At 45.0% G+C, this 288,358-nt stretch overlaps 2 protein-coding genes and 1 long non-coding RNA gene across 4 annotated transcripts in view; all 3 read right to left on the minus strand.

Annotated features, from left to right (window-relative positions):
* Positions 1-2,954, minus strand: part of tbcelb (tubulin folding cofactor E-like b) — a 57,240-nt gene extending 54,286 nt beyond the window's left edge. For both annotated transcript variants that reach the window (XR_005941370.1, XM_041174190.1), the window contains exon 1: positions 2,865-2,954. The gene's annotated coding sequence lies outside the window, so the exon portion shown is untranslated. The remainder of the gene's footprint in view (positions 1-2,864) is intronic.
* Positions 2,955-36,623: 33,669 nt separating this feature from the next.
* On the minus strand, positions 36,624-207,538 carry grik4 (glutamate receptor, ionotropic, kainate 4). Its single transcript, XM_041174285.1, has 19 exons — positions 207,463-207,538; positions 205,469-205,633; positions 192,312-192,409; positions 182,486-182,651; positions 176,520-176,698; positions 161,785-161,838; positions 160,109-160,270; positions 154,614-154,766; positions 138,910-139,014; positions 130,739-130,846; positions 125,548-125,751; positions 106,822-106,935; positions 83,656-83,765; positions 83,136-83,309; positions 73,575-73,740; positions 73,271-73,496; positions 58,761-58,889; positions 58,234-58,352; positions 36,624-36,989 (listed from the first exon to the last, which is right to left on the minus strand). The coding sequence occupies exons 1-19, from the start codon at positions 207,536-207,538 to the stop codon at positions 36,624-36,626; spliced, it is 2,874 nt and encodes a 957-aa protein (XP_041030219.1).
* Positions 207,539-248,469: 40,931 nt separating this feature from the next.
* Positions 248,470-251,247, minus strand: LOC121269518. Its single transcript, XR_005941367.1, has 2 exons — positions 250,891-251,247; positions 248,470-250,586 (listed from the first exon to the last, which is right to left on the minus strand). It is a non-coding gene; the product is annotated as an uncharacterized LOC121269518 (long non-coding RNA).
* Positions 251,248-288,358: the final 37,111 nt, after the last annotated feature.

Here is a 288,358-nt window from a genome sequence, read left to right on the forward strand (position 1 = left end):
CACCCCACAGGATCTTCTCCCTCCCTCCCCCCCCGGAACCTCTCTAACAGCCCACCCCAACAAGGAACCTCCCCACCACCCCCCCCAAAAAGGAACCTCTCCCTCCCTCACTCCAAGCCCCCGCCACCACCACAGGAACCTCTCTCTCTCTCTCTCTCCCCACCCCCCACCCAAGCCCCCACAGGAACTCCGCACACCACCCCCCATTGCCCATAGGAACCTCTCTCTCCCCTCCCCCTCCCAACAGGAACCTCTCTTCCTCCCGCCCCCCTCCGCAGGACCCTCTCGCCCCCACCCCCCGCAGGACCCTCTCTCCATCTCCCCCAACCTCTACAGGACTCTCTCCCACCCCCCCTACCCTCCACAGAACCCTCTCTCCACCCCCCCCTACCCCCCCTCAGGACACGCTCTCCAGCCCCCACCCCCCTGCAGGATCCTCACCCCCTCCCCACTCCCACCCCCCACAGGATCCTCTCTCCCCCACCCCCCCACCGCCCACAGGATCCTCTCTCCTGCACCCCCCCCCCACAGGATCCTCTCTCCCCCTCCCCACAGGATCCTCACTCCCCCCCAAAACCCACACCCCCAGCAGGATCCTCCCCCCGACCCCCCAAGCAGGATCCTCTCCCCTACCACCCCCCCCCCCACCCCGGACCCCCAACAGGATCCTCTCTCCCCACCCCGGACCCCCAACAGGATCCTCTCTCCCCCCAAACACAGGATCCACTTTCCCCCAGCCCCCCCATAGTATCCTCTCTCCCCCCCCCCCCACAGGATCCTCTCTCTCCCCCCCCCACAGGATCCTGCCCCCACACAGGATCCTCTCTCCCCCCTCCACAGGATCCTCCCTCCCCCCTCCACAGGATCCTCTCCCCCCCCCCCCACGATCCTCTCTCCCCCACCCCCCCCTCCACAGGATCCTCTCTCCCCCACTCCCCCCACAGGATCCTCCCTCCCCCCTCCACAGGATCCTCTCCCCCCCCCCACGATCCTCTCTCCCCCACCCCCCCCTCCACAGGATCCTCTCTCCCCCACTCCCCCCACAGGATCCTCCCTCCCCCCTCCACAGGATCCTCCCTCCCCCCCTCCACAGGATCCTCTCCCCCCCCCCACGATCCTCTCTCCCCCACTCCCCCCACAGGATCCTCTCTCCCCCCTCCACAGGATCCTCTCCCCCCCCCCACGATCCTCTCCACCCCCCCACGATCCTCTCTCCCCCACCCCCCCCTCCACAGGATCCTCTCTCCCCCACCATCCCCCCCCCCACAGGATCCTCCCGCTCCCCCCCAGGATCCTGCCCCCACACAGGATCCTCTCTCCCCCACCCCCACAGGATCCTCTCTCCACCCCCCCCCCGACAGGATCCTCTCTCCACCCCCCCCCCCGACAGGATCCTCTCTCCCCGCCCCCCCGACAGGATCCTCTCTCTCCCCCCCCCCCGACAGGATCCTCTCTCCCCGCCCCCCCCCCCCGACAGGATCCTCTCTCCCCGCCCCCCCCCCGACAGGATCCTCTCTCCCCGCCCCCCCCGCCCCCCGACAGGATCCTCTCTCCCCGCCCCCCCCCACCCCCGACAGGATCCTCTCTCCCCGCCCCCCCCCCCCCCGACAGGATCCTCTCTCCCCGCCCCCCCCCCCCCCCCCCCGACAGGATCCTCTCTCCCCGCCCCCCCCCGACAGGATCCTCTCTCCCCGCCCCCCCACCCCCCCCGACAGGATCCTCTTCCCCCCCCCCCCCCCCCCCGACAGGATCCTCTCTCTCCCCCCCCCCCGACAGGATCCTCTCTCTCCCCCCAGGATCCTGCCCCCACACAGGATCCTCTCTCCCCCACCCCCACAGGATCCTCTCTCCCCCCCCCCACAGGATCCTCTCTCCCCCCCCCCCCGCCGACAGGATTCTCCCCCCCCGACAGGATCCTCTCTCCCTCCACCCGACAGGATCCTCTCTCTCTCCCCCCCCCACCCGACAGGATCCTCTCTCTCTCTCCCCCCCCCACCCCGGACAGGATCCTCTCTCTCCCCCCCCCACCCCCGGACAGGATCCTCTCTCTCCCCCCCCACCCCCGGACAGGATCCTTTCACCCCCCCGCCCCGGACAGGATCCTCTCTCCCCCCACCCGACAGGATCCTCTCTCCGCCCCCCCCCCCCCCCGACAGGATCCTCTCTCCGCCCCCCCCGACAGGATCCTCTCTCCCCCCCCCGACAGGATCCTCTCTCTCCCCCCCCCCACCCCCGGACAGGATCCTCTCTCCCCCCACCCGACAGGATCCTCTCTCCGCCACCCCCCCCCCCGACAGGATCCTCTCTCCGCCACCCCCCCCCCCGACAGGATCCTCTCTCCGCCCCCCCCCTCCCCCCGGACAGGATCCTTTCACCCCCCCCTCCCCCCGGACAGGATCCTTTCACCCCCCCCCCCCCGACAGGATCCTCTCTCCCCCCACCCGACAGGATCCTCTCTCCCCCCCCCGACAGGATCCTCTCTCTCCCCCCCCCCACCCCCGGACAGGATCCTCTCTCCCCCCACCCGACAGGATCCTCTCTCCGCCACCCCCCCCCCCGACAGGATCCTCTCTCCGCCCCCCCCCCCCCCCCCCCCCCCCCCGACAGGATCCTCTCTCTCCCCCCCCCGGACAGGATCCTCTCTCTCCCCCCCCCCCACCCCCCCCCCCAAGGATCCTCTTTCTCTTCCCACCCCCAACCCCCCGCAGGGGCCTTCCCCTCCCGCCAGCGGCTCTACTCTTCGCAGGTCCTGGGCTTTGGGTCGAGGTTGCTGGAGTATCCGCGCCCCGTTACCGCGACACTTTCCTGGGAGCCGAGCTCCGTCCTGGGGATGGGCTCGGCTAGGTTTGCAGGTACAGACTCACCCTCACTCTCCCGCTTCCGGCCCCGGTTTGTTTTGCTGCCGACAGCGGCAGCGGGATCGCGCTTCCCGGGAGCGCGCCGGAGGGGATGACGTCACAACGTCCCTGGCAGACACGTGACTTGCCCTGCCGCGTTACCATAGCAGCGGAGGCTCAGGCTGTAGGGACTTCAGGTGAGCGATAGGCCGCTGTTAATATACTCCACACAGACTGATTCCTGGAATGGATTAGCCGAGGGTTCACTCCCGTTAACTATTTAAATCACACGGACTAATCCCCCCCAATTTATTTCATATATGGACTGATCCGAGAACATGTCCCAGAGTCCGTGAACTGAACTTGTCGAGGGTCACATTGCCCGCTGGCGGCCTCAAAGTGTGTCTTGTTTTTGCGTTTCAAAGATGTGCGCAGGCTCTCCCGACATTGGAGCTGAGCTGACTTTATTGATAACACATTTTCCTTACGAACACATATCTGCAGATGCTGGAAATCTGAAACAAAAACAGAAAATGCTGGGAAAACTCAGTAGGTCTGGCAGTATGCATGGAGAGAGAAACATAACTAACGTTTCAGGTCCATATGACCCTTTTTCAGAGCTACAGAGAAGTGGAAATGTGATGAAATTTGTGCTGTTTAAGTGGGGTGGAGCAGGATAGAAGGCCAGTGATAGCTGGGGGCAAAGGAGGGATTGACAAAGATGTCATTAACTAAAGGACAAAGGGAGTGTTAATGGTTAGTGGTTAGTGCTTAAAAAGGTACTGATAGTGGCATAAAGTTAAGAAGGCAAAATGTGATAATAGCAGGCCAAGGACGGACATGTGGGCATAGCAGGATGGTGTGTTGAAATGACAAGTGACCGGAAGGTCTGGGTCATGCTTGCAGACAGATCAGAGGTGTTCTGCAAAGCGATCATCCAGTCTGCATTTGGTCTCCCCAATGTAGAGGAGCCCACATTGGGAGCAAATTGAAGGAGGTGCAAGGGAAAGGGCAGGGGGAGGGGGGAGGGGGAAGGGGAAAGGGCAGGGGGAAGGGGGAAGGGGAAAGGGCAGGGGGAAGGGGGAAGGGGAAAGGGCAGGGGGAAGGGGGAAGGGGAAAGGGCAGGGGGAAGGGGGAAGGGGAAAGGGCAGGGGGAAGGGGGAAGGGGAAAGGGCAGGGGGAAGGGGAAGGGGAAAGGGCAGGGGGAAGGGACGGAAGGGGAAGGGGGGGAAGGGGAAGGGGGGCAGGGAGGAGGGGGGCAAGGGGGAAGTGGAGGGGGGAAGGGGGGGGCGAGGGGAAGATGTGTTTGGTGGTGGCATCATGTTGGAGTTGGCAGAGGATGAACCTTTGCAGATGCTGGTGGGGTGAAAAGTGAGGACAAGGGGGATGCTATCATGGTTCTGGGAGGGAGGAGAAGGTGTGAGGGCACCTAGTCCTCACTTTTCACCCCGTCCATTCTTGGCCTTCTGCAATATTCCAGTGAAGCCCAACGCAAACTGGAGGAACAGCACCTCATCTCCCAGTTAGGCACTTTACAGCCCTCTGGACTTAACTTTGAGTTCAACAACTTCGAACCATGAACTCTCTCTTCCACCCTGACAGGGGAGGTGGCAGTAGGCCATTCAGCCCATCGAGTCTGCTCCGGCATTCATAGAGATATCATGGCTGATCTGATAATCCTCAACTCCACTTTCCTGCCTTTTCCCCATTACCCTTAATTCTCTTACTGATTAAAAATAGGTCTATCTCAGCCTTGAATATACTTAACGACCCAACCTCTACAGCCCTTTGCAGTAAAGAATTCCACAGATTCACTACCCTCTGAAAGAAGAAATTCCACTTCATCTCTGTCTTAAATGGGTGACCCCTTACTCTGAGATTATGCCCTCTGGCCCTGGGCTCTCCCACAAGGGGAGACAACCTCTCAGCATCTACCCTCTCAAGCCCCCTAAGAATCTTATATGTTTCAATAAGGTCGCCTCTCATTCTTCTAAAATCCAATGAGTACAGGCCCAACCTACTCAATCTCTCCTCATAAGAAAATACCTCCATACCCAGGATCAACCTAGTGAACCTTCTCTGGACTGCATCCAATGCCAGTATATATTTCATTAGATAAAGGGATCAAAGCTGTTAGTCATAGAGTCATAGAGGCCTACAGCACAGAAAAAGGCCCTTTGGCCCATTGACTCTGCGGTGGTCAAACAAGTACCTAGCTATTCTAATCCCATTTTCCAGCACTAGGCCCATAGCCTTGTATGACATGGCACGCAAGTGCACATTCAAATATTTCTTAAATGTTATGAGGGTTTCTGCCTCTACCATCCTTTCAGGCAGAGAGTTCCAGACTCCCACCACTCTCTGGATGAAAAAATTCTTCCTCACATCCCCTCTAAACCTCCTGCACCTTACCTTAAATCTATGCCCCCTGGTTATTGATCCCTCCACCAAGGGAAAAAGTTCCTTCCTGTCTACCCTATCTGTGCCCCTCATAATTTTATACACCTCGATCTTGTCCCCCCTCAATCTCCTCTGCTACAGGGAAAATAACCCCAGTCTATCCAATCTCTCCTCGTAACTAAAACTCTCCAGCCCAGGCCACACCCTGGTAATTGAGTTCTGAAGAAGAGTCATCAGGACTCAAAACGTTAACTCTGTCTTTCTCTCCAAAGATGCTGTCAGACCTGCTGAGTTTTTCCAGCAATTCTTGTTTTTGTTTCAGATTTCCAGCATCTGCAGTATTTTGCTTTTATCCTGGTAAATCTCCTCTGCACCCTCTCTAGTGCAATCACATAGTGTTCTAGGTGTAGTCTAACTAATGCCTTGCGTAGTTTTAGCAAGACTTCCCTATTTTTATACTCCATTCCTTTTGAAATAAAGGCCAATATTCCATTTGCCTTCCCTATTACCTGCTGAACTTGTATGCTAGTTTTTTGTGATTCATTCACGAGGACTCCCAAATCCCTCTATGCTGCAGCTTTTTGCAGTCTTTCTCCATTTAAATAATATTCAGCTCCTCTATTCTTCCTGACAAAGTGCATAACTTCACCTTTTCCCACATTATATTTCATCTGCCAAGTTTTTGCCCACTCATTTAACCTGTCTGTATCCCTCTTTAGACTTTTTGTGTCATCCCCGCTGTTTGCCTTCTCACCTATTTTTGAGTCATCCGCAAGCTTGGCAATAATACATTCACTTCCCTCTTCCAAGTCATTAATATATATTGCAAATAATTGTGGCCCCAGCACTGAACCCTGTGGCACTCCACTAGTTGCAGGCTGCCATCCTGAAAACGCTCATCTTATCCCAACTCTCTGTCGCCTATTAGATAGCCAATCCTCTATCCAGGCTAATATACTACCCCCAATACCATGGCCTCTTATCTTATTAAGTAACCTTATGTGTGGTACCTTATCAGGTGCCTTTTGGAAATCAAATTCTATTACATCTACTGGCTCCCCTTTATCGACCCTGCTTGTTACCTCCTCAAAGAATTCTAATAAATTTATCAGGCATGATTTTCCTTTCATGAAGCCATGCTGACTCTGCTGGATTATATTATGCATTTCTAAATGCTCTGCTATTACATCCTTTATAATAGACTCTAACATTTTCCTGATGACGGATGTTAAGCTAACTAGCCTATAGTTAACTGATTTTTGTCTCCCTCCCTTTTTGAATAAGGGTGTTACATTGGCAGTTTTCCAATCCCCTGGGACTTTTCCAGAATCTAAGAATTCTTGGAAGGTTACTCCCAGTGCATCCTCTATCTCTGTAGCTACTTCCTTTAATATTCTAGGATGCAACCCATCAGGTCCAGAGGGAGTTTGGCCTTTAGTCCCGTTAGTTTCTCTAGTAATTTTTCTCCAGTGATAATTATTGTATTTATTTCCTCCCCACATTTTGCCCCTTGATTATTTAGTATTTTTGGAACGCCATTAGTGTCTTCTACAATGAAGACTGATGCAAAGTATTCATTTAACTCCTCTGCCATTTCCTGGTTCCCCATTATTATTTCCCCAGCCTCATTCTGTAAGGGGCCTATGTTCACTTTGGCCTCTCTTTTCCTTTTTATATATTTAAAGAAGCTCTTACTGTCCATTTTTATATTACCTGCTAGTTTACCCTCAAAGTTTATTTTCTCCCTCTATCTTTTTTGGTCATCTTTTGTTGGTTTTTAAAACATTCCCAATCCTCTGGCTTACCACTAATCTTTGCCACATTGTATGTTTTTTCTTTCAATTTGATATTATCCTTGACTTCCTTGGTTAACCGTGGTTGGTTTATCCCCTTCCTAGAATCCTTCTTCCTCACTGGGATATAGCTTTGTTGTGAGTCATGAACTATTTTTCTTAAATTTCTATTATTCTTCATCAACTGTCTTTTCTGCTAAACTCCTTTCCCAGTCCATACCAGCCAACTCTGCCCTCATCCCTTTGTAATTACCCTTATTTAAGTTTAGCACAGTTGTTTCTCACCCAAGTTTCTCACTCTCAAACTGAATGTTAAATTCTACCATGTTATGGTCACTGTTTCTTAGAGGATCTTTTACTCTGAGATCATTTATTAAACCTGCCTCATTACACATTACCAGATCCAAAATAGTCTGATCCCTGGTTGGATCCACAACATATTGTTCTAGAAAACTGTCCCAAATACACTCTATGAATTCATGCTCATGGCTACCTTTGCCAATTTGATTTTCCCAATTTACATGAAGATTAAAGTCACTCATGATTAATGTACTGCCTTTTTACGTTCCCTCATTATCTCCTGATTTTCTTCTCTGTCCTACAGTATAGCTACTGTTAGGGACCTATAGACTACTCCCACTAGTGTCTTTTTCCCCATGTTATTTCTTACTTCCACGCATATGGATTCTACATCTTCTGATCCAAGATCATTTCTTGCTATTGTACTTATTCCAAATCGTACTAACAAAGCTACCCCACCACCCTTTCCTTCCTGACTGTCCTTTCGAAAAGCCACATACCCCTGAATATTTAGTTCCCAGCTTTGACCTCCTTGTAACCATGTCTCTGTAATGGCTATCAGTTGTACCCATTAACCTCTATTTGTGCCGTTAATTCATTTATTTTGTTCTGAATACTACATGCATTTAAGTAAAGAGCCATTAATTTTGCCTTTTTACCATTTTATTCCCCCTTTGACCCTATTTGCTGCTGTTTTTTTTTTAGCTTGTACACTCTGTCCCTTCCTGTCACAGTCTGGATATCATTACCTAAATAATTGCCCTGCAATGCTGCCATATCCTTTTGCTTTGTAAGCCTATATATCCCCTCTCCAGAACCCACCCCCCCCAACTCTTTTAGTTTAAAGTCCTCTCTACATCCCTAGTTATTCGATTCATCAGGATACTGGTTCCAGCAGGGTTCAAGTGAAGTCTGATCCACCAGAACAGCTCCTTCCTATCCCAGTACTAGTGCCAGTGCCCCATGAACTGAAACCCATTCCTCCCTCATCAACCTTTGATCCATATATTTAATTCCTTGACTTTATTTACCCTATGCCAGTTTGCCTGTGGCTCAAGTAATAATCCCCAAATTATTATCTTGGAGGTCCTGCTTTTTAATTTAGCTCCTAAATGTTTAAATTCTTTCAGCAAAACCTCCTTTCTAGTCCTATCAATGTCGTTGGTACCAATGTGTACGACGACAACTGGATCCCTCCCCTCCCACTCCAAGTTCCTTTCCAGCCCGGAGGACATGTCCTTAAAGCTGTTCTTAGTTTTCTCCCCATCAGCAGCTGTGGTGGAGATGATCCAATGTACTCTAATGGAGTATTCCTGAAATCCAGCAAAGCCAGATAGAGGTCTCTTCCATCCACCTTTGCCTTCTTCAACAGTTGTTTTAAGGTCTACATGATACATTCCACCATTCCGTTGGATTGTGAATATTTGGCACTTTACATAGCGTGGCAAAACTCTCAGTCCTGTGCAAAATTGTGAAACTCAGTGCCTGAGAATTGTGGACCATTATCTGAGATGAGCACTTTAGCTATGCGGTGGCGAGCAAAAATTGATTTTAACTGATTAATTACAGTGATGCTCTTACTATCATTTCTTAGCAGCACAGACTCAAAAAACTTTGAATAATAATCTACTGCTAGTAACTGCTCACTGTTGCCAAATGTGAACAAGTCTACTCTAATTTTCTGCCAGGGCCTCTCTGGAACACAGTGTAACTCTTGAGTACAAACCCGTTTCCATCTGTTTCAGATGAAGTTACATTGTTTTATAGTTTGCCATTGTGAGATTTGAACTCTTGATGTTGGGGTTACACACCCAGTGCCATAACCACTTGGCTATTTAGACCAAGCTCTGGAACACAGTGTAGTTGAAGTGGTTCTTTTTGTTGTGATTTAGTGCACTTGTGGCACATTGCACATGCATTCACCATTTCCCTGATTTGTGCTCCCATTCCATGCCAATACATTACATCTTGAGCTCTTCTGCATGTTTCTATGCTGAGGTGACTTCTATGTGCTGCAGCATTTCTTTCCTCAGTGTTGCAGGAGTTATGATCTTTTCTCACTTGAAAAGTATTCCTTCTGCTACATTAAGTTCCTTACAATAGGTCCATTATTGTGGGCCAGCCAGTTTGCACAATCTGCTGGGCAGTTTTCTCAGGGTGATGTCATCCTTGGTCATGTACCTGATTTCATCCAGTTTGGTTACAGCCACAGGTATGTTCTTTGTCAGCATGTGACCCCCATGCTTTCATTTCTTTATCCTCTTCCTCCGTGATGGGTATGTATGCACATGACAGAGTGTCTGCGATGTATATTTCCTTGCCAAGTTTGTACTTAACTCTGACCTGGTTCTCTGCAGGCGCATTAGTAATCTTTGGATTCTTGGTGGTGCACAGTTCAGGGGCTTTTTAAGTATAGCTTCTAAAAGCTTACGATCAGACTCTACCTCCACGTCTTTGCCATAGACAAACTGGTGGAAGTGTTCTAGGCCAAACACAATTGCTAACACTCATTTCTCTATTTGGACATACCGCTGCTGTGTTTCAGTCATTGTCTTTGAAGTGTACGCCACTGGTGCCTCATTTTGCAAAAGTACAGTTCCCAGGCCAGTCTTTGAAGCGTCCACTGAAGACTGAAGAGTATTTAGCATCAGCTAACTTACACATTGATCTCTTCTACTGAGGCAACTGGTAATGCTCTATTTTGTACTGCCTGGTTTAGGTCTCTGGGATCTAGACAGACTTGCAAGTTCCCATCTGATTTTTCTACAATTACAATTGCATTAACCCACTTTGTCGGTTCTTCAGATTTCTTGATGTGAAGTTTCTCCATTCTATCCAACTCTGCTTTCAGTCAGTCTCTCAGCATTACTGGTATTTTTCTGGGCGGGTGTACTTTGGCTGTCACAGTTTCATCAGTCTTGTTGGTGTGTTCTCCTTGTAGGCAGCCAATTCCCTGGAAGCCATCTTTATACTCGCTCAGGATGTCATCAATGGTGACAGTCATTATTCTCTTGATTAGCTTCAGATTTTCACAAGATTTGATTCCAAGAATGGGTTTTGTGTCAGTTTTCACCACTATGAATGGAAGTGCTTGATACCGTTTTTTGGAGTTCACTTTAAGTGTGTACTTGCTTTCTACAGCAATTTTTCACCTGTGTAAGTAGACAGCTTCACTTTTGGTTTAGTTAGCGGTCTTTCTTTGCGTATCTTACGATACAGGCTCATGGGAATGACATTTGCTTATGCACCTGTTTGACGCGTAAAATTCACCATCATGTTGGCAATTTTAAAATCAGCCTTCCATTCATCTTCTTTGAAATTTGTTGTTACTGCACCAACGAAAAGTTCAGTTTCAGTTTCTGTGTCAATCATGTGCACTTTCTTTGATTTACACATCTTAGTGAAGTGATTTTGTTTACTCTTTTTATTCATTCACGGGATGTGGGCTTTGCTCGCTGGGCCAGCATTTATTGCCCATCCCCTAGTTACCCTTGAGAAGGTGGTGGGGAGCTGTCTTCTTCAACCGCTGCAGTCCATGTGGTGTAGGTAACCCACAGTGCTGTTAGGAAGGGTGAACTGGATTTTGACCCAGTGATCGTGAAGGAACGGCGATATATTTCAAAGTCAGGGTGGTGAGTGATTTGAAGGGGATCTTCCAGGTGGTGGTGTTCCCATCTACCTGCTGCTTTTGTCCTTCTAGGTGGTAGTGGTCGTGGGTTTGGAAGGTGCTGTCTAAGGAGCCTTTGTGAGTTCCTGTAGTGCATCTTGTAGATGGTACATACTGCTGCTACTGTGTATCAGTGGTGGAGGGAGTGAATGTTTGTGGATGTGGTGCCAAACAAGCGGACTGCTTTGTCCTGGATGGTGTCGAGCTTCTTGAGTGTTGTTGGAGCTGCACTCATCCAGGCAAGTGTGGAGTATTCCATCACACTCCTGACTTGTGCCTCGTAGATCGTGGACAGGCTTTGGGGAATCAGGAGGTGAGTTATTTGTCGCACAATTCCTAGCCTTTGATCTGCTCTTGTAGCCGCAGTATTTATATGGCTAGTCCAGTTCAACTTCTGGTCAATGGTAACCCCCAGGATGTTGATAGTCGGGTATTCCGTGATGGTAATGCTATTGAACATTAAGGGGTGATGGTTGGATTCTTTCTTGTTGGAGATGGCCATTGTTTGACACTTGTGTGGTGCGAATGTTACTTGCCATTTGTCAGCCCAAGCCTGGATATTGTCCAGGTCTTGCTGCATTTGGACATGGGCTGCTTCAGTACCTGAGGAATCGCGAATGGTGCTGAACATAATGCAATCATCAGCAAAAATCCCCACTTCTGACCTTATGATGGAAGGAAGGTCATTGATGAAGCAACTGAAAATTGTTGGGCCAGGGATACTACCCTGAGGAACTCCTGCAGTGATGTCCTGGAGCTGAGATTACTGACATCCAACAACCACCACCATCTTCCTTTGCGCTAGGTATGACTCCAACCAGCGGAGAGTTTTCCCCCTGATTCCCATTGACTCCAGTTTTACTAGGGCTCCTTGATGCCACACTCGGTCAAATGCTGCATTGACATCAAGGGTAGTCACTCTCACCTCACCTTAGGACTTCAGCTCTTTTGCCCATATTTGAACCAAGGCTGTAACGAGGTCAGGAGCTGAGTGGCACTGCCAGAACCCAAACTGAGCATCAGTGAGCAGGTTATTGCTAAGCAAGTGCCATTTGATAGCACTGTTGATGACCCCTTCCATTACTTTACTGATGATGGAGAGTGGACTGATGGGGTGGTAATTGGCTGGGTTGGATTTGTCCTGCTTTTTGTGTACATGACATACCTGGGCAATTTTCCACATAGCTGGGTAGATGCCAGTGTTGTAACTGTGCTGGAACAGTACAGGCTAGGGGCATGACAAGTTCTGGGGCACAAGTCTTCAGTACTATTGCCGGAATATTGTCAGGGCCCATAGCCTTTGCAGTCTCCAGTACCTTCAGCCATTTCTTTATATCACATGGAGTGAATCGAAATGGCTGAAGACTGGCATCTGTGCTGCTGGGGACCTCTGGAGGAGGTCGAGTTGGATCATCCACTTGGCAATTCTGGCTGAAGGTTGTTGTGAATGCTTCAGCCTTATGTTTTGCACTGACGTGCTGGGCTCTCCCATCATTGAAGATGAGGATATTTGTGGAACCTCCTCCTCCAGTGAGTGTTTAATTGTCTCCCACCATTCATGACTGGATGTGGCATGACTGAAGTGCTGAGATCTGATTAGATCAGTTTGTGGGATCGCTTTGCTCTGTCTATCACTTGTTGCTTATTGCTGTTTGGCACGCAAGTAGTCCTGTGTTATAGCTTCACCAGGTTCATTTTTAGGTATGCCTGGTGCTGCTCCTGGCATGCCCTCCTGCACTCTTCATTGAACCAGGGTTGATCCCCTGGCTTGATAGTATTGGTAGAGTGGGGGACATGCCGGGCCATGAGGTTAGATATTGTGTTCGAGTACAATTCTGCTGCAGTTGATTGCCCACAGTGCCTTATGGGTGCCCAGTCCTAAGTTGCTAGATCTGTTTGAAATCTATCCCATTTAGCACAGTGGTAGTGCCACACAACACAATGGAGGGTATTCTCAATGTGAAGGCGGAACTTCGTCTCCACAATGACTGTGCGGTGGTCACTCCTACCGATACTGTCATGGACAGATGCATCTGCGGCAGGCAGGTTGGTGAGGATGAGATCAAGCATGTTTTTCCCTCTTGTTGGTTCCCTCACCACCTGCCGCAGATCCAGTCCAGCAGCTGCGTCATTTAGGACTCGGCCAGCTCGGTCAGTAGTGGTACAACCGAGCCACACTTGGTGATAGGCATTGAAGTGTCCACCCAGAGTACATGGTTCTATGGTACATTCTGCGCATGGAGGAGCACTAATTCATCAGCTGAGGGAGGGTGGTACATGGTAATCAGCATGAGGTTTCCTTGCCCATGTTTGACCTGATGCCATGAGGCTTCATGGGGTCTGGAGTCGATGTTGAGGACTCCCAGGCAACTCTCTTCTGACTGTATATCACTGTGCCATCACCTTGGCTGGGTCTGTCCTGCCAGTGGGACAGGACATACCCAGGGATGGTGATGGTGGAGTCTGGGACATTATCTGTAAGGTATGATTCTGTGAGGATGACAATGTCAGGCTGTTGCTTGACTAGTCTGTGAGACATCTCTCCCAATTTTGACACTAGCCCCCAGATGTTAGTAAGGAGGACTTTGCAGGGTGGATAAGGCTGTGATCATCATTGTTGTTTCCGGTGCCTAGGTTGATGCCAGGTGGTCTGTCCAGTTTCATTCTATCACAGTTCTTACACTGCTTTCCGTTGGCTGGGCAACTACATGGTAAATGTTCTGTTCTGCATCAGCTGCATTTAAATGTTTTAATAGTAATTTTGTTATTTTTACCTTCAGGCTGTCTATTGTTCTTTCCCAGGGCTGTTTCTGTTTAACTGCCTCTAAATGCTCGACAATGTGCGGCTTATCATCATCTGTCATCTTTTTAATCAGGCATTTCGTTGTCTCTGCCACTCTGCAGATATTTATTGCTTTCTCCAGCTTAAAATTAACTTTTCTCAACAGACGTTCTCTCAGAGCTTCATTAGCGATCCCGCAAATTATTCTATCTTGAATGAGTGATTCTTCAAGCTCTCCAAATTCACACGATTTAGCTCATTTTCTCAGGTTAATTATGTACTGACTAATGTCACTGCCTTGCGTGCATGTAAAAAATTGGTATCTTTCATACATGATGTTTTTCTTAGGGCTGCATTAGGCTTTAAATTTTTCCATTATTTCTTTCAAGTCATTTTGTTTTTCATCACTTTCAAACGTCAATGTGTTATAGACTTCGCGGGCTTCTTCCACTGCTACGTGAAGAAAGATAGAAGACTGCACCCGAGGGTCTTTTTTTTAATCACTGTCCATCGCTGTGAGGTATAGCTTGAATTGCTGCTGCAGTTTTTGGTCAGATTTCTCTCCAAACTAAGCTCCGTCGGTGGTTTCAGAACCTCCATTGTTGCATTTAGTTTACTTCTGACACCAAGTCTTGTTTTTTGTTTCAATGACGTACACAGGCCATCGACCTTGTAGCTGAGCTAACTTTATTGATAACACATTTTCCTAACATGAACACATATGTGCAATATCTGAACTCTAACAAGACAGGTTCCAACATGTGCTATCTGACCTTCAACCCCCAGCTCAGATGACCCCCTTATCTAGTACAGAGTACCGTAAAGTATCTAATACTGGAGTCCACAATTGTTATGACACAATAGTTTGTAAAGACTGAGTTATTTAAAATCCCAGAGGGAAACTTTAAACAACTGTCATAACCTATATTTTCAATTGGAATGTCTTGAGTTGCAGCTCTAAATTCAGGAATAAGACAACCAGTTCTCAAGAGGCTTTTATATCAAACTAAATGAGACATTTATTAATTTACAACAAATTAAACACATACACATGGCTACAAATTACTACTGTCATAACTTTTAACAAATTCCCAAATTAATCTCCACTAAGGCAACAATAATAGACTTAACCAGACACCAGGCAAAGCATTTTCACTTTGTGAATTTAAAATGAGGTTCATTTGCAGACAGTTGTAGGCTTACAGGCTTTGATCTTACATGCCTCTGCTCTGCACACATGAACTCCCTTCCATTATATCGAGCACTCCCCTTTAAATGTAAATTCAACAAAATGCAAATGTACCCTCTACTTCCATTTACACCTCAAAACTACTATACATCAAAGCACCCAGGCTAGCTGACTTTAATCCAATTAACACACACACAGACTAAAGCCCTATTTATAAAAAAATAATTCCCAATAACATTAATGTCTCTTCCTGACAACAACCACAATCAACTATTATCATGACAAAGAGTACCAGCCTGGCATGTGTTGCAGTTGCATTCAGCTCTTAAAGGCAGCCTATCTCTGTTCAGTAAACCTGCACCGAATCACAACAAGCCGTCGCTGAATTATAAATAAAAGCAGAAAATGCTGGAAAAACTCAGCAGGTCTGACAGCATCTGTGGAGAGAAACAGAGTTAACGTTTTGAGTCCATATGACATCCTCAGAGCTGATGCTACCAGACCTGCTGAGTTTTTCCAGCATTTTGTGTTTTCATTTCAGATTTCCAGCATCTGCAATATTTTGCTTTCATCAGCTGCCGAATTATATTGCACTGACCAAGGGAAATGGAACATCAGACCAGAGAGAAGGCTGCCGGGTTCACAGATGCAGCACAAGAGACATTAGCAATAGAAATAGACAGAAGGAGAGAGGCAGTGTTTCCAAGGAGAGCCTCAGGGGACTGTCCAAACAGATTGGGAACATGTGCCAGGGAAGTCTGCCTGGAATCTGGAAATTCATACATCTTCATGTGACATCTCAAATCCAGCAAACCACCAGCCACCTCTTGCTGCTCAATGCAAAATAACCCATCACTCACCCACCGGCTTTCCCTAGCACTCAAGATACATGTCTGACATTGACATACCTCATGTCACTTGCACAAATACCTTCCAAAAATACCAGCCTCAAGCTATTGTCATTTGCCCTTTCTCGATTCCCTCCTCACCTTCACCCTGATATCTGGCATGAGGTGTAAGCTTCAGATGACGTGACCACAAATCTTTTGCTTCATACCTCAAGCCCTCCCTCAACCAATCCTTCTCTTCTGTTTTTTATGCTTTCTGATATGCAAGAGCTGCTGCCTGGCCAGCCGCAACATACCCAGGAGGAAGTGAGAGAGCAACCTCACACCAGTGATAACGAAAAATCATCACTTTCTCTCACACTCGCAGGCACCAACTCAGGTCCTGGCACTGGACCTCAGACAGTAGTAGAGAGTTGGTATCTGCATGTGGTGAGTGACTGGACATGAGTGAGCTGCAGCCAGGCCAGATGGAAAGTGTTGTTCACATGCCACCTTCCTGGAGGGAGAGGTCACAGACAAGTTCTGATACAGTAAAGTCAGATAAGGAATTCAGTTGGGCAGCATACAGAAGAATGCTGATGCTCCTACACACCAAGTGTTTGGTGAATTAGGAGACCTACTAGATGGTCTATTGTCACTGCCAAGGAACAAGGATAAGTCCAGTTCCACCTTGGCATAGGGCATCACATAGAGCTTGGAGACCATCCCTTACACAGCAGAAGGGGTGGTCAGCTGCCTGACAATGGTTGTGGGACCAGCTATTGCACCACTATTTCTACTTTCACTGCAGCACTTGCGGAAGCCACCTAATGTTTTAGTGCTGCAGTGGAAGCTCAGACAGAGGTCATGTGCTTGCTATGCAAGCTAAGCCTACCGTCAGTGCTCAGTTGCATACAGGTTCTGTGCCAGTCAGAATCCTGCCAGAATCCAGAAGGTAGCACTGGAGGAGCCTCTGCCCTTGCACTTGTCCAACAGGTTTGAGGTTCTTGCAGCCTGTGTGAACAATTGTAGGAAGGATGAGTACAGTGACTACAACATCATAGTACAGGGTTCCATTCAAATGAAGGGGAGCCAATAGGAATATAGTAGTAGGGGACAATATAGTTAGAGGGATAGTGTTATGATCCCAGCTGAGGTTACCACTGGACAAGCTAGATCCCAGAGCTTGATAGATCCTAACTTTTATTTGTTTGTTTAGATATGTGGCGAGTGGCTACTGAACAGATTCACTGGAGTCAGCTAAAGAACTTTTAATAAAAGAATAAAACTTTTATTAAACAAGAAAAGATGGACTATATTATAATACTCCTTAATCCACAACTATACTTTTATAGATATACATAGATTTGTCAGGAAAACACAAGTTAAAACTTATACTTCAATGTTCACAGTAAGTACTCGGTCTATGTTATCCTATGACAACCTGTGGTCAGACACACTACACTCTGAAGCCAAGTGACAGGTGTTACCTTAACCAGATGCTATGGATCTCTCCTCAACTCCCCCCAGATGCTTGTTACACTGTGAGCCAACTGGTCTCACTGCACTCCATCTTTCAGATGAGAGTTTCTACTCTCCACTCTCCACACTTCGTTGCCTTGGAATCTTCTCCCAAACCAGCGTTTTCTCTCAGGTGCCTTCCGCAAGGGTCCACCTCCAGGATTTTGAACTCTCCTTCCGATGTTCCTATCCCCTGGGTCATCACATGCATTCAAGCTGTCTTCCACACACTCTCTCTCACCGACTCAGTGTTAATAGTACACTACTGCTTCACATGCCATAGCAAAGTGTTACAGACCTTCAGTTGTCTCTTTGGACCTTCTTGCCTCTCGCAAGCTGTTCTCACTTTAAATCTGCTTTCTGCAGCTTGAAGCTTTAAACTTGGAGCTTGGAGCCTTTCTCTGCCCCTCACACTTAACTTCATTAACAGGAGCTTTTCCAGCTTCCTGTCCTTCCTTTGACTAGAAGGTCTTCTTTGGACTTTCTTCTTTCCACTCCCCTGGATTTTGGGGCCTTTCTTTAGCATGGGACTTGCTAGATGTCCCTTCTAGGCTGCTCCTTCCTGGCAGCTATCTTCAAAACCTGCTGAACTCCAACAGCTTCCAAAACAAACTGCACAGACTGAAGGTGTTCAAATCAATTTGGCCTACTGCATTCGCTGCTTCCAATTGCATCTGCTCTATATTGGGGAGACCAAATGCACACTAGGTAACCACTTTGCGGAACACCTTTTGTCTGTCCGCAAGCATGATCTAGACCTTTCTTTCACTTACCATTTCAACACACCATCCTGCTCTCATGCCCACATGTCCGTCCTTGGCCTGCTGCAATGTTCCAGTGAAGCCCATCGCAAACTGGAGGAACAGTACTTCATCTTCCAATTAGACACTTTACAGCCTTCTGGACTTAGTCTGAAGTTGTTGAATTCAATGTTATGAACTCTGTCCTCTGAATCCACTTATTTTCATTTTTATTCATTGTTTTATCCCCTTTTTATCCCTTTTTCCATCCGTTTCCCCAACCACCGCCTCCTCCCCCACCCCACCCCATAAAGGGCCATCTGTTACTTGTTGTATGTTGTTCTTTCACAGAGTGCTTACCCTTGTTCTGCTATTAACACATTCTGCTTTCTTACCTTTATGCCACTATCAGTACCTCCTTTAGCCCTTACCACTACCATTGACACTCTCTTTGCCTTTTTTTCCATGACATCTTTGTCAATTTCTCCTTAGCCCCCACCAATTGCTGGTCCTCTATCCAGCTTCACCTGCTCCACCTCTTTAAACAGTCCAATTCTTCTAACCTTGTTTGTTTACCTTCTCTTTAGGAGTCATAAAACTCCTCATTAGAAATGCAAGCACCTTTTTAAAGTGAAACTAAAATTCCATTTTACCTTTCTTAACACACAGATACAGAAATCCAAACTAAACTTAAACTTTAAAGCTAAAACTCATCCCTAACACCCACAGTTACCAATATAACTTACTTAAGCTATCTTTATTTCCTAACAATGAATATTGTTCTCTGCAGGTGAGAGCGTGAATCCCAAAGGCGGTGTTGCCTGCCTGATGCCAGGGTTAAGGACATCTCATCGGATTTGGAGAGGAACTTGGAATGGGAGGGAAGGATCCAGTTGTAGTCCTCATAGGTACTGACATGGATAGAACTAAGAAAGAGGTTCTGTTATGGAAATATGAGCAGCTAGGGGTCTAAATTAGAAGCAGAACCACAAAGGTAATAAACCCTGGAACAATACCTGAACCACAATCACATTGGCATAGGGTAGGTAAGATCAGCATTTTGAATGCATGGCTCAAAGATTGGTGTTGGAAAGATTGGGTTTAATTCATAGGGCATTGGCACCAGTACTGGGGAAAGAGGGAGCTTTACCATTGGGACATCCTTCACCTGAACCATTGGATTAGGATCCCAGTGAATCATACTACTAGGGCTGCAGAAGGAGCTTTAAACTGAATAGTTGGGGTTTGCGGGGATAATTCACATGAGGGGAGATTTAGAAAGTTAACAAGAAAGAACAAGGTAATAGTGCACTGTAGTGATACGGGTAATGATAATCAGGGTGTGCCAGGGAGGGACAGAGCGTACAAACATGGGACAGAATTTTGCCCTTGGCTCGGCAGGGGCGGGAGGGAGCAGTTGGGAAGCTGACCGCCACCCGCGAACAACACCGCACCACGACTTCATGATGGCGGCTCAATTAAGGCCCGCTCAGCGTGAAATGCAAGCAGTAATGCTGAGTGCTGCCTGTGTGTGGGGGTTGGGAGTGCGAGCCGGTTGAGCGCAAACTTCACGCATGCCAATGTCGATGCACAGTCGCGTGATAGTTCGGTCAGTGAGCACGTGCCTGAGCCGGCAGCGCGCCCGCCAACAATTAAAAAACCTGTTAAGGCCATTAAGTGATCAATTAAGTTAAAGCCCGTCCAAGCTAACAGTTGACGAGCAAGCTAAAAGGCCAAGTGGCCTTTGCATTTTTTTGGAAACCTGGATGAGGTTTCCAAAAGCAAATAAAAATAGAAGTTTTAAAATTGGATTAATAACATGTCCCTGCTCATGTAACAGAGCCACATGAGGGGACATGTTTTATGACATTTTTATTTTTAATTCTTTTTTTATATTTCTTCAGCACTCGCTGACATCAATGCATGTCATTTCATGCTCGAGTGAGTCGGTCGCACACCCGCCTGCCAAGTGAAAATTTCTGCCCATAAGGGTGCACCAATGAATAGGCTCAAAGTAGGGAAAAATGGTAAAAAGACAGAATTAAAAGCTCTTTATCTGAATGTATGCAGCATTCATAGCAAGATGGATGAAATGGTAGCACAAATAGAAATAATGGGTAACTATTAGAGATGTGGCTGGGAACAGAATTTTCAAGAGTATTTGACATTTTGGAAAGATAAGAAAAAAGCAAAAAGAGGTGGGGTAGCTCTGTTAATAAAGGATGAATTCTGTACAGTAGTGAGAAATGATCTTGGCTCAGGTGTATACATGTGTTACGGAAAGGAGGGGTGTTAATTTAAACAAGACTAATTTCTCCTCGCACCACCTGTCCGTAAACAGAAAGGCATTTTTGATTTGTCTCCCTCTTCATAAGTGGTGGCGTATTTCCCAACCCATCAGTTTTGGTGTGATCCAATTTTCTATTAATAAGCCCACAGCAAACTCAAGATGGGGTGAACTCAAAGGGTTAGTTCATTTGCACACACTCAAAATCCGAAAGAAGTTTCGCAATGTCCCCCTCGTATTCAGATAGTGAAGAGATGGATAGAGAAAATAAAGATTTACATTACAGAGGCCACAGAGAAAAGAAATATTATTTTGCTTGGGTTCCAGAGTCCAGAATCAAAGTCCAATGAGGTATTCCTTCATGGAGGTCGGTGGACTAAAAAACCGATGCTGGGTAGTTCACTTTTCCGACGGAGTTGACTTCAAATGATGAGATAGGCATGCAGAGATGAATCAGTTTTGTAGGCAATTGTACAGACTTCCAGCAGAAGCAGAGTAGATGATGCCAGGTGTCCAACATGGGCCAGAGCTCCTTGTCTTGAGGCTGCTAGACAGAAGATAAAAAAGCAGACAGCTTTTCAGTTCAGCAAGGTAATATTACTGGTTCCACAAGCTAGAGGCCTGTGTCACATGACTCATACCTCTCCACATTGTCTTTCGCAAGGGATTTGGGTCATTGAGACTGTTAAATGTTTCAGCCATTAAGAATTAAAAGGAAGGTTTCAGGACCCTTTGTCTTAACAGAAGAGCAGACTCCTGTTGGCCAGCCTGGGTTATGAAATGCTGATTGCCTCTGTCTGGTTCTCTTTGAATTTTGCCTGCGCAGCCCATAGAGGATCTTTAGTAGCTCTCCAGAGATAATAATGTACAAGTTTCGTTGATATCACCAGGTATCTTTGTTTGTTCGGGGGTCACAGACAGATGTAGATTCAGCCATTTTAAAGGTCTTTGTCCCGTTTAAAAAATTTTAGAAATGGCCATGAGGGCATCTATATAAATTTTATGAAAAATATACAGAGGGAGGTCTTAGTCCCTCACAATGTGCATTGAAGGTGGCAGGACAGGTTGAGAAAGTGGTTAATAAAGCATACAGTATCCTAGGCTTTATTAATAGGGGTATAGAATCCAAGAGCAAGGAGATTATGATGAACATGTATAAGAACCTAGTTTGATCTCAGCTGAAGAATTGCGTGCAGTTCTGGGCACTGCATTTAAGAAGGCTGTGAAAGTGTTGGAGAGAATGCAGCAAATGTTCACAAGAATGGTTGGGGAATTTCAGTTATGAAGATAGATTGGAGACATTAGAAATAAAAGCACTGCAGCAATGATTTTCAACTTCCACAGTACTTTTATTTTGGAGAAGTTAAGACTGTTTTCCTTAGAGAAAAGGTTGAGAAGAGATTTCATAAAAGTATTCAAAATCATGGCAAGCCTGGACAGAGTAGATAGGGAGAAACAGTTTTCACTCACGAAACGATGGAGAATGAGAGGGCGCAAGTGTAAAGTAATTAGCAAAAGAAGCAAAAGCTATATGAGAAAAAACTGTTTCATGCAGTGAGTGGCTAAGAATGGGGATGCACTGCCTGAGAGTAGAGGCAGGTTCAACTGAAGCATTCAAAAAGGAATTTGACTGTTATCTGAAAAGGAAGAATGTGCAGGGTTACGGCAAGAATGTCACTAAGTGAATTACTCATTCAGTCAGTGCAGACACGATGGGCTGAATGACCTCCTTCTATACTGTAACAATTCTGTGATTCTGAGATAAGATCAAGATGTAGAATCAGTTTGGGTGGAGGTAAGAAATAACAAGGGGAAAAGAAATCACTGGTGAAAAAATTTATAGACCTCCAAACAGTAGCTACTGTAGGACACAGTATACATCAAGGAATAATAGGGGCTTGTAAGAAAGGAACTGCAATAATCATGGCTAAATTTAATCTTCATATAGATTGGACAAATCAAATTGGCAAAGAAAGCCAGGAGGATTGATTCATACCGGGCCAGCGAAACCATTAGGCGAACCAGGCAGTTGCAAGATTTGGGGAGTGGCAGCTGTGGCAAAGAACTGAAGTCTGAATTCTGAAACTTTAAAAAGATGTTGAAAAGAGAACCCGGAGGCAGTAACCACCACCTAGAAGAGTGGGTGAAAAGAGGACCTGGAGATAGTCTAATTCAGAGCAGAGTGGCTGTGATCTGAAAGAACGCAAAGTGTGATATCACAGGAAAACAGTTAAGTGATTGGTTGGTGAATATTTTGCTCGTTTATCTTCAAAACAGGTGTTATTTATTAGTAATATTAAAGTTTTATCAGTTGTGGTGAGGTTTACTACCAGTAGTTAAGGTTATTGGGAGTAGCAGTGTTTATAATTAAGAATAAATTAATTAACACTTAATTAGGACGTTAGGGCAGGTGATGTGTCACGACTACAGAGTGCAGGAGTTCCTGGCATCGGGGTGATCCAGGGCAAACACATCTGCAGTAAAAGTCTGTGGCTTGAGGAGCTTCGCCTCAGAGTCATTGAGCTTTAGGTCGTGCTGCAGACGATGCATCAGGGAGGGGGAAAGTTACCTGGACACTTTATACCAGATGGCAGTCACAGCCCTTAGGATAGGGTCTTCTAGTAAGGACAGGAGGGTGTGACTGCGAGTGAGACAAGTATGGGTACCCAGAGGTATAAGTGAAGAAGCCTCAGTCTTTGCAATTGTCCAACAGGTTTGAGGTTCTTGCGGCCTGTATGGATAAAAGTGGTAAATGCAGGGGGAATGAGCAAACTGACCATCACACCATAGTACAGGAAGCCATTCAAGTGGGGGCAGTTAATAGGAATATAGTGGTAGTTGGGGACAGTATAATCAGGGGGATGAACACGGTTCTCTGCAGCCAAGAGTGGGAGTCCAGACAGCTGTGTTGCTTGCCCGGTGCCAGGATTCAGGACACCCTCTCTGGGCTGGAGAAGAACTTACAGTGGGAGTGGGAGGATCCAGTGGTCATGGTCCACGTAGGTACCAAGGACATAGGTAGAACTAGGAAAGAGGTTCTGCTTGGGGAGTATGAGCTGCAAGGGGCTAAATTAAAAAGCAGAATCTCAAAGGTAATAATCTGTGGATTATTACCTGAGCCATGTGCAAATTGGCGTAGGGTAAATCAGATTTGAGAGTTAAATGCGCGACTCAAGGATTGGTGTGGGAGAAATGGGTTTCAATTCATGGGCCACTGGCACCAGTACTGAGGAAAGTGGGAGCTACACAGTTGGGATGGTCTTCACCTGAACCATGCTGAGCAAGTGTTCTGGTGAGTCATATAACTTGGGTGGTAGAGAGGGCTTTAAACTAAATAGTGAGGGCAAGGGATCAAGTTTGGGACGATGTGATAAATTAAATAGAGAAGACAAGGCGAAAGATCAGGGTAGGAATAAGGGAAATTATGACCAGAGCATGGCAGGAAGGAACAGAATGTGCAAACCAATGAGTGCACCAGCAGATAAGGCCAGAGGTTACAAAAGATGTAAAAAGACAGAATTCAAGGCTCTGTATCTGAATGCAGGTAGCATTCATAACAGAACAGTTGAATTGACAGCTGTCATGAAATCCATTTTTTACCTCTGTGTCCCTGTGTGCTAAATTGGCAGTCTGTGGAGATTGTAACATTTAAGATACAGAATGTTCCCATGCTTGTTACATCTAAAAATGTGCCTGAAAGGTGAACCTTCAGGGTACTCGGAGATCCATGGGGAAAGGAATCTCAAGTGAGATTAAAACCTTACAAGGTGGGCCTTTATTGAAGCCAGCTGAGTGGGAGCGACTTTTGGAAAGAATTCCAAGGAGGGATCTTCAAATGTGGAGTTTGGAAACTCGTGAGAAAGACAGTTTCAGTGAGATTGGTCTCACAATGAGACCAATGTCTGGTGGGCTGTTGAGAAATCTTTGGAATCTGTTTTGGTTGCATCTGTCATTTACTCTGTAGTGTGGTGTGTCTGACAACAGTTTGTCTGTTAATTCACATGTACCTCATACTTACCCTGAATGTTAGGGTATAAGATAGTTCTTATGAACTGTATTGTAGCTAAATTTGCTGTCAGTGCAAAGATAGGTGGAAAAGCAAGTTGTGAGGAGGACACAGAGTCTGCAAAGGATATAATTAGGTTGAGTGGGCAACAATTTAGCAGATGGGGTATAATGTCGGAAAATGTGAAGTTGTCCACTTTGGAGGGAAGAATATAAAAGTCACCCATTTAGGACAGAGATGAGGAGAATTTTTTTTCTCTCAGAGGGTTAAGCCTTTGGAACTCTCTTCCTCGAACAGTGGTGGAAGCAGAGTCTTTGAATATTTTTAAGGCAGAGGTAGATAGATTCTTGATAAGCAAGAGGGTGAAAGGTTATCAGGGGTAGGTAGGAATGTAGAGTTGAGGTTACAATCAGATCAGCCATGATCTCATTGAATGGCAGAGCAGGCTCGAAGGGCTGAGTGGCCTAATCCTGCTCCGAATTCATATGTTCATATCTTAAAGCAGAAACAGAGGGATATGGGTCTCTTTGTACATGAACCATATAGGCCCGTAAATTCCCCACTCTCGAGCGTCAGATTTGGGGGGTACCTGAAAGATGGTGCTAGAGTATCCCTCTGTCAAGTTCCCAGATAAGTGTTGGCACGGCAATTGCCCAGAAGTGCTAACTTCCTCTGGACAATTGCGCTGCACTGGGTACCATCTGAAAATGCAATTTAAATTGCAAACTTCATATGGTTCTGCCAGGGTTATACCAATAGTTACCCAGAAAAAGTTAGAAGAATTAAAAACTCTTCTAACTTCTGGGTTAACTATTGTAAAAACCCAGACTGACCCCATGGGACAACCCCCATCCCTCTCCTGACCCCCACACCAACCTCACCCCTCCCCATGACCTCCCGAGCCCTCCACCCCCCATTGACACCCCCCAACCCCGCCCCTGACCTCGGATTCCCCCACCCAACCTCGGACCCCCATGACCTCCAGAAACCCTCCACACCCACTGACCTCCAGAACCCCCACTTCCTCTGACCTCCCGACCCCCCCACCCCACCCCACCCTACACAGACACACCCAACCCCCTCCTAATCTCCAGACACCCCCAACTGCCTCCCGCCATCCTCGCGACCACCAGATACCCCCAAACCCTCCTGAACCCCAGACACTCCCAACCCCAAACCAAACCTCCAACCTCTGGACACTCCCAAATCCACCGCCCCCAAACACACCCCCAAGCCTACCTGAACACACCCCCAACACCACCCTGAACACACAACCCAAACCCCCACAAATACACATCCCAAACTCACCCAAACACACATCCCCTGAACACAACCCCCCACTTCGAGTACACCCCTCCCACGAACACACTCCACTGAACATTTCCCCCGCTCCCCGAACACAATCCCCAAACACACACCCCTCCAAACACACCCCCCCCAAACACACATACCCAACCCCGAGCCCGCACACACCCCCTTGAATACACATACCCCTCTGAACACACACACACACACACTCTGCCAGAACACAGACACCCCCTGAATGCCCTCAACACCTCTGAACACTCTAAACCACCCCCCCAGAAACTCCCAGCCCCCTGAACACCCCCAACCACCCCTGAACACCTCCAACCCCAAATCCTATCTACTTACCTTAGACACACCTCCCCCCTGGCCCGTCAATTTCCCTGGCCCTTTAAACTTACAATATTTGCTGCTGTAAAGCAGGTAAAAAGGGGGCATGGTCTCCTTGAAAACGCTGGAGTTAGACTTTGCTGGGGCCTGCGGGGAGTCTTTCAATCAGCTCCAGTGAATGGAAGACCAGGTAAGTGTGCATTTATTTCTTCCAATTTCTGTGGGCCAGCACTTTCCAACGCTAGCCAGAAGTTATGGCTCAATATGTTAGCATGCAGGTACAGCAGATAATTGGGAAGGTAAATGGAATGTTGGCCTTTATTGCAAAGGGGCTGGAGTATTGAAGTAGAGAAGTTTTGTTACAGCGTTCAGGGCATTGTTGAGACCATACTTGGAGTACTGTGTCGCGTTTTGGTCTCATTTAAGGAGGCATATACATGCATTGGAGGTAGTTCAGGGAATGATGTTCACTAGGTTGATTCTTGGGATAAGGGCTGATCTTATAAGGAAAGATTGAACAGGTTAGGCCTATACTCATCGGAGTTTAGAAAAATGAGAGGTAACTTTATTGAAACATATAAGATTCTGAGGGGGCTTGACAGGGAAGATGTTGAGAAGATATTTTCCCTTGCAGGGGAATCTGGACTTCTTCGGCTTCTTCATCAATGACCTTCCCTCCATCGTAAGGTTAGAAGTAGGGATGTTCGCTAATGATTGCACAATGTTCCATACCATTAGTGACTCTTCAGATACTGAAGCAGTTTGTGTCCATACGCAGCAAGATCTGGATAACATTCAGGTTTAGGCTCATAGGAAGCAAATTACATTCGCAACCACTGTAAGGCAATGACCTTCTCAAACAAAAGAAACCATCGACTTTAACTGACATTACCATCGCCTCTCAGCAACATCCTGGGGGTTACCATTGACCAGAAACATAACTGGACTAACACTATAAATCCTCTTAGGCAGTCTCAATGATTAGCTTACACTCCAGTTTGATGGATTCTGAGACAGCTAATAAGTCCAATGTACAATCTGCAGACTCCGCCACATGCCAGGCAGGTGAATTGTTTGGTGGTTTGTGTACTCTCTCCAATGCCTTGACTTTACCTCTGCGTCTTCCCAACAAAGCCTTTCAATACATTTGGTGTCTTTCCAAATGAGCCTTCTCTATTTTCATCGGTCACAGGCCAGGGACTTCCATGGATGCTAAATCTTTTCAGGTATGCTTTGAGGATATCCGTAAATCATTTCCAATGTCCTCCTGGGAGTCTCCTGCCATGACAAAATTCCAAATAGAGCAGTTGCTTTGGGATTCTGGTGTCATGCATATAAATGACATGTCCTGCCCATGGGGACTCATTTTGCCAGCTGGTTTTGATTAGTGACTCACTGCTGAGCATGTTAGCTTGGGAGAGGATGCTGCTCTTGGACTGCCTTTCTTTCTACAGGATTTGGATGATCTTGTGAAAGCACCCTGGTGATACCTCAGTGCTTTGAGGTGCCTGTTGCAGGTTGTCAACGTCTACAAAGCATATGGGAGTGCAGGAATCACTGCTGCCCGGTTAACCATAACCTTAGTCTTGGATTTGACATCTTAGTCCTCAAATACTCTTTTCCTCAGTTGGCCAAAGGGTAAGCTGGAATATTGGAGACAATGATGAATTTTGTCATCTATGTCTGCCTTTGTCATGAGGAGACTCCCAAGGTATGTAAAATGGTCTACGTTTTCCAGGATCTTGCCATCGATCTTAATCAATGGTGGGGAGGTGTTGTGCTGTGAGAGCTATTTGGAAGAGGACCTTTGTTTTCCAAGTGTTTAGTGAAACGCCTATGTTCTCATATGCTTCAGAAAAGGAGTCAACAATGGCCCAGAGCTGAGTTTCTGAGAGCGCGCACATATAAGCATCATCTGCACACTGGAGCTCAATGACTGAGATTGGAGTGACTTTGATTTTTGATTGAAGGTGGCATAGGTTGAACAGCTTCCTGCCTGTTCTGTAAATGATCTCTTCGCCTGTGGATATTTTGATGGGATTGAGGTGCGGTATTGCAACGTGGAACATGAAGAAGAGGGTTGGTTTGATTACACAGCCTTGTCTGATCCAAGTCTTCATTGCGATAGGGTTTGTGGTGGTTACGTCGGTGAGCATCACAGCTTGCATGTCATTTTGGAGTAGGGAGATGGTGACAAATTTCTGAGGTCAGCCAAATTTGTGGAGGGTACTCCATAAGCCTTTATGTTTGACAGAGTCAAAGCCTCTTGTGAGGTCAATAAAGACCATGTACAGTGGTTAATGCTGTTGTTTGCATTTTTCTTGGATTTTCTGCTCAGTGAATATCTTGTCTGTGATGCCTCTTGATGGGCGAAAACTGCACTGCAACTCTGGAAGGAGCTCTTTAGCTGCTGGGAGAAGGCAATTGAAGAGGATCCTTGCAATGAACTTCCCTGTGGCAAACAGCAGGGAGACTCCCCTGCAGTTACCACAGTGAGGCTTGTCTCCTTTGTTGAATATAGTCATGATCACGGCATCCCTGAGATCCCCTGGCATGCAATGCTCTTCCCAGCTGAGGGATATGCAGCCATGCAAGAGTGTATCTCCGTCATGTTTCAGAATTTTGGAAAGGATTCCATCTGCTCTAGAGCCTTTGTTGTTTTTCAGTTGTTGAATGGATTTTTCAACTTTGCTATGGGGTGGCACTGAGGCAGAAGCTGGATTGGGTATTGAGGAATGGAGCTGAGGGCACTCAAGTCAAAAACAGATTTTCTACTTTGGAGGCTAAGTGCAGTGACGGGCGGGAAAAGCAGCACCTTTCCCATTGGCCGGAATGGTGGGTTTCACGCCAGATCGTCCACTTTTCAGCTCATTAAATATGCATGAACAGGAAACCAGTCGGATCTCGTGGCGGGGTGGACTGTGGTTCATCAACCTCGCCATGACCTCATCAGATCATTTTTTTCGGGCGCCATATTAAACCACGATTGCACACATCCTTCACTGTCTGCAGCCTAGGACTTGTTGGAGAGAGTAATGGCCCCCAAAGGAAAGAGGCCAAGTGCCCCGAAGTTCAGCGACAATGCACTGGCGCGACTTCTGGACACAGTGGAGGCACACTGGGACGTCCTTTACCCCGGTGATGGGAGAAGGACGTCCACCAAACTCAGCACTCCGGCTTGAGAGGAGGTGGCCAGTGCAGTCAGTGCCAACTCAACAGAGAAGAGATCGTCATCCAGTGCAGAAAAGGGGTGGATGATTTCGTCCGCTCTGCCAGAGTAAGTCAACCTTCTCACTCTCAACTCTGTTTCTCACAGCCTTCAAGGTCACCTGAAGCGCACCCACCACCCCAACCGTGCCCCCTCCCACCCACTCACCCACCCAGCACACATTAATCTAGTGACAGTGCTTTGACACAGGGGCTTGAATGTGAAGGAGTTCTGCCAGGCGCTAGAAGCCTCAGGCAGGGCACTCTCAGACTGTATCCTTTGGTTTACACAGCAGCTCCAGCTTTCAGTGTTGGAATGAGAGTTTGTTGGGGGCGGCGGGGGTGGGGTGTGGAGGGGGTGTTGGTGGTTCCCATATCTGAACGTGCCAGTTGCAAGGTGTAGCGGTGTTGTGGCCACGTCACATCTGCATTTTGGCCTGTGGCCCTTTTCTATGGTTACGATCCCAGCCAATACTAGACAAATCAGATCCCAGAGTGAAACCTGTATTGATAGATACTAACTTTTTTTTAGAAACTGTGGAGGTCAGTTACTGAGCACATTTACAAGAGTCTGCCAGTAAACAGTTAACACAAAGAATAAAATGTTTATTAAACAAGAAAAATGAGCTATATTACGCTGGACAAAAAGGTTGGAAAGATTTCAATACAAACACCAGAAAATGATTCAAACTCACACTACTCCTTTTATCTTGGCAATACTGTTACAGACACAAAACCCCAGTGAAAATTTAGCACTATCTCAACACCATGGCTTCTTACTTGGGCCTGCACAGTTGCAAATGGCTTTCTTCCAGCAGATTTCTGAGCATTCATTGGATGCTTTTCTCTCAGCTGGTATCTCTCCCTGAGACACCCAAAAAAACCCCCACAATCTAAATTCCCTAATACTTTAACTTCAGAGCAAACACGAGTTCCCTAAACTCAGTTCCCCAGCAGTCTTGCAGGATTTCTTACCAGAGAGCTTAGAACTTCTGTGTTCACTCTCTGGTAGGCACACACTGACTGCCCCTCTGTCTTTCCCTGTCTCTTTGTGTGTCCTTTGACCACTGTTCCTAGGCAACAGCACAGTTTTTTCTACTTTGTGTTTTTTCTAAATTCACTAAACTACTAACCCCTTTATAACCCATCTCTTTACTTCAAGGGTTGTAAAATATCATTAAACACGCATGCATACAAACAGGGCCTCTAGACTTCCCAACAACCAGCTCACAAAAAACTCTAAATGAAACTTCAACCATGTTTCACCTTTCTTAACGCACAAATAAAAGCATAAATTAAACAAAGCTATACATTGTTCCTAACACTATTGGTTCCTTCCGATACTCGGGATTTCCCAGCACAGGACAAAGGGTCTTTGCAAGGCAATCATACAATGGCCCAATCATAATTGTACTCTTGTATGAATGTGCTATAAGGCGCCAAATTCCCTAAATTGGTATTTGACTGCTCCCAACGTGTCTCAGCTGTACCTCTCCATTAGGAAAATCACAATTTCAGAGGATGCCCCTTCAACCAGCCACAAAAGCAGTGATCGACTCCTCCCATAAGCCCTGAGAGCCCTCCCCTGGCAATCTTTTCATACTTTCTTTTTCAACTGTGTCATTGACTCAGCTTGGAATATGCTGGTGCTGAGGTTCTACTATCAGACCAGCTACGACCTGCCACCTGTGACTGTGGAAATCCTTCCCATCGTGGAGGAGCATCATGATCTGGTTTACCTCCCTCCAGTCTCTCTCCTTCCTCCCCTTCTAACCTTGATTGTCGAGGAATGGAAGACCAGGTAAGTGTGTATTTATTTCTTCCAATTTCTGTGGGCCAACACTTTCCAACGCTAGCCAGAAGTTATGGCTCAATATGTTAGCATGCAGGTACAGCAGATAATTGGGAAGGGAAATGGAATGTTGGCCTTTATTGCAAAGGGTCTGGAGTATAGAAGTAGAGAAGTTTTGTTACAGCATTCAGGGTATTGTTGAGACCATACTTGGAGTACTGTGTCGCGTTTTGGTCTCATTTAAAGGAGGCATATACATGCATTGGAGACAGTTCAGGGAATGATGTTCACTAGGTTGATTCCTGGGAATATTTATATGGCTCATCCAGTTCAGTTTCTGATCAATGGTAACCCCCAGAATATTGATAGTCGGGGATTCAGCGATGGTAATGCTATTGAATGTCAAGGGGCGACAGTTCGATTCTCTTTTGTTGGAATTGGCCATTATCTGGCACTTGTGTGGGGCAAATGCAACTTGTCAGCCGAAGCCCTGGATATCGTCCAGGTCTTGCTACATTTGGACATGGACTGCTTCAGTATCTGAGGAGTTGTGAATGGTGCTGAACATTGTGCAATCATCAGCGAACATCCCCACTTCTGATCATATGATGGAAGATAGGTCTTTGATGAAGCAGCTGAAGATGTTCTAGAGTACAAGTCTTCAGTACTATTGCTGGAATATTGTCAGAGCCCATAGCCTTTGCAGTATCCAGTGCCTTCAGCCATTTCTTGATATCATGTGGAGTGAATCGAATTGGCCGAAGACTAGCATCTGTGATGCTGGGGACCTCCAGAAGAGACCGAGATGGATCATTCACTGGGCACTTCTGGCTGAACATTGTTGCTTCAGCCTTATCTTTTGTACTGATGTGCTGGGTTTCCCCATCATTCAAGATGGGGATATTTGTGGAGCCTCCTCCTCCCAGTGAGTTGTTTAATTGTCCACCACCATTCACAACTAGATATGGCAGGACTGTAGAGCTTGGATCTGATCCGTTGGTTGTAGAACCGCTTAACTCTATCATTTGCTGCTTATGCTGTTTGGCATGCAAATAATCCTGTGTTGTAGCTTCACCGGGTTGACACCTCATTTTTAGCTATGCCTGGTGCTGTTCCTGGCATGCCCTCCTGCATTCTTCATTGAACCAGGGTTGATACCCTGGCTTGTTGGTAATGGTAGAATGGGGGATATGCTGGGTCATGAGGTTACAGATTGTGATTGAGTACAATTCTGCTGCTGCTGATGGCCCACAGCGCCTCATGGTTGCCCAGTTTTGAATTGCTAGATCTATTGGAAATCTGTCTCATTTAGCATAGTGGTGGTGCCATACAATGCGATGGAAGATGTGAAGATGGGACTTCGCCTCCACAAGGATTGTGCGGTGGTCACTCCTACCGATACTGTCATTGACAGATGCCTCTGCGGCAGGCAGTTTGGTGAGGATGAGGTCAAGAATGTTTTTCTCTTGTTGATTCCCTCACCACCTGCTGCAGACCCAGTTTAGCAGCCATGTCCTTTAGGACTCGACCAGCTTGGTCAGTAGTGGTGCTACCGAGCCACTCTTGATGATGGACCTTGAAGTCCCCTTCCAACAGTATATTCTGCGACCTTACCACCCTCAGTGCTTCCAAGTGGTGTACAACATGGAGGAGTACTGATTCATCAGCTGATGGGGTGGGGTGGCGGGGGTGGGGGGGGGCGGTGTGGGGGCATACGTGGTAATCAGCAGGAGGTTTCCTTGCCCATGAGACTTCATGGGGTCTGGAGTTGATGTTGAGGACTCCAAGGGCAACTCCCTCATGACTGTACACCACTGACCCTGGTGGGTCTGTCCTGCCAGTGGGACAGGACACATTGAGAAATGGTGATACTGGTGACTAGGATGTTGTCTGTAAAGGATGATTCTCTGAGTATGACTATGTCAGGCTGTTGCTTGACTAGTCTGCAGGACAGCTCTCCCAATTTTGGCACCAGCCCCAAGATGTTAATAAGGAAGATTTTGGAGTGTTGAGAGGACTGAGTTTGCCATTGTCGTTTCTGTTGCATAGGTTGATGCTGGGTAGTCCGTCTGGTTCCATTTCTTTTAGACTTTTTTAAAACCAGATTAATACAACTGAGCAGCTTGCTAGGTCATTTCAGAGGGCAGTTGAGAGTCAACCACATGGCTGTGGGGCTTGCGTCACATGTAGGCCGGACCAGGTAAGGACAGCAGATTTCTTTCCCTAAAGGATATTATGAACCAGATGGAGTTTTACAACAACTGACATGGTTTCATGGCCATTAGACCTTTAATTCCAGAATTTCTATGGTGGGATTCGACCCTGGGTCTCTGGATTATGAGTCCAGCGACAGTACCTCTATGCCACTGCCTCCCCTGAGATGCACCCTTCCCCAGTCTCTCCCTCCCCTGAGTCAAGTGTTTGCCCTTCAGCCCCTTCCCTTGCATGTCTTGTCTCACCGCCCCACTCAAGCCTTTGCACTCCAGCCCCTTCCACCCACCCCACCTTACTGCTGGTCTGGAATGGAGAGCCTTGGCTCTGAACCCCCCTGCAACACCCACTGGTCTTGCCTGCACAGCCTGGCACGGAGTCGGAGCAGCCACAAGCGCAGTTAATAGAAAGGTAGGAGAACATACCTCAAAGTCACGAATGAAGTAGAGGTCACCAGATGCACCTCATATCTGGCCGTGAATCATGACGGTGTAATTAGCCACTGACATGGCCTTTTGATCTGGAGTGGAGGTGTGATTCTGATAAGCTGGCTTTTTAATGAGTATTCATGACATTTAAATACTTGCAAATGCGGTTCCTGACATGGCGCGGCAGCCTAACCGACCTGCTGTGAAAGCCGGGAAAGGTTATTCACGATCTACTTTTACACTGGGGGGAAACTGAGTTTTGGAAGACTGCCAAATTTTCCCATCCCACCTTCCGTGATGCCTGCACTGGATGGTTGAGGAGTTGTTCAAATTGTTCCCTTCAGTGAGCATGGACTGCTTCCCTGTTCTGATGAGCTGTCCTCCAAACTTGGCTCTCAGCGGGGTGGGCCCTCATGTCTTGGACCATGGATTCTCTTCATAACACTGAAGAACTCACGCATGTCTTTTGTGTCCGTCAATTGTTGGATCTCCTGTGCTCTTCTTACCACAAATTGTTCTTCTTTTCAAGGTTTTTTTGTTGCACTGTTGCCTTGATGCCTGTAGCACAGCTGCTTTTCTCAAGATGGTGAAGTCTCCAATCTGCAAAGTCTTTGCACTTACACTCAATTAGGTCCTGTATCTCAATTGGTTTTGTCAAACCAGTCACAAAGGTTTCTTGATAGACAGGCCAAGCACCTCTTCACACAGATGCTTATGGTGAACTTTAGGGTCCACCAGGCACTAAAAATCACACCATAACTCCTGGTAGCTGGAGGTTGAGAGACTGACAGTGTGATGTTGACTGAAGAAAGACCACCTTGCTGGGATCTTTGAAACCTTCAATGTTAATTTTCTTGCAACATTGCTTTTGTTGCCTCCATTGTTTGGGGGCTAGGCTGATGGATACAGTTGATCAGATAAGACAGTGTTCATAAGAAAATAAGCAATAGGAGGAGTAGGCCATTCAGCCTTTCAAGTCCGCTCTGTTATTCAATGAGACCACGTTCAAATTTCTACCAACACCGTTTTCCTGCATTATCCTCACATCCCTTGATGTTTTTAATATGTAGAAATCTATCGATCTCAGTCATGAATATACTCAATGAGTGAGCCTCCACAGCCCTCTGGGACAAAGAATTCCAAAGATTCATCACCATCTGAGTGAATAGATTTCTCCTCATCTTGGTCCTATATGGCCTGCCCTTTATTCTGAGACTGTCATTGGACAGAGGGGACAGTCATCAGTATCTGTTATGGGGGTGGTGATGTAGACATCTCTGTGGTCCCTTGCTTGAGTGATGATGTAGTTGAGCAGGTGCCAGCGTTTGGACCATAGATGTTGTCATGAGGTCTTGTGCTTGTCTCACTGGCTGAACAAGAATGCCCTCATGATATTCGATGGTATTACCATCGCGGAATCCTCCACCATTAACCACCTGGAAGTTACCAGTAACCAGAAATACTGTGACTACAAGAGCAGGTCAGAGGCTGAGAATTCTGTGGTGAATATCTCACCTCCTGAGTCCCCAAAGCATGTTTACCATTGACAAGGTACATGTCAGGGGTGTGATGGAATACTCTCCACCTACCTTGATGAGTGCAGTTCCAATAACACTCAAGAAGCTCGAAACCAACCAGGATAAAGCTGCCTGCTTGATCGGTGCCCCATCTACCATCTTAAACATTCAGTCCCCCGACCATGGACACATGGTGGCAACAGCGTGTACCATCTACAAGATGCACTGCAGGAACTTACCAAGGGGCCATCGACAGAACCTTCCAAACCCACAACCTTTGCACCTAGACAAGAGCAGCAGGTGTTTGGAAACATCAGCACCTGTAAGTTGCCCTCCAAGCCACATACCATCCTGACTTGGAACTTTATCACCACTCCATCACTGTCACTGGACATCAGTTAAAATGCAGTGCTTCAATAGGGCAGCTTAACATTATCTTCAGAGGGCAATTAAGAATGAGCAGCAAATGCTCATCCTTAATGTAAAAAAGGCTGCCTAACAAAATTTTTAATTTTCTCAAAAAATTTATAACATCTGAAACATAGTAATTAAAAATGGTTCTGCAATAGCAATACAACTAAAAGTTAAAGTACCATGGCTGGAGCTTTGAAGTTTGTAAATAATGATGAAGAATAATATATGAGCCCTCGGTATTAAACATGAATTCCCAGGGAAATAGTTCTCTCTCAGTAAATGGTGACATTAAGCATCAAGTTTTATTTTGAAAGTTGTAAAGGTCCTGCATATTTCTGATCTGCTAACATGGTTTTTAGTGGCATATTTCTTTACAATGATAGGCACTGTACAGTAGGTGGAACCAAGAGATGACAATTAAGGATTTTTTCCCCCTAAAAACGGCAAGGAAACAGAATGCAGATCCTTTACTAAATTTAATGTAGAGATCTTTGTAGCACAGGAATTGCATAGAATCATTTCACAAATTTGCAATCTAGTTTTGGTGGGAGTCCAATTTCTTCCATAGTGTGGTGAAACAGAGGTAGGGGCTTATACAGTGTTTCTCGTTCTCCCCATCTAGTCACCATTGCCTTGTATACAAGGGATTTCACACAAATAAAATCTGTGTGCTACTGTAGAAACCTTTACCAATTGTTCCTTCTCTATTCCATATATTTAGTAACTCACTGGTTTGTGTTGAACATGGTCCTTCTACAGGCCCAGGCATAGGCTTTTAGAAGTGCATAGCTTGAAATTTGAGGCCTTGCTACTCCAAGAATAGGAAGTGAGATGTGGCACTTTGTACTTATATCAGAATTTACTGAAGGAATTCTGTCATTGTCCTGATTGGAGAGAGAAGTTTCACGCTGTGCATCATTGTCTTTTTGTATAAGGTGATTACGGTTATTTCATAACCAGCTGTCCAGGGTTTGGACTTTACTTTCCCCTTCCTACCAATGATTGAGCTCACCTCCATGAGCGAATTGGCCTAAGTGTCAATGTTTTTTTTTTAAAAAAAAATCAACATTCTATTGCTCTTGGTCACTACTGTTGGTTGTCCCCCTTTCCCACTCTAGACACTCTTCACTTGGTATTGGTGTCCCCATGGATCGGGGTCTCAAACTCTGAAATCGACGGCATTCAGGACAGACACGAATGTGGGTGCAACCTCTGACTGCCAGGGCAGCCTCGTGTGCCAATCTCTGGGAGATGGGGTCTGGCACTCTGCCACCACACAGTTTCCCATTGCTCAGGCTCATGGTGTTTGCATCACGTGAAGTTTCAGTGTGATTGGAACGGGTCCGTATCAAGCGGCGTTTCCGCCGAGACTGAAAGCTCTCCTGGCATGACACAATACTCCGTAACTCTTTCAGCATCTCCTGGCAAATAGAAATCTGAAAGAACAGGAAGAGAAAAAGCCAAATAAAGTATTTAATAAAAACACACAAGTTACATACAGCACAAAGGATGCCTGCGCAAGCATCCTTTTCAAGATGGTCGCTGTGCATCATGCTGGAAGCAAATTATACAGTTTGCACTCCCAGGAGGGCGATCACCTTCCATAGTGCCTCCAATGAATTTCACGTTTGAGATTTATAAAATAGAATTAGGAACACAAACTGGAGGAAGCCATTTAGTACATTAAACTTATCCTGTAAATCAGTGAGTTCATAGGCCAGGATTTTCCCGTTGGTGAGCGGGGGGCGGTGGGGCCTGCTCACCGACACGTAGAATGACGGGCAGTGATGTTGGGCGGAACTCCCGACATCACCGGGCCCCATTTAAATTTTCAGGTAGGGGCTCAGCAAAATCAGCTGTGTGCACGCTGACCTGTCAATGGCCAATTGAGGCCATTGACAGAGCCATTAAAGTAATTAATGGTCCTGCCCGTCCAACCTTAAGGTTGGCGGGCAGGCTAGGAGCCCTAACGGGCATTAGAAAAAGCATGAATTAACCTTTCACATTGACATTCGTGAAATGTCCTTTCTGATGAGAGGCCATCGACCCGAAACATTAACTCAGTTTCTTTCTCCAAAAATACTGCAAAACCTGAGTATTTTCAGCATTTTCTATTCCTAATTTCAGAATTCCAGCATCCATAGTATTTTGCTTTTGCATTTTCGCTGAGTTCGCCTTGTTGTTCTGAGAAAGTGATGTTGCTGTCTCTATGAACCAGTTATTTCTTATAATGTTGAGTGGCTTGCTAGGCTAATTTTAATAGAATTGAGAGTGGACCATTGGGTATATTCCCTTTTAAAAAGGCAAGGGAATATCACATGGCAAATATTAAGTTAGGGATATAAAGGAAGGAAAATTATAAGAGTTATAATGGAATGAGTGTATCACAAAGAGATAGAGACCATGATAATCACAGGGTCCTGACCTAAGGTATTAAAAATATCATGTAGATGTTGACATTTGATGAGGGCAAAACCAGATGCTGTGCTAGAGAGGTCTCTTATTGCTTTGTCTATGTTCACGAAACATTAGAATTCGTAGGATAACTATATAGTGTTATGATCTCAGTAGAGACCACTAACCTTTAAAAGAAATTCAAACTCCCGATGATCAACTGAAAGAACCACACTACAAGGTTTCAAACAAACATGTACAAGTGTTAAACAAAGCACGTACTACTACCTTAACATGGCATATTTTGTAAACATTTATTCTTTAAGACCAAAAATCTCAACACTTCACTCCTTGTTCTACTGTTATTTCCACCCAAGAGTTCCCCTATGGTTGGATAGGATCTTTAGGGTTCTTTCACTTCTCTTGGAACCAAACAAAGGTGTGCCACAGCTCTCCAGAATCCACTTTGATTCTCCTCAGTGTTCCTGCCATTCTCCGAGGTATGAGATTTCATGGGGTCCTTCCACTGACATCTGGCTAAGCAACCTCTGACTCTCTCTCTAAGCACATTACGACTCTGGACACCCCATGGCTGCTGTATGATGTTGTATATGCCTGCATGCCATTGTAATGTAAAGATGCTTGGCAGAGCAAGGGTTAACATGGGACTGGGAATAGCATGATGCATAGAGTCACATGGTAATAGACTGAGAGAACATTCTAGAGAATGCTCTGGAAAAAGCAGCTTATCTGCATTGCAACAGCACCATACATGACAATACATGGAATCCGAAAAGTTAAAGGCTAACAATAAACAGTTCATGTTTAAATATACAAGTCTCAAGATCTCATCATTGAGTCATCGAAAGATTCTATACTACAATTTGGTTGGCAGTGGTGGTTGCTTCTAAAAGATGTCACATCAGCAGTGATATGAAAGGTGGCATTTTAAATGTTGAACCTGGAACAATATCCCAAGGTATGAAAAACTAATAGGAGCTTAAGTTGAACTAGAGAGGGACATGCACCTAAGAAGAAAAATTGAAGAAAAAGTTGAAGGTGGTTTGCCACAGACTTAGAAGTTGAAGAATCCACCAGAGTGAGTGGAAGTCCATTGCAAGACCCCCAAATGATGCAAAGTAAGAAAAAAAAACTTGGTCGGATCACAAAGTCGGGTGAACACAACTAGACAAATTGCAAGGCCCGAGTGATGCAGAGCAAAAAAACTGCTCAGATCACAAGACAGGTAAGCAACACTACACAACGACCATGGGCAGAAAATTAGAAGGGACAGATGCATTTTGGATAAGGAAATGGCTACACCAGACATGAGTGGTCTGGCACACCCCAAATAAAGCATCAAAGGCAACAAGGGACCCCAGAGAGAGGGCAACTCCCAATAAAGCACTAAAGGCAACAAGGGACCTCAGAGAGAGGGAGCCAAAAGACTCCAGAGCGAGGGAGACTGAATACCCCAGAGCAAGGGACACAATATTCAAGTAAACCACAAGATGGCTGCTGACCATGCCTGTGCAATGAAATGCACAAGCAGAAGAAAGAAATGGCTGAGAAGCAGCTGAAAAGCTCAAAAGTAGAGTTTCTTGAAAACGCTGACAGTGCCCAAACTGCAACAGCAGATGGTAGTGCGGAGGTCGCAGATGGCTGTGAATGAAGGAAACGTGCAAGTAAATGAAGCTGTTTTACAGGAAAATGTTTGCATCAGAGCTGAACTGGAAGATTGGAAGCACAAAATTCAAGTTGAGTCAACAAGACGGTGCACTGACACCCAGAGTGAGTTGGCAAGTGGTCAATAAGAAAATAAACAGTTGAAAGAACAGTTGTATGTCCTGCAAGATCAAATGCAAAAGGAATTGTGACCATTCAGCACAAGAAGAAATGAAGACTGTCTCAAACAGCAGAATGGAAGCACAGCCCAAATAACATAGAAAATAGGAGCAAGAGTAGGTCATTCAGCCCTTTGAGCCTGCTCCGCCATTCAATATGACTATGGCTGATCCTATATCTCAACGCCTAACTCCGGCACCTTCCTCATATCCCTGATGCCTTTGGAGTCCAGAAATCAATCTATTTCCTTCTTAAGTGTATTCAGCGACTTGGCCTCCACAGCCTCTGTGGTAGAGAATTCCATAGGTTCGCCACCCTCTGAGTGAAGAAGTTTCTTGTCATCTCAGTCCTAAATGGTCTACCTAGTATCCTGAAAATGTGGCCCATTGAGACTCAAGGTCACTCTGCTGAATTACAGGAAAACTCAAGATGAAGCAAGTGAGTTTCACAAAGAAAAACAAAACCTGTGACAGATCTTCACACGCTACAAAAATCGCTTGGGTCAAAGTTTATTCTTCTGGAACATTCTGAAGACAAGCAAAATTAATTTAACGCCACTCTGAACAAACTGAAGAATCAGTTGGCAGAGTGGACTCAGCAATGTTTCATATTCCAGGAAGAAGCCATAAGCTACAAGAAACAGACTAAAGAGCTGAAGAAGCAGTTGAATGAAAAAAAGAGGCGACATTGAAAGGAAAAGTCGTAGAATTTTCCAAGCTGCCAAGCACAATTACAGAACTGAAACAAGAATTCACTGGAGACATGGCTGGCCAACAGTGAATCCAAAATGAAGGACAAGGACAAAGTTCAGTTGCAAGATAGAAAAAGAAAAGACAGAAATGAGATCGGTAAATGGAAATCTGACATTGAAGCCCAGGGCACGAGAAGAAAAAGCTGGGCTGAATGAAAGGATTCATAAGCTTGCAAAATGATTTGAAAATAAAACAGTAAACAAATGTTTGGCTGAAATTGTGAAACAAGCGCAATTAAATATTCCAGTGCAAAACATCAGGTCCAACAAGAACATAGTAGACACCACAGAAAAAGAAAATTAGAGTCCACTCTAGGAATGAATGGAGTGCACATTCCTTTTGGAAGGAAAGGCCCACAGTGTCTGAAGAAAAGCAGATAAGTTGTTAATAAAGAGAAACGCAACTCGAAGAAGCACAAAAAGTGAATCAAATGGTGGTAACCAAGTACCAGAAACACAGTACTATTACCATTCCTCCAAACATGACAGACTGAGATGTGGAAGAACTGTCAAGCCTCAGGATGTCTGAAATTTAAAGTCAGAGACTTAAGATGGGGGAGCAGGGATAACAAGTAAAGATTGTATTACCCATACTTATACTCCGTTGGAAGGGAAAGTTCTCTTTGGAGAAGAAAGTGGGATGTTGTATGTGCCTATGTGCCACTGTAATGTAAAGGTAGTCGGCAGAGCAAAGGTTAATGTGGGACTGGAGAATCGCACCGCCCAAGGTCTGATGCATAGAGTCACATGTTAATAGACTGAGAGAACGGTCTGGAGAGAACACTCTGGAAGCAATCTACTTGCATGGCAATAGCACCACACATGACAATACCTAGGCCTAGACAATAAATAGTTAAAGCCTAACAATAAAGAGTTCATGTTTAAATATATAGGTCTCAAGATCTCATTATTGAGACATCTAAAGAACCCATAGTATAACATGGGCCTCAACACTTTCATGCTCAGGGACGCCAAAATCAGAAAACAGAATCTTAATGGCACAGAAGGAGGCCATTCGGCCCATCATGTCTGCACCTGCTCTCCAAATGAGCATTATGGCCTAGTGCCATTGCCCTGCCTTTTCCTGGTACACCTGTAACATGTTTCTATTCAAATAATCATCTAATGCCCTCTTGAATGCCTCTATTGAACCTGCCTCCATCGCACCTCTAGGCAGTGCATTCCAGACCTGAACAACTCACTGTGTGGAAAAGTTCTCACACATCACATTTGCTTTTTTTGCAAATCACTTTAAATCTGTGTCCTCTTGTTCTTGATCCCTTTATGAGCGGGAACAGTTTCTCCCTATCTGCTCTGTCCAGCCCCATCATGATTTTGAAAACTTCTATCAAGTTTCCTCTTAGCCTTTGTTCTTCAAGGAGAACAGTCCCAACTTCTCCAATCTTTCCTCATAGCTGAAGTTTCTCATCCCTGGGACCAAGCTTGTAAATCTCTTCTGCACTCTCTCCAACGTGTTCACATCCTTCTTTTAATATGGTGTTCAGAACTGTACACAATATTCCAGCTGAGGTCTGACGAGGGTCTTTTATAAATTCAGCATTAGCTCCCTGCTCTTGTAATCTATGCCCCTGTTAATGAAGTCCAGGATACTATATACTTTATTAATTGCTCTTTCCACCTGTCCTGCCACCTCCAATGATCTATGCACATATACACCCAAATATTTCTGCTCCTTCACCCCCTTTAAAATTTCACCCCTTATTTTATATTGTGTCCATTTTCTTCCTACCAAAATGCATCACCTCACACTTCTCCGCATTGAACTTCATCTGCCACCTATCTGCCCACTCTGCCAGCTTGTCTATGTCCTCTTGAAGTTCCACACTGTCCTCCTTGCAGTTCATAACAAGCTTCATATCATCTGCAAACTTAGAAATTGTCCACTGCACACCAAGATCTAGATCATTAATATATATCAGGAAAAGCAAGGGTCCCAATACTGACCCCTGGGGAACTCCACTACAAACCTTCCTCCAGCCCAAAAAATATTAATTGACCATTAGTCTGCTTCAGGTGAGAGCGCGAGGAGGACTCGGGGACAGTTGAAGAGGAGCACCAGAGGAGCTGGGAGTTGAAGAAGAGCGCCAGAGGAGCCGGGAGTTGAAGAGGAGCTGGGAGAGCAGGGGTGACTGAGGGAGTTTGGTGAGGAGGAAATGAGGTGATCCTTTGAGTACCGTGAGTACGGCCGGGTTAGCATTTACTAATTTTATTGCTTATAGTTTTTAAGGTCTTATTTTGTGATTCATTGTTTGTAGGGGCATATTCTCTAACAACGAGGAGCAGGGGAAAAGGGCCCAAGAGTAATTGATATTAAGTATCTTTCAAAAGGTTTAATTTAATTTATGAGGGGTAACTCATGGCAGGAGAGCTGAAAGCCATGGTGTGCTTTTCCTGCTCTACGTGGGAAACCGGGCACACTTCCAGTGCCCGGGGCCAGCATATGTGCGGGAAGTGTCTCCAGCTGCAGCTCCTGGAAACCTGGGTTTTGGAGCTGGAGCGGTGGCTGGGAACACTGTGGAGCACCTGCAAGGCGAAGAGTATCATGGATAGCATGTATAGAGAGGTGGTCACACCACAGGCTAAGAGTCCACAAGACAGGAAGGGAATGGGTGACCACCAGGCAAAGCAAGAGGACTAGGCAGGCAGTGCAGGAACCTCCTGTGGCTATTCCCCTGCAAAACAGATATACCGCTTTGGATACTGTTGGGGGGGGGAAATGGCCTTAGTAGAAAGCATCAACAGCCAAATGCATTGCATCAGGGTTGGTTCTGCTGCACAGGGGTGAAGTAAAAAGTGTGGGGATGCAATAGTTATAGGGGATTCAATTGTACGGGGAATAGGTAGGCGTTTCTGTGGCTGTAAACGAGACACCAGGATGGTATGTTGCCTCCTGGTGCTAGGGTCAAGGATGTCTCAGGAGTGGCTAGAGGACATTCTGAAGGGGGAGGGTGAACAGCCAGTGGTCATGGTACACATTGGTACAAATGACATAGGTAAAAAAAGGGATGAGGTTCTAAAAGCAGAACATAGGGAGTTAGGAAGTAAGTTGAAAATTAGGACCTCAAAAGCTAGTGATCTCAGGATTACCACCAGTGCCATGTGCCAGTCAGAGTAGAAATAGCAGGATATATCGGATGAATACGTGGCTGAAGAGATACTGTGAAGGGAAGGGTTTCAGATTCCTGGGGCGGTGGGACCAGTACAAACTGGACGGGTTACAACTGGGCAGGACTGGGACTGATGTCCTAGGGGGAACATTTGGTAGAGTGGTTGGGGAGGGTTTAAACTAAAATGGCAGGGTGATGCGAACCTATGCAAGGAGTCAGAGGAAGGGGAATCAAAGACAAGAACAAAAGACTGAAAGCGGAATAAGAAAGAAGTGATAGAGAAATCAAGGGCAAGAATCAAACAGGGCCTCAGTGAAAAATAGTGGGAATGGGACAAGTAATGTTAAAAAGAAAAGCCTTAAGGCTTTGTGCCTTAAAGTGAGGAGTATTCGCAATAAAGTGGATGAATCAACCAAGCAAATAGATGTAAACAGGTATGATATAGTCAGGATTACTGAGAAATGGCTGCAGCGTGACCAGGGATGGGAACTGAACATCCAGGGGTATTCAGTATTTAGGAAGGACAGACAAAAAGGAAAAAGGTGGTGGAGTTGCATTGCTGGTTAAAGAGGAAACTAACACAATAGTGAGGAAAGATATTAGCTCCGACGATGTGGAAACAGTATGGGTAGAGCTGAAAAACATTAAGGGGCAAAAAACATTAGTGGGGGTTGTATATAGACCCCCAAACTGTGGTGATGATGTTGGGAATGGCATTAAACAGGAAACTAGAGACACACGTAATAAAGGAACATCTGTAATTATGGGTGACTTTAATATGCATATAGATTGGGCAAATCAAATTAGTAACAATACCATAGAGGAGGAATTCCTGGAATGTATACAGGATGTGTTTCTGGACTAATACATTAAGGAACCAACGAGAGAACAGGCCATCCTCGACTGGGTATTGTGTAATGAGAAAGGAATAATTGGCAACCTAGTTGTGCAAGGCCGCTTGGGAATGAGCAACCATAATATGATAGAATTCTTCATCAAGATGGAGAGTGACGTAGTTGATTCTGAGACTTGGGTCCTGAATCTTAATAAAGGTATGAGGCGTGAGTTGGCTATGATGGATTGGGAAACGTTACTTAAAGGGATGACGGTGGATAGGCAATGGCATTCAAAGAGCGCATGGGTGAACTGCAACAATTGTTTATTCCTGTCTGGCGCAAAAGTAGAACAGGAAAGGTGGCCAAACCATAGCTTACAAGGGAAATTAGAAATGGTATTAGATGCAAGGAAGAGGCATACAAATTGGCCAGAAAAAACAGACCTGAGGATTGGGAGCAGTTTAGAATTCAGCAAAGGAGGACCAAGGGATTGATTAAGAAGGGGAAAATAGATTACGAGAGTAAGCTTGCAGGGAACATAAAAACTGACTGTAAAAGTTTCTATAGGTATGTGAAGAGAAAAAGATTGGTGAAGACAAATGTAAATCCCTTACAGGCAGAAACAGGGGAATTTATAATGGGGAACAAAGAAATGGCTGACCAACTAAATACATACTTAGGTTCTGTCTTCACAAAGGAGGACACTAATAACATACCAGAAATGTTGGGAAACACAGGGTTTAGTGAGAGGGAGGAACTGAAAGAAATCATATTAGTAGGGAAATAGTGTTGGAGAAATTGATGGGATTGAAAGCTGATAAATCCCCAGGGCCTAATAATCTACATCCTAGAGTACTTAAGGAAGTGGCCCTAGAAATAGTGGATGTATTGGTGGTCATCTTCCAAGATTCTATAGACTCTGGAACAGTTCCTACAGATTGGAGGGCAGCTATTGTAACCCAACTATTTAAAAAGGGAGGCAGAGAGAAAACAGGGAATTATAGATCAGTCAGCCTGACATTGATAGTGGGAAAAACTCTAGAGTCCATTATAAAAGATTTAATAGCTGAGCATGTAGAAAACAGTGGCAGAATCGGACAGAGTCAGCATGGATTTATGAAAGGGAAATCATGCTTGACAAATCTACTGGAATTTTTCGAGGATGTAACTGGTAGAATTGATGAGGGGGAGCCAGTGGATGTGGTTTATTTGGACTTTCAGAAGGCTTTCAACAAAGTCCCATATAACAGATTGGCGTGTAAAATTAAAGCACGTGGAATTGGGGATAGTGTATTGAGATGGATAGAAATCTGGTTGACAGACAGGAAACAAAGAATAGGATTAAATGGGTCTTTTTCCGAATGGCAGGCAGTGACTACTGGAGTACCGCAGGGATCGGTGCTGGGATCCCAATTATTCACAATATATATTAATGATTTAGATGAGGAAATGAAATGTAATATCCCCAAATTTGCAAATGACACAAAGCTGGGTGGGAGGGTGAGCTGTGAGGAGGATGCAGAGATGCTTCAGTGTGATTTGGACAAGCTGAGTGAGTGGGCAAATGCAGCATAATGTGGGTAAATGTGAGGTGATCTATATTGGTAACAAAAACAGGAAGGCAGATTATTATCTGAATGGCTATAAATTCAGAGAGGGAATGTGCAACGAGTCCTGTATGTCCTTGAACACCAGTCGCTGAAGGTAAGCATGCAGGTGCAGCAGGCAGTAAAGAAGGCAAATGGTATGTTGGCCTTCATAGCCAGAGGATTCAAGTACAGGAACAGGGATGTCTTGCTGCAATTGTACAGGGCCTTGGTGAGACCACACCTGGAATATTGTGTGCAGTTTTGATCTCCTTATCTGAGGAAGGATGTACTTGCTATAGAGGGAGTGCAGCGAAGGTTTACCTGACTGATTCCTGGGATGGCGAGACTGACATATGAGGAGAGATTGAGTCGATTAGGATTATATTCGCTGGAGTTCACAAGAATGAGGGGGGATCTCATAGAAACCTATAAAATTCCAACAGGACTAGACAGGGTAGATGCAGGAAGGATGTTCTCGATGGTGGGGGAGTCCAGAACCAGGGGTTACAGTCTGAGGATATGGGGTAGACCATTTAGGACTGAGATGAGGAGAAATCTCTTCACCCAGAGAGTGGTGAGCCTGTGAAATTCGTTGCCATAGAAAATAGTTGAGACCAAAATATTGTATGCTTTCAAGAAGGAGTAAGATATAGCTCTTGGGACGAAAGGGATCAAAGGATATGGAGAGAAAGCAGGAACAGGCTATTGAGTTGCATGATCAGCCATGATCATAATGAATGGCGGAGCAGGCTCGTAGGGCTGAATGGCCTACTCCTGCTTCTAGTTTCTGTTTCTATACTTCCTATTTTTCAGCCAATTTTGTATCCATGTTGCTACTGCCCCTTTTATTCCATGAGCAATAACTTTTCTCACAAGTCAGTTGTGTGGCTCTGTATCAAATGCCTTTTCAAAGTCCATGTACACCACATTATTGGAATTACCCTCATCAAGCTTTTCTGTTACCTCTTCAAAAAACTCCAGCAAGTTAGTTAAACATGATTTCCCCGTTAGAAATCCATACTGGCTCTTCCTTATCAGCACTTATTTTTCCAAGTGACTACTAATTCTATCCCGAATAATTGTTTCTAGAATCTTGCCCACCACTGAAGTTAAACTGACTGGTCTGTAATTGCTGGGCTTATCCTTACAACCTTTTTTGAACAAGGGCGTAATGTTTGCAATTCTCCAGTCCTCTGCACCACCCCTGAGTCTAGGGAAGACTGAAAGATTATGGCCAGTGCCCCTGCAATTTCTACTCTCACTTCATTCAATATCCTTGGATGCATCTCATCCGGTCCAAGTTCCTTGTCAACTTGAAGTACCGACACTTCCTCTTTATCAATTTTGAACCCTTTAGGTGACAGTTTCCTCGTCTGTCACCATGGCCTGGGTAGCATCTACCTCCTTGGTAAAGACAGATGTAAAGTATTCAGTTAATACCTCAGCCACAGCCCCTTTGTCCATGTGTAAATTCCCTTTTAGACCCCTAATCGGCCCTAGTCTCTTTACCACACTTTTACTCTTTATATGCTTGTAGAAGACTTTGGGATTCCCCTTTATTTTGGCTGCCAGTCTTTTCTCAATCCCTCTCCGCTTCTCTAACATGCTTTTTCACCTCCCCTCTGAACTTTTTGTATTCCTCTTGGTTCTCAGTTGTATTTTCTACCTGACACTTGTCATAAGCACACTTTTTCTTCTTTATTTTAATTTCAATCTCCTTTTTCATCCAGGGAGCTCTGGATTTGTTTGTCTTACCTTTCCCTTTTGATGGAATATATCTTGACTGTGCCCAAACTAATTCTTTTTTGAAGGTAGCCGATTGTTGAGCTACAGTTTTTCCTGCCAATCTTTTGTTCCATTCTATCTGGCCCAGCTCCGTTCTTGCCCCATCGAAGTCGGCTCTTATCCAGTTAATTATTTTTACTCCGGATTGCCTATCGTCCTTTTCTATCATCCTAAAACATACAATACAATGATCACTGTCTCCTAAATGTTCCCCCACTGACACTTGATCTACTTGGCCCATCTCATTTCAAAAGCTAGGTCCAACAGTACATCTTTTCTTGGGTTGGACACATACTGCTGTAGAAAATTCTGCTGAACACAATCTAGGAACTTTTGCCCCTCTCTATCCCTCACACTATCACTGTCCTAGTCTACATTAGGGTAATTAAAGTCCCCATTATAACTACTCTATAATGCCTGCAACTCTAATTTTCTTGCAGACTTTTGCTTCTCACTAGTTGGCGGTTATGGACTACACCGAGCAATGTAATTGCATGCCTTTTGTTCCTTAGCTCTAGCCAAATTGATTCTGTCCTTGAACCATCTGGGAAATCCTCCTTCTCCATCACTGCAATACTCTCTTTAACCAATACCACCACCCCTCCTCCTTTCCTATCTCTTCTGGACACCTCGTACCCCAGAATATTTAAAACCCAATTTTGCCCTTCCTCACCACATCATATTTCCACATGGCAATCTGTGCCTGTAACTCCCCAATCTTATTTACTATACTCTGTGCATTCACATACATTCACAAACCCCCTTTTTTTCCTGATAACCCTTCTATAGCCTCTGGCAAATTCTCTCTCTCTGCTCCTCATAGCTGCTCCTTGGCTCCAAATGCTGGCAGCTTTCTCTCTCTCTGCTGGTTTTCAGGCTGTTCCAACTCCCGATGTAAACTGTTTTCTGTGAAAAATCACAGATTTAAACAGAAGGGTACTTTCCCTGGAAAACCCCCATGTCAACATGGCACGCCTGGGATGTCCCAGATAGAGACTTCAACTAATTAACTTCAATTCCCAAACCCGTCCGTTGATCTGAAAAATATATGAATATTTTAAGACTTTCCCTTGTTTACCAGTTGCTTTCCAACCTTTCCTTGATCTAGGGAATTAGATGAATAATTTATATTTCTAATAGGGACAACTGCAATCTTACCAGACTTGCTGGCACCTTTCTGAAGCTTAAAAAAGGCCACCTATTGTTTATTGTTTTCACATCTCTAACTTTAATCCCTTTAAGGAAACAGGAACCTTCCTTGGAATTGTAATTACTTAGGTTTGTTAACCATTCTCCCAAACTAGGTGCTTCCATTATCTTATACTTAAAATCCAATCCCCACTAAAAATCATTCTCCTAAAATGTATAAATCATGACATTTGATATTTTTCCAACAGTAGGCATATGAGCAATCTATCTGCCCAAAATCAGCTTAATCAGCTTTCTGAATGGTAGCTGATAACTATAGTGACAAAACAAAAACAGAATTACCTGGAAAAACTCAGCAGGTCTGGCAGCATTGGCGGAGAAGGAAAGAGTTGACGTTTCGAGTCCTCACGACCCTTCAGCAGAACTGAGTAATATTAGGAGAGGGGTGAAATATAAGCTGGTTTAAGTTGGGGGTGGGGGGGGGTGGGGGGTGGGGGGGGGCGGTGTTGGGGGGAGAGAAGTGGGTGTGTGTGTGTTGTAGGGACAAGCAAGCAATGATAGGAGCAGATAATCAAAAGATGTCACAGACAAAAGAACAAAGAGGTGTTGAAGGTGGTGATATTATCTAAACGAGTATGCTAATTAAGAATGGATGGCAGGACACCCAAGGTACAGCTCTAGTGGGGGTGGGGTGGAAAGACCAACAGGGCATAAAAGGTATAGATTTAATGGAAATAGGTGGGAAAAGAAAAATCGAAATAAATTATTGGAAAAAACAAAAGGAAGGGGGAAGAAACGGAAAGGGGGTGGGGATGGAGGAGGGGGTTCAAAATCTAAAGTTGTTGAATTCAACATTCAGTCTGGAAGGCTGTAAAGTGCCTAGTTGGAAGATGAGGTGCTGTTCCTCCTGTTTGCGTTGGGCTTCACTGGAACAATGCAGCAAGCCAAGGACAGACATGTGGGCAAGAGAACAGGGTGGAGTGTTAAAATGGCAAGCGACAGAGGTTTGGGTCTTTCTTGTGGACAGACCACAGGTGTTCTACAAAGCGGTTGCCCAGTTTATGTTTGGTCTCTCCAATGTAGAGGAGACCGCATTGGGAGCAACGAATGCAGTAGACTAAGTTAGGGGAAATGCAAGTGAAATGCTGTTTCACTTGAAAGGAGTGTTTGGGCTCTTGGACGGTGAGGAGAGAGGAAGTGAAGGGGCAGGTGTTGCATCTTTTGCGTGGGCATGGGGAGGTGCCATAGGTGCGGGTTTAGGTCTAGGGGGCGATGGAGGAGTGGACTAGGGTGTCCCAGAGGAAACGATCCCAATGGAATGCCGGTGGGGAGGGGAGGGGCGTGTAGGGAAAATGTGTTTGGTGGTGGCATCATGCTGGAGTTGGCAGAAATGGCGGAAGATGATCCTTTGAATGCGGAGGCTGGTGGGGTTATAAGTGAGGACAAGAGGGACCCTATCATGTTTCTGGGAGGGAGGAGAAGGCATGAGGGCTGATGCGCGGGGAATGGGCCAGACACGGTTGAGGACCCTGTCAATGACTGTGGGTGGAAAACCTCGATTACGGAAGAAGGAGGACGTGTCAGAGGAACTGTTTTTGAAGGTAGCATCATCAGAACAGATGCGACGGAGGCGAAGGAACTGAGAGAATGGGATGGAGTCCTTACAGGAAGCGGGGCGTGAGGAGCTGTAGTTGAGGTAGCTGTGGGAGTCGGTAGGCTTGTAATGAATATTGGTGGACAGTCCATCACCAGAAATTGAGACAGAGAGGTCAAGGAAGGGAAGGGAAGGGAAGTGTCAGAGATGGACCATGTGAAAATGATGGAGGGGTGGAGATTGGAAGCAAAATTAATAAATTTTTCCAGGTCCCGACGAGAGCATGAAGCAGCACCGAAGTAATCATCGATGTACCAGAGAAAGAGTTGTGGGAGGGGGCCGGAGTGGGACTGGAACAAGGATTGTTCCACATACCCCATAAAGAGACAGGCATAGCTGGGGCCCATGCGGGTACCCATAGCCACACCTTTTATTTGGAGGAAGTGAGAGGAGTTAAAGGAGAAATTGTTCAGTGTGAGAACAAGTTTAGCCAGACGGAGGAGAGTAGTGGTGGATGGGGATTGTTTGGGCCTCTGATCGAGGAAGAAGCTAAGTGCCCTCAGACCATCCTGGTGGGGGATGGAGGTGTGGAGGGATTGGACATCCATAGTGAAGAGGAAGTGGTTGGGGCCAGGGAACTGGAAATTGTTGATGTGACGTAAGGTGTCAGAGGAATCACGGATGTAGGTGAGAAGGGACTGGACAAGGGGAGAGAGAAGGGAGTCAAGATAACGAGAAATAAGTTCCGTGGGACAGGAACAGGCTGACATGATCGGTCTGCCGGGACAGTTCTGTTTGTGGATTTTGGGTAGGAGATTGAAGCGGGCTGTCCGAGGTTGGGCGACTATCAGGTTGGAAGCTGTGGGAGGAAGATCTCCAGAGGAGATGAGGTCAGTGACAGTCCTGGAAACAGTAGCTTGATGTTCAGTGGTGGGGTCATGGTCCAGGGAGAGGTAGGAGGAAGTATCTGCGAGTTGACGCTCAGCCTCCACGATGTAGAGGTCAGTGCGCCAGACAACTACAGCACCACCCTTGTCAATGGGTTTGATGACAATGTCAGGGTTGGACCTGAGAGAATGGAGTGCAGTAAGTTGAGAGAGAGACAGATTAGAATGGGTGAGAGGAGCAGAGAAATTGAGACGACTAATGTTGCGCCGACAGTTCTCGATGTAAAGATCAAGAGAAGGTAAGAATCCAGAGGGAGGGGTCCAGGTGGAGGGAGAATATTTGAGGTGGGTAAAAGGATCCATTGAATGGGGAGAGGACTCCTGCTCAAAGAAGTGAGCACAGAGACGAAGATGGCGGAAGAAGAGTTCAGCATCGTGTTGAGCCCGAAATTCATTGAGATGAGAGCGTAAGGGTATGAAACTAAGTCCTTTGCTGAGCACTGAATGTTCAGCATCAGAGAGGGGAAGGTCAGGGGGTATAGTGAATACACAGCCGGGGCTGGGATTGGAAGATGGGGTGGGGACGGAGGGACAGGCAGGGGTGGAGGATCCTAGATGGGTGTTGGTGTCGATGAGTTGTTGGAGCTTGCGTTCCTTAGCACTTGAGAGAAAGAGCAAAAGTTTCATGTTGAGGCGTCGGATGAGACGAAGAATAAAATGAAACTGGGGGCACGCGCAGCTTTGAAAAAGGGTGCGGCGGTGTTGCTGGAGGGAGAGGGCAAGTGGTCCGTTTCTTCCCCCTTCCTTTTGTTTTTTCCAATAATTTATATAGATTTTTCTTTTCCCACCTAATTCCATTAAATCTATACCTTTTATGCCCTGTTAGTCTTTCCACCCCACCCCCACTAGAGCTGTACCTTGGGTGTCCTGCCATCCATTCTTAATTAGCACATTCGTTTAGATAATATCACCACCTTCAACACCTCTTTGTTCTTTTGTCTGTGACATCTTTTGATTATCTGCTCCTATCACTGCTTGCTTGTCCCTACAACGCACTCCCCCCCAACCCCCCCAACTTCTCTCTCCCCACCCCACCCCCCCACCTTAAACCAGCTTATATTTCACCCCTCTCCTAATATTACTCAGTTCTGCTGAAGGGTCACGAGGACTCGAAATGTCAACTCTTTCCTTCTCCGCCGATGCTGCCAGACCTATTGAGTTTTTCCAGGTAATTCTGTTTTTGTTTTGGATTTCCAGCATTCACAGTTTTTTGTTTTTATAACTATAGTCACAATATGTTAGAGCAGATACAGTGTCAGGTACACAAAAGTATTGTTGAAATTTGCTGGACGAATTTTAATAACCAGTGGACATTGTATGATGATGCATTCAGTGATTGCCTGCATTGTGTGCCCAAAACCCTCCTTTACATCTGATTGGCAAACAATCAACTTTTGTTCATGAGTAGCTCACTGAAGGAGGCAGAAACATGAATCTGACAGCTCTTTTAAATAGTTAATCCAGAAGTCAAGATTAAAACTGGGGAGATAACTGGGTTAGAAAGGGGAATCGTGCTCTTCCTGTTCCTTCATAAATCATTCTGAAGACTTACTAGTGTTGCATCAGATTGAGCTAGCATGGTCCTTTAAAGTCTGCTGGTTAGGTCACACCAAGCCAACCCTCAATGAGGGGGCATGTGTAGGAGGACCCTGATTTGCATACATTAATGAGGTGCCTATCTGAGACTGGCCATCATTTTGTCTATTTCCATGACTGGAGTGGTTGATTCAGTGCTGTGATTTTTCACCTCACTAGAACCAAAGAAAATCACCCCCATGGTCTCATGAAAGGAGGAAGAATTTGAAGTAGACTTAAACTTCGCCAATTTAATACAAAGAGTGCAGCTGTGGTTGTTTTAAATTGCGTGATATTCAGAAGGTCCCAGCAAAGACACAGTACTGGAATGCATCCTTACTAAGTTGTACTTATTCAAGGCACTAGTTAAGCTGCAGTTACAATATTGTGTACAGTTGGTGGCCCATATTAGAAAAAGGATATAAAAAAAACAAAAAGAGCAACAATTTGTTTGTAAATATATGTAATACATATCTATATGTTACTCACAATAACAGGTTGGGGTAGAAGAATTAATCCAGGCTGATCTTTTGGTTCATGCTGACTTAGAACAAAGAGAACAAAGAAAAGTACAGCACAGGAACAGGCCCTTCAGCCCTCCAAGCCTGCGCCAATCATATTGCCAGTCAACTAAAACATTTTGCACTTCCGGGGTCCGTATCCCTCCATTCCCATCCTATTCATGTATTTGTCAAACTGCCTCTTAAACACCACTATCGTACCTGCTTCCACCACGTCCTCTGGCAGTGAATTCCAGACACTTACTACCCTCTGCATAAAAAACTTGCCCTGCACATCTCCTCTAAAGTTTTCTCCCCTCACCTTAAATCTATGTCCCCTAGTAATTGACTCTTCCACCCTGGGAAAAAGCTTCCGACTATCTATTCTGTCCATGCCACTCATAATTTTGTAAACTTCTATCAAGTCGCCCCTCAATCTCTGTCATTCTAGTGAGAACAATCCGAGTTTCTCCAACCTCTCCTCATAGCTAATAACCTCCAGACCAGGCAGCATCCTGGTAAACCTCCTCTGCACCCTCTCCAAAGCTTCTATATCCTTCTGGTAATGTGGCGACCAGAATTGCACGCAATATTCCAAGTGTGGCCTAACCAAGTTTCTATACAGCTGCAGCATGACTTCTCAGCTTTTATACTCAATACCCCTGCCGATGAAGGCAAGCATGCCATATGCCTTCCTGACTACCTTATCCACCTGCATTGCCACTTTCAGTGACCTGTGGACCTGTACACCCAGATCCCTCTGCCCATCGATGCACTTAAGGGTTCTGCCATTTACTGTATAATTCCTGCCTGTTTTAGACCTTCCAAAATACATTACCTTGCATTTGTCTGGATTAAACTCCATCTGCCATTTCTATGCCCAAGTCTCCAATCAATCTATATCCCATTGTATCCTTTGACAATCCTCTTCACTATCTGCAACTCCTCCAATTTTAGTGTCATCTGCAAACTTACTAATTAGGCCAGTTACATTTTCCTCCAAATCATTTATGTATACTACAAACAGCAAAGGTCCCAGCACTGATCCCTGCGGAACACCACTAGTCACAGCTCTCCATTCAGAAAAGCACCCTTCCACTGCTACCCTCTGTCTTCTATGACCAAGGCAGTTCTGTATCCATCTTGCCAGCTCACCTCTGATTCCGTGCGACTTTTCCTTCTATACCAGTCTGCCATGAGGGACCTCGTCAAAGGCCTTACTGAAATCCATGTAGATAACATCCACTGCCCTTCCATCGTCGATCATCTTTGTCACTTCCTCGAAAAACTCGATCAAGTTAGTGAGACACGACCTCCCCTTCACAAAAACCATGCAGCCTCTCACTCATACGCCCATTTGCTTCCAAATAGTAGTAAATCGTGTCACAAAGAGTCTTCTCCAATAATTTCCCTACCACTGACGTAAGGCTCACCGGCCTATAATTTCCTGGATTATCTCTGCTACCCTTCTTAAACAATGGAACAACATTGGCCATTCTCCAGTCTTCTGGAACCTCACCCGTAGTCAGTGAGGATACAAAGATTTCTATCAAGGCCCCAGCAATCTCCTCCCTTGCCTCCCTCAGTACTCTGGGGTAGATCTCATCTGGCCCTGGGGACCTATCTACCTTAATACTCATCCAGACACCTAACACCTCTTTTTTTTGATCTCAATATGATCCAGGCTATCTACACACTCTTCCCTAAGCAAATCGACCGCTAAGTCCGTCTCTTTGGTGAATACTGATGAGAAGTACTTATTTAGTACCACTCCCATTTCTTCTGGCTCCACACACAGATTCCCACCTCTGCCCCTGAGTGGGCCTACCCTTTCCCTGGCTACCCTCTTGCATTTTACATATGTATAAAAAGCCTTGAGATTTTCCTTTTAGCCCTCCTGACTCCTTGCTTATGCTTCTTCCTACTTTCTTTACATTCTCCACGGGCTTCATCTGTTCCCAGCCTTCTAGCCTTACGAATGCTTCCCTTTTCTTTTTGACTAATCTCACAATATCCATCGTTATCCAAGATTCCTGAAACTTTCCATACTTATCCTTCATCCTAGCAGGAACATGCCGGTCCTGAATTCTTATCAACTGATATTTGAAAACCCCTCACATGTCAGTTGTTAATTTGCCCTCAAATATCCGCCTCCAGTCTAGATTCCTCAGTTCCTGCCTAATATTGTTATAATTAGCCTTCCCCCAATTAAGCACCTTAACCCAAGGACTTCTGTTATCCTTATCCACCAGTACCTTGAAACTTACTGAATTATGGTCACTTTTCCCGAAATGTTCCCCTACTGAAACTTTGACCACCTGGCCGGGTTCATTCCCTAATACCAGGTCCAGTATTGCCCCTTCCCTAGTTGGACTATCTACATATTGTCTCAGGAAGTCCTCCTGGTTGCACCTTACAAATTCTGCACCATCAAAACCTCTAGCACTAAGTGATTCCCAGTCAATATAGGGAAAGTTAAAATCACCCACCACAACAACCCTGTTGCTTTTACTTCTTTTCAAATTCTGCCTACATAAATGTTCCTCAATCTCACACCAACTTCCAAATAGCTTCCACATGAAATGTTCCAGCTGTATCTTTTTATTCTATTTAGATGGGCTAATCAATGCCTATCACCTGTTTAACTAGCAATTGTCTTTTACAAGGTGATTGCCATGCAGTGTGATTATTTATACCGTGACATTATATATACATATATGTAGTATACATATAGAGATATGTCTTTAACATGTTAAAACATCCCAAAGTGCTTTATAGGAGTGTTATCAAGCAAAATCTGACACCGTTCCACATAGGAGATATTAACTTAGATGTTTGACTAAAGAGATAGACTGGAATTTTCCAGCCATGGCATGACCGGCGAGCCATTGAGATCTCCATTCACATCGGCGGGTCCAGAAGATCCCGTCGGCATGAAAGATTGGAAAATTCCGGCCATAGATTTTAAAGAGCACCTTAAAGGAGGAAAGAGAGAAAGGCAGACGGGTTTAGAGAGGAAATTCAAGACTTTAGGCCTTGACCACTACAGGCACAGTTGCCAATGGTGGAACAATTAAAGTTGGAGACGCTTAAGAGGTCAGAACTGGAGGATTGCAGATACCTCGGACAGTAGTGGGGTGGAGATTACAGAGATAGGGAGGGGCGAGCCCTTGGAGCAATTTGAAATAAGGTAGGAATTTTAAAATTGAGGTGTTGTTTAAACAGGAGCAGATGTAGGTCAGTTAGCACAGGGATATAGGGTGAAGGGAACTTTGTGAGTTAGGACACAGGCAGCAGAGCTTCAGATGACCTCAAGTTTATGGAGAGCAGAACATGGATGGCTGGCCAGCAATGTGTTGGAATATTCAAGTTGAAAGGTAACAAAGGTATGGATGAGAGTTTCAACAGCAAATGAGCTGACCATTGGCAGAGGGTGGATAGAATGTGGAATCCTCCGTTACCACTTGTACTTGAAACATGATTCATGAGTATGAAGAGCAAATTAAACACATTGGTGAGTTGGATTAGATTGGTGATACATGAAAAAAAGTACAAGCACAGATTCGATGGGCCCAATGGCCTGTTCCTGTACTGGGACATTCTATGATTCCAATCTCTGCTGAATAATAACTGCTGGTTATGTGCTTGCACAATATGTGCTAATCCAGGCTATAATACAACGGATAAAAGCAACCATTCAACCGCTGCCCCCCCCTCCCCCCACCCCACCCGCAAAAGGCCATCTGTTACTTGTTCCATGTTTTTCTTTCACAGAGTGCTGACCCTTATTCTGCTATTCAGACATTCTGCTTTCTTACCTTTATTCCACTATCAGCACCTTCTTTAGCCCTTACCAATACCATTAACACTCCCTTTGTCTTGTGTCCATGACATCTTTGTCAATCTCTCCTTAGTCCCCACCAATGCTGACCTTCTATCCAGCTCCATCTGCTCTATCCAGCTCCACCTGCTCCACTTCCTTTAAACAGTATAAATTTCATCACATTTCTACTTCTCTTTAGCTCTGAAGAAGAGTCATACGGACTTGAAATGTTAACCCTGTTTCTCCCTCCACAGATGCTGCCAGATCTGTTGAGTTTTTTCAGTATTTTCTGTTTTTATATATATTATAATGCAACAGGAATGCACCATTCAGCACTAACATATATTGCCATTTATTTCATATATTTCTGCAAATATTAAAGGAACATAGGAACAGGAGTAGGCAATTTGGCCTGTTGAGCCTGCTCCACCATTCAATTAGATCATGGCTATCTCCATATCCCATGATGTCATTAGTCTCCAGAAATCTATCGATTTCTGCTTTGAACATGCTCAATAATTAAGCTTGAGCTTCTACAGCCCTCTGAGGTAGTGAATTCCAAAGATTCACCACCCTCTGAGTGAAGAAATTCCTCCTCATCTGTCTTGTGGCCTACTCCTTAAAGGGGCAGAATTTAACCCAGGGTTAACAATCTATCAGAACTCAAATTTTCATTTTCCATCTTTTATAGTTAACTTTTTAGTAGCATTTATTTCTGAAGAATTTTTTGAAGCATAAAAGTGGATCCCTTCAGCTAACATTACCTCCGTTTCTGTGGTGTGTCTCATTGTCCAAGTAAATTCAATCACAGCCATGATAACAGCAACAATCAAGCCACAGATTAGAACCACAAAGATTCCACCAATGTTTTCCATTCCTAAACCTGAGGTTATAAACAAAAAGGAAATGATGTTACAGTTTAGTTTACATCAGTGAATTGCACTTCATTTCTTCTTTAGGTCCAGCAATGTTTGAGTGGATCCACACCCACCCTGGCCCCTACCTTCCCACCCACCTTGGCCTTCACTTGCTGTGGCTCCCACCCACCCATCCACCTTGGCACTTATCCACTCTGGCCCCCTGCCACCCACCAACATTTGTCACATTGTAGAGTAGCAAATACAGGGATTAATGGGTGAATGGGGCTTGCTGTGAGTTAGGATACAGGAGCAGAGTTTTTTAAAAAATTCATGGGATGGAAATCTGTTGATAGGATAATGAAATATTTTTCTGCCTGTATAAAGCAACCCTCAGAGAAAAGCTACATATTAAAGGAATGCTTCAGCCTCACCTTTTGCCCTGTGCTCTCCTTCCTTTGGGCATTTTCCTCCCTCCCACCACTTACGCTTTAACATTTCCAGCTGGTTATTTTCTTGAAGTTGGAGAATGGCTAAGTCAAATTCATTGCGAAAAAGTGAAGCTGTAGGAACATTACAAAATGATTAGAAAGCAGAACTGAAACTAAACATTAAGATAAAAGCAAGAAACTGCGGATGCTGGAAGTCCAAAACAAAAACAAAAATAAAAATAAAAATACTTGGAAAAACTCAGCAGGTCTGACAACATCAGCAGAGAGAAATTCAGTTAACGTTTCGAGTCCGTATGACTCTTCAACAGCTCTACTTGTCCCACCCCTCCTTAAAACAGCTTATATTTCACCTCTCTTCTATTTTTCCTTAGTTCTGTCGAAGAGTCATACGGACTCGAAACGTTAACTGTGTTCCTCTCCGCAGATGCTGTCAGACCTGCTGAGTTTTTCCAGGTATTTTTATTTTTATTTTTGTTTTGAAACTAAACATTATTCACTGAAATATAAAGCCCTGTACTGAATTGCAAGACCTTCAATAGTGCACAGGGCATCAGCACCTATGTTTCATTGGTTGATATGAAATTACAGATTAACATTCACAGTTTCTGTAGATATGGAACTAGACTTCAGTGAAAGGTAACATGCAAATTGTTATTTACCACAACCATGTTTCAGGTTAAACTCCCACTGTTTAGCATTGATAGCATCTCGTCTTTGAATCAAGGGGCTCGCAGCAAGCTACTATTCAAAACTTGAGCAATTTCCTAGTGCCCTGATGTAAGGGTTGTGCTCATGACAGAACCTCAGTAGTCATTGAATGAGAAATATAAAGGCTTACAAGTGTTCAATGAAAGCTCAAGTTTTCAAAGGCTTGTGTTGTGGGCCTTTTAACATATTCCAACATGTAGTACTAGTTATCATCTGTTAACACACAGGAGGTTTAGAAGAATACAACTATCATTACACTTCAAAAATAATTCAGCATGTAGAGACAGAGGTCTTTTTAAAAATTCTATTATGCTGCCTGATTGAAAACTCTACCCTGGTGATCCAATGAGTGTCAGTTTTTTTATTCATCCATAGGATGTAGGCGTTTCTGGCTAGGCCAGGATTTATTGCCCATCCCTAATTGCCCTTGAGAAGGTGGTGGTGAGCTGCCTTCTTGAACAGCTGCAGTCCATGTAGTGTAGGTACATCCACAGTGCTGTTAGGGAGGGAGTTCCAGGATTTTGACCCAGCGACAGTGAAGGATGTCAGAATGGTGAGTGGCTTGGAGGGAACTTCCAGGTGGTGGTGTTCCCAGGTGTCTGCTGCCCTTGTCCTTCTACATGGTAGCGGTTATGGGTTTGGAAGGTGCTGTCCAAGGAGACATGTATGTGCAATCAGTGATCAATTCACTGGTCCCTGAATCCTTTAATTGGCTGAACCTCTTTATTTGAATCTGGGTGACCCATAGAAGATACAGGCTTTTACAAATGTTGTCAGAGAATGAGTACGGTAAGTTAGAGTCAACCAACATTTTTAAAGGTGTCAGAATTTATATCTATTATCCTGCCATTTTTTCAAAAATTCATGGCTTGAATTTCCTTGGATCTGCTCCCACTCCCTGTCTACAGGGCTGTGATACCCCAAGGGTACAGCAGCGGACTAGAACCGTCAACCAGCAAAAATTCCCAGCCAATTATCAGGTGGTTAAGTCATCTGGCACATATCCCAAATTTGGTTATTTTGGAGAAAGCAGCATCCAAGACTTGAAGATGATGAGTGGGGCTAATTGGATAGCTCTTTCAAAGAGTTGGGTTGGCATTATGGGCCATATGGCCTCTTTCTGTGTGGTTTAATTCGATGATGAAATATTTCCTTTCCGAAGTTAGCTCTCAATATACAATTTGTTCAGGTGTAGACTTGTTCAGATGAGGGGCAGGAGCAGTGACTGATTGGCTCTAATTCTTTAACGGAAAACTGTGACCAGAGATTTCTATTGTGCGCTTATCTGTAGGGATCCCATTCAGAAGTCTGTGAGGGCAGTGGAGACACTGCATTGTCAGTAACTTTACAGTAAGATTTCACCATGTGCTAAGTGAACAACCATGTTTCAAGGAGTAATTATTAACGAGCTAACTTTGAAAAATGGCTATTTGTTCTTAGAATTAAACAGAACAGAAAGAGCCTATTTAGCCCATGATGTTCTTTGAAAGAGCTATTCAAACAGTTCCAATACCCTCCCTTTTCCCCATTGCCCTGCAAAGTTTTTCCATTCAAGCATATCCACTTCCCATTCTTGCCATTGTTTGAGCAATGTTTCTGTTATTGTGTCAGGATGATAACTGGATGTGGCAATTTGTGCCTGCAGCAGATCAACTGTACTATGGTCCATGTATCTATGAATATGCACTCCAAATCTGCATTAGTCTGCTGTTTGTTGTTTTTGGTATATCAAGGAGAATAGTAAGGTAAGTATATGACTGTTTTGCACTATTTTCTATTTAGTTAATTTTCTGTGTTAAATAAATGTTTTCTGTTGTAGTGTACTTTGAGTCTTGAACTGAGTGTCTATTCAGTTTACATACTGATAATGAGGTGAATTATATGAAGGGACCTCATATAACAACAACTACTTAGATTTATTAAGCGCCTTTTACATAATAAAACATCCTAACATCATAGGAGCATTATAAGACAAAATATGACACTGAGCCAAATAAGGAGAAATTGGGTCAAATGAGCAAAGGTTTGGTCCATGGGGTAGGTTTTAAAGAGTGTCTTAAAGGTTGTAAGTGTGGTGGAGAAACCGAGAGAGATAGTGAGGAAATTCCAGAGCTTAGGACCTAGTCAATTGAAGAAACAGCGACCAATGGTGGAATAATTAAAATCTGGGATGCTCAAGTGTCTAGAATTGGAGGAGCACTGAGACCTTGGAGCGTCATGGGGTTGAAGGAGATTACGGAGATAGGGCCATGGATGGATTTGAAAATAAGGATTAGCATTTTAAAATCAAGATGTTGCTTGACCAGTAAGAAATATAGGTCAGCAAGCACAGGAACAATTGTTGAATGGGAATCGGTGGCAGAAGAGATTTGGATGAGCTCAGATCTACGGATGGTAAAATATGGGAGACCAACCGGCAGTGCATTGGAATACTCCCGTCTAGAGCTAAAAAAGACACGAATGAGGGTTTTAGCAACAGATGAGCTGAGGCCAGGGTAAAGTCAGACAGTATTACAGATGTGGAAATAGAGGTCTTAGTGATGATGTGAATGGTGTGGTTGGAAACACATCTCAGGGTTAAATATGGCACAAGAATGTGAATAATCTAGTTTAAAGCAGATAGTTGTCTGGGAGACCGATGGAGTCAGTAGCTAGGGAATGGAGTTCGGGGTGCGGTCTGAAACAGTCTTTAGTCTTCACAAAATTTAACTGGAGAAAATTCCTGCTCTTCCAGTACTGGCTGTCAGATAAGCAGCCTGATCATTTAGCAACAATGAAGGAGTGAAGAGAGGTGGCGGCAAGGTGAAACTGTTTGTTACCAGTAAACATCTGAAAACTAACACTGTGCTTTATAATGATGTTATCGGTGAGGCAGCATACAGATGAGAAATAGGAGGAGGGCAAGGATTGATCCTTGGGTAACATCAGAGTTAATAGTGTGGGAGCAGGAAGTGAAGCCATTACAAGTGATATTATGGCAATGATTATGCAGTTAAGAATTGATGTCAGTGTTTGCTGGTGAAGCAAACTGCAGGACAAATGCAGGAGACTAAAGATGGACAAGCAACCAGGTTAGGAAAAATGAGTAGTTAAGCTACAGATGCAATTTAAATAGAAAAAAATGTAAACTGATGCATTTTGGGAACAAAAGCAAGGAACTGAAAGAAGCTGTAAATGGCAACTTCTTTACAGCTGTGGCGAAATGCGCCGATAAATAAATCCCTGACAGTTTAAACAAAAATTATAAAAAAGGCAAATAGAATTTTGGGGTTTACATCAAGAGAGATTGATAATTAAGTCTTAATGATTGTACAAAATAATGGTTAGATCACATCTCCTGGCTGTAAGAAAGATATAATGACCCCTTAAGAAGGTGCTATGCAGACTAACTAGTATTATACCAGAATCATATTTGCAGTAACAAGAAAGACAATAGGACTGTTTCTCTCAAACTGAGAAGACAGAGGTAGGGGAAAAGGGGTTTGGAATTGACAGAGTTGTAGATGATATAAAGAATGGATAAGGTGCCCATGGATCATTTCATAGACAGGAAAATTGTCATAGAATCATAGGGCAGGATTTTCCAGCCCCACCCACTGCCGGGATCTTCCAGTCCCGCCAAAAGTCAATGGCCTTTTGGCTGGGTCCCTGAATCTCCTGCAGCATGTCCCGCCACAACGGGGCCTGAAAATCCTGGCCATAGAATGGTTGCAGTACAGATGGAGGCCATTCAGCCTATTATGTCTGTACTGGCTCTCTGCAAAACCAAACCAGCTGGTCTCACTCCCCATGCCTTTTCCCCTTACTCTTCAGGTAATTATTCAAATCCCTTTTGAAAGACACAATTGAGTCCACCACTCTGTCAGGCAGTGCATTCCAGATCCTAACCACTCGCTGTGTAAGAAATGTTTTTCCTCACATTGTTGTTGCTCATTTTGTCAAGCACCTTAAATTAGTGGCTTCTGTTCCTCAACCATCCTGCCTGTGGGAACAGTTTCTTTCTGTCTACTCCATCTGAGCCCTCATGATCTTGAACACCTATATCAAATGCCCTCTCAACCTTCTTTACTCCAAGGAAAACAGCCCCACCTTCTCCAACCTATCTACATAACTGACATGCCTTATCCCTGGGACCATGTTTGTGAATCTTTTCTGCACCTTTTCTAATGCCATCACATCCTTCTGGTGTCCAGAACTGGATGAAATACTCCAGTTGAGGTTGAATCAGTGTCTTATAAGGGTTATTATAACTTCCTTGCTCCTATTTATAAAGCCTAGGATCTCAACATGCCCTGGCACCATCAATAATTTGTGCACATATACCCTGAGATCCCTCTGCTCCTGCACCCACTTTAAAAGTTTATCCTTTAATCTTTATTTCCTTTCCATGTTCTTCCTACCAAAACAAATCACGTCACACCTTTCTTCATTAAATTTCATCAGCCACTTGTCTGCCCATTCCACCAATTTGTCTATGTCGCTTTGAATTTCTACACTAACTCCCTCACAGTTCATAATACTTCCAAGTTTCATGTCGTCTGCCAATTTTGAAATTGTGTCCTGTACACCAAGGTCTAGATCATGAATATATAATTAACCACAAATGGTCACAATCTCAGGATAAGCATTGGGCGCATCGAGAGATTATAAAAAATCCTTTTCACACAGAAAGTGAATGAATTACTTCTTAAAATTAATATAAACGGGCATTGGTGGAAACCGGGAAAATTGGATTACTTTGGGTAGAAAACAGAAAAATGAGACTGAGGGAGAAGGGGAAAATCAGCCGCCAAGCAGGTCCTAAATCCAGCTCAAAGGGGCCGAGACCCTTCCTAACCTAAAATCTGTATGTTTTCTATTTATGGACCTTTATTCCAACCTTCTATGGATTCCTCTGCCATTGGCAGCATCTGGTACACCATAAATGTCTCAATTAAAACTGGTTCACATGGCAAAGATGGTGGAGAAAAGTAGCTGGAATTTGATCTAGTAATTCTGTGGTCTGTGACCCTACTGCTGTCCCTTAGTAGTCATGGGTGCAGTGTGATTTGCCAACATTTATTGTTTTATTATTTGCATTTGAACAAACCTTGTTCCTTTTACCCCATCTCTATTTTTATGTTTTTCATTCTTTCATGGGATGTGGGCATCACTGGCAAGTTGCCCATCCCTAATTGCCGCTGAACTGAGTGGCTTGCTAGGCCATTTCAGAGGGCAGTTAAGAGTCAACCGCATTGTTGTGGTCTGCCGTCACATGAGGCCAGACCAGGTAAGGATGATAGATTCCCTTCCCTAAAGGACATAAGAACATAAGAAATAGGAGCAGGAGTAGGCCATTCGGCCCCTCAAACGTGTCCTGCCATTCAATAAGATTCATGGCTGACCTGCCCCAGGTCTCAACTCCTTTTTCATGCCAGCTCCTTATAGCCCTCAACTCCCCGATATTTCGAAAATCTATCTATCTCCTCTTTAAATACTTTCAGTAATCTAGCCTCCACAACTCTCTGGAGGTAGAGAATTCCAGACATTCACTACCCTCTGAGAGAAGAAATTCCTTCCTATCTCAGTTTTAAATGAGTGTCCCTTTATTCTGTAACTTTATTCCACTAGTGGAAACATCTTCTCAACTTCTACCCTGTCAAGCCCCCTCAGAATCTTGTACGTTTCAATAAGATCATCCCTTAGTGAATCAGATGGATTTTTACAACAATAAATTACAGTTTCATAGTCACCATTACTGAGACTGTAGTATAATGGCCTGGCACATATAGCGTTAATGTGGGACAGTACCGCCCACACAGATATGTAAGAAGGCACATGACTCAGAGCCAGGGTCAGCGTGGTATTGAGCAGAGATGTGTACGGACCCAAACATGGAGACAGCTCCTAGCTTGTATCGTTTACTATACATGTGTAAATAGTTCCTGTTGTGAATAAAGACTTACAGTTAACCTACAGGAGATCTTGGAAGCTTACTTAAGAAATACTGATCTGTAACCAACACCCTCCCAATATAGTGTCAGTAAAGGGATAAAAGCTCACTAAAATGCAGAGACAAAGTGAAATGCTGGAAGACTGAGGAAAAATTCAAAGAAGCACTCTGACCTGAAAAGAAGCACCAGAAGTAGTGGTGCAGGGGAAACTTGCCAGGAAAAAGCTCCAAAGAAAGGCTTGGAAGCTGAAGCCTGAAATTTAAAATTCCTTACTGGAGCAGAAGACTTGTAAGTCCAGCTTCAGTTCCCAGAGTGCAGGGGTGAGCTAAATCTTTTAAAATTCAAGGCTACAGCAAGTCCTGACATATCTTTAAAGTAATTCAGTGTCAGAAATACAGTTAGAAAGAAATCTGTCGCTAAAACCCGATCCCCGAGTTGGAGCCTGAAAGCTGATGTCTGACTGAAAAGAAAGAAGAAAGAATTAATTAAATATTTTGGAAAATGAGACTATCCAGCTCTGTTAAAAAAAAACAAGCAGCAGCTCCAATTTGACCGACTTAACAGGTTACAAAGTAAACAGCTGAACAATAGGAGTCTGCAAGCAGCTGATCCAGGCACTGTTATTAATTTTCTTTTCAAGAAGAGCGCCATTACTCATTGTAAGGAACCTGCCAAAACTGGCAAACGTGGAAAATCCCTTTGTCCCTGAGTGAACAGCGCGCCATCTTGAAATTCAGAATGCTCTTAAATTTTTAAAAAATTTAACATGATCCCAAATCCACACTTACAAGTCAATTTGGACTAATCCAAGGCCCAGACCAATCACAAAATCTGGGACTTGAGAGGAAAAGATTCGTAAGATAGAGCATTGCTTCAGGTTTAAATAGAAAGTCTCGCAAGCAAAGGAAGATCTAACCCTGGAAAAGGTAATCCAGATACTTAGACAGAACTCCATGAGCAGCACAGGACAATCATAAGGGGAGAGAATAAAACATAGTGCAGAGTCCAACCTTCAGTCCAGCTAGTTAAGCAACAAAGGCACTCTAAGTCAGGGAAAGCAATACCAGAACCGCCCAGCAGAGCAATCACGCCAGCGCTGTGGAGTGAAGTGCCCTCACAGGTGACATCAATTTCCAGTAAGTGCAGCCCAATGCTTCCAATGCAACAGGATTGAACACTATGGTAAACTGTACAAGGCAAAAATTCTAATACGCATGGAAGGCCCAAAGATGATCCATGAGGTTGCGATTGCAAACTAGAAGACACACAGCCATGCTTCTTGGGCAAGGTCAAAGATCTTGGTTTCTCATTTTGGACTGCGGACATTTCTGTCAATGGCTACCTAACAAATTTTAATTTAGATACAGGAGCCAATGTGACAGTCCTGTTGGACAAAGAACCATGGCTGGCAACCCAACAGCTAATGCCACCCACAACACCCCTGTATGCAGCAGGAGGATAACAACTTCCTGTGAATGGCACCCTGCAGGCAAAGAGGTCTAAGGACAAAATAATCCAAGACACCCTGTTTTTCGTCCACAATCAGGACTGGTCACTATTAAGCCGCAATGCCTGTATCAAACTGAACCTCTTGCAAAAGATTGACAAGGTCAGCTAACAAGGGCCCAGCTCCAAATACAAACGTGAGTTCCCGAAGCTCTTTACAGGACTGGGGTACCTGTAAAATGAGTACAGGATCATGCTGAGGGAGGATGCTAAACCTGTGTACCTTTTCACTCCATGAAAAGTCACCCGCCCCATCATGAAGCAGGTACAGCAGCAAATGGACATGACGCCAAACATGGGAGTCATCTCCCCAGTTACACAACTGATTGTGTGGTGCTCCAGAATGGTCCCAAAATTGAGTGGGTTCCTCTGAATTTGCGTCGACCTTACACAGCTTAACAAGGCCACAGTCAGGGGAGCTCATCCCATGTCCTCAATGGTTGAAAGCCTGACTAAACTCTCAAAGAGCACGGTATTTTTCAAAACTGGATGCAAACAGCAGATTCTGGCAACTTCCCCTTGTTGAGGAGTTCTGGCTCCTGACAACATTTTTTACCCACTTTGGCAGATTCTGCTTCAACTGCCTGCCACTTGGGATCACTTCAGTGCCAGAAATAATTCAATGTTCAATGTCAGCCATTTCGCAGGATCCTCAGAGGGTCATTTGCCACATAGACGATATCATGGTTCACGGTGCAACATGACAAAAGACTCACAGCAGTCTTAGAGCACCTGCAGGAAGCAGGGTTGACGCTGAATGGCAAATGCAAGTTTTCCAAACCATCAATTCACTTCCTGGGCCATATGGTCAGCAATAAAAGCATCACGGCAGAGCCTCAAAAAACCAAGGCTACCAGCGAGTTCCCCACCCCATCCTCAGTTCTTGACCTCCAGCATCTCCTGGGATGATGAACCAGCTGGCAAAGGTTTTACCGGATTTGGCACAGGTCACTGAGCCTTTGAGGCACCTACTTAAGAAAGACCAAGCGTGGTGCTGGGCCTCACATCAAGGTGATGCTGCTCTCCAATGATATTCTGGCCCATTTTGACCCAGCCCTGTCCTCTACCATAGAGGCAGATACTTTATTCACAGGCCTTGGAGGGGTCCTCTTTCAGGAACAACTGGATGGAAGTCACTGACTGGTATACTACACTTCCAGTGGGCCGTCGGACATGGAGATATCGATGCTGTCATAGAAAAGGAAGCTCCTGCAGTCACATGGACATGTGAGAAGTTTTCTGACTACATAATTGGCATTTAAGATCACAATTGAAACAGACCATAAACTACTAGTCTCCCTATTGGATGAAAAGGAGCTGGCAAAGATGTCTTCCAGAATCCATAATCCAGAAGTTTTGCCTGCGCCTCATGAGGTTCATCTACGAGATGATATACACCCAAGCTAAAAATCAGACAACAGCGGACACACTTTCAAGGGCCACAGTGGACCTCCCGCCAAACCACAATGTCAACTTCCTTGAAGAACTGGAAGCCTACTCCCAATCAACGAGAAGACACCTGCCAGTGACCACAAGTAAACGCCAACAGATTCACCAGGAACAAATGCAGGATGAGGAGTATGCCCACATCTACAAATACTGCCAACAAGGATGACTACGACAGAGATCGAATGGAGGTACTGCAAAAACTTGGCTCAAGCAACAAAAGCACTTCATGGTTACAGGTGACCTTCTGCTCTACGATGGGCGACTAGTCATCCCAGTCTCCCTGTGGCCAGAGATCCTTCAAAAATATACCAGGGCCACCAGGACATCACTAAGTGCAGGGCACAGACCCAATCCACTGTCTGGTGGTTAGGCGTTTCCGACATGATTGAAAACACCATTGTAAATTGCCAGGTTTGTGTGTTGAACAGGCAGGTCCAGAGGGAACCCCTCATCCCCACACAATTCTGTAACAAGCCTTGGGAAAGCCTGGGCGGCAACTTGTTGGTAACCAAGGATTACCTGGACATCCAAACGAAGGAGCAGTCATACAGGCAGAAGCAAGCTTCCACCTACAAAAGAAGGCACAACTACAGAAGCATGACAAGGTCTGGGTTAAAGACCTCAACAGAGAAGGTACTGCCATTAGAAAGAACAAGGACCAACCTCAGTCCTACCAAGTTAGCACTGCAAAGGGCATGGTCAGGTGAAACAGGGGGACTGTCCACCCTATCCCTAGACTGGCCGCTCCCACTACATAGTGGAGAGCTATTGATGAAGATACCCAGATGCCAGCTCAACCTCTAAACCAACAGGAAGAACCAGCAATGACAGGGCCTACCATTCTTCTGACAGAGCTGTGAACAATATAAGGAAGGGTTATAAGGCCTCCAGACCACCTGAACCTTTAAATTCAAGGACTTGAAGTGGGGAGATTGGGTAATATTAATGTAGTAATAGTGATTTGTAGTAACTGTGTTAAGGTAGTAATAATGATAATATAGTAACAACAATATAACTGTATGGGACTGATAATGTAAGACATGAAGTAAACAAGTATAACTCTAAATGCATTGGATAAAGACTTGAGTGGGGGGTGGGGTGAAGTGTAGTATGAGAGCATGGCACATATAGGGTTAATGTGGGACTCAGGAAAGTACTGTCCATGCAGTGATGTAAGAAGGCATATGATCCAGAGTCAGTGTGGTGTTGAGCAGAGGCGTATATGGACCACCATGGAGAAAGCTCCTAGCCAGTATCCTTTTCAGGGGAAGTGATGACGCAGTGGTATTGTTGCTGGAGTAATAATCCAGAGACAAAGGGTAATGCCCTGGAGACCCAGGTTTGAATCCCGCCATGGCAAATGGTGGAATTTGAAGTGAATAAAAATCTGAAATTAAAAGTCTAACTTTCCACAAACCATTGTCGATAATTGTAAAAATCCATAATGCCCTTCCTTAAGGAAAGGGAAGGAAATCTTCTGTCCTTACCTCAGCTGGCCTACATGTGACTCCAGACCCACACTAATGTAAATCCTCTGAAATGGCCTAGCAAGCCACTTAGTTGTATCAAACTGCTACAAAGCCTCAAAAAAAAGGAATGAAACCAGATAGACCACCTGGCAAAGGATCCTGCAAAGTCCTCCTTATTAACACCTGGGGGCCAGTGCCAAAATTGGGAGAACTGTCTCATAGACTAATCAAGCAACAGCCTGTCATAGTCATCCTCATGGAAACATAGCTTACAGATAATGTCCCAGACACCACCATCACCATCCCTGGGTATGTCCTGTCCCACCGGCAGGACAGACCCAGCAGAGGTGGCAGCACAGCGACATACAGTCGGGAGGGTATTGCCCTGGGAGTCCTCAACATTGACTCTGGACCCAGGAAGTCTCATAGCATCAGGTCAAACATGGGCAAGGAAACCCCCTGCTGATTATCACATATCACCCTCCCTCAGGTTATGAATCAGTGCTGCTCCATGTTGAACACCACTTGGAGGAAGCACAGAGGGTGGCAAGGATGCAGAATGTATTCTTGGTGGGGGCTTCAATGTCTATTACCAAGAGTGGGTCTGTAGCACCACTACTGACCAAGATGGCTGAGTCCTAAAGGACATAACTGCTAGTTTGGGTCTGTGGCAGGTGGTGAGGGAACCAACAAGAGGGAAAAACATACTTGACCTCACCCTCACTAACCTGCCTGCCACAGATGCATCTGTCCATGACAGTATTGGTAGGAGTGACCACCGCACAGACATTGTGGAGTCGAAGTTCCACCTTCACGTTGAGAATACCCTCCATCATGTTGTGTGGCACTACCACTGTGCTAAATGGGATAGATTTCAAACAGATCTAGCAACGCAAGACTGGGCATCCATGAGGTACCGTGGGCCATCAGCAGCAGCAGAATTGTACTCGAACACAATCTGTAACCTCATGGCCTGGCATATCCCCCACTCTACCATTACCATCAAGCCAGGGGATCAAAAACAAAAATACCTGGAAAAACTCAGCAGGTCTGACAGCATCTGCGGAGAGGAATACAGTTGACGTTTCAAGTCCGTATGACTCTTCATCAGAACTAAGGAAATAGAGAAATGAGGTGAAATATAAGCTGGTAGACGGGTGGGACAGGTAGAGCTGGATAAGTGGCCAGTGATAGAGGCAAAGAAGAGATTTCCTTAGTTCTGACAAAGAGTCATACAGTCTCCAGAATTTGTCGCACCCCTAGCCAAGCTGTTCCAGTACAGCTACAACATTGGCATCTACCCAACTATGTGGAAAATTGCCCAGGTATGTCCTGCACGCAATAGGCAGGAAGAATCGAACATGGACAGTTACCGCCCCATCAGTCTACTCTCAATCATCAGTAAAGTAATGGAAGGGGTCATCAACAGTGCTATCAAGTGGCATGTGCTTAGCAATAGCCTGCTCACTGATGCTCAGTTTGGGTTCCACTAGAGCCACTCAGCTCCTGACTTCATCACAGCCTTGGTTCAAATATGGACAAAAGAGCTGAACTCCCGTGTTGATGTGAGAGTGAGAGCATTTGACTGAGTGTGGCGTCAAGAAGTCCGAGCAAAACTGAAGTCAATGGGAATCGGTGGGGGGGGGGAAAACTCTCCATTGGTTGGTGTCATATCTAGTACAAAGGAAGATGATTGTGGTTGTTGGATGTCAGTCATCTCAGCTCCAGGACATCTCTGCAGGACTTCCTGAAGGTAGTGTCCCAGGCCCAAACATTTTCAGCTGCTTCATCAATGACCTTCCTTGCATCATAAGGTCAGAAGTATGGATGCTCGCTGATGGTTGTTCAATGTTCGGCACCATTCGCGACTCCTCAGATACTGAAGCAGTCCATGTCCAAATGCAGTAAGACCTGGAAAATACCCAGGCTTGGGCTGATACGTGGCAAATAACATTCGTGCCACACAAGTGCCAAGCAATGACTATCTCCAACAAGAGAGAATCTAACCATCGCCCCTTGACGTTCAATGGCGTTACCGTCACTGAATCCCCCACTGTCAGTATCCTGAGGGGTTACCATTGACCAGAAACTGAACTGGACTAGCCATATAAATATTGCGACTACAAGAGCAGCTCAGAGGCTAGGAATCCTGCAATGAATAACTCACCTCCTGACTCCCCAAAGCCTGTCCACCATCTATAAGGCACAAGTCAGGAGTGTGATGGAATACTCCCACTTGCCTGGATGAGTGCAGCTCCCACAACACTCAAGAAGCTTGACCACCATCCAAGACAAAGCAGCCTGTTTGATTGGCACCACATCCACAAGTATTCACTCCCTCCACCACTGATGGTACACACTGCGGCTACTGTACATCTACAAGATGCCCTGCAGGAATTCACCAAGGCTCCTTAGACAACAGCTTCCAAACCCATGACCACTACCACCTAGAAGGATAAGGGCAGCAGACATATGGGAACAACACCACCAGGAAGCACCCCTCCAAGCCAATCACCATCGTGACTTAGAAATATATCGCTATTCCTTCACTGTCGCTGGGTCAAGATCCTGGAACTCCCTCCCTAACAGTGCTGTGGGTGTACCTACAGTATGGACTGCTGCGGTTCAAGAAGGCAGCTCACCACCACCTTCTCAAGGGCAACTAGGGATGGGCAATAAATGCTGGCCCAGGCGGTGAAGCCCACATCCTGTGAATGAATAATAAAAAAAATTATACAAGTGTAAATAGTTCTAGTAGTTAATAAAGACATACTGTTAATCTACTGAAGAGTTCTTTAAGGCATACTGATCTGTAACCAACACCCTCCCAACAGAGACTAGCTTTATATTCTGGATTTATTACTGAATTTAAATTCCGCCGACTTATATGGTGGATTTGAACCCACGTTCCCAGAGTTTTCGCCTTGGCCTCTGCATTACTCGTCCCTTGACATTATTACTATGTCACTGTTTCCCTCCATGCAGGGTAATATGTCATTTACATCATTTTTTTTATTTCTTTGTTCTTATAATATTCCCCTGTTACCTCAATGAATACCTTTTATACCATCTAAAAATTTTAACCCAAGCATGTTTAGGTAATTTGTTACACCTTCATCTACCTTCTCCTTATACTTTCCCAGTTTTGTTCAATCTTTTTAAAATGACAGTTCATCTTTCAGCCTCCAATACAAGTGAAAGATCATGGATCATAATTTGCCTTTCCTCTTTACACATGTTAACTGGTCTGTTATGTATTTTCATATATTTATCATAAAACCTGAAGCTAAACTTGAGACTATTTGATGCTTGACAGTGGCAGCCGCTTTATTTGTCAATAGGAATATCCAGCTTGCCTCTTTAAATTATGCATATTTAATACGTATTTTTTGCTAAACAAATGTTACTGAACGCTAGTTTGACGCACCAAGTGGTAAGCCTATACCATATCCTTTGGTATCCAGGAGACCACCAATCTGTGTAAGGTTGCAATTACGTTGTCGATGGTATTCATTCATGGTGGATTCTAATAAAAAGGCATAGTTGGAGTTCAGAACTCGAGAAATTCCTTCTTCTGTGCTTTTCACAAAGACACTTGGCTGTTTGGAATGCATATAGTTCCACATTCGCTGGTAGGTCTGGTATCGAGAATTCTGGGAGTCAAACAAAGTGAAATTTCTCAATACTGAGCAAGTTAATAGCAAAAAATGAAACTATTGGTTGTGTTTTACCTGGAAAAAAGTCATGCTTGATCCTCTTTGAATTGTCCCATATTCAATGTTTGTCTGTTCAGCAAGATCATCAACTGATTCTATTGGTACATCCATTCTCTGTACAGTGAGGAAGGCAGCCAGATTGGCTGTGTACGATGATATGATAATCAGTGTGAAAGCCCACCTGAACAGAAACATGTATAATCAAGCCAACACAACAATAAAGACTTTGTAAAAATAGTGATAAAGTATAGCCAGACAGGAGTTGTATGTTTGGTTAGTTGACTTTCAATATCTAACTGAATTCTATTGATTATTTAAAGATCTCATTAGGTATCAGATAAACCACAATAATATCTGTACAGCCATTTATAATCTCAAAGGTTAGTTCCCATAATGGACTTTAAGGAGACCAGGCTAATCCAGAAGATTTACTCCTATCCCCCGACAGTTACAAAGCAAAATAGAATTTGCTATCTCAGCTGCAAGTCAACAACAGAAATTTCCTGGATAGTGTCCTGAATGCAAAGGGAAGATGAGTGAACTGAGTTGACTACAGAATCTTGTGTTACAATTCCTGTAGAGATTGATAATTTTTAAAAGGAGATATGAATTTCCCAGTGACTGATGGAATGATTTCACATTTTCAGGACTGAAATATTAGAGGAAATTAACATAGAGAGAGAGAGGAGGTACTGGTGGGTTTAACAGCCTTAAAAGTGGATAAATCTGCAGGCCTGGATTAGATGTATCCCAGGCTATTGAGGGAGGCAAGGGAAGAAATATCAGGGGCCCTGGCAGTAATTTTCAAATCCTCTCTGGCCCCAGGTGAGGTGCCAGAGGACTGGAGGACTGTTAATGTTGTCCCATTATTAAAAAAAAGGAGCAAGGGATAGACCAGGAAATTACAAGCCAGTCAGTCTAACCTCAGTGGTGGGGAAGCTACCAGAAAGAATTCTGAAGGACAGAATATATCTGCACTTGGAGAGACACAGATTAATCAGGGATAGTTAGCATGGATTTGTTAAGGGAAGTGCTTGACAAATTTGATCAAATTTTTTGAGGAGGTAACTAGGAGTGTTGATGAGGGTAATGCATTTGATGTGGCCTACAAAGACTTTAGCAAGGCTTTTGATAAGGTTCTTCATGGCAGACTGGTCAAGAAAGTAAGAGCCCATGGGATCCAAGGCAAAGTGACATGTTGGATCCAAAATTGACTGAGAGGCAGGAAGCAGATGGTGATGGTAGAGGGATGTTTCTGTGACTGGAAGTCTGTTTCCAGTGGGTTCTGCAGGGCTCAGTGCTGGGGCCCTTGCTGTTTGTGGTGTACATAAATGATTTGGACTTAGATGCAGGGGCTATGATCAAGAGGTTCGTGGATGACACAAAAATTGGTAGTGTGGTAAATACTGAAGAGGATAGCTGTAAACTGTTGGAGGATATCAATGGACTGGTCAGATAGGCAGAGCAGTGCAAATGGAATTCAACCCAGAAAAGTGTGAGGTAACGCATTTGGGGAAAGCTATCAAGGCAAGGGGTTACACTATGAATGGCAGGACCCTGGAAAGTACTAAAGATCAGAGGGACCTAGGTGTGCATATCCACATATCCTGAAGGTAGCAGGGCAGGTAGGTAAGGTGGTTAAGAAGGCATGTGGGATATTTGCCTTTATTAGCCTAGGCATAGAATACAAGAGCAGGGACGTTATGCTGAAAATGTATAAACCGCTGATTAGGCCACAACTGGAGTACTGTGTGCAGTTCTGGTCACCACATTATAGGAAGGATGTCATTGCACTGGAGAGGGTGCAGAGGAGATTGACCAGGGTCCTGCCAGGGCTGGAGTTCTGAACTATGAGGAAAGATTGGATAGGCTGGGGTTGGTTTCCTTGGAACAGTGAAGGTTGAGAGGGGATCTGATAGAGGTGAATAAAATAATGAGGGGCATAGATAGGGTGGATAGGAAGGCACTTTTTCCATTAGTAGAGGGGTCAATAACCAGGGGGCATAGATTTAAGGTAAGTAGGAGGCTAAGAGGGGAGTTGAGGAGAATATTTTTCACCCAGAAGATGGTGGGAGTCTGGAACTCGCTGCCTGAAAGTGTGGTTGAGTCAGAAATTCTTGTAAAACTTAAGAAGTATTTAGATATTCACTTGCGTTGCCATAACCTCCAGGGCTATGGGCCAAATGCTGGAAAATTAGATTAGTGTAATCAGATCTTTGCTGACCAGTGTAGACACAATGGGCCAAATGGCCTCCTTCTGAGCTGTAAACATCTATGAGTCTATAAGACTTTTACTGTACCAAACAAACTAAAATCAATTCTGACTAAACATTAACAAAAACAAAAATAGCTGGAAAAACTCAACAGGTCTGACAGCATCTGCATAGAGGACTCTCTCCTCTATCCCCACCCCCTTTCTGATCCCCCTTTTTCCAATAATTCATAATTTAAAAAAAATTTTAAATGAAAAAAAAAAATTCTTTTCCCACCTATTTCTATTATTTTAAAATTTATTTCCATCAATTGTTTTATCCCCACCTTTTAGCCTATTTCAATCCCTTCACCCCACCCCACCCCCACTAGGGCTATCTGCCACTTGCTCGTCCTGTTTTCTACCCTTAGTGTCACCATTAGCACATTCCTTACCCAATATCACCTCCGTCAACATTCCTTTGTCCTTTTGTCTATGACATCTTTGGCAATCTCTTCTTTGCCTCCACCTATCACTGGCCCTCTATCCAGCTCTACCTGTCCCACCCCCCTCAGCCAGCTTATATTTCACCTCATTTCTATTTCTCCTTAGTTCTGAAGAAGAGTCATACGGACTCAAAATGTTAACTGTATTCCTCTCCGCAGATGCTGTCAGACCTGCTGAATTTTTCCAGCTATTTTTGTTTCTTTTTCAGATTTCCAGCATCCGTAGTATTTTGCTTTTGACTAAACATTACTTTGACATCTAATACACTAAGCTACAGAAAATTACTTCCCCATTAACTAATAAACTCTACTCACAAATGGGTCGTAATGTAGTTTGGGTTATGTCCACATTCTCAGCTAATATACAACCTTGTAGATTAAGTCCCATATGCTCCTGGCTTTTCAACACAAAACAACAAGAAATATAAGCAGGAGTAGACCATACTGCCCGTCGAATCTATTCTACAGTTCAATACGATCATGACGGGTCTTGGGCTTCAACTCCACTTTCCTGCCCGTTCCCCATATCCCTTGATTCTCTGAGACACCAAAACTCTGTCTATCCCAGCCGTAAATGTATTCAATGATGGAGCATCCACAACCCTCTGGGGTGGAGAATTCCAAATATTCACAACCCTTTGAGTGAAGAAATTTTTCCTCATCTCAGTCCTAAACGATTGACCCTGATTCTTTATCCCCATGTTCTAGATTCCCTGACCAGCAGAAACGACTTCTTAATGTCTACCCTATCAAGCCCCTTCAGAATCTGTTATATTTCAAAGCGATCCCCTCTCACTCTTCTGAATTCCAGGGAATATGGACCCAATTTACTCAGCCTCTCATTATAGGACAACCATCTCATCCCAGGGACAAATCAAGTGAATGGTTGCCATTCTGCCTCCTTCCTTAAATATGGAGATCAAAACTGCACACAATTTTCTGGGTATGGTCTCACCAAAACTCTGTACAGCTGTAGCAAAATTTCTTTATTCCTTTACTCCAATCCCCTTGCAATAAAAGCCAGTGTGCCATTTGTTTTCCTAATTCTTACAGGTTTCGGCCTGGACCACTTTCCCCATGACAACCAGACCACATGGGCCTGTCTCCAGGCAGAGTTCAGTATGATCTTACCATTTCCCATTCTAGGGCATTGTGTTTTTACCTTAAAAGACACCTTAAGACATACTGGTCTTACAAAGTATCACATTCATAACCCACATTTTGTAATTATTTTCTTCAATTTGTAACATTTATCTCTTGGGCATATTTTCCACAAGAGATTAGCCCGCTCCATTTCTCAATCAGTAGCGGTAATTCCTATGCTGCTGAATGGCGTTACAATCTCGGTAGAGACCAGTAACTTGTTTTTAAAGTAGACAAAATTCACACCTCAGTTATTCATTAAGCCACAAGATTCCACAGAAGAATTTTATAAGAGTCAACAAAGCAAACACTAAATACTACCTATCCTATACTCTAACATCCAGAACTACAATGAGTTAAACATGAATTAATAGGCAAATTGTGCTTGAATATAAACTATAGATTACACACTAAAAGGCTAATACAGCTAAGATAGATTTTAAAAATTGGCTCAGCAGCCTACTCAGATTTTTATGATCACAGTGAATCACAAAGACCTTCAAACTCTGTCTCCTTCATGACAATTTTCAGCCCCAATCCTTCTAGGAACTAGTCTAAGCTCCAGCAGACAGCAGTGCACCACCAACCTGAATTCCACAGACATGGTTTTCATGAAGGGCACATCTGCAGAACCTCCTCAACTTGGTTTAGATCCACCAATGTGATCTTCAGGTAACAGAAACTGCTGCAGAAACTTATCCTCTTTGCTTATTCTCAGCTTCTGGATCTCGCTTCTTCTTGAGTCACAGAATCATAGAATCTTAACGGCATAGAAGGAGGCCATTCATCCCATCATGTTCTGCACCAGCTCTCCAATGAGCATTATGACCTAGTGCCATTTCCCTGCCTTTCCCCCGGATCCCTGCAAATTGTTTCTATTCAAATCATCATCTAATGTCCTCTTGATTGCCTCGATTGAACCTGCCTCCTCCACCACACTTCCAGGCAGTGCATTCCAGACCCAAACCACTCATTGTGTGAAAAAGTTTTTTCTCATGTCACACCTACTTCTTTTGCAAATCACTTTAAATCTGTGCCCTCTTGTTCTTGATCCTTTTATGCGTGGGAACAGCTTGTCCCTATTTACTCTGTCCAGTCCCTTAATGATTTTGAACATCTCTATCAAATCTCCTCTTGGCGTTCTTCTCTCCAGTCCCAAGCTCTCCAATCTATCCTCATAGCTGAAGTTTCTCATCCCTGGAACCATTAATGCAAACCTGTTCTGCACTCTCTCCAATGTATTCACATCCTTCCTATAATTATGGTGCCTAGAACTGTACACAACATTCCAGCTGAGGTCTAACGAGGGTCTTATATAAATTCAGCGTAACCTCCCTGCTCTTGTATTCTATGCTTCTATTAATAAAGCCCAGGATACTATATGCTTTATTAACTGCTCTCTCCACTTGTCCTGGCACCTTCAATGATCCATGCACATGTCTTTCTGTTCCTGCACCAACTTCAAAATTTCACCCCTTATTTTATATTGTCTGTCCGTTTTCTTCCTACCAAAATGCATCACCTCACACTTCTCCGCATTGAACTTTACCTGTTACCTATCTGCCCACTCCACCAACTTGTCTATGTCCTCTTGAAGTTCCACACCGTCCTCCTTGCAGTCCACAATACTCCCAAGCTTCGTGTTATCCACAAACTTTGAAAATGTCCACTGCACACCAAGACCTAGATTATTAACATATATCAGGAAAAGCAAAGGTCCCAATACCGACCCCTGGGGAACTCCACTGCAAACATTCCTCCAGCCTGAAAAATTCCATTGACCATCACTCTCTGCTTCCTATCATTCAGTCAATTTTATATCCACGTTGCTACTGTCCCTTTTATTCCATGAGCAATAACTTTTCTCACAAGACCGTTGTGTGGCACTGTGTCAAATACCTTTTCAAAGGCTATGTACACCACATTGACCAATTTGATTGAATTTTTCGAAGAGGTGACCAGGTGTGTAGATGAGGCAAAACATTTGACGTGGTCTACTTGGACCTCAGCAAAGCTTTTGATAAGGTGCTGCATGGGAGACTGATAACAAAGGTAAGAGCCCATGGGATTCAAGGCAATTTGGAAAATTGGATCCAGAATTGACTGAATGGCAGGAAGCAGAGGGTGATGTTTGAGGGGTGTTTTTGTGATTGGATGCCAGTGTCCAATTGGGTTCCAAAGGGATCAGTGTTGGGTCCCTTGCTGTTTGTGGTATATATAAATGATTTAGACTTGTATGTAGGAGGGTTGATCAGTAAGTTCATGGATGACATGAAAATTGGTGGGGTGGTAAATAATGAGGATAGCCTTAGATTACAGGAGGATATAGATGGGCTGGTCAGATGGGCTGATCAGTGGCAAATTGAATTCAATCCAGATAAGCGTGAGGTGATGCACTTGGGCAGGACAAACAAGGTTCTGGATGAATGGTAGGACCCTGGGAAGTAGAGAGGATCAGAGGGACCTTGGCGCAAATGTCCACTGGTCCCTTAAGATAGCAGGACAGGTAGGTAAGTTGGTTAAGAAGGCATATGGGATACTTGCCTTTATTAGCCGAGGCATAGAATATAAGAACAGGGAGGTTATGCTGGAACTGTATAAAATGCTGATTAGCCACAGCTAGAGTATTGCATGCAGTTCTGGAATCCGCATTATAGGAAGCATGTGATTGCACTAGAGGAAGTGCAGAGGAGATTTACCAGGATGTTGCCTGGCTGGAGAGTTTTAGTTATGAGGAGAGAGTGGATAGACTGGGGTTATTTTCCTAGGAGCAGAGGAGATTGAGGGGGGACATGATTGAAGTGTATAAAATTATGAGGAACATAGGTAGGGTAGACAGGAAGAAATTTTTCCCCTTGGTAGAGGGATCAATAACCAGGGGGCATAGATTTAAGCTAAGGGGCAGGAGGTTTAGAGGGGACGTGAGGAAGATTTTTTCACCCAGAGGATGGTGGGAATTTGGAACCCACTGCCTGAAAGGATGGTAGAGGCAGAAACCCTCATAACATTTAAGAAGTATTTGGATGTGCACTTGTGATGCCTTGGCATACAAGGCTATGGGCCTAGTGCTGGAAAATGGGATTAGAATAGTTAGGTACTTGTTTGACCGGTGCAGACTCAATGGCCTTTTTTGTGCTGTAGATCTGTATGACAACAACAGCATTACTCTCATCGACCTTTTCTGTTACCTCTTCAAAAAAACTCCATCAAGTTAGTTAAACACGATTTCCCCTTTAGAAATCCATGCTGGCTCTTCCTTATCAACACATATTTTTCCATGTGACTACTAATTCTATCCTGAATAATTGTTTCTAGAATCTTGCCCACCACTGAAGTTAAACTGACTGGTCTGTAATTGCTGGGCTTATCCTTACAACCTTTTTTGAACAAGGGTGTAATGTTTGCAATTCTCCAGTCCCCTGGCTCCTTCCCTGAGTCTAGGGAAGACTGAAAGATTGTGGCCAGTGCCCCTGCAATTTCTACTCTCTCTTCCTTCAGTATCTTTAGATGCATCTTGTCTGGTCCCGGTGTCTTGTCAACTTTAAGTACCCACTGTCTATTCAACATTTCCTCCTTATCAATTTTGAACCCTTCTATTGACAGAGTTTCCTCATCTGTCACCATGGCCTAGGTATCATCTACCTCCTTGGTAAAGACGGATGTAAAGTATTCATTTAATACCTCAGCCATGGCCTCTTCGTCCATGTGTAAATTCCCTATTAGGTCCCTAATTGGCCCTAGTCCTCCTTTTACCACCCCTTTTACTATTTTTATGCCTTTAGAAGACTTTGGGATTCCCCTTTATGTTGGCTGCCAGTCTTTTCTCATAGTCCCTCTTCACTTCTCTAATATGCTTTTTCACCTCCCCTCTTAACCTTCTGTATTCCTCTTAGTTTTCAATTGTATTTTCTACCTGACACCTGTGATAAGTGCACTTTTTCTTCTTTATCTTAATTTCAATCTCCTTTTTCATCCAGGGGGCTCTGGATTTGTTTGCCCTGCCTTTCCCTTTTGATGGAATATTCCTTGACTGTGCCCAAACCAATACTTTTTTGAAGCTAGCCCATTGTTGAGCTACAGTTTTTTCTGCCAATCTTTTGTTCCAGTCTATCTGGCCCAGCTCCATTCTTGCGCCATTGAAGTCAACTCTTGTCCAGTTAATTATTTTTACTTCGGATTGCCAATCGTCCTTTTCTATCATCATCCTAAAATGTACAATACAATGATCACTGTCTCCTAAATGTTCCCCAACTGACACTTGATCTACTTGGCCCACATCATTTCCAAGGACCAGGTCCAACAGTGCATCTTTTCTTGTTGGGTTGGACACATACTGCTGTAGAAAATTCTCCTGAACTCTGGAACTTTTGTCCCTCTCTGCTCTTAACACTACCACTGTCCCAGTCTACATTCGGGTAATTAAAGTCCGCCATTATAACTACTCTAAAGTGCCTGCATCTCTCTTCAGCTCGTCTGTTCTGTTACTGCTACTGCTCAGCTTGGACTAATCTGTGGCCATTTATATCTTTCAGCGAGGTTTAGTTTCAATTTCCCAATCTCAGCTTGCTCCTGGTTTCATTTGAGATTGGGAAGTTCAGTCTCATTTCTTTGTTGACCTTTTCTGCCTCCCTGCAGTTTCATTTACAGTTCAGATTCTGTTTTGAAATGGGGTCTGCCTCAATTACATACAAAATAAATTTAAAAATATAAATTCCTTCACAATGGGCACAAAAAGCCTGGGTCCATTCTTTCCTCCAGTTACCTTGTTTTTGGATAGGGACTAGTTTCAGCCAAAATGAGGACAATGCTTCAGGTGGATGTGGCCAGGGACCAGGCCTCCAAAGCCAGGGCTAGAAGAGTGATGTCCTGATACATTGGTTTGCCAGTTGATGGATCCAGGGAAACTTGGAGACCAGGCATGGGTTGTGGCCTGGACTCCCGAAGATATTAAGAAATTATTGAGCTTTGTGGGTCCTTAAAGGGGAACATAATGATGAACATAAGCTATGTCTTTCCGCAGTGGGCTGAAACCCTTAGGATTGGATATCCATGCCTATATTTCTGGCCAACTATCTCTGTTGGTCTCCCATTTGCCGTACCCCTCCAGCAGTGGAGGTAACTACAAGCTTATATAAAGTAATTGACCTTCCTAAGTCCCACATAACTTACTGGGTAAGAGCCAAAGGTCACAGGCTGGCACTTAATCTGGTATTACTTACACATGAATTTTGGGCCACTTGTGTCTATTTCTTTTTGTGTGAAATAGTTTGCCTGAATATTCCAGTTTGGAACTCTTCATCATAGAATCATAGAATGATGCAGAATAGAAGGGGGCAATTTGGCCCATCATGTCTATGCCAGGTCTTTGGCAAAGCTATCCTGTCCTCTTTCCCCAAAACTCTATAATTATTTTTGCTTTCAAGTACTCATTGCCCTCCCACACTAGGTATCACTTGTTCTAAGTCTATCACTTCTTAGTCCCCACCTATCTCTGACCTTCTATCCTGCTTTACATGCTCCACCCCCCTTAAACAGTATAAATTCCATCACTTGCCACTTCTCTTTAGCTCTGAAGAAGAGGCACACAGACTCGAATCAGTAACTCGGTTTCTCTTTCCACAAATGCTGTCAGACCTGCTGAGTTTTTCTAGCTTTTTCTGTTTTTATTTCAGCATCTGCAGTATTTTGCTTTTAACTTGTTCTAAGTCTATATTTCAGTAACTAGAGATTTCTTACCATACTGCACTAATACAGCGTGTGGAGAGTGCTCGAGGCATGATCTCTGATCCTTGCTGCATGAAGCCACCCACTGGGAACCAGAGGCTGTTTCCTAGTGAGTACTGATTGACCAACACGTTACATTTTCCTCTAAAGCAAGGTTGAGGGTTATACCACTCATAAGGAGATAACCTGTAAAAGAAATCATTACGTCTAAAGAACAGAGACTCTAATTTCCTGTTCAACACTGTTTAGTACCTAACTGCTCAAAAGCTATTAACTGCATATCAGAACACCAGCAGTTTGCTGTGTTGCCCAAACACTGCTTAATTAAAAGCTAAGATCTATACAAATCATTAATGACCATTAACAAGAGCTCTTCAGCTCTTGTTTCATTAACTGTGATTTAGTCAAACCCATCACTTTAGCCAACATTAGGACTTAAAAGATAATAAATACCAAATACATAAATACATTGATGCACATGTGGATGGACTTAATAAAACAATGGTTTCACAGGACTCTCATGTGACTATACCTGGCTACAAGGAAGAGAACACAACTGACTGCAAGATAGGCAAGCACCATGAAGAGCCAAACACCAGGAGAGAAAGGGTCCAGGAAGGAAAAATAACCAGGTTTCCTACCCTGAAATACAGTAAGGGAAAGGACATCATTGGCATGAAAAATCTTTGTTACAGTATGACAGGTGTAACAATAAACAACAACATACACACTAATAAACAAGAATGAGGTGAATGAAATGTGAATTTTCACAACTTTAAACTGGAACTTGAAACAAGGGACAAGATTTTACTGGACTCGCTGAGAGGCAGCCTAGGAGACGGGGCAGCAAGTAAAATGCCAGAGAACCACATTCAGAGGGCTACCCAATGTAGTCCAACCACTGGGCAGTTTTCCAGTGGCGGGAAAGATAGCAGCTCAGCCAGCCACCAACTAGAGGTGGTCAGCCAATTTAGCCAGTTGAAGGCCCAACCAAGGGCCATCTTCCCTGGCCGCTAGTATTCTGCTAGCAGCAAAGCAGAGCACTGCCACATGGGAAGCTTCCAGTTGCATGGGAGGCAGCCTTGCTGCAGTCCCAGGGAGTCCATCAGAACCAGAGGCTCCAAGGCCCAAGGAGGGGGGCTGCTGGAAGGGTTCCCCCTCTGAATTCCTGAACTACCTGCTTGGCCCCAGCAGAAGAATGAAGCGCATTTCTTCCCAATAATGGTGCCTCAAGATGGAGGTGCCATCTTATTATCCTTGCTGCCTCAGCAGTGGTCCTCTTAGTGGCTCTGCCAAGACTTCTGAGTTATTGGCCTTTGATTGGGCAGGGTGGATAAAGGGAAACATGTAGATGTTGTGTACTTGGATTTCCAAAAGATATTCGATAATGTGCCACATCAAAGGTTTCTGCATAAGGTGTTGGGGGTGATATAATAGCATGGATAGATGATTGGCTAATTAACAGGAAACAGAGAGTTGGGATAAATGGGCCATTTTCAGGTTGGCAAACTATAACCTCTGGAATGCCACAGGGCATTCTCAACTATTTATAATCTATATTAATGACTTGGATGAAGGGACTGACAGTATTACAGCCAGAATTGCTGATGATACAAAGATAGGTAGAAAAGCAAGCTGTGAGGAAGATACAAAGAACGGAATCATCCCAGATTTGCACTAAGTGTGGTAGTGGGTAGGTAAACTGATGTTTTACCTGCTGGCTGCAATGCTGGGTTTTCAAGCCATATCGTCCCAAACTCACTAAATTATTTATGCATTCCCGGGAAGCACGCTGTTTCCAAGGCAGGTGGGCTGTCATTTGCCCACCTGCCATCACCTCACTACTTCATTACGCCGGGTGCCATATTTAAAGTCCAGCCACGTGCCCACATCTCAGTGCTTCCAGTCCATGTCAACTGCAAGGAAGATGTCCGCGAAAGACAAAAAGTCTGCAGCCCCCAGGTTTAATGACGTGTCACTGGAATGGCCTTTGGACACCATGAAGGCTGCCGTGATCTCCTCTATCTCTGCTCTTGCAGTAGGAGGGACAGCAGCATCACCAATCCAGCATGGCAGGCAGTGGGAGAGGTGCTCAGTGCCAACACTATACAGAAGAGGTTGGCCATCCAATGGAGATAGAGGATGAATGATCTCATCTGTGCAGCCAGGGTATGGCAACGATCTCATCACTCTAAACTCACACTCAAGCCCATCACACATTCACTGGCATCTCACTCACTGCCAGCTCAAGGGACATCACCACCCACTCTCTCACACACACCCTCACATCTCCATCTGGACTCATCTCCTCTAGAGACTGCCTCCTCAGCCCTCACCATCTTGAGACCACTTGCAAAGATCAACATGTGCCCCCACACACACCCTGGGATACCCTCCTTCTCCAATACAGCTCTCGTCCTGCAGCCTCTTCCCTTGCCTGAGGCCACTTCTCCCCCTTCCCCAAGCAAGACCTTGCCCTGCAAGTTGAAAAGCCACCCACATATGGCTGATTTGGTCGGCAGAGACCTATCTGTGAGCTCCCCTAAAAGTGACGTGGTGCTGCTTGTGAAGCCTGGCGCTGATGTCTGTGAGTGCTGAACAAAGCAAGGTAGGCAAACAAACCTTGAAGTCTCGAGCAAAGCGCAGCCCACCAGCTGCACGTTGCTTATGTACTTTTGTGAAACACTCATGCAATGCAGAGGCACCAAAATGCCACCAAATGCTCCAAAGTTTTTCACCGCTTCCCCACACCGGTCCCCAGCACAGCCTGCAAAGTCACAAGCATTTTGGAGGACTGCAGAACAGTTGGATGACATGTTGTATAATCTTCTCGCTAAAGCTAGCCATGGAGCAGTTACTGCTGGAGGTGCTCACAGCCCCTCGTAGTGTCAGCATTCCAGTTTGGACCAGTCTCCCCGATTGTTCAAGCTAACAGTGCTGCCTTGCATTGCAGGTTAGGAGAATGCCTGTGCCTGAGCTGAGAGCACAGCTTGCAGCCCAATGGGCAAAGTTCCCACCAATTGGTTGGATGGAGTGAGGCGGAGGTGGGTGGCGTCTCAAGCAGCCATGCAGCGCACTAATCTCTGGCCATCCAAGTGGTGGCCAGCACTCTCCGAGAAGTGCTAAGGGGTCTTCACACTTAACCAGGACAGATTCTTAGTACACCCATGCTGACCACATGTCTCTCTCTTTTATCCTGCAGGAGCAGTACATCAGGACCATGAAGCCTGGTGAACTAGCTGTATGCCTGATGCCGTACAAAGAGTGAAGACAACAAAGGAGTGACTGAGGCTCCTGGCTGCGCAGAAGAAGGAGCAGCAACCTCAGGAAGAAGGGGTGTCTGGGACTCCCGCACACGCTGCCAAAGAGCCACAGCTAGCCGTCGTTGGTCAGGGCCTAACGACGCCCAGGGTCTATAGAAGCTGCCTTTCATTCTTGCAGATGATTGAGAATCCATGTTGCCAAAGACTGCACATGTCTAGGAAACTGGTCGGTCACATCTGCAAGCTGCTGCAGGATTTGGCACCACAGGGACATGGAGGGCATTCACTGCCAGTGGCCATGAAAGTGACCGTGGCGTTTAATTTCTATGCCAGTGGCTCCTTTCAGGGCTCCACAGGTGACTCTGTGGGATTTCACAAGCCTTCACCCACAAATGTATCCATGAGGTCACAGACGCCACCTTTGCGAGGGTACACTACTTTGTCCATTTTGCCCAGGACCAGGACAGCCAGGATGCAAGAGCGATTGGATTCATCCAGATCTCAGGATTCCCACAAGTGCAGGGTGCGATCGATTGCACATACGTGGCGCTCAGAAGTCTATCGCAACACATTGCCAACTACATCGACCACAAGCGATTCCACTCACTGAATATGCAGCTGGTGTGCGAGCACCAGGAACGCATCCTCCAGGTGTATGCATGGTTTCCAGGGTGTGTGCTCAACACTTACATCCTCAGCCGGTCACAGATCCCTGAAGTTTTCCAGGGTTCATAGAGGCTGCAGGTTTGGCTCCTCGGGGACAAGGGCTACCCACAGAGGCCATGGCTGATGACACCCGTGTGGCGGCTTCAGGCTGCAGCAGACCGACTCTATAATGAGGCTCATGCTGCAATGCGTAACTTGGTGGAGCAGACCATTGGGATAATGAAGATGAGATCCCGATGCCTGGATGTGTTTAGTGGAGCCCTGCAATACAGTCCGCAGAGGGTGTCATGCATCATTGTTGTCTGTTGCACCCTTTACAATCTGGCACTGCAATGGGGGGATGAGGTCCCTGAGGAGGAAATGGAGGTCTCCTCCAATGAAGAGGACGCCAATGGGAATGAGGGTGAGGGGACCCTTGAAGGCAATGATGATGGGGATGAGGCCCTTGCACTGGCTAAATGAACTGCTTGATTTGTGGAGGATGATGACGACATGCAGTGAGGTGACCACATGGATCCTCACATTGCATCTGTGAACGTTTGACTCCAGTCTGGCTTATGGCAGCGCAAATACCCTCTGTGAGAATGCTCCTGTCATGGATACGCAGTGCAGGCCCTAATATTCGCTTGATTGCAGGAGGATAATGACGAGATGCAGTGAGGACAACCCATAGATCTTCACATAGCCTCTGTGAATGTCTGACTGCTGTCTGGCCGAGGGCAGCTCACTTGCGCTCTGTGATCAGGGTCATATCTTAGAGACGCAGCCATGAAACTTTAGAAGCATCTGATCCTTTGTCCGTCTTCTGCACCTGAGCCCTTCAGAAGCACAGCATCTCTGGTCACAGATGCTGGTGAGATGGGGGCCAACCCCACCTTAAAGGTGCTGAGAGCACATAGAAAGAATGATGGATCTTGCCCACTACATTCTAGCAGCAAAGACAAGCACCGTTGAGATGCAGGCATCAGTTATGTTTCCAATGGAGTGTGAGGCTGGACCATCACTTTGGTATGAAGTCTGCACAGAGCACAGGGATGAGGCTGTGGACTGAGACACCTGCCTTTATCTTGTGCAGAAAGGTTTCACGTCTGAGTGACACGAACACTGCTCATCAGAACAAGAGGCCATAGGCAGGGAGACATTCTTGGGAGTTTATTGACAATAGTGAACATTATGTACAAGTGATTAACACCCATGCCCAGGCTGTGCAATTAATTCTTCTTAACCTTCCTAACCTTGCCGCTACATCTTGGTGCTCCCGGACATCCACAGTGGAGGTGGGGGCAGCCTACTGACTGTGACACCCTGTCTGTGATGACTTTGGTGGGCTTCCTCTGGAGGGCCGAGACTTGGTGGACCCTGGCCTGTTTTTGGGGTTCTGCTGTGCCCCCTCCTCGGCCTGTGGAGCTGGAGCTGCTGACGTCACAGGAAGAGGGGATTCGGATGGATGGCCCCGGGGTGCGCACCTGCTGATTCTCCTCCCTATGGGTGCCCCAGGCTGAAGAGCGGGCGTAACTGGAGTGAGGTCGAGCTGCCTGGCACCCCTCTCATGTTGACACTGTTGGAGGCCAACTATGGCATCAGCGAAGGAGTTGAGCCTGTGCAGCAGTGCAGGACCAATGTATTGGACCAAGGTCTCCATGGTGGCCACCATCCTACCAGACTTGACATCAGTGTGTTGCAATGCCGACCCTATCACCTCAGAATGAAGTCAGATAGACTCCTCCATAGTGCCTTGCAATCTGAGGAGTGCAGCGGACATCCCTTCCTGTCCACTTTGCAGCTCCAGCAACTGTGACATGACCAAGTCCAGATGCTTGTCATCTGACTCAGACTCAGCAAATATCTGGCCTCCAGCAGTCCTCTGAGTGCCAGATACCTGGGAAGTCCCTGCCACCACCTGCTGTGGATCAGAAATTGTGATGTGCTCACCAGATTGTAATTCTGGGGCTACTCTAAAGCTAGGTCCCACTGAGGTGTGTGGCTCTGTGCTCGTGGAGGGTGTGATTGAGCGCTATGACAGGACTTCAAGGAGGGTGCCTCCAGATTCATCTTCAGAGCTACTTCAGGGCTTGATTAGAGGCTGTGGGTCATGGACTCCGTCGGCTGCTTCCCAGAAGCAGGGGGAGATAATTAGTGCATGGAAGTGGCCTGTGAAACAGGACACATCAGTCACAGCATGTTTGTCTGATGGATGTAGCACTGCTGGATCCTCACTTGACAGAGCAGCGCCGACCTCACCGTCAGCACAGGAATGGTGCAGATCTTCACTGGCCAGCTGGATGGCTGTTTTAAAAGTCCGTGAGGACCTTGATTTCAGGCATTCCTCCACTGGTCTCAACCTCTCCCTCTTGTTGTGTGCCAGCTTGTCCTGCATGGATAGAGATGGAGAAAGTGTAAGCAGGATGCCTGCCAGGCCAGATGATAAGTATGCCTGGAATGTGTGGGAGGTGAGTGGTCCCATGGATGGGATGAGGACAATGACGGTGTGGTGAGAGAGTGAATGGTGATGTCCCTTAAACTGGCAGTGAGTGAAGGCCCTGTAAATGTGTGATGGGTTTGTAAGTGTGTGAGTTGAGAGTGATAAGAAGAGTGAGTTACCCTGGCGAAATGAAGGAGATCATTCATCCTCTTGCGACACTGGGTGGCTGTCCTCTTTTGAAGGGTGTTAGTGCTGACCACCAGTGCCATCACCTCCCAAGCCTGGTTGATCTCGCCGCTGACCATCCTGCAGCCAGACCAGGAGTAGAGGACATCCTGGCGGGACTCCCATGGCATCCAAATGTTCCAGGGATGTGTTGCTGAACCTGAAGCTGCAATCTTTTTGCCTTTCGTGGACATCTTCCCTGCAGCAGTCCTGGGCTGGAAGTACTGAGATTTGTGCATGCGCCTGCTCGATGGTGTGCGGGTGGGACCCCTCTCAATCCCATTGCCCACTTCTCCCCGACAGTGTGCATGCTCTGCAGCCCCATCTCCCAACATCACCAATCCCTAAGCCCATCCACTGAATCCCTGGACCATGCACAGCTTTCCTGTGAAATTCATTTGAGAGTGACTGGCCCCGGAGCCACAATGTCAAGTAACGAAGCCATTGGTAAACTCTAAACATATTAACACAGGTGACTGGAGCTGAAGCCTGTGAATGTCCCAGAGCGCACGCCATGGCCTTGGATGGCATGGATGAGTTTCGGGCTGTGTCCCCCTGTATTCAGTTTAGAAAATATGGGTACGCTACTTCACACAGATAGGCAACAATGCAACTATGCTGGTTGGGAAATCTCCAATTTATCTCTCAGAAGACCAGGGAAGCAAGGTTTATGGAGGTAGACATCATTGGTGAGGTGGGTGGTAGTCCTCAACTTGAGAATCAGTTCCCCTCCTCCCCCACTGCTCCCAGTCCACAGCCCAGTAAACAGGTCAAGAGGAAATCAGTTTGATCTTTAATGTGGAAAATAGTTTCATGGTATCAAGGAGACATTGGGCCGAATCGTCCCAGATTTGCACTAAGTGCGGTATTGAGTGGGTAAACCGATGGCGGTTTTTCCAAGTTGTACCATCCTAAACTCACATTATTTATACATTCCTGCCCGCCATTTTATACTCCATCTGCAATGTTACGGCCCACGTACTTAGTCTGAATCCCCTTGAAGCCTCTTTGCATCCTCCTCGCAACTCACATTCCCACCTAGTTTTGTGTCATCAGCAAACTTGGAAATATTACATTTTGTCCCCACATCCAAATCATTGATATAGATTGTGAACAGCTGTGGTCCCAGCACTGGTCCTTGCGGTGCCCCACTAGTAACAGCCTGCCATCCTGAGAATGATCCATTTATTCCTACTCTGTTTTCTGTTCATTAATCAATTCTCAATCCATTCTAAAACAAAAACAGAATTACCTGGAAAAACTCAGCAGGTCTGGCAGCATCGGCAGAGAAGAGAGTTGACGTTTCGAGTCCTCATGACCTTTCAACAGAACTGAGTAATATTAGGAGAGGGATGAAATATAAGCTGGTTTAAGGTGGGAGGGGGTGCAGGGGTTGTAGGGAAAAGCGAGCAGTGATAGGAGCAGATAATCAAAGGACGTCACAGACAAAAGAACAAAGAGGCGTTGAAAGTGGTGATATTATCTAAACGTATCTGCTAATTAAGGATGGATGGCAGGACACCCAAGGTACAGCTCTAGTGATGGGGTGGAAAGACTAACAGGGCATTAAAGGTATAGATTTAAAAATAATGCAAATAGGTGGGAAAAGAAAAATCTATATAAATTATTGGAAAAAACAAAAGGAAGGGGGAAGAAACAGAAAGGGGGTGGGGATGGAGGAGGGAGTTCAAGATCTAAAGTTGTTGAATTCAATATTCAGTCCGGAAGGCTGTAAAGTGCCTAGTCGGAAGATGAGGTGCTGTTCCTCCAGTTTGCTTTGGGCTTCTCCAGTAAAGCCCAATGCAAACTGGAGGAACAGCACCTCATCTTCCGACTAGGCACTTTACAGCCTTCCAGACTGAATATTGAATTCAACAACTTTAGATCTTGAACTCCCTCCTCCATCCCACCCCCTTTCTGTTTCTTCCCCCTTCATTTTGTTTTCTCCAATAATTTATATAGATTTTTCTTTTCCCACCTATTTGCATTATTTTTAAATCTATACCTTTTATGCCCTGTTAGCCTTTCCACCCCACCCCCACTAGAGCTGTACCTTGGGTGTCCTGCCATCCATTCTTAATTAGCACATTCATTTAGATAATATCACCACCTTCAACACCTCTTTGTTCTTTTGTCTGTGACATCTTTTGATTATCTGCTCCTATCACTGCTTGCTTATCCCTACAAATGCCCCCAACACTTCTCTCCCCCCACCTTAAACCAGCTTATATTTCACCCCTCTCCTAATATTACTCAGTTCTGCTGAAGGGTCACGAGGACTCGAAATGTCAACTCTTTTCTTCTCCGCCGATGCTGCCAGACCTGCTGAGTTTTTCCAGGTAATTCTGTTTTTGTTTTGGATTTCCAGCATCCGCAGTTTTTTGTTTTTATCTCAATCCATTGTAGTATATTACCCCAGTTCCATGTGCTCTAATTTTGTTTACTAGCCTCTTGTGTGGGACCTTATCGAAAGCCAGCTGAAAATCCAAACACACCATATCTACTGGTTCCCCCTTACTTATTCTGCTAGTAAGATTCTTAAAAAACTCCAACAGGTTTGGCAAACATGATTTCCCTTTCATAAGTCCATGTTGACTCTTCCCAATCCTACAATTATTTTCTAAGTCAGAAAGTGCTGGAAAAACTCAGCAAGTCTGACAGCACCTGTGGAGAGAGAAATAGAGTTGACATTTCAAGTCCGTATGACCCTTCGTCAGAGTTAGCAACAGCCCTGAAGAAGGGTCATATGGATTCAAAATGTCAACTCTGTCTCTCCACAGGTGCTGTCAGACCAGCTGAGTTTTTCCAGCATTTTCTCTCTTTTTTCAGATTTCCAGCATCCACAGTATTTTGCTTTTATATTATTATTTTCCAAGTGTCCAGTTATCACATCCTTTAGAATAGATTCTAATATTTTCCCTACAACAGGCTAATACCATATATCATGACAATCTAAACACACTACCATTGTCTGAATCTGTTTTCATTGAACTTATAAACTTAGCAACTCACACAGCTGAGTTCAGTTTTCATGACACTATGTATGCCCAAATAGATGGTGTAGCCATGGGATCCCCTCTAGGCCCAGCTCATCAACATCTTTGTTGGTTTCCATGAGAAATGCATCTTCGATGGAATGACCCCTGACCTCCAACTTTTGCATATGTCCAATACGTAGATGATACTTTTGCTGTATTTGAATCTGCAGCTGCAATGTGGAATTTCCTTACATACCTTAATAGGCTCCATCCTTTACTCAAATTCACCTCTGAAATGGTGCATATAAGCTCTCTTTCCTCGATGTGCTAGTTGAGAAATCTGCTAAAGGATTCTCTACTACGGTCTACCACAAGCCTACCTTCACTGGTCAATATACGCATTGGCATTCTTACAGTTCCACGTGCTATAAAATTGGCCTTATCAGCAATCTTGTAAATAGGGCCCGAGCTATATACTCACCATGCAAGCTTGATGCTGAAATAGGGGCATCAAAGACATCTTACAGGATAATGGCTACCCTGATCAGATCATTTCGTTCGCACTGTACATCATGCAAACTCATAAATGGGCCTAAGGTGGCCCAGTCTACATCGGATTGCTTTGGAAGAGTAAGGTTTCAAAACCTTGAGCAACAAATGAAGCTAGCTGTTTCATGTTGCTATGCAATAGCAACACAAGTTGTATTCTCCACTAACAGGATGCTGCCGTCAAGCCAAAAAGATATTCTGCCCACCATACAAATGAGTAATGTGGTATATGAATTTCAGTACTGGTGTAATGCTAGATATGTGGGCCATACGTCCTGATAACTGGTGGATTGTATCAAACAGCATGTCCCTTTGACTGTCCCAATGGGCAAAATACTGACCATACTCAACCAGTGCTCGCAAAACTCAAACCTAGATCGAGATTTTACTTAATTACTAAACAATCCCAATTGCGCTAAGAATTACACTAACAACAAATTTAAGATTATCAGTTGGAGCTCGCAGTGTGGCTCACTTATGTGTGTTAGAAGCTACATATATTCACACACAGGGCCCTGTCCTTTGCAAACAAAAAGTACATGCCCATATATTGCACCATTTTCAACTAAACAAAAGCTTGGGGACAGCCATTCTCTGGTTCATTCCCCAGGGCAATGCCTTGACCAATCAAAGTCGACTTGCCTGGTTTGAATTTAAACAAAAGCTTGGCAGTTAACTATTCCCTGGTGCATTCTCCATAGCAATGCCTCTACCAATTAGAGTCCTCTTGCCTACCAATCAGCACCCTCTTCTCACGCAGTATAAATTGTTGTAACCTTTGAGATTTGGTATCTTTGTGTCTGTCTTGACGAGTGCAAGACAAAAAGCTTTGACAGCTTGTCTATTTTTTCCAGCAATAATATTAATTTCTTTCAGTTTTACATTCACACTAATCCCTTGATTCTCTGTTTCTGGGAGGTTTTTTTGTATCTTCCTCCTGAAGACAGACACAAAGTATTCGTTTAGTTTCTCTGCAATTTCCTTATTCTCCATTATAAATTATCCTGTCTCTGCCTGTGATGGGCCCACATTTGTCTTTGCTAATCTTTTCCTTCCGATATACCTATAGAAGCTTTTACAGTCCATTTTTATGTTTTTCACTAGTTTACCTACATATTCTATTTTCTCTTTCTTTATCAGTTTCTTGGTCCTCCTTAGCTGAATTCTAAAAAGCTCCCAATCCTCAGGCTTACTACTTTTTTTTGGCAACTTGATAAGCCTCTCTCTTTGACCCTGAAACAGTGAACAATTTTAGCAATGGGAACAGGACCCTGATCTCGTGGTGGATGGCTAAACCAGCTCTCCATAATATCCTTTCAAGCCTGTGTCTCTTGGACTTAAAGGTACAGAGAAGGGGGCAGGAACAGGTGAAAGGACAGGGTGAGGGAGAGTAATAGGTTTATTGGGAACGATGAAGTCAGTGCCATGGACATGAAAAAGGTCAGATGCAAATTTGGACCAAGGGTGGGAAGAAACTTCACATGGAATCAGTGGTGCTTTGTGCTGACTTGGCATATGCTCTTGACATGCCTTGCACTCTGACGATGAATTCAATGTCATTGTTCATACCTGGCCAATATACTGTCTCTCTTGCAAGTCTTCTCATCCAATCCATGACCATGTCTCAGTGAGTGATGGCATCTGTTTTCCATGAGATTGACAGTGTGTTCACCACTCTTCATCTCATCGTGTACATCATCAGCATTTCCTGGTTTGTCAATCACCTCATGTATATGTTTCTGACAGGATACCAGTTAGCCATTCTTTTTGCTTGAAGGTCCCCGTTGTGTGCGATCTGTTTAGATCAGTGCATGGCTCTTTGTAGCTGCAGCAGCCTTTGCTCTAGTGCACTGCTGCTGCCAATGGCCCTTTCTGCCACATGCCTTGCAGAATTGATGGAAAGCTGGGAATTTCCTGGGTGAATGCAGAAGGCCACACCTTCCACATGTCCTGCTAGGTTTGGCTGTTTTAGTAAGTGCATCAACAATTGAGGTTGTACTTAGAATTTGTAAGCTTCGTACTTGTGTCCATCCTTGAGTAGCTCTTTGATGCTATAAGTTTTGGGCTCGTCTAGCAGATCTTTCTGGAATGCTTCCATGGGAGTGGATGTGATCACCAACTCAATGATTCTGTCTGCTAGCTCTGAGTTTGAAAAATCACAGTACCTACCCATTTCTCTGTATCTTCTGATGAAGTGGTCTATGGATTCTGTAGGCTGTTGTAAAAATGACATGAACTCTAGTCGATGAATACGCACGTTTAACCTGATCCGAACCGGGCTTCCAATGTAGTCCATATCTTTTGGGGATCCTTTAGTTCTTCTTCTGTTAATCCTGACATGTTCAGCCTGTGTAGACAGACCTTCATTCCCAAATGCTAGGGGAATTTTTATGCCTTGCTTGTCTGCTTCACACGCCCTGAATCAAGAAACGATAGCTCTGTTTGCTGTTAAATATAAACTCGGATAGTAAGTCAGAGGCATTCCTATTCAAACTGGAAAATTTTGTGGACATCTTGACAATATTCCTTTGACCTTCCTTTTCCTGTAATACATGTAACTGCTTTCATGCGCTTTTCTGAAGCTCCACCCATTATCACCGCAACCTTCTCTGGCCCGATTTTTATGACAGTTTTTTTTTGTTTGACTCTCCCTCGCTTGCTATTGATCCAACTCAAACCCTGGTCACTGGCCTTTCCTAACTGAGCTAACCCGGTGCTGGTCCTCTTGATGCACTGTCCCACTCACTGAACTAACTGCACTGCAATCTCACCACAGGGGATCCATCTTCTTACCAACTCTTTATCTGAGCACTATTCCGGCACTGTGTCTCCAAAGCTTTTCTGCACAGTCACCATGCTGCAATTTCAACACCCTTCAATGCTATAGCTTTGTTGCAGTCTGATCAAAATGTTCAGGGTTGTCTCATGTCATGTAGTGTGATCTAAAACTGTTCACCAGATCATACCTGTACTTAATCTTGCTGCCACACTGTTTGACCACTGCTGAACATCATGCTATGTGTGTTATAATGATATAATGGCACCAACCTTTCATAAGGGATGGGTTAAACATGTTGTGGGTTCATTTATTAATTCTAGACACATGTGAACAGATATAGTTGGATATAAAGCTAGAAGACATGAGCAGCAAAGCTGTCTGTGCTGTGCTCTGTTCAAAAGCAAAAACAAAACTAAAACTGGATAGCATGATACACTTCTTTCTAGTGATGTCATGCTGAAATCCCTTAAAGTCATATTACAACAGTGGCCAGAGGACAAAATCAAGCTAGTGGCAATGCAAATGTGAAAACACACACAGCCCCTCATTTCTCTGATGACTGCTTGTGGTCCCTCCTGCAGTAAGTCAGTGATTGAGGGGAGATACTGCTGCCTGATGACAGCAAGAGGAAGCCTCTGCATCTAACCAAGAAAGCCTGGACATAAGCGGCAGCGATAGTGAGCAGCCACGGGATCATGCAGAAAGCCTGGTTGCAGTGTCAGAAGAGAGCCAATGACCTTCTCCGTTATGCAAGGGTGAGTAAGGAATCCACTTGGCATTTTGAATGAATGTATATGGGTGGAAATGCATTGGTGGGGCTGGAAGGTGGTACATGAGTGGCTCTAGTGGCAAAAGAGACCTGTGCCCACCAAGGCTGTTTAGGACTATGTCAGATGGCAGGCACGACAAGAAGGGAAAAATCCTGCATTGTGTTGGGCAAATGAACCAGCAAATGTTGGGGAGGAGCGTGTACAGCTCAGTTATAGAACAGGGACTCATGAATGTGCTCTTGTCTTCATAGGAGAAGAGGAAGCACAAGGTGCTGGAATGCAGCTATACAGTTCCAAATCTGGCAGTACTGATGCTGTTGGAGGACATTCACATGTGAACAGGGGGTGAGATCCCCTGGCTGAGGAGAGGCAGGCATTTCTGAGGAGGATGAGGGTGAATACTTTCAGTTGGGGGCATCAGATATGAAAGACTCAGGCAGGGATTGCAAGGTTATGGTGATCGGTCTTTCAGTATCCTACATCGATATATTTGCGAATTGTGCCATGCCCACCTGTAGGATGCTGCAACAGCTAGTTAGTTGCCTCCTTAATACTCATGTATACTCACTGCTGTTTTGCTTCCATCAGATGATCATCATCCAGACCAACCGAGGATCTCCAGATCTCCAACCAGTGGCCCACCATTAACATCAAGGAGGAGGAGGGACCCTCAAATGCTGCACTGTCACATCCTTGCCCCACACCTTGCACCATCTCAGATACTGGCACCTCAGTGGGGTTGAGTGCATCTGTACAGACAGTGGCACAAACTGGGTGTAGCACATCAGGATTGCCTAAGCCGCTGTTGGAGATTGAGACTTTCCTGACTCTGACAGTTGGAGGAGTGTTGGAAACCAGGCAGATGCTGAGCTCCAAGCAGCTGACGAGCCTTTGGAGTAATCTATCAGGAAGCAAATGCTGGATGTCCAGCAGGAGGTACATGAGGATCTGGCAAAGCTTCCAGAAGGTATACATGCCCTGGTCAGTACAATGAAGGAGCCCTTGCATGACATGAGAGCTTCAGTCACCCTGTCCTCTGAATGCACAGCATTCTCCATCGAGAGATTGGTGGCTCTCATGGAAAGCTTGCTCCAGAATCCAGAAACCTCAATCAAAGGTTTCTGGGTCTGTGTTCAGACCTGCAGGGCATTGCCAGTGTGAGAGGTGGATGAGGCACCTGATGTCTTGTCCATCTTTGGTGAGCAAGGGGGTCCAAGCAAACCTCATGTTGGTGGATGAGCGGCAGCTATCTGCATCTGGGGCTCTTCTCAGGACACCCCTGAAGGTGCCAATAGCTCCTCCACCCCTCTACCAGTGACAGTATTGTCTCAGGATTCTGCAACTGACTGAGGAATGTCCAGCATCTTTGCAACTCTCCCACCCAGTCGGGGCACTCACAGCCTCCGGCAATTGAGGACGACTGCCAAGGTCATCCAGGTCAATGGGCCATCTGAGTCAGCAGCCTGCCTCCAGTGCAGCTGCCAGTGAGGGGGGAGCACTAAGTTGAAGCATTTGTAAACGGTTTAAGAAATCACGCTAAACACAGATAGGCAATCGTGGGTGATATATTTAGTTGTGTAATGCGTGTTTTTTTGTTCCACATCACCTAATTAAATTGATATTTCACATGACATGTTCCTCTTGTGCTATGAGTGGTATGAAGATTGGAGGCTTGCAACTGAATCCCAAAAAGCAACTGAGGGACACAACTGTGGATATTGAAGCAATACCCCAGATGGTCCAGGCAATGGAGCATCATCTTGAGCAGCCCAATTGTCTTCTTGATTATGGCCCCCGTGGAGGCATGGCTTCTGTTGTAGCTCTCTTCAGCAAGGGTTCGAAGTTGTCTTAAGGGTGTCATTAGCCATCTTTTCAGAGGGTATCCTTTATTGCCCACAAGCCATCCATCCAATCGGCAACAGGGCCTTCAAAAGCCTTGGAACCTGGGAGTGTTAGAGAAAATAAGAATCATGGCAATGCCCAGGATGCCTTAGACAAACCTTGAGGATCTCTTATTGATGATTGCATCATCTGGACATTGAGTGAATGGTAATCTTTACAATTCACAAAGGCCCCTGGCTTTCCTGCAGGTGCTTTAATCAATTATGGGTGTAATCAATGGTGCACTGAATCTTTGGGAAGCTATCAGTAGTGCAAATCCTCTAGCATGCGATGCTGTTTCAAAATTTATATAGGTAATCACCCTCCTAATGAGTGCGTCTGTGACAAACTTTATGCAGTGGTGTGCTGTGGACTGTGACACACTGCAGTGATCTCCTGAAGGAGCCTGCAATGAGGTTGATGTGCAAAAATTTAGGACAACAGTCACTTTCAATGTTAAAGGCATAGGGTGCCCCCTCCCCAACACAGTTGGATGTAGTCTTAGGGACTACCATTTCACAGATGGAAGTTAATGTCTTCCTTGAGAGGTAGATTCTTCTTCTGCACTACATCTCTGTCATGTCCAGGTAGTTGGATCTTACTCAGTAGATTCGGCAAGCAGGGTATTGGCGCCTCTGCTAGTCCCTTCTCCTTGGCAAGCCTCGCTGGGTTTCAACCCCATCAGGGTGTGCTGCTTGCTGTTGTAGGTGGACACGTTGATGCTGTCTCCGGCGTTCTTCTCCCCTCCTCTTGATCTGAGAAAGGGCCTCCACCTGACATAATAATCGCCATATTTAAGCTATTGGATTGCTGAGATGCAGACTGATTGATGTTATGGCCAGTTTGTTAGTGGCATTTTAAAGACAGAAGCATCCTTACCTCCAAAGATTTCAACAAAACGGTTCAGAAAACAATCCAGAAAGTCAAAACTTGAGCAATGAATATTAACTCTTACCTCCACACTCTTTGCTTCTTCTACAGGTATTATATTCTGCTCTGGATTCAGAAAGCGCTCATTGTGATTTTTTCTCAGTTTCTTGGTCTCCTTTGCTGGATTCTAAACTGCTCCCAATCTTCAGACTTACCATGTTTTCTGGCAACCTTATAAGCCACTTCCTTTGATCTAATCCAAACTTTAACTTATTTTGTTTGTCACAGTTGATTCACCTTTCCTGTTGGTTTTTATGTCTAGAGGAATATATATTTGTTGTAGACTATATAACACTTCAAATACTAACCATTGCTAGGCTACTGTTAAATCCTACCTGGGAGCAGAGCAGAGACAGTCGGGAGTTGGGAGCAGCATCTCAACTGCTGAAAAAATTGAGTTACTAAAACCAACTGTGACATCACAGGAAGCTAGTAAGTTGATTGGCCAGTAAGTGCTTGGTGTAAGAGACAGTATTAATCACCAGTTTAGGACACAAGAGTAAAGGTAGATCTATAAATAAGAAGAACTAAAAATAAAATAGAATAAAAATAAATATAAAATAAAATAGTTAAATTAAGTGTTAAAACAATTAAAATAAATACCTAAAGCACATACCGGTGCATTTAAAAATCGTATAACCTTTAGTTTATTTGTGGATGGTACTAGCAATTAATAAGCACAGTAAATTTCAGCATACATAGGAACTATTCTAAATTAATTAAGAAAGTAACTAAATTAACTAATTAACATATGCAACAATGGCAGGACAGGCGTATTGCGGCTGTGGGAACTTTTGGACATCAAGGCGATCCAGGACAAACATGTCTGCAGAAAGTGTAAGCAGCTTGAGGAATTCCTGATCAGGATCATTGATCTGGAAGCCGAACTGCAAACACTGCACAACATAAAGGAGGGGTAGACATACCTGGACGCTTTGTTCCAGATGATGGTCACACCTCTTAAAACAGGATTTTGATCAGCAGCGAGGGCCAGGAGGATGTGACCATGAGTGAGGCAGGTAAAGAGACCAAACAAACTTTGCAATTGTCAAACAGGTTTGAGATGTTCAAAACTTGTGTGGACGAAGGCGAGATCTGCAGGTTGGATGAGCAGGCTGGCCATGGCACCATGGTACAGGAAGCTGTTTAAGCAGGAGGAGCAAATAGGAATGTAGGGATAGTAGGAGACAATATAGTGAGGGTGGATTTACACTCTTCTCTGCAGCAAAGAGCGAGAGTCCAGATGGCTGTGTTGCCTGCCAAATGTCAGGGTTCAGGACATTTGCTCAGGACTCGAGAGGAACTTGGAGTGGGAGGGGGAGGATTCAGTTGTCATGGCCTATGTAGGTACCAATGATATGGGTAGAACTAGGAAAGAGGTTCTGCATAGTCAATATGAGGAGCTAGACGTCAAATTAAGAAGCAGAACCTCAAAGGTAATAATCTCTGGATTAATCTCTTGTGGGAAACGAGGCCCGCCATTGGCAGGCTGAGTGGACAATTGTGACCTGCCTTCCCACCGTTGTGAAACCGACCACGACATATTGTCCGCGCATGCCACCTATCACACCCCCTGCCAGCGGGCACGGAAGATTCTGCCTTAAGTCTCCAAGATGGGCTCCTGGATGCACTTGTGGGTGGAGGCTTGCACAGGGGTCACCTTTTTTAAAATTTGTTCATGGGATGTGGGCATCACTGGCTGGGCCAGCATTTATTGCCCATCCCTAATTTCCCTTGTTCAGAGGGCATTTAAGAGTCAACCGCATTGCTGTGGGTCTGGAGTCACATGTAGGCCAGACCAGGTAAGGACGGCAGGTTTCCTTCCCTAAAGGACATTAGTGAACCAGATAGGTTTTTACAACAATCAGCAATGGTTTGTGGTCATCATCAGACTTTTATACCCAGATTTTTATTGAATTCAAATTTTACCATCTGCCATGGCGGGATTTGAATCCAGAGCATTTCCCTGGGTCTCTGGATTATTAGTCCTGAACCCTGAAAGGAGCCACTGACATAAAAATTGAGTCCTGTGGTCACTTTCACGACCATGGGCAGTGGGTGCACTCCATATCCCTGTGGTGCCAAATCCTGCAGCAGGTGGCAGATGTGACCAACCAGTTCCTGGGACGTGCCTAGTCTTCGGCGACCTTGGTTCGCGGTCGTCTGCAGGAATGACAGGTGCCATCTATAGGCCCTGGGTCTAGTGAGGCACTGACCAATGATGCTAGCTGTGGCTCTTCAGCAGTGTGCCCTTGGGCCCAGCTGCCCCTTCTTCCTGAGGGTGCTGCTTCTCCCTCTGCCCAGCCAGGTGCCTCTGTCGCTTTCTTGTCCCTTGTCTCTGCTCCCTGTAAGCCATGAGGCATACAGTTAATTCATCAGACTCCATGCTCCTGATGTACTCCTCCTGCAGGATGAAAGAGAGAGAGGTGCGTGGGTTAGCTTGGGTGTGCTAAAAATCTCTCAGTTAAGTCTGAAGGCCCCTTAACGCATGCTGAAGAGTGATGGGGACCACTTGATGGCCAGAGTTTAGTGCACTGCATGGCTGCCTGAGACCTCACCCAGTCTCTGCCCCGCTCCACCTGACCGACTGGCTGCAGCTTTACCCACTGGACTGCATGCTGTGCTCTCAGCTCAGGCACAAACATTCTCCTAACCCACACTGCAAGACTGCACTGTTAGCTTGAACCATGGGGGAGACTATTCCAAACCAGAATGATGACATTGCAAGGAGCTGTGAGCACTTCCACCAGTGACTGCTCCCTGGCCATCTATCACAAGGAGATTGTTCAACGTGTCCAGCCATCTGCCTGTTTTGCAGTCCACTAAAACAACATTAGTTTGCAGTCTGCGCCCGAGGGGTGAAAAGCTCTGGAGCAGTAGGTGGCACTTTCATGCCTCTGCTTGAGTGGGCAGAGAAGCTAGGGGCCCAACTCAAAGCACGTCAATGTGGCTGTGCCTGAACTGTCTCAGCTGCAGAGGAATGGTTACTTTATATAAGGTTGCTCTAATGCATTGCTGCTTCCCTCCCACTCCAGCATGTGCTTGTGCACTACCATCAGACCATGCTGCCTTGCACCCCCCACAACTTGCCTCAGATTGTGCTACCTTGTCTCCCACCAGCTTGCCCCTACTGCAGGGCAGCCCTTGACCCGGCACCACACTGTCAAGCCAGCTGGGACAAAACAACCTGCCTTTGCCCTCGCTTGAATGCACTCTTTCTTGAGGTCGAACGGGTGACTCTCACGAGCGCAGTGCAACATTAGTGTGCACTCACCTCCGAATTCCGCTTGAAGTGCACCTCACTAAGTGCACACCTTTAAAATGCTGTTGTGAAACACGTCGGCCTGCAATCATGCTGATGTGCCCGGATGATCCAACGTGGGGGAATGATTCTGGCAAGCTGGGTTTATAATGAAATGCAGATGTATTACAATGAAATTCCCGACAAGCGGTGGAGGGAAACGCGGCCCGCTGTTGACGGGCAGAGCGGATGATCACAAACTGGTTTCATGATGTCATGAAATCCATTTTTGGCCTTCCTGCCATGTTGTCTGCTCATGCTACCATGATGTCCGATGACAATGGGACACTTGCCTTTATAAATCGAGGCATAGATTACACAAGTAGGGAGTTACAAATGTTGGAGTTGTATAGAACCTTGGTGAGGCCACAGCTGGAGTACTGTGTGCAGTTCTGGTCACCACATTATAGGAAGGATGTGATTGCACTGGAGGGGGTGCAGAGGAGATTCACCAGGATGTTGCCTGGGATGAAACATTTAAGTTATGAAGAGAGGTTGGATAGACTTGGGTTGTTTTCGTTGGAGCAGAGAAGACTGAGGGGCGACCTGATCGAGGTGTACAAGATTATGAGGGGCATGGTCAGGGTGGATAGGGAGCAGCTGTTCCCCTTCGTTGAAGAGTCAGTCATGAGGGGACATAAGTTCAAGGTGAGGGGCAGGAGGCTTAGGGGGGGATGTGAGGAAAAACTTTTTTACCCAGAGGGTGGTGACGGTCTGGAATGCACTGCCTGGGAGGGTGGTGGAGGCAGGTTGCCTCACATCCTTTAAAAAGTACCTGGATGAGCACTTGGCACATCATAACATTCAAGGCTATGGGCCAAGTGCTGGTAAATGGGATTATGTAGGTAGGTCAGGTGTTTCTCACGTGTTGGTTCAGACCCGATGGGCCAAAGGGCCTCTTCTGCACTGAGATTCTGTGATTCTGTGACAAAGAGTACGGAAAATTCCAGCCAGAATGTATATAAGAGAACTGAGAAAACAAATAGGAAGGGAAAAGTGAATATAGAAGAATAGATTAGCAGAAAAACGAAAAAGGAACCCAAAAATCTTTCACAACACACACAAGGGTCAAACAATAAGGAAAAACATATTTGACCTTATCTTCACCAACCTGCCTGACACAGATGCATTTATCCATATCAGTATCGGTAGAAGTCACCACCGCATAGTCATTGTGGAAACGAAGTCCCATCTCCACATTGAGGATACCCTCCACCGTGTTGTGTGGCACTACTACCATGCTAAATAGGATAGATTTCAAATAGATCTAGCAACTCAAAATTGGGCATCCATGAAGTGCTGTGGGCTATCAGCAGGAGCAAAATTGTACTCAACCACAACCTGTAAGCTCATGGCCCGGCTATCCCCCACTCTACCTTTATCATCAAGCCAGGGGATCAACCCTGGTTCAATGAAGAGTGCAGGAGGGCATGCCAGGAGCAGCATCAGACATACCTAAAAATAAGGTGTCAACCTGGTGAAGCTACAGTACATGACCACTTGCATGCTAAATAGCAGAAGCATATGCGATTGACAGACCAAATGATCCCCAAACCAATGGATCAATCTAAACTCTGCAGACTTGCTACATCCAGTCGTGAATGCTGGTGGACGATTAAACAACTGGAGGAGGAGGATCCACAAATATCTCAATTCGCTGTGATGGGGGAGCCCAGCAAAAGGCAAAGCTGAAACATTTGCAATCACCTTCAGACAGAAGTGTCAACTGGTTGATCCATCTCGGCCTTCCCCTGAGGTCCCCAGGGTCACAGGTTCCAGTCTTCAGCTAATTTGATTCACTCCATGTTTTTCAAGAAATGGCTGACGGCCCTGGATACTGCAAAATCTATGGGCCCTGACAATGTTCCGGCAATAGTTCTGAAGACTTGTGCTCCAGAACTTGCCATGCCCCTAGCCAAGCTGTTCCAGTACAGCTACAACACTGTCATCTACCCGGCAATGTAGAAAGTTGCCCAGGTATGTCCTGTACGCAAAAGGCAGGACAAATCCAACCTGGCCGATTACTGTGCCATTGGTCTGCTCTGATCATCGACAGAGTGAAGGAAGGTGTCGTTGACAGTGCTATCAAGCAGCACTTACTCAGCAATTACCTGCTCACTGATGCCCAGTTAGGGTTCTGCCAGGGCCACTCAGCTCCTGACCTCGTTGCAGCCTTGATTCAAACATGAACAAAAGAGTTGAGCTCCAGAGGTGAGATGAGGGTGACTTCCCTCGACATCAAGGCAGCATCTGACCGAGTGTGACATCAAGGAGCCCGAGCAAAACTGGAGTCAATGGGAAGCAAGGAGAAAACTCTCTGTGGTTTGGAGTCATACTTAGAACAAAGAAGATGGTTGTGGTTGTTGAAGGTCTATCAGGTCAGTCCCAGGACATCACTACAGGAGTTCCTCAGGGTAGTGCTTGCACAAAGTTCAGCACCATTCGTAATTTTTCAGATACTGAAGCAGTCCGTGTCCATATGCAGCTACAGCTGGACAACATTCAGGGTGATAAGTGGCAGGAAACATTCATGCCACACAAGTGACAGGCAATAACCATCTCCAACAAGAAAGACTCCAACTTGGCATTCAATGGCATTAGCATCGCTGGAACACCCACTATCAACATGTTGGCAGCTACCATTGACCAGAAACAGAAGTGGACCATCTATACAAATACTGTGGCTACAAGAGCAGGTCAGAAGCTGGGAATTCTGTGGCAAATAATTCACCCACTGACACTCCAAATCCTGTCCACCATCCGTAAGGCACAAGTCAGTAATGTGATGGAATACTTTCCGCTTGCCTGGATGAGATCAGCTCCAACAACATTCAAGAAGCTCGACACCATCCAGGATAAAGCAGCCTGCTTGATTGGCACCCTATCCACCACCTTAAACATTCGCTCCCTCTAACACTGACACACAGTGGCAGCAGTGTGTACCATCTACAAGGTGCACCGCAGTAACTCACCAAGCCTCCTTTAACAGTACCTTCCAAACCCACAACCACTACCATCTAGAAGGACAAGGGCAGCAGATAGATGGGAACACCATCACCTGGAAGTTCCCCAAGTCACTCACCATCCTGACTTGGAAATATATCACTGTTCCTTCAATGTCACTGGGTCAAAATCCTGGAACTCCCTCCCTAACAGCACTGTGAGTGTACCTACACCACATGAACTGTAGCAGTTCAAGAAGGCAGCTCACCACCACCTCCTCAATGACAATTAAGGATGGGGAATAAATGCTGGTATAGGCAGTGATGCCCGCATCCCATAAAAGAATATAAAATGAAAACAAAGTTACTTAAGAGGATGCTGCAAGTATCTCATTTTCTCAGCCATGCCCTCTGTCTCCACAAAACAATCCCATTTTTGGTCCCAAATTACCCTCATACTTGCTTTGACTGCCCTTTTACTTTACATACTGATCAAAAAATTCTCTTTTATACATTTCAGGAATTCCTCTCTCTCTTTCCTTCGACTGGTTACCACTGACTGGAACTGTACTCTGATAACGGAAGGAAAGGAAAGACTTGCATTTACATAAGCCCAGGACATCCCAAATTGCTTCAAAATTATTGTGGTACTAGTCACTGTTGGAATCTATGGAAATGTTGCAGCCAATCTTCACACAGCAAGGTCCCACAAATAGTAATGAGATGAATTAGCCTGATAATCCCTTTAGTGAGATCATTTGAGGAAAATGGGTTTATCAGGCTTCTCTTAACAATATGCCACTGAACGTTTTCACCCACCTGACAAGGTAGATAGACCTCAGTTTCACACTTCATTTGAAAGGTGGCAACTGACACAGTGGCAAAACTCTTATGACGGAGCTAAGTTTATCACAACACGTGGACGCAAAAAAAGACAAAACAAGATATGTATTTTTTCTACTGTGTTGACTTGCAGGGAAATCATCTCTTACCATCTGAACTCGGTACAAAATACTAATTCCTAAAGTCATAAATGGTTTGGAGAAATCGATGACCTTCTCACGCTCTGCTGTGATCGTTAAGCCTGCTACAGCGAGATCAGCTTTCTGTAAACACATGACAAGTATAACAGACAAAACAGGACAGTGGTGACTGAACAACACACAAATACATTTCACCAACAATTGTTATGTTGAAAACATATTGGCAGGCAGGACTTAACAGTTGTCTAATTCTCTTGAGCAAGAAATCCTATTTGAGTGGGAAAAAAAGAGTTCTGTCTACATTTTCAACCCATGTTTAGATGGCAAGACATTTTTCTATAAATCAAAACATTTCAATTCAACCAGAAATTATATACAATTAATCAGAAATCAGTCAGCTTAGCCATCATCTTCTGTGGTTAGATTTAGGAACTGCAGTATACACAGTGGATTTTTACCTAAATTACAATCGCCCAGATTTCACCTGAGTCTGAAAGGGAGGGAAATGCGAAAATGTGAATTAGAATTTCAAAGAATAAGAGAAAGGGAGAGTCTTGAATTGCAAAGAAAAAGAGAAGCCAGGAAATTTGAGCTGGATAGAGAAAGGCTTTGATTATGTGAACAGGGAGTAACAGGTGGATTTGATGATGATTCAGATTTAACTCCTGGTTTTGACTGAGCAAGGAATATTTGTCTAGTGCCTAAATTCAGTGAGAAAGGAATTAAATGTATTTCATATCATTTGAGAAAATTGTTATGAAGTTACTGTGGCCACAAGAAATTTGGAGAATCCTATTACAAAGTGTTTTGGTAGGAACAGCTTTGGAGGTTTATTCAACCCTTTTTGATGAGCAATTTGCAGATTATGATACGGTTAAGACTACTATGCTGAATGCATATGAGATGGTACCAGAAGCTTTTCAACAAAAATTATGAGACTTGAGGAACAGACAAAATCAGAATTTTGTGGAATTTGCAGGAGAAAAAGGGATAATATTTAATCAATGGTTTGGTTGATGAAGCTGAATCAGGATTTTGAAAACCTGAGAGGTGTTGTTAATTAAGGAATTTAAGAATAGTATTCCTTTAGGAATCAAGTCTTACCTAGAAGACTGTAAAATTTGTAATATAAGGGAAGCTGATAGCTGTGACTTAACCCACAAAGACCTAGGTGGCAGCAAACCATTATTTGCACCCCTGCAAAAGGAGCTAGAGAGAGAAACAAAGTGATAATGAACAGAATACTTATTACATTGAAAGGGATGATAGAAATGAAAAGACAGGTGCTCCTCAAAGTAGTAAAAGAGACAGTGTAGATAGAAATGATTCAAGGAGACTAATGTGCTTTTATTGTCATAAGATAGGACGTGTAAAGGTAGAGTGCTGAAATTTAAAATTAAAAACATTAGCTTTTGTGATTGTGTTCTAGTGTTTCTCCAGGTTGCTGTACCAGGAGGATGAACTGGTGACCAACCAATTTCATCCCATGCACTTACTGTGGGTGTACATTGGAGCATAAAAAATTATGAAGGTTTTTATATTTGAGGGTGAAGTAATTCAATTTTTGTCTGATAAAGGGCCAAAACAAGTTATCCTTAGAGAAATGGGGTCAGATTAAAGTTGATGTTAGCAAAAGGCATGAATTTCTCTCCAGAGAATTAGCTGAAAAAAGAGTATTGATACGAGGCCTTAATGGGAGTTGTGTACCTGTTCCCCTGTATAGAGTAAATTTACGCTGTGCTTTAGTCAATGGGTCCATTGTTGTTTGAGTTATGGCTGTATTGCCATTGATAATGTTGATTTAATACTAGGAAATAACTTCACAGGGGATAAGGTGTTACCATTGCCAGAGATAGGAGGCAAGTCTATTAGAATTGACAATGTACTCAAAGAAACAGGGACTATTTATAATCCTGCTTAGAAAAAACTGCTTCAACTAAAGATGTGTCCAGAGAGTCAAAGTTCTAACTTCTAACATGGAAGAGACAGTAACAACTCAGATTTACTGCAAAGGATAAAAGTCAGGTGCAAACTAACTGACTCTGTATGCTTTGAACTTGCCTGTAAATCTTAAATTGCCTATGTCAAAACAGCATACAGCAGTAAAATTCCAGGTTAATGAGAAACAGAGACAGTGCAGTAAACCAAAATAATTTGAATTTGGCATATGCTGTTATTTTGGAACTACAAAGAGATATTAAAGTTTTAGAAAATGAGGTGAAATTTCCAAAGGAGAATTGTAATCTTGTGTTTAAAGATGGAAAAGACCACTCAGAGGTTTGGCCATCTGAGATGTCCTTTTTGACCTGGAAATTAAAGAATCTACAGCCATGAGAATGGAGATCAGAAAGTAAAATCTAAGCAGGGTGATCCAAAGACTGAGTTAAAAAGTCAACACCCTGATGACAACGTGAAGTCTGATTTTAAGTTAGAACCACTGGAAATGCTGAAGGTGAAAAGCATTATGATAGAGAATTTCTTCTGAGTCTATAATTTACATCTGCTGGTATTTAAAAACCAGAGGGACTATCAGAACCTTGCAGCAGTGGTTTTGACAAAGTTCTCCAGACTGAATCAAGTGTGCCATCTTTTAACCAAGGACATGGAAACAAAATGGATTTTATATGTCATGAGAAAGGAGCAACTAGCAATGAAATCACTTCTCCGCCATTTGGAAGGAGGAACTCTAAGAATCGCCATAAAAAGACTTTAAATCTTATCTGTTACATCTATTGGATGGATGAACATTGCAATGCTGCCAAGATGGACTGTTTAATGGGCATTGTGACAGCATGGGTGCAATGATACAAATCTAGTTCTGTTGAAGGGTCATGAGGACTTGAAACGTCAACTCTTTTCTTCTCCGCCGATGCTGCCAGACCTGCTGAGTTTTTCCAGGTAATTCTGTTTTTGTTCTGGATTTCCAGCATCCGCAGTTTTTTTGTTTTTAGCTTAATATAAGTAAGTTAATTGTTAAAATGTATAAAATGTTATAAGTTGGTATATTTTTGGTATTGTTTATGAAAACAAATTACTATGGTGATGAGTTTTCATCCTCTTGTGGGGGGGAGGTAGTGTCACAATTGTGAGGTTAATAAAATTGTTATGTTTTAGGGTTGATATATAAGATTACTATATTTTGAGAGTGTAACTTTAAATGTAGGGTAGATGAAAGGGGTCATGTGACCTGTGCTGGAGTCTGCCTGACAGTAAGCCTAGGTGGTTTGATTGCTAGAGATCGGAGGAAGACTCAGATTGTTTTATTAAGAGAGAGGTGCAAGTTATTTACACTTGGGGACAATAACAGTCTCTAAGTCTACAATGAGTAGATTCTGAGTCTGCCAAAGGCCCAGGTAGGTGCTATAGATATTAAGTTGAAAACAGTTGTACTGTAAACATCCCTTTAATCTAATCTTAAAGAGAGTTGGGATCAAAGATAACCGATTAGCATTCTACTTACGCATACAAAGCTAATTTGTTTCCCTTTGCCATTGGGAAGAAGGTAGAGGAAGCCATTTTGAGATCAGGTTACAAGCTTCCCTATAAATCCATGAACATCACAGACAGGCAGAAGTTGTAGTTTTCTCGTGTGGTTTGCAGCCATCTGAGAGGTAGAGAGAGAGCAAAAGATAGAAGTAGAGGGGTCTGCACTTTACGCAGAGAAAATGCTGACTCTATCTTTCACCACACAGAACGCAAGTGGGAGCTTGCACTCAGATTGAAGACTGAGTTTATAAGGAGTTAAAGGAATCTGCAATTTTTTCCTAGCTTGGAGCTAGGGGAAGAAATCTACATGTAACCCTCACAGTGAGAGACAGTTCTGGGTTTAGAAGTTACTTGGCTGGGAAAGTAAAAAGGAAGGAACCCATCTGAAGCTGGGAGTAACTATGAACTGTTTGCGATAAGAATATAATTCTGTGGAGAGTGTGATGCATGATAATATAAAGAACCATTTATTTCTATACTTTCAAGTACAAGTTTCCTACAAAAGAAAATACTTTACTTAATAGTAGTTTTAGTCATTTGATAGAGTAAAGTTTTAAAATGTGATGTCTTGAGGTGTTTTCCTTTCAGCTGTTAATTGAGAGTTTGAATCTCTTTAAACGTTATCAGTCTTGCTGGAGATTGTAACAACATGCCCTGCTAGTTAAGTTTGCTCGTGTACATTTAGTTTTTTAAAAAAATATGGCCATAAAGCTGCTGCAAGCATCAGCAAATAACAGCGTAGTGAAGGCAATGGAGCATCTGGAACCTGAGTGAACAATGAGACTAACAATGAACCTTCATAATCAACAAGGTTTAATGATTGAGAATTAAGCACAGGAAGGACTGAGACGGAGACTAAATTCAATGTCAAATCAGGTTAGGAAAGATAAAGGCTGGAATTTTCCAGCCCCTCACACCAGCGGGATCTTCCGGTCCCACTGATATGAATGGAAATTTCAATGACTCACCGGCCCTGCTGTGGGGTGAGGGCTGGAAAATTCCGGCCAAAGAGAGGAAAAGAAAGGAGGATTAAGAGAAAGATAAAAAAGGACAGAAAGGAAAAGTTAGAAAAAAATGTTAAAATTTATGACATTTTTAAAATTTCCAACCATTCACTACCTGAAGGAATGAGACTCCACATTTTTAGTTGTCTTGTATAACGAGTTGAATGGGCAATTAATGTGCAAATGCAGAAACTTGCTGAAACTCACAGGGAGTTTAAGGGCTATTTTCAGGAAACTAATGACAGAGCTACACAAATCATTCAACATTCATGGTAATTCAAGTTTCATGCGATATCCCTCCTTTGCCATCAGTTGCTGACCAATTTTCTCATTCCTAATGGCAAACATCATTCACACATTTATGTTTTGCAGCAAATTCTCGTTCATTACGTTATAATGCGTTTTGCAACGTTTTATATATAGTTGTGTGGCTAACTCTTATATATTGCAAGAACTAAGAATTAACACAAATATTGTCAGGACTGTTATACTAATGGATTGTCATGAAGTAACATATTTTCAAAATTTATAACAACCATAAATAGATATTTGTGAAATGGTAAACTCCAAATCATGTGATGCCTTAATATGTAGATGGAAGCAACATCTATAATATAGAAGTGTTGCCTGGAACAGATGATTTTACAAAATGTAATCAACTGGTAAATAGGAGGTAGTTAGTTGTGGTACTGATGTGAATCTGGACTGTGCAGTGCCAGAATCACAGCAAAGGAGCCGCTGATTGGCTGTGAGATTGATACAAAACATTGTTTCTATGATGCATACTGTCTTTATTTTTATATTAAAACTTCCATGTTTGCATTACAGCATTGCACATTGGGTTCAATAGTCCAGTGCTTATAGTCCAATAGTCATGTGCTAATAACCCACATTCAAACCTAAGTTCAAAACCCACAAAGGCAAACTGTGACACTGAATTAATTAAATCTGGTCATTTTCACTGGATTGTGAAAAATAGTCATTAAAGATTTTGACCATAAAAACAAGGAATTGATCACGTTAAGCTGGGCATACTGGCCACCCTCACTAGGGCATCACAACCCAGCCAACCTGGACTTCCCAAACCAGGCATCACGTTCTGTTCAACTCGACCCCACTACCCTGACCCAGTCACATCAGCTATCCCGTTCCAGACACTCTTATCTGGTCTTCTCAACCTAGTCAACTCTGACCAGGTCATCCCAAGTTGGCCACACTGAGCATAATATTCTGCAGCGGGAAGAGAGTGAGCCAGAGTTTGTGGTACACATTGGTACCAATGACATAGAGAGGGCATGTATTGAGGCCCTGCAGTCAGATTTCAGGGGCTAAGGAGGAAGTTAAAAAATAGGGCCTTGAAGGTAGTAATGTCTGGATTATTCTAAGTGCCCTGCACTAGCAATAGGAGAACTAGGAAGATAGGGAGAATTGATACCTGCCTAAAGGCATGGTGCAGGGGGCAGGGTTTCAGATTCCTGAGGCATTGGGACCAGCTCCCAGGCACCTATTCAAAAGGGACGGGTTGCACCTCAGCAGGACTTGGACCAATGTCCATGCTGGGAGGTTCATGAAGGTTGTTGTAGAGGGTTAAAAATAAATTGGCAGGGGGAAGGGCACCAGAATATTGAAGTAGAAAAGAAGAATAAGGTGCATAAAGTGTGAGTGTTGGATAGTACTAGAGAAAGAGGTAGTACCATATTCGATTGGAGGGAACAATAAGGACTATGAGGAATAAAAAGTCAGATTTAAAATGCATGTAGGTAAATGCACAAAGTGTAGTGAATAATGTTGATCAGTACCAACACAAATAACAGTGTGGTAATATGATATGGCAACAATGGAAACATGACTTAAAAATGGTGAAGCCTGGGCACCGAATAATCATGGATACAAAGTGTTTAGAAGAGATAGGGAAGGGAAAAAATGGAGTTGGCGTGGCAGTACTGGCTAGAGAAGGCATCATAGTTTTCAAAAGAGAGGATGTCTGTGAAGGGGCAAGGACAAAATCCATTTGGTTAGAGTTGAGTTGCAAGAAAGATATGATCACACTACTGGGGGTTATGCTACAGACCTCCAAATAGTGAGAGGGAGATAGAGGACAAAATCTGCAGGATAACCAGGAAATCCTTACCTGATTTGGCCTATATGTGACTCCAGATCCACATCAATGTAGTTGACTCTTATCTGCCCTCTGACATGCCACTCAGTTCAAAGGCAATTAGGGATGGGCAACAAATGTTGACTTTGCCAGTGACACCCAAATCCCATGAAAGACTAATTTAAAATAAAAAATACTGAGATCTGTAAGAACTGTAGAGTGGTAATCATGGTGTCTATAATTTTTTTTTACATTCGGGAAGTGGGTGTTGCAGCTAGGCCAGCATTTACTGCCCATCCTAATTGCCCCTGAGAAGGTGGTGGTGAGCTGCCTTTTTGAACTGCTGCAGTCCAGGTGGTGTAGGTACACCCACAGTGCTGTTACGGAGGGAGTTCCAGGATTTTGACCCAATGACAGTGAAGGAACGGCAATATATTTCCAAGTCAGAATGCTGAGTGGTTTGAAGGGGAACTTCCAGGTGTTGGTGTTCCCATGTGTCTGCTGCCCTTGTCCTTCTGGATGGTAGCAGTCGTTGGTTTTGAAGATGCTGTTTAAGGTGCCTTGGTGACTTCCTGCAGTGCATCTTGTAGATGGGACACACTGCTGCCACTGTGCGTCAGTGGTGGAGGGAGTGAATGTTTGTGGACGTGGTGCTAATCAAGTGGGCTGCTTTGTCCTGGAAGGTGTTGAGCTTCTTGAGTGTTGTTGGACCTGCACTTATCCAGGCAAGTGGAGAGTATTTTATCACACCCCTGACATGTGCCCTATCAATGATGAACAGGCTTCAGGGAGTCAGAATTCCTAGTCTCTCACCTGCTCTTGTAGTCACAGTATTTATAGGGTGAGTCCAGTTCAGTTTCTGGTCAATAGTAACCTCCAGGATGTTGAGAGTGGGGATTCAATGATGGTAATGCCATTGAATGTCAAGGGGCGATGGTTGGATTCTCTCTTGTTGGAGATGGTCATTGTCTTGTGTGGCACGAATGTTACTTGCCACTTGTCAGCTCAAGCTCAAGCCTGGATATTGTCCAGGTCTTGCTGCATTTGGGCATGGACTGCTTCAGTATCTGAGGAGTCGCAAATGGTGCTGAACATTGTGCAGTCATCACTGAACATCCCCACTTCTGGTGGGGAGGTCATTGATGAAGCAGCTGAAGATGGTTGGGCCGAGGACACTACCCTGAGGAACTCCTGTAGTGATATCCTGGAGCTGAGATGACTGACCTCTAGCAACCACAACCATCTTCCTTTGTGCTAGGCATGACTCCAACCAGTTTTCCCATGATTACCATTGACTCCAGTTTTATTAGGACTACTTGATGCCACACTCTGTCAAATGCGGCCTTGATGTGAAGGCCAGTCACGCTCATTTCACCCAAAATACCCAAATACTTTTTGGGATAATGGTAAAGTAAAGGGTGAGGAAGGAGAGGAATTTCTGAAATGTTTCCGGAGAACTTCCTTCACAGAATCAGAGGAGGTCCTTCGGCCGATCGAGGATGCACCAAAATGTGAGAAACACCTGACCTACCTACCTAATCCCATTTACCAGCACTTGGCCCATAGCCTTGAATGTTATGATGTGCCAAGTGCTCATCCAGGTACTTTTTAAAGGATGTGAGGCAACCTGCCTGCACCACCCTCCCAGGCAGTGCATTCCAGACCGTCACCACCCTCTGGGTAAAAAAGTTTTTCCTCACATCCCCCCTAAGCCTCCTGCCCCTCACCTTGACCTTATGCCCCCTTGTGACTGACCCTTCAACTAAAGGGGACAGCTGCTCCCTATCCACCCTGACCATGCCCCTCATAATCTTGTACACCTCAATCAGGTCGCCCCTCAGTCTTCTCTGCTCCAACGAAAACAACCCAATTCTATCCAACCTCTCTTCATAACTTAAATGTTTCATCCCAGGCAACATCCTGGTGAATCTCCTCTGCACCCCCTCCAGTGCAATCACATCCTTCCTATAATGTTGTGACCAGAACTGCACACAGTGCTCCATCTGTGGTCTCACTAAGGTTCCATACAACTCCAACATGACCTCCCTACTTTTGTACTCTATGCCTCGATTGATAAAGGCAAGTGTCCCATATGCATTTTTTACCACCTCACTAACATGCCCCTCTGCTGTCAGAGATCTATGGACACACACGCCAAGGTCTCTTTGTTCCTCAGAACTTCCTAGTGCCATGCCGTTCATTGAATACTTCCTTGTCAAATTACTCCTTCCAAAGACTATCACCTCACACTTTTCAGGGTTAAATTCCATCTGCCACTTATCTGCCCATTTGACCATCCTGTTTATATCTTCCTGTAGCCCAAGACACTCAACCTCACTGTTAAACACCCGGCCAATCTTTGTGTCATCCGCAAACTTACTAATCCTACCCTCCACATTGTCATCTATGTCGCTTATATAAATGACAAATAATAGGGGATGGAGCACAGATTCCTGTGGTACGCCACTGAACAATGGCTTCCAGTCACTAAAACATCCTTCTGTCATCACCCTCTGCCTCCTACAACTAAGCCTTTGAATCCAGCTTATCAAATTACCCTGTATCCCATGTGCATTTGCCTTCTTTATAAGTCTCCCATGTGGGACCTTGTCAAAGGCTTTGCTGAAACTCATATAAACTACATCAACTGCACTACCCTCATCTACACACCTCCTCAAAAAATTCAGTCAAATTTGTTAGGTATGATCTCCCTCTGACAAAGCCATGCTGACTATCCTTGATCAAACCTTGCCTCTCCAAGTAGAGATATATAATCTCCTTCAGAACTTTCTCCAATAGTTTCCCTACCACTGACATGAGACTCACTGGCCTGTAGTTTCCTGGCTTATCTCTACAGCCCTTCTTAAATAGCGGAAGCACATTAGCTGTTTTCCAGTCCTCTGGCACCTCCCCCGTGGCCAGAGAGGAATTAAAAATTTGGGTCAGAGCCCCTGCGATCTCCTCCCTTGCCTCCCTCAGCAGTCTGGGACACAAATCATCTGGACCTGGAGATTTGTCCACTTTTAAGCCTTCCAACACCTCCAATATCTTGTCACTCCCTATATCAATTTGCTTAAGAACCTTGCAGTCTCTCTCCCCAAGTTCGATACCATCATCCTCATTCTCTTGGGTGAAGTATTCATTCAACACTCTAGCGATATCTTCTGGCTCCACCCATAGATTGCTCCCTTGGTCCCTATTGGGCCCTACACTTTCCCTGGTTATCCTCTTCCCATTGATGTACTTATAGAATATCTTAGGATTTTCTCTACTTTTACCAGCCGGAGCTTTCTCCTATCCCCTCTTTGCTCTCCTAATTGCTTTCTTAAGCACCACCCTGCATTTCTGTACTCCACTAATGCCTCTGCTGATTTGCTTCCCTTGTACCTGCTAAAAGCCTTTCTTTTCCTTCTCATCGTAACCTGAATATCTCTGGTCATCCATGGTTCTCTGGGCTTGTTACTCCTTCCTATCACCCTAGAGAGAACATGTTGAGCCTGTACGCTCCCCATTTCCTTTTTGAACACCCACAACTATTCCTTTGTACATTTCCCCACAATTAAATGTTCCCAGTCTACCTTGGCCAGATCCTGCCTTATTTTACTAAAATCCACTCTCCCCCAATCCAAAACATTTTTTAGCAACTTGTCTATTTCTTTGTCCATAACAAACTTAAACTGTACCATGTTGTGGTCGCTTTCACTAAAATGCTTGCCCACCACCACCTCAGCCACCTTTCCGGCTTCATTCCCCAGAATTAGGTCCAGCAATGCACCGTCCCTTGTTGGACCCTCTACATATTGACCTGGAAAGTTCTCCTGTATACATTTCAAGAAATCCACTCCATCCAAGCCCTTAACACTATGTCTATCCCAATTAATGTTGGGAAAATTGAAATCATCTAATATAATATCGTTTTTACACACCTCCACAAATTGTGCACATATTTGCTCCTCAATTTCTCGCTGACTATCTGGGAGTCTATAATAAACACCTAACAATGTGGCTGCCCCTTTTTTATTCCTAAGCTCTACCCACAAAGCTTCATTCAATGCCCCCTCCAAGATATCATCTCTCCTTACTGCAGTAACTGACTCCTTAACTAATAATGCAACCCCTCCTCCTCTTTTACCCCCTCCCCTGTCTTGCCTGAAGATTCTATATTCCGGAATGTTGAGCTGCCAATCCTGCCCTTCCCTCAACCACGTCTCAGTGATGGCTAGTATATCACAATTCCACATGTCAATCCTCACCCTTAACTCTTCCATTTTGCCTGTAATACTCCTGGCATTAAAGTAGAGGCTATCCAGCCTTGCCTTACTCCCTTGAAGCTTAATGTAGCTGTGCTCCCTTTGACTTGATTGTTTTACTGTACTATGATGTGTCCCTATTCTGCTAACATTCTGTATCTCCTCCCCCTGCTGAATTAGTTTAAACTCCTCCCACAGCACTAGCAAACCCACCTGCAAGGATGTTAGTCCCGCTCTGGTTCAGATGTAGATCGTCCTGCTCGTTGTGCATAAGGTGTGTGCCATAGGGTGTGCAAAGCCTAAGAAGTGTGTAGACAATTTTAGGAGGGGTACAAGGGTATGCGGGGTATAGGGAAGGTGCACTGGGCCTAAAAAAGATGTACAGGAGTTATGGGGTTGGAGGAGCAAGCACTGTGTCCCTTCCCCCTGCTGAATTAGGTTAAACTCCTCCCAGCAGCACTAACAAACCCGCCTGCAAGCATGTTAGTCCCGCTCTGGTTCAGATATAGACTGGCCTGCTTGTACAGGTCCCACCTTCCCCAGAAACGGTCCCAGTGATACAGGAATCTAAAACCCTCTCTCCTGCACTACGTCTTAAGCCACGTATTCATCTGTGCCACTCTCCTTTTTCTGAGCTCGCTAGCATGTGGCACTGGGTGTAATCCAGAGATTACAACCCGAGAGGTCCTGCTTTTTAGTCTACTGCCAAACTCCCTGAATTCTTGATGCAAGACCTCATCCCTCTTTCTAGCTATGTCATTGGTACCAACATGTACCATGACCTCTGCCATATCACCCTCCCCCTTCAGGATCCTCTGCAGCCATTTAGTGACATCCCGGACCCTGGCACCAGGGAGGCAACATACCATCCTGGAGCAACGGTGACGGCCACAGTAGCGCCTATCTGTTCCCCTGACTATAGAATCCCCTATTACTATTGCTCTTCCTCCCTTCCTGTACAGACAGGCTGCTTGTGGTGCCAGAAGCTTGGCTCTGTCCGGAATCCCTGGAGGAACCAGTGCCCTCATCAACCTCCAAAATGGAAAATTGATTTGCAAGCGGGACACCAGGGGATTCCTGAACTACCTGCCTATTTCTCTTGGACTGCCTGGTGGTCACCCATTCCCTTCCTTCCTCAAGTCCCTTCATCTTCAGTGTGACCAGCTCCCTAAATGTGCTATGCACGATGCTCTCAGACTCGCGGATGCTCCACAGTGTCCCCAGCCGCCGTTCCAGCTCTAAAACCTGAGCTTCCAGGAGCTGCAGCTAGACATACTTCTTGCACACATGCTTGTCCCGGGCACTGGAAATGTCCCCGGCTTCGCACATGGAGCACAAGGAGCACACCACGGCTTTGAGCGCTCCTGCCATGACTTATCCCTTTAAATTAAACCTTTTAAGTCAATTACTCTAGGCCCTTCTTTCCTGATCCTCGTTACTATAGAATATACAAACTATAAACCACAAAAGACCTTAAACAATAAGCGATTAAAGTAGTAAATACTTTATCCACTACTTGCCAGTGATTCCTTTCCCTTGTAGCCTCTACTGCTGCAGCAGGGCAAGACCCATGCTCTGAAGATTTAAGAAGTTGGATAGCAAGGAAAACATGCAAAGAGCACCTCGTTCCCTAGGCACTGAATTCCCACTTTGCACCAAATTGCCAATACCCATTCTGGCTGTGCCCCACTCAGGATGTGATCTCTCCCCTGTTCGTGTGCAGGGATCTCTCCCCTGTTCTTGGTTGAACAAGGAAGGAGGTATTGCTGGTCTGGTGCTGGGGAATAAGGTAAGTCAAGTGGGGCAAGTGTTTGTGGGTGAAACACTTGGGTAAGAGTGACCATCATATTATAAGGTTTAGGTTAATCGTGGTGAAGAGTAAGGAACAATCTGATATAGAAGTTCTAATTTGGAAGAGGGCTAACTTCAATGGGGTGAGAAGGGATTGGGGCAGAGTTAAATGGAACCAAAGACTGACAGGAAAAACTGTAATAGGACAATGGGTGATCATCAAAGGGAAGATGTTTCTGGTACAGGCTAGGTAAATTCCAACAAGAGGGGAAGGTAGAGTAACCAAAGCCAGGGCTCCTTAGATGACAGGGAGACAGAGAAAATGATGAAATGAAACAAAGGGGTGTATGATGCATGTCATGTGGATTCTTGAAACTACAACCTAGCCAAGTTGCGAGGGGAAGCGAGAGGAAAATAAGACTGGCAAAGAGAGAATCTGAAAATGGAATGCCAGTTAATATTAAAGCTTATCCAAATATTTTCTACTGGTATGTAAATAGTAAGCAGGTAAGGGATGGAGTCCCTCTTAGGAATAGGTGGTATATGCTTAGATTTGCAAGGCAAGGAATATGGTTGCTCACTAAGGAAGGGGACACTGACAAAATATTGGTGGATGAGGAGTTGGTGAGTATTGGATGGGGTGAAAATTGATAGGCAGGATGTACTGGACAGGATGGCAATACTTAGGGTAGGTCTGGGCTTGCATCTCAGGTTGCTAAAGGAAGTGGGGGGGGGAACATGGTGGAGATAGCTGAGGGGCTTGTCATAATCTTCCCTAGATTTATTTTATTATTCACATACAGGATATGGAAGTCGCTGGCTAGACCAGCATTTATTGCCCATTCCTAATTGCCCTTGGGTAGGTGGTGCTGGACTGCCCTCTTGAACTGCTGCAGTCCTGTGGTGTAGGTACACCCACAATGCTGTTAGAGAGGGAGTTCCAGGATTTTGACCCAGTGACCGTGAAGGAACGGCGATATATTTCCAAGTCAGGATGGTGAGTGACTTGGAGGGGAACTTCCGGGTGGTGGTGTTCCCATGTGCCTGCTGTCCTTGTCCTTCTGGATGGGAGTGATCGTCGGTTTGGAAGGTGCTGCCTCAGGAGCCTTGGTGAATTCCTGCAGTGCATCTTGTAGATGGTACGCCCTGCTGCTACTGTGCGTCGGTGGTGCAGGGAGTGAATGTTTTTGGATGGGTTGCCAATCAAGCGGGCTGCTTTGTCCAAGATGGTGTCCAGCTTCTCGAGTGTTGCTGGAGCTTCATCCATCCAGGCAAGTGGAGAGTATTCCATCATGTTCCTGACTTGTGCCTTGTAGATGGTGGACAGGCTTTGGGGAATCAGGAGGTGAGTTACTCGCTGCATGATTCCTAGCCTCTGACCTGCTCTTGTAGCCACAGTATTTAGATATGGGGAAATGTCAGAGGATTGGAGATGGCGAATGTGGCATCTGATTCAAGAATGGGTGGAAGGACATTCCTAAAAATTACCGGTTGGTCTGTGGGTAAGGTTTTGGAAACAATAATCAAGGAAAAAATTAACAGGCACTTGAAGATGTTTGAGTTAATTAAGGAGAGCCAGCAGCACTTTATAAAAGGCAGATTGTGCTTGACTAATCCAATTAAGTTATTTGATGACGTAACAGAGAAGGTGATGAAGGAAACGTGGTGGATGTTGTCTGTACGGATTTTAAGAAAATGTTTGATAAAGTACCACATCAAAGGGTGGTTAACAAAGCTGAGCTTTTTAGAATAGGAGGGTCAGTGACAGTTTGGATAAAAAATTGGTTTAAGGACAGGAAACTGTGAGCTGTGATAAATGGTTATTTTTCAAATGGTAAGATGGTAGACAGTGATAGTCACTAAGGATCAGTGCTTTTTTCAATATATATAAATGACTTAGATATTGGAATTCAGAGTAAAATTTCAAAATTTGCTGATGATACCAAACTTGGAGGCACAGCAAACATTGAGGATGATACCACTTGAGTCTAACTTGCTGCCTGCAGGGGTGGCAGAAGCAGAGGCGATGATTTTAAAAAGAAATTGTATGAGCACTTGAGGGAAATAAACTTGCAGTACTATGAGGATAGAGCAAGGGAATGCAACTGATTGGAATGCTCCAGAGAGAGCCAGCACAGACTTGATGGACCGAATGGCCTCCTTTTGTGCGATAATGACTCTATGACCTGACCACCCTGACCTGGCTTTGGCCATGTGATTCCAGCTCCATGTTACGTTTGACTTTTAAAGTCATTAGAGAAACTAAGGATGACAATACTGTTAACAATACATTGTGATCTATTTGTTCCAACTATGCTTTTAAATATAATGGAAGTCTTTTTTTTATTCATTCATGGGTTATGAGCATTGCTGACAAGACCAGCATTTATTGCCAACCCCTAATTGCCCTTAAAAATGTGTGGTGAGCTGCCTCCTTGAGCCCCTGAGTGTGATGTAGGTACACCCACAGTGCTGTATGGGGAAGAACTCCTGTATCCTAAGAGTCCTAGGTGAAATTTCTAAGTTACCATCATTCCAGAACAAAATTTTCCCTTAACTTGTCACTCTTGATTTGATAATCACACTCAGTGGTAAGACAATTAGGGAAGAGGATTAGGGGACACAGGAAGTAAAAGTCACATTAGTGTTGTGCAGGTGCATTTTTGAGCCTGGGACTAAAGCAAATTTTTTTTGTATATATTCATTCATGGGATGTGGTCTTTGCTGGCTGGGCCAGCATTTATTGCCCATCCCTAGTTGCCCTTGAGAAGGTGGTGGTGAGCTGCCTTCTTGAACCGTTGCAGTCCATGTGGTATAGGTACACACACAGTGCTGTTAGGGAGCAAGTTCCAGGATTTTGACCCAGTGACAGTGAAGGAATGGCGATATATTTCCAAGTCAGGATGGTGAGTGGCTTGGAGGGGAACTTCCAGGTGGTGGTGTTCCCATCTATCTGCTGCCCTTGTTCTTCTAGATGGTAGTGGTCGTGGGTTTGGAAGGTGCTGTCGAAGGAGCTTTGGTGAATTCCAGCAGTATATCTTGTAGATGGTACACACTGCTGCCACTGTGCATCGGTGGTGGAGGGAGTGAATGTAGATGTGGTGCCAATCAAGTGGGCTGCTTTGACCTGGATGGTGTTGAGCTTCTTGAGTGTTGTTGGAGCTGCACTCATCCAGGCAAGTGAGGAGTATTCCATCACACTCCTGACTTGTGCCTTGTAGATGGTGGACAGGCTTTAGGGCATCAGGAGGTGGGTTACTCATTGCACTATTCCTAGCTCCTGACCTGCTCTTGTAGTCACAGCATTTATATGGCTAGTCCAGTTCAGTTTCTGGTCAATGGTAACCCCCAGGATGTTGATAGTGGGGGATTCAGTGATGGTAATGCCATTAAACATCAAGGGGTGATGGTTGGATTCTCTCTTGTTGGAGATGGTCATTGCCTGACACCTGTGTGGTGCGAATGTTACTTGCCACTTGTCAGCCCAAGCCTGGATATTGTCCAGGTCTTGCAGCATTTGGGCATAGACTGTTTCAGTATCTGAGGAGTCACGATTGGTGCTGAACATTGTGCAATCATCAGCGAACATACCCACTTCTGACCTTATGATGGAAGATAGGTCATTGATGAAGCAGCTAAAGATGGTTGGGCCAAGGACACTACCCCGATGATCTCCTGCTGTGATGTCCTGGAGCTGAGATGACTGACATCCAACAATCACAACCATCTTCCTTTGTGCTAGGTATGACTGCAACCAGTGGAGAGTTTTCCCCCGATTCCCATTGACTCCAGTTTTGCTAGGGCTCCGTGATGCCACACTCTGTCAAATGCTGCCTTGACTCTCACATCACCTCGGGAGTTGAGCTCTTTTATCCATATTTGAATCAAGGCTGTAATGAGGTCAGGAGCTGAGTAGCCTTGGCGGAACCCAAACTTGGCGTCAATGAGCAGGTTATGGCTAAGCAAGTGCCACTTGATAGCACTGTTGATAACCCCTTCCATCACTTTACTGATGATGGAGAGTAGACTGATGGGGCGGTAATTGGCCGGGTTGGATTTGTCCTGCTTTTGGTGTACAGGACATACCTGGGCAATCTTCCACATGGCCGGGTAGATGCCAGTGTTGTAGCTGTACTGGAACAGCTTGGTTAGGGGGGTGGCACGTTATGAAGCACAAGTCGTCAGTACTATTACCAGAATGTTGTCAGAGCCCATAGCCTTTGCAGTATCCAGTGCCTTCAGCCATTTCATGACATCACGTGGAGTGAATTGAATTAGCTGAAGACTGGCATCTGTGATGCTGGGGACCTCTGGAGGAGGCCGAGATGGATCACGACTCAGCACTTCTGGCTGAAGATTGTAGAAAATGCTTCAGCCTTATCTTTTGCACTGATGTGCTGGGTTCCTCCATCATTGAGAATGGGGATATTTGGTGGAGCCTCCTCCTCCAGTGAGTTGTTTAATTGTTCACCACCAATCTGGATGTGGCAGGACTACAGAGCTTAGATCTGATCCGTTGGTTGTGGGATCGTTTACCCCTGTCTATCACTTGCTGCCTATGCTGTTTGGCACACAAGTAGTCCTGTTTTATAGCTTCACTAGGCTGACACCTCATTTTTAGGTATACCTGGTGCTGCTCCTGGCATGCCCCCCTGTACTCTTCATTGAACCAGGGTTGATCCCCTGGCTTGATGGTAATGGTAGAGTGGGGAAATGCTGGGCAATGTGGTTATAGATTGTGTTGGAATACAATTCTGCTGCTGCTGATAACCCACAGCACCTCATGGATGCCCAGTCTTGAGTTGCTAGATTCGTTTGAAATCTATCCCATTTAGCATGGTGGTAGTGCCACACAACATGATGGAGACTCAATGTGAAGCCAGGACTTCATCTCCACAATGACTGTGCGGTGGTCACTCCTACCGATACTGTCATGGACAGATGCATCTGTGGCAGGCAGGTTGGTGAAGACGAGGTCAAGTATGTTTTTCTCTTTTGTTGGTTTCCTCTCCACCTGCCGCAGATCCAGCCTAGCAGCTATGTTATTTTGGACTCAGCCAGCTCGCTCAGTAGTGGTGCCACTCTTGGTGATGGACATGGGAAGTCCCCCACCTAGAGTACATTCTGTGCCCTTGCCACCCTCAGGGCTTCCTCCAAATGGTGTTCAACATGGATGAGCACTGATTCATCAGCTGAGGGAGGGCGGTACGTGGTAATCAGCAGGAGGTTTCCTTGTCCATGTTTGACCTGATGCCATGAGACTTCATGGAGTGCGGAGTCGATGCTGTGGATTCCCAGGACAACTCCCTCCTGACTGTATACAACTGTGCTGCCATCTCTGCTGGGACTGTCCTGCTGGTAGGGCAGGGCATACCCAGGGATGGTGATGGTGGTGTCTGGGACATCATCTGTAAAGTATGATTCCATGAGTATGACTATGTCAGGCTGTTGCTTGACTAGTCTGTGAGACAGCTCTCCCAATTTTGGCACTAGCCCCCAGATGTTAGTAAGAATGACTTTGCAGGGTTGACAGTGCTGAGATTGCCTTTGTCTTTTCTGGTGCCTAGGTCGATGCCGGGTGGTCCGTCTGGTTTCATTCCTTTTTTGTGACTTTGTAGTGGTTTGATACAACTGAGTGGCTTGCTAGGCCATTTCAGAGGGCATTTATGAGTTAACCACATTGTTGTGGGTCTGGAGTCACATGTAGGCCAGACCAGATAAGGATGGCAGATTTCTTTCCCTATTAGTGAACCAGATGGGTTAAGTTGTGGAGAACTTCTGCTCTACATTTTACTATTACATGACTCAGATGGGAATGTTTCATGTTCCAGCTCCCAGAACTGATATCCTTCATCTTGATGAATACTAAATTCACTAATACAAGATGAACATGTATTTTCATGTAAAACAAAAGGAAAATCACTGCTGTTCCTGAGTGAGACTTTGTGATTGATTGCTGAATCTCCAGGATTTGCCCAGTCATTGTACTGCATGATTTTCAGCATGAATGTTATTCTCAGTTGCACAGATATGTTACTTAACCTCATCTGATCTAAAACTAATCTTTAATTCATTTACCATATTGTTTGTTGTGTTCAGTACTTACCCTTGAAATAAGCTCACCAACCATCCCAGTCCATGTGCCATTGGACTCTGCCACCCCATACACACCGTCAGCAACCAGTTGGATTTTGTAATGAAATCTGAGGATTTCTGATAGCTCCTTCAGCATATCCACACAGAACCCTTCGTAGCGCTCATTTCCCTCCAATTCCTGGTAGTTTGGTTTTAGCATCACATAAGGATTTTCCTAAAGAAAATATGATGCCTTGTTCACAGAGCCAAACTGAGTATGAGCACAGAAGCTCTCTCACAGAACACTGCAGTAAAGGAAAATTACATTTGCATTCAGCTGCTGTACATATTCAGCAGGTCTAAGTTTCACTTAAAATGTACAACAAGCAGATCACAATAGAAAGCTAGAAATTACTGTTTGTGAATTTAGTGCACAAAAGCTTTATACATTAATGCAACATTCCCTCTCACTGCTATATTAATAGACATATTAATATGTAATCCTGAGAAAATAAAAACCTATAACATTATAGATGAGCATCAGATAAATATGTTAATAACAAGCTGACCATCCCATGAAAGCAGCAGTATTTGATTCTGATATTTGAAAATCTGACATTTTGCGATAGCGTCTTCATGATACAAAGTCATAGATGACACTGAAATGCAGCACTGTGATGAAAATTCCTTCAGAAAAGGAAGTTGTTACCTGACATCTTGATGCAAAAACATAATCTTCAAAGCGGCTAGACCACAAAGCACAGTAAAAATTGTCTACTAACTGCCACAAGTCAGTCAGTAGGTGTCACCTATTTGGCACATGATAAATTCCTAATCTCAGTGAAACAATAATGCAGAGGTACTGAACATTGTGGGAGGAGCCAAGCCTCATTCTGCTGACTTCTTCCTCCCTAACTAAAATGTACTAAGGCCACCCTGCCTGAAATGAGATAATTTACCAAAGACTGGGAATTGAACCTGCTCTCCCATTCTGTGTGGCTCAGTTGCTCACTAAATGAACTCACCAAACTACCAGGAAGGGCTCATCCTGCCTCTTTATTGCTCAGTTCAAGGTAGCATTTGCAGAAGTCTGGGAATAAGTTGACTGAGCAAAGAACTGTGTACATAATGAGGACACCTAAAAAGAAAAAAGTAAAACACCATAAAATGGAATGGGAGCAAATAAAACCAAACAAGAAAGGGAGCAGGACCTGCAAGTGTGTCTCTGGCTGTCTATTCCTATCCAAATAGACTGATCTTTGTGTCAATGGTAAAATACAGAGGTGATGGGGCGAGATGTTTCAGAGTGGATATGTCAAAAATAATTTACTGAATAATCTGTGGTAAAGAGATTGAGAAATATAAGTCTCTAAGTACAATGATATTTTTATCTTTATTTCCAAACAGCATATTTAGGTCACAATTAACCAGGGTAATTCGCTGAAATGCTCAAGAGAGAATAAAGTTATAGGGTAGATCTTATTATTGAAAACGTGAAGTGGTTTTGGCAAAATAAATTCAGATCATTCCTTTAAAATAAAGAATAGTGGGACCAGAGGTCATAATGAAAATTACATTGAAATGGGCTATCAGAGGGTGAATATGTTTATATTAATCTTGTCACATGGGACATGACAAACATGTTCTGCTACTGGTAGGCAAAGGGAATACCTTGCAACTAAAACTGTGGCATAAAATCTTGCTGAGTAACTGTGTTCAGTGTTATTCATATAACATGGGCAGTGTAATGAACATGGGCAAGCCATGGGCATAAGCAAGTCTGGCAATGATAGGAGGCAAGAAATTATAATGCTGCAGATCATAAATGCCTTCAGAAACATATATGGACCATTCAACATTTTCTGTTCAAACAGGAACAAAACATGATTGGAGCTCAATCAGGGAACTGGAGGTTTGCAGCACAGATGGAAAGCAAGGGCCTATCATGGTTGTAGGACTTATTTGCTACAAACTAATCCCACTGCTCTGCACTCTGCATATGGTCCTATACGTTATTCTACATATAGCCCTGTACTTTGCTCTGCTTCAATTATTTATACGTTTTTCACTTAAAAGGTGCTGTCTTTGTGGCAAGGTATTGCTTGCTCCCAACAACCATGCATAAAGAAATTTAATATTTCTTCTCATTCGTAGTGACAATTTTAACTAGATACATTATCTCATCACTGTCCCACACTTCATTCAATCAAAATCTTTCATAATTTCAAAAACTTTCGTTAAATCCCTTAGTCTTCTTAACACCATTGAGAATAACTCAGTATTCTCAATTTCACCTTACAATTATGGCTTTTCTCTCTAGCTTCAGTCTGTGCTGTAGGCTGTCTACGGTTTGAATGTCTTCTCAAACTGGGCAAATCCTGGCAGAAACTGCAAGTCTTAATAAATATTGGCGGAGCAGGAGGCCAATCAGCCCATTGACCCTGTTCCAGCATCTAATGTGATCATGGCTGCTGTGTTTCTCGACTGCATTTACCCATCTATCCCCTTGATAACCTTACCTCATAAAAGTGACTTCATTTAAATATATTAATATTTTGGACAAACATTTCTCATAGAGGCCCCAAGCTCATTGCAAAATTGAATGCCTCCAAGAATGAGGAGATATCAAACAGAACTGACGTAAAAAACAATTTTCTGATCGATATGTTCTATCTGTGAACAAAAACAGAATTACCTGGAAAAACTCAGCAGGTCTGGCAGCATCGGCGGAGAAGAAAAGAGTTGACGTTTCGAGTCCTCATGACCCTTCGACAGAACTTGAGTTCGAGTCCAGGAAAGAGCTGAAATATAAGCTGGTTTAAGGTGTGTGTGTGGGGGGCGGAGAGATAGAGAGACAGAGAGGTGGAGGGGGTTGGTGTGGTTGTAGGGACAAACAAGCAGTGATAGAAGCAGATCATCAAAAGATGTCAACCACAATAGTACAATAGAACACATAGGTGTTAAAGTTAAAGTTGGTGATATTATCTAAACGAATGTGCTAATTAAGAATGGATGGTAGGGCACTCAAGGTATAGCTCTAGTGGGTTTTTTTTTTTATATTTTTTTTATATAATGGAAATAGGTGGGAAAAGGAAAATCTTTATAATTTATTGGGAAAAAAAGAGGAAGGGGGAAACAGAAAGGGGGTGGGGATGGGGGAGGGAGCTCACGACCTAAAGTTGTTGAATTCAATATTCAGTCCGGAAGGCTGTAAAGTCCCTAGTCGGAAGATGAGGTGTTGTTCCTCCAGTTTGCGTTGGGCTTCACTGGAACAATGCAGCAAGCCAAGGACAGACATGTGGGCAAGAGAGCAGGGTGGAGTGTTAAAATGGCAAGCGACAGGGAGGTTTGGGTCATTCTTGCGGACAGACCGCAGGTGTTCTGCAAAGCGGTCGCCCAGTTTACGTTTGGTCTCTCCAATGTAGAGGAGACCACATTGGGAGCAACGAATGCAGTAGACTAAGTTGGGGGAAATGCAAGTGAAATGCTGCTTCACTTGAAAGGAGTGTTTGGGTCCTTGGACGGTGAGGAGAGAGGAAGTGAAGGGGCAGGTGTTGCATCTTTTGCGTGGGCAAGGGGTTGTGCCATAGGAGGGGGTTGAGGAGTAGGGGGTGATGGAGGAGTGGACCAGGGTGTCCCGGAGGGAGCGATCCCTACGGAATGCCGATAAGGGGGGTGAAGGGAAGATGTGTTTGGTAGTGGCATCATGCTGAAGTTGGCGGAAATGGCGGAGGATGATCCTTTGAATGCGGAGGCTGGTGGAATGCGGAGCCTCCGCATTCAAAGGATCATCCTCCGCCATTTCCGCCAACTTCAGCATGATGCCACTACCAAACACATCTTCCCTTCACCCCCCTTATCGGCATTCCGTAGGGATCGCTCCCTCCGGGACACCCTGGTCCACTCCTCCATCACCCCCTACTCCTCAACCCCCTCCTATGGCACAACCCCTTGCCCACGCAAAAGATGCAACACCTGCCCCTTCACTTCCTCTCTCCTCACCGTCCAAGGACCCAAACACTCCTTTCAAGTGAAGCAGCATTTCACTTGCATTTCCCCCAACTTAGTCTACTGCATTCGTTGCTCCCAATGTGGTCTCCTCTACATTGGAGAGACCAAACGTAAACTGGGCGACCGCTTTGCAGAACACCTGCGGTCTGTCCGCAAGAATGACCCGAACCTCCCTGTCGCTTGCCATTTTAACACTCCACCCTGCTCTCTTGCCCACATGTCTGTCCTTGGCTTGCTGCATTGTTCCAGTGAAGCCCAACGCAAACTGGAGGAACAACACCTCATCTTCCGACTAGGGACTTTACAGCCTTCCGGACTGAATATTGAATTCAACAACTTTAGGTCGTGAGCTCCCTCCCCCATCCCCACCCCCTTTCTGTTTCCCCCTTCCTCTTTTTTTTCCCAATAAATTATAAAGATTTTCCTTTTCCCACCTATTTCCATTATATAAAAAAAAAATATAAAAAAAAACCCACTAGAGCTATACCTTGAGTGCCCTACCATCCATTCTTAATTAGCACATTCGTTTAGATAATATCACCAACTTTAACTTTAACACCTATGTGTTCTATTGTACTATTGTGGTTGACATCTTTTGATGATCTGCTTCTATCACTGCTTGTTTGTCCCTACAACCACACCAACCCCCTCCACCTCTCTGTCTCTCTATCTCTCCGCCCCCCACACACACACCTTAAACCAGCTTATATTTCAGCTCTTTCCTGGACTCGAACTCAAGTTCTGTCGAAGGGTCATGAGGACTCGAAACGTCAACTCTTTTCTTCTCCGCCGATGCTGCCAGACCTGCTGAGTTTTTCCAGGTAATTCTGTTTTTGTTTTGGACTTCCAGCATCCGCAGTTTTTTTGTTTTTATCTCTTTGTTCTATCTGTGCCTGTTTTTGTGCCATTACAAAGAACAGAATTAGTTTTTATAGCCAGTTGATCCTGTTGTCACACAAGAATGATATGGAATTGCCACTACAGGTAAGTGATTACACCTCAGATATCCTGTGAATAGTTTCCCTTTCTGGCCTTGGCTTGAATGAGGCTACTTGAATCATGATTAAGTAACATGAAACTGGAGGTAGCCTGATGAGTGAGTACTCTTCCACATTGAAGATGTATATCGGCTTAACCTCTCCATCTCATTCTCTGGTTCTGGTACACAGATTATGTACACAATAAAAGTGCAGTTTATGACTATTGCTTACCAAGATTGTTGTCACTATAAGTGTCTTATTGAACAAAGTCTCTGAAGCATTAAAAAAATAAAATCTTCTGTCCATCACTAGCCCATTCTCTGAGTGCCAGATCCCAACCTATGAAAGGAAACAAAAACTGTTGCTGGGTGAGGGAAAGGGGATAAAACCATACACTTGTCATTATTTATTCTCACTTGTTTTTAATGTGACTTCAATTTCATTCTCACAAACATCCATCTTCTAACTAGACCTTTCTGGAAAGCACTATAAGAAGCAATTGCTAACAATATTTCAATCCTCTAAACTAATCTGAACCTAATAAATTGCTTTCAATTTCTTTTACTTCAGGAATGTCTTTGGCATAATTCTTTACATTGTGATGTAATTGGAATTATTTACAACCCTACACATTAAGTGAAATAAACCAAATGTTGCTAACTGAAAGGCAGAAGTATCCTTTGATAATAAAATCGTGTTTGTTTCAATTCTTCAAAGACAAAAGGGAAAATTTAACCTAATACACCCATTGGGACTCAAAGGGTTAAGGAGGAGAGGTTATACCAACTAGGGTTGTAAATCATGAAATTTAAAAGATTAAGGAGTTATGTGATTGAAGTTTTAAACTATTAAAGGGAACAGTTAAGGTAGATAAAGAGAAAATATTTCTGCTTGTTGTGGAGTCTAGGACTGGGAATATGGTCAAAAATTTGAAAATTAGGAAACATGTCTATACACAAAGGGTAGTAGAAATTTGGAACTTCTATCCGCAAATGGCAACTGATGATAGCTCAATTGTTAATTTTAATTTTAAAAGTGAGATTGATAGACTTTTGTTAGCCAATAAGGTATTAAGGAATATGAGGCAAAGGTGAGCATATAGAGTTAGATTACTGATCAGCCATTGTCTCATTAAATGGCAGAACAGGCTTGAGGGGCTAAATGCCCTCCTACGTTCCTATGGTGGCTCATTTGAAACATTAATGAACAGCAAACCTAAGTATACAGGAAAATTCCGGTGTAGCAACCTGACAAGAATCTGAAGCAAATAAATTAAGGATAGTGGTTATTTTCATTGCCACTAGCAAAACGTGACCATGTGGCCAGGAGACTGTGGCCTTGATGCAGAGGTCTGCACGAGGGGCTGCCTGGAAAAATGCAGTCTTCTCACCTATTGCTCCTTAGTTTCTATAAACAGCCTGTCCTAGGGCCCTATCAACTGGTAAGGCCTTGCCAAGCAGCTCCTTAGCAGTTATGAGGTCCAATTGCTGCTCTTTGTGGCAGGGCAGCTGTTCACCTTCATGTAAGCAAATTGAAGCAGCAAGAATGATTTATTATAATCTTTGTGCTTAATGAGGGCATATAAGTAAAATAAAAGTGAATTCCCAGGTAACTCTTGTGAAAATTAAAAAAAACACATTAAGAAACAGATACAGGTTGTGTGAGTGCTTTCAAGCAAGTGTCTTTTTAAATATTCTTTGCAATGGGCCATGAAAACCGTTTTAGCCAGTCTTTACTTAATGGATTCAATGGCTGGTGCCACTTTTAGTGGACATGTTAAAATTGCATTGGGTTCCCAATGACATCATTGCACCCCAATTTCCACGTGGGCTGCCACTTCTGGTCTACGTGCAGTAAATATGCCAGCAAACACAACAGGGTTTCATTTTCGGCCTTCCCACTTGGTGAGTCCCCAGCCCACTGTCGGTTGACTACCAGCAATAGTAGGATGATGCCCTGGAGCCTCAATTGACAGCAGGGTGGCAAGGCTGCCCACGAGTCTTCCCAACACAGACTTAATTGGGGCAGGGTCCTCAACCACCACATTCCCACATGATCAACTGCCCCCAACCACCAAACTCACTGGTGGGGAGGGCATTAAATTCTGCCCTATGTCCTCATTTCTTGGTTTCTTAATCTCTATATCCTAGCTTCTATCTCTTTCAGTAATTTATATCTAGATTCATTATTAATCTATTTCTATGTGTATTTGACAGAAAAAACAAACACTATAGAAGAGAAGAGAAAGGTTAATCAGAAGGAGGCAAATCCTGGAGAGACTCGTTGTTTATAAAAATCAGAATAAAATGCCCCAAATTTAGGTATTACATTTCTATGCCTAATTGAGAGTAGTGTGAGAGGGGAGAGGAGTGAGAGTTCAAAACTAGCGCGAGAAGGGAGATAGTTCAAAACCAGCGCGAGAGGGGAGATAGTTCAAAACCAGCGCAAGAAGGGAGAGGTCCCTGCTGGATGAATCTGAGAGCTGAATGCATTCGGCGGGGAGGGTTATGTAAATGATGTCACAGGGAAACAGGTAAGTGATTGGTTTGACTATTTTGCTATATTGACCATATACCTTTCAAAACTGTACTTTTTAAAAATAATTGTAGGATTTTATTAGTATTATGGAAGTTTACTAGAAGTGATAAAGCTTATTGAGAGTAGTGGGGTTTATTAAATTAGTGAAAATAAATTAATTAACACTCAACCAAGAGTGCTGGAATGTGCTGGAACTACAAGGTGCTCCTGGATGCCAATGTGATTCAGGGCAAACACATCTGCGCTAAGTGTCTGCAACTGGAGGAACTTTGGCTCAGTTGCTGAGATGGAGGCCAAGCTGCAGGCATTTCGATGCATGGGGGGGGAGGCGGAAGAAGAAAGTTACCTGGACATTTAGGAAGCGGTCAGACCCCTTAGGATAGGGTCTTCTGATCTGGTTAGTGGTCAGGGACAGAAGGGTGTGACTGTCAGTGAGGCAGGTAAGGAGATCAAGAAGGTAGAAGTGGATGTGAGTCAACCCTTGCAATTGTCCAACAGGTTCAATGTTCTTGCAGCCACTATATATGCAAGCAGGGGCTGCAGGGTGGATGAGCAAACTGACCATGACGCTGGTACACGAAACCATTCAAGTGGGGGAGTTAATAGGAATGTAGTGGTAATAGGGGACAGTATAGTCAGTGAGCTAGACATAGTTCTCTGCAGCCAAGAGTGGGAGTCCAGACGGCCGTGTTGTTTTCCCAGTGCCAGAACTCGGGACATCTGCTCTGGGCTGGAGAGGAAGTTACAATGGGAAGGGGAGGATTCAGTGGTTGTGGTCACATAAGTACCAAGGACTTAGGCAGAACTAGGAAAGTGGTTCTGCTGAGGGTGTAGGGCATCTAGGGGTTAAATTCAAAAGACCATAAGGTGTAAGAGCAGAAGTAGGCCATTTGGCCCATCGAGTCTGCTCTGCCATTCAATGAGATCATGGCTGATCTGATAATCCTCAACTCCACTTTCCTGCCTTTTCCCCATAGCCCTTGATTCCCTTACTGATTAAACATCTGTCTATATCAGCCTTGAATATACTTAACAACCGAGCTTCTACAACACTCTGTGGTATAGAATTCCACAGATTGACTACCCTCAGAGAAGAAATTCCTCCTCATCTCTGTTTTAAATGGGCGGCCCCTTACTCTGAGATTATGTCCTAGACTCTCCCACAAGGGGAAACAACCTCTCAGCATCTACCCTGTCAAGCCCCCCCCAAGAATCTTATATGTTTCAATAAGGTCGCCTCTCATTCTTCTAAACTCCAATGAGTACAGGCCCAACCTACTCAACCTATCCTCATAAGAAAATCCCTCCATCCCCAGGATCAACCTAGTGAATCTTCTTTGGGCTGCCTCCAATGCCAGTATATCTTTCCTTAGATTTAGGAGACCAAAACTGTTCACAGTATTCTAGATGTGGTCTAACTAGTGCCTTGTATAATTCTAGCAAGACTTCCCTATTTTTATACTCCATTCCCTTTGAAATAAAGGCCAACATTCCATTTGCCTTCCCTATTACCTGCTGAATTTGTATGCTAGCTTTTTGTGTTTCATGCATGAGGACCCCCAAATCCCTCTGTGCTGCAGCTTTCTTCAGTCTTTCTCCATTTAAATAATATTCAGCTCCTCTATTCTTCCTGCCAAAATGCATAACCTCACATTTTCCCACATTATATTCCATCTGACACGTTTTTGCCCACTCACTTAACTTGTCTATATCGCTCTCTAGACTCTTTGTGTCATCCTCATCACTTGCCTTCTCACCTATTTTTGTGTCATTTGCAAACTTGGTGATAGCACATTCATTTCCCTCATCCAAGTCATTAATATATATTGTAAATAATTGTGGCCCCAGCACTCATCCCTGTGGCACTCCACTAGTTACAGATTGCTATCCCGAAAATGCCCCCCATATCCCAGTTAGCCAGTCCTCTCTTCATGCTAGTGTACTACCCCCAACACCATGGGCTGTTATGTTATTAAGTAGCCTTATGTGTGGTACCTTATTGAACGCCTTTTGGAAATCCAAATATATTACATCTACTGGTTCCCCTTTATCTATCTTGCTTGTTACCTCCTCAAAGAATTCTAATAAATTTGTCAGGTGTGATTTCCCCTTCATGAAGCCATGCTGACTCTGCTTGATTATATTATGCAGTTCTAAATGCTCTGTTATTACATCCTTTATAATAGACTCTAACATTTTCCCAATGACAGATGTTAAGCTGTCCTCAAAGCAGAACCTCAAAGGTAATAATCTCTGGATTGCTACCTGAACAAATTGGCATAGGGTAAATCAGTTTAGAGAATTAAATGTGTAGTTCAAAGATTGTTGTGGGAGAAATGGGTTCTGATTCTTGGGGCACTGGTACCAGGTACTGGGGGAAAATGGAAGGTGTAATGTTGGGATGGTCTTCACCTGAAACGTGCTGGGACCAGTGTATGGGTGGATCATGTAAGAAGGGCAATAGAAAGGACTTTAAACTAAATAGTGGGGACAAGGGATCAAGTTTGGGAAGATGTGTTAAATAGAGAATTTATCTAGCAATAAGGTAGCAACAAGGAAAATGGTGATCAGAGTGTGACAGTAAGGGACAGAGTGTACAAATCTAAGAGTGCTTCAGGAAATAAGGCTAGAGATTGCAAAAATAGCAAAAAATAGAACTGAAGGCTTTATATCTAAATGCATGCAGCATTTGTAGCAAAACAGATGAATTGACAGCACAAATAGAAATAAATATGTATGATCTGATAGCCATTACAGAGACATGGCTGCAGGGTGACAAAGATTGGGACCTGAATATTCAAGGGTACATGATATTTAGGAAGGACAGGAAGCTCGGAAAAAGTGGAAGGATAGCTCTGTTAATTAAAAATGACAGTGATACAATAAAGATAGATGACCTCAGTTCTGGAGATCAAGATATGGAATCAATTTGGGTAGAAATCAGAAATAGTTAAGGTAAGAGGTCACTTGTGGGAATATTTTATAGGCCCTCCAACAGGGAGAAAAAAACAGGGACTTGTGAAAAAGGTACAATCATAATCAGGGGTGATTTTAATCTACATATAGATTAGATGAATCAGATTAGCAAAGATGGCCTTGAAAATGAGTTCATAGAATGTTTTTGGGATAGTTTTTTAGAGCAGCACATTCTGGAGCCAACCAGAGAGCAGATAAACTAGATCTGGTAATGTGCAATGAGACTGGATTAATTAATGACTTCATAGTGAAGGTGCCCCTAGGTAACAGTGATCACAATATGATTGAGTTCCACATTCAGTTTGAGGGAGAGAAGAGTGGAATTAAGACTAGTGTTTTAAACTTAAATAAGGGCAATTATGAGGGCATGAACGCGGAGCTGGCTAAAAAGAATCGGGAAATTGGGTTAAGGGATAGGTCAGTAGGGATGCATCGGTAGACATTTAAGGAAATATTTCAGAATAGATACATTCTAGTGAGAAAGAAAGACTAAGGGAAGGATGCACCATCTGTAGCTAACCAAGGAAGTTAAAGTAAATATCAAATTGAAAGAAAAAGCATATAATTCCACAATATAAAAACATTCTACAGGTAATTGAAAAAGAAAAGAGTAAGTAAAGTGAGCGTTGGCCCTCTTGAGAGTGTCTGGTGAATTGATAATGGAAAATAAGAAAATGGCAGATGAAGTGAACGGATATTTTCCATTTGTCTTCACTGTAGAGGATCCAAGTCACATCCCAGAAAGAATTGTGAATCAGGAGGTGAAAGGAACTACTACCAATTACAATTATCAGGGAAAGGGTCCTGAGAAACTTATTAAAAATAATGGCTGACAAGTCCCCATATCGTCATGGACTTCATCCTAGGATTTTAAAAGAAGTGTCTGCTGGGATAGTAGATGCTTTGTTTTCAATTTTCCAAAATTCCTTAGATTCTGGAGAGGTCCTATCAGATTGGAAAATAGTGAATGTGATCCCTCCCTATTCAAGAAAGAAGGGAGATAAAGCAGGAAACTACAGGTCAGTTAGCTTCACATCTGTAATAGGGAAAATGCTAGAGTCTATTATTAAGGAGGTTATAGCGGGGGTACTTAGAAAATCACAATGCAATCAGGCAGAGTCAAAATGGATTTGTGAAAGGGAGATCATATTTGACTAGTTTATTGGAGTTTTTTTGTGGAAGTAGCAAGCAACATGAATAAAGGGGATGTGCTGTACTTAGATTTCCAGAAGGCTCTTGACAAGGTGCCACATCAAAAGTAATGATGCAAAATAAGTGCCCTTGGTATAGGGGGTGACATATTTGCATGGATAGATGATTGGTTCACTAATAGGGTACAGAGAGTAGGCATAAATGGGTCATTTTCCAGTTGGCAAGATGTGATGAGTGGAGTGCCACAGTATTGGGGTCTCAACTATTTACAATTTTTATATCAATTACTTGGACGAAGGGACTAAATGCATGGTTGTTAAATTTGCTGATGATACAAAGATAGGTAAGAAACTGAGTTGTGAAGAGGACATAAGGAATCTGCAAAGAGATATAGTTAGGTTAAATGAGTGGGCAGAAATTTTGCAGATGGAATATAATGTTTGAAAATGTGAGCTTGCCACTTTGACAGGAAGAATAGAAAAACTGGATATTATTTAAATGGAGAGAGATTGCAGAACTCTGAGGTACAGAGGGAACTGGGTGTCCTGGTACATGGATCAGGAAACATTAGTATGCAGATACAGCAAGTGATTAGGGAGGCAAATAGAATGTTGTCATTTATTGTAAGAGGGATGGAATATAAAAGTAGGGATGTTTTGCAACAGTTGTTTAGGGTGTTAAGTGAGACCGCATCTGGAGTACTGTATATAGTCTTGGTCTCCTTATTTAAGTAAGGATATAAATACGTTAGATTCATTTATCTGATAATTGGGATCTGGGGATTATCTTATTAGGAAAGGTTGGATAGACTGGGCCTGTATCCATTGGAGTTTAGAAGAATGAGAGGTGATCATATTGAAACACATAAGATCCTGAGGGGACTTGACAGAGTGGATGCTGAAAGGATGTTTCCCCTTGTAAGGGAGACTAGAACTAGGAGATACAGTTTAAAAATAAGGGGTCTCCCATTCAAGACAGAGGTGAGAAGAATTTTTTTCTGAGCATTGTGAGTCTTTGGAACTCTCTTCCCCAGAGAGTGGTGGAGGCAGGGTCATTGAATATTTTTTAAGGCAGAGGCAGGTAACCTTTGACACCATTGTTAGTCAAGAGTCTATCAGGTTGATGGGAATATGGAGTTGAGGCCACGATCAGATCAGCCATGATCTTATTGAATGGCGGAGCAGGCTTGAGGAGTCAAATGGCCTACTGCTACTCCTAATTTGTATGTTGGTATGTTTGTATGAAAGAGAGGTAAACAGAAAAAAACATATGTTGGTATATTAAAGAAGAAAGGCATACCAGTGTAGAAACATAATGCAAAATATCTACAAGGAATGCCTGGTTCCATAGTATGGAATAGAATTGCTTTATCTTTCTCCCTATGATGCTACTTGCAGCAATGGTCTTCAAATTCTTGGGATTAAGCTAATCTCATCCCATGCTGCTAATCCCAGAAGTGTGCCATTTCCAGTACTCAACTAATCCTGATGGGGTGAATCAGCAATTAGAGGTCCAAGTACAATTAAGCTGCTCTGTATGTTGTTTTCACATCAGCACAAAAATCTCCATATAAGATTGGAATTAAGGAAGAAAGTAAAACATTTTAAACTGTTCAAACTGTTCATGGTCTGTCTTTGGCATACCCTCCAACTTCAAATTCTCAAAATTCTTTTCCAAGCCCACAACATTCCAAAGAAACTATCAAAACACTCTAGTTGTGAAAATTCTCGGGTTACCTGTTTCAGCCCTTCTCTACTGCGTTGCATAATCTTCAAAATGTAATTAGTTCTCTGACCCTTGCTGTTGAATTCAACATGACCAGTTAGACCGTCTAATTCCACCTGGACCCGGGGGGGGAAAAAAAAATTGGCCATTGACACAGATTCATTCTTAAATATGTTCACCTGCAAAAACCTAAGAACATGATGCTAAATTCCAGGGTCAGTTTATGTGCAGTTACTTGTAATCCATTTCATTTAAATACATTTTATATCCACACTTCCCTACAGTGATACATTCTCCTAATTTTACACAAAGTCACTTAAAGCTTGTACACATATAGCTCCTTATCCTTCCTCTCTGGTAACTCTCAACTTTACATTGTGTCCCATTAACTTCCATTTGGCCAGGAAGCTCACCAGTGTCACCTTCATGAGGTTGGGTTGTTTTTATAACTATTTTTCCACCAGAGTGACAGCATAAAAAGGATAGAATATAATTTTAAATCTGCAATTGATATATTTTTGTTAACCAAAGGTATTAAGGGGTTTGGGGCAAAGATGGTTTATGGAGTTTGGTCACAGATTAGGCATCTCATTGAATGTTAGAACAGGCTTAAGGGGCTAAATGGCCTCTTCCTATTTCGATGTTCTTATGTTCTAGCAGCACTGGATAAAAATTTACAAGGATAATACTAGACTTTTTACACTGAGTTGTTATGACCTGGAATACACTGCTTTCTTGCACATTGTGAAGATGGATGTTATTTTTTTTAAAATATTTTGGGAATATGGTGGTATTTTGTAAAGAAGGATCTGTGTGTCCATGATTAATTAAACAGAGACGGTGGTAGAGACAGTTTGTTTGTGAAAGTTGAGAGATAAAAGGGGTAAAGGTGTTAGATGCTTGAATTTGTAATGAGAGGCTATGGTGAAGTTGGATTTATAGGGCAGAATTTTCTGGGTGACATGTGGGGGGGGACGTCACCGCGTGCCATCATGATATTTCATTGGGCAGGCGCGCGATGAAGCCATTAACTAACGGGCCAGTTAAGACTCTTAACTCAGCAATCAACACCGATTTTCAGGCGCCCGTGCGATCTTCGGCTCGGCGCACGGGCACAACGGGCAGGCGGGTAAGCGACTTTTTAATAAAACTCATCCACGGGCGGGATAATAGGGGTCAGTAGGGTTGTCAATCTGGTTTGTGAGTATTTATTGCAGAAGGTGTTTTAAACTTGCCTGTGTGATCTGTAGCAGTTCAGAACAAATTCCAGCCGCTTTCTGTATACTTTGAACCTTCAGGTCAGCACTCTTCAGTCAGGAATCTTGATCAGGCCTGCAGCTTTCTGGAGGCCTCCCTTTAGTCTGGGTTCTGACATGTCCACTGGAGGCAGCTCCTTTGAGGAGGAAGGGAGGGCTAGAATAAGGAGGAGGCCAGGAGTGCACAATCAGCCTCCGGGGAGCCACCTTTGGGAGTACAGGTGCAGGCACAAGGGGCCCTGGGCCAAGAGGTAGTCCAAGGTGGAATGGGCCGCAGAAGATGCCACTATCCTGCTGCCAAGGAATACAGGTGGAGAAGCAGCTACCTCAATATGCCTGAGGTGCAGTGCCGAAGGAGGCTCCGACTGTTAAGAGAGACAGTCAACTATATCTGTCAGATGATTGGCCCTGAGATCTCTCCTAACTGTGTGGGCGGACACCCCATGCCAGCAACTCTGAAGGTCACAGCTGCCCTCAACTTCTATGCCTCTGGCTTCTTTCAGAGCTCGGTGGGTGATCCTTGTGGTGTCTTCCAATCAGCTGTCCACACTTATGTCAAGCAGGTCACAGACGCTCTGTTCAGGTGTGTATTCATCTACTTCCATTGGGACCAGGCAAGTCAGGCACAGCAAGCCAGAGGCTTCACTGCCATTGCTGGTTTCTCCTGTGTCCAGAGTGCAATAGACTGCACATGTGGTCATCAAGGTGCCAGCAGGTGAGCCCGCTGCCTTCGTCAACAGAAAGGGCTTCCACTCCATGAACGTGCAGATAGTGTGTGATCACAGGATGCTGATTCTACACGTCTGTACAAGGTACCCAGGCAGCTCCCATGACGCCTACATCCTCAGACACTCCCAGGTGCTGGGGCTCCTCAGTGCTCCAGCCCGGCTTGATGGATGGCTGGTGGGTGACAAGGGCTATCCCCTCAGAAGGTGGCTCATGATGCCTCTCTGCCATCCAAGAAAAGAAACTGAGCAATGCTACAATAGGAGCCATGGCTCCACAAGGGCTGTGGTGGAGAGAGCCATCGGTCTTCTCAAGATGCGCTTCCGATGCCTGGACTGCTCAGGGGGGCGCACTCCAGTACCCCTCCCAGATCGTGTCTCAGTGATAGTGGTAGCATGCTGCGCTCTCCACAATCTTGCGCTGGAAAGGGGGGACGCTGTGGATGATGAAGACCTTGACGCAGTGGATGTGGCTGCACACAATGAGTCCAGCAGTGGTTCAGAGGATGAGGAAGCACAGGGCAATGATGAGGCTGACCGCTGACCCGGCACTACACCAAGGAGGCAGGGAAACCCGGGAGACTTTAATCCAATCTCCCTTCAGCTAGCTCCACACAAATGGATCAGGAGGACCAGCCTTGCCTGGCGCTTTCATACACGGCACTTAAGTGTTAAACCTGCCACTTCATCAGCTGCAACTAAGGGCTTTGCACATAAACCATCAATGTCCACTCAAACACTCATGACATGTCTGTGAAACATACAAATGCAGCACAAAGGAGCCACCCTCATGGTAACACATGTGGATTTTATTTTGATCCATCATATGGACCAACAAAATGAACACCAAATGTTTTTACAACTCCAAAAAATAATAATTCCCCAATCTCAGGCCAACACAAAAGCACTGGTGAGAAACCCGTGGAGTGCCTAATGTGCCTTATGCTTACATTTACGGGTGCTATGTCTTGGTGCTGACCCCTCGCTCGGAGTGGCCTCTGAGACAGCCTGGTGACTCTGCTGTCCTGTTGGCCTCGATGACCTTGGCGGCCATCCCCTGGCCCATGGCGCCCATGCTGGCCCCGCCTGGGAGGGAGCGGCCCACAGCTGGCATCTCCCCAGTCGTCACAGTCTCAATGGATGCAACAGTCACTGGCAGAGGGGCGAAGGAGCTGCTGCCCTCATCCAGAGCGCCCTGAGAGGTGCCCGCAGATACGACAGGCAGCAGCTGCGCCAACATGAGGTTGCTTCGGACCTCCCTGCTCACTCAGATGGATGGGCACCGAGCTGGGAAACATCTCCCACATTGCCAATGACCAGCTGTGGCCACTAGCGCTGTGAGGGCTTGCAGGTCTGAACCTACCCCCAGGAGAAGCTGGTTATTCTGCTGGAAGCCCCACTCCAGGGGAGTTGCCACTCTCTCCTCGGAGGAAGCATGACGCTCTGACATGAGGCTCATGGCATCACTCATGCTCCGCACAGATTCCTCCACCACAGACACTAAGCGAAGCATACTCTCATGAAACACTCCCAGATGCTCCCGCACACCTGGCCACATTTCCTGCAGCTGCTGCGTCGCGGACGACTCCAGAGGCACATCATCAGGCACCGGCTGCTGGCGCCATCGGCACTCTCTATCTCTGCCATCTCCTCTAGCGATTGTGAAGTGCCGTCTCCACTGTGCCCTGGGACACTAACCGATGTTACAATTCCCACCGGTGTGCTAGTCCCTGTGCTGATGCCTGCCTCACTGAAATGGTGTGATGCAGGTGATAGTTCAGGGCCCTCAGGTGTGAGAGGGGGCATCTGTAATGGAGCCTGGTTGGCAACCTCTGATGATGCCGAAAATAACAACAAGGACAGTGAATCAGTTAGCGTGCACACAGTGACACAGTTCATCCCTTTCCCTCAGGCTCATAATGCTAAAGAGACGGACATTGGTGGGGTGGCAAATAGTCAGGAGGAGGCACAAACATTACAGGCGGATACAGACGGGCTGGTCAGATTTCCGAAGGAATGCCAAATGGAATGTTATGTGGATAAGTGTGAGGTGATGCATTTGGGCAGGACAAACAAGGTACGAGAACACATGAGGAATGATAGGGCTGTGGAAAGTAAGGAAGATTAGGGTGACCTTGCTGGGCAGGTCGACAGGCTCATTAAGGTAGCGGGACAGGTATATAAGGTGTTTAAGAAGGTAAATGCCATACTTGCTTTATTAGCCGAGGAATAGAATGTAGGAACAGGGAGGTCATGTTGCAAGTGCAGAAAACACTGCCGAGACCACAGCTATAGCTCTGTGTGCAGTTGTGATCAGCGCTTCATGGGAGGGATGTGAGTGGAGTGGAAAGAGTGCAGAGGTCGCTGACCAGGATGAATGCTGGCCTGGAGAGTTGGAGTTATGAGGACACATAACATACACTGGCAAAATTTGCCGTGTAGCACAAGAGATTGAGGGGTGACATTATTGAGCTTCATAACATTATGAGAGGCATAGATCTGGTGGACAGAAAGCAACTTTTCCCCTTGGTAGAGGGATGACTAACCTGGTGGCATTTATTTAAGGTAAGGGGCATGAGGTTGACAGGTGAGGTGATGAGGAACTTTTGCACAGAATAATGTGGGATGCACTGGCTGAAAGGGTGGTGGAGGCAGAAACCCTCCTAACATGTAATAAGTATTTGGATGTGCAGTTGCGATGCCATGGCATACAAGGCCATGGGGATAGTGGTCAGAAATGGGATAAGGCGACTTTGGAAGGTGCTAGACATTCATATCTTCAAAGGGCCGAGGGACCTCTGTCTATGACCCACACGCCTGACTCTATCAGTATGTGAATGAGCAATGTTGCTGCATTAATGATTCCAACAATCATCAGTGCCTTGGATGGTGGGAAGACAGAGCGGATGTGACTATTGGCCTCAAATACCTGGCTGCTCCACCCCAGCCTCACTGACACCTGTGGACCTGGGTGCATGGCGCCTTTCAAGCTATAGGGCCTCCTGCTCAAAACGGCTCAATATCACCAACTGGGCCTGGCCACCTCTAGTGTGCGAATGCTCATACGCATTGTGAGCATCTTTCTCCAGCAAAACAGAGAAGACCATTCATTAGGGCTAATCGCTCATGTACTCTGCACATACACACCGCATCCCAACCACAGTGGCCCATCTCAGGCCTCCAGTGCCTCCTGTCCACACTACTGCTGATCGGTCACAAAAACATAGTACGACTGCTTCCAACCGCTCCCCCCAACGGCCGCCTTGGACACATTCTGCGTCCATCACTTTCAGAAACACATGGTCTTAGCTCCCATGGCAAGGAGGCGCAACTCTGTGCGGCGCCGAGGGCACCAGATGGCTCTTGGCCATGAGACCTTGAGGCTCCCCTTCCACCATCTCATCACCATGAATAGGACATGTGTTGGAGTTCTGAGTATGCGCCTAGCTCCATCTCCTGCAGGTTGCCCCCAGACTAGTCATGTGTAACTAAGACCAACACATGATGCGGGGAGAACCCATCTTCTCATAAACCACTGAGGCTGATGTAAGCATGGGCATTATCTGCTTGACCACCCAGCGTGTGACAAAAGCCCAACATGATTCAATGCAGTCACGACAATAAGACTTAGTGGGGGGGGGCCCTCAAAGGCTAAGGCTACCTGCTGGGTTAAATGCCCAACACCAACATGGTACTCACCCTTCCAGAGTGCAACAAATCATTGAAGCGCTTACGACACTGGATCCAGGTGCGCCGCATCATGTTGTGGGAGCTCACCACCTCTGCCACCTCCTCCCAGGCACACTTTGTCATGTTGGGGGTGGGGGGTGTCCTCTTCCCATCCTGGGGAAACAGCACCTCCCACCGTGTTGCCACCTCCTCGACAAGGGCAGCAAGGCAGTCATCAGAAAAGCGAGGGGCACATTGGCCCCCCGCTGGCCTACCCTGCAGCCTGGCCTGCTCCTGGGGCACACCCTGCAGCCTGCCCTCCTCCTCTAGCCTTCCCTCAACATTGGCCTGCTGTGCAGACCCCCTGCGGTGCCAGCTGCAGCTGGCCATAGCGAACAGCCTAAAGGAGGCTGCCAGGCCTTTTTTTTAAACAGACTGCCAGGTCGCCATTGGACCCAGTGGTCTGTACATGCCTGCCGCAAACTTCAGATGCCCACCCGCGCAAAGTGGCGGCATGGCCCGCGTCAGCGCCTGCTCCGCCCATCTGCCTAGTGGAAAATTTAGGCCATAGGTAAATAGATTGGGTTTTAAAATTCTGCATTAGGAGATAGGTAGGGAGTTAAATAAAAGCAGATGTCAAAGGGGAATTTAAGGGACTATTACAACTCATAAAGGTTTCATAAGTAAACATGGGAAGGTTATTCAATTTTATTTGAATCAAAAGTGAAGGCAAGAGGGAAAATATGAAAGATTTTTATATTTTGGAAAAAGTTGAGTTCAAAGAGGTGCTGAGGACAAAGGAATCCAAGGTGAAAGGGGGAAAGGATATTTAAGGGAAGATATTGACTGAGTTGTGGTAGCTGTGTGGGGTAGATGTCTTGACCCCAGCTCCGTGCTGAGCGAAGGTGTGCAATCTAAAACAACCATCCAATCAATCTACAAAAGTTCTTGGGCTGCATCTTACCTAGGTTGGGTGGGCTGGGCGGGAGTGGGTCGGGGGGCGCGGAGCCAATTAAGGCCCGCCCAGCATGGCGCACAGCCGGTAGCGCTCAACTCTACCTGAGCAGGCAAGGGGAGGATGGAAAGTTGGGGCCTGCGTTCTTTAGCACAGTGAAAGAGCGCAGCAGTCTCCTTGAGCCACCGAGCTGCCTCAGGGAGATTAAGTTGATGGTAAAACTTTTTAATAAAGGAGGAAAAAAATTAGTTAAACATGTCAGATCATGTGACAGTGTCATGAGCTGGGACATGTTTGTGAATTGTGCAAAATTTAATTAATTATTTTACAAAACCTTCAGGAAACCTCATCCCACCCATGGATGAGATTTCCTGAAAAACACAAAGGCCACTTGGGCTCTTCACCTGCCGCCAGCCTTAAAGTTGGACGTGCAGCGTTGCGAACAACTTTAATTGGTTTTTTAATGGCCTTAATAGGCTGCCGAATGAAATATCTAAATGACGCATGATGACGTAGGGATACACGCCCAACGTCATCTCGTGTCATTTTGCACATCGGTGTGTCGGACCCGCCCTTGCATGCTGATGGCAATATTCTGGCCCTAGTTTCAGAAAGCAGTTTATTTTCTAAACTGTCTTGGATTTCCACAGCAGAGTGGGAAGTGTTTGAGGAGTTATGTGCTATATCTTTACTAAGTAACAGCAGTTTTGCCTTGTGGTAATATTACTGAATTTTTATAGTTAAAAATATCTAAAATGGAGTTGTTGCGAAACAGTTTACTTGTGTGTGTTTGACTAGTTGGGTTTTTTTGTGGGATGTTTTGTAAGACTGTTTCAACTGTGTAACCTTAATCTTAATGCTTCTAGGATCAGTAGCTTCTCTTCCTCGTTTTCAAAATACAAAAAAAGAGATTTTGATCAGTAAGACAGGTTTCCCTTTGGAATTTGGCATGCTCAGCAAAGAACACCGACTGATGCCATAATAATATGACATTTTGAAGCTTTACAAGTCCAGGTCTAAGTTGGACAGCCAAGTCACAGCACTGTGTCTTGTTGGGTGAATTGCATTGAATCCTACTTCAAATCCTTATAGGCCACATTCATCCACAATTTGGTGAACAGTCTGGTCTGGGTGACCAGTCACAAGCTAAACTGTCCTTGAAATGCCATTTGTGGAGAAGCTGTGGTGTCCCTGTGGACATCGATTGAGTGTTGCAAACATTACGCCCTTATTCAAAGAAGGTTGTAAGGATAAGCCCAGCAATTACAGACCAGTCAGTTTAACTTCAGTGGTGGGCAAGATTCTAGGAACAATTATTCGGGATAGAATTAGTAGTCATATGGAAAAATATTAGTTGATAAGGAAGAGCCAGCATGGATTTCTAAAGGGGAAATTGTGTTTAACTAACTTGCTAAAGTTTTTTGAAGTAGCAGAAAAGGTCGATGAGTTTAATGCTGTTGATGTGGTGTACATAGACTTTCAAAAGGCATTTGATATAGTGCCACACAACAGACTTGGGAGAAAAGTTATTGCTCATGGAATAAAAGGGACAGTAGCAACATGGATACAAAATTGGCTGAAAAATAGGAAACAGAGAATAATGGTCAATGGGTAATTTTTGTACTGGAGGAAGGTTTGTAGTGGAGTTCCCCAGAGGTCAGTATTGGGACCCTTGTTTCTCCTGTTATATATTACTAATCTAGATCTTGGTGCACAGGGGACAATTTCAAAGTTTGCGGATGATATGAAGCTTGGGAGCGTTGTGAACTGCGAGGAGGACAATGTAGAACTTCAAGAGGACATAGACAAGTTGGTGGAGTGGGCAGATAGTTGGCAGATGAAGTTCAATGCAGAGAAGTGTGAGGTGATGCGTTTTGGTAGGAAGAACATAGACAGACAATATAAAATAAGGGGTGAAATTGTGAAGGGGGTGCAGGAGCAGAAAAGCTTGGGTGTATATGTGCATAGATCATTGAAGGTGGCAGGATAGGTGGAGAGTGCAATTAATAAAGCCTAAAGTAGCCTGGGCTTTATTAATGGGTGCATAGAGTACAAGAGCATGAAGGTTATGCTGAATTTATACAAGACACTCATTAGACATCAGCTGGAGTATTGTGTACAGTTCTGAGCACCATATTATAGGAAGGATATGAAAACATTGGAGAGAGTACAGAAGAGGTTTACAAGAATGGTTCCAGAGATGAGAAACTTAAGCGGTTGGGACTGTTCTCCTTGAAGAGAAGAAGGCTAAGAGGAGATTTGATAGAGATGTTCAAAATCTTTGAATCAGTTGGAAAGCATTAGCATTAATGGGATTAGACAAAATCAGCATGGGTTTATGAAAGGGAAATCATGTTTACCTAATCTATTTGATTACTTAACTAATCTATTGGAGTTTTTTGAGAATGTAGCAGTAGAATAGATAAGGGAGAACCAGTGAATGTGGTGTATTTGGATTTCAAGAAGGCTTTTGATCAGGTCCCACATAAGAGGCTAGTGGGCAAAATTAAAGCACATGAGATCAGGGGTAATATATTAGCACAGATTGAGAATTGGTTGATAGATTCAAAACAGAGAATGGGAATAAATGGGTCTTTTTCCGGATGGCAGGCAGTGACTAGTGGTATACTGCAGGGTTCAGTGCTTGGGCCCCAGCTATGCATGATATATATAAATGACTTGAATGAGGAAACCAAATGAATATTTCCAAGTTTGCTGATGACACAAAACTGGGCAAGGTTGTGAGTTGTGAGGAGGATGCAAGGAGGCTTCAGGGCGATTTAGACAAGTTGTGTGTGTGGGCAGACACATGATAGATACAGTATAATGTGGATAAATGTGAAGTTATACGCTTCAGTGTGAAAATCAGAAAGGCAGGATATTATTTAAATGGTGATATATTGGGAAATGTGGATCTACAAAGGGATCTGGGTGTCCTTGTACTCCAGTTAACGAAAGTAAACGGTGGAGCAGGCTTGAACGACTGAATGGCTTACTCCTGCCCCTAGTTTCTATGTTCAATGTTTCTATGTAATCATGAAGGGGCTGGATAGAGTAGATAGGGAGAAGCTATTCCCTCTTGTAAAAGGATCGAGAACGAGAGGGCACAGATTTAAAGTGATTTGCAAAAGAAGCAAATGCGACATGAGAAGAAACTTTTTCACACAGCGAGTGGTTCGGGTCTGGAATGCACTGCCTGGAAGCGTGGCGGAGGCAGCTTCAATCGAGGCATTCAAGAGGGCATTGGATGATTATTTGAATAGAAACAATGTGCAAGGGATCCGGGGAAAATGCAGGGCAATGGCACTAGGTCATAATGCTCATTTGGAGAGCCAGTGCAGACACGATGGACCGAAAGGCCTCCTGTGACATTAAAATTCTGTGATCACTGCTATTGAGGGACTTTGAACCCTGGAAGTTCCAATGTCATTCGTTCACTCACCGGATCTTTGTTGGTGATGCTGGTGTCAGCCCAGAGGTTGCACCATTTGGCCTTTTTGTCAAAAACAGCATCGTTCAAACCATTTGCAGAATGCCAGAAAGGTTTGCATGATTTGCCACATACTTCTTAGATTCTGAAGATCTTCATGGATTTTCAGTTCTGGATTGACTTCAAAGTAGTCAAACTTTTTCAATGGGTGGAATTGTCCCAGATTTACACTAAGTGCGGTAATGGGTGGGAAAAAGGATGTTATCTGTCTGCTGCAATGGGGGCTTTTCACAAGGCATTGTCCCAGTGCGTCCCACCTCATTAATTATGCATTCATGGGAAACATCAGCTTGCTGGCAGGGTGACCTCTGATGCGCCTATCCCGCCTTCAGTTCAGACCTTCAGTAATCCAGAAGCCATAATTAAAAGCTGCCCCTGCACAGAGCTAGCACGCCAAGGGATAGGAAGCTGCTGGGAACTGATGGCTGCCAAAGGGAGGAAACATGCTGCTCCCAAATTTAGTGACGCCTTCCTAGAGTGCCTACTGGTTGCAATGGAGGCCCCACCACAAAGTCCTCTACCACTGCTCTGAGTGAAGACCAGCAAGCAAGCTTACCAATCCAGCAGGGGAGGCGGTGCTCAGCGCCAATGCCCTTCAAAAGAGGATAACCATCCAATGCAGGAAGAGGATGAATGCTGTCATCTGTTCTGCCAGGGTAAGTCACTCTTCTCATCACTCTGAACTCTCACACTCGCAAACCCATCACACATCCACAGGGATCTCACACTTCAAGGGACAACACCACTAACTCTCTCATACACCCTCGCATCTCCATTAGGCTCATATCCTCTGGAGCTCATGTCTTCATCCTGTCCATGGCTCCACTCACCACACAAACATTCCACACAGTGCCATGTATCCTGCTCACACTCTCTCCATCTGTTTTCATGCAGGAGAAGCTGGCTCACATCAGCAGGGAGAGGTCCCAGACCTCTCTCACATCAGGCCCCTCACTCACTTCAAGGATTGTGCCATTGTGCTGATGGTAAGAATGTGGACCGTTCCTATGGTGGCAGTGAGGTCAGCGGTGAATACCCATGTGAGGATCCTGCACCACATCATCCATCTCTCAGTGCATCTGTGAGTGCTCTCTCTCCTGCTTTTAATTCTGCTGCCATGCACAGGATTGACAGGGAGCTCTGCCAAGGGACCGATGCCCTCAGTCAGCCAATCCCTCAGCTCCAGATCTGCACCTCCAGCCAAGAGGACATCGCTCAAGAGAGAGCGAGAGGATGGAACACACTGTGCTCAGGAGCAACATACCTATTCTGTAATCTGTTTGGATATAGTGTTAATAAACTAATTTAAAGCAAGTACCAGAATACGACTACATCCTGTCTAAGGGAAGTTAGGTCATGCATGCCATTAACCAAGAACCGTGCCAAGAGTCCACAAATTTTGGGTACTATCCAAAACAGTATTGTCTCCTTGGAAAGAAAGACTTGCATTTCTACAGCATCTGTCACAACCTCAGAATGTCCCAAAGCATATTAGAATGAGCGCAGTCACAGTCCTGATGTAGGAAGTGTGGCAGCCAATTCAAATGGCAAAAAAAAAAAAACAAAAAAACTGCGGATGCTGGAAATCCAAAACAAAAACAGAATTACCTGGAAAAACTCAGCAGGTCTGGCAGCATCGGCGGAGAAGAAAAGAGTTGACGTTTCGAGTCCTCATGACCCTTCGACAGAACTTGAGTTCGAGTCCAGGAAAGAGCTGAAATATAAGCTGGTTTAAGGTCTGTGTGTGGGGGGCGGAGAGATAGAGAGACAGAGAGGTGGAGGGGGTTGGTGTGGTTGTAGCGACAAACAAGCAGTGATAGAAGCAGATCATCAAAAGATGTCAACAGCAATAGTACAATAGAACACATAGGTGTTAAAGTTAAAGTTGGTGATATTATCTAAACGAATGTGCTAATTAAGAATGGATGGTAGGGCACTCAAGGTATAGCTCTAGTGGGTTTTTTTTTATTGGGAAAAAAAAAGGGGGGGAAACAGAAAGGGGGTGGGGATGGGGGAGGGGACTCACGACCTAAAGTTGTTGAATTCAATATTCAGTCCGGAAGGCTGTAAAGTCCCTAGTCGGAAGATGAGGTGTTGTTCCTCCAGTTTGCGTTGGGCTTCACTGGAACAATGCAGCAAGCCAAGGACAGACATGTGGGCAAGAGAGCAGGGTGGAGTGTTAAAATGGCAAGCGACAGGGAGGTTTGGGTCATTCTTGCGGACAGACCGCAGGTGTTCTGCAAAGCGGTCGCCCAGTTTACGTTTGGTCTCTCCAATGTAGAGGAGACCACATTGGGAGCAACGAATGCAGTAGACTAAGTTGGGGGAAATGCAAGTGAAATGCTGCTTCACTTGAAAGGAGTGTTTGGGTCCTTGGACGGTGAGGAGAGAGGAAGTGAAGGGGCAGGTGTTGCATCTTTTGCGTGGGCAAGGGGTTGTGCCATAGGAGGGGGTTGAGGAGTAGGGGGTGATGGAGGAGTGGACCAGGGTGTCCCGGAGGGAGCGATCCCTACGGAATGCCGATAAGGGGGGTGAAGGGAAGATGTGTTTGGTAGTGGCATCATGCTGGAGTTGGCGGAAATGGCGGAGGATGATCCTTTGAATGCGGAGGCTGGTGGGGTGATAAGTGAGGACAAGGGGGACCCTATCATGTTTCTGGGAGGGAGGAGAAGGAGTGAGGGCGGATGCGCGGGAGATGGGCCGGACACGGTTGAGGGCCCTGTCAACGACCGTGGGTGGAAAACCTCGGTTAAGGAAGAAGGAGGACATGTCAGAGGAACTGTTTTTGAATGTAGCATCATCGGAACAGATGCGACGGAGGCGAAGAAACTGAGAGAATGGGATGGAGTCCTTACAGGAAGTGGGGTGTGAGGAGCTGTAGTCGAGATAGCTGTGGGTGTCGGTGGGTTTGTAATGGATATTGGTGGACAGTCTATCACCAGAGATTGAGACAGAGAGGTCAAGGAAGGGAAGGGAAGTGTCAGAGATGGACCACGTGAAAATGATGGAGGGGTGGAGATTGGAAGCAAAATTAATAAATTTTTCCAAGTCCTGACGAGAGCATGAAGCAGCACCAAAGTAATCATCGATGTACCGGAGAAAGAGTTGTGGAAGGGGGCCGGAGTAGGACTGCAACAAGGAATGTTCCACATACCCCATAAAGAGACAGGCATAGCTGGGGCCCATGCGGGTACCCATAGCCACACCTTTTATTTGGAGGAAGTGAGAGGAGTTGAAGGAGAAATTGTTCAGCGTGAGAACAAGTTCAGCCAGACGGAGGAGAGTAGTGGTGGATGGGGATTGTTCGGGCCTCTGTTCGAGGAAGAAGCTAAGGGCCCTCAGACCATCCTGGTGGGGGATGGAGGTGTAGAGGGATTGGACGTCCATGGTGAAGAGGAAGCGGTAGGGGCCAGGGAACTGGAAATTGTTGATGTGACGTAAGGTGTCAGAGGAATCACGGATGTAGGTGGGAAGGGACTGGACAAGGGGAGAGAGAAGGGAGTCAAGATAACGAGAAATGAGTTCTGTGGGGCAGGAGCAAGCTGAGACGATCGGTCTACCGGGGCAGTTCTGTTTGTGGATTTTGGGTAGGAGATAGAAGCGGGCCGTCCGAGGTTGGGCAACTATCAGGTTGGAAGCTGTGGGAGGGAGATCCCCAGAGGAGATGAGGTCAGTGACAGTCAAATGGCAATGCTGATAATGGCCAGATAATCTGTTTTAGTGAAGATGACTGAGGGAGCACCAGGGAGAACTCCCCTGGTCATCTTCCAATTATGCCATGGGATTTTTTTCACATCCACCTGAGAGGATGGTTTGCCATCTTGTCAGGAAAATAGCAACCCTGAAAGCACAGCTTTTCCTTAGTGTTGATCTTGAGTGTCAGCCTCATAGATTTTGTGCTTTAAGTCTCTGGAATGGGACTTGAGCCCATAACATTCTGACTCAGAGGCAAGAAAGCTCCCTGCTGATTTAATTGGCCCACAGTTTCCACAGAGATCTACATATTAATCAGCAAAACAGAACAGTTGCTAGAAGTTATATTTACTGACTACAATGATAACATTTTACATTATTGTGATTAATTCACAGAAACCACTCTGAAACTAAGAGGGGGCTGTAACACTATATAGATTCCATAGAGACTCTGGGCAATGAGATTGTGCAGGCTCCAAATGGGCACAGAGCAACCACGCTATATTGATTTCACACAACGAGGCAGCAATATTGTATAAATTCCATGATTCCATACATATACAGAACAATGATAACATATAGGGTGGAATCATCCCAGATGTGCACTAGTTGCGGTAGCAGGCAGGAAAAACAATGTTTTACCCACTGGCTGCAATGGCAGCTTCTCACTCTGTATCATCCCAATCCTGCCTCATTAATCAAGCATTCCTGGGAAGCACACTGTTTCAATGGTGGGTGGGCTCTCATTTGCCCGCCACGCAGTTACCTTGCCGTTTCCTTATACTGGGTGCCCTTTTTAAAGTACAGCTGCACACACCTTTCAGTGCTTCCAGCCCAGGACTGCTGCACACAAGACATGGCCATGAAAGGAAAGAAGACTGCAGCTCCCCCATTCAGTGAGGCACCCCTGGAACGTCTTTTGGACACCATGGAGGCCCGCTGTGATGTCCTCTACCCTCGCTTTGGCCGCAGGAGGTTCAGCAATCTCACCACTCTGGCTTGGTAAGTGATGACAGTGGTGATCATTCCAAAATGCTGCACAGAAAAGGTTGGCCATCCAATGCAGAAAGAGGAAGAATGATCCCATCTGTGCCGCCAGGATAAGGCAACCATCTCATCACTCTAAACTCACACACTCAAGCCCAACACACATTCACTGGCATCTCACTCACTGCCAGATCAAGGGACATCACCACTCATTTTCTCTCACACACCCTCACATCTCCATCTGGCCTCATCTCCTCTGGAAACTGCCTCCTCAGCCCTCACCATCTTGAAGCTACTTGCACGGATCAACTTGTGCCCCATACATACCCTGAGATACCCCCGTTCCCCAGTACAGCCCTTACCCTGCAGCCTCTTCCCTTATTTGAGGCCACTTCTCCCCCTTCCCCAAACAAGCCCTAGCCCTGCAACTGTTGAAAAGCCACCCACACCCAATGGCTGGTCTGTTACTTAGAGACTTGTCTCTGAGCCCCCCTAAAAGTATTGTGGTGCTGCCTGTGAAGCCTGGCGCTGATGACTGCGAGTGCTGCCTGAAGCAAGGTCAGCAAACAAACCTCGAAGTGCAGCTCGCAAGGTGCACGTTGCTTATGTACAGTTGTGAAACACGTCGGCATGCAATCATGCCGACATGCTCGGATGATCCAGCAGGGGGGTGCTGATCCTCATGAGCTGGATTTATAATGATATGCAGGTGTATTACAATGAAATTCCTGATGGCCGTCAATTGTGGGTTGCATTTTCGGACAGAGTGGATGATTGCAAACTGGTTTCACAATGTGGTGAAACTGAATTTTGGCATTCTTGCCATATTGTCCACTCACACTGCTAAACATACCCGCCACCAACGGGCGCAAAAAATTCCACTCATAGAATCTACCCAGAGTCCTAAGCAGTTTGATCTCTAAAGTTATTGATTACTCACCATTCTCAGGTAGTTCATCAGGCTGGTTCCATGTTGCCAAATCTGTGCAGAACCACAGGACAAGGATTTGACAGCAATTTCCTGACTGCGGTTAAGTTCATGGACAGCAGTGACAACGACATAGACAGCGTCAAACAAAAGCGCAGAGGAGAGCTAGATGCAAGAGGCAGAAGATCACTTCTGGAGAGAGTTAAAAAGATGGTTCATCAAAGTTCAGAAGTAAATTCAATTTGAACGTGGAAACACTTCATTTGTAAACAATTTCTTCCACTTTAAGTTAAAGGTTCAGTTAAAAAATTATTCAAAGCATCAACTTGAATGAGATTTAAAATGCCTGAAGTAGTAATTTCTTACTGAGTATCTAAATCAATTCTGCCAAGGACAGAAAATTATAGTTTGATCAACCATTAGTAATTAACTAAAAGAAACAGAACTACTTCAAAATAATTTTTCAAATTAAGGAAAAATTCTCCATCTCCAAAGCTGCAGTTTTGAATTAATGTTCACAGGATGAGAGAGTTGCCTTCATTCTTCAGATCAGCCAATATAGGAACTAGCTGAGCTGAATTTCATGATTAGGCCTAATATGTTTGCTTTTTCCAGGCACTGGGTGCCCGTAATGTTTCTTCACTTATTAAAGAGCAATTTTAAAAAAAGCGAAAACCTGAAAGGAAAATTCAAATACAGTGAAATTGCAATGAGTCAAACACAGATGACACAAAGTTCCAGTTATGTCAATGTCGTTAGCCATTCCTACCAGCAGAATAGCAAATCCTAGAGAACGATGCCTGTGATAAACTGAAATTCCGTACTGGTAGCTCTGGATTAGCAGAACTGTTGTGGAGCTAACTCCCGACATTCTTCAATGCAAAGCCCAAGTCTTTTATAAGGTCAGACCATTGTAAGGTGTGAACAAATTGAAAAAAGACTTTTTCACACATTCACTGCTCTATTGTGTTTTCATTTGGCATTTGAATTAGTCATTTTTGACATAGATTGTGTTTGTAGACATATTGGGTTACATAGAGATGCATTCATGTGAGAATGGGGTCTCGGCCATTATAAAACCCTGCTTAATACGAATTTGTAGGTGGATCCCCTGGGATTTTAATGTAGTGAAGGCACGAAACTGGTGCTGCAGTTCTAGGGGAACAGGCATTCTTGGGGCAGTGGGCACTGGATACTGCAAAGGGCTATAGGCCCTGACAATTTTCGGCAATAGTACTGAAGACCTCTGTTCCAGAACATGCCGTGCCCCTAGCCAAGCTGTTCCAGTACAGTTACAATACAGGCATCTTCCTGGCAATGTGGAAAATAGCCCAGGTATGTCCTGTACACAAAAAGCAGGACAAATCTAACTCGGCCAATTACCGCTGCAGCAGTTTACTTTCCATCATCAGTAAAATGATGAAAGGGGCCACCAACAGTACCATCAAGTGACAATTGCTTAGCAATAACCTGCTCACTGATGTTCAGTTTCAGTTTTGCCAGTTGCACTCTGCTCCCGACCTCATTACAGCCTTGGTTCAAACATAGACAAAAGAGCTGAACTCCAGAGCTGAGGTGAGAGTGACTGTCCTTGACATCAAGGCAGCATTTGACCAAGTAATGGAGTCCATTGGAAATCAGGGGGAAAATGCTCCACCAATTGTGTTTGTTGGAGGTCAATCATCTCAATTCCAGGATATCACTGCAGGAGTTCCTCAGGGTAGTGTTCCAGGCCCAACTATCCTCAGCTGCTTCATGAATGACCTTCCTTCCATCATAAGATCAGAAGTGGGGGTGTTCGCTGAAGATTGCACAATGTTCAGCACCATTTGCGGCTCCTCAGATACTGAAGCTGTCCATGTCCAAATGCAGCAAGACCTGGACAATATCCAGGCTTGGGGTGACTAGTGGCAAGTAACATTTGTGCCACATAAATGCTAGTCAATGACCATCACCAATAAGAGAGAATCCAATCATTGCCCCTTGAAAGTCAATGGCACTACCATCACTGAATCCCTCACTATCAACATCCTGAGGGTTACCATTGAGCCGAAACTGAACTGGACTAGCCATATGAATGCTGTGGCTACAAGAGCAGATCAGAGACTAGGAATCCTGTGGCGAGTAACTCACCTCCTGACTCCCCAAAGCCTGTCCACCATCTACAAGTCACAAGTCAGGAGTATGATGGAATATTCTCTACTTGCCTGGATGAGTGTAGTTCCAACAACACTCAAGAAGCTTAACACCATCCAGGACAAAACAACCCACTTGATTTGCACCCCTCCCATAAACTTTCACTCCCTCCTCCACCGATGCACAGTAGCAGCAGTGTATACAATTTACAAGATGCACTGCAGGAACTCACCAAGGCTCCTTAGACAGCACCTTCCAAACCCACAGCTCTACCACCTAGAAGGACAAGGGCAGCAGATAGATGGGAACACCACCACCTGGAAGTTCCCCTCCAAGTCACTCGCCATCCTTACTTGGAAATATATCGCTGTTCCTTAACTGTCACTGGGTCAAAATCCTGGAGCTCCCTCCCTAACAGCACTGTAGGTGTACCTACACCACCTGGACTGCAGTGGTTCAAGAAGACAGCTCATCACCACCTTATCAAGGGCAATATAGGATGAGCAATAAATGCTGGCCTGGCCAGCAATGTCCACATCCATAAATGAATAAAAAAAATTCTTGGGTTGCATGTGACATTAAAGTTCTAGGGGAAGCTATTCATTTCAGTTCATGCAAGCCCTCCCCAATCTTCTCTTTCACTTCATGCCACAATTTTCCAACTTCCTTCATATCAAAGTGCTGCTCTCAGATTCTCCCTATACCTCTCAATGTACCCATCTACTACTTCTTGCCTTCTCCTCTTCAACACCCTCCACATACTGCCTTCTTTTCTCTATCCTGTCCCTCTATCACTGCTAACTCTGGCATTTGATCAGTGCTATTTTTTTAAAAATTCATTCACAGGATCTGGGTGTCACTGGCAACCCTGAATTGTTTCCTTCACTGACGATCAACTTGCCTGCCACCTTCAAGGATACGTGCACATGCAACCCCAGGAATCTTGTTCTTGCATGCCCTTCAGAATAATACCGTTTTGATTACACTGTTTCTTCATATTATTCATCCCAAAGTGCATTGCTTCACTCATCCTCATTAAATTGCATGTACTATTTTGCCAGACTCTTTATTTTCCTAACTTGCCAAGTTTTGTACCATCCACAAACTTTGAAATTGTACTTCCTACACCTAAGTCTACAGGTCTTTGACATTCTAAACCAAGAAAAGCAATGACACCCACCCTCAGGGATCCCACTATAAGCTTCCCTTCAGTCAGAAAAATACACGTTCACTGCTACTCTCCACCTTCAACCCCCTAGCTCATTACATACCCAAGTTATCTCTGTCCCTATTACATGCTGCTAACATGTCTGTTATTTTCCTTTTATTCATTCATGTGACATGGGCATCACTGGCAAGGAGAGTATTTATTGTCCAACTCCAATCTTCCTTTGGGAAGGTGGCAGTGAACTACCTTCTTGAACTGTTGTTGTCTATGTGGCATAGCAACATGTATATTGCTATTAGGGAGGGATTTTGAACCAGCAATGAAGAAGTAACAGTGATATATTTCCAAGTTATGATGGGTGTGAGACTTAAAGAGAAACTTGCAGGTGATGGCATTCACATGCTTCTGTTACCCTTGATCTCCTAGATGATAAGAGTTCACAACTTGGAAGGTGCTGTTCAAAAAAGCCTTGGTGAGTTGCTATATTACATCTTGTGTATGGGACACTGCTGCCACTGTGCAATAGGGGCGAAGATAGTGAATGCTTAATGTAGTGGATGGGGTGCCAATCAAGCAGGCTGCTTTGTTCTGGTTAGTGCTTCTTGAGTGTTGTTGAGTCTGCATTGATGCAGGCAAGTGCAGAGTATTCCATAACACTTCTGCCTTGTGCCTTGTAGATGATGGAAACATTTTGGGAGTCTAGGGGCTGGAATTTTCTGAGGTGATTCTGAACCCTGATTTCAGGGTAAGAAGCAGGTCATAAACCCTACAGTTGCTACCAGCCGTACCCTCTTAACAATTTTAGCACAGGTGGCCTCTTAGTTAGCCATCTGTTGGCCAATTAAAGATGGTGGACGGACTCCTGACAATGCCAGCCTAATCACAGGGCCTCAGAAGCTCCACTGGGAGAGATGATCACTGCTGAGGGGTGCAAAAGACCCCAGGCCTACAGCAGGTAATTAAAAAACAATTAAAAATTCACGGGATAGAGGGTTGGAGCAGAAACCCTCCGGGGAGGTTGCTGGGGTTGTGAGTGCTATTGCCCCTGCCTGCAGTACCTTCCTTATCTCATTAAACCATCACCCCCATAACCACCACCACCACCACCTCCCCCACCCCCCCCCCCCCTCCCCCCGCCCCCCAGCACACCAGGCTGTCACTGAGATGCTGCCTCCATTTAACTGACAGCCTCCTCATACATGGGGAGCTGGTTGGGGGGGGGGGGTGGGGGGGGGGGGGGGGGGGGGGGGGCGTGGGGGAGTGGGGGTTGTTGCTGATGAAACTGTAAAATTGTCCTAGTTGGAGATTCCTAGGTATACAAGATTATGAGGGGCATGGACAGAGTGGATAGGGAGCAGCTGTTCCCCTTAGTTGAAGGGTCAGTCACAAGGGGGCCTGAGTTCAAGGTGAGGAGCAGGAGGTTTAGGGGGGATGTGAGGAAAAACTTTTTTACCCAGAGGGTGGTGACGGTCTGGAATGCACTGCCTGGGAGGGTGGTGGAGGCGGGTTGCCTCACATCCTTTAAAAAGTACCTGGATGAGCACTTGGCACTTCATAACATTCAAGACTACGGGCCAAGTGCTGGTAAATGGGATTAGGTAGGTAAGTCAGGTGTTTCTCATGTGTCGGTGCATCCTCGATGGGCCGAAGGGCCTCTTCTTCACTGTGATCCTATGATTGTGTGATATAATTATACAAATTTGCTGCCTACACATTGGCAGCCTCCTAGTATCTGATCCTGCCATTGGTAAAATGCTGTGGCAGGACCAGGTTCCCTGTGATTTTATCAGCCCTCAGGCCTCCCAACCCACCTGCCTGGGGCCAGTAAACACCCAGCATAGAATGAGTTACATTCCACAGAATTCCCAGCCCCTTTCCTGCTTTTTCGCCACAGTATTTATGTGGCTCCTCCAATTAAGTCTCTGATCAATTAGCCTGTGATAGTGAGCTGCAGGTAAAACAATCCAATCAGAGCATGATCACACCTGCAGCAAGAGCTGGGTGGGAGATTTTCATTCGTTCTAATCAGTAGCACCAAGGAAAACACTTCGTTAGAAAATCAGAAAAAACAAAGGTTTTGGGGTAGATGAAATAAAAAACACATGTACACCACACATACATTTTCATTAACTGATTTCAAATGTCATTTTATTTATGCATTAACCTGTTACCCAGTTCAATTTGTATTAGGTCAGATACTTACTGCTGCTCCAGGATAAGATATGTGTGCACAGTTTTCCTGCCAGGATTCATTCAGACTGTAGACAAAGTCATTATAACGTGGATGATCCGGGTTAGTGATGGAAAATCCAAATATATTCACATGGCCTTCGTTTAACCCATCAAAATGGAAAAGGGGAAACTCCTAAAGCCAAGAGGGGGCCAAAAAGTTTAGATTTATTTTCTAGCTCCTCCTTTTCTCTCAATAATCTCTTCTCTCCACTTCTCAAGAGGCATAGGTCATCCTCCAACATCTAACTCAGCTATCTAGTTTTTATACGTGGGTCATCACAATACAAGCTGGCAAATCATTTGACCAAGGAGCTCAAGCCTCTATCCTCCAATGTCAACACATTTGCATTTCCAGTAGGGACTCTGGACAGTGATCAGGAGCAGGAATCCTGGCTGATTCCATCTACTAGTTCACAGAGACTTAAAACAGCAATAATCTCCCATGTATCAGCTTGACAGATCAGGTAAATCAATACAGATTGGCAATTAAATCTTTGCTCTCACTTTTCTGCACAGTTTCCTCTGTGTTAATCAGTTGTTGCATTGTGAACTGAAACATTGATTTAAAAGATGTTGGTCATATGGATCAATCTCTGACCAGGACAACAATCACAGACCATTCATCAGAAGAGGTTTACAGCAGTGGGCCAGATTGATTTTCTTGAAAAATTCTCCTCCTTCTGTATGGCATCTCATCCTGATATCACATTGCACCTGATCACTACACTTCAACAATTAAAGAATACTGCTTTCTCAAATTCTCAAATGGTAACTACCATGTCTAATTGTAGATGAGATCACACATACCACAGAATATGAACAATGTTATCTGTCCAGTCCACATATGATTCTACTATCTGCATTCCAGGGGAAGGCTATGAAAATTTGCACTTTTCTAATATCTGTATTGATACTTTGGTGATCGGGGAAATTACACAAAGACAAGTATTTTTTTAACTGGGGTGTATATTATGCATCCAAGTGCTGCAATTTTGAGTCCTAAGCAAAGGTAACACATCTGTGTTTCCTCACTTAAGGTGAGTATGACACCATGGTGTTTCCCATTTGTTAAAGGTCACTATTTGTAGTGAAGAAAGCTCCATTGAAGCGAATCTTGGATTTTTTAAATAGACTCAACATAGACCTGAACTTAGCCATTCATCATTTACAGAAACTGCTTCTAAATTTAACAACCAAATACAATGATGCTAATGTCTCCAAATCTATCCTGGAAGTTGGCATTTCTAGCTTTGTCCATCCTGCACCACACCTTCCTCCCTCCTCCTTCCCCTCCCTTTCTCCCACTCCATTTCTCCCTCTTCTCCACTCCATTCACCACCCCCCCTCCACCACTACCCCACCATCCTTCAAACTCCCCACCCACATCCTCCTCTCCTTCCCTATTCCCTCTTACCTCTCCTTACCCTCCTTCCTTCCCTCACTCCGACTCCCTTTCCCTCCCTCTCTCTTCCCCTCCTCCCTTTTCTACCTTCCCTCTCCCCTTGCTCCCCTTTTCCTCCTCCCCCTTCTCTACCTCCTTCCCTTTCTCCCCTTCCCTCCTTCATCCCTCTCCTCCCACACCTTCCTTTCCCATCTCCCCTCCATCCCTTTACCAGGTAAATTTACCATTGTTTGACAATACTTTACCAGAGATGTGAAGATGTAGTTATAATAGGCAGATGTCATTCCTAACTCCATGGCCTGGAAAACAAGTTATTATAAACATTTGTCACTTTTTGAATTAAAAAGAAGTTGTAAGCTCTCTTTTAAATGCACTTTTCACTAACTTAAAATCATGACAAAGGCTGGAATTTTACAGCCCCCTTTCCAGCGAGCCATTGAAATCTCTGTTCACATTGGCAGGACCGCAAGATTCTGTTTATTTTGTTTAAATACTCATCCAATTTCTTTTGAAATTATTGATTGTTTGCACTTCCCCACCCTCGTGGGCAGCGAGTTCCAAGCCATTTACCACTTGCTGCATTAAAAAGCTGTTTCACGCATCTCTCCTACACCTTTTGCCCAAAATCTTAAATCTGTGTCCTTTGGTCCTTGTACCATCAAGCTAATGGGAAGGATTTACCCTTGTCTACCTTTAGAAGTGAATATAGGGCCAGAATCTGCACATGATGAGTTCAAGGCATAAGCAGCCAGGGCAGAGAGAAAGGTTAGCTTAGGAACATAGGAACAGAGGACTTAGGAGCTGGAATAAGCCACTTGGCCCTTCAAGTCTGATCCACCATTCAATAAGATCATGGCTGATCTGGTTGTGGTCTCAACTCTACTTTCCTGTCTGTCCCCCATGACCCCCGACTATCAAAAATCTGTCTAACTTTGCCTTGAATAAATTCAGTGACCCAACCTCCACTGCTTTCTGGGGAAGAGAGTTCCACAGACTAACGACCCTCTGAGAGAAAAACTACTCCTTATCTCAGTTTCAAAAGGGAGATCTCTTATTCTTAAACTGTGTCCCCTAGTTCTAGTGTCCCCTACAAATAGAAACATCCTCCTGATATCTACGCTATCAAGTCCTCTCAGGATCTTATATGTTTCAATAAGATCACCTCTCATTCTATTAAACTCCAATGGGTATCGGCCCAAACTGTTCAACCTTTCTTTATAAGTTAAGTCCTTCATCACAAGAGTGAGTCAAGTGAACCTTCTCTGAACAGTTTCTAACATAATTATATATTTTTTCAAATGAGATCAAAACTCTGCACAGTATTCCAGATGTGGTCTCACCAATTTCCTAGCACTGATCCCTACAGCATGCCAACCTGAAAAAGGCCCATTGATCCCTACTCTCTGCTTCCTGTTAGCTAACCAATCCTTTATCCATGATAGTATGTTACCCACTATGCCATGTAATCGTATCTTGTGTAGTAACCTTTGATGTGGCACCTTATCAAATGTCTTCTGGAAATCTAAATACACCACATCTACAGGTTCCCTTTATCCACCTTGTTTGTTATTTCCTGAAAAAACTCTAATACATTTGTTAAACACAATTTCCCTTGCACAAAGTCATGCTGACTCTGCTTGATCAAATTATGATTTTCTAAGTATCCTACTATAACCTCTTCTAGCTATTTCCCTGTGAGAGATGTTAGGGTAAGTGGCCTATAATTTCCTGCTTTCTGTCTCCCTCCTTTCTTGAATAAAGGTGTTACATTAGCTATTTTCCAATCCACTGGGACCCTGCCAGATAGCTTGCATGCCATCTCAGCAGAGGGCAGGGTCATAGATGAGTTCTGTACAGGGGACTCATATAAGGACTTTGATGGACCAGCCTATAGGTAAATGCTGATGAATATACACACAAAGATACTTGGTGCCACCAGTTGGTCTGCCACAGAGCCTCTGGTCACTAAAAAGAAGCATTGAGGAATCCAGCTCCAATAGAGCACAGAGTATCATGCAGACTTGAGCCTATCTGTTTTGGTTAATGTTAAATATGTAAATATATATTCTACATTATCAGTGCTATAAGATCATAAAACAAAAGAGTATGGAGAGAGATAGTTCTATGTAGAGCTTCGTGCCTCATACATAGTTAGTATTATGTTCAATAAAGGGTAGAGTTTACCAAAAGCCTTGCCTCCAGCAGTATCTATAAGTCAAGGTCACGAACAACCTCATCTAAGACCCACATCAATGATAACAGATGGTGACAGCAGAAACCATGACAAAAAAAGCAATAGTGAAGTGTCCAATGATTGGAAGAAGCAGCAAGAGAAACAACTGCAGGACAAGGACAGCGTGGGAAAATCTTCAACCAAACTGCAGAAAAGGCTACAGTGAAGGGAAGGCATGAAGAAAATCCTACCTTTACCAGAGTGCTTCAATTACATGGAAGGCTGAGATCAAGCCGAGAAGTGGCAGAACTGGCATTGCAGGCTTACTAAGTGCAGAACAGCTTTGGGACTAGCAGACAGGATGAGCATGGAACAGTTCAGTACCTCACTCTATGCCATAGACAGCAGTGCAGACAATGTAATGGTCAGACAAAGTATAAATGAAGAGACGGCGACATATGAAGAGGTTATCAAAGCCTTTGATACTTATTTTGGTCTTTGAAGGAACACCATTATAGAGAGAGTAAAATTCAATACGTGCACCCAAACACTGGGAGAGAGCATAGATTCCTTCATTAATAATTTATATCAACTAGCTGAGAATTGTGAATATCGAGCCCTGAAAGACAAATTAATTCAGGACCGCACTATTTTGGAGTCTTAGAAGAGACTTTATCAGATTTTCTGCAGTTGAGGGAAGATTTGCCCCTAGTGACGTTGTGCAGTTAACAAGGCAGTCAGAAGTCAGAAAGCAAAACCATATTTTTATTCGAGGCAAAAAAGAAACCTCGTGGAGAAAAACAGCTGATTTAGTACAGTGTGGGATATAGAAGTAAAAGTGCACCTAAGCCAAAACAGGGAAAAGATGAAGAGGGCACAGTAGCCGCCATTACACAGTGTTCTCTCTGTGGCAGGAAAAGGCTGCACCAGTGCAAAGAATTCTTTCAGGCAGAGAACAATGGTTAATTCAAGACTTCCTCTAGTCATTGAACATATGACTCCATAGTCCCGGAGGCATTCAATTGAAGGTTAAGGGACAGCTGACCGCTAAACTCCAGTCCAAAGTAAGAGAAATTACAGAAATTTTGTATTTGATCCATAACCAATCACTGTTAAGTTGAAATGCTTACACCGATCTACAACTAATCTCTAAAGTAGATGAACAAACCAGGCAGAAGATGTCCTAGGAATGGCAGGTGAAGGAACCAGACAAATATGACCAAGGCAAACAACAAACAGCAGATGCATTGTCATGCATTCCTGTTGAGAAGCTTGACGTACATTTCCTTGAGAATGTACAATCACAAACCTCATTGACTACAAAATTCCTACCAACAACAAGGGCTGAATGAAATCTGACAAGCACAAAAAGCAAATGAAGAATGTGCTAAAATTAGAGAATACTGGATAAATGGGTGGCCAGCATATGTTGCAAATAATCTCATCCTGAAACAATACTTCGAGCAGCAAAGACATCTATCTCAGTGTTGCGGATGACTTGCCAATTTATGAGGAGAGGTTGGTCATACCAAGAGTCCTCGGATTCAAGTTTCTTCAGAGAATATAAGCAGGGAGACCTGGATATTACAAAGTGTCATGTTAGAGTGTAAAATTCAGTTTGGTAACCAGGGGTCTCAAAATCATTGGAGGAAATATATATATAGATTAATATATTAATATTAGTATATATTAATGATACTGATACATATTAATGGCGTTCAGGTCATGATTTCAAAATTTGCAGATGATACGAAGAATGGAAGCGTAATCAACAGTAATGAGGATAGTCTTGAATTTAAAAGGACATAGACATGTTGGTAGATTGGGCAGACAAGTGGCTATGAAGTCCAATGCAGAGAAATGCGAGGTGATTCTTTTTGGCAAAAAGAATATAGAGAGACAGTACAAAATAAAGGTAGAAACTCTAAAGGAGGTACAGGAACAGAGGAACCTCGGTGTATATGTACATAAGTTATTGAAGATTGCAGGGCATTTGAGAACAGTTAATAAAGCATATAATATCTTAGGCTTTATTAATAGGGGCATTGAATACAAAATAAGGAGGCCATGTTGAACTTGTATAAGACACTAGTCAGGCCTCAACTGGAGTGCTGCGTCCAATTCTGGCACCATACTTGAGGAAGGATGTGAAGGCATTGGAGGAAGTACAGAGGAGATTCACAAGAATGATTCCAGTGATGAAGAACTGTAGCAATGAGGATAAATTTGAGAGGTTGGGACTGGTTTCCTTGGAGAAAAGAAGGCTGAGAGTAGACTTGATAGAGGTATTCAAGATCCTGAGGGGTATGGACAGCGTAATTAATGAGAAACTGTTCCCACACAAGAGAACATCAAGATATAGAGGGCACAGATTCAAAATAATTGGCAAAAAGGAGTAAATGTGATGTGAGGAAAACTTTTTCACCCAGAGGGTGGGCTGGAGTCTGGAACAAACTTCCTGAGAGGGTGGTGGAGTCAGGTTCGATTGACGTATTTAAAAGGGAATTGGATTGCTACATGAAAAGAGAGAATGTGCAAGGTTACAGCGATAAAGCAGGGGAGTGGGACTAGGTGGAATGCTCTTTCAGAGAGCCAGTGCAGACTCAATGAGCCAAATGGCCTCCTTCTGCACTGTAAAGATTCTATGATTCTGTGAAATGATGTCGAGCTGTATCACTCTTGCAATCCACTGCCAAGAGCTAAAAGAACCGCTGATGGTATCTTTATTTCCATCCAGATTGTGGGAATGTCTCAGAATGGACCTTTTTCAGCTCAAGGGGAAGACATTTCTCATAGTTGTTGACCATTACTCCGGATGGACTGAGGTTAAACATCTTCATGGAACAACCTCAGAAGCAGTCATTAATTCACTAAAATAAAATTTTGCCACAAATGGCATTCCAGATCTTGTCATTTCAGACAATGGTCTACAGTTTGCAAATGAATGGTTCAAGAAATTTACAGAAGACTATGGCCTGTATTTTGCACTTGTCGGGCATGCGAAGTCAGTGGGCCCAGGAGCGGATGTAGAATCTGCTTCCGGGCAAGTTTGCATTGTCCATACGATTTCACAATGGGTGGCCAATTAAGCGGGCAGGGACAGGAATGAGTCGGGCGCCAGGTCCAATGGGGACCTGGTGGGGGCATTAAAAATTCTGCAGGCAGCATCCTGAAGGCTGCCAGGGGTTGTGGGGAAAGCTGTGGAAGCATTCTTCACAGGATCACAGAAGAAATATCTGCAGCACTAATGGCCTCAGTACCCAGCAGGCACGGAAGGCAGGAGGGCAAGTCCGGTGGGCACTCTGCCCTCCGTTTCACAGACAAGTGCCTGGGTATCCTCGTAGAGGAGGTCAGTCCCAGGCGTGACATCCTCATGCCTAGGGATAGGAAGAGGAGGTTGCTGCATACCATAAAGAAGACATGGCCAGAGGCGGCTAACTAGGTCAGTAGGTACGCCATGGTGCACCAAATGTGGATACAGTGGTGCAAAAGCTTCAACGATCTTCTGCACTTGGCAAGGGTGAGTAGAGAGATGGCATGGAAATGTGTGGAGATGTATATTCGGGTGGCCACACCTCACTCTCAGGGGAGTAAGAGTGTGTGTGCCGACTTGCACTGAAGCCTGTGCCAGCCAAGGCTGGTAATTCTGTCCGCTTGGCCTAAGTGCCTTGAAGGGTGAGGTGTACCACTCTGCTGTGCCCTGCAACCTGGTTCTCAGGGGAGGTGGTCCAGACTGGAATGGTGCTGCAGGGGGAAGGAGCACTAATGATGGAATCTGTTCTTTCTTTTCAGGAGAAGAGATGCTATAATGTGATGGAGCAATGAAGAACAGGCAGTGAGCCCAATCTCCTGGTACTCAGCCACTACAAGATAGATGCCCTAGAGCTAGAATGCCACTGTAGAGCTCATTCCACTGGATGTGGTTAGGCAGGGGTCTCCGAGGGAGGTAGGAGTGCAGTGCACAGATGCGAGCATTGTAGGAAGCGCAAAAATCATAGGGTCTTCTCAGCTGAAATGGAGATGTCAAAGCACCACTGCCCAGTAATTCCCCCAATCAAGATGGCACCATGCTGCAGTTCTCCGTTGTCTCATCAGCCTGCCCAGCATGCATACTGACTATGTGATGATTGAATGAACTGACATGTTCCCTTCCTCCTGCAGATATTTTATCCATAGGAGGCTCCCAGGACCCCAAGGACGCCCCATTAACCCCAGAGGGGGACACATTCACACCTTCACCCAAATCACGTCCTCTCTCTGAACCAGGCACCAGCGCAGAGACTGCAACATTGGTGGGCTTAAGTTTGTCGGCTGTCATGGTGGTGCACAGTGGGGAGGGCATGCACACTCGCATGCAGAGCTGGAGGAGGCAGAGAGTGTCCTGGCCGCTGGCAGTCAGAGGACTGCTGGAGACCCAGAAAATGCCGAGCCTCAGATGATGAGCCTCTGGAGCTGCCCATCAGGTGACAGATGCTGGATGTCCAGCAGGATGCGTGGAAAGATCTGGCAGAGATCCCTGAGAGTTTGCATGCCATGGTCCCTGTCACGGGGGAATTCCATGCAGAGCGTGAGCACTGAGTTGACCCTGAGCACCAAGTGCACAGCCTTGTCCTTGGAGAGAGTGGTGACTCTCATGGAGAGGCAGCTTCAGAAATGGAGTCAGGGGTTCCTGGGCTTGTACTCTGACCTGCAAGCTTGCACACAGGACCTCAGGAGGTCACTGCCAGTTTGAGAGATGGATGAGGCAACTAGTCTCCCTGCTCGGTGCCCATCCATCAAAGGTGAGCAGGGAAGTTCAAACGAACCTCATGCTGGTGGACGAGCTGAATGTCGTCTCTGACGGCTTCTCTCAGGGCTCTCCAGAGGAAGACAGCAGTTCATCCACCCTCTGCCAGTGACCATCGCATCCGATGAGGCTGCGACAACTGAGGAGGCCCAGCTATGGTGCTGGGGGCACCCTCCCAGCTGGAGCCTAGTCAGGCTCCGCCAGCCAGAGGATGACCACCAAAGTCATCTGGGCCAACATGACAACAGAATCGGCAATCTGCCTCCAATGCTGCTGCCTGCGAGGAAGCAGTTTGGGGGATGGGCAGCAAGATGCAACACCCGTAAACATAAGTTTAAGGCACCTTGAGCACAACAGGAGCTTGTTATAGGTGACATTATTTCCATTCATATTTAAAACTCTCTGATGGTGTCATCATTAACACCAGGAGCTTGTTTCTTGTTTCTTTGAACGTTACATAATCATTGATCTTGTTGTAATGGCCTAAGCAGGTGAGATGGCTCTTATAAATGCGGGGGTGGATGAATTGCGTTTAGATTTTGGGCTCTTGGATTTGCGTATCATAAATATCTTGCACAGAGGCAGTGCTCTTGGCATGAGCCGGAATCGATGCCATGGCAGCCTAGCTGAAAGTGCGCATTATCAGTGCCTCCCTGGTGTCCCTGCCTCCCTGAAGGTTCCTGATGGCTGCTTTCACGTCCTCACCCTGTCCTTCCCGGGCTCCTCATTAGACCCAATAGTGGATTCGTCTTCTGTGGCATCTGGAGCTGCCTCACAATCCTCAGCCTCCAGTGGAACCCCTCTTGCCAGAGCTAGATTGTTCAGCAGTCAATGACTATAAGTGACATGTGCTCTGGAGGATACTGCAGTTCTTCCCCCAATTGGTACAGGTATCTGAACCGCATCTTCAACAGCCCAATTGTCCTCTCTACCACTGCTCTTGTGGAGGTGACTCCTGTGGTACTCCTCCTCCGTCCCTGTCCTTGGGGGCCAGAGTGGCGTCATGAGCCACCTTTTCAAGGGATAGCCTTTGTCACCCAGGAGCCAACCACCCAGCCGAACTGGAACCATGAACAGCTTTGGCACCTGGGAGTGCCGCAGGATGTAAGCATCATGTGAGCTGCCAGGGTAACGGGCACAGACTTGCAAGATCTGTGTCTTGTGGTCGCAGATGATCTGAACATTCATTGAGTGGAACTCCTTCTAGTTCATAAAGGCTCCTGGCCCACCTGCAGTACCTTGAAGGCCAAATGAGTGCAATCGATGGCACCCTGGATGAGGGGGAAGCCTCTGGCTTTCTCAGCCTGGCTGGCTTGGTCCGTCCGGTCATGGATGAATGTCATCACTGGTCTGAAGAGAGAATCAGTAATGAGCTTGATACAACTGTGGGCAGCAGATTGGGACTCACCATACAGATCCTTCACTGACCCCTGGAAAAAACCGATGGCATAGAAACTGAGAGCCACTGTAACCTTCTGAGCCACTGGCATAGGGTGGCCACCCAGATGATTGGAGGCGATTGCCGGCTCAATCATCTGGCATATGGTGGTGACAGTGTTCCTAGCGAGGCAGAGCCTCCTTCAGCACTGGACCTCAGGCATGTTGAGGTAACTGGTGTGGTGTCTGTACACTCTGGCTGCAGGGTAGTGGCATCCCCTGTGGACTGCCCTGCAACCCCTGCTGGCCCTGCACCTCTCTTCCCACAGGTCACTTCCTGGGATGCTGCCTGAGTTAACCTGGGCTCCTTTCCCTCCTGGTCCTCCCTTCCTCCTCAGAGGAGATCCCAGCAGCAACGTATACAATCCACATGGTCAGAAATGCACAAGGCATTGTCTCATGCACCTAAGGGTGCACTCTGCTGAAAGCTTCAGACAAAGATGGCAAGAAAAAGTATCACAAAAGAAAGCTATCCACGCATGGAATGCACCAGAAATGACAGAGAAATCTCTCAAATAGCATAAATTTCACAGCAAAAAACTCTAACCTAAAGAGACAGAGCCTTTGCTCCGGGGGCCTTCTATCTCGCCCCTGGATGAGAACTCATGGAAAATGTGTTGGCTGCTTTCCTCTGTTGCCTGTGCAATGACCACAAAATTGCATGGGCAAAGTAAAATTTCTATCGATTGGTAAATTAATGGCCTTAATTGGTCTTTTAAGTGTCAGCAGGAGTGCTTCTGACTCCCGTGCATGCCCACTGGCTGTAATAAGGTTCACGGGTGCGATGATGTTGGGATGCTTGCCTGACGTTATCCTGCATGCTCTCAGGCGAGTTCAGGTTGAACACAAACCTGTTTTCTTCACATATAATTCTGGTCCATGGATTTGTCTGGATTAGAGACCAGAATTGTGAAGGCCAAGTACTGGAAAAGACAAAATCTGAGATCTTGTCTTGTAGGTGCTGAAAATGGAATAATGAGAAGAAATAGAACCTAATAAACCTAATACTGGAAGGGGCAGGTTGTCTATTGAGGAAACGTTGGACAGGTTAGGCTTGTATCTGCTGGCGTTTGGAAGAACAAGAGGCAACTTGATCAAAACATGTAAGATCCTGAGGGGACTTGTCAGGATGGATGTGGAGAGGATGTTTCCTCTTGTGGGAGAATCTAGAACTGGGGGTAAAAGCAAAATACTGCAGATAGGGGTCACTGTTTAATTTTAAGGGGTTGCCCACTTAAGACAGAGATGAGGAGAATTTTTTTCTCTCAGAGGGTTGTGAGTCTTTGGAACGCTCTTCCTCAAAAGGCAGTGAAAGCAGAGTCTTTGAATGTTTTTAAAGCAGAGGGAGATAGATTCTTGATAAGCAAGAGGATGAAAGGTTATGGGGGTAGGCAGGAACGAGGGGTTGAGGTTACAATCAGATCAGCCATGATCTTATTGAATGGCGGAGTAGACTCAAGGGGCCGCGTGGCCTACTCCTGCTCCTTGTTCGTACGTTTGTAAGTTTTTATGTACACATGCTTGTAGAACCACACACATATCTACCAGAAGACCATCAATGAAATGGACTAATGACCCATATGATCAGGAAGACAACCTGAACAGAGGACAAATAGTCTCTGATGATTCACATACTACTCTACAGAGTTTGAGAGAGCATAGAGAACTTAAATCCTATGCAACCTCAGAGAGAGCTGAGAGTAAAGTAGGGGAGATTGGTGAAATCACCACAACGCTTATCTCTGGACCAGAGATGAAGGTAGAGACTTTGTGGGGTGATGTTGAAGAACGTAAATGATGTATTTATGGGTATCAGAGACTTAGGGAAGCTGTAATACAAAAGTCTAATATTACATGCGTAAATACATAGTCTACATCATTAGTAACATAAGATCACACAACAAAAGAGCATGGTGAGAGATAGTTTTATGTAGAGCCTTGTGCTAAGTCCGTATTGTACATAGTTAGGCTTGCCGCCAGCATGATCTGTAAGTCCAGATCATGAACAACTTTATCTAAGAGCAACAATAATGATATTGGACTTTCCAGTGTGGAAGTGGTGACCAACTCCATGGCAGCACTAGTGGATCCAGTTGTGATGCATGGTCTGGTGGTCGCTGTCTCAGCTTCCATTGAAGCACAAGCAAAAGTCATCCAATGTCTCATTGCTGGATGGGAGGCTCAGACGGAAGTCATAAGGTTCATGCTTGCTGCCATGCAGGCTCAGACTGCTGGCACCATGGCTGTGGATATCAGTGCTCAAAGCGGTTTGCAGGGTCTCACAGAAGGTAGCAATCTATGCTCCAGCAGATTACAATGATTGTGAGATACTGCCCCAGGGGTGTGGTTATGCCTCATTGTCCTCTGTCAGGATAACAGCATTCATGTTCCCAACACTGCCACTCCACCAGTGCCTTTACAGTTGCTTCTCAGTCAGTCTGCTGAAAGTGCTGCTGCCAAAGTAGTGTAGCCCGAAGCCAAGCTTTCTAGGCTCAGAGCTGCTCAAGGGTGACCTGCAAAGACATTTGCGGCCTCTTCTGGTGAAACTGAGCAGCCTTCCACCAGTCATGCTGAAGCTGCTGAGGTAGCAGGTAGTGGCATAGAGGAGGTGATGGCGTAGTGAAATTGTTGCTGGACTAGTAATCCAGCGACCCAGGGTATTGCTCTAGAGACCCGGGTTCAAATCCTGCCATGGTGGTCCCACAGATGGTGGAATTTGAATCCAATAAAATTCTGGAATTAAAAGTCTGATGCATCATTGGTGCAAAAAAACCCATCTGGTTCACTAATGGCCTACATGTGACTCCAGACTCTTAAATGCTTTCTGAACAAGGACAATTAGGGATGGGCAATAAATGTCCACATCCTTTGAATAAATTAAAAAAAACTGCAAGACAGGCACAAAAGTAATGCAGATGGGCGAATAAAGGTTTATGGAAAAGTTATTGGGAGTTCAAGATGTACCCTGTATCAGGGGGAAAACACTCCACCTAGCACAAAGGAAGATGGTTGTGGTTGTTAGAGGTCAATTGTTTCAGTCCCAGGACATCACTGCAGGAGTTCCTCAGGGTAGTGTCCTAGACCCCAACCATCTTCAGCTGCTTCACCAACGACCAATCGGTCAGAAGTGGGGATGTTTGCTGATGATTGTACTGAAGCAGTCCGTGTCCAAATGCAGCAATACCTGGACAATATCCAGGCTTGGGCTGATAAGTGGCAAGTAACATTCGCACCACACAATGACCATCTCCAACAAGAGAGAATCTAACCATCGCCCCTTGACATTCAATGGCATTAATAACACTGAATTCCCCACTATCAACTTCTTGGGGGGGGGTTATCGTTGACCAGAAACTGAACAGGACCAGACATATGGGGCTCAGCGGGGTCGGGGTGGTCGGGAAGCCGATTGGCACTGCACTGCGACTTTACATGGGCAGGCCCACCCAGTGTGGAACGCGACTGGCAGCGCTCAGCACTGCCTGGGTGGGCGGGGTGAGCTTGCCTAGTGCGGACTTTGCGCATGCACGCTAAAGAGCGCTTCAATCTGATAAAGCGCTGTTTAAAAAAACTAATGTGCAAAATAAAAATGTCATACAATATGTCCCATCATGTGACAGAGTCACATGAGCAGGGGCATGTTTTTAATTCAAGTGTTAAACTTTTATTTAATTCTTATTTGCTTTAGGAAACATCATCCCGCCAGTGGAAGGTTAGGTTGAATGGGCAGTGAAAAATTCAGGACAACTGATAACTTAATAGGCCTTTTTATTGTCAGCGGGTGCGTTGCCGGCCGATCTAACAATCGTCCAACGCCAACGCACTTTATTTCATGCACGGGCATGTTGGGCATATGCCGGCACACCAGGTGTAAAATTCTGCACATAAATACTGTGGCTACAAGAGCAGGTCAGAGGCTAGGGATCCTGCAGCGAGAAACTCACCTCCTGACTCCCCAAAGCCTGTCCACCATCTACAAGGCACAAGTCAGGAGTGTGATGGAATACTTTCCACTTGCTTGGATGAGTGCAGCTCCAACACCACTCAAGAAGCTCGACACCATCCAGGACAAAGCAGCCCGCTTGATTGGCACCCCACCCCACAAACATTCATTCCTTCCATCACCGACGCTTGGTAGCAGCAGTGTGTACCATCTACAAGGTGCACTGCAGCTAATTACAAATGTTCCTTTGACAGCACCTTGCAAACCCGCAATCTCTACCACCTAGAAGGACAAGGGCAGCAGACACATGGGAACGCCACCACCTGGAAGTTCCCCTCCAAGTCACTCACCATCCTGACTTGGAAATATATCGCCGTTCCTTCACTGTCACTGGGTCAAAATCCTGGAACTCCCTCCCTAACAGCACTGTGGGTGTACCTACACCACATGGACTGCAGCAGTTCAAGAAGACAGCTCACCACCACCTTCTCAAGGGCAAATAGAGATGGCCTAGCCAGCAATGCCCACATCCCTTGAACAAGTAAAAAACAATCCTTTCTGCATTCTCCTCCTCCTCTCTGAGTGGCCTTCAGGTGCCTGGCAGCAAGTATATGAGATCCTGAATGGCCTTGACAAGGTGGACATCGAAAGGATGTTTCCTCTCATGGGTGAGTCCAGAACTAGGGGGCATTGTTTTAAAATTAAGGGTCGCCCTTTAAGGGCAGGGATGAGAAAGTTTCTCTCGGAGGTTTGTGCGACTTTGGAACTCTCTGCCTCAGAAGGTGGTGGAGGCAGGGTCATTGAATATTTTTAAGGCAGAGGTAGATCGATTCTTGTTAGGCAAAGGAATCAAAAGTTATCGGGGTTAGATTGGAACGTGGAAATCGAGACACAAAAAGATCAACCATGTTCTTATTGAATGGCAGAGCAGGCTCAAGGGGCTGAATGGTCTACTCCTCTTATTATTTCTTATGTTCTTATGTTCTCATGGCATTGATATTGTGGAGGACGCAGCAAATTATCACAATCTCAGAGATAGGTTCCAGTGTGTGCTAAGGGCTCTCGAGCAGTCTAGGCAGTGGACACATTGCTTTAGCAAACTTATGCTCTCTGCTCCAAGATGTTCCTTTGGGCTGCATGGCTTTCATTTTCTGCCTGTTGCCTTTGCATGATAGAAGAGAGGGAATGTGGTACCAGCTGTGCACCTCCTGGTTCATGTTGGAGATGGCGAGAATGGCAGAGTGCTTCAGGATGAAGGCATCTTGGATAACGGGCACTCACCAATATGATGGTTTTAATGTGGTTGCACACCAACTGCACATTGATGGAATGATAGCCATTGCAGTATGTCCATTGACACCGAGGGGCCTCAGAGCCACTTGTGTGCAATTGACAACTCCCTGGATCATTGGGAATCTTGCTATCGCAGAAAATCTAGGTGTCCCCTCATCCTGCTTCTTCATGCTTAGAAAGGACACGAAGTAATTGCCTTTCTTTACATATAAGACCATCATCATATCACTGATGTAGTGATGGACAATGTACAGGGAGATGTTCAACAGGTAGCCCGCGCCCCACATGCAATGATCCGGTTGAATTGAAGCTTACAGAAATGGTGATCTGCAAGGTGCCTGCTGTCCCTTCAAGTGGTGTTAGTTGTGGATCCCTTGTACAGCTAAATGTTGAGAGCGATTAGCATATAAGTACACTCAACCTTGTGCAGTCGAAGTTCCGAAAACCTGCAACTAATCAGCTGGAATGGCTGATTGATGTCATTATTAGTCCTCTCCTGATGCTTTTGAAATATGTAGAATACATCTGTGCTAGCATCCTTCCCACCATCGTCACGTTAAAGCACTGCATGCACCATTTTTTCACATCAGGGCTCCATAGCGACTCACCCAATTTTGTGGCCTAGGTGCTCACAAGAAGGTTCTTTTCATATCCAGAAAGATAAATATATTAATGAGTCCTAGACAATGCTCTTTGACCGGATATTGTGTATAGAAAATTATTCAGCATTTCATAGGGAGCAAGGTTCACAAAACAGTGATCTTTGGTGGAGAGCGTGAGATAATTTCTGAATATAGACTAGGCATGCAACAAGAAATTTATTCATTGAATTACCATTAAATTTGGACATATTACATTTAGTATCGTTCATCTTCAACAGATTTAATAAGTTGAGAGAAGTCTTTTCAATTTTGAGAGAAACATTGAAAGCAATCTAGACTGAAAGGGTAATGATCAAACACGTTTTTTTACTGAGGTAGCAACAGGCACTGTCTAGGAATTGGAGTGCACCAGCTTGTTGGCCTGTCACCTTTGTTGAGCTGAAAGGATAACTTAGGAGCCATGGGGGGTGGTGGGTGGTGGGGGGAAGATCAGGCTCCATAAAATAATGGGATTTATTTTAACTTGTGAAAAGTATGATAAGGCCGCAAATGTATTGTTGCTGCCTCTCTGCACATACTTGTTAATACAAATGTAAGAAGCAGTCTTGTGTTATAGAAATGAGTCAGTAACCAAACTACTCTTTTGGAGCAAGCTATTATTAGCAACTAAGCTATTTATCTTGGCCTTTCATTAATTATTAAGGCTCTTGTTGAGTGGAGCTCAGTAACTTTAAGAATAAACATACCTTGTGAAGGATCGATTCTGACACTGAAGTACTGGCATCAATAATAATTGTTGCAATTTTGTCATCTCGAATTTCCTTCAAGAGTGGCGTTGAGTCCTGACTTTGATCCAACATTCGGACTGACAAAGTGTCCTTCGAAATGAGAAATTGACGTAATAGCTTCTCCAAATTCAAAAGGCCTGCAGAAAAATTAGGGAGTGAGATATTTTTTCAGAATAAATCAACATGCATAGCTTCATGTAATGGAGTCTCTTTCTGAGATTTGGAAAGAAGTGTTATCTGCAATGTTTCAGTAAAATAAAAACCTTATTGTTAAACTGAATCTGTAGAAAGCCCTGGTTAGGCTACAACTAGAGTATTGTGCCCAGTTGTGGTCACCACACTTTAGGGAGGGTGTGAGGGTCCTGGAGCAGGTGCAGAGGAGATTCATCAGAATGGTTCCGGGGTGAGGGATTTTAACTGCAAGGTTAGGTTGGAGAAGCTGTGGCTGTTCTCCTTGGAGCAAAGGAGGTTGAATGGAGATTTGGTGGAGGTTTACAAGATTATGATAGGTTTAGACAAAGTAGACAAAGAAAAGCTGTTTTTCTTGGCTAATGATATGAGGATGAGGGGACACAGATTTAAGGTTTTGCGTCAGTGATGCAATGGGGTTGCGAGGGAGAGCTTTTTTATGCAGCAAATGTTAACCTCCTGGAATTCACAGCCTATGACGTTAATGAAGGCAGAGATGGTGAATGATTTCAAGAGGAATTTCGATGGGCACTTGAACGAAATAAATCTACAGGGACTGAGCAGGGGAAACGGGACTGATTGGCTTGATCTACAGAGAACTAGCATGGACTCAATGGGTCAAATGACCTCCTTCTGTGCTATAATTACGCTATGGTTCTGTTCCCTGACCCCATACCTGGCAGGCCTTTGGTCAAAGATGTTGGAAAATACAGATGTGTAAATTGTCAGAGGAATTCAGGTATCGTAGAAGAAATGCACATAAAGGTGAGGGAAAGGAATGTTTTGTGCCTTTATGGAGCTGTATAAGTCACCATCCTCCTTTCTCCACATCAAGTATGCCTCTATCTATTGGTTAGTCATTTTGCATCTTCTCATTCCCTTTCTAAATGCTTTAGGAACTCACGAAGGCTCCTTAGACAGTACCTTCCAAACTTGTGACCTCTACCATCTAGAAGGACAAGGGCAACAGATAGATGGGAACACCACTACCTGGAAATTCCCCTCCAACTCACTCACCATCCTGACTTGGAAATATATGGCCGTTCCTTCACTGTCACTGGGTCAAAATCCTGGAATTCCCTCCCTAACAGCACTGTGGGTGTACCTACACCACATGGACTAAAATACTCATTAGTTTGCAGTCTGTGCCTGAGGGCTGTAAAGCTCTGGAGCACTTGGTGGCACTTTCATGCCTCTCCATTGCTTGAGTGGGCAGATAAGCTAGAGACCCAACTCCAAGCATATCAATGAGGCTCTGCCTGAACTATCTCAGCTGCAGAGGAATGGTCACTTTATATAAGGTGTCCCTAATGCGTGGCTGCTTCCCTCCCCAACTCGCCTCAACTGCAGAGTAACACTTGCCCCCTCCAACAACTCACCTCAACTGCAGGGCAGCCCTTCCCCGGCACTGCAAGAAGGCCACTCACCACCACCTTCTCAAGGGCAATTAGGGATGGACAATAAATGCTGGCCCAGCCAGCGATACCCACATCCCATGAATGAATAAAAAAATAAGTTTTGTACATTTCTTAATTGGGATCTGAGAGGAACAATGAAACTTAGAGTTCCCACGCAAAGACATGTTTAGAGGCACCAACATTGAGACATGCATCAGAGACCACCAGTATTGACACAAAAACAGAAAATGCTGGAAAAATCAGCAGGCCTGATAGCATCTGTGGAGAGAGAAACAGAGTTAATGTTTCGAGTTTGTATGACTCTTCAAGAGGGCACAGGCAGGTCACTTTTTTGCATCTGGCTGACAGTGTGGTGCTGGGGCAAGGGTTGCACTGCAGTTGAGGTGAGTTGTTGGAGAGGGCAAGGGCTGCCCTGCAGTTGAGGTGAGTTGTTGGAGGGGGCAAGGGCTGCCCTGCAGTTGAGGTGAGTTGTTGGAGGGGGCAAGGGCTGCCCTGCAGTTGAGGTGAGTTGTAGGAGGGGGCAAGGGCTGCCCTGCAGTTGGGGTGAGTTGTAGGAGGGGGCAATGGCTGCCCTGCAGTTGAGGTGAGTTGTAGGAGGGGGCAAGGGCTGCCCTGCAGTTGAGGTGAGTTGTAGGAGGGGGCAAGGGCTGCCCTGCAGTTGAGGTGAGTTGTTGGAGGGGGCAAGGGCTGCCCTGCAATTGAGGTGAGTTGTTGGAGGAGGCAAGGGTTGCACTGCGGTTGAGGCGAGTTGGGGAGGGAAGCGGCCACGCATTAGGGACACCTTGTATAAAGTGACCATTCCTCTGCAGCTGAGACAGTTCAGGTGCAGCCTCATTGATATGCTTGGAGTCAGGTCTCTAGCTTATCTGCCCACTCAAGCAACGCAGAGGTAAAGTGCCACCAAGTGCTCGAGAGCTTTTCACCCCTCGGGCATAGACTGCAAACTAATGAGTGTTTTAGTGGACTGCAGAACAATTGGATCACTGGGCACATTGTACAATCTCCTTGATAAAGCTGGCCATGGAGCAGTCACTGGTGGAGGCACTCACAGCCCCTCGCAATGTCAGCATCTCAGTTTGGACCAGTCTCCCACATGGTTCAAGCTAACAGTGCAGCCTTGCAGTGTGGGTTAGGAGAATGCCTGTGCCTGAGCTGAGGGCACAGCATGCAGTCCAATGGGCAAAGCTGCTGCCAATTGGTCAGGTGGAGTGGAGCGGAGATGAGTGGGGTTTCGGGCAGCCATGCAGTGCACTGAACTCTGACCATCCAAGTAGTGGCCAGCACTCTCCAGGAAGCGTTAAAGGGCCTTCAGACTTAACCAAGACAGGTTCTTAGTACACCCAAGCTAACGCACACATCTCTCTCTTTCATCCTGCAGGAGGAGTATATCAGAAGCATGGAGTCTGGTGACCTAACTGCATGCCTCATGGCTTACAGGGAGCAAGGATGACGGAGAAGAGAGTGACTGAGATTCCTGGCTCGGCAGAGGGAGAAGCAACACCCGCAGGAACAAGAGGCGGCTGGGGTTTTCACACACGCTGCTGAAAAGCCACAGTGAGCCCTCGCTGGTTGGTGCCAAGTAACACCCGGGGTCTATAGATGCCGCCTGTCATTCTTGCAGGTGACTGAGAACCAGAGTCGTCAAAAACTGCACATGTCCAGGGAATTGGTCGTTCACATCTGCAGCAGAATTTCGTGCTGGGGGACATGGCTGGAAAAGTGAATGCGACGCTCAATTTTAACTTTCAATCCTTTCAGGGTTCCACAGGCGACCTCTGTGGGATATCGCAAACCTCCACCTGCAAATACATCACAGACACCATATTCGCGAAGGCACACAACTTTGTGCATTTTGCCTGGGGTCAGGAAAACCAGGATGCAAGAGTGCTGGGATCATCCCAGATTTCAGGCTTCCCACAGATGCAGGGAGCTATTGACTGCACTCTTGTGGTGCTCAGATCTCCATGGCAACAAGCAGTCGACTATGGTAACTGCAAAAGCTTCCACTCGCTGAATTTTCAACTGGTGTGCGGCCACCACAAGCGCATCCTGCAGCTCTGCATTCGGTTTCCATGGAGCATTCTTGACTGCCACATTCTCAGTTGGTCTCAGATTCCTGATGTTTTCCAGGGTCCACAGAGGACAAGGGCTACTCACAGAGACCATGGCTGATAACACCTGTGAGGCGGCCTCAAACTGCAGCAGAGCAACAGTATAATGAGGCTTATGCAGCAGCTCGTATCTTGGTGGAGTGAACCATTGGGATGCTAAAAATGAGGGTCCAGTTCCTGGGCCGGTCTGGTGGAGCCCTGAAATTCAGTCCGCAGAGGGTGTCACGCATCATCATCGCCTGCTGCGCTCTTTACAACCTAGAACTGCAATGGGGAGAGGAGGAGATAGAGGAGCTGCATGTCTCCTCTGATGAGGAGGATGTCGAATGAGGGTGAGGAGGCCCTCGAAGGCAAGGATGACAGCGATGAGGCCATCACACTGGCTAGATGAATCAGGAACATTCAGGAGGCCCTCATAGCTGCTACATTTGTTGGGGATGATGACGACATGCAGTGAGGAGACCCCATAGATCCTCACATTGCATCTGTGAATGTTTGAATCCAGTCTGGCTGATGGCAGCACACATACCTTCTGTGATAATGCTCTTGTCATGGAGATGCAGTGGAGGCCCGAATAGTCTCCTGATTCCAGGAGGATGATGACATGCAGTGAGGACACTCCATAGATCTTCACATAGCCTCTTTAATGTCTGACTCCTGTCTGGCTGAGGGAAGCTCACTTGCGCTCTGTGATCAGGGTCATATTATGGAGACGCAGTTGTGGAACTTTAAATGCACCCAATCGTTTGTCAGCCTTCAGCACCTGACCCCTTCAGGAGCACAGCGTCACTGGTCTGAAGAGACAGTGAGGCCAGCCCCACCTTAAAGTTGCTGAGAGCACACAGAGAGAATGACGAAACTCTGAGGCACCTGGCCACAACATTCCAACTCCTCTATCCCCTCCTCTCCCCACGATGTTCAGCACCATTTGCGACTCCTCAGATACTGAAGCAGCCCATGTCCAAATTCAGCAAGACCTGGACAATATCCAAGCTTGGGCTGACAAGTGACAAGTAACATTTGCACCACACAAGTGTCAGGCAATGACCATCTCCAACACGAGAGAATCCAACTATCATCCTTTGATGTTCAATGGCATTACCATGGCTGAATCCCCCATTATCAACATCCTGGTGGTTACCATTGACCAGAAACTGAACCGGACTAGCCATATAAATACTGTGGCTCCAAGAGCAGGTCAGAGGGTAGGAATCCTGTGACAAGTAACTCATCTCCTGACTTCTCAAAGCCTGTCCACCACCTATAAGGCACAAGTCAGGAGTGTGATGGAGCACTCTACACTTGCCTGGATGAGTGCAGCTCCAACAACACTCAAGAATCTTGACACCACCCAGAACAAAGCTTAATTGGTACCACATTCGCCACCTTCAACATTCACTCCCTCCACCATCAACGCACAGTAGCAGCAGTGTGTGTACCATCTACAAGATGCACTGCAGTAACTCACCAAAGCTCCTTCAATAGTACCTTTCAAACTTTCACTAGGCCAAAATTCTGAAACTGCTTCCTTATAGCATTGTACATGTACCTACACCACGCAGACTGTAGCAGTTCATGAAGGTGGCTCAGCACTAGCTTATCGAGGGCAATTAGGGATGGGCAATGAATACTGACTTCACCAGCAATGCTCACACCCCAAGAACACATAAAAATTATGTTGCCCCCTCCCACCCTGAAAAATCCAGATAAACAGAAGTGCAATAATTTTAAGTTAATTTGAAACAACTTTCATTTTTTGTGATGGATGCAGACTATCATGAGCGCAGAAATGTGATTGAATGTCAATATTCTTTCTGCTATCTCACACTGGGCTAGGTTTGGAATGTGGTGCTGTGTGAGGTGGTTCATTTATTTATTTACTGATTGGTCAGGGAAATATGATTAAGGAGGTACAAAACAGTGAGAGGGTCAAACCTTTCATTCCTTCTGTTCCCAGGTAACTCTACCAAACACTAAAATAGGCCCCATACACTTGTCTCTTCAAAACAATTGTCAGAGGATTGATTTTTTTCTCTTTTAGCTGTTCCACTATTGCACTGATACTCATCAGGCACACACAGCAAGAGACTGTTGGATTCCCTTGCCTTTGATTAGTTTTACACAGTTTCAATGGCTGCTTCATTCAGTTGTTAGAGTGCTTGAAACAACTATTTTCACATTCAGAAATTGCCTTTGCTGTTCTTACATTCAGCTTTGGCACAGATCAGGCATGCCATGGTCCTGTTGAAGAAGTTCAAGATGCTAGCAATAGCCAAGCTGATGTCCATGTTACTTGGGTGCAGATTTAATGCAGTGAACCTCAAATACTGCAATTTAGGAATTTCTTCAGCAGCCACTTTAACATGAGGGACCTGCATTGAAGAGGACAGAAGTTAGTTGGAGTGAGACATTCAGTGAATAACCAGATTATATTTCACAGCAAATTGATCACCTGTGCTCTGTAGCATTCAGATTCCACTCATATATTAAATAGACACAAATCATTAAAACTGTCACTGGGAACTCCATTCAGGTTCCCTTTATCCAATTGCTTTTAATGCATAGTGGTTAACAAAGCCAGTGTTGTTTTGAACTAAAATCCCACTCCATTTTTACATCAAAATTATGCATTCTGATAAAGGTTAACTTGTTTATATGTTTGATAGATTTTAAATAAAGGAAAAATAAGGTAAACAATTTTAATCCCACTTGCCCAGCCATGGGTGACAGATTTCAATGAAATGGTTACTCGTCCATTCAGATCCTGGCCCTGTTCATGATTTTTCATTTTAATCTACAATGTTCTGAAAGCTAATTTCTGCAAGGCAGAATTTCTGTACATTGGGGTCCTATAATGTCAATGGGACCCCAATTGCATTTTAACTGTACCCTGAATAGGGAAGCTATTGTGGCTTCGGAAAAAGGGGGATCTCTGAGACAGATCTAAAGCTTTGGTCTGTCCACAAGCATGACCCAGACCTCCCTGTCGCTTGACATTTCAACACACCACCCTGCTCTCTTGCCCACATGTCCGTCCTTGGCCTGCTGCAATGTTCCAGTGAAGCTCAACGCAAACTGGAGGAACAGCACCTCATCTTCCAACCAGGCACTTTACAGCCTTCTGGACTGAATATTGAATTCAACAACTTTAGATTATGAACTCTCTCCTCCATCCCCACCCCCTTTCCGATCTTCCTTTTTTCCAATAATTTATATAGATTTTTCTTTTCCCACCTATTTCCATTATTTTAAAATGTATTTCCAAGCATTGTTTTATCTCTACCTTTTAGCCTATTTCGATCCCTTCCTCCCACCCCACCCCCACTAGGGCTATCTGTACCTTGCTCGTCCTTCTTTCTACCCTTAATGTCACCTATTAGCACATTTCTTAGCTAATATCAGCACCGTCAACACCTCTTCGTCCTTTTCTCTATGACATCTTTTGGCAATCTCCACCTACCACTGGCCCTCTATCCAGCTCTACCTGTCCCACCCACCCTTAAACCAGCTTATATTTCACCTCTCCTCTATTTTTCCTTTGTTCTATTGAAGAGTCATAGGACCCGAAACATTAACTGTATTCCTCTCCGCAGATGCTGTCAGACCTGCTGAGTTTTTCCAGGTATTTTTATTTTGTTTTTGTTTTGGATTTCCAGCATCCGCAGTTTTTTGCTTTTATCTTATATATTTGTGGATTTGACAAAAATTGTCCTGTTGAATTTTTAATTGGTATTTATTTTATTGCTTCAAAACCGAACAAGAATAGTAGTCGTCTATGGTCACAAAATATATTGTTTTTCTTTATTCTTTCATGGGATGTGGGCATTACTGGCAAGACCAGCATTTGTTGCCCATCCCTAATTTGTGTCAAACTGAGTGGCTTGCCAGACCATTTAAGAGAGTAGTTAAGAGTTAATCTCATTGCTGTGATCACAGATAAGGACAGCAGATTTCCTTTCCTAAAGGGCATTAGTGAACTGAATGGGTTTCTACAACAGCCAATGAGAGTTTTGTAACACCATCACCTTTTAATTCCAGATTTTATTAATTGAATTTAAATTCCATCAGCTGCTGTGGTGGGATTTGAACCCATATCCCCGAACATTAGCTTGACCTCTGGATTACAAGCTCACTACGCCACCAATTCACCTAATACTTTATAGGGGAAAAGTCACAAGTTGAATGACCAACAGTTTCACTGTACCAGACATTATAAGTGCAAATATTAGTGAAAATACAATAGTAAGTCTAAGATGCTCAGATTTCACAGTGCATGGTGAGCATTGCATGTCACTGTTAAAGATTGACTACAAGCTCCATCTGATAAGGGAAACATAGTCATTTAATGCAGTATACTTCAAGTAAATATTCAATGACTTCACTGAGCTGACTTCATGCTGGTGAACACCTATTCTTCTAGGTACTTGTTCTTTGCCAGCAGCAAAAAGGTTCTGAATTTAAACATGAGCTGCTGGGCAGCAGGAAAGCTGGATCAGTTTTCAAGTTGTGCTGTTTCCCAGCATAAAAAGTAAGCTATTTTTCATAACTTTAGGGGCAATTTTAAACCCACAGCTGTGGTTAAACAGCCTTGGACAATAATGGAAGTGAATGAAAGGATGAAACTAAAAGAAAGGGCTGATATGAATGCAAGCTAACGTGAAGATCCCGTGGTCTGGGAGGAATATAAAGGACAGCAATAGGCAAAGCAAATAGTAAGAGCTGCACAAAGAAAAATTGAAAAAAGGCTTGCAATGAGAAAAAGCAATATCAAGGACAACACTGAAGAGAAAGACAGTGGCTAAAGGTAATGTGGGCCACGTAATGCAAAGGTGGGAGGTACTGTAATTGGAAATCATAAAATGCCAAAATTACTAGTAACATGGTATAAGTCTTCTAAGTACCAGAGGTACAAGAAAAACTAAAAAATCAAGTGGGAGGACATAACTAAATTCATTATGATTTTTTAAAAATGGAGAAACTAATACAATTAAAGATTTACAAATATCCAAGACCTGATGGTTTGAACTGAGGATGTTTTAAAAAAGGAATAACCTGTGTCCACAGTAAACTACCTCCCTCATTCTCTCAACCTATTTGCAGCCTTTGACACAATTGACCCCACCATCTTTTTACAAAGTTTCTCCTCTGTTGTTCAGCTGGGTGTAACTGCACTCTCTTGTTTCAATTCCTAGCTAATCCAGTTATAGCCAGAGAATTCCAGCAATGCCTTTCCTTCCTGCTCCCTCACCATTACCTCAAGTGTCCTGAAGGATCTAACTTTGGTCCCCTCTTATTTCTCGTCCACATGCTGTCCCTCAACAACATCATCTGAAACACATCTGGTCCAATGGTATGCTTTCAATACTTAGCTCTACCTCACTATCATTTGTCTCAGCCCTTCCACTGTCTCTGATTTGTCATGCTACTTACCTGACATCGTGTTTTGGATTAGCAGAAAATTTCTCTAAATAAATATTTGAAAGACCAAAACCATGGGGCAGAATTTTACATCCCACAGGCGGCCATACCCCCGACATCATCGCACATTTATGTGATTATTTTGCTCGGTGGGCAAGTGCAAAAGTCGGAAGTGCACCTCCCAACAATTAAGCAGGAAATTAAGCCCATTAACAGCCCAATCGACTGTGATTTATTGTGGCCCATCCAACCTTCCGGTTGGCGGACGGGTGAGTTGGCCAGGTGACCTTGGCATTTTTCATGAAACCTCATCTAAGGGCGGGATGAAACCTCCTTTAGGAAATAAAATAAAAAGAAATATCTAGGGACAGCATTTTTATGAGGTACGGCTTCAGCTACTTGATTATGATGTGTGGATTTTTTTTTGCAGCTTTTTCGAGCTTTATTTTGTTATTTGCAGGTCTACAGCTCCCTGGGACAGCTATCTGCCTTCGGGAGCTCTCTTGCAGTGCTCGCCCGTGCCCACAGTGACATCATCGCCTGCTCTCTTCCCATCCCCACCCTGGCAGTGCTGAGCTTTTCATTGCATGTTTCATGCTGGCTCGCCGTTAATTGGTCAGTCGGCATGAATTCGCGGTCAGGGGCTGATTGCGGTCGGGGGTCATTTCCCAGGCCTGCCGATCGTACACACCCGAAGCCCGAAAAATTCAGGCCATGGTCTTTGGTCCCCACTGTGAACTCTCTTGCCAACTCGCCAGCTCTATCCTTCTCCCTTATCCCAGTCTGAGGCTGCACCAGACCATTTGCAACCTTGGTGTCCTATCTGAACCCAAAGTGAACCTTTGACCCTATGTCCTCCCCATCACTTGACTGTCTGCTCCCACGTCTGTAATATTGTCTACCTAGAAGCCTATCTCAGCTCATCTGCTACTGAAACTCTCAACCATGCCTTTGTTACCTCCAGAGCTGATTATTCCAGTGCTCTCCTGATGTTCCACTCTTTGGAAACTTGAGCTCATCCAAACTCTGCTACCCATAACCTAACTCGCAAGTTTTATTCATCCATCATCCCTTGGCTCACAGACCTACATTGGCTCCCAGCCCTATCCATGCTTGATTTTAAAGTTCTCATCTTTATGTTCAAATCTCAGCATGGCCTCACTCTTCCCTACCTCTATAATCTCCTCCAACCCCACAACCATCCAAGATCTCTGCGCACTTTTAATTCTGGTCTCTTCAACATCTTCAATTTTCAGCGTTGCACCATTGGCAGCCATGCTTTCCATTGCAGGGACTCTAAGCCCCAGGATTCTTTCCCTAAATCTCCCCACCTCTCTCTTCTCCTTTAAGTTATTTTTAAAACCTACCTCTTTGACTAAGCTTTAGATGAACTGTCCTAATATCTCTTCTGTGCCTCCTGACAAATGCTTATCTAAGAATGCTCTTTTGAAGCACCTTGAGATATTTTTGCTTTGTTGAAGGCACTATATAAATTCAAGGAGAGCGTCGGAGAGGCAGATTCTGAGGCAGTCAGCATCAGTTAGAAGAGCCGTGCAGTCTGTGTCACCCCCAGCAGCCGCTGTCTGGTAGAAATCAAATCGTAACATCACAGGAAAGCAGATAGATGGTTGGTTGGCGGATATTTTGCTCATTTATCTTTAAAGTTCACCCTTTTATTCAATTTCCGGGAGCAGAAAGAACTGGACCTAAGGGAGACACCTCTATTCAGGGCAAGGTTCAGGGCCTTCGCTCACCTTTGGGGAACAGAGAGAACCAGACCTGACCTACTTAGCAGCTGAGTTTCAAAGAAAAAATCTGAGTCACATCACAGGAAAACCATAAGTTCATTGGTTGGTAAGAAACATCTGTTAGGGAGTGTCTTTAGATAGCTGAAAATTAGAAAACATAGTATTTTTAAAGAAATAGCTACTTAGATTTAAATAAGAAACACAAGCTAGAGGGAAGTAAAGTTAAGTTAAGGCAAAGTAAAATAAAGTAAAATAAGTAAACCAAGTAAAATAAAGTTAATGTAAGTGAAATAAAATTTAGGCATGGCAGAGCAGCTTGGTCATGTGGAATGCGTGTCCTGTATTATGTGGTGAGTCGTGGATGCTACCTGTGACCTAGATGACCACGTGCGCAGGAAGAGGCACCAGCTGCAAGGCCTAGAGCTCCGGGTTTCAGAGCTTGAGCAGTGCCTAGAGTCACTGTGGTGCACCCGTGAGGCTGAGAGCTACATGGATAGCATGAGAGGTGGTAGAAAGGTCACACTGCAGCTTAGGACCATGGAGGCAGGAAGGCAGTGAGTGACCAGCAGGTAGTCCAAGAGGACGAGGCAGGTAGTGTGGGAGGCCCCTGGGGTCCTGCTCGCTAATCAGTTTTCCGTTTGGATATTGGTGAAGGCATTGGTTCCTCAGAGAGTGCGGTCAGAGCCACAGGTGGCTCAGCTGTATAGGAGGAGAGGAAGATGAAAGTAAGAACAATAGTGATAGGAGATCCATTAGTTCGGGGAACAGGTAGGTATTTCTGTAGCCATATATGTGACTCCAGGGTGGTATGCTGCCTTCCTGGTGCCAAAATGCGACTGGAGGACATTCTTCTGGCGGAGGATGAACAGCCAGAGGTTGTGGTCATGTGGCCAATGACTTAGGTAGGAAAAGCAATGAAGTCCTGAAAACAGATTTGAGGGAGCTAGGAAGGAGATTGAAAAGCAGGACCTGTAAAGCAGTAATCTCAGGATTACTCCCAGTCCCAGCTGCTGGTAAGCATAAAGACATGGGAGAATTCAGCGATTGACCACATAGTGTAGGAGGGGGGACATCAGATTTCTGAGGCATTGTGGCCGGTTCTGGGGAAGGTGGGACCTGTACAAGCCGGACGGTCTTCACTTGAACAGGACTGGGATGAATATCCTCACAGGGAGATTTGCTAGTGCTGTTAGGGGGGCATTTTAAACTAGATTACCAGGGGGCTAGGAACCTGAGGGCAGTTTCAGGCAGGAAAAATTCAGAGCAGGGAATGGGATACAGAATATTAAAGTGACTCTGAAAGACAGAAGAAGCACAGGTTAAAAAGTGTCGAGCACAGGAATTTGGCATGGTATATATGTAAATGCAAGGAGTATAGCAAATAAAGGGTGCAGAAAGACACATGGCAACATCATCGCTATAATGGAAACGGTTAGGCAGGTTAGACAGGGAGATTAAAAAGGTGGGGGTGTAGCATTATTGGTTAAAGAATCAATTACAGCTCTGAGTAGGGATGATATACTAAATGAAGCATCAAATAAGGCCATATGGGTTGAGTTCAGAAATTAAAAAGGGGCAGCCACACTGCTAGGAATGTACTATAGACCCCCAAATGGTGGAAGAGAGTTAGAAGAGCAAATATGTGGCAAATTTCTGACGGCAAAAACAACATGACAATAATAGTTGGGAACTACTCTAATAATGACTGGGATATGAACAATGTAAAAGATATAGAGGACACAAAATTCTTGAACTGCATTCAAGAGAACTTTTTTAGCCAGCACATAACAAGCCCAATGAGAAGGGGTGCTATTCTAGATTTCATCTTCGGAAATGAAGCAGGGCAGATGGATGAAATAGCAGTGGGGGACCATTTTGGAGATAGTGACCATAATACGCTTAGATTTACCATCATTATAGAAAAGGACAAAAATAGGACAGGAGAAAAAGTTCTAAATTGGGGGAAGACACATTTTACAAAGCTGAGAGGTGGTCTGGTGAAAGTGGACTGGGTACAGCTTTTTTTATTCGTTCACAGCATGTGAGTGGCGCTGACAAGGCCAGCATTTATTACCCATCCCTATTTACCGTTGCAAAGGTGGTGGTGAGCTGCTTTCCATCTGGTGTAGGTACACTCACAGTGCTGTTAGGGAGGGGGTTCCAGGATTTTAAACCAGCGACACTTAAGGAAGGGCCGATATATTTCCAAGTCCGGATGGTAAGTGACTTGGAGGGAAACTTCCAGGTGCTGCTGTTCCCATCTATCTGCTGCCCTTGTCCTTCTGGATGGTAGTGATCATGGGTTTGGAAGGTGCTGTCTAAGGAGCCTTGGTGAGTTCCTGCAATGCATCTTGTAGATGGTCAACACTGCTGCTACTGTGCGTCGGTGGAGGAGGGAGTGAATGTTTGTGGATGGGGTGCTAATCAAGCGGGCTGCTTTGTCCTGGATGGTGTTGAGCTTCTTGAGTGTTGTTGGAACTGCACTCATCCAGGCAAGTGGAGAGTATTCCATCACACTCCTGACTTGTGCTTGTAGATGGTGGACAGGCTTTTGGGAGTCAGGAGGTGAGTTACTCACCACAGGATTCCTAGCCTCTGACCTGCTCTTGTAACCACAGTATTTATATACTTGAAGGAAAATCAGTAACAAATCAGTGGGAGGCATTCAAAAGAGTGCTTATGACAGTGACAAAAAACTTCATACTGTAGAAAACCTAGTGTATACAAAATACAGCGGTGAAGTATAAAAAGGAAATTAGGAAAGCAAAGAAGGTATGAAAATATATTGGCAGGCAAAATCAAAGAAAACCCAAAGATGTTTTATCAGTACATTAAGAACAAGAGGTTAACTAAGGAAATGGTCGAGCCTATCAGAGATATACAAGGTAACTTATGCATGGATGCAGAAGATGTGGGCAAGGTTCTCAATGAGTACTTTGTCTCTGTCTTCACTAAGGATGATGCAGACACTCTGGTGAAAGAGGAAGAGATGCAATAAGCATAATGAGAGAGGAAGTATTGGAGGGACTGACGTCCTTGAAGGTGGATAAATCACCAGGGCTGGATGGATTGTATCCCAGGCTGCTAAAGGAAGAAATAGCAGATGCTCTGAGGATCCAATCCTCACTAGATACAGGCGAGGTACCAAGGATTGGAGCTCTGTGAATGTTGTACCACTATTTAAAATGAGTGTGAGGGATAGGTCAAATAATTATAGGCCAGTCAGTCTGATTTCAGTGGTGGGTAAATTACTGGAATCAATTCTGAGAGATCGGATAAACGGTCACTTAGAAAGGCACGGGTTTGATCAGGGATTGTCACCATGGTTTCATTAGGGTAAGATCATGCCTTACTAATTTAATCAATTTATTTGAGGAAGTAACAAGGTGGGTGGATGTTGTTTACATGGATTTCAGTAAGGCATTTGACAAGGTCCCACATGGTAGACTGGTCAGGAAAGTGAGATCCTATGACATACAGGAGAAGGTGGTGAGTTGGATCCAAAATTGGCTCAGTGACAGGAAATAAAGGGTAATGGTCGATGGATATTTTTGCGAATGGAAAGCGGTTTCCGGTGGCTCAGTGTTGGGTCCCTTGCTGCTTGTTGTATGTATTAATGATTTGGACTTAAATGTGGGAGGCATGATTGGGAAATTTGCAGATGTCATAAAAATTGGTCGTGTAGTTGATTGTGAAGAGGATAGCTGTCGACTCCAGAATGATACAGCATTTCAAGAAGGCAGCTCACCACCACCTTCTCAAGGACAATTAGGGATGGGCAATAAATGCTGGCCTAGCCAGCGATGCCCACATCCTGTGAATGAAAAAAAAAATCAATAGTTTGGTTGAGTGGGCGGAAACGTGGCAAATGGAATTCAATCCAGAGAAGTGTGAGGTTATGCATTTGGGGAGGGCAAACCAGGCTAGGGAATACACAATAAATGGGAGGATATTGGGAGGGATAGAGGAAGTGAGAGATCTTGGTGTGCAGGTCCATAGGTCCCTGAAGGTGGCAGGACAGGTGGATAAGGTGGTAAAGAAAGTACATAGAATGCTTTCCTTTTTTGGATGAGGTATTGAATACAAAAGCAGTGATGTAATGCTAGAACTGTATAAAACGCTGGTTCGGCCACAGCTGGAACCTTGTGTACAGTTCTAGTCACCACATTACAGGAAGGACATAATTGCTCTGGAGAGAGTGCAGAGGAAATTTATAAGAATGTTGCCAGGGCTATGAGGAAAGATTGGATTGGCTGGGGTTGTTTTCCTTAGAACAGAGGAGGCTGAGTGACTTAACTGAGGTGTCAAGGATGATGAGGGGCCTGGATAGAGCAGACAGGAAAGACCTGTTTCCCCCAGTGGAGAGGTCAATTACCAGGGCGCACAGATTTAAGGTGATTGGTTGAAGAATTAGAGGGGACATTAGGAAAACTTCTTCACTCAGAGGATGGTGTGTGTCTGGAATTCACTGCCTGGTTTGGTGGTGGAGGCAGAAACCCTCAACTCATTTTAAAGGCACCTGGATCTGCATCTGAAGTGCTGTAACCTGCAAGGCTATGGACCAGGTGCTGGAAGTGGGATTAGAATGGGCTTTCAAATTTTTTTTCTTTTTTGGCTGGCGCAGACACAATGGGTTGAATGGCCTCTTTTTGTGCCGTAACTTTTCTATGGTTCTAAGTTTGTGAGATAGATTTATGTTTGCAAAAGGCTATCAAGGGACATGGAGCTAAACCTAGAAAATAGAACTGAGGTACAGATCAGCTATGATCTAATTGAATCAAGGGACTGGACAACTTCCTCCTGTTGCTAGGTTCCTGTGAGCAATGATACTGGAAATGATCTGTTTATTATAAGTATCAGTGTTACCTCCTTCTCACCGCAGATGTGGCTGATAATAGAGGCAGATGCTGGACTTGAAGAAGGGCCCAAGATTGCCACAACCCCCTTTGGCAGAATCTGACAAGCTGCAGTAAAGAGAGATTTTAATTAAATTCAGTCACCCTGATAGCACAGCCACTGACTGACTGATCACATCTCCAGGACTGCCATCTGCTAAACTTTGCAGAATTCTGCGCTCTCATCCTTAAAAGGAATTTTAAAATGTGTTCCAAGGAACAATATATTACACCACTTTAAAGTCAAGATATAATTACATGAACATTTTTATTTCATGTTTTAAACTGATTTTAAAAAACTCTTCAAATTTTCTAAATGTTTACCATCTCTCACCTTGCAACTTTTCAGAACCACATCAAGACTTCCTGGAATGAAGGGAGAGTAATTTCACAACAATTAATGAATGCACTGGGCAAAACTGAGGTTAACAGGGTTAAAAGGGAAAATCCTCACTGGCTGGAGTTATAAAGGGAGGTTGAGGCTGTCTTCTATTGGATCTCTCCTTCGTCAGAAGGTCAGAATCAGGACTGTTTATTTATGATCCTACAGTGTTCAGCTCCATTCACAACCCTTCCAACAATGAAGCAATCCTATGCCATGCCATCCTACATCAGGTCCTGGGTCACAGGATGTGAAGTGGCATACGGTCAATAACATGGGTCAAATTTTCATTTTGATTGCCTGGAGACAGGATCAGAGGTGGGCGAGTCTTCAATTTCCTGCTACCTGCTGGCGTTCTGATCTGTCACCATGGTCCTGCCTCCAGGAAATTTTCATTAAGGCTAGACCAGAGTGGTTATGACTACCCAGTGGGTAGCAAATTAGGCTAATTAATATGCCCATTGAGGGCACTTGTCAGGATCTGTCTGGAATTTTCCAGATAGGCAGCCTCCCAGCGGTAAGGTAGGGTTGCCAGTGATGCCTCAATGAACACTGACCTTCCCCCCCGCCAACCCATCACCACATTAATGTCAGAGGGCCATAGCTGTGGCTGCGACCATCCTATGGAGCGGTATGGAATAATAATAATAGTTTGGTTGCTGTGACCACTTTTTTAATTTTAGTCTTTGAAAAATTCTTCAGAGGCCGCTTCCACCTTGAGGCATCCTCATGTTCCCCTACCTACATCAGCAGCTCCAGCCTCTGTTGCCAATCTTACGTGATAGCAGGCCTCCCACTTAATTGGCCTATTCTTTCAAAGTAAACCTCTGGGTCCCGAGATTGGCATTTGTGGGTTCCCCATGTGCATTTTATCCTACAGCTGCTTCATCAATGACCTTCCTTCATCATAAGGTCAGAAGTGGGGATGTTCGCTGATGATTGCATAATGTTTAGCCCCATTCATGACTCCTCAGATACTGAAGCAGTCCATGTCCAAATGCTGCAAGACCTGAACAGTATCCAGACTTGGGCTGATAAGTGGCAAGTAACATTCGCACCACACAAGTGCTAGTCAATGACCATCTCCAACAAGAGAGAATCTAACCATCACCCCTTGACATTCAATGGCATTATCATCACTGAATCCCCACTTTCAACATCCTCGGGGTTACCATTGACCAGGAACTGAACTGGACCAGCTATATAAATACTGTGGCTACAAGAGCAGGTCAGAGTAGCTCATCTCCTCACTCCCCAAAGCGTGTCCACCATCTACAAGGCACAAATTAGGAGTGTGATGAAATACTCTACACTAGCCTGGATCAGTGCAGCACCAACAACACTCAAGAAGCTTGACACAGAAGTAGGACAAAGCAGCCAGTGTGATTGGCACCACATCTGCAAACATTCATTCCCTCCACCATTGACGAACAGCAGAAGCAATGTGTACCATCTACAAGATGTACTGCAGAAACTCAACAAGGCTTCTTAGACAGCACCTTTCAAACTCATGACCATCACCATTTTGAAGGACAAGGGCAGCAGAAACATGGGAACACTATCACCTGAAAATTCCCCTCCAAACCACTCACCATCCTGACTTGGAAATATATCGCCGTTCCTTCACTGTCGCTGGGTCAAAATCCTGGAACCTCCTCCCTAACAGCACTGTGGGTTTACCTACACCACATGGACTGCAGCGGTTCAAGAAAGCAGCTCACCACCACCTTCTCAAGGGCAATTAGGGATGGGCAATAAATCTTGGCCCAGTCAACAAAGCCCACATCCCGTAAATGAATATAAAAAAAAATCCAGGAACGGAAATTCAACCTCGTGTGTGAGGGGCGAGTTAAATTTTCCCTGGTGCTTTTCCCAGCCTGTGTTATTGGGCTGGTCAGTTTACTGGCAGGTGGATGATAAATGCCAACCTGCTCAAATCCCAGAGGGAAACTTGAAGCAGCTGCCACAACTATTTGCAATTTGTATTTATTTCAAGATGCAGGCTTTGAATTCAGTAGTGATAAGGCCAGCGAGTCTTGGGGCTGAATTCTCTGGTTGGCGAGCAGGAGTGAGGCTCACTTGCCGATGCGTAAAATGATGTGCGGGGACGTCAGGCGGGTGTCCCGACATCACCGCATGTCATTTACATTTATAGTTCGGCGGGCGCGCAGCCAACTCAGCTGTGCACCCGCCGAACTGTTAAAGGCCTATTAAGGCCATTTAAAACCTATTTAGCTCAATTAAATGAGCTGCCCATCCAACCTTAAGGTTGGCGGGCAGGAGAAGAGCCCAGGCGGCCTTTGCATTTTCCATAAAACCTCATCCATGGGCAAGATGAGTTTTCATGAAGTGTTTTAAAATCTAATAAAAATTTTTACATTAATTCTTTGATATGTCCCAGCTTATGTGACAGTGTCACATGAGGGACATGCTTTAAAAGTTTTTTTTCTCCTTTATTTAAATTTACACATGTCAAACTAATCTCCCTGAGGCAGCTCTGTGCCTCAGGGGAATTTCTGCACTCTTCCACGTGCATGCGCAAAAGAGCACAGGAAGCGACTCAGGGAATCTCCCCCCACACCCCTCCACCCGCATAGGGAGTGCACAGTGCTTCCGGGCGAGCGTCACGAGGGGCAGGCCTTAATTGGCCCACACACGTAAAATTGGGGTGCGGCCCCAATTGGGGGCGCCAATCGGGTTTGCGCCCCCCCCCCCCCATTGGGGGGAAATTTTTCCCTCTGTTTCTTTCACAAAACTAGATTAAATCGTTATTAATTTGAAAAAATGATTTTAAGCACATACATAGATCTACAAATTATTATTACGATAACTCCTAGCTCCCCTAGTTAATCTAACTCCCAGTTGCACCTTTAAGGCAACAGTAAAAACACCTAGGGCAGGATTTTCTCCTCGTTGGACGGGCCTGGGAGCGGCCGCGAAAAGGTTGGCCGCCCGGGATCGGACCCCGACAATTTCACGCTGGTTGACCAATTGATGGCCAGCCAGCATGAAATGCATGCTGAAAACCTCAGCGCTGCCTGGGTGAGAGCAGAAGGAATGCGAGCGCTGAAGTTTATGCATGTGTTTATGCAGGGGTGCACTCACTGAAAGCTCCCTGAAGGCACAGAGCTGCCTCAGGGAGCTGAAGATTTTTAAAATTATAAAAGAAGAATCTACAATTAATGTAAACATGTCCCCATGTGACTCAGTCACATGAAGAGGGACAAGTTAAAACTGAGTTTGGAAATTTTTCTTTTAATTCATTGTTGGAAACCACATCCTGCCCGGCGATGAGGTTTCACTAAAAATGCAAAGGCCGCCTGGCCTATTTGCCAGCCCGCCAACCGTAAGGTTGGACAGGCAGTGAAAAGTTCTGCTTAAATAGCTGCTTAAGGCCCTTAATAATCAGCTTAATTGTCAGCGGTGCACTGCCAACTCTCACACATGCCCAACGACCGAAATATCACGCGCTATTTCACACTCAGGTGTGTTGGGCACGTGCCCACAAATGGAGCTGAAAATCCTGGCCATAGAGTTTAAGGCAAAGTAATATGATATCCCGAACACTCAAATTCAAAGTGAGTTTTCTTAACTTCAGTTCTTGCAGACTGCAGTTTGGGCACGGAGGCTGGAGGCTTTTCACATTTGTTAGATCTTAGAATGCCTTCCCTTGCACGTTGTCTTCTCTCCTTTATACATGTTTTCCCCTTTGAATGAAAATTCTCATTGTTTCACTATGCCTTTGGACTTTACCTCTCTAATAATAAAAATCTATCATGTTACCAATTTTACGAGTAATCTTTGGGAAAAATAAACACATTGTTTCTTAACTTCTCCTGACTAGGCGAAACATTGCACCCCCTCTTTTGAATTCAAGCTAGCCTGGTTTATTTTAAAATGCAAACGTACCTTTTACACCTCACATTCTAAGACTTCCCCCATGTTTTTCTATTTAGTATTTCAAACCTATCTTCTCTTTTTACATCAAAGCCTTCAGCCCAACTGTCTATAATTCAATTAAGGACCACACACACAGACACACACATACATAGATACAGACCTCTCTACAATAAATTCAAAATAACATTATGAAAATTATTATATCTTACTTATTGAAAAATTAACTGTCAGAATTTAAAAAGACATTTCACTAACCCATCTTACACTACCTCTATATACTTACAATATTACATTACCTGGGATACTTTAATCCAACGAACCTTCAGCTAGCACAACACAAATGTTTCACCAGGACAAGCCTGGGCTGCCGCCTCGATACTTGACACTTAGGTGGCAAAATCTGCCAGGTCAGCAGCACTAAGGGCCTTGTAAATAAAGCTGAATGTCCAACAAATCACTCATTACACTTTTGTCAACCATACACATGCAGAAGAAACGAGGCACCCTCAGCCATGGTCACATATCTGCATTTAATGTGTGAAGCAAAATAATTTATCATAAAGAGAAAACAATAGTGTTAACAAACAAAAAGAAATAATAAGGACCTCGTCTTGGGCCAACACAAAAGCACCAGTGAAAAAAACCCGTGGTGTGCATAAGGTGCTTTGTGTTTACGTTTCCGGGTGTTACGTCTTGGTGTTGCCCCATTGCTGGGAGTGGCATCTGAGCCAGCCTGCTGACTCTGCTGTCCTGTTGGCCTTGATGACCTTGGCGGTCATCCTCTAGCCCATGGAGCCTGTGCTGGTCCTGCCTGGGAGGGAGCTGCCTATTCCACAGCTGGCGTCCCCCCAGTTATCACAGCCTTACTGGATGATACAGTCACTGGGAAAGGGCCGGAGGAGCTGCCGCCCTCACCTGGACCGCCCTGAGAGGAGCCCGCAGAGACAACAGGCAGCTGCTGCGCCAACGTGAGGTTGCTTCAGATCTCCCTGCTCACTGTGGATGGATGGGCAATGAGCTGGGAAACTTGATGCCCACACCATCTCCCACACTGGCACTGACCAGCTGAGGTCATTGCTGATGTGAGGGCTTGTTGGTCAAATTGCATCCCCAGAAAGCCCTGGCAGGTCTCCTGGAGTAGGCTTTCCACGAGAGTTGCTACTCTCTCCATGGAGGACACTTGGTGCTCGGACATGCGGCTCATTGCTTTGGCAATAGCCTGCATAGACCCCTCCACCATGGACACCAAGCCAAGCATAACTCATGTATCTCCCTCAGATGCTCCCGCACACCCAGCTGCATTTCCTGCACTTGCTGCGTCATGGACGACTCCAGAGGCACATCATCAGGCTTCGACTGAGCATGTGCCTGGTCCCCTGAAGTCCTCCGACTGCTGGCACCATGGGCACTCTCTGTCTCTGCCAGCTCCTCCAGCACGTGTGAAGTGCCCTCACTGTTGTGCCCCGGGGCACTAGCCATTGTTCTAATCCCCACCGAGGTGCTTGTATCTGCGTTGGTGCCTGCCTGGCAGAAATGATGTGACACCGGTGAGACTTCAAGCCCCCGAGGTGTGAGAGGAGGCATCTGCTGCTCCTCCTCCCGGCCGTGCTCTGATGATGCTGAAAGGAAGAACAAGGACAGTGGATCAGTTAGCGTGGAGACAACGACAAAGTTCACCCCTGTACCCCCGGCTTATTATGCGCTCAGCCTTCCATAACCAATGGCCCAGCAATGTTGCAACAATAACTAATTTACCAATTATCAGTGATATGGCCATTGGGAGGACAATGCTGCCCTCACTGTTGGGCATAAATACTTGGCCGTGGCACCCCAACCTTACCAACACCAGTGGACCTGGGTGCATGGCGCCTCTCCAGCTCAAGGGCCTCCTGCTCAAAGATGCTTTGTATGGAGAGTTGCGTCTGGCCGCCTCCAGCCTCACACGCTCGGCTGCGTTCTGCGCATTCTTCTCTTGAAAAAGAGAGAAGAGCATTGATTAGGGCAAATTGCACACGGACGGCCCACCCCAACCAGAGTGGGACACATCAGGCCTCCAGTGCCTCCTCACCCCACTGCTGCTGATCACTCATACAAAGATGCTAGGCCTGCTCCCCACCCCCACAACGCCCCCTTGGACGCATGCTGCCTATGTCACATTAGGAACCACATGGTATTTCCTCCCATAACACATGGAGCACAGAGGGCAGCAGATGGTTCATTGCCACGCCACGTTGAAGCTCCCCTTCCACAATCTGATCACCCTGACTAGGACATGACCTGGAGTTCTGAGTCTGCGTCTAGGTGCAGCTCCTCCAGGTTGCCCCCAAACCAGTCATGTGGGACTCAGATCAACACATACTGCGGAGAATAACTCATCTCCTCATGACCCACTCAGGCTGACCTCAGCATGGGCAATATCTGCTGGCCCACCCGGCAAAGGAAAATTGCCGTCAATGATTCAATGCAGTCACGACACTGAGACTTGGTGGTGGGGGGCGGGGTGGGGGGTGGGCACAGAGAATAAGGTTACCCGTTTGGTTAAATGCCCAATGCCAACATGGTACTCACCCTGCCAGAGTGCAACAAATCATTGAAGCCCTTGCGGCACTGGATTTGGGTGCGCCGCACCATATCGCGGGAGCTCACCACCTCCGCCACCTCCTCCCAGGCATGTGGGGGAAGCCTCATCCTCCCATCCTGGGCATCAATACCTCCCAAAGCACTGCCACCTTGAGGAGGGTAGCAAGGCAGTCATCAGAAAAATGAGGGACGCACCAGTCCCCTGCCCTACCCTCCAGCCTGGCCTGCTCACCCGAACCCTTCTGCTGCGGCCTAGCACTGGCCATTGTGAGCAGTCTACAGGAGGCTGCCAGGCTTTCTTTTAAACAGACTGCCAGGTCGACATTGGACCTGGTGGTCTGTGCATGCCCGCCGCTGCCTGCACGCTCCCACTATCTTCGGGAGTCAGGAAATACGCTGGCTGCACCCGCCTGTGCCCCCGACAGATGGAAACTTCTGCCCCAACATGCTGACTTTGTATGTCCAACTTTGTTATAACGAAAGCACCTCAATTTTCGAAAGTCACTTCTACCCTCAGCACCCTCCTTTTTATTTTGAGAAAAAACTTCCTGGGAATTTCTACCTACTCCTACTCTTCCCTGACCACCCATCTTCCTTTCACCCTCCCACTTTCTATCCTTTTGTGATTTAAAAGGGTGACGAGTAAAAATTTTAGCTCTATGAAATAACTCATGTTCATCAGTTATCTCTGCTTACCGTTTGAACCCTCTGTTCCTCTGCATGAGCTCTCACTACCGAAGGAATTGAATCTTTAAATTCTTCCAAAAGTATTACTTCTCTAAGAGCTGCATATATTGTCTCGATCTTTAATGCCCGTATCCACCGGTCAAAGTTACTTTGTTTTAATCTCTCAAACTCAATATAAGTTTGCCCAGGCTGTTTTCTCATATTCCTAAATTTCTGTCTGTATGCCTCAGGAACCAACTTGTATGCAACCACATCAAATGTCATCGACATTTCTTCTAACAGTGAAGCATAAACCTCACGTGCTCTACCCACCAACCTGGATTGTAACAACTGAAAAAAAAAATTGGCTGCTCAAAACCACTTCCTAAAGGGAGGAAAGCAGTGAACTGGCTTTAATCATTAATTCCAGTGATTCGTTTCAAAATTCAGCAATGTTTAGTAATGACTACCAAAGAGGATTAGTGACTGCAGTGAGTATCAGTAAAAGCCTGATCAGCATGGGAAAACTCCATTATTGCAACAGAATTTTAAAAATCCAGGTAAACTCCTAAGAGCTTAAAACAGCTATGGATTCCAAGTTCACCTTGCCAGGTCAATTTGAGCACATGGAAGGGCCAGGTCAGACACAGAATTGAGCATTATGGAGGAAGAAATTTTTAAGCTTTAGAATTGCAGCTGAGTAAACAATAAGTCAAAGGCCGAGTAAAGCCAATACATTGCTGTACTCTATTGGACCAATTCCTGATGATGTGATAGAAAGACATAGACATTAATGAAACATCAGATAAATTCAAAGAGGTCTTAATAGCTTTTGATAATTATTTTGACCTACAGAGCAACAAGGTATTAGAAAGAGCCAAGTTTAACAAAAGGATCCAGAAACCTAGACAACCTTTATCAATGACCTGTATTGACTGGCTGAAAATTGTGAATATGTTGATTTTAAATCTGAGCTGATACCTCAGCATAGTCAGGGTAACCAATGACACTGCATATGACCTACTGTAATTCAAAGGAGATTTAATTTTGGAGAAGGCAAAACAATTAGCCGGACAGAGGTCCATCAGAAAAATGTGACCATACTAAAAAGGGAAGATAAACCATGGTTCTGAAAACCCCCAGTGATGATACAACTTATTAAATAAAAGCATGCCAAAGACACTGTGGCACAAAAAAGACCTTATGGAACAAAAGCTCAAGATGCCAGTAATGTGTGCCAGTGCTGTGGTGCCAAAAAGCCCTACAGGCACAAATAATGCGCAGAACTAAAACCTCTAGATACACAGAGCATCAAGAGAAAACCTTCACACACAAGGCCATCAATGAAATAGAGGATTCTCACCAAAAAGATGAAAAACAATACTTCGTAGGTGAGATCAAAGACCCAAGATACACTTCCTGGAATACGGATATTTATGTTAATGGACAAATCAATAATTTCAAATTGGATACAGGAGCAAGTGCCACAGTCCTTTATTTTTCATTCATTCATGGGATGTGGGCTTCATTGGCTGGGTCACCATTTTTTGCCCATCCCTAATTTCCCTTGAGAAGGTGGTGGTGAGCTGCCTTCATGATCCGCTGCAGTCCCTATGGTGTAGGTACACCCACAGTGCTGTTAGGAAGCGAGTTCCAGGATCTTGACCCAGTGACAGTGAAGGAACTTTCCAAGTCAGGATGGTGAGTGACTTGGAGGGTGACTTGGGACTTTCAGGTGGTGGTGTTCCCACCTATCTGCTCCCCTTGTCCTTCTAGATGGCAGTGGTCGTGGGTTAGGAAGGTGCAGTCTAAGGAACCTTGGTGAGTTCCTGTCTGATAAAGAACCATTGCTAGCAAACCAATGGCTGAGGACAATGGAAACACTGTTATATCATCCAGGAGGGATCAAACTACCAGTCATAGACATGTAACAAACACTCCTCGAGTACAGGGACAAACAGATATTGCAAATATTGGATGTTATATGGCAGAGCAATTAAACAACTACTTTAGTTCTGTCTTCACGGAGGAAGACAGAAATAACTTCCCAGAAACACTAGGGAATCGAAGTTCTAGTGAGAAGGAGGAATCGAAGGAAATTAGTGATACTAAAAAAAGAGTGCTGGAGAAGTTAATGGGACTGAAAGCCAATAAATCCCCTGGGCCTGATAATCTACATCCCAGGGCACCGTGGAAATAATGGATGCATTGGTTGTCATCTTCCAAAATTCTGTGTATTTTGGCAGATTGGAAGGTGGCAAATGTAACCCCGCTATTTAAAAAAAGAGGGAAGGGAATTACAGTCCAGTTAGCCTAATGTAAGTGGTAGGGAAAATGCTAGAGTCTATTATATAGGATGTGATAATAGAACACTTGGAAAATATCAACAGAAATAGACAGAGTCAACAGGGATCTATGAAAGGGAAATCATGTTTGACAAAACTATAGAGTTTTTTGAGGACGTAACTACCAGAATAGCTAAGGAAGAACCAGCGGATGTGGTGTATTTGGATTTTCAGAAAGCTTTTGATAAAGTCCCACATAAGAGGTTAGTGTGTAAAATTAAAGTACATGGGATTGAGGGTAATATATTGGCATGGATTGAGAATTAGTTAGCAGACAGAAAACAGAGTAGGAATAAATGGTCCTTTTTGGAATGGCAGGCGGTGACTAGTAGGGTAGTCACAGGGATCAGTGCTTGGGCCCCATCTATTCACAGATGAGAATAGTGAGTGGTGAGGAGGATGTTAAGAGGTTTCAAGGTGATTTAGACAGGTTGAGTGAGTGGGAAAATACATGGCAGATGCAGTACAATGCAGAGAAGTGTGAGGTTATCCACTTTGGTTGGAAAAACAGAATGGCAGAATATTACTTAAATGGTGATAGATTGGGAAATGTTGATGTACAAAGGGACCTGGGTGTCCTTGTACACCAATCACTAAAAGCAAGCATGTAGATGCAGCAGTTAAGAAGCACGTGGAATGTTGATCTTCATTTCAAGAGGACTTGAGTACAGGAGCAAGGATGTCTTATTGCAGCTGTACAGGGCCTTGGTGAGACCACACCTGGTGCATTGTGTGCAGTTTTGGTCTCCTTACCTAAGAAGGGATATACTTGCCATAGAGGGAGTGCCGCAAAGGTTCACCAGACTGATTTCTGGGATGGCAGAATTATTGTATGAGGAGAGATTGGGCCAACTAGGCCTGTATTCACTGGAGTTTAGAAGAATGAGAGGAGATCTCATTGAAATGTATAAAATTCTGACAGGGCTGGACAGACTGGATGCAGAGGTGATGTTTCCTCTGGCTGGGGAGGGTCTAGAACAAGGGGTCACAGTCTCAGGATACGGAGTAGACCATTTAGGACTGAGATGAGGAGAAATTTCTTCACTCAGAGGGTGGTGAACCTGTGGAATTCTCAATCACTGAAGGCTGTGGAGGCCAAGTCATTGAATGTGTTTAAGAAGGAAATAGATAGATTTCTAGACTCTAAAGGCATCAATGGTTTTGGGGAGAGTGGGGGAGTACAGCATTGAGATAGAGGATTAGCCATGATCATATTGAATGGCTGAGCAGGCTCGAAGGACCAAATGACCTACTCCTGCTCCTATTTTTTATGTTTCTATGTTTATTCGCAATCAGGAATTTTCTTTTCTGAGCCGAAACACCTGTGTCGACCTCAACCTTATCAAACAGTTGTTAAGAAGGCATATGGGAGACTTGCCTTTATTGGCCGAGGCATAGAACTCAAGAGCAGGGAGGTTATGCTGGAACTGTATAAAACGCTGGTTAGGCCACAACTGGAGTACTGCGTGCAGTTCTGGTCACCACATTACAGGAAGGATGTGATTGCACTGGAGAGGGTGCAGAGGTGATTGACCAGGATGCTGCCTGGGTTGGAGGGTTTTCACCCAGAGGGCGGTGGGAGTTTGGAACTCACTGCCTGAAAGGGTGGTTGAGTCAGAAACTCTCATAACATTTAATAAGTATTTAGATATTCATTTGGGTTACCACAGCCTTCAGGGCTATGGCGAAGCACTGGAAAACGGGATTAGTGTAGTCAGACTTTTGTCGACCGGCATAGACACGACGGGCCGAATGGCCTCCTTCTGTGCAGTAGACATCTATGAGTCTATAAGATGTCAATGTACTGACATTCATCGGTTATGCTGAATCAAAGCCCCTCAAACTATCCATCTACTCTGATGACTTCGACTGGGACTTCACTGCTGATCTCTTCACTGAGGCTGATAATCCAGCTTTTTTCCAAGAAGATGTCCCAGGGACAGAGATTAAACTTGTTCTCCCTTAAGTGGTACTGACCTGATTGGACTAATGAGTATCTGAGTGCAACCATAACCCTTCATCACTCAGTGTGTCAGCAGAGAGGGTGGAAGATGAAAGCCAGGCGATAGGGTACACTGATCCACACCATGTTTATTTAACATTGATGACCCCTTGGTAAGTGCACCTGCACATATCCATCCAGCAAAAGTGGTAGCCCAGGGTGTTAGCAGTCAAACAAATCCAGAACCAGAGACAGAACTAAACCAGGCAGTCTACCTCTTCCATGTTGGAAAACACTGACCTTCCTGCTACACCGGGTTTACTGGAATTTGAGGGAAAGCAAGATCATAATCAAGTGCCTTCCTCACAGCTACCTGTCTTGCTTACTCAGTTACTTCCAGAGGCTGCAATCCAGGACTCCCAAAAACTCCATGAACCAGAGGCTAGAAGGAGTCATTGCTCCAGGAGTAAAGATGGTGGAGGAAACCGTCAAAAGAGAGCAGCGTCAATTCAACAAGCAAGCATAGAGAACATAGTAAATGTAAAGAAAGGGATAAACCCACAAAATCCGTTCATGAGAGAGAAACAATGGATCGAGGCACAACAGCAAGGAGAGGAAGAAGAGGATCAAGTCTAGATTCAGATAAGAGAACCATCCATTATACAAAAACAAAAAATGCTGGAAAAACTCAGCAGGTCCAGCAGCATCTGGAGAGAGAGAAAAAGAGTTAATGTTTCGAGTCCTTTCCATTTCCATCCATTATACATTTGGGAGAACCAGATGTTGAGAGTCAAGCTGACAACACACCAGATGCTGCAACTCTTACCAAAGGCCAACCAATTCAAAGCAAGGAAGTGCAAGGGGAGACTACCAACTTTTCACTCCTCACGAGGACATAATCAGGTTGTGGAACCTCCAGACTGATTAAATCTAAAAAGTAAGAGACTTGGGGGGGAGAAGGGGTAGCATATAAATATACATATAAAATATATTTGGACAAAGACTTGGGGGGGAGATATAGCGTTTGTATGTTCAGGGCTGAAGGAGTTAATGTGTGGAACTGGAGAACTAGTTCCACCAACATGATGACGTTAAGAAGGAATCAGATGACTAAGACTCTAGAAAGAGAAAGCTCATGACTTAGACTGAATAATGCCTGTAGTCTTATATATCTGTAAATAGTTATGTTCTTACAATAAAGGTGTTATTATTGAGGTATATCTCTTAGCCAGTCACAAACAACATACAACAAAATCTTGACCCAATGTTTTCTGCTGAAGTGAGACAAAGGACAGGCTTGTTTGAGTACCTACTAGTTTCTGCTGTTTCATATTCACTGTCCCGTAGCAGCTCAAACAGGTCAACGTCCAGTCTTGCCTTTTCAGATTGATCCACCATATGGTTGATATGATTTTTCGCAAGACTAATGGCAAGTCTTTCACCTCTGCTGCACTCCATTGGATCATCAAGAATTGCAGCTGGAAAACACAAATTCAGTAACTGATGTCAATGATTATCTTTTGATCCAAACAGTGGAGAGCAGCTGAAGGTTTAGTTGCCAATCATTCTACCAGATTGTACACAGTTTGGGAAGCCCCATACTTCCTCTGTCCAGTGACTTCTTACATTGATTTAATTAAAATCTGAATTAAATATACAAGGCAGGGGTGTGGTGGGGTGGTGGGGGAGGAGAGGGGAGGAGTAGTCTTACTCCAGTAGCCACATTTTAAAAAATTGAGGTCAGTAATATGATGGATAAGGAAGCAAAAACAGGGAGTAAATTTTCACCCAAAGGTGTTCTATACCAGAAAGCTAATTGGTGAAGAATAGAACTGCAGCAATCTTTACACACTTTTATATTTATTAACAGAGTTACACAGTACAAGCATACATCTCCTAAATCAACAATCACAGTTTTTGTCTTTGTCCATTTATGGGGGATCAAATGAATTCCCAATTAATGCAAACCACCTGCATAAAATGCAAAACAATTAATATACAATTAACAAAGGGTTATCAAAATTTTAACTTTGTCCCCAGTAGGTTATGGATTCTGATAGTCACAGAATCAATTTGAATTTCGATACTGAGATTGATAGATTTTTGTTGGGAAAGGGCACTGAGGGTTATGGAGGTAAGGTGATTAAATGGAGTTCAGGTATAGATCATCCATTAGCTAACTGAAAGGTGAAACAGGCTTAATTGGTTGAATAGTTTCCTCCTGTTACTATCTTCATATGTTCCAAATACAGAACTAAATACTGAGGAGGTTAGGACTCCTATAACAGTAGCCAAATACTGAACAGTCTGGGATTATACTCCTGCCTGCATAGCTCCCAGGATTACAAGAGCATGCACACCTTTTTACTACTCCAAGGTGTAGTGTAGGAAATGAAGCAGTCAACAAGCTCCTTATCTGCATTTCTAAGTTTGACACAATTTAATGCTTGGTCCTATATATTTCACACCATTATCATAGAACTGCTTTCCAATCCATACCATCTGGGGCCTTTGATCACTAGACATAACCTCAGAAGATTTCACACCAAGGTATTGGTTGACTTTTTCATTCAGGAAGGCAACTTTGATTGCTAGCTCAGGAGACCCAATATCAATGGTAGAGATGAGGGTGACAGTCATTGCTTCCTTTTTGATGTTTCAGAGAGACCTAGATGATGGGAAAGAGGGGGTCGGCTGTGTGGTGAGGCAAAACTTGGAGATGAAGGGGAGAGATATAAGATAAATATAGAACTGAGGTAAGAGGGAGGGAGAGAGCTAGAAGGTAAGAGGACTAGGAGACAAATGTTAAGGAGAGAACAAATGGAGGGTTAAAAGGTGGAGGGGTGTTCCTCTAAGTCTCACGGGGAGACATTTAGTCTTCCTCTTCGCAAAAGCATCATAGTCATGAGAACCAAACCCAGCATTTACAATGGACAAGCAGAGCTGTACTATTTTGCAGCTTTTCTGCAAACTTGTTCCCTGTTCTTGGTGGGAAGTAAGCTGGCTGGATGTAAATGAAGCCCAGGAATTAAATTAGCCTGGGTATCATTGCTGGAGCAGTCAATGAATTTCCAGCTCATTTCACTAGTTCTCCTCCTTCACACTACCTAGAGTTAAGATTGGGGCTTTGGTCCCTAAGTAACTTTGAGCAGGAATTAAATACAGAACAATTATATTACACTGATAAATTATGGAACAATTGAGGTACCTTCCATTAAAAATCTCCTAAAAATGTGGGGCAAGTTATATTTCCTGATCATAAACCTCCGAATCAAGAACTATTCTTAGGGATATAAAATATACTGACCCATCCGGAGTGAATGTGGGAATTCGGAACTTTTCCTCAAAGACGACAACACCAGCAGTATCAAGAAATGCAACATTTTCCGTGCTTCCTCATGGAGATTGTTACTTCCTTTGCCAACTCCAGCCCTGGTACAGAGAAGAAATTAAGCTTTAAAAAACATTTTCCAATTTTCTTTACTTATCACCTTATCCTGACATGTACTCGGACATGTTTTCAGGAGAATATGTTTTCAGTTACTTGGCTACCTCAACTAAGCAAGAGAATGTGTGTCAGTTCATCCATCTAACTTTTGAGACATTGCAATTGCACCATAGCTTAAACAATTTATTTATCTCATCAGACCACACAACAAACCACAAATTCTCCAGCAAATACCATAATGCCAAGGGCACCTTTCCACATTCACGCCACACAAGTGCCAGGTAATGACCATCTCCAACAAGAGAGAATCTAACCATCACCAGCAGGTCAGAGGCTAGGAATCATGTGACGAGTAATTCCTCAAAGCCTGTCCACCATCTACAAGGCACAAATCAGGAGTGTGATGGAATACTCCCTCCCCACTTGAGTGCAGCTCCCACGACATCCAAGAAGCTTGACATCATCCAGGACAAAGCAGCCCGCAAAGCAAGGAGGCACAAGCATGTGGAACACAAAGGGCAGCAGATGGATTGGTGTCCCGCCAACTGGAAGCTGCCCTCCCAGCATGATAGCACCCTGACTTTGACATGCTTCACAGTTCCAGCACTGCGCCAAGGTGCAGATCCTTGAGTTTGCCCCCAAAACTATACTCTGGTGTCAGTGTCACACATGCTGCGGGTGCAGAACCCATCTCGACACTACCCTCTCAGGGTGAACTAGGCATAGGCAATATCTGCTGGCCCACCCAGCGAGGGAAACATGCTGTGAAGGATTCAATGCTGTAACTGCACTCGGAGTTGTTGGGGGGAAGGGGTGTGGGAGGGGGAAGGCTGCCGGCTGCATTAATTGACCTCTGCCAACATGGTACTCACCCTTCCCGAGTGCAGGAGGTCATTGAATCGCTTGTGGCACTGGACCCACGTGCGCCGCACCACATCATGGGAGCTGACTATCTCGGCCATCTCCTCCCAGGCACATTTGGTCAGGTGGGGGGCCTCTGCCTCCTGTCCCTCAGAACCAGGATCTCCCGCCATGCTGCCACCTCTTCCAGGAGAGCAGCTAGACACTCATTGGAAAACCTAGGGGCACAGTGCTCCGCTGTCCTACCCTCCGGCCTGGCCTGCTCTCCAGCAGCCCTCTAGTGAGCCCTTCTACTTGCCATTGTGATCGGCCTTTCCAAGGCTGCTAGTGCTTCATTTAAACAGGCAGCTGGGTCACCATTGGACCTGGCGGTCATTGCACTCCTGCCACCACCTGCCCACTCCCGCTATCCTTGGGAGTTGCGCATTACGCTGGGAGGGCCTTAATTGGCGCCTGCCCACATAAAATGGTGGCGCAGACACAATCGCGGGTGGTGATTGGATCTGAGCTTGCTCGTGCCCGCTCCTGACCAGCCCACCCAACATGGGGAAAATTCTCCCCATAAAGTTACTGGGTGAAAGTATTACTTTAAGTATGAATTAAAATGTACTTGGTGTGTCTGTTAAAAAAAAACTCTATAGTTTGTTCCCAAAATATAAAGATAAGCCTGAAGTCTTGAAGAAGTTTGGCAGAAATCCAATTTTTACTTTTCTGAACATTTGTACCAGGGTTAAAGAACTAAAGATTCGAATTTAATACACATTTTACTGATTATTTCTTTAAAATGTGGTTAAGCAGCAAATATTGGAACTTGAAAATTATTTTAAAGGAGAAAAAGGATAAATAAAAGAGGTATGGGAAATATTCTGTTCCTTTTCTACAGTTAGTCTGTAAAGTTGTGGTGTTGTCTGGTGACTCTCTTTAACTTTTAAAATCCTAGTTGTATTAAATAAAATCTTGGGTGAGAAACTTCTTACAGAACATTAAAAGGTTTTGAAGCAACTGGAATTTAATCTAAAATTTAGGCAAAGTTGAAGAAAATATAGCTATTTTTAAAAAAAAGTTTAAAATGGAGTTTGGTTCTTTTGGGGGAAAAAGGATCAATGAAGATCACATCCAACAGATAGGGAAACTTGTAAAGGTGACTTACAAATGTGAAATTCCAATGACAGAATAAAGAAGGAATTGTTACATCAGTGTAAGTGTGCAGAAGTGATTTGTTACGTGTGAAGTAACTAGTGTGCGGGAGTGCATGGTGAAGCTGCACTGAAGAATGGGTCCCAGATAGCTACCTAAAAACAATGTGACAAGGAATGGCTAATATGGCCTGAAGAGTAAGAAAAGAGTTTTAAATGATCATGGCACTGATGTACACTCCATAGAGAGACTGACTTTAAGACTATTAAGGTGCTGATGGTCAGAGGGACATCAATGACCTTCCTTCCAAAAGATGGTCAGAAGTGGGGATGTTCACTGATGATTGCACAATGTTCAGTACCATTTGTGATTCCTCAGACACTGCAGCAGTCCACATACAAATGCAGAAAGACCTGGACAATATCCTGGCATGGGCTGACAAGTGGCAAGTAACATTTGTGCCACACAAGTATAAGGCAATGACCATCTCCAACAAGAGAGAACCTAACCTTCACCCCTTGATGTTCAATGGCTTTACCATCACTGAATCCCCCACTATCCTGGAGGTTACCATTGACCAGAAACTGAACTGGACCAGCCATATAAATACTGTAGCTACAAGAGCAGGTCAGAGGCTCAGAATCCTGCAGTGAGTAACTTACCTCCTGACTCCACAAAGCCTGTCCACCATCTACAAGGCACAAGTCAGGAGTGTGATTGAATACTCCCTATTTGCCTGGAAAAATGCAGCCCCAACAATGTTCAAGAAGCTTGACATTATCTAAGACAAAGCAGCCCGCTTGATTGGCACCCCATCCACAAACATTCATTCCTTCCATCTCCGATGCACAGTGGTAGCAGTGTGTGCCATCTACTAGATGCACTGCAGGAACTCACCAAGACTCCTTAGGTAGCACCTTTCAAAGGCACAATCACTACCTTCTCGAAGGTCAAGGGCAGCAGATAGATGGGAACACCATCACCTGCAAGTTCTCCTCCAAGTCACTCACTATCCTGACTTGGAAATATACTGCCGTTTCTTCACTGTCACTGGGTTAAAATCCTGGAACGCCCTCCCTAACAGCACTGTGGGTGTACCTGCACCACATGGACTGCAGCGGTTCAAGAAGGTAGCTCACCATCACCTTCTCAAGGGGAATTAGGGATGGGCAATAAATGCTGACCCAGCCAATCATATTCACAGCCAATGAATAAATAAAAAAAATACTAGACTATTGAATCCAGTTCTGATTACTACACTGTAGGGAGGATGTGAGGGTCTTTGAGGGGCGGCAGAGGAGATTTACCAGAATGGTTCCAAAGATGAGGGATTTTAGCTACAAGAGAACCTGGGGTTGTTCTCCTTGGGGCAAAGGAGATAGCGGGGAGATTTGATAGAGGTTTAAAAGATTAAAGCAGATTTAGATAAGGTAGATAAAGAAAAGCTGTTCATATTAATTGATGGTACAATGGCTAGGGAACATAGATTTAAGGTTTTGGCAAGAGCTGCAGTGGGAATGAGAGGAAGAACATTTTTTACGCTGGAATTCACTGCCTGTGAGGGTGGTGGAAGCAGAGACAATTAATGATTTCAAAGTAAAATTGGATGAATACTTGAGCAAAAGAAGCCTGCAAGGCTGCAGGGATAGAGCGGGAAATGGATGGAATTGGAACGATATAGATTGGTCTATAGAGCACTGCCATGGGCTTGAGGTGCCAAACTGCCTTTTTTGTGCCAAGATGACTGTATGATTCCACGCTCTAATAGCTCTGTGTGAAAAATAATATAAAACTTCTCTTTCATTTTTCTAATGTCGATCTTCATTCAGTACATCTTGGTATTGATTCACCCAATCAATGGAAACTTTTACTATTTACCATTTCAAGCATTTCAGAATTTTGTAAATCTCAGTCATGCACCCATTTAACTGCTTATGTTTCAGGAAAAAAGACCAATTATTGAGCCTTTCTTCACAGCCATGAGGTAAATTTTAACTGTAGATGAGCAGGGGCTGGAACATACAGTTGCTGGAGAAAATCATATTACTTCAAGTAACAAGTCCTATTTGATGTGTTGCGCATCTAGTTCCCTGCTTCATCCAGTCCTGTAAAGGAAATTTAAAAATCTTGCCTGTTTGGGCCTGTTCATCTTCCCACCAGGTCCTCACTCTCTTCTGCCTGGCAAAGAATGATAGCAACCTCTCCACTCAAGTCCAAGTTAAAATTTCAGTCAGTGCCCAGTGATGTCATCGGATCTCATTCTGCATATTCAAAGAAGAGTCCTGGGCAAAAAGCCTGAGTCAAAACCATTGTCTGTGGAGCTCAGGTAGCTTTCAGGTAGGTAAGTAGTCCAGCACATTTTAACTGCCCATCCATCTACTTTATCAGGTGGGCATGGTTACAATTGCCACTATTCTGGCTTCTTTTCTGGCTTCTGGTTCCAAATCTGCTAGTGCCTATCCTTTCAATATTCTAATACTCCTACAATGTAGTGCCTAGAACTGTACATAATATTCAAATTATGATTAAGTTAATGTTTTATATAAATTCAACATCATTTGCTAGCTTTTATATACAATACTGCTAAATATAAAACCTAGAATTCCATTTGCTTTAAAAAAAAGTGGACTGCCACTATTCAAGTTTTACTAATCTGACCCCTAGGGCAGAATCATCCCAGATTCACACTAAATGCACCAGCGATGGGTAAAATGATGTTTCACACCCTGGCCATCACGGGTTTTCACGCTGTATTGTCCCAGGCTCACCGTATTATTTATGCATTCCCAGGAAACACGCTGTTCCCATGGTGGGTGGGCTCACATTCACCCACTCACCATCACCTTGCTGCTTCATCATGCTGGGAGCCATATCTAAGTTCACGCGTATGCACATGTCTCAGTTTTTCCAATCCACGACTTCTGCAGGGAAGACATCCACTAAAATCAAGAAGACTGCAGCCCCCCCAGGTTCAGCAACACGTCACTGGAACGTTTGGATGCCACGGAATCCCGCTGGGATGTCCTTTACTCCTGCTCTGGCCGCAGGATGGGCAAGGTCGTGACTAACCAAGCTTGCGAGACGGTGGTCAGCGCCAACAGCCTTCAAAAGAGGACAGCCACCCAGTGTTGCACAAGGATGAATGATCTCTTCTGTTCTGCCAGGTTGTCACTCTTCTCATCAATCTTAACTCACAAACTTACAAACCCATCACACATCCACAGGGCCCTCACTCACTGTCAGTTCAAGGGACATCACCTTTCACTCTCTCATGCTCACCGTCATTGTCCTCATCACGTCTATGGGACCACTCACCACCCATACATGCCAGGCATTATATCATCTGGCCTGGCAAGCACCCTGCTTACACTTTCTGCATCTCTATTCATGCAGGACAAGCTGGCACAAAACAACAGGGAGAGGTCATGGACCAGTAGAGGAATGCTTGAAATCAAGGTCCTCAAAGACTTTGAAAACAGAGCCATCCAGCTGGCCGGCAAGGATCTGGACTGGTCCTGTGCTTACGGTGAGGTCAGCGCTGCTCTACCAAGTGAGGATCCAGCAGTGCAACATCCATCAGACAGCCATGCCGTGAGTGATGTATCCTGTTTCACAGGCCACTGCCATGCACTAATTATCTCCCCTTGCTTTTGTAGGCACATCAGCCAAACAGCCAACGGAGTCCATGACCCAGAGCCTCCAATCAAGTCCCAAAGAAACCTCTGAAGAGGAATCTGGAGGCACCCTCCCTGAAGTCCCATCACAGCGCTCACCCACACTCTCCGCTAATGCAGAGAGACACACCTTGGTGGGACCTAGTTTTAGAGTAGCCCCGGGAGTACATCGCACTGTCTGATACACAGCAGGTGGAGGCAGGGACTTTCCAGGTTCCCAGCACTCAGAGGACTGCTAGAGGCCAGAATGTTGCTGAGTCCGAGTCAGATGAGGAGCCTCTGGACTTGGTCATGTCACAGTTGCTGGAGCTGCAAAGGCAAACTCGGGAACATCAGGAAGGGGTTTCCGCTGCACTCCTCAGATTGTAAGGCAGGATGGAGGAATCCAACTGCCTTCACTCTGAGGTGATAGCGTTGGCATTGCAACACACTTAGGTCAACACTGGTAGAATGGCGAACGCCATGGAGACCTTGGTCCAGGACATTGGTCCTGCACTGCTGTGCAGGCTTAACTCCATCGCTGATGCTATAGTTGGCCTCAACAGTGTGTATGTGAGAGGGGTGTGGGGCAGTTCGATTTCACACCAGCAGGCTGTCTCCACCTCCACTGTGGATGTCTGTGGAGCACCAAGATATAGCGGCAGGGTTAGGAAAGTTAAGGAAAATTAGTTGTACAGCCTGGGCATGGGTGTTAATCACTTGTACATACTGTTCACTATTGTCAATAAACTCCCAAGAATATCTCCCTGCCAATGGCTCCTTGTTCTGATGAGCAGTGCTCGTGTCGCTCCAGATGTGAAACCTTTCATTCTCTCTGTGTGCTCTCAGACATTCACAGAGGCCATGTGAAGATCTATGGAGTGTCCTCACCGCATCTCGTCATCATCCTCCTGCAATCAAGTGACTATTAGGGCCTGCACTGCGTATCCATGACAGGAGCATTCTCACAGAGGGTATTTGCGCTGCCATAAGCTGGACTGGAGTCAAACATTCACAGATGTGATGTGAGGATCTATGGGGTCACCTCACTGCATGTCATCATCATCCTCCACATATCTGGCAGCTATGAGGGCCTCCCGAGCGTGCCTACCACATCTAGCCAGTGTGAGGACCTCATCCCCGTCATCATCGCCTTCGAGGACTTCCTCACCCTCATCCCCTTCAGTGTTCTCTTCATCAGAGGAGGCCTCCAGCTCCTCCATCTCTTCCTCAGCCAGCTCCTCTCCCTGTTGTAGCGCCAGGTTGTAAAGGGCGCTGTAGACGATGATGATGCATGACACCCGCTGCGGACTGTATTGCAGGGAGCCACCAGACTGGTCCGGGCACCAGAACCTCATTTTCAGTTTCCTGATGGTCTGCTCCACCAAGTTGTGAGTTGCTGCATGAGCCTCATTAGAAGCGTCGCTCTGCTGCAGTCTGAGGCTGCCGCACAGATGTCATCAGCCACTGTCTCTGCGGGTAGCCCTTGTCCCTCAGGAGCCAACCCTGCAGCCTCTGTGGACCCTGGAAGACACCAGGGATCTGTGACCGACTGAGGATGTAGGCATTGTGCGCACTCCCTGGAAACCGTGCGCACACCTGGAGGATGCGTTTCTGGTGGTTGCACTCCCGCTGCACATTCAGTGAGTGGAATCGCTTGCGGTTGATGTAGTTAGCCGCATGTTGCGATAGAGATCTGAGCACCATGTGTGTGCAGTTGATCACACCCTGCACCTGTGGGAAACCCGAGATCCAGGCAAATCCAATTGCTCTTGCATCCTGGCTGTCCTGGTCCCACACGAAATACATAAATATGACATTCGTGACCTCATGGATGCATTTGTGGGTGGAGGCTTGTGAAATCCCACAGAATTACCTGTGGAGACTGAAAGGTGCCTCTGGCATAGAAATCATGCGCCGCAGTCACTTTCACATCCACTGGCAATGAATGCCCTCCATATACTCATGGTGCCAAATCCTGCAGCAGCTGGCAGGTGTGACTGACCAGGTCCCTAGACACGTGCAATCTTCGGAGACACTGGTTCTCGGTCATCTGCAGGAATGAAAGGTGGTGTCTAGAGACCCTGCGTGTCACTGGGCCCCGAGCAGTGATGGTTCGCTGTGGCTCTTTGGCAGCGTGTGTGGGAGCCCCAGCTGCCCCTCCTTCCTGATGGTGCTGCTCCTGCCTCTGTGCAGCCAAGTGCCTCAGTCACTCTGTCCTCTGTTGTCTTTGCTCTCTGTACGTCGCAGGGCTTACAGCTAGTTCACCAGGCTCCATGATCCTGATATACTCCTCCTGTAGGACAAAAGAGAGACACACGTGTGTACTAAGAACTTGTCCTGGTTAAGTGTGAAGGCCCCTTAATGCTTCCTGGAGAATGCTGACCACCACTTAGATGGCCAGAGATTAGTGCGCTGCATGGCTGCTCGAGACCTCATCCACCTGGATGCAAGAACAATTCAAGAAGGTAGCTCACCACCAACTTCTCAAAGGCAACTAGGGATGGGCAATAAATGCTGGCCCAGCCAGCGAAGCCCACATCCTGTGAATGAATTTAAAAAAACATCTGGAGCCCACTCCCACCCGACCGATTGGTGGCAGCTTTGCCCATTGGATTGCATTCTCCTAACCATGGTGCAGACTGGTCTAAAGTGAGATGCTGATATTGCAAGGGGCTGTGAGTGCCTCCACCAGTGACTGCTCCATGACCAGCTTTAGCAAGGAGATTGTACAACATGTGCAGTCATACAACTGTTCTGCGGTCCAAAACACTCATGACTTTGCAGTTTGTGCCAAGGTGGGAATAAAGATTTGGAGAACTTGGTGGCACTTTACCTCTGCGTTGCTTGAGTGGGCAGATAAGCTACAAGCCTGAGTCCAATCATATCAATGGCTGCGTCTGAACTGTCTCAGTCGCAGAGGAATGCTCACCTTATACAAGGTGTCCCTAATGAATGGCCACTTCCCTCACCCACCCTGCACCCCCTCCCCCCGAATGCTTGTGCACTATATTCAAAAGCAGGGCTGGCCTTGCCCACTGCCCCCCCGCCCCCATAAGTTGCTTCAACGGCAGGGCTGCCCTTCACAAATCATCTCAATCGCAAGGCAGCCCTTGAGCCCCCTCCCCAACACGCTTCAAGCTTGAAGTCCAACAGGTGACCCTGGTGAGCGCTGCACATTGTTGCTGTGTACTCACCTCCGAGTTCCCCACAAAGTGCAGCCCATCAAGTGCATGGCTTTTACGTGGTGTTGTGAATCACGTCGGTCTACTTTCCTGCTGATGTAGACAGAAGATCCAGCGGGGGGTGGGGGAGGTGGGGGTTGGGGGGGCGTGGGAGGGGGGGTGGGGCGGGGGGGGGTGGAGTGCGATTCCGACAGATGTATTACAATGAGGTTCCTGATGTCTGATGGTGGGAAATGTGGCCCACTGTTGCTGGCTGAGCGGATGATTGTGAACTGGTTTCCCACCGACGTAAAACCAATTGCACTATATTGCCCACTCGCCACTGAACATGCCCAACACCAGTGGGCAAGGAAAATCCCGGATTTAGATCTTGCCGTGCCTCTGGTCATAAGAATCTTACACTTTATGGTTCATACCTATTGACTGTTCTTTTCCCTCCAACATGCCCTACCTCATATTTCTCTGCATTAAACCCATGTGTTGCCTACTGCCTACCTGCCACATTGCTAATTAATTCATACTCCTTGGTATTCTTAAACTTTGCCCCACCTCCAACTTTGGATTTAGTAAACTTTAACATAATTACTCCCATGGCTATCTAGATTATTTATATAAATGGAACATGGAAAACTGCTAAGCCACATTTTGCAATGTGAAAAATATCCATTTACTGTTTGCTTTGTATTCCCTAGTCATTCCTGTATCCATGCAGTTATATACCGTATAATGCCGTCTTGTATTTTCATACCAGATCTCTGATGTGGTGGCTTATCAATTGCCTTTTAAAAATATACAACATCCACTGCAATCCCTTTGCTTATACATTATGATTTCGCCATAAAATTCAATTGAATTACTCATGTATTACTCAGCTTTATAAATCCATGAAGACCATTCCTAATTAATCATTTCATCGATAGTATAGAGGCCAGAATTCTCAAATTCCAGATGGGGAGCAGTGTTGCCTGGAGTATGGCAGGCTGCAATATCAACCTAATAATTTGTTCTGGCATTCATCCCACCTCAGATTCTGGGGTTGAGATAACTAACATACAAAAAGCATTTAATTTACAGCGCTCCTGGGTTGGAGGGCAGGGGGAGCCTGTCCAGCAATGGGGAACAGATCATACTAGAGCAACATCTTGCTATTCCATTGAACAAAGAGATCATTCCAAATGCCTTGTGGCACCCTAACCTCACATACATGCAAACTGCCCAGATCAAAATAATACAGAAGTGTTCACTGAGATTGATCTTGAGCCCTCGGTACTAGTCATACCACAGCGCTTCATGCACAAAGCTTGAAACTCTACAAACAAGAAGAGTTAATATTTATACTAAGTTTGGAAAATCCATTATGCAACCTACCAAATCTCAGACATGGTCATCATTACCACACCAAAAGCAATCAAGGCAACTCAGAGGTTAGACTAAATTCTTCTCCATAAAATGTAGAAGCAATTGGGTTATTGTTTTGGGTGATTTTAACTTTCCCTATATTGACTGGGAATCACTTAGTGCTAGGGGTTTGGATGGTGCAGAATTTGTAAGATGCATCCAGGAGGGCTTCCTGAGACAATATGTAGATAGTCCAACTTGGGAAGGGGTAATACTAGACCCAGTATTAGGGAATGAACCCGGCCAGGTGGTCAAAGTTTCAGTAGGGGAGCATTTCAGGAAAAGTGACCATAATTCAGTAAGTTTCAAGGTACTGGTGGACAAGGATAACAGGAGTCCTCGGATTAAGGTGCTTAATTGGGGGAAGGCTAATTAGAACAATATTAGGCAGGAACTGAGGAATCTAGACTGGAGACGGATGTTTGAGGGCAAATCAACAACTGACATGTCGGGGGCTTTCAAACGTCAGTTGATAAGAATTCAGGACCGGCATGTTCCTGCTAGGATGAAGGATAAGTATGGCAAGTTTCAGGAACCTTGGATAACGAAGGATATTGTGAGATTAGTCAAAAAGAAAAGGGAAGCATTCGTAAGGGCTAGAAGGCTGGGAACAGATGAAGCCCGTGGAGAATATAAAGAAAGTGGGAAGAAACTTAAGCAAGGAGTCAGGAGGGCTAAAAGGGGTCATGAAAAGTCATTGGCAACCAGAATTAAGGAAAATCCCAAGGCCTTTTATACATATGTAAAAAACAAGAGGGTAGCCAGGGAAAGGGTTGGCCCACTCAGAGACAGAGGTGGGAATCTGTGTGTGGAGCCAGAAGAAATAGGAGAGATACTAAATGAGTACTTCTCATCAGTATTCACCAAAGGATGTAGCGGTCGATTTGTTTAGGGAAGAGTGTGTAGATAGCCTGGATCATGTTGAGATCAAAAAAGAGGTGGTAGGTGGTTTGAAGAATATTAAGGTGGATAAGTCCCCAGGGCCAGATGTGATCTACCCCAAAGTACTGAGGGAGGCAAGGGAGGAGATTGCTGGGGTCTTGACAGAAATCTTTGTATCCTCACTGGCTATGGGTGAGGTCCCAGAGGACTGGAGAATGGCCAATATTGTTTCATTGCTTAAGAAGGATAGCAGGGATAATCCAGGAAATTACAGGCCGGTGAGCCTTACATCAGTGGTAGGGAAATTACTGGAGAAGATTCTTTGTGACAGGATTTACTACCATTTGGAAGCAAATGGGCGTATTAGTGAGAGGCAGCATGGTTTTGTGAAGGGGAGGTCGTGTCTCACTAACTTGATCGAGTTTTTCGAGGAAGTGACAAAGATGATCGACGATGGAAGGGCAGTGGATGTTATCTACATGGATTTCAGTAAGGCCTTTGACAAGGTCCCTCATGGCAGACTGGTACAGAAGGTAAAGTCGCACAGGATCAGAGGTGAGCTGACAAGATGGATACAGATTTGGCTTGATCAGAGGGTAGCAGTGGAAGGGTGCTTTTCTGAATGGAGAGCTGTGAATAGTGGTGTTCCGCAGGGATCAGTGCTGGGACCTTTGCTGTTTGTAGTATACATAAATGATTTGGAGGAAAATGTAACTGGACTAATTAGTAAGTTTGCAGATAACACTAAAGTTGGATGAGTTGCAGATAGTGAAGAGGATTGTCAAAGGATACAACGGGATATAGATTGGTTGGAGACTTGGGCAGAGAAATGGCAGATGGAGTTTAATCCAGACAAATGCGAGGTAATGCATTTTGGAAGGTCTAATACAGGCAGGAATTATACAGTAAATGGCAGAACCCTTAAGTGCATCGACGGGCAGAGGGATCTGGGTGTACAGGTCCACAGGTCACTGAAAGTGGCAACGCAGGTGGATAAGGTAGTCAGGAAGGCATATGGCATGCTTGCCTTCATCGGCAGGGGTATTGAGTATAAAAGCTGGGAAGTCATGCTGCAGCTGTATAGAACCTTGGTTAGGCCACACTTGGAATATTGCATGCAATTCTGGTCGCCACATTATCAGAAGGATATGGAGGCATTGGAAAGGGTGCAGAGGAGGTTTACCAGGTTGCTGACTGGTCTGGAGGTTATTAGCTATGAGGAGAGGTTGGAGAAACTCGGATTGTTCTCACTAGAGCGACAGAGATTGAGGGGCGACTTGATAGAAGTTTACAAAATTATGAGTGGCATGGACAGAGTAGAGAGTCAGAAGCTTTTCCCAGGGTGGAAGAGTCAATTACTAGGGGACAGAGATTTAAGGTGAGAGGAGAAAACTTTAGAGGAGAGGTATAGGGCAAGTTTTTTACGCAGAGGGTAGTGAGTGTCTGGAATTCGCTGCCAGAGGAGATGATGGAGGCAGGTATGACCTATAGCATCAAAGAGCTATTCAAGGATGGACACAAGTACGAAGCTTACAAATCCTAAGTACAGCCTCAATTGTTGACGCACGTCCTAAAGCAGCCAAACCTAGCAGGACATGTGGAAGGAAATTCCCTGCTTTCCACCAATTCTGCAAGGCATGTGGCAGAAAGGGCCATTGGCAGTGGCAGTGCACTAGAGCAAAGGCTGATGCAGCTACAAAGAGCCGTGCACTGACCCAAACAGACCGTACACAATGGGGACCTTAGTGTTGGGACAACAAGTTGACATCCGGGATCCCACAGAAGGTGCATGGCAACCAGCTGAGGTGACAAAGATTTGTTCAGAACCAAGGTTCTAAGTCACAAACAAAGTTGCAACAGTGAGGCATAACTGAGGGCAAATCAGATCTATTCCAGCTCCTCAACACCGCACAGTCCAATTCCATCTAGGGTAAGATCCAAAATGTAATCAGGGACAACATTGAAGAATGACAATCCCATGGATCATGTGAGGAGTCAAAGAAACCTCCAGATAAAGTTACCATTACAAGATCTGGGTGTACCAGCAAATTACCTCTATGTATTAGAAAGTCATTGATTGATCAGTTCTATGCACTTATGCAATGATAACTAAACGTGTATTGTAAGTAGTTACACTTCTTTGGAAGGGAGGAAAATATCGTTAAAAAAAAATGAAGTTTGTCATGTGATCCAGCCTCAGTTTCACATCGGCCTGCTAGCAGAACACAGCACAGACAACCCTGCTGCTGATGTCTTCAAGCTTTCTATCCATATATATATGTTCACATGTGCCTATTTTAAATAAATGAACTCACAACGTGTTTATCTAATCCCTTATGAATGATTGGTGCCTTTATACCATCATGAAAACACAACATTTACCTCTCTTTTACTATTTATATGCCGATAGAAGACTTTGGGGCCTGAATATTGCCATTGGTGTGCTGGGGCAGGCCCGACTTGCTGATGTGCAAAATGACGCGAGACGATAGCAGGTGTGCATCCTGACGTCATCGTGCATCATTTAGATCTTTTGTTTGGTGGGTTAAGGTGGCTGCACGCCCACCAAACTGTCAAAGGCCTATTAAGGCCATTTAGGGAAGTAATTTAGATAATTAACAGTGCTGCCTATCCAACCTTAAGATTGGCGGGCAGGCAAAGAGCCCAAACGACCTTTGCATTTTTCAGGAAATCTCATCCATTTGCAGGATAAGGTTTCCTGAAGGTTTTATAAAATTATTAGTTAATTTTTGCGCAATTCATAAACATGTCCCAGCTCATGTGACTCTGTTACATGAAGGGACATGCCCAAATAATTTTTAACTTTATCATTTCTAAACTTTTATTATGTAATTAATCTCCCTGAGGCAGCTCCGTGCCTCAAAGAGATTTCAGTGCTCTTTTGCGCATGCACGAAAGAACGCAGGCCTCAACTCTCCCCCGCCTGCAAAGGTAGCGCTGAGTGCTACTGGCCGTGTGTCACGCTGAGCTGGCCTTAATTGGCCCGCCCACCTAAAATGGCAGCACACAGCCGATCGCGGGTGACAATTGGCTCCATGCCCGCCCTGGCCCCATACAGGTAAGTTTCTGGCCTTGGATTCCTTTTTATGTTAGCTGCCAGTCTCTTTACACACTCCCTTCTTTGCTTCTCTTATTTGCTTTTTCATTTCCCCTATGAACCTTCTATATTCAGCCTGGTTCTCAATTGTGTTTTCTACCTGACATCTGTCATAAACACGTTTTTCCCTCTTTATCTTAATTTCTATCTCTTTTGTCATCCAGGGAGCTCTGGATTTGTTTGCTCTACCTTTTCCTTTCGAGGGAATACACCTCGACTGTGCCTGAACCATCTCTTCTTTGAAGGTAGCCCATTGTTCAGTTACCGTTTTCTCCTGCCAACCTTTGACTCCAAATTATTTGGCCCAGATCCATTCTTACCCCATTGAAGTTGGCTTTCTCCAGTTAATTATTCTTACTCTGGGTTGTTCTTTGTCCTTTTCCATAGTCAGCCTAATGTGAGGGATGAAGACCTCACACTATATTTTTATAAAATATATATAGATATCCTCATGACTATTTCTAAAATTTTTAAAACTGAACAAAGCTCATTAAATGGGCTAAATTGATGTCTGTCTGTGACCCCCGATCAAAGGAGCTGCCTGGCAGTATTGGAGAGACACGCACATTGTTATCTCTGGGGAGCTACTAATGACCAAACTGAAAGAGAGCTACCTGCATTTTCATAACCCAGGCCAACAGGAGTCTGCTCTTCTGCTAAGACAAAGGACCCCAGAACCCTCCCTTCAATGCTTAATGGTTGAGACATTACACAATGTTGGGGACCCAGACAAGGGGCACACATCCTTTGTCACAGTGTGGAGAGTTGGGAGTCATGTGACATAAGCCTCTGGCTTGTGGCACCAGTAAATTGCCTTGCTGTACTAAAAAGCTCAGTCTGCTGTTCACCATTTGACAGCAGCCTCGCAGAAAAGGAGCTCTGCCCAGTTTTTTAAAAAATAATTCATGGGATGTGGGCATCACTGACTAGTTCAGCATTTATTGCTCATCCCTAATTGTCCTTGTTCAGAGAGCATTTAAGAGCCACATGTAGGCCAGACCAGGTAAGGACAGCAGATTTTCTTCCCTAAAGGGCATTAGCGAAGCAGATAGGTTTCTACAACAATCAACAACGGTTTCATGGTCATCATTAGACTTTTAATTCCTGATTTTTATTGCATTCAAGCTCCACCATCTGCCAAAGTGGGATTCAAACCGAGTTCCCCAGAGCATTACTCTAGGTCTCTGGATTGCTAGTCCAGCGGCAATACCACTACACCATCACCTTCCCTTGTTGAACACCTGGCTCCATCTGCACTGCTTCTGCAGGAAATTCTGTGAAGGAATACCTCATCCGACTTGATTCTGGACTCTGGAACTCATGTGAAACAATGTTTCTTTCCTCTGTGGTCTCTGTACTGTAAATTGCTCTTTTTTCTATCCTTCGCTTTAATATCTGAAGGTGAGGGGGTCATTGCGAACCCTCTTTTTGTGTTTTGAGTGTGTGCAAATAAATTAACGCTTTGAGTTCTAGTTTGCTGTGGGGTTATTAATAGAAAATTGGATCACACAAAAACCGAGGGGTTGGGTAATGTGCCACCACTTATAAAGAGGGAAACAAATCAAGACATCTTTCTGTTTACAGACAGGTAGCGAGAGAAATTAGTGCTGTTTAAATTAACCCCCCCACTCCTGTCCATAACATTAAACTTTAAAAAACATTGATTCCCCTGTCCCCTAAATACTTTCTGATTGACACTTGATCCACTTGACTACCTCATTCCCAAGTACCAGGTCCAGCAGTGCCTTCTTTCTCATTGGATTGGAAGCATATTGCTGTAGAAAATTCCTGCTAGCTGGTGGCCTATAGACTACACCGAGCAATGGAATTACACTTTTTTGTTCCTTAGCTCTTGCCAAATAGATTCTGTCCTTGGCCAATCTGGGGCATCCTCTTTCTCTAGCACCGCAATGCTCTCTTTAATCAATACTGCCATCCCTCTCCCTTTTCTTCCTTTCCTATCTTTCCTGAAAATCTTTTATCCAGGAATATTTAATACCCAGTCTTGCCTTTCTTTGAGCCACGTCTCTGTTATAGTCACAATATCATACTTCCACGTCAATCTGCACCTGTAACTTGCCCATCTTATATGGCATACTCCGTACATTCAGATTTTATTATTTTCTCCATTACTCTAACCCCACATACTAATTTACTATTCATTATAGCCTTGCAGGTACAGCACTTCAGATGCAGATCCAGGTAGCTTTTAAATGAGTTGAGCATTTTAGCCTCAACCACCAACTTAGGCAGTGAATTCCAGATGCCCACCACCATGTGGGTGAAAAAGTTTTTCCTCATTTCTCCTCCAATCTTTCTACCTTCTACCAATCACCTTAAATCTATGCCACCTGGTAATTGACCCCTCAGCTAGGGGAAACAAAGCTTTCCCGTCTGCTCTACCTAGGCTCCTCATAATTTTGTACACCTTAATTAGGTCACCACTCAACCTCCTCTGTTCTAAGGAAAATAACCCTAGCCTATTCAATCTCTCCTCATAGCTGCAATTTTTAAGCCCTGGCAACATTCTTGTAAATCTCCTCTGCACTCTTTCCAAAGCAATTATGTCCATTCTGTAATGTGGTGACCAGAGTTGCACACAAAATTCCAGCTGCGTCATGTACAGTTCTATCATTAAATCACTGCTTTTTTATTCAATACCTTGCCCAATAAAGGAGAGCATTCTTGACCACCTTGTCCACCTGTCCTGCCACCTTCAAGGACCTGCAGACATACACTCCAAGGTCTCTCACTTCCTCAACCCCTCTCAATAACTTCCCATTTATTGTGTATTCCCTTGCTTTGTTTGGCCTCCCCAAATGCGTTACCTCACACTTTTCCGGATTGGACCCCATTTGCCACTTCTCTGCCCACTTTGATATAATTGATATAATTCTGGAGACAACAGCTATCCTCTTCACTATCAACTACACGGCCAATTTGTGTGTCAGCTGCAAATTTTCCAATCATGCCTCCCACATTTAAGTCCAAATCATTAATATATACAACAAACAGCCCCAAAATTGAGCCCCGTGAAATGCTACTGGAAACTGTTTTCCATTTGCAAAAACATCCATTGACCCTACCCTTTGTTTCCTGTCACAGAGCCAATTTTGGATCCAACTCACCACCTTCCCCTGTATCCCATGAGATCTCACTTTCCTGACTAGTCTGCTAGGTGGAACCTTGTCAAGTGCCTTACTGAAATTCATGTAAACAACATCCACTGCACTACTCTCATCAATCTTCCTTGTTACTAATATAATAGAATTTTTTTGAGGAAGTAAGACATGATCTCCCCCTAACAAAACCATGCTGACTACCCCTGATTAATCCGTGCCTTTCCAAGTGACAGTTTACCCTGTCTCTCAGAATTGATTTCAATAATTTTCCCACCACCGAAGTCAGTCTGACTGGCCTATAATTTTCTGGCCTATTCCTTGCACTCTTTTTAAATATTGCTACAATGTTTGCAGACCTCTAATCCTTTGCGACCTCGCCTGTATCTAGTGGGCATCCGCTATTTCCTTCCTGTCTTTCTTCAACAGCTTGGGATATGATTCACCTTTAATTCACCTTCAAGGATGCCAGTTATTTATCCACCTTCAAGGATGCCAGTCCCTCTAGTACTTCCTCTCTCACTATGCTTATTGTAACTAATATTTCACACTCCTCCTCTTTAACTAGAATATTGGCATCATCTCTCTCCTTAGTGAAGACAGAGACAAAGTACTCATTGAGAACCCTGCCACATCTTCTGCATCAACCCACAAGTCACCATGTACATCTCTGATAGGCCCGACATTTTCCTCAAGTCGTTCTCTTGCTCTTAATGTACTGGTAAAACATTTTAGAGTTTCCTTTTATGTTATCTGCCAATATTTTTCGTATCCTCTCTTTGCTTTCCTAATTTCCATTTTTACTTCACCCCTGTACATTCTATACTCCTCTAGGCTTTCTACAGTCTTTTGTCACTATCATAAGCTATCTTTGTCTGCTTTATTTTGGCCTGTACACTTCTGGATAACCAGGGGGTTCTAGATTTGGCAGTACCGCCCTTTTTCTTTGTGGGGACATGTCTACAATGAGGCTGTAGAATCTCCCCTTTGAATGCTTCCCTCTAGTAGCTGTGTCCAGTCCACTCTTGCCAGCTCACCTTTCAGCTTTGTAAAATTTGTCCTCCCCTAATTTAGAACTTTTTCTCCTGTTCTATCTTTGTCATTTTCTATAATAATGCTAAATCTAACTATATTATGGTCACTATCTTCAAATTGGTCCCCCAACTGCTACTTCATCCATTTGCCCTAAGATGAAATCTAGAATAGCGCTCCCTCTCATTGGGCTTGTTATGTGCTGGCTAAAAAAGTTTGCTTGAATGCAGTTCAAGAATTTCGTGCCCTCTATATCTTTTACACTGTTCATATCCCAGTCGTTATTAGAGTAGTCCCCAACTATTATTGTCACATTGTTTTTGCAGACAAAAATTTGCCACATATTTGCTCTTCTAACTCTCTTCCACCATTTGGGGGTCTATAGTACATTCCTAGCAGTCTGGCTGCCCCTTTTTTATTTCTGAACTCAACCCATATGGCCTCATTTGACACTTCGTTTCATCTATCATTCCTCCTCACAGCTGTAATTGATTCTTTAACCAATAATGCTACACCCCCACCTTTGTTATCCCCCTCTTTAACCTGCCTGAAAACTCTATATCGAAGGATGTTGAGCTGCCATGTTTGCCCTCTTTAAGCCAAGTTCCATTATCACGATAATATCATGCTGCCAGGTATCTATCTGTGCTCTCAGCTCATTGGCTTTATTTGCTATACTCCTTGCATTTACATATACGCCTTTTAACACTCCCAAATTCCTGTACTGTAAACCTTTTAACCTGTGACTCTGAAAGAGAGAAGCATTTACTAATTCTCCATCTCACGATCCCTGTTCTGAATTTGCCCTCAGGTTCCCAACCCCTGCCAATCTCCTCTAGGTACTGCTGACTCCCTGTCCTCTCACACTATCCTTAAAAGGAACTCAGTCCTGGCTCTATTTAGGTGGAACCCATCCAGTCTCTACTGGTCCCATCTCACCAGAGAAAGTACCAAGGTCCCAAGAACAGAAAGCCTCTCTCCCACACCATCTTTTCAGCCATGCATTTACGACTTTTGAGATCCCGTTGCTACTTTCTTACCTAACTCCCTAAATGCAGACTGCAGGACAGAACATGGTGGTGAGCTGCCTTCTTCAACCGCTGTAGTCCATGTGTTGGAGGTACACCCACAGTTCTCTCAGGGAGGGAGTTCCAGGAAATTTACCCAGTGATAGTGAAGGAATGATGATAGATTTCCAAGTCAGGATGGTGAGTGGCTTGGAAGAGAACTTCCAGGTGGTGATGTTCCCATGTGTCTGCTGCTTGTCCTTCTAGATGGTAGTGATCGTGGGTTTGGAAGATGCTGCCTAAAGAGCCTTGGTGAGTTCCTGCAGCATCTAATGTAGGCGTTACACACTGCTTCACAATGATGCTGACCTGCTTCACTCTCCTTCCAGTCTGCTGCATACTGATATTGACCTGCTTCACACTCATCCCAGTCAGCTTCATAGTAATGCTGACCTGCTTCACACTCCTCCCGGTCTGCTTCACAGTGATGCTGACCCGCTTCACACTCCTCCCAGCCTGCTTCACAATGATGCTGCCCTGCTTCACACTCCTCCCAGTCTCTTCAATTTTATGATGAACCTGCTTCACTTTCCTCCCAGTCTGCTTCACAGCAAGCCTGACCTGCTTCATACTCCTCCTGGTCTCTTCACATTGATGCTGACCTGCTTCCGGTCTGTTTCACAGTGATGCTGACCTGCCTCACATTCCTCCCAGTCAGCTTCACAGTGATGCTTACCTGGTTCACAGTTCTGCCAGTCTCTTCACAACAATGCTCACCTGGTTCATACTCCTCCTTGTCTCTTCACAGTGATGCTGACCTATCTCACACTCCTTCCTGCTTCTTCACAGTGATGCTGACCTGCATCACCCTTCTCTGAGTCTCTTCACACTGATGCTGAACTGCTTCCCACTCCTCCCAGTCTGCTTCACAGCAATGCTGACCTGCTTCACACACCTCTCAGTCCCTTCTCAATGATGCTGACCTACTTCACACTCTACTCTATCTCTTCAAGTGATGCTGACCTGCTCTACATTCCTTCCAGTCTCTTCACAGCAATCCTGACCTGCTTAATGCTCCTCATGATCTCTGTACAGCGATGCTTACCTGCTTCACATGCCTCCCGGTCTGCTTCATAGTGATACTGTCCTGTTTCACTCTCTACCCAGTCTGCTTCTCAATGATGCAAACCTGCTTCACACACCTCCTGGTTTGCATCACAATGATGTTGACCTGTGATCATACTCCTCCCGGTCTCTTCACAGCAATGCTGACCTGATTCACACTTCTGCATTGGTACAGAGTGAAATTACTGTGAGTTTGGTGCAAAGAGAGTTTGGGGAGGAGAGGAAGGAGGCGCTGTTTTCTTTTTCTATCTTTCTCAGCCTGCAGAAACCAGGATTTGTAAAGCTGCACAAGAGGGCTTAGTTTTGAAAACATCCAAGAGAGACATCACCGGAGAAATATAAGTTCATTGGTTGGTAAGAAACTGCTGTTAAGGAGGGCCTTCAAGTAGCTGAAAATTAGATAAAGACATTCTTTTTATAAGGAGCTAATTAGATTTCCATAAGAAACACAAACATTAGGGAAGTAAAGTTAAGTTAAGTCAGGTAAAATAAAATAGTATAAGTAAACCAAAGTAAAATAAAATTAACATAAAGGAAGTAAGTGGAAGCCAAGGTAGCATGGCTCGGTCTGTGGAATGCATGCCCTGCAATACGTGGGAAGTCCTGGTTGCTACCAGTGTCCTTGGTGACCGCATGTGCAAGAAGTGTCACCAGCTGTGGTGCCTAGAGATCTGGGTGTCAGAGCTTGAGCAGTAGCTGGAGTCACTGTGGCACATCTGTGAGACTAAGAGCTACATGGATAGTACATTCAGAGCAGGTAGTCACACCACAGCTTAGGAGCCTGGAGGCAGAATTGGAATGGGTGACTGCCAGGCAATCCAAGAGAACTAGATAGATAGTGCAAGAGTCCCCCAGGGTCACGCTCGCCAATCAGTTTTCTGTTTTCCTCGGAGCAGTGCAGTCAGAGCCAGGTTTGTGGCACCACAGGTGGCTCAGCTGTACAGGAGGGGAGGAAGAAGAGGGGAAGAGCAGTAGTGACAAGGGATTAATTAGTTAGGGGAACAGGCAGGTGTTTCAGTGGTCAGAGACATGACTCCAGGATGGTGTGTTGCCTCCCTGTTGCTAGGGTCAAGGATGTCATGGAGCGGCTGCAGGACATTCTTCTGGGGGAGGGTGATCAGCCAGAGGTCATAATCAACATTGGTACCAATGACTTAGGTAGGAAAGGGGATGAAATCCTGAAAGCATGTTTTAGGGAGCTAGGAAGGTGATTGAAAAGCAGGACCTCTAAATATCAAGCCAGCATTTGACAGAGCGCGGTATCAATGAGCCCTAGCAAAGCTGGAGTCTATGGGAATCAGGGGAAAACTCTCCGTTGGTTGGAGTCATACCCAGCACAAAGGAAGATGGTTGTGGTTGTTGGAGGTCAGTCATCTCAGCTCCAGGACATCACTGCAGGAGTTCCTCAGGGTAGTGTCCTCAGCCCAACCATCTTCAGCTGTTTCATCAATGACCTTCCTTCCATCATAAGGTCAGAAGTGAGGATGTTCGCTGATGATTGCACAATGTTCAGCACCATTCGCGACTCCTCAGATACTGAAGCAGCCCATGTCCAAATGCAGAAAGACATGGACAATTCCAGGCTTGGGCTGACAAGTGGCAAGTAACATTCGCACAACACAAATGCCAGGCAATGACCATCTCCAATAAGAGAGAATCTAACTATCACCCCTTGACATTCAATGGCATTACCATCACTGAAACCCCCACTATCAACATCCTGGGGGTTACCATTGACCAGAAACTGAACTGGACTAGCCATATAAATACTGTGACTACAAGAGCAGGACAGAGGTTAGGAATTGTGCGATGAGTAACTCACCTCCTGACTCCCTAAACCCTGTCCACCATCTACAAGGCACAAATCAGGAGTGTGATGGAATACTCCCCATTTGCCTGGATGAGTGCAGCTCCCACAACGCTCAAGAAGCTTGACCACCATCCAGGACAAAGCAGCCTGGTTGATTGGCATCACATCCACAAACACACTCTCCCTCCACCACCGACGCACAGTAGTAGCAGTGTGTACCATCTACAAGATGCACTGCAGGAACTCACCACGGTTCCTTAGACAGCACCATCCAAGGGCAGCAGATCAATGGGAACACCACGACCTGGAAGTTCTCCCCAAAGTCACTCATCATCTTGACTTGGAAATATATTGCCTTTCCTTCACTGTCGCTGGGTCAAAATCCTGGAACTCCCTTCTTAGCAGCACTGTGGGTGTACCTACACCACATGGACTGCAGCGGTTTAAGAAGGCAGCTCACCAGCACCTTCTCCAGGTCAACTAGTGATGGGCCATAAATGCCGGCACAGCCAACGAAGCCCACATCCCGTGAATGAATGAAAGAATATATAACCTCAGGATTACTTCAGGTTCCATGTGCAAGTGAGTACAGAAATAGAAGAATTGAATGATTGAACATGTGGCTGGAAGGCTGGCATAGGAGCGAGGGCATCAGATTTCTGAAGCACTAGGTCCGGTTCTGAGGAAGTTGGAACCTGTACAAGTCGGACGGTCTATAGCTGAACAGGAGTGGGACGAATATCCTTGCAGCGAGATTTGCTAGTGCTGTGGGAAGGGTGGTGGGGGGGCGGTGCCAGGGTGGGGGGTGGAAGGGTTTAAACTAGATTGGCAGGGGTTGGGAACCTGAGGGCAAATTCAGAACAAGGAACGGGAGATGGAGAATTAGTGAGTGACTCTGAAAGGTGGAAGAAACATAGGTTATAAGGTTTACAGCACAGGAATTTGGCAGTGTTAAAAGGCGTATATGTAAATACAAGGAGTATAGCAAATAAAGCCAATGAGCTGAGGCACAGATAGATACCTGGCAGCATGATATCATCGCTATAACGGAAACTTGACTTAAAGAGGGGCAAAAATGGCAGCTCAACATCCTTCGATTTAGAGTTTTCAGGCAGGATGGGGAGGGGATAAAAAAGGTGGGGGTGTAGCATTATTGGTTAAAGAATCAATTACAGCTGTGAAGAAGGATGATATACTAAATGAAGCATCAAATGAGGCCACATGGGTTGAGTTCAGAAATAAAATAGGGGCAGCCACATTGCTAGATGTGTAATATAGACCCCCAAATAGTGGAAGAGAGATAGAAGAGCAAATATGTAGGCAAATTTCTGAGCGCAAAAATAATTCTACCTAGTTCCACTCAGCTGACTTATCCCCATAACTTTGCACAGTCTGTCTTTTCAGGTAGCAATCCAATTCCCTTTTGAATAACTTGATCGATCCCGCCTCCACCAACTTCTCAAGAAGTTCGTTCCAGACTCCAACTACCCTCTGGATGAAAAAACTCTTTCCTCACATCACTTTTACTCCTTTTGGCAATTATTTTGATTCTGTGCCCTCTGGTTCTTGATGCTCTCTTTAGTGGCAAATTTCTCACTATTTACCCTGTCCATACCCCTCAGCTATCTTGAATATCTCTATTAAGTATCCTCTCAGCCTTCTTTTCTCTGAGGAAAATAGACCCAACCTCTCCAGTCTATCCTCATTGCTACAGTTCTTTATCCCTAGGATCATTCTTGTGAGTCTCCACTGCACTTTCGCTAATGCCCTCACAATCTTCAAGTATGGTGCCAGAACTGGATGCAGCACACCAGATGAGGCCTAACTAGTGTCTTATACAAGTTCAACATGACCTTCCTACTCTTGTATTCAATGCCCTTATTAATAAAGCCTAAGATACAATATGTGTTATTAACTTCTCTCTGAAAATGCCCTGCAATCTTCAAAGACTTATGTACATATACAACGAGGTCCCTCTGTGCGTGCACCTCCTTTAGAGTTTCTACCTTTATTTTATACTGTCTCTCCATATTCTTTCTGCCAAAATTAATCACTTCACACTTCTCTGCATTGGACTTCAACTGCTACTTGCCTGCCCAATTCACCAACATGTCCATGTCCTTTTGAAGTTCAAGATTATCCTCATTGCAGTTGTTAATGTTTCCAATCTTTGTATCATCTGCAAATTTTGAAATCATTCCTTGAACAGCATGGTCTAGGTTATTAATATATATGTGGAAGAGCAAGGGACCCAACACTAACTCCTAGGGAACACCACTACAAACCTTCCTCTGATCTGAAAAACATCCATTAACCACTACTATTTGTTTCTTGTCATTCAGCCAATTCCTTATCCAAGTGCCTACTCTCCCTTTTATTCCATGAGCTAGAATTTTGCTCACAAGTCTGTTCTGTGGCACTGGATGGAATTTTCCATGCCCGCTGGCGTCGGGCGTGTTCGGCGGTGTGAGCGGGCAATATGGCAAGAAGGTCAAAAATCAGTTTCACAACATTATGAAACTAGTTTGCGATTGTCCGCTCAGCCCGGTAAGGATGGGCCGCGTTTCCCCACCATTGGACATCGGGAACCTCATTGTAACACATCTACATGTCATTATAAGGCCAGCCCGCTGGAATCATTCCCGCACTCTGGATCGTCCACCTGCGTCAGCGGGAAAACATGCCGACGTGTTTCACAACAGCACATATAAGGTGTACACTTGACAGGCTGCACGTTGCTCAGGATTGAGTGAGATGTACTGACGGAGGAGAGCGGATGCATTGGCTCAAGTGACACAGTTTGAAAAATTAACTTTTTAGCAATAATGCTGCCTGGTTTTGTTGAATTACAAACCGTCTGATGGTCCATTCTCGTTTTCTCAAATCTGCACTTTTTCAATTTATTGTTAATACAGGGACATCCACAAATCAGGAAGATGGGCAACAATCAACTGGAAAAGCCACTGACCGTTCATTCTTTAAAAAGAGCAGGGTGAGTGTGCAGACTTCATTTCATACAAAGAGCAGGGAGACTTCCTTTAAAAAGAGCGGAGAAATTCCATTTAAAAAGAGTGCAGAGAGCAGTTGATTTGTGACTTGGATTGGTGAGTATTTCTAGGGCAGAATTTTCCTGTTGGCATGCAGGGGCGGGTCCCGCATGCATGTGAGTAAAATGACGCATGATGACATTGGGTGAGCGTCCCAACGTCACCGCGCACCATCGCAATATTTCAACATTGAGAACTGTCGGCGCGACATTAGTCGTCTCAATTTCTCTGCTCCTCTCACCCATTCTAACCTGTCTCTCTCTGAACTTACTGCACTCCACTCTCTCAGGTCCAACCCTGACATTGTCATCAAACCCGCTGACAAGGGTGGTGCTGTTGTTGTCTGGCGCACTGACCTCTACCTCGCGGAGGCTGAGCATCAACTCGCAGACACTTCCTCCTACCTCTCCCTGGACCATGACCCCACCACTGAACATCAAGCCATTGTTTCCAGGACTGTCACTGACCTCATCTCCTCTGGGGATCTTCCTTCCACAGCTTCCAACCTGATAGTCGCCCAACCTCGGACTGCCCGCTTCTATCTCCTACCCAAAATCCACAAACAGAACTGCCCCGGTAGACCGATCGTCTCAGCTTGCTCCTGCCCCACAGAACTCATTTCTCGTTATCTTGACTCCCTTCTCTCTCCCCTTGTCCAGTCCCTTCCCACCTACATCCGTGATTCCTCTGACACCTTACGTCACATCAACAATTTCCAGTTCCCTGGCCCCAACCGCTTCCTCTTCACCATGGACATCCAATCCCTCTACACCTCCATCCCCCACCAGGATGGTCTGAGGGCCCTTAGCTTCTTCCTCGAACAGAGGCCCGAACAATCCCCATCCACCACTACTCTCCTCCGTCTGGCTGAACTTGTTCTCACAATGAACAATTTCTCCTTCAACTTCTCTCACTTCCTCCAAATAAAAGGTGTGGCAATGGGTACCCGCATGGGCCCCAGCTATGCCTGTCTCTTTATGGGGTATGTGGAACATTCCTTGTTCCAGTCCTAGTCCGGCCCCCTTCCACAATTCTTTCTCCGGTACATCGATGATTACTTCGGTGCCGCTTCATGCTCTCGTCGGGACTTGGAAAAATTTATTAATTTTGCTTCCAATCTCCACCCCTCCATCATTTTCACGTGGTCCATCTCTGACACTTCCCTTCCCTTCCTCGACCTCTCTGTTTCAATCTCTGGTGATAGACTGTCCACCAATATCCATTACAAACCCACCGACTCCCACAGCTACCTCGACTACAGCTCCTCACACCCGCTTCCTGTAAGGACTCCATCCCATTCTCTCAGTTCCTTCGCCTCCGTCGCATCTGTTCCGATGATGCTACCTTCAAAAACAGTTCCTCTGACATGTCCTCCTTCTTCCTTAACCGAGGTTTTCCACCCACGGTCGTTGACAGGGCCCTCAACCGTGTCCGGCCCATCTCCCACGCATCCGCCCTCACGCCTTCTCCTCCCTCCCAGAAACATGATAGGGTCCCCCTTGTCCTCACTTATCACCCCACCAGCCTCCGCATTCAAAGGATCATCCTCCGCCATTTCCGCCAACTCCAGCATGATGCCACCACCAAACACATCTTCCCTTCACCCCCCCTATCAGCATTCCGTAGGAATCGTTCCCTCCGGGACACCCTGGTCCACTCCTCCATCACCCCCTACTCCTCAACCCCCACCTATGGCACCACCCCATGCCCACGCAAAAGATGCAACACCTGCCCCTTCACTTCCTCTCTCCTCACCGTCCAAGGGCCCAAACACTCCTTTCAAGTGAAGCAGCATTTCACTTGCATTTCCCCCAACTTAGTCTACTGCATTCGTTGCTCCCAATGTGGTCTCCTCTACATTGGAGAGACCAAACGTAAACTGGGCGACCGCTTTGCAGAACACCTGCGGTCTGTCTGCAAGAATGACCCAAACCTCCCTGTCGCTTGCCATTTTAACACTCCACCCTGCTCTCTTGCCCACATGTCTGTCCTTGGCTTGCTGCATTATTCCAGTGAAGCCCAACGCAAACTGGAGGAACAACACCTCATCTTCCGACTAGGCACTTTACAGCCTTCCGGACTGAATATTGAATTCGACAACTTTAGTCGTGAGCTCCCTCCCCCATCCCCACCCCCTTTCTGTTTCCCCCTTCCTTTTTTTTCCAATAAATTATATAGATTTTTCTTTTCCCATCTATTTCCATTATTTTTAAATATTTTAAAATCTTTTATGCTCTCCCCACCCCAACTAGAGCTATACCTTGAGTGCCCTACCATCCATTCTTAATTAGCACATTCGTTTAGATAATATCACCAACTTTAACACCTATGTGTTCTTTTGTTCTGTTGTTTGTGACATCTTTTGATGATCTGCTTCTATCACTGCTTGTTTGTCCCTACAACCACACCCCCCCTCCACTTCTCTCTCTCTCTCTCTCCGCCCCCCACACACACACACCTTAAACCAGCTTATATTTCAACTCTTTCTTGGACTCGAACTCAAGTTCTGTCGAAGGGTCATGAGGACTCGAAACGTCAACTCTTTTCTTCTCCGCCGATGCTGCCAGACCTGCTGAGTTTTTCCAGGTAATTCTGTTTTGTTTTTATCGCAATATTTCGTTGGGTGAGCGCGCGATGCTTTTTGTTGCTTTAATTAACGGGTCACTTAAGGCCCTTGAGGCGCCATTGATGGCGATTTTTCGGCACTCGTGTGATCTTCAGGTCATTGCACAGGTGCAATGGGCAGGCGGGTAGGACATATTTGTATAAACCTCATGCACGGGTGGGATAAGTGGGGTCACGAGTGTCCTCTGTCAAATATTGATGTTTCAAAGTTATTGATACTTGCCTGTGTGATCTGCAATACTTCAAAGCACATACCAGCTGCTTGGTCTGGACTCACAGTGAGGAATCTTTTTTGGGCCTGCAGGTTTTAGGAAGCCTTCCCTTAGCCTGGGAATGGGAGCTGAACTCTCCACTGGAGGCACCTCCTCTGAGGAGGAAGGGAGGGCTAGAAGGGAGAGGAGGTCAGGATCCCACATTCAGCCTCCAGGGGAGCCACCTTTGGGAGGTCAAGCGTAGGCACAAGGGGTGCAGGGCCAAGAGGTGGTCCAAGTGGAAGGGGCTGCAGAAGATGCTACTATCCTGCTGCCAGGGAATACAGGCGGCGAAGCAGCTACCTCAATATGTCTGAGCTGCAATGCCGAAGGAGGTTCCATCTCTCAAGGTAGAGTCAAATATATCTGTCAGATGATTGGGCCTGAGATCTCCATGAACTGTGTGGTTGGACACCCCATGCCAGTAGCTCTGAAGGTCACAGCTGCCCTCAACTTCTATACCTCTGGCTCCTTCCAGGGCTCGGTGGGTGATCTTTGCGATGTTTCCCAATTAGCTGTCCACACTTGTGTCAAGCAGGTCACCGATGCTCTGTTCAGACGGGCATTGCATTTCATCCACTTCCATTGGGACCAGGCAAGCCAGACACAGCAAGCCAGAGGCTTCGTGGCCATTGCTGGCTTCCCCTGCATCCAGGGTGCAATAGACTGTACACATGTGGCCATCAAGGCGCCAGCAGGTGAGCCCGGTGCCTTTCTCAACAAGAAGGGCTTCCACTCCATGAACGTGCAGATAGTGTGTGATCACAGGATGCAGATTCTACAAGTCTGTGCAAGGTACCCAGGCAGCTCCCACAACGCCTACATCCTCAGACACTCCCAGGTGCTGGGGCTCCTCAGTGCTCTGGCTCGGCTTGATGGATGGCTGCTGGGTGACAAGGGCTATCCCCTCAGAATGTGGCTCATGACACCTCTCCGCCAACCAAGAACAGAAGCTGAGCAGCGCTACAATAGGAGCCACGGCACCACAAGGGCTGTGATGGAGAGAGCCATCGGTCTTCTCAAGATGTGCTTCCGACACCTGGACCGCTCAGGGGGCGCACTCCAGTACCCTCCAGATCGTGTGTCGCTGATAGTGGTTGCATGTTGCGCTCTCCACAATCTTGCGCTGGAAAGGGGGAACACTGTGGATGATGAAGCTGTAGAAACAGTGGCTGTGGCTGCACATAATGAGCCCAGCAGTGAGCCCAAGGATGAGCACACACAGGGAAATACTGAGGGGGTAGATGCTTACCTGGGCAGACTCCAGGGAGGCAGGGACACCCGGGATGCTTTAATCCAATGAACCTTCAGCTAGCACACCACATATGGACCTCCAGGACAAGCCATGGCTGCAGGCTCCACACTCAATGCCTAAGTGCAAAATCTGCCTGGTTAGGAACATTAAATAATCAAGGGGAAAAGTGGGGGGAGGAAATAAATATAATAACTATCACTGGAGAAAAAGTGCTAGGGAAACAAATAGGGCTAAAGGCTGATAAGTCACCTTGACCTGTTGGGTTACATCCTAGGATATTAAAGAAAGTACCTGTAGAGATAGTGGATGCACTGGTAGTAATCTTCCAAGAATCCTTAGTTTCCGGAAAAGTCCCAGAAGATTGGAAAACTGCCAATGTAACACTCTTATTCAAAAATGGAGGGAGACAAAAAAACAGGTAACTTAGGCCAGTTAGCTTAACATCTGTCATTGGGAAAATGTTGGAGTCTATTATAAACGACGTAATAGCAGAGCATTTAGAAAGGCATAATGTCATCAAGCAGAGTCAGCATGGCTTCGTGAAGGGGAAATCATGCTTGACAAATTTATTAGAAGTCTTTGAGGAGTTAACAAGCAGGATAGATAAAGGGGAACCAGTAGATGTAATACATTTGGATCTCCAAAAGGTGTTCGATAAGGTACCGCACATAAGGCTACTTAATAAGATAAGAGCCCCGGTGTTGGGGGTAGTATGTTAGCATGGATAGAAGATTGACTAACTAATAGAAGACAGAGAGTTGGGATATGCGGGGTGGGGTGCATTTTCTGGATGGCAACCTGATGGTAACTAGTAGAGTGCCACGGAGATCAATGCTGGGGCCACAATTATGTACAATATATATTAATGACTTGGATGTGAGAAATGAATGTACTATCACCAAGTTTGTGGATGACACAAAAATAGGTGGGAAGGCAAGTGGTGAGGATGACACAAAGAGTCTACAGAGGGATATAGATAGGTTAAGTGAACGGGAAAAAACTTGGCAGATGGGACATAATGTGGGAAAGTGTGAGGTTATGCACTTTGGCAGGAAGAATAGAGGAGCTAAAAATTACTTAAATGGAGAAAGACTGAAGAAAACTGCAGCGCAGAGGGATTTGGGGTCCTCGTGCATGAATCCCAAAAAGCTAGCAGTACAAGTTCAGCAGGTAATAGGAAAGACTGATGGAATGTTAGCCTTTATTTCAAAGGGAATGGAATATAAAAATAGGGGGAAAAAAAAGATAAAAGCAAAAAACTGAGGATGCTGGAAATCCAAAACAAAAACAAAAATACCTGGAAAAACTCAGCAGGTCTGGCAGCATCTACGGAGAGGAGCACAGTTAACGTTTTGAGTCCGAATGACCCTTCAATTAGTTCTGTTTAAGGGTCATTCGGATTTGAAACGTTAACTGTGCTCCTCTCCGTAGATGCTGCCAGACCTGCTGAGTTTTTCCAGGTGTTTTTGTTTTTTTTATAAAAATAGGGAAGTCTTGCTAAAACCATACCAGCCACTTAGTTAGACCACACCTAGAATACTGTGAACAGTTTTGGTCCCCTTATCTAAGGAAAGATGTACTGGCATTGGAGGCAGTCCAGAGAAAGTTCATTAGGTTGATCCCAGGTATGGAGGGATTTTCTTATGAGGAGAGGTTGAGTCGGTTGGGCCTGTACACATTGGAGTTTAGAAGAATGAGAGGAGACCTTATTGAAACATATAAGAATCTTAGGGGGCTTGACAGGGTAGATGCTGAGAGGTTGTTTCCCCTTGTGGAAGAGTCTAGGACCAGGGGGCATAATCTCAGACTGAGGGGTCGCTCATTTAAGAGAGAGACGAGGAGAAATTTCTTCTCTCATTTCCTGCAATACCTTTTCTTTGAAGCTGGCCCATTGTTCAGCCATTGTCTTTTCTGCCAACATTTGATTCCAACTAACACGACTCAGATGCATTCTCATCCCATTGAAGTTGGCTTTCCCCCAATTCATTATCCCTGCTCTGGATTGTTCCTTGTCCTTTACCATGGCCAACCTAAACCTCCACTGATATTTGATCCACTTGGGCCAACTCATTCCCCAGAGCCAGGTCCAACAGTGCCTGTCCTCTCAAAACAAAAATAAAAATACCTGGAAAAACTCAGCAGGTCTGGCAGCATCTGCGGAGAGGAACACAGTTAACGTTTTGAGTCCGTATGACTCTTCAACAGAACAGTGCCTACCTCTCGTTGGACTGGAAACATGTTGCTGCAGAAAATTGTCTTGAACACATTCCAGGAACTCTCGCCCCTCTTGTCCCTTTGCACTATTCCTAGCCCAGTCTATATTTAGATAATTGACGACCCCCATTATAATTACTCTATATTTCTTGCACCTCTATGTAATTTCTTTGAAAATTTGTTTCTCCACATCCCTTCTACTAGTTGGTGCTCTATGTACTACACCGATCAATGTTATTGCACTTTTTTCAATCCTTACCTCTAGCCTGAGAGATTCCGTTCTTGACCCCTCTGGAACATTCTCTCTCTCCAGTATTGTAATGCCATCTTTAATTAATACTGTCACTCCCCCACCCCCCGCCTTTTCTTCCTTTCTTGTCTTTCCTAAATACACAGTACACAGGAATATTTAATGCCCAGTCCTGCCCTTCTTTGAGCCAGGTCTCTGTTAGAGCAACAATATCATAATTGCATTTGTCAACCTGTGCCTGTCTTTCACCAATCTTATTAGTCACACTTTGTGCATTCACATACATGCACATTAAGCCTGATTTAGGCTTTTGGACTTTCCCCCTTACTCTGACCCATCTAATGACTTACTATTGCCCACTCTAATTCTATCAAACTCTCCAAGTATTCTATTTACCTTGATACTACTCTCTGATATATCCTCCTTATCAGTTAATACATCTCTACTTATCACTGCCAGTTTTTCACCTCTCCATTCTGAAATATCCCTCAGGTTCCCATCCCCCTACCAAACTAGTTTAAAACGCACCCATCCGCCCCAAAACAGCACTAGCAAACCTCCCTGCAAAGGAACTGGTCCCAGTCATGTTAAGGTGTAACCCATCTTTCTTGTGCAGGTCCCACCTGCTTCAGAACTGATCCCAATGCCTCAGAAACCTAAAGCCCTCCCTCCTATTCCCTTTCTACAGCCATGTGTTGAACTGCTCAATCTTCCTATTCTTATGTTTATTAGGATGCGGCATGGGAGTAATTCTGAGATTACTGTTCTTGAGGTCCTGATTTTTAATTCTCTTAACTCCCTAAAATCTGCTTCCACAGTCTCATCCCCTTTCCTGCCTATGTCATTGGCCCAATGTGGACCAGGACCTCTGACTGTTCACCCTCCCACAAAAGAATGTCATGCAGCTGCTCTGTGACATCACAGAATCACACAGTGCAGAAGAGGCCATTCAGCCCATCGAGTCTGCACCGACACGTGAGAAAAACCTGAACTACCTACCTAATCCCATACAGACATCCTTGACCCTGGCAGCAGGGAGGCAACACACCATCCTGGAATCATGTCTGCAGACACAGAAATGCCTATTTGCTCCCCTAACTATGGAATCCCCTACCCTATAGCACTTCCACTCTTCCTCCTCTCCTCCTGTGCAGCTGAGCCAATCATAGTGCCACAAACTTGGCTCTTGCTACAGCCCTCTGATGAACCATCTCACTCACCAGTATCCAAAATGGGAAAATGGTTAGAGAGTATGATAGCCTCAGGGGATTCCTGCATGACCTGCCTGATTCTCTTAGATACCCTGGCAGTTACCCATTCCCTCTCTGCCTTCTTAGCTGTGGTGTAACCACCTCTCTAAATGTGCTATCAACATAACCTTCAGCCTTGCAGAGATACCACAGTGACTCCACTCACTGCTTGAGCTCCATAACTCAAGTTTCTGCACCTGGTGACACTTCCTGTAGCTGGAGTCACCAAGGGCACTTTGTGCCTGCATCACTTCCATTTTTATCTCCACCTGTACTTTTTCTGCTAATTCTTTCAATTGAGTTTTAGTCAGAGAGCTAGTAAGGATTCAGTTGCAAATGAAGCAGCTTGATATAGAAAGAGATAGAGAAAGGCAAAAGCTTGAATTGGAAGAAAGAGAAAAAGAGAAATGAAAAAACTTGAATTAGAAAAGGATAGATTAGAAGAAATAAAGCTAAAAAATCTTAAATGGGAAAGAGAGGAGCAGGAAAAGGAAAATAAAATAATTACAAGAGATAGAAATGCAAAAGCTGAGCTTGAAATTCAGAGAGAAAAGTTAGCAATTGAGGGGAGAGAGTGAAGGTGATAGGGATTTGGTTTGTGCAGCAATTAACACTGGCTGTGGTCATAACAGCATTCCACGTGGCTGAGCTGCACTGTCAAACCTTAAACTATACTTAAAGTATTTACTGCGGTATGGTATAATAACTCACTTTCACTCACCAATCATTTCCTCTGTGCCGAGTCCAGAAAGGCCTTGCCAACTTGCCAATACTTACCAAACAATCAACTTACGGGACTCCTGTGACATCACTTTTAGATTTTATCTGTAAACTTCCAGCTCTCTCTCTCTCTCTGAACTCCCACTGCTTTATGGGCTCTCTTATGTTGTTTAGTTAGATTAATTTAATAAGTCTTTAAATTAACTTAGAATAATTCCTATGTATACCACACCTCTTTCTCCCATGCACTGAATTCCCATGTGAACCTAATTCGCTACTCATTCCGTCTCCGTCTCACTCCGGCAGAGTCACCTACCTCCTCACACATCCCTTACTGATCGTACAGTTTGAAAAGCCTCTCTTTTATAGGCCCTCTGAGTCACTAACTCATTCAGCTTCCTGCTGAAGTAATTAACACCAATTGATCCAACTGCTTTCAGATGATTGACAGGTAACTGCCAACCTAGGTAGTTCTCTATTTAAGAAGCTAACCTAACTTACTTAAGGTGAGTACTATGTCAGATCTTGTTTCTTAATCTATAGTTAAAACCTGAAAAGGACTTACCAGATCTTACCATGTGAACCTTATTCACTACTCACTCGGTCTGTTTCACTCCGGTGTAGTCGCCTGTCTCCTTGTGCGCCCCTTACTGATCCAAACAATGTGAAGGGCAAAGAGGGCACAAAATTCTTGAACTGCATTCAAGAGAACTTTATCAGCCAACACATAACAATCCCAATGACAGGGAACACAATTCCACAATTTAGTCTTAGGAAATGAAGCTGGGCAAGTGGATGAAGTAGCAGTGGGGATAGTGACCATAATAAAGTTAGATTTAGCATCATTTTGGAAAAGGACAAAGATAGAAAAGTTCTGAATTGGAGCAAAACAAATTTTACAAAGCTGAGAGGTGGACTGGCGAGAGTGGACTGAATACAACTACTAGAAGTGTCAAATCAGTGGGAGGCATTCAAAGGCGAGATTTACAGGCACAGTGTAGACACGTCCCCACAAAGCAAACGGGTGGTACTGCCAAATCTAGAGCCCATGAAGCATACAGGGTAAGATTAAGCAGAAAAAGAAAGCTTATGACAATCATAAAAAATTAATACTGTAGAAAGTCTAGAGGAGTATAGAATGTACAGGGGTGAAGTAAAAATGAAATTAGGAAAGCAAAGAGGATATGAGAAAATATTTGCAGGTAAAATCAAAGAAAACCCAAAGATGTTTTACCAGTACATTAAGAGCAAGAGGATAACTAAGGAAAGGGTAGGGCTTCTCAGATATGTACATGGTAACTCATGGGTTGATGCAGAAGATGTGAGCAGGGTTCTCAATGAGTACTTTGTCTCTGTCTTCTCTAAGGAGAGGGATGATGCAAACATTCTAGTTAAAGAGGAGGAGTGTGAAATCTTAAGATACAATAAGCATAGTGAGAGAGAAAGTACTGGAGGGACTTGAATAAGTGTGAATAAATCACCAGGACTGGATGGATTGTATCCTAGGCAGTTAAAGGAAGCCTGAGAGGAAATAACAGATGCTCTGAGTATCATTTTCCAATCCTCATCAGATATAGGTGAGGTACCAGAGGATTGGAGGTCTGTGAACATTATATCAATATTTTAAAATGATGCAAGGCATAAGCCAGAAAATTATAGGCTGGTCAGCCTGACTTCGGTGGTGGGCAAATTATTTGAATCAATTCTGAGAAAGAGGATAAACTGTCACTTGGAAAGGCACAGATTGATCAGGGATTGTCAGCATGGTTTTGTTAGGGGAAGATTGTGTCTTACTAAATAGAATTTTTTAAGGGAGTAACAAGGAGGATTGATGAGAAGAGTGCAATGGATGTTGTCTACATGGATTTCAGTAAGGCATTTGATAAGGTCCCACAAGGCAGACTGGTCAGGATACAGGGGGTGATGAGTTGGATCCAAAATTGGCTCAGTGGCAGGAAACAAAGGGTAATGGTCGATAGGTGTTATTGCGAATGGAAAGCAGTTTCCAGTGGCTTTACATAGGGCTCAGTGTTGGGCCCCTTGCTGTTTGTTGTATATATTAATGATTTGGAATTAAATGTGGGAGGCATGATTGGGAAATTTGCAGATGACACAAAAATTGGCCGTAGTTGATAGTGAAGACTCCAGAAAGATGTCAATGGTTTGGTTGAGTGGGCGGAGAAATGGCAGATGGAATATGGAAAAGAGTAAAGTAATGCATTTGAGGAGGGCAAACAAAGCAAAGGAATACTCAATAAATGGGAGGATTTTGAGAGGGGTTGAAGAAGTGAGAGACCTTGGTGTGCATGTCCACAGGTCCTTGAAGGTGGCAGTTTAGGTGGGTAAGGTGGTAAAGAAACCAAATGGAATGCTTCCCTTTACTGGACGGGGTATAGAATACAAAAGCAGTGATGTAATGCTGGAACTGTTTAAAACACTGGTTCAGCCACAGTTGTACACCACATTACAGAAAGGACATAATTGCTCTGGAGAGAGTACAGAGGATATTTACAAGTATGTTGACAGGGCTTGAAAATTGCAGCTATGAGGAGAAATTGGATAGGCTGGGGTTGTCTTCTTTAGAACAGAGGAGGATGAGGGGTGACCTAATTGAGGTGTAAAAGATTATGAGGGGCCCAGATAGGGTAGGCAGTAAAGACTGTTTCCCTGGCTGAGGCATCAATTACCAGGTGGCACAGATTTAAGGTGATTAGTAGAACGATTGGTGGGGACATGAGGAAAAACATTTTCATCCAGAGAGTGGTGGGCGCCTTTAATTCACTGCGTAAGTTGGTGGTTAGGCTGAAACGCTCAACTCATTTAAAAGGTACCTGGATCTGCACCTAAAGTGCTGTAACCTGCAAGGCTGCGGACCAGGCGCTACAAAGTAGGATTAAAAATGAGCGGCTAGTTTCATTTCTCTTTCTTTGGCCGGTGCAGACACAACGGCTGAATGGCCTCTTCCTGCACTATAACTTTTCTATTGTTCTATGGTTCCTCCTGGTCTCTTCACAGTGATGCTGACCTGCTTCACACTGCTCCTGGTCTACTTCACAGCACTTCTGACTTGTCCAGGTCACATGATACACTGACCACCTTGGCTCCCTGCTAAAGATAAAGCAAGAACATTCAACCTGCAGTTTCAGACCCACTTTGAACATCTTGAAAAAGCTTCAACCCAGGGAGAGGAGAGACATCCAGAAACAGCCACAGCTTCTGCTGTAAGTAACTAGACAGTTTGAAGATGCAGCACCCAAAGAAAGAAACCTTCTCTCCTCCCTGTTAACCCTGATTCAGCTCACCTGTTAAAACAACCTCTGGCAATTTGACAGTAGAAGCCGTCACACTGCAGACTCCAGACCTTCACTTCAGACAATGCAACATCTCGACTTCAAAGCATATCAGCCTGCACCAAATATGGACTAATCTTGATTTACATTTCTAAATATCATTTTATCTTTATTTGTAACTAATCTTTGTGTATCTGCTGATAACTTTATATTTTCTTAAGGAACTTCCAGACCAATAGACTGAAGTGAACTAACCCTTTCAAGTAAAAAGGCTTTGCTGCTGGAAGGGTAAAATACACATACACTCATAAATAAATACACATGGATGACTTTGGGAAACATCTTTTAGAGGATCCATGACAATTCCCTAAAGAACATTAGGGAATCAGATGGGATTTTAGAAAAATTCAATAGTTTCAGGGCTATCATTATTGATATTATGCTTTTTTATTTATTTAAATTCATTTAAATACCCCAACTGCTTCGGTAGGATTTGGACTTGTGTCTCAGGATCATTAGTCCAAGACTCTCAATTACTAATTCAGCAACATAACTACTATGTTGTTGCATATAAACTGCATGCTAATGGAATAAAGGACGTCATGGTGTGTAGGGTATTGAATTGGACACAGGCACCCAAATGGCAACTTGGATGCACTCAGTCTCCTCAGAAAGTCACAGGGTAGCACCATGCCAATCAATAGGTCAGTTAGTGCAGCGAGTGAAATTAGTGGTCCTCAATGCAACTGTGGAAAACAAACTTGCTGAAACAATACTGATGTCACTGGTGCTAGCCTGTAAGGAACTCATTTGATGGACACAGACTTTTTGATAGCTAGTGACAATGCTATATATTTGATCATCTCTGCCCCTCTTCATTGATGGTGCAGTTACATCACATTCTCCAAACTCAATCATTCCATCATTCCTAGGTAATTATGCCAAATGTATGCACTTTTTGTATAGTAGGTACACTAGTGAGACCTCATGATACATCTTCTGTTCATCTAACATCACAGTCCTTTCTTGCTCTTCTTGGTGTTTTCCAGTCAAATAATAGCTCATATGAAGTGCCTTAAAGACATGATCTAAATTCAAGTTGTTGTTATTACATTGAGTGTTCATTTTCAACTAAATATTCTAGGTTTATAGCTCAGCTGTGAACAATCATGCCTTCTCTGTTGTAATGCCATCATTACGAGATTCAGGAATATGCTGTGAGCTGAATTTGATGGACATGGTGATGACCCTATCCATCAGTCAGAAGGCTGGTAGCAACACCACTGCAGTCATTTCTGGGAACCTCAACAGGGTTAAATCCCGATCAGGCACTTAGCTCCCTGCCTTCGTGGTTCTCAAATCTGCAGCAGGCTCTAGATCAGATGCATCACTGGAGGCATGGATGAAAGTTAAGTGCCAATCAGGCAGGCTCCACTGAGTGGGGCAAGTGGGAGGGGAGTCAATGTAAAGGGTCGGGGTTCTTCCTTTGGGGCCTCCAGTGGGGCACAGGGGTGGCTGATAAGGAGGACTCCCCCATTCAAGCCCACAGCCAGGCCACCATAAATATACATGGGAGCCTACCCATGTGATGGGACCCTCTCCACTTCTCGCCACCACTGGTACAATGCCAGCGGCAGTGAGAAATGGCCCATTTTATGGCCATTAATTGACCACTTAAAGGCCTCAATTGACCTAGCAGGCCAAACTCAACCTCCCCACTCCCCACCCAGCCCGGATTTAATCAAGGGGAGTCAGGAAGGGAATGGGCTCTCCACCCCATGCCTTCCCTGTCAATTAAATGACCCCTCCCACCTCACTCCCTGTGGAGACATTAAATATTGCCCTGGATAGTGAGCTTCAGAAAATGTGGCAAGTAAAGTATTGTTATGTTGGTAGGAATGACCACAAGTCTAACTCACCTTTAGTGCTGTAACACTGACAAACCACCTGTACCTACAATAATTTTGTTGAGCGCAATAATGAGGCATCATAAGTTATTTTGCACTCCTGATATTGCCACCATCTAACCCATAAGTAATGCTGGTGTTAATTCTCATAACAACACTACAGGTTCAAGCTTCCTCTTCTACCTACAGATAAAAACAAAAAAACTGTGGATGCTGGAAATCCAAAACAAAAACAGAATTACCTGTTTCGGTCTGTACGCAAGAATGACCCAAACCTCCCTGTCGCTTGCCATTTTAACACTCCACCCTGCTCTCTTGCCCACATGTCTGTCCTTGGCTTGCTGTATTGTTCCAGTGAAGCCCAACGCAAACTGGAGGAACAACACCTCATCTTCCGACTAGGCACTTTACAGCCTTCCGGACTGAATATTGAATTCAACAACTTTAGGTCTTGAGCTCCCTCCCCCATCCCCACCCCCTTTCTGTTTCCCCCTTCCTTTTGTTTTTTTCCAATAAATTATATAGATTTTTCTTTTCCCATCTATTTCCATTATTTTTAAATATTTTTAAATCTTTTATGCTCTCCCCAACCCCACTAGAGCGATACCTTGAGTGCCCTACCATCCATTCTTAATTAGCACATTCGTTTAGATAATATCACCAACTTTAACACCTATGTGTTCTTTTGTTCTATTGTTGGTGACATCTTTTGATGATTTGCTTCTATCACTGCTTGTTTGTCCCTACAACCACACCAACCCCCTCCACTTCTCTCTCTCTCTCTCTCCGCCCCCCCCACCCCACACACCTTAAACCAGCTTATATTTCAACTCTTTCTTGGACTCGAACTCAAGTTCTGTCGAAGGGTCATGAGGACTCGAAACGTCAACTCTTTTCTTCTCCGCCAATGCTGCCAGACCTGCTGAGTTTTTCCAGGTAATTCTGTTTTTGTTCCTCTTCTACCTACCTGACAAAAACAAACAGTGCTCTTCTCTTTCTCTGTGAATTTCAATCATCTTTCTCAGTGAAGTTCCTTTTGGTTGGTGGCAATTGACACCACATCAGCCACCTTCCGTGTGAATCTTTTCCATATGTTCACCATCTTGTGGGTAAAAGTTCTTTCAAATTTCTAAGAGATGACTAAATAAAGGAATTGTGCAGGCATCTTCCAAAACTTGATTCAGAAGACGACGAATGTTGGCTCAGAATGGAAGCTTCAGAAATGAACTATATGTCAAGGTTCTGACCTTGATCCCTTATTATCTCACTTTTTCTTGCAATCCTCACTAAGACTCAGTTGAACGGTGCCTAATGTCAAGGTAATTCGGCTCTTACACCTATTGCTGCATCAACACTGTGATGAGTGGTTCTGACTGAGTGTCAGTGAGCAGCTTCTTGATGTTACTACTATTCAAAAGTAGTAACAATCACTACAAGGACTGCAGTAATTTAAGGAACAGGCCCAACACCATCCTCTCATGGCAACCAGCATTATCCACATCCCAAGAACAATTTTTTAAAAGTTGTAGTTTTTTAATTAAAAATAACTTGAGAGCATGGCAAACTCTGAAGAAAATACAGCAGTTTGTAAGAGGATTTTGTCAGATTAAAAGAGTTCGCAGATAAGTGGTGGTTACAGTTCAATTCAAAGAAACATGAAGCACTCCACTTTGGGAAAAAGGATAATGCTGAGTTTCTAAACAAAAAGGAGGAACATCAAAACCTATGAATACAAATAAAATAATCTTTAATGATGAGTACAGGTAGGAAAAACTATTAAAAAGGGTAAATGTGTTTCTTGGGTTTACGCATAGGTACAATGAACATAAAATCAGGTAAGTGAATTTGTACAAAATATCAGTTTAACTACTGTTGGAATATTATGTATATGGGCGATCAGTTACACAATGGATACTACAGCCATACAAACAATACAAGAATGATTCAATGGAATACAGAACCAAAGGTTATAGTATGAAGGCAACTCAATAAATTAGGTTTTATTTGCCAGAACAAAAAGATGAAGGGAACATGACAGGGCTTTTCAAAATTCTGAAAGGGTAAATAGCAAATATTGTTTGGTTGCTAAATTGGTAATATGAGGGCACTGATTCAGATATTAATAGTAAAAATGAAGCTAAAATATGCTTTATAGAGATTTAAAATTTAGAATGCTTTACCACAAAGGCAGTTGAAGCAGAATTTGTATCATTTGAAAGGGAGTTAGATATGCATTTGTTAAAGAAAAATGAAAAATGGGAAAGGGCAGTGAAAATGGATTACAGCAGGAGGGTGCAGGTGAAGAACTAGAAACAAGATGGTTTCCATGGACAGTCTCCTTGATGTAATTTCTACAATTATCCTTTAGTCTGTAGCAGGTGTTCTTGTTATTTTTTTCTTAACTACTCATCCAATCTTTGCTTTCTCCTCTGATTGTACGCACTATGCAACTCTCCCTGCCCTCTAACTTACTAGTAACATCAATATCATGTATTACTCTTCACCTACAGAATTCACAAGATGCACTGTTGTAAAAAAAAAAGCTTTGGCTATGTACCAAATCATCCTCTGCAACATTATTTTTAAATAGAGGAGAGCAGTCAGAAATCTCAAGATGTTGAGAAGCGTAGAGTACATGCGCTACAAAGAGGGGTCATGTCACTGTAAATGCTTTTTCTCACTTTCAAATCTTTAGGTCAGAAATCTTATCAAAATCTCTCTGCTCTCTCAAAATAAAAGTTGGGGGCAAAAACATTAAATAGTATATTATCATATAGAAAATGTAAGATTTGCTGTGCCTAAACTGCAATTGAGATCAATTGTGAATGAGATGATGGGCAGTAACTAAGGAGCAGGACCAGCCGACAAGCAGCAAACAAGAGTGAACACAGCCAAGCAACATGAAATAACTTTACACAATACTCAATGAAATGATAATCATTCCAGCCCCCTTAATCCAATGGAGATTAATATATGAGCAAACTATTTTTATACATTTCAGACCCGAATCTTTGTGATCTGAGGTAATGGTCATTGCAGGGAAAGATAATCTTACACCTGTTTTCACTATAGATGTCTTGGCAGGCGTATGTATTTCTGGTTGATTGGAAAAAATACATTTTCTGTTGCTACTTATGATTCTGTAAGAGTAAGGGCTGCAGCTTTGGCATTTATTTACAATACGATTTACAGGTGTTTTCATTAAATCATTAGCACTAAACTAACGCGGCGAACTAAACAGTTTATTCTCTAAAGCAATAAAGAATCGAAATTGTTCGTTCAAATATTCTAAAGATGGCAGTGTCTGTACAGTTCAGATGCACACAAGGCAGCTTATGACAGATGCCAAAGCCACAACGATTCTCTGAGACCAGAAGGTGGGAACAGGAAGCTCTTTGTTGCTATCCCACAAAACCCTCTGGGATATTTGCTCATTCTGTCCTCAGCCTTCAGAGCTTGGATTTTACTATTTTAAAGACCCATGTATGGAACACATAAGCATATAATAGTTTAAAAAGTCTGATCTTTTGTATATTTTAATGTTGAAATTAATCGACAAATAACTTTTTAAAAATATAAGAACAAAGCTAATCATTAAATATTGAGGATATTCGTTAAACTTATGACAATAAAGACCGTGTATTTCAGCGTTTTCAACTGAATTTGAATAGGTTGGTAAACATCCGAAACTCATCTCCAGTCGGCTCTAAGAACCGATATGACGACGAAATGTATGCGTTACGATTCATTCAAATGCTGTCGGTTTGTGAATCCCATTTTATTCAGCGACCCGAGGAATGCTCAGTCCACATTAGGGCACTCGACATGAAACAGTCCCATTCTTGTACTGCATGAAAATACATGATCCTATTTATCATCGAAACGGAATAATACTGTTTGCACATGTTTAATCCAGTCTCTGTTAACAACGAATTATTTTGAATAACATTTGGATACAAAGTGCCAGGAAAATATGAATTGTTGATATTACTGCAGTTCGTTTTTCGATTGAAAATACACAAAATCAGGGCTTCGAAAGCAGATTCCTTCCAATTAACACAAAAGACAACTGGGAATTAGCCACTTATTCAGACAGAATGCAAATAACAACGTGACCCGCTGATTCCGCAATAAGAGACACATTCACTCACCACTGGTCTCAGTAGAACATGAATCCCCTTTGCAAAAAGACTTGTACCAAATGGTTAATGAATGCAAGAGTTAATAATAATTCAAGGACTTATTTCCGCTCTTGCGCCCTGAAAACGAATTGAGGAAAATCAGCCGAACAAGACATCAACATTCAAAAAGCGGAGCCGCAATTTACACAAAATATTCAAGCCGCGAACCCAAAACCAACGTGTCCAGCCTGAGAATAGAATCCAACAACGTGACGTTCAAAACCACGAACAAAATATAGGTTAGGATTTAGACAAAGATGAAGCTGTAACCTCAGTTACATCTGCCCAAACCCGTGCCCAGAACTCCAGCGGCACAGGCATCAAAATTCAAGAAAACTCTGCCCCTAAAGGCGAGCTGAGGAAACAACGAACAACATCCTCCCAGATAGCATCGAGTTAAAGCTATAGTGACAGCCGAATACACAGTGAAACAGGAGGTCTGGGGGTGGGTGTGGGTATACAGGGACCTGATGAAACTGAGTAATGGTTAATGGACTGTATGAAGTTTGTACGAGGATATACAGGCTCTGGAGAGGACGTGCGAGAGTGTGTACCATGTTTAAGGAACATGCATAATGGTTTCCAGGACTGTCACTGACCTCATCTCCTCTGGGGATCTTCCTCCCACAGCTTCCAACCTGATAGTCGCCCAACCTCGGTCGGCCCGCTTCTACCTCCTACCCAAAATCCACAAACAGAACTGTCCTGGTAGACCGATCGTGTCAGCTTGCTCCTGCCCCACAGAACTCATTTCTCGTTATCTTGACTCCCTTCTCTCTCCCCTTGTCCAGTCCCTCCCCACCTACATCCATGATTCCTCTGACACCTTACGTCACATCAACAATTTCCAGTTCCCTGGCCCCAACCGCTTCCTCTTCACCATGGACTTCCAATCCCTCTACACCTCCATCCCCCACCAGGATGGTCTGAGGGCCCTTAGCTTCTGCCTCAAACAGAGGCCCGAACAATCCCCATCCACCACTACTCTCCTCCGTCTGGCTGAACTTGTTCTCACACTGAACAATTTCTCCTTCAACTCCTCTCACTTCCTCCAAATAAAAGGTGTGGCTATGGGTACCCGCATGGGCCCCAGCTATGCCTGTCTCTTTATGGGGTATGTGGAACATTCCTTGTTCCAGTCCTACTCCAGCCCCCTTCCACAACTCTTTCTCCGGTACATCAATGATTACTTCGGTGCTGCTTCGTGCTCTCGTCAGGACTTGGAAAAATTTATTAATTTTGCTTCCAATCTCCGCCCCTCCATCATTTTCATGTGGTCCATCTCTGACACTTCCCTTCCCTTCCTTGACCTCGCTGTCTCAATCTCTGGTGATAGACTGTCCACCAATATCCATTACAAGCCTACCAACTCCCACAGCTACCTTGACTACAGCTCCTCACACCCCGCTTCCTGTAAGGACTCCATCCCATTCTCTCAGTTCCTTCGCCTCTGTCGCATCTGTTCCGATGATGCTACCTTCAAAAACAGTTCCTCTGACATGTCCTCCTTCTTCCTTAACCGAGGTTTTCCACCCACGGTTGTTGACAGGGCCCTCAACCGTGTCCGGCCCATCTCCCGCGCATCCGCCCTCACGCCTTCTCCTCCCTCCCAGAAACATGATATGGTCCCCCTTGTCCTCACTTAGCACCCCACCAGCCTCCGCATTCAAAGGATCATCCTCCGCCATTTCCACCAACTCCAGCATGATGCCACTACCAAACACATCTTCCCTTCACCCCACTGTTGGCATTCCGAGGGGATCGTTCCCTCCGGGACACCCTGGTCCACTCCACTATCACCCCCTACTCCCCAACCCCCACCTATGGCACCACCCCATGCCCACGCAAAAGATGTAACACCTGCCCCTTCACTTCCTCTCTCCTCACCGTCCAAGGGCCCAAACACTCTTTTTAAGTGAAGCAACATTTCACTTGCATTTCCCCCAACTTAGTCTACTGCATTCGTTGCTCCCAATGCGGTCTCCTCTACATTGGAGAGACCAAATGTAAACTGGGCGACCGCTTTGCAGAACACCTGCAGTCTGTCCGCAAGAATGACCCAAACCTCCCTGTCACTTGCCATTTCAACACTCCACCCTGCTCTCTTGCCCACATGTCTGTCCTTGGTTTGCTACATTGTTCCAGTGAAGCCCACCGCAAACTGGAGGAACAACACCCCATCTTCCGACTAGGCACTTTACAGCCTTCCGGACTGAATATTGAATTCAACAACTTTAGGTCTTGACCTCCCCCCCTCCATCCCCACCCCCCCTTTCTGTTTCTTCCCCCTTCCTTTTGTTTTTTCCAATAAATTATATAGATTTTTCTTTTTCCCACCTATTTCCATTATTTTAAAATATTTTTAAATCTTTTATGCTCCCCCACCCTCACTAGAGCTATACCTTGAATGCCCTATCATCCATTCTTAATTAGCACATTCGTTTAGATAATATCATCAACTTCGACACCTATATGTTCTTTTGTTCTGCTGTCTGTGACATCTTTTGATGATCTGCTTCTATCACTGCTTTTGCCTACAACCACACCACCCCCCTCCACTTCTCTTCCCCCACCCAACCCCACCCCCCCACCACCTTAAACCAGCTTATATTTCACCCCTTCCTGGGATTCGCCTAGTTCTGTCGAAGGGTCATGAGGACTCGAAACGTCAATTCTTTTCTTCTCCGCCGATGCTGCCAGACCTGCTGAGGTTTTCCAGGTAATTCTGTTTTTGTTATGCATAATGGTTACTAGGTTGTTGGGAGAGTCCCAAGAAGGCACCCAAATGTGTACAGGGTCTATGCATTCCACAGAATCACAGTGCAGAAGAGGCCCTTTGGCCCATTGAGTTTGCACCGACAGGTGAGAATCACCTGTTCTACCTACTTAATCCCATTTACCATCACTTGGCCCATAGCCTTGAATGTTATGACGTGCCAAGTGCTCATCCAGGTACTTTTTAAAGGATGCGAGGCAACTCGCTTCCACCACCCTCCCAGGCAGTGCATTGCAGACCGTCACCACCCTTTGAGTAAAAAAAAGTTTTTCCTCACATCCCCCCTAAACCTCCTGCCCCTCACATTGAACTTATGCCCCTTGTGACTGACCCTTCAACTAAGGGGACCAGCTGCTCCCTATCCACCCTGTCCATGTCCCTCATAATCTTGTACACCTCGATCAGGTCGCCCCTCAGTCTTCTCTGCTCCAACGAAAACAATGCAAGTCTGTACAAAACAAAAACAAAAATATCTGGAAAAACTCAGCAGGTCTGACAGCATATTTTGAGTTTGTATGACTCTTCAACAGAACTAAGGAAAAATCGAAAAGAGATGAAATATAAGCTGGCTTAAGGAGGGGGGGGGAATGGTGGTGTGGGACAGGTAGAGCTGGATAGAGGGCCAGTGATAGGTGGAGATAACCAAAAGATGTCATAGACAGAGGACAAAGAGGTGTTGAAGCTGGTGATATTATCTAAGGAATGTGATAATAAAGATACAGATATCCCTAGTGGGGGTGGGGTGGGGTGAAGGGATCAAAATAGGCTAAAAGGTGGAGATAAAACAATGGGTGGAAATACATTTAAAAATAATGGAAATAGGTGGGAAAAGAAAAATCTATATAAATTATTGGAAAAAAGGGGAATCGGAAAGGGGGTGGGGATGGAGGAGTTCATGATCTGATGTTGTTGAACTCAATGTTAAGTCCAGGAGGCTGTAAAGTGCCTAGTCAGAAGATGAGGTGCTGTTCCTCCAGTATGCGTTGAGCTTCACTGGAACAATGCAGCAGGTCAAGGATGGACATGTGGGCATGAGAGCAGGATGGAGTGTTGAAATGGCAAGCGACAGGGAGGTCTCGGTCATGCTTGCGGACAGACTGAAGGTGTTCTGCAAAGCAGTCACCAAGTCTGCGTTTGGTCTCTCCAATGTAGAGGAAACCGCATTGGGAGCAGCGAATGCAGTAGACTAAATTGAGGGAAGTGCAATTGAAATGCTGCTTCACTTGAAAGGAGTGTTTGGGCTCTTGGACGGTGAGGAGGGGGGAAGTAAAGGGGCAGGTGTTGCACCTTCTGCGGTTTCATGGGAAGGTGCCGTGGGAGGGGGTTGAGGTGTAGGGGGTGATAGTGGAGTGGACCAGGGTGTCCCGGAGGGAATGATCCCTGCAGAATGCCACCATGGCGGAGCTGAAGGGAAAATGTGTTTGGTGATGGCATCATGCTGGAGTTGGCGGAAATGGCGGAGAATGATCCTTTGAATGCAGAGGCTGGCGGGGTAATAAGTGAGGACAAGGGGGACCCTATCATCGTTCTGGGAGGGAGAGGAAGGTGTGAGGGCGGATGCGTGGGAGATGGGCCGGACACGGTTGAGGGCCCTGTCAACCACCGTGGGTGGAAAACCTCGGTTAAGGAAGAAGGAAGACATGTCAGAGGAGCTGTTTTTGAAAGTAGCATGATCAGAACAGATGCGACGGAGGCGAAGGAACTGAGAGAATGGGATGGAGTCCTTACAGGAAGCAGGGTGTGAGGAGCTGTAGTCAAGGTAGCTGTGGGAGTTGGTAGGCTTGTAATGAATATTGGTGGACAGTCTATCACCAGAAATTGAGACAGAGAGGTCAAGGAAGGGAAGGGAAGTGTCAGAGATGGACCATGTGAAAATGGTGGAGGGGTGAAAATTGGAAGCAAAATTAGCAAATTTTTCCAGGTCCAGATGAGAGCATGAAGCTGCACCGAAGCAATCATCGATGTACCAGAGAAAGAGCTGTGGGAGGGGGCCGGAGTAGGACTGGAACAAGGAATGTTCCATATACCCCATAAAGAGACAGGCATAGCTGGGGCCAATGCGGGAACTTTTTATTTGGAGGAAGTGAGAGGAGTTAAAGGAGAAATTGTTCATTGTGAGAACAAGTTCAGCCAGACGGAGGAGAGTAGTGGTGGATGGGGATTGTTCGGGCCTCTTTTAGATCAATTTAGACCATGAACAATTTTAGATCATGAACTCTCTCCTCCATCCCCACCCCCTTTCCGATTCCCCTTTTTTCCAAATATTTATATAGATTTTTCTTTTCCCACCTATTTCCATTTTTTTTTGTTGTATTTCCATCCATTGTTTTATCTCTGCCTTTTAGCCTATTTCGATCCCTTCCCCCCACCCCAACCCCACTAGGGCTATCTGACCTTTGTTATCACATTCCTTAGATAATATCACCAGCTTCAACACCTCTTTGTCGTTTTGTCTATGACATCTTTTGCTTATCTCCACCTACCACTGGCCCTCTATCCAGCTCTACCTGTCCCACCACCACACTCAACCCCACCCCCTTAAACCAGCTTATATTTCACCTCTTTTCTATTTTTCCTTAGTTCTGTTGAAGAGTCATACAGACTCAAAGCGTTAACTGTGTTCCTCTCTGCAGATGCTGTCAGACCTGCTGAGTTTTTCCAGGTATTTTTGCTTTTGTTTTGGATTTCCAACAACTGCAGTTTTTTGCTTCTATCCAAGTCTATCCAATCTGTCTTCATAACTTAAATGTTTCATCCCAGGGAACATCCTGTTGAATCTCCTCTGCACCCCCTCCAGTGCAATCACATCCTTCCTATAATGTGGCGACCAGAACTGCACACAGTACTTCAGCTGTGGCCTCACCAAGGCTCTATACAACTCCAACGTGGCCTCCCTACTTTTGTAAGCTATGCCTCGATTGATAAAGGCAAGTGTGCCATATGTCTTTTTCACCACCCCACTAACATGCCCCTCTGCCTTCAGAGATCTATGGACACACACGCCAAGGTCCCTTTGTTCCTCAGAACTGCCTAGTGTCATGCCGTTCATTGAATACTTCCTTGTCAAATTACTCCTTCCAAAGTGTATCACCTCACACTTTTCAGGGTTAAATTCCATCTGCCACTTATCTGCTCATTTGACCATCCCGTCTATATCTTCCTGTAGCCCAAGATGCTCAACTTCACTGTTAACCACCTGGCCAATCTTTGTGTCATCTGCAAACTTACTAATCCTACCCCCACAAAGTCATCTATGTCGTTTATATAAATGACAAATAATAGGGGACTGACCACAGATCCCTATGGTACACCACTGGACAGTGGCTTCCAGTCACTAAAGCATCCTTCTGTCATCATCCTCTGTCTCCTACAACCAATTTCTCCTAAGCCAATTTTGAATCCACCTTATCAAATTACCCTGTATACCATGTGCATTTGCTTTCTTTATAATTCTCCCATGTGGAACCTTGTCAAAGGCTTTGCTGAAATCCATTTAAACTACATCAACTACACTACCCTCATCTACATACCTCCTCAAAAAATTCAATCAAATTTGTTAGGCATGATCTCCCTCTGACAAAGCCATGCTGACTATCCGTAATCAAACTTTGCCACTCCAAGTGGAGATAGATAATCTCCTTCAGAACTTTTTCCAATAGTTTCCCTACCACTGACATGAGACTCACTGACCTGTAGTTCCCTGGCTTATCTCTACAGCCCTTCTTAAATAGCGGAACCACGTTAGCTGTTCTTCAGTCCTCTGGCACCTCCCCTGTGGCCAGAGAGGAATTAAAAATTTGGGTCAGGGCCCCTGCAATCTCCTCCCTTGCCTCCCTCAGCAGTCTGGGACACAAATCATCTGGACCTGGAGATTTGTCCACTTTTAAGGCTGCCAACGCCTCCAATACCTTGTCACTCCCTATATCAATTTGCTTAAGAACCTCACAGTCTCTGTCCCCGAGTTCGATACCTTCATCCTCATTCTCTTGGGTGAACACGGATGTGAAGTATTCATTCGAAATGCTAGCAATGTCCTCTGGCTCCACCCATAAATTGCCCCCTTGGTCCCTAATGGGCCCTACACTTTCCCTACACTCTTCCCATTGATGTACTTATAGAATATCTTGGGATTTTCCCTACTTTTACCAGCCAGAGCTTACTCATGTACCCTCTTTGCTCTCCTAATTGCTTTCTTAAGTTCCACCCTGCACTGTCTGTACTGCACTAATGCCTCTGCTGATTTGCTTCCCTTGTACCTGCTAAAAGCCTTTCTTTTCCTTCTCATCGTAACCTGAATATCTCTGGTCATCCATGGTTCTCTGGGCTTGTTACTCCTTCCTATCACCCTAGAGGGAACATGTTGAGCCTGTACCCTCCCCATTTCCTTTCTGAACACCCCCTACTGTTCCTCTGTAGATTTCCCCACAAGTAACTGTTCCCAGTCTACCTTGGCCTTATTTTACTAAAATCCACTCTCCCCCAATCCAAAACATTTTTTTGCAACTTGTCTATTTCTTTGTCCATAACAAACTTAAATGGTACCATAAAACAAAAACAGAATTACCTGGAAAAACTCAGCAGGTCTGGCAGCATCGGCGAGAAGAAAAGAGTTGACGTTTCGAGTCCTCATGACCCTTCAACAGAACTAGGTGAATCCAAGGAGAGGGGTGAAATATAAGCTGGTTTAAGGTGGGGGTGGAGGGTGGGTAGAGACCAGACGTAAACTGGGTGACCGCTTTGCAGAACACCTGCGGTCTGTCCGCAAGAATGACCCAAACCTCCTGTCGCTTGCCATTTTAACACTCCACCCTGCTCTCTTGCCCACATGTCTGTCCTTGGCTTGCTGCATTGTTCCAGTGAAGCCCAATGCAAACTGGAGGAACAGCACCTCATCTTCTGACTAGGCACTTTACAGCCTTCCGGACTGAATATTGAATTCAACAACTTTAGGTCTTGAACTCCCTCCTCCATCCCCACCCCCTTTCTGTTTCTTCCCCCTTCCTTTTCTTTTTTCCAATAATTTATATAGATTTTTCTTTTCCCACCTATTTCCATTATTTTTAAATCTTTTATGCTCCCCCCACCCCCACTAGAGCTATACCTTGAGTGCTGTACCATCCATTCTTAATTAGCACATTTGTTTAGATAATATCACCAACACCTCTGTGTTCTTTTGTTCTTTTATCTGTGACATCTTTTGATTATCTGCTCCTATCACTGCTTGCTTACAACCACAGCCCCCCCTCCACTTCTCTCCCCCGATCCAACCCCCCACCCCCACCTTAAAGCAGCTTATATTTCACCCCTCTCCTTGGATTCACCTAGTTCTGTTGAAGGGTCATGGGGACTCGAAACGTCAACTCTTTTCTTCTCCGCCGATGCTGCCAGACCTGCTGAGTTTTTCCAGGTAATTCTGTTTTTGTTTTAGATTTCCAGCATCCGCAGTTTTTTGTTTTTATCTCTGTGTTTAATTGACTGCCAATCCTCTTCAAGAAATGCCTACCTTGAAGAAGTTCTGTTCGTCTCTGCGACAAGATTTCCGTATCTCTCTTTTACCTTGTTCACCTTCATTGCTTTCCATTTCTCTCCTGGTGTTTGACAAGGTGTTTACTAAAACCCGCTTTCACAGCTATATCTGCTTTCTCAGTGACTGTCTCCGTCTCCAACTTACCCCATGTGGATTTCAACTGAAATTCCACCCCTCATGTTTCGAACCCACCCAGGATTACAGGTATCTCCGGGACATAAAACCTTTCTTGGACTGCTGTTCCTGTCACATTCGGAGATCCACACTCAGTGCCATGCGTCGCCATATGAACACGCTCGACCTCTCCCTCCAGCAGCACCGCTGTACCCTTTTTCAAAGCTGCGCGTGCCCCCAGTTTCATTTTATTCTTCATCTCATCCGATGCCTCAACAAGAAACCTTTTCTCTTTCTCTCAAGTGCTAAGGAATGCAAGCTCCAACAACTCATCGACACCAACACCCATCTAGGACCCTCCACCCCTGCCTGTCCCTCCGTCCCCACCCCATCTTCTAATCCCAGCCCCAGCCGTGTATTCACTATACCCTCTGACCTTCCCTTCTCCGACACTGAACGTTCAGTGCTTAGCAAAGGACTTAGTTTCATACCCTTACGCCCTCATCTCAATGAATTTCGGGCTCGGCATGATGCTGAACTCTTCTTCCGCCATCTTCGTCTCCGGGCTCACTTCCTTGGGCAGGAGTCCTCTCCCCGTTCAACGGATCCTTTTACCCACCTCCAATATTTTCCCTCCACCTGGACCCCTCCCTCTGGATTCTTACCTTCTCTTGATCTTTTCATTGAGAACTGTCGGCGCGACATTAGTCGTCTCAATTTCTCTGCTCCTCTCACCCATTCTAATCTCTCTCTCTCTGAACTTACTGCACTCCATTCTCTCAGGTCCGACCCTGACATTGTCATCAAACCCGCTGACAAGGGTGGTGCTGTTGATGTCTGGGGCACTGACCTCTACCTCGCGGAGGCTGAGCGTCAACTCACAGACACTTCCTCCTACCTCTCCCTGGACCATGACCCCACCACTGAACATCAAGCCATTGTTTCCAGGACTGTCACTGACCTCATCTCCTCTGGGGATCTTCCTCCCACAGCTTCCAATCTGATAGTCGCCCAATCTCGGACGGCCCACTTCTACCTCCTACCCAAAATCCACAAACAGAACTGTCCTGGTAGACCCATCGTGTCAGCATGCTCCTGCCCCACGGAACTCATTTCTCGTTATTTTGACTCCCTTCTCTCTCCCATTGTCCAGTCCCTTCTCACCTACATCCATGATTCCTCTGACACCTTATGTCACATCAACAATTTCCAGTTCCCTGGCCCCAACCGCTTCCTCTTCACCATGGACGTCCAATCCCTCTACACCTCCATCCCCCACCAGGATGGTCTGAGGGCCCTTAGCTTCTTCCTCGAACAGAGGCCTGAACAATCCCCATCCACCACTACTCTCCTCCGTCTGGCTGAACTTGTTCTCACACTGAACAATTTCTCCTTCAACTCCTCTCACTTCCTCCATATAAAAGGTATGGCTATGGGTACCCACATAGGCCCCAGCTATGCCTGTCTCTTTATGGGGTAAGTGGAACGTTCCTTGTTCCAGTCCTACTCCGGCCCCCTTTCACAACTCTTTCTCCGGTACGTCGATGATTACTTCGGTGCTGCTTCATGCTCTCATCGGGACTTGGAAAAATTTATTAATTTTGCTTCCAATCTCCACCCCTCCATCATTTTCATGTGGTCCATCTCTGACACTTCCCTTCCCTTCCTTGACCTCTCTGTATCAATCTCTAGTGATAGACTATCCACCAATATCCATTACAAGCCTACTGACTCCCACAGCTACCTTGACTACAGCTCCTCACACCCCGCTTCCTGTAAGGACTCCATCCCATTCTCTCAGTTCCTTCACCTCTGTCGCATCTGTTCTGATGATGCTACCTTCAAAAACAGTTCCTCTGACATGTCCTCCTTCTTCCTTAACAGAGGTTTTCCACCCACGGTCATTGACAGGGTCCTCAACCATGTCCGGTCCATCTCCCACGCATCCGCCCTCACGCCTTCTCCTCCCTCCCAGAAACATGATATGGTCCCCCTTGTCCTCACTTATCACCCCACCAACCTCCGCATTCAAAGGATCATCCTCCGCCATTTCCACCAACTCCAGCATGATGCCACTACCAAACACATCTTCCCTTCACCCCCCCGGCGGCATTCCATCGGGATCGTTCCCTCCGGGACACCCTGGTCCACTCCTCCATCACCCCCTACTCCTCAACTCCCACCTATGGCACCTTCCCATGCCCATGCAAAAGATGTAACACCTGCCCCTTCACTTCCTCTCTCTGCTCACCGTCCAAGTGCCCAAACACTCCTTTCAAGTGAAGCAGCATTTCACTTGCATTTCCCCCAACTTAGTCTACTGCATTCGTTGCTCCCGATGTGGTCTCCTCTACATTGGAGAGACCAAACGTAAACTGGGCGACCGCTTTGCAGAACACCTGCGGTCTGTCCGCAAGAATGACCCAAACCTCCCTGTCGCTTGCCATTTTAACATTCCACCCTGCTCTCTTGCCCACATGTCTGTCCTTGGCTTGCTGCATTGTTCCAGTGAAGCCCAATGCAAACTGGAAAAATAACACCTCATCTTCCGACTAGGCACTTTACAGCCTTCCGGATTGAATATTGAATTCAACAACTTTAGGTCTTGAGCTCCCTCCTCCATCCCCACCCCCTTTCTGTTTCTTCCCCCTTCCTTTTCTTTTTTCCAATAGTTTATATAGATTTTTCTTTTCCCACCTATTTCCATTATTTTTAAATCTTTTATGTCCCCCCCCCACTAGAGCTATACCTTGAGTGCCCTACCATCCATTCTTAATTAGCACATTCATTTAGATAATATCACCAACTTCAACACCTCTGTTTTCTTTTGTCTGTGACGTCTTTTGATTATCTGCTCCTATCACTGCTTGCTTGTCCCTACAACCACGCCCCCCCTCCACTTCTCTCCCCCCACCCAACCCCCCACCCCCACCTTAAAGCAGCTTATATTTCACCCCTCTCCTTGGATTCACCTAGATCTGTTGAAGGGTCATGAGGACTCGAAACGTCAACTCTTTTCTTCTCCGCCGTTGCTGCCAGACCTGCTGAGTTTTTCCAGGTAATTCTGTTTTTGTTTTAGATTTCCAGCATCCGCTGTTTTTTGTTTTTAAACTGTACTATGTTGTGCTCGCTATCGCTCAAATGTTCGCCCAGCACCACCTCAGCCACCTGCCCAGCTTTATTCCCCAGAATTAGGTCCAGCAATGCACTTTCCCTTGTTGGACCCTCTACATATTGACCTAAAAAGTTCTCCTGTACACATTTCAAGAAATCCACTCCATCCAAGCCATTAACACCATGTCTATCCCAATTAATGTTGGGAAAGTTGAAATCACCTAATATAACCCTATTGTTATCGTTTTTACACACCTCCACTAATTGTGCACATATTTACTCTTCAATTTCCCGTTGATTATCTGGGAGTCTATAGTAAACACCTCACAATGTGGCTGCCCCTTGTTTATTCCTAAGCTCTACCCACAAAGCTTCATTTGATGCCCCCTCCAAGTTATCATCTCTCCTTACTGCAGTAACTGACTCCTTAACTAATAATGCAACACCTCCTCCTCTTTTACCCCCTCCCCTGTCTCGCCTGAAGATTCTATATCCCAGAATGTTAAGCTGCCAATCCTGCCCTTCCGTTAACCACGTCTCAGTGATGACTACTATATCACAATTCCACATGTCAATCCTCACCTTTAACTCATCTGTTTTACCTGTAATACTCCTGGCATTAAAGTAGAGGCCATCTAGCCTTGCCTTACTCCCTTGAAGCTTCATGCAGCTGTACTCCCTCTGGCGCACTGACCTCTACCTCACGGAGGCTGCGCGTCAACTCGCAGACATTTCGTCCTACCTCTCCCTGGACCATGACCCCACCACTGAACATCAAGCCATTGTTTCCAGGACTGTCACTGACCTCATCTCCTCTGGAGCTCTTCCTCCCACAGCTTCCAACCTGATAGTCGCCCAACCTTGGACGGCCCGCTTCTACCTCCTACCCAAAATCCACAAACAGAACTGTCCTGGTACCGATCGTATCAGCCTGTTCCTGCCCCATGGAACTCATTTCTCATTATCTTGACTCCATTCTCTCTCCCCTTGTCCAGTCCCTTCCCACCTACATCCGTGTTTCCTCTGACACCTTACATCACATCAACAATTTTCAGTTCCCTGGCCCGAACCACTTCCTCTTCACCATGGACGTCCAATCCCTTTACACCTCCATCCCCCACCAGGATTGTCTGAGGGCCCTTAGCTTCTTCCTCGAACAGAGGCCCGAACAATCCCCATCCACCACTACTCTCCGTCTGGCTGAACTTGTTCTCACAATGAACAATTTCTCCTTTAACTCCTCTCACTTCCTCCAAATAAAAGGTACCCGCATGGGCCCCAGCTATGCCTGTCTCTTTATGGGGTATATGGAACATTCCTTGTTCCAGTCCTACTCCGGCCCCCTCCCACAACTCTTTCTCCGGTACATCGATGATTACTTCGGTGCAGCTTCATGCTCTCGTCGGGACTTGGAAAAATTTATTAATTTTGCTTCCAATCTCCACCCCTCCATCATTTTCACATGGTCCATCTCTGACACTTCCCTTCCCTTCCTTGACCTCTCTGTCTCAATCTCTGGTGATAGACTGTTCACCAATATTCATTACAAGCCTACCAACTCCCACAGCTACCTTGACTACAGCTCCTCACACCCCGCTTCCTGTAAGGACTCCATCCCATTCTCTCAGCTCCTTTGCCTCCGTCGCATCTGTCCTGATGATGCTACCTTCAAAAACAGTTCCTCTGACATGTTCTCCTTCTTCCTTAACCGAGGTTTTCCACCCATGGTCGTTGGCAGGGCCCTCAACCATGTCCGGCCCATCTCCCACGCATCCGCCCTCACGCCTTCTCCTCCCTCCCAGAAATATGATAGGGTCCTCCTTGTCCTCACTTATCACCCCACCAGCCTCCGCATTTAAAGGATCATCCTCCGCCATTTCCGCCAACTCCAGCATGATGCCACCACCAAACACATCTTCCCTTCATCCCCCCCCCTGGCGGCATTCCATCGGGATCGTTCCCTCCGGGACACCCTGGTCCACTCCACCATCACCCCCTACACCTCAACCCCTACCTATGGCACCTCCCCATGCCCACACAAAAGATGCAACACCTGCTCCTTCAATTCCTCTCTCCTCACCATCCAAGTGCCCAAACACTCCTTTCAAGTGAAGCAGCATTTCACTTGCATTTCCCCCAACTTAGTCTACTGCATTCGTTGCTCCCAATGCGGTCTCCTCTACATTGGAGAGACCAAACGTAAACTGGGCGACCGCTTTGTAGAACACCTGTGGTCTGTCCGCAAGAATGACCCAAACCTCCCTGTTGCTTGCCATTTCAACACTCCATCCTGCTCTCTTGCCCACATGTCTGTCCTTGGCTTGCTGCATTGTTCCAGTGAAGCCTAACGCAAACTGGAGGAACCCTCATCTTCTGACTAGGCACTTTACAGCCTTCCGGACTGAATATTGAATTCAACAACTTTAGATCTTGAACTCCCTCCTCCATCCCCACCCCCTTTCCATTTCTTCCCCCTTCCTTTTGTTTTTTCCAATAATTAATATGGATTTTTCTTTTCCCACCTATTTCCATTATTTTTACATCTTGTATGCCCTGCTAGTCTTTCCACCCCACCCCTACCAAAGCTGTACCTTGAGTGCCCTACCATCCATTCTTAATTAGCAGATTCGTTTAGATAATATCACCACCTTCAACATTTCTTTGTTCCTTAGTCTGTGACATCTTTTGATTTTCTGCTCCTATCACTGCTTGCTTGTCCCTACAACCACACCACCCCCCCCCCACTTCTCTCCCCCCACACCCCTGCCACCTTAAGCTAGCTTATATTCCACCCCTCTTCTAATATTCAATCAGTTCTGTTGAAGGGTCATGAGGACTCGAAACGCCAACTCTTTTCTTCTCTGCCGATGCTGCCAGACCTGCTGAGTTTTTCCAGGTAATTCTGTTTTTGTTTTGGATTTCCAGCATCTGCAGTTTTTTGTTTTTATCTCCCTCTGACTTCATTGTTTTACTGTATTATGTGTCCCTATTCTGCTAATATTCTGCGTCCCTTCTTCCTGCTGAATTAGTTTAAACTCCTCCCACAGCACTAGCAAACCTGCCCGCAAGGATGTTAGTCCCGCTCTGGTTCAGATGTAGACCATCTCGCTTGTTGTGCATAAGGTGTGTGCCATAGGGTGTGCAGAGCCTAAGAAGTGTGTAGGCAATTTTAGGAAGAGTGCAAGGGTATGGAGGGTATAGGGAAGGTGCACTGGGCCTAAAAATGATGTGTAGGAGTTATGCGGTTGGAGGAGTAAGCTCAAGGTCAAAAGAATATATATGATGGTGTACTGGTCTGCCCAAGTCTGGATGCTGTCACGGACAGGAAGGGGGTTAATTTAAACAGCCCTGATTTCTCATCTCACCATCCATCCAAAAACAGAAACGTGTTTTGATTTCTGATTTCCCCCTTTTTTGTGGTGGCATATTTTTCCAACCCTTCAGTTTTGCTGTGATCCAAGTTCTCTATTAATAACCCCACAGCAAACTCGAGATAGGATGAACTCAAAGGGTTAATTTATTTACACACACTTAAACGCAAGATGAAGGTTGCAATGTGGCCTCCTTTTCATTCATACAATAAAGGTGTATAGAGAACAGAAAGGTGTACAGGGCAAAGATGACAGTGCTGGGTGGGGGAGAAGTCATATGATATGACTCCCTCTTCTCCACTTTGGTTTGAACAAAAGATGTATATTCCTTGCCTATATTCTTGAGATGATTAATGTTTCAACCATTAATAATTTCAAAAGAGATTTCAGGATGCTTTGTTCTAAACACTTCTTGTGTTTAAGTGTGTGCAAATAAATTAACCCTTTGAGTTCATCCTATCTCAAGTTTGCTGTGGGGTTATTAATGGAGAACTTGGATCACACCAAAATGGAAGGTTGGAAAAATTGCCACCACAATAAAGGAGGAAAGCAGAAACCAAAACACCTTTCTATTTTCGGATGGATGGTGAGTGGAGTTGGTCTCCTTTGGCTGGGTCTGGCCTTAGAAATGTAAATGGCCCTTGTACAATTCCATTGGAATTTGGTATCTGCAAGCACGGGGTTGTCAGTGCATCTTTAGGAAAGAGACTTTAGTTGTTCTGAATGCCAGAAAGTACCTAATATTTGAGTCATAGCAATGGCTTCAGCCATTGTAAAGTCTTTGTCCAATTTTAACGATTTTATTAATTAGACATGCTTATATATAAAAGCAAAATACTGTGGATGCTGGAAATCTAGAACAAAAACAAAAATACCTGGAAAAACTCAGCAGGTCTGACAGCATCTGCAGAGAGGGATACAGTTGATGTTTTGAGTCCGTATGACTCTTCAACAGAACTAAGGAAATAGAGAAATGAGATGAAATATAAGCTGGTAGAAGTGGTTGGGGCAGGAGAGCTCGATAGGGGGCCAGTGTTAGGTGGAGGCCAAGAAGAGATGGCCAAAGATGTCATAGACAAAAGGACAAAGGGGTGTTAATGGTGATATTAGCTAAAGGATGTTCTAATGGAGACATTAAAGGAAGCAAGCTAGTGGCAGATGGCCCTGGTGTGGGTGGGATGGGGGGAAGATATCGAAATGGGCTAAAAGATGGAGATGAAACAATAGATCAAAAACAGCACCTCATCTTCCGATTAGGCACTTTACAGCCTTCCGGACTTAATATTGAGTTCGACAACTTCAGATCATGAACTCTGTACTCCATCCCACCCCCTTTCCGATCTCCCTTTTTCCAATAATTTATAATGTTTTTACACAATTATTTTTTCTTTTCCCTCCTATTTTTAAATTTATTTCAATCTATTGTTTCATCTCCACCTTTTAGCCCATTTTGATCCCTTCCCCCCACCCCACCCACATTAGGGCCATCTGCCACTAGCTTGCTTCACTGTTGACTCGATTGCCTTGAGCTCTTCTAAGTGCCCAGCTCTAACTTCCTTAATGATCAATTCTAACAACTTCCCCACGACAGACGTCAAGCTAACAGGCCTATAGTTTCCTGTTTTCTGCCTCCCTCCCTCCACAAAGCCTGTTCACCATCCACAAGGCACAAGTCAAGAGTGTGATGGAATAGTCTTCACTTGCCTGGATGAGTGCAGCCACTTGATTGGCACCCAATCCACCACCTTAAACATTCACTCCCTCCAACACCATCACACAGTGGCTGCAGAGTGTATTATCTACAGGATGCACTGCAGCAACTCACCATGGCTCCTTCTAATCCTGCGATCTCTGGGACCTACAGGATTTAAAATTATTTATTTATTGGGCCTTTGTGTAATATGTCGTAATGAATGTTTGCCTCTGTTTCCTTCATCTGTGACTGTGGGTTAACCAATTCCTTCAAGAAATTTAACTTGGTACACCGAAGGAATCTTTTTGTGTGTCTTCTCTGCCTCGGTGCAATGAATAGGGTGCTGATTACCTGATTAAAGTCCTCAAAGTTTTGTATACGGTGGAACATATTAACAGTAGCTTTACAAGCCTGGGAAAGTAATCCTTTCCTTGTATATTGTGGCTTTAATTTTAATGGAGGGTGACAGTTACTGAGCATGTTAATACATCCTTCTAATTCTGTTTGTGTGTGTGTGTCCATGTGCAATCCAAGTATCTGTAGTAACATATAGGGAGCTTGAAATACTTTTCAGAAACTAAGTTTTCCCACTCTGCCAATCTATATGTTTGCATGTGTCTGCGACAAATTTCTTACCCAAAGCTGTGCGCTTGATTTGGAGATAGAATTCATTGTTGAATTCAAAGTCATATTTTGTTAAAACCAGATATAATAATCAGATTACAGTTTTGATTGGTCTGTTAGGCTGGGGAGTTTATGAAGGACATTTTGAACAGCCAGTATGCCTTTGTCTATTTTTATATTTCAAAGGGTTCCGGTGTTGAGCCTTCAAAGTTGACTTTTCTCATCATGTTGTAATGGGAAGAGGAAATCACATGGAGCAACTCAGGGGGGCAGCCAATTTTCTCCAGCAGTTTAAATAGACCACCTCTGCTTACATGGTCAAATGCCTTGGTGAGATTGGTGAAGGTAGTGGTCTCCTTTGTTCACGGCATTTCTAATGTAGCTGCCTGACTGAGAAGATCATGTCAACTGTGGATCTTCCTGTTCTGAAACTACATTGGGATTTGGGATAGATGCATTCAGCTAGGGTCAGCAGTCTGACAAGGGCAACGCGGGGCAAATAATGTTGGGGTAAAGAGTTGGAAAATTGTGATGGCTATTTTCAGGTTTAGGCAAAGTTTTTTTTCACTTTAAAGATTTTGTCCAGTTATTAATTAATAATAATAAATGCTGTATTCTTTGTTCAATTAATGTGGTCAAGGCTTATCTTATTCTGAAAGATTTGGCAGTTGCTGCTGGAATGAAAGTTTGGTTTTTACATGTTGATTTAATTTTTGCATTATATCTGTCTTTGGGAAAGATTTGTTGAAATTTATTTTGGCACCCAAATTTGTGGTTTGGAGGTTAATTCTTTGCTATTTGCGGTAGTGACTGCAGTTTCTTATTTGGACGGACGGACAATTGTGTCTGATTGTTCTGGGTCCGTGATCTGATTTGATCCAACCAGTTGTTGATTTCCCTCAGTGTGTCAGATATTTAGGGATTCTTGGGATGCAGTCGTGATGTTGAGGCCCAGTCGTGATTGTCACATTAGAAGTGTAGTATTTGATGTGTGGAACGAGGCAGTCTTGGCTGGCGAACTGAGCCGCTGTATGGTTTCCACCCATTAGTTCAGGTAAAATTTGTATCTTTTCACTTGCTTTTTATTTAAAATTTTTAACTGAGTTTTTTTTTTGAATCCCAACTTATTGTTTTGGCTTCTTGCAGTCCTTCAGTCCAATATCAATCATCTTGCAACTTTTTCAGGTTAGTTTTGTAATGTTTAATTAAAATTTGTCTTGTTAAAATTTGTCTTGTGACAGTTCTCGGAATTTTTTCAGGGTTTCCCGCAAAGGGTTTGTTGTTTTTATGAAACGTATGTTAAAATCCATCTGTTTTATGTCCTTAAGAGGTTGGCTCTGACTCCCTAACAATAATAAATGATGGATTGTCTGGGCCAATTTTTAAGTTATTGTCACAGTTATAGCAAAACCATTTATGACTAACGGACATCTGTGTAACGGAGGATGAATTCCTATGTACGTCCACTCAAATCTGCCTGAGGTCCATACAGTATTGCTCATTCTCTGGGAGTGTAAAGTGCAGAAAAGGTAGAAGAGATTTGAACAAAAAAATACCTGGAAAAACTCAGCAGGTCTGGCAGCATCTGCGGAGAGGGATACAGTTGACGTTTCGAATCTGTATGACTCTATGAACTAAAAAATATAGAAATGAGATGAAATATAAGCTGGTAGAGGGGGGTGGGACAGGAGGAGCTCGACAGGGGGCCAGTGATAGGTGGAGGCCAAGAAGAGACTGTCAAAGATGTCATAGACAAAAGGGCAAAGGGGTGTTGATGGTGGTGATATTATCTAAAGAATGTGCTAATAGGGACATTAAGGATAGCAAGCAGGACAAGCTAGTGGCAGATGTCCCTAGTGGGGGTAGGGTGGGGGAAGGGATCAAAATGGGCTAAAAGGTGGAGATGAAACAATAGATCAAAATAAATTTAAAAATAGGTGGGAAAAGAAAAATGTATTTGTAAAAAAATTATAAATCATTGGAAAAAAGAGATCAGAAAGGGGGTGGGGATGGAGGAGAGAGTTCATGATCTGAAATTGTTGAACTCAGTATTAAGTCCGGAAAACTGTAAAGTGCCTAGTTGGAAGATGAGGTGCTGTTCCTCCAGTTTGCGTTGAGCTTCACTGGAACAATGCAGCAAAGATGTTACTGTGTGATTCCCAATAGTAAACACAAACTGCTTTGGTTCAATTTGTTTTCCTTCTGTAGCTAAAGCTCCCTTGAGGAAACTGGGAGGGATTCTTTTCAGTATCTCCTCAAAGAAAAGCTGGCTCTTTCCATATGAACTGTGATCAGTGGTGGATTTTTCTCTTTCCAAGCAGGCCAGTCAGTTCTCAGAATTCACCAAACAGCATTCTCTTTAAAAAACTGCCTTTTTGAGTAATACAACACTGCCATCTACTGGTTATGTCATGTGTAACATATTTATATGAGATGCTCTTCCCAAGGGAAATGCATGGCAGTTTAAATATAATCTGCCAGTTTAAATCGGTGTAGTTGAGAGCTTTTTCCATATTTTAATTTTATTTTCATTTGGAGATTATGTACGAATCCTTCATGCGAACCCAGCAGAGCTGAGCACTGATAAGAATGCTCCCAATACCAGGTTTGAGGCACCTTGCAAGAACTTTAATATTCAGTAATTTGCCCATAATGTTCCCACCTAATGTTGCAGATAGATCATAAAGCAACTAACTGCTTTCATTACTTATGTGATGCCGGTAGGCTGTTCATGCCTCACATCCTTAGGGAAGTGATCTGATATGTTGGTTGGTGCTGCTGAACAACTGATACATTGAGTATATTCAAGTAGATGAGGTTTGTGTAAAGCTGCTCCCACTTTCATCTGAGGCAACCGATGCTGCACTGGTGTAATGTGTGCCATAAATTGCTCAGATTAAATAAATAAATAAAATGATATTTATTAGATCAATTAAATTACTTTACATTAAATGCAAAAGTAAGGTTATATCCAATAAATTAATAAAGACATTACATTAAATTAATAATGTCACTTCACATTAAGTTACAGAAAATAACTCGCCATAAATTAATAAATCATATCACAAGAATTTAAGTGAATAAGCAGTTACCTCACAAATTAAAGTTACACCTTATTACATTAAATTATATGGCGTAATTTTAAAAAAATTAATGTGAAATACTACAAATTAAAAAAATAATTTACTGTGAAATAACTGTACAAAGTAAGATTGCACATATTAAATTAATAAATATAATCATACATCCTAGGGGAGAGGGACTGTACTCAATGGGTAAGGTCTTATGGGAGATTTAAATGACAGGATTTCTCAATTAGCACCACACTTGTCCCCTTGAAAAGTGTGACTGTAAGTGAAACAATGTTAAGCAAATGATATTTTCCCATAAGAGTTAATGTATAAACTGGGGTTAAGTTCTTTTGGACATACATCATCAGGAAAAACATAAGTTGAAATACTATACATTTCTAAATGAAATAACTTAAAAAAAATAAATTTATAAATATAAAAGAAATATAAATGAAAATACAATAACACTCAGTTGTGATGGTTGTGGATCAACTTCACTCAACCGCCTGGTTTTTGAATGATCAACTTCCTCCTACAGGCAGAAGCTGTCATTGGTGTTGAGACAGCTGAAGGTGTTCGTAGTGGTGGTGACAGACATTGGGATTTCAATGGTAAGGGGGAGGAAGAGAAGGGGGAAGGGATGGGGGCACGGGTTGGAGAGGGGGCCTGATTTGTTGGAGAGGGGGGGAGGCTGGTTATCACATCTCGGAGCCCGGGCCTTTGAGCTGCTCCTTTACCCCGCCAGAGACTGAGGGATGAGATTTATGATTAGAGTACAAGATGGTGATGCAAGGAAGAGGATAATCTCCTTTAATTAGCTCACTGAGGTTATTAGTGAAGGTATATCTTCAGCAGGGATGTGCAGGCAGTGGACCAGGAATCCTGGCAAATCACGTAACAAGTGAACATTGTGACATTTAAAAAATATTATGTTCCCTATTTTATCAGGGACATGCTATTTGTTTTTCTTTTTTTATATTTGTTCAGAGGATCTGGGCATTTTGGCTAGACCAGTATTTATTGCCCATCCCTAATTGCCCTTGAGAAGGTGGTGGTGAGCTGCCTTCTTGAACTGCTGCAGTCCATGTGGTGGAGATACACCCACAGTGCTGTTAGGGAGGGAGTTCCAGGATTATGACCCAGCGACAGTGAAGGAACGGTGATATATTTCCAAGTCAGGATGGTGAGTGACTTGGAGGGGAATTTCCAGGCGGTGGTGTTCCCATGTGTCTGCTGCCCTTGTCCTTCAGGATGGGAGTGGCCATGGGTTCAGTCATTTGGTCAATATTGTGTAATTAGAATGTTAAGTTACAAATGACTGTACCACATGGGGGGTCAGGCAGTACAGGGGGACTCTAAATACTCCACATGGGTGATGGACGTTGCAGGGGGTTCTCCAAATATTCCCATGGGACAAGTACAGGGGAGCTTTCAATACCCCTATAGGGGAAAAGGCAAAAGAGGGGGAGATCCAAATGTCCCCATAAAGATAACAGAAGCTCAGAATCTCCCCCTTGGAGATGGACAGTGTAGGAGAACTTTAAATCCCCCCCCTTGGGGGAGCGAGGTTACACAGGAACTCCAAATGAGGCAGGGGCTGTATAGGGGAGCTACAAATACTCCTATAGAAGGTGGAGCATGAAGGGGGCTGCTAAATACCCAATAGGGCATAAATTGTACAGTGGGATGGGGCTTGACTGCTCCAAAAGCCTCCATTTGGAGAAAGGCAAGACATGGATAACCACTAAATATTCAAACTGTGGGAGCAGCAGTACAGGGACATTCTAAGTAGCACCAGAAGGGATGAGTAATCCAGGGGATGCTCTCAATACCTGCAGGGGGCAAAGGGCAGTATGGGGGTTGCATGATCTTAATACCTGATAGGGTATGAGCTGTATAATGAGGCCTAAACACAGCCATGGGGGAAGGGCAGTGCAGAGGTTCTAGGCATCAGCATGGTGGAGGGGCAATGCAGGAGCAGCTTTAAATGCCCCTATGTTTAGAGGCAGTACAAGGAGGGCTATAAATGCCCCTAAGCAGGGAGAGGCAGAACATGGGGAGCTCTAAACGCCCTCTTAGGTTGGATGGAGCAAGGAGGCTCTAAACAGCCCCCAGAGAGTGAGAGCATGAGAGTAAATGTGCACAGAGAGGGAATGGGGAAGGACGGTACAGGGGATTCTAAATTTGCCCTTGCAGGGGCGGGGGGTAGTGGTAGTACAAAAATCTTAAGACCCCCCAAATCTGATGGGCAGTACAAAAATCCTGTTGGATTTTTGGATGGATTCCAATTGGAATCAATCTAATTTACCGGTAATTAATTTTAACTCAGGTTTCAAAGAAGACTTTAAATCCACAAGATAAGATGAGACCCTTCAGACAGTGAATTCAAAGAGGTTTTATTTAAATAAAAATAGAAATTAGTACAGAGTTGTAATATAGAATTATGATACAAAATTAGTTAAATCAAAATATTTATAAGAATCATACATCTGTACAACTAAATATTCTCATTCTCCATCTTCTTTCTACACTAAACTAATTTTAAGTACATAACCCAAATCATGGAGTATACTTATCTCATCCATAAGATCTCTAAGACTTATGATGGGTGATTAATTCCATGGAAACATGCATCTTCCTCATTTCTTGAACAGGTATCTTCAGTCAGAATGTGGTGGCTGGAGTTGGGATTTTTAACCCTGACAGAAGGTTCCAGAACCTCCCTCTCCATGTGCTAATGGGGTCTTGTCACCCATTGATTGGCTGACATGTTATTTAATTTAGCTGAATTGGTCTTGGTCTTTGCGTGTAATTAAAGTTGATAAAAGAACAATAAACTTGTTTAATGTGTTCTTTTAATCTTATTTCAGACATACAACTTTATATTTTACAGAACTTTGGTTTCTAGAGCCTTAATCCGATTTAATTATATTCCTTTAGAGCAATATTGTGTCTACATTTTAACTTAAGGTTTGTAAGAAGACTTTATATTAAACATAAAGGGTTGGGTTTTCCCGGAATTGCACTAAGTGCGGTTACCGGTTGGTAAAATGGAGTCCTACCCACTGATGAAAATGGCGGCTTTCACGCCATATCTTCCTGAGCTGCCTCATTATATATTCACTCCCGCAAAACACGCCATTTCCATGGTGAACAGGCTCTCATTCGCCTGCCCATCACCCCGCTGTTGCATCACACCGGCCGCCATCTTTAAAAGGCAGCCACCAGCAAAGTGCTCATCACCGCTGCCTGGGAGACATGGCCAGCAAAGGAAAAAAGACTGCAGCCCATCCCCCCCTTCAACAACAGGTCCCTCGAGTGACTGCTGGGGGCCACTGGAATGTTCTCTACCCCCGCTCTGGCTGCAGGATGGGCAGCAATGTCACCAACCAGGCTTGGGAGGCAGTGGCAGTGGTGGTCAGCGCGAACGTCCTTCAGAAGAGGACAGCCACCCAGCGTCGCAAAAGGACGAAATGATCTCCTCCGTTCCGCCAGGGTAAGTCAGTCTTCTCATCACTCCCAACTCACACACTCACAAACCCATCACACATCCACAGGAGCCTCAATCACTGCCAGTTCAAGGACACCACCATTCACTCTCTCATACACACCATCATTGTCCTTATCCCATCCATGGGACCACTCACTACCCACACAGGCCAGGCATACTTATCATCTGGCCTGGCAGGAGTCCTGATACACTCTCCCCACCTCTATCCATGCAGGACAAACTGGCTCCCAACAGGAGGGAAAGGTCACAGACAGGTGGACGGATGCTGGAGTTCAAAGTTCTGACAGAATTCGAAAACAGAGCCATCCAACTGCCTGGCGATGAGCGGGACCGGTCCTGTGTTGATGGTGAGGTCAGTGCTGCTCTACCAAGTGAGGATCCAGCAGTGCAACATCCATCAGACAACCATGCTTTGAGTGATGTGTCCTCTTTCACAGGCCACTGCCGTGCACTGATTATCTCCTCTTGCTTTTACAGGCACATCTGTGAAGCAGCCGACAGACTCCATGACCCAGGGCCTCCAATCAAGCCCCAAAGACGTCTCTGAGGAGGAATCTGAAGGCATCCTCCCTGGTCCCGTCACAGTGCTTACTCATACCCTCCACCAGCGCAGAGACACACACCTTGGTGGGACCTGGCTTTAGAGTAGCCCCAGGATTACAATCTGGTGAGCACATTGCACTTTATGATCCACAGCAGGCCGAGGCAGGGACTTCCCAGGTTCCCAGCACTCGGAGGACTGCTGGAGGCCAGAACGTTGCTGAGTCCCAGTCAGGTGAGAAGCCTCTGGACTCAGTCATGTCACAGTTGCTGGAGCTGCAAAGGCAAACTCGGGAACATCAGGAAGGGATGTCCGCTGCACTCCTCAGATTGCAAGGCACAATAGTGGAGTCCATCTATCTTCAGGCTGAGGTAATAGCACTGGCATTGCAATGCTCCGAGGTCAACACTGGTAGGATGGTGGCCGTCATGGAGACCTTGGCCCAAGACGTCAGTCCTGCACTGCTGTGCGAACTCAACTCCATCACTGATGGCCTCCAACAGTGTGTACGCAAGATTTCACTCCAGCTACCCCTTCTCCTCATGGAGTCAGCCAGGGGCCCCTGGGCACCCATAGGAAGGAGGATCAGCAGGTGCGCACTCTAGGGTCATCCACCCAGGTGACTCTGGGGGTGACCGGCCCATTCATTTTGTGACCTCAGCAGCTCCAGCTCTGCAGGCCGAGGAGGGTGCCACTGCCACACAGCAGGACTCAAAAGCAGGCCAGAGTCCTCCAAGTCTCGGCCCTTCAGAGGATGCCCACCAAAGTCATCTTAGGCAGGGCCTAGCTGTCAGCTGGCTGCCTCCACCTCCACTGTGGATGTCTGGGGAGCACCAAGACGTAGCGGCAGAGTTAGGAAAGTTAAGGAGAATTAATTGCACAGCCTGGGCATCGGTGTTAATCACTTGTACATACTGTTCACTTTTGCCAATTAACTCCCAAGAATGTCTCCCTGCCTATGGCTCCTTATTCTAATGAGCGGTGCTCATGTCACTCAGATATAAAACCTTTCATTCTTTCTATGTGCTCTCAGCACCTTTAAGGTGGGGCTGGCCCCCATCTCACCAGCATCTGTGACCAGTGATGCTGTCACCAGCTCCTGAAGGGCTGAAGTGCAGAAGGCAGACACAGCATCAGATGCGTCTAAAGTTTCATGGCTGCGTCTCTGAGATGGCCCTGATCACAGAGCACAAGCGAGCTGCCCTCAGTCAGTCAGGAGTCAGACAGTCTCAGATGTGATATGAGGATCTATGGTGTCACCTCACTGCATGTCATCATCATCCTCCACAAATCGAGCAGCTACGAGGGCCTCCCCAGCGCCTGCCTCATCCGGCCAGTGCAAAAGCCTCATGCTCATCATCATCACCACCGAGGATCCGCTCACCCTCATCCCCGTCAGCACCCTCCTCATCAGAGGAGATGTGCAGCTCCTCCACCTCCTCCTCAGCCACTCTCCCCATTGCAGCGCCAGGTTGTAAAGGGTACAGCAGACGATGACGATGTGTGACACCCTCTATGGACTGTATTGCAGGGCTCCACCAGACCGGTCCGGGCACCGGAACCTCATCCTTAGCATCCCGATGGTCTGCTCCACCAAGTTCTGAGCTGCACCATGAGCCTCATTATAGCGTCGCTCTGCTGCAGTCTGAGGCCGCTGCACGGGTGTCATCAGCCATGGCCTCTGCGGGTAGCCCTTGTCCCTGAGGAGCCAACCCTGCAGCTTCTGTGGACCCTGGAAGACACCAGGGATCTGTGACTGACTGAGGATGTAGGAGTCGTGCACACTCCCTGGAAACCGTGTGCACACCTGGAGGATGCGTTTCTGGTGGTCACACACCAGCTGCACATTCAGTGAATGGAATTCCTTGTGGTTGATGAAGTTCACCGAGTGTAGTGATGGAGACCTGAGCACCACATGAGTGCAGTCAATCACACCCTGCACCTGTGGGAATCCTGAGATCTGGGAGAATCCAATCGCTCTTGCATCCTGGCTGCCCTGGTTCCAGGTGAAATGCACAAAGTTGTCTCGCAAAGATGGCATCCATGTCCTCATGGATGCATTTGTGGGTGGAGGCTCCTGATATCCCACAGAGTCACCTGTGGAGACCTGAAAGAAGCCACTGGTGTAGAAATCAAGCGGCGCAGTCACTTTCACAGCCACTGGCAGTGGATGCCCTCCATGTCCCCTTGGCACCAAGTCCTGCAGTAAGCAGCAGATGTGAGTGACCAGGCCCCTAGACATGCGCAGTCATCGGCGACACTGGTTCTCAGTTATCTGCAGGAATGACAGGCGATGTCTATAGATCCCTGGGTGTCACTTGGCGCCGACCAGCCACGGCTCACTGTTGCTCCTGGGCAGTGTGTGCAGGAGCCCAACAGCCCCTTCTTCCTGAGGTTGCTGCTCCTGCCTCTGCACAGCCAGGAGCCTCAGTCACTCTCTCCTCTGTCTTCTCCGCTCTCTGTGGGTCATCAGGCATACATCTAGGTCACCAGTATCCATGATCCTGATGTGGTCCTCCTGCAGCATGAAAGAAAGAGAGATGTGGTTAGCATGGATGTACTTAGCACCTTTCCTGGCCCCTTAACACTTCCCAGAGAGTGCTGGTCACCTCTTGGAAGGCCAGAGATGATTGCGCTGCATGGCTGCCCTGTCAGCCAGTGACATGGGGGACACTGGTCCAAACCAGGATGCTGAGATTGCAAGGGGCTGTGAGCACCTCCAGCAGTGACAGCTCCATGGCCAGTATTGTTGAGGAGATTGTACAACGTGTGCAGCCAAACTGCTCCGCAGTCCAATAAAGTGGTGGCGGATTCGAAGTCTGTGCCGGGTGGGGGGTGGGTAAGGTCTGGAGCGTTTGGTGGCCCTTTTGTGGCTCCACGTTGTTTGTGTGGGTGGACAGGGTAGGAGACCGACCCCAATCATATCACTGTGGCTGGACCTGGTCTGTTTAAATTGCTGACACATAGTCAGTTTATGCAGGTGTCCCTAATGTGTGGCCACTTCCCTCACTTACCCTGCCCCCCACCTGTGTGCGGGATGCAGCTCCAGGGCAGCACTTGATCTATCGCCCCTCAGCAGTCGCCTGCGGGGCCAGGCATCAGTTTCCCCTGCCCCCCCACCCCCCCCACCCCCCCGCCCGTGTCCCTGAGGCCTGTAAACAACAGGTGAGCTGTGGTGAAAGCCGCTGCTCACTCACCTCAGTTCCCCCAAAGTGAAGGCCGCCAAGTGCAGTCTCCCGTGTGCTGTTGTGAAACACGTCGACGCGCTTTCCCACTGACGTGGGCGGACGATATGGTGGGATTCCAAAAGCCTGGTGGGATGGCCTTTTAATTATATACTAATGTGTTACAATTAGCTCCCCGCCGACCGATGGTGGGAAAAGCCGCCCGAAAAGCAATGGAGGACAACGACCTGCCTTCACGCTGTCGTGAAGTGGGTCCCACCATATTTTCCGTGCACCCACCCATCACGCCCGTCACCAACAGGTTCGGAAAATTCACCCAAAATCTCTTTAGGAACATACCTAGCGTTAACTTGTGTAAGTTTGTCACCTTGTGATAAAACTACTAATTAATTAATAGTTATTTAATTATAACTGGGGCTCAATCTTAGTTTCTGGGCTGGGGTCCAACTATTTATATGGGTTGATGGATCAAGGTCTCAGCTGCCAGTAGTTCTTATCTGTTGTTGCTATAGTTAGGTACATTGTAATAGCGCAGATTTGTCTTATTTGTTCAAAACCACAAAAGTAATTCTAGCAAGTTAACCTTAATTTAAAGATAAAGACAAAAAGTAACATAATAGGTTATATACTTATAAAAGGTGAACTAATAATGCCAGCTCTCTTAGCGATCAAAGTTAAATCTTTGATTATCATTAAAAATACATACAGCTTGCAATTTTAATGTTACTGGCACATGTTTCAACACATAGATATACATTGTATCACTGTAGTAACTACGTTGAACTTAATAGGGATTGTTAAAAATTGCAGTGTCATTTATTTTGTTAAAAGTCTTCTTGTCAAAGGGTTATTAAACTAGTTAAGCCTTTGAAAATAACAATTGATTAATCTAATTCCTCAATTAAAATCAATTGAGTTTCATTATCTTAAAATCACCTGTTGCTGGCTGGTTTAATTCATTGTCAGTATAACAATATATAAAGCGATCACTGATAGGAATTACATGTAATGTTCTTAGACAGCAAGGGATATGAGGAGAGAGCGGGAGTACGGCATTGAGTTAAGAGGATCAGCCATGATCACACTGAATAGCAGAGCAGACTCAAAGGGTCACTAATCAAACACTGGATCTGGAAATGTTAGTTAGATTTTATATAAGTATTATCTAGATTTTATGCAGATGTTATTTAAATATTGTATGAATAGCGAGTGATAATTTAAAAAATATGAATTTCCTAGCGATCGATGGAAATAAACCAAAGGACAAGATTTCACGTTTAAGACTTTTACTCTAACAAACAAACTAAACCCAACATAATTCAAACATTACATAACAGGGACTAATGCATCAAGCTAAAGAAAAGGCACTTTTGCTTAACGAACGCAATTGAAATATGTCTTATAGCCCCTTTTGCTGCCCACCATACTTCTGGCAGATACAAGAATGAATGCCAAGCTACTCCCAACTTTCTAGCAGGCTAATTTCTCCCTGTCACACCTGGTTGAATCTTCCAGTGCTCTTCAAAAGTTTGTCCACTTATCCCGAGTCTCCCAGATCCAACTTCCATCTGCAAGCCCCACCTCGGTGACTCCTTGCTCCTTAAATTTCCATTAAAAGCCCTGTCTATTCGATATTTTCAAACAGCAAAGTGAGATAAAACCAGAAAATGCTGCAAATAATCACGTCTGACAGAATCTGTGGAGAGAGAATCGGAGTTAACATTTCAGGTCTTTCATTAGACCTCACGCCCAGGGTTCTGATGAAAGGACACGGGTGCAGGGCAGAAGGGGCTCTGCTCCTGTGACCACTCCCCCCAGCCAACCATGACCCCTGCAGCCCATTGTGACCTTCTGGCCCCTGACCTTTTTTGGGGGCTTGTGCGGTTGTACCTAGGTTCACATCAAGGTTTCAACCCTGTAGGATCTTTGCCAGCAGGAACATTTTCAATTCCCACATAACCCTTATATAGCAAAATGCAATAAATAAAATACAACGTTTTTAATTTAATGCATAAGAACCACAAGAGCAGTGTTAGATTGCTCTCAGATAGACAAATAACTTGTATTTTAAATTTTATTCAATCCACTCTTTTGGAATAAGTTTCCTACAATTTTTTAAAATTCATTCACAGGATGTGGGCTTTGCTGGCTGGGCCAGCATTTATTACCCACCCCTAATTGCCCTTGAGAAGGTGATGGTGAGCTGCCTGCTTGAACCACTGCAGCGTAAGTGGTGTAGGTACACCCACAGTGCTGTTAGGAAGAGGGTTCCAGGATTTTGACCCAGTGACAGTGAAGGAACGGCGATGTATTTCCAAGTCAGGATGGTGAGTGACTTGGAGGGGAACTTCCAGGTGCTGGTGTTCCCATCTATCTGCTGCCTCTGCCCTCCTAGTTGGTAGTGGTCGTGGGTTTGGAAGGTGCCGATGAAGGAGCCTTGGTGAATTCCTGCAGTGCATCTTGTAGATGGTACACACAGCTGCTACTGTGCATTTGTGGTGGAAGGAGTGAATGTTTGTGGATGTGGTGCCAATCAAGAGGTTGCTTTCTCCTGGATAGTGTCCAGTTTCTTGAGTGTTGATTTCTTTCCTAACATTAGTTTTGAATTCAGAAGAGAAAAAGATTGGTGAAGACAAATGTAGATCCCTTACAGACAGAAACAAGGGAGTTTATAATGGGGAACAAAGAAAAGGCTGACCAACTAAATACATACTTCGGTTCTGTCTTCACAAAGGAGGACAAAAGTAACATACCAGAAATGTTGGGGAAGGCAGGGTTTAGTGAGAGGGAGATTTGAAAGAAATCAGTATTAGTAGGGAAATGGTGTTGGGAAAATTGATGGGATTGAAGGCCGATAAATCCCCAGGGCCTGGTAATCTACATCCCAGAGTGCTTAAGGAAATGGCCCTAGAAATAATGGATACATGGGTGGTCATCTTCCGAGATTCTATAGACTCTGGAACAGTTCCTACAGATTGGAGGGCAGCTAATGTACCCCCACTATTTAAAAAGGGAGGCAGAGAGAAAACAGGGAATTATAGACCAGTCAGCCTGACATCGGTAGTGGGGAAAATTCTAGAGCCCATTATAAAAGATTTAATAGCTGAGCACTTGGAAAACAGTCGCAGAACTGGACAGAGCCAGCATGGATTTACGAAAGGGAAATCATGCTTGACAAATCTACTAGTGTTTTTTGAGGATGTAAATGGTAGAGTTGATGAGGGGAAGCCTGTGGATGTGATTTATTTGGACTTTCAGAAGGCTTTCGACAAAGTCCCACGTAAGATAATAGAGTGTAAAGTTAAAGCACATGGGATCGGGGGTAATGTATTGAGATGGATAGAAAACTGGTTGGCAGACAGGAAACAAAGAGTAGGAATAAATGGGTCTTTTTCCAAATGCCAAGCAGTGACTAGTGGGGTACCGCAAGGATCGGTGCTGGGACCCAAGTGATTCATAATATATATTAATGATTTAGATGAGGGAACTAAATGTAATATCTCCAAATTTGCAGATGACACAAAGCTGAGTGGGAGGGTGAGCTGTGAGGAGGATGCAGAGATGCTTCAGTGTGATTTGGACAAGCTGAGTGAGTGGGCAAATGCATGGCAGATGCAGTATAATGTGGATAAATGTGAGGTTATTCACTTTGGTAGCAAAAACAGGAAGGCAGATTATTATCTAAGTGAAAATATAAATTGAGAGAGGGGAATGTGCAATGAGACCTGGGTGTCCTTGTACACCAGTTGCTGAAGGTAAACATGCAGGTGCAGCAGGCGGTAAAAAAGGCAAATGTTATGTTGGCCTTCGTAGCCAGAGGATTCGAGTACAGGAACAGGGATGTCTTGCTGCAATTGTACAGGGCCTTGGTGAGACCACAACTGGAATATTATGTGCAGTTTTGGTCTCCTTATCTGAGGAAGGATGTTCTTGCTATAGAGGGAGTGCAGCGAAGGTTTACCCGACTGATTCCTGGGATGGCGGGACTGACATACGAGGAGAGATTGAGTCGGTTAGGTTTATATTCGCTGGAGTTCAGAAGAATGAGGGGGATCTCATAAAAACCTATAAAATTCTAACAGGACTAGACAGGAAGGATGTTCCCGATGGTGGGGAAGTCCAGAACCAGGGGTCACATATCTGTCTGAGGATATGGGGTAGACCATTTAGGACTGAGATGAGGAGAAATTTCTTCAACTAGAGAGTGGTGAGCCTATGGAATTCGCTACCACAGAAAGTAGTTGAGGCCAAAACATTGTATGTTTTCAAGGATATAGCTCTTGGGGTGAAAGCAATCAAAGGGTATGGGGAGAAAGCGGGAGCAGGCTAATGAGTTGGATGATCAGCCATGATCATAATGAATGGTGGAGCAGGCTCGAAGGGCCGAATGGCCTACTCCTGCTCCTAGTTTCTATGTTTCTATGTGTTGTGGGAGCTGCATTGATCCAGACAAGTGTGGAGTATTCCATCACACTCCTGACTTGTGCCTTGTAGATGGTGGACAGGCTTTGGGGAGTCAGGAGGTGAATCATTCGTTGCACAATTCCTAGCCTCTGATCCACTCTTGTAGCCACAGTGTTTATATGGTTAGTCCAGTTCAGTTTCTGGTCAATGGGAACCCCCAGGATCCTGATAGTGGGGGATTCAGTGATAGTAATGCCATTCAACGTCAAGGAGTGATGGATAGATATAGAGATGGTTGGGTGTATAGGTAACATGCAGACCCAGCAGATGGCAGGGTTGTTTTACCAAAAAAAATAGGTTATTTGTTTGAAGGAGATTTAAATACATCAACAAACCTTTCAAATGGCCCATAACACTTTCAAAATTAACTGTTGAGTGGGAGGTGAGAATTCTCCTCAAATCCTACCTGGGAGAGGGAGGCAGCCGTTGTCTGTCAGGAGAACAACGCAGCCTGGAAAAAAAATCAAACTGCGACAATCACTGGAAAGTTGTGCGTTTAGGGTTAGATTTAGGCTTAGCGTTAGGTTTAGGTTTAGGATTAGGGTTAGGGCTAGGGTTAGGGATAGAGTTAGGGTTAAACTTAGGCTTATGGCTAGGGTAAAGGGTTCATGGCTAGGAGGTGGATGTTGGGGGTTAGGGTTAAGGGGTTGGGGTTAGTGTTAGGATTAGGGCCAGGGTTAGGGTTAGGGTCAGAGTTTAGGGTTAGAGTTAGGGTTAGTGTTAGGGTTAGGGTTAGGGTTAGGATTTAAAGTTGGGTTTAGTGTTAGCGTTAGGCTGTTAGGGATAGGATTATGGTTAGGGTTAGGGTTAGGGATAGGGTTGGGGGTTAGGATTAGGGGAAAGGGTTAGGTTTTGTGTTAGGGTTAGGGTTAGGATTATGTTTAGGCTTAGGGTTATGGGGTTAGGTTTAGGGTTAGAGGGTTAGGGTTAGGGCTAGGGGTTAGAGTTAGGGGTTAGGGTTAGGGCTAGGGTTAAAGGTTAGGGTTAGGGGGTAGTGTTAGGGGTTAGGTTTGGATTTAGGGGTTAGCATTAGGAGACATGTTTCGGGTTAGCGGTTAGGGTTAGAGTTAGGGCTAGGACTAGGGCTAATTTTAGGTGTTAGGGGTTAGGGTTTAGGGTTAGTGGTTAGGGTTATGGTTAGGGTTGGGTTTAGGGTTAGTGGTTAGGGTTAGCGTTTGGGTTAGGTTTTGGGTTAGGGTTAGGGTTAAGGGTTAGGGGTTAGGGTTATGTTTAATTGTTAGGGTTAAGGCTTCGGGTTAAGGTTAGTTTTAGGGTTTGGGTTAGGTTTAGAGTTTAGAGTTATGGTTAGGGTAAGTTTTAGGGTTAGTTTTAGGTTTAGGGTTTAGTGTTAAGTTTAGATTTAGGGTTAGGGTCTAGGGTTAGGGTTAGGGTTGGGGTAGGGTTTAGGTTAGGGCTAGGGTTGGTGTTAGGGTTAGATTTAGGGGTTAGCGTTAGGAGATATGTTTACGGTGAGGGGTTAGGTTTAGAATTAAGGCTAGGACTAGTGCTAGGTTTAGGGGTTAGGGTTTAGGGTTAGGGTTAGTGTTAGGGTTTTGGTTTAGGGTTAGGTTTAATGTTTAGGGTTAGGTTTTAGGTTTTAGGGTTTGGGTTAGGGTTAGGGTTTAGGTTTTGGTTTAGGGTTAGGTTTAATGTTTAGGTTTAGGGTTCAGAATATTGGTTAGGGTTAGGTTTAGGGGTTAGGGGTTAAGGCTAAATTTAGGGTTAGGGTTAGGGTTAGCTTTATGGGTTAGGGTTAGGGTTAGGGTTATGGATTAGTATTAGGTTTGGGGTTAGGGTTAGGTGTTAGATTTAGGGTTAGGTTTTGGGATAGGGTTAGGGTTAAGGATAGTTTTAGGGTTAGGGTTAGGGTTAGATTTAGGGGTCGGGGTTGGGGATAGGATTAATCGTTATGGTTAGGGCTTAGGATTAGGGTTAGTGGTTAGGGTTAGGGGTTAGGGTTAGGGTAAGTCGTTAAGTTTAGTGTTAGGGTTAGGTTTAGGGTCAGGCTCAGGTTCAGGGTCAGAGGTTAGGGTTAAGGTTAGTGTAAGGGTTAGGGTTTGGGTTAGAGTAAGGGTTAGTGTTAGGGTAAGGTTTAGGGTTAGGGTAAGAGTAAGTCTTAGGGTTAGGGTTAGGCTATGTGTAAGGGTTAGGTTTAGCGTAATGGTTAGGGGTTGCGTTAGGGTTATGAGTTAAGGTTAGGGTGAGGGGTTAGGGTTAGCGTTAGGTTTAGGCTTATGGGTTAAGTTTAGGGATCGGGTTAGGATTAGGGGTTAGGATTAGGTTAGGGTTATTGGTTAGCGTTAGGTTTAGAGGTTAAGGTTGGGGTTAGGGTTTAGGGTTAGGATTAGGTGTTAGGGTTATGGTTGGGGTTCGGGCTGTGTTTGGGTTTGGGGTTAGGGTTAGTGTTATTTTTAGGGGTAGGAGTTAGGGTTAGGGTTAGGGTTAGAGCTTGGGCTAGGTTTAGGGTTAGGGTTAGGGTTAGTGTTGTGTTAAGGGGCTAAGGTTAGGTTTGGGGCTGGGGTTAGGATTAGTGTTAGTTTTCGGGGTTAGGGTTAGGAGTTAGGTTTAGTGTTAGGTATTAGGGTTAGCTTTCAGAGTTTGGGTTAGTGTTAGGGTTAGGGTTAGGTGTTTGGGTTATCGACTAGTGGTTAGGTGTTGGTGTTAGGTTTATTGGCTAGTGTTAGGGCTAGGGTTAGGGTTAAGGTTAGGCTTAGGGGTTATGGGTAGTGGTTCACACTGGGGCTTAGGAGACAGGGTTAGGTTTAGTGGTTACGGTTGGGGTTAGGCGTTAGGGTTAGTTTATGGAAGGTTAGGCTAGAGTTAGGGATTGGGTTAGGGTTAGGTTTAGGGTGTTAGGGTTAGGGTGAAGGGTTAGGATTAGGGTTAGGGCTATTGGTTAGCGTTAGGTTTAGAGGTTAAGGTTAGGATTATGGTTAGGGTTTAGGGTTAAGGTTAGGTGTTAGGGTTATGGTTAGGGTTCGGGCTGGGTTTGGGTTGGGGGTTAGGGTTAGTGTTATGGTTAGGGATAGGGGTTAGGGTTAGGGCTAGGTTTAGGGGTTAGGATTAGTTCTTGGGCTAGGTTTAGGTTTAGGGTTAGGGTTAGGGTTAGAGTTGTGTTAAGGGGCTAAGGTTAGGTATAAGTTTAAGGTTTGGGGCTGGGGTTAGGATTAGTGTCAGTTTTCAGGTTTAGGGTTAGGGTTAGGAGTTAGATTTAGGGTTATGCCTGGGTGTTAAGGACAGGTTAGGGTTAGTGGTTATGCTTGATTTACGGGTTAGCATATGGGTTACGGTTAGGTGTTGGGGTTAGTGTTAGGTATTAGGGTTAGCGTTAAGTGTTTGGGTTAGTATTAGGGTTAGGGTTAAGTGTTTGGGTTAGCGACTAGTGGTTAGGGGTTGGGGTTAGGTTTAGGGGCTAGTGTTAGGGCTAGGTTAGGGTTAGGGTTTAGGTTAGGGGTTATGGGTAGTGGTTAGCACTGGTCCTTAGGAGATAAGGTTAGGGTTAGTGGTTATGGTTGGGGTTAGGGGTTAGGGTTAGTTTACGGAAATTTAGACTAGAGTTAGGGATTGGGTTGGGGTTAGGGTTCTCTTTCGATGCCCTGTAATTGGAATGAGGACACTTTAAATCCTTCCATGAGGATCTATTGAAGTTTGGTGCCAGCAGCCGCGGTAATTCCAGCTCCAATAGCGTATATTAAAGCTGCTGCAATTAAAAAACTTGTAGTTGGATCTTGGGATCAAGCTGGTGGTCCACCGCAAGGCGAGCTACCGCCTGTCCCAGCCCCTGCCTCTCGGTGGTCCCTTGCTGCTCTTAGCTGAGTGTCCTGGGGGTCCGAAGCGTTTACTTTGAAAAAATTAGAGTGTTCAAAGCAGGCCGGTCGCCTGAGTACTACAGCTAGGAATAATGGAATAGGACCCCGGTTCTATTTTGTTGGTTTTCGGAACTGGGGCTATGATTAAGAGGGGCAGCCGGGGGCATTCATATTGTGCCGCTGGAGGTGAAACTCTTGGACCGGCGCAAGACGAACAAAAGCGAAAGCATTTGGCAAGAATGCTTTCATTAATCAAGAACGAAAGTTGGAGGTTCGAAGGCGATCAGATACCGTCGTAGTTCCAACCATAAACGATGCCGACTAGCGATCCAGCGGCGTTATTCCCATGACCCACCGAGCAGCTTCCGGGAAACCAAAGTCTTTGGGTTCCAAGGGGAGTATGGTTGCAAAGCTGAAACTTAAAGGAATTGACGGAAGGGCACCACCAGGAGTGGACCCTGCGGCTTAAGCTGACTCAACACGGGAAACCTCACCCGGCCCGGACAAGGAAAGGATTGACAGATCGATAGCTCTTTCTCGATTCTATGGGTGGTTGTGCATGGCCGTTCTTGCAATTATTTCCCATGAACGAGGAATTCCCAGTAAGTGCGGGTCATAAGCTCGCGTTGATTAAGTCCCTGCCCTTTGTACACACCGCCCGTCGCTACTACCGATTGGATGGTTTAGTGAGGTCCTCGGATCGGCCCCGCCGGAGTCAGCGACGGCCCTGGCGGAGTGCCAAGAAGACGATCAAACTTGACTATCTGGAGGAAGTAAAAGTCGTAACAAGGTTTCCGTAGGTGAACTTGCAGAAGGATCATTATCGGCCGGGGGCCTGCCACACTTTGTGTGTCGGCCCGTCTTCCTTCTTTGAGCCTGTGTTGCGGGTGGGCAGCAGGAGTTATTCACCTGGCGCCGCAGGCCCCGGAGCCTTGGTCACCCACGTCCGGTGCCTCTCAGGCGGGTGGGAGGTTTACCGTCTGAACTCGACGAACACGGCGAATAGGTCATGGCGGTCAGCAGTGCTCAGTCCTGCCTGGAGCCGAGCGAGTTTGAAGTCCGGTCTTCTCTCTATCTCTCGAAGGAGCACACACGCACTCCGGTGTCCGCACTGGCGGGATGGCTTGTTTTGCGAGGTGCCGAGCTCTGAATTGTTGCAGTCCGTCTTGAGAAATGTCGGGGCTGGGAGGTCGGGAGGCAGAATGCCCACCCTTACCTCTCCCCACTCCACGGCTTGCGCTGCGATCGTTCAGCCAGCCCTGCGGTCAGGTGACAGTACACGTTGGGCACGAGAATGCTCGAGCGTTGACCTGGACGCTGCATTATTGCGTTGCGCTGGCTTCTGAGCCTTCCACGCTAACATGCGGTCTTCCCGGGGCTCGCCTGTCTCTCTCTCTCTCACTCGCTCTGTCTACTGCCCTCTCCTTCCGCAAGGCGATGCTGCTCGTGACCCACGAGCCTGCCTGTTCTCTCGACTTCTGCCTCGTCTTGGGCACACCACACGTGCGAGGCCCACCCGCTCGTCCTCTGAGCGTGCCCCTTGCTGACGATGTTGCTGTTGCCGCTGCCGAGTGGGCAGCAAAACCACTCAAGAGAGAGAGAGAGAGAGAGAGAGACCTTCTTCTACTCTTTGTGCCT

This window comes from Carcharodon carcharias, chromosome 25, assembly GCF_017639515.1.
Source record: "Carcharodon carcharias isolate sCarCar2 chromosome 25, sCarCar2.pri, whole genome shotgun sequence".
Classification (NCBI taxonomy): domain Eukaryota; kingdom Metazoa; phylum Chordata; class Chondrichthyes; order Lamniformes; family Lamnidae; genus Carcharodon; species Carcharodon carcharias.

Bases quoted from the DNA above. Each gene is read 5' to 3' on its own strand.
- grik4 (XM_041174285.1), bottom strand. From the start codon at position 207,538: ATGTTGCATTTCTTGATACTGCTGGTGTTGTCGTCTTTGAGGAAAAGT. The intron at 161,839-176,519 runs GTATGTTTATTC...CTTGTTTTCCAG, and splicing joins CAGAATCGATCCTTCACAAG to GCCATGGAGTTAGGAATGAC. The intron at 58,353-58,760 runs GTGAGGCTGAAG...TTATAACCTCAG, and splicing joins AGGAGAGCACAGGGCAAAAG to GTTTAGGAATGGAAAACATT.